We start from the raw sequence: 236,114 nt of genomic DNA on the forward strand, positions 1-236,114 counted from the left end.
GCAATGTGTGGGTAGTTTGCGTTGTTGCTGTTGAGTTGTTGTTGGTATTGCATTTTAATTGGATCATTATAGAGCAAGCCAGGAAGAAAGATAGGTCGTTCTGGCTCGGGAAACACTTCGAAATGTGGAGAAGTTAACACGAATATAAAAAACATCTGAATAGTTTAAGGTATAGCCCAGTGGATAGAGCCGGCGGCCCGAAGCGGCGATGACCACCGCGCAGCTGGTTCAAAGCCCGGAACGGATGAACGTTTAATCATTCCTTTTCAACTTTAATACTTTATTAACTGATAAAAGGCCCTCTCCGCCCAAAAAAAATTCCAGCACTCTCTAGTCTCTTCTCAATAACCCAATACACACAATTATCAATCTTTAATTGCAAATAGAACATGATATTCAGTCTTAGTGTGTGTGTGCATCGAATATTTTTCAAGGCAAAGATACGTTAAACCCACTGCAGCCTTGCACTTCGCCAGGAGAGGTCGCTGTAACTGAAGCTTCGAGAAATGAACCTATTTCCGTGTGGTTCGATGCTTCATTCAAAGCTTCATTTTGCCATCACTACCTACATCCAAAACAGTATGTAATTTGTAGCCCGGGCGCAAATAGCATTGTTAGCTACAGACATTGTTAGCTCGCATGCCACGGTGAGTAGTGGCAACACTAGTATGATAAATAAAATAACATTGTACCTTGAAAATCAATGCATTCTAATAGAGTGGCGAAGTCACGCCCATCTACTTCCGCCCCATGGGACCTTATTTCGGAAAAATAATGTATTGAAGTCAATGGAGAGAGAAAACTTATCTTTCGATCCCGTTTGAATTGTGCCATGAATTACACATATGTTTGTCAATCTTAAAAAATAATTTCCATGTCAAAAAAGTCAGTTTGTCGTAAAACTGTTGAAATATAAGACTATGAAAAATACGTAACTAGAAAGACTACAAATCCCAGAGTCGCGTAAGTGATGTCACAATTGTTTTCCTCCACTAAGATCTAAGATCAGCGCCATATAGATATAATCTATCTATATGGCGCTGGCTAAGATAAGATAACTTTAACAAGATGCCTGTGTGCTTAGTGCCAGGTTGTTATTATACCAGCAATGGGTCTTGCTCGTTCTTTTGCTTCCCGTCTGATGAAAGGACCAGGAGTGGCTTGATCAAGTTAGCTACCTAGCTAGTAGCTAGCACGTTAGTTAGCATTACAGCCTTGTCATTTGTATTAGCCTTAACATGAAGTAACATTAAGTAACCCAAAATGTTAAACAGTAAGAGTAGTAGTCATATTTCGTGAACCCTTTGAAGAGTACTGTCACCGGTGTGATCATTCTATAATACACAATTTAAGCCCGGGGGAGAAATGCTAACGCTAACGATCTTCTCTACTTCATGCTATCTGCACAAATGGTTGACATTAAACATTAAAACGACCAGGCAGTTCAGAGAGAATCAAAGGAAGGCAGGCAGGCAGCTTTGCATGACATTCTTCAGGACGTGTTTCATTGTGGTGATAGTGAGGGTAGTCAATCGTTTTGTTGACAAGACAGTAGTGACGGCCATCTTGGTGACGTGTGTTGTTGACCAGAGATGTAGTTCATTGAGCGTTTCACACAAACAAATGTGTTACTTCACAGTTTTACGACACCTTTTTTTTTTTTGACTTGCAAAATTATCTTTTAAATTGACAAACATTATATGTGTAATTCGTGGCACAATTCAAACGGGATCGAAAGATAATCTTTCTCTCTCCATTGACTTCAATACATAATTTCTCCGAAATAAGGTCCCATGGAGGTCCACCGGAAGGGGAGGGACTTCGCCACTCTATAGCGTGTACCTTTTACCCGTTGGCGGTGTTAGGTAGGCTATACAGCGCCCCCTGGCGGTTCTAGTGTTAAGTAAAAGTAGAAGTTGACCATCCACTAGCGCAACCCATCACCCCCCAAAAAAAGAAGTTTTCTTTTGCACTACTTCTTTGAGTTGTTATAAGCTCACACAACTAAGAATCTTAAAGGGCCCATGTCATGGCCATTTCCACTGATCATAATTACATTGTTGAGGTATACTAAAATAGATTTATACTGTGCAATTTTCCAAACTCACATTGGTTTCGCATACAGCATCTCTGTCAAGCATGTGTATTCAGCAGTATTCACTTTCTCCACTAAACGACTCGTTGGAGCTCTTGCCCCCCCCTCCCTGTGAGCCTAGTGTGCTCCGATTGGTCAGCTCGGCCACTCGTTCTGATTAGTCAACCACCAGAGAGGCTGCGCCCATGTCAGTGCTTTTCCCGGCTGCTCTCAGCGTAACATCAGTCTTATCATGGCGTCGGTACAGCGGTATATTTTATATACATATATATTTTTAACTGTTGTTATAGAAGAGTGTGACGGCCCCAGGGCCTTTGTCTTACGATGGGGTGGAGCTGAAGAGGCTAATCAGCACGATCACGGACACCTCCGGACACAGTCTCTCTCCAAAGCGGCTGCAGGAAGACTAACTCTGCGATCCTCTCAACCACCTATCTTTGCATTTACCACAATAAATGTGCCGTGGTTTTGTAAACTCGTGTATGTCTCCTTGTCTTTCCGTTGTGGCCTACGAGCTACTCTCATAACAAAGAGTAAGTTATTTTTACCCGTTATAAACTACTACTGTTTGATGAGAAATCAAATCATGGTTTGCTATATATGAATTCAGGGAAGAAAGGATAGGCCTACTAAGTATTTCCATTAAACTTTATTTTTAGAAATGTACAAAATGAACATAAATATACATATATACACACGGTATATCATTCATTCCTCCTCCTCGCATCTTGCCTGCGCACAGTCGGTGCGGTGCCTTTTAGCACCCTCAGTAGTAGTAGAATCCCTTCCCCGTCATGGATTGTCCGCCAGGATCTGGCTGGACGAAATCAAATGCAAATCACAAAATATTAGAGAAACTTAGTTGTTTTAGATTAGTTAGTAGTAGTTGTGTAATGAACAGCTTGCCTGCTAATATGCTAACCTAGCTTTGTTTACCTTGGTAGCTAACACGATATGAACGTTAGCTTGGAGGAAAGGCAACTATAATGCAGTGTAATAAAACTACTATGAACAAAAGCTATTGGTTCATATTAGGCTAGCAATAACGTGTTTATAATTGCAATCGTATACGGGTATTCTGCTACCATACAATGTAACTTGCATGAATACATTGTTTTGCGCTAGCATACAGCTAGCCTCGTTAGCTACATGCAGTATATGTACGGTCACAATGTACGGTAAATCACAGTACAGTATACTGTATGAGTATTCCGTGTGTGTGACTGCAGACATTCTCCTGCCATGACAAACATGTAAGGCCATCTGCTGACATTGTAGTTGATATATTTAAACGCTAGCAACGTAGCATCACAAAAATGTTTTTCTGACCGAAACTAGCTCTAGCTCCGTGTGTTAGATCGCTACGCCAGCTATAATGTAATTACGTTTCGCGACTGACCGGCAAATCACCCGGAGTATACTGTCAATAGGTATTTTGTGTGTGAATGCAGACATTCTCCTGCTATGAGATACATGTATGCAAGGCCATCTGCTGATATTAGAGTTGATATATGGAAACTCTAGCAACTTAGTTAGCACTGTGTCAATGGCTTAGCAGTCCAACACAGTTTACACATTTAAACAGTCTTGTTTGATAAATACACAAATAACAATGCAAACTTACAGGTTGTATACCCAGATCTTCCCCTGCTCCAAACGGTCCAAACAAGCTGTGCATATCCGGCCTCAAACTGGGCAATGTTTTGGAAGCTTTCGTCTGTGAAATGCCGGTTCTTCGAACCTCTGGAGGAGGAACACGCCGCTGCTGGTGTGGCCATAGCTCTTCGGGATTGGTCCATTTTGTTCCGGGTACCGCATGACATCATGCGGTACCCGGAAGAATCAAATGGGCAGTGACGTATCTCCAACGAGGCGTTTTGGGGAGGTATTTTCTGTGTTAGAGTTTTACTCGCTACAGGGTGTACTTTGAGGGTTTTGACTCTGCACACCGTTTACATGCATAAAAACCTTCATAACACACAAGGGGACGGGTAATAACCGGAAAAGCATGACATGGGAGCTTTAAGTGTTTATGTATTCTTACCCTTTTGGCCGTTGTATGACACCATGTGTTCATGCATAAGGGAGATGCGCATGGCATACATCGCCCTAGCTGGATGCCTGCCAATAACGAAAGAACAATATCTGAAATTACCTTTTAAAGACAATAAATAAATATGCAAAACATTTTAGTAGACTACTCCAAACACTTTCAGTGTAAACTCAGAAGTGAAGCTACATATCTTTTAACAAAATCTATATTTTTCAGTCTTACTCTGGTGGACGGTCCATCTGTGCTGCAGGTCTAAACACAAAGAAAAGATTATATTGATTCTGAATACATAGAGATTATGAGTATCTGATATGTTTTACACCATAATCAGCAAGTCTATTAAACAACAGTCATTATGTGAACCACAAAGGATCTTTGCAGATGAAATTCTGATATGCAACATTTCATTTTATGTAGGTTGGTAAATATGTATGATAATGGTGGGCACATCGAACGCAACCTGCTGTCCTCCCAGGTGAGGGGGGGGGGGGGGGGGGGGGTGTGATTGTGTCTTTCGATCGCTTAAAAAGGATAAAATATGAAACATTTCACCATTAAAATGTGTGACTAAAGACATGAGAGGTTGTGTGTGTATGTGTCCTGTCTCGACCATCATGTATCTCAGCGAGTGTGTGTGTGTCCTCTCTCAAACATCATGTATCTGTGTGTGTTGTTCAGTAACTGTTGATATAACAGCAGTTTGAGACAGTAATCCACGCCTTTGTCACCACTCGGCTGGATTACTGTAACTCTCTACATGGGGGTCAGTGGGTCCTCCCTCGCTCGTCTGCAGCTGGTGCAAAATGCCGCAGCAAGGCTTTTAACTGGCACACGGAAATATGACCACATTTCCCCCATTTTGGCTTCGCTCCACTGGCTGCCAATACATTTTAGGATTCATTTCAAAATCCTTTTATTTACTTTTAAATCCCTAAATGGTATGACCCCACCATTCTTTCTGAGCTGCTACACCCTTACACGCCCAACCGCCCTCTCAGGTCAGCTGATCAACTGCTCCTGAATGTGCCCAGAACCAAGTCAAAGCTCAGAGAGGGCCGTTGCTTCTCTGTAGCGGCTCCCACACTGTGGAACGATCTGCCCATGCATATCAGACAGGCCGCCACACTGCCTTTTTTTAAATCTCTTCTTAAAACCCACCTCTTCTCCTTAGCGTATTAACATCTTTTAGAGCGTTGATTTTATTGCTTTTAAATTGTCTATTGTTTTTACTTGTACTTGTTTTATGGTGTGTGAGCTGTGCTGTGTTATTTTTTGTATGTTTTGTTTTGTTTATTTGACTGTACAGCACTTTGGTCTGGAGGTTTAAAGTGCTCTATAAATAAAGCTGTATTGTATAATTGCTAGATTTTCACAATTAAACTCTGAATTCTGTGACTTGTTCAATGGCCCTGTGATTGCACACTTCACCACTGATTTAAATATTAAAGAAAGGAGCAGAAACATCTATATTGTGTCTTAAATGTAGGGATTTAAGCAGAAACCTCTCTCTCCTCCTCTCAGTGGACCCTCCCCCCTAGAGGAGTCTCTCTCTCCCCCCCCATCTCTCCCTCTCTGCTGACTCAACAGTTTGTCAGCTGAGAGAGAGAGAGGAGGGGGAGAGAGCATGTTCTTTAGGCGCTAAATCAACAGGTAGAGTCCGTTTGAAAAGGGTGTGTGTGTGTGTATAGTCTGCTCTTGTGTATCCTCCGGCCCAATCCCAAACCACTCGAAATTTCTCGCTACGAAGTACAATGGCCTCGGTAGAATTCCAAGTATGCTGGACATTGGAACAGTCCTTCGGCGGCACTCGATGACGTAGTATGCTTGAAATAGTGGCTCTGAAGCAGCCTTCCTCGACATTGAGAAACACCCAGCGAGTCTGACTGGACTCAATGCTGTGTTACAAACAGTTCCTGCAAACATCTGCTGATAAATTGCGATGTTAAGAACCTCATGATAACCTCATAACAGACTGTTGCAAAAACTAAGAAGCTTATAAAAATCAGGTTTAAAACTAAAAGAGCTTTACAAAAAAGTAACACAATTAAAGATGTTTGGAGTTTTATTTGAGTTATTAATTAAAAATAGTTGTCAAAGAGATGCTGATTTGAAACCGTTGTTAGATACAGTTACGGCATTTCCTGTTTCTGCCGGAGAGAGGGGAGTTTGTCCCAAAGCTTGCCGCTGTATTTACTCCCTCCATCTGACAGGAGGGAACCTCGTTGAAATGCGAGTCACTCCACAGAGTTGACTACGTCACGGAGGGGTAGTGTGTAGGGGTAGGGCGTGGTTTGGGATTGGGCCTCCCTTTCGTCTCCTCTGGAAGCCTCCTCCTTCACCCCTCCTCGACTCCTCCGTGTGCATTTCAGCGATTGGGACGTCCTTCAACATGGCGTGTCTTGATCGATTTCCGGGTCAAGTCCCGGAGGAGGGGGAGAGAGGAGTCAAGGAGGGATATTGAGATGAACCTCCAGTCGGACCAGACGAGCGACTTCTTCTCTGCTCCTAATCCTGTAAACTCTGCCCTGATTGGTCGGCTGCCCGACACCCTGCCTGCAAGCTGGCAGCTGATTGGCTGATGAGGAGGCTGGCAAAACACCTCAAGGACACACACACCTCCCCCTGACTGTTGCCCCTTTCACACCAACGCGGTTCCAGGGCCGGTTCGGAGCTAGAGCCTGATAAGCAGTTTTTTCCTGTTCACACCGCAGCGGAGCCGCCTCTAAGCTCCGAAATCCGGTTTTTACCAAGCACCAAAAAAATGTCGGTCTAGAAGCAAGAACCGCTTACGTCACGTTTACGTCGGAGGGGGCGGGATCAACCTGAGCAATAACAGTTTATGGCGAGTACGGCAAATAAAAGTTCTAACAAGCAGTAGTGCTGAGCAAAGTGACTAGAAGACAACCACACACTTATAAAAAAAAACACACTTTATAAAGTCAGGCAACACTAACCAGGCTTCGTGTGATTCTGTTTATTTGTACCTTACTTTGGCCATCCGTTCGCTGTTATTGATCATTGTGGAGAGCAGGCAGACGTTTTGTTTTGTATTATAGCAGCTATCGGATGGAATCGATACATGGGCTGCACAAGTTGTCATGTCCGACTATCACAAGTAGAATCATAATGAAAAATACGCCGGTAAAATGTGCCTGTAGAAAACGGCCTATGCCACAATAGGATCGCAACAAGTAGTCAAGATAGTCAGTTTAGCTTCGGTTGCTATGCTAACATCACCCATTTTATACCAGAGAAACTTTAATAACAGCATTGTGATGCCAAACAGCGGGCAGCACTGCAGCGGTCGGTAAATGCCGCTGAAACACATTAATAAACAATGAACCACGGCACTCTGGAGAAACGTATAAGGGTTTAATTTAATCTGGCTTCGTATGATTAAAAGCAACACAATCATCGACCCGACGCAGTCCCCCATTGTTGTTGTTGTGAGCGCCGTTGGGGAGAAAATCAGCGACGTAAACGGTGACGTCATGACGCAGCACCAGTCGGGCTCTGGGCGGTGTGGACAAAACGGGGTCTGAAAAGAAAAACCGGTTCCGAACCAGAAGAGTGCAAGCACGGAGCAGTCATGTCTGAGAATGAACACACACACACATCTTGCACAATTTCAAAAATAAAAGCATCTGCTGTTCTATGAAGAACTTCCTGAAGGATGAGCATAATCAGTGAATACACATCCTGACATAAAAGTCAAACACTTCCCTTTACTAGAGGTTATCTCCCTTCTGTTATTACCTTAACAGAAGGGAGATATCCTTATCCTTTGAGCTCTAGTAACCTAGTCTTGGTGTCCTTTTACCCCACTTATACATACTTTTAAACTTAGTGTTATATGTTAATTTGGAAAAAGTAATAAAACAGATAGATTTTATGATATTTTCCAATCTAAGAGAAATACGTTAATGCTTTTAACACAAGGTATATCTTTCCTGACGTAGGTAGCCTATGACTGACAGCTTCAAGCTCATGAATGTTCATCCCCTCTCTAAAGTGAATCTGCTCATTATCACAGATAGGTAAAGCTCCTATTATCAGTAAAGGGGTTAACGTTTTGATCACTGAGTATATATAGAACATACTTTATGTGCCCCTCTTTCACATACATCAATGACAGTCCCTTTGGTCAGCAAACTATTTAGCCATAACATAGGCCACTACAAACGGAAGATGACAATAGTCATATCATGGCTTCATTACCGGTCATTTACCAAAGGGATGAAATCTCAAGTAGATTGATCGACTCTCTTCTGTCATGTAAAGGCTCTTAGAATATTATCATTTATACAGCATTCTGTTCTCTTGAGAATAATACTTTCCAATTCAACTCAAACAGTAACACCCTGCCAATGATTATCACAGATAAGGCTCCTTCTACCATCTGTATAGGTAAGTGGTTCAATCACTCAGTATCCAGAAATATTTAACATACATGTACGCAGTGGCGTTTTTATATGTACAAAAGTGGTGGGGCACAAAAAACTTAGATGTCTATATATAAGCTTCTGCAGTGACGTGCAGTGAGGTTCATGGCTGGTGAGGCACTGGCACTGACTCTTCAGGTTTACAAATATTATATTTTGACCTAAACCAAAATATAATATTATTTTCAAAAGCTTTTTTTGTCTGATGCTTCGATTAATTTTAAACGGACAGTTCAACAAAAGGATACCCAAAAAATGTCATTTTATCATTTAAATATTGAATTGTTCTCTCTTAGTAAGATCCCATTTTCAATAAAATGGCGGTCTTACCTTGACTTGAAGATGAAGTCCATTTGCCTATCCTTCTGGACAAACATTTCTATTACTTTTTTGTAAAAGTCCTCCTTATGTTCTTGTAGTTTCAAAAGTCTATCATAAATCTAATCCATAGATTTATGATAAAAAAATTATATAAGTAGGGTAGACATGTGGATGTTATCCGGCTAATCAAAACGTGCATTTATCTAACAGGTACGTTTCCCACAGATCTTATTTCGAGCTATTTTCTAAAATCCTCTGGAGAAATCTCATTGCTTTTTTGTGCTTACTTCCTGGTTTTAGGACGCGCCACTGCAACTCTCGTCTCCTCTTCACACAGCACACTTTTCGCGGCACACGTACTTACAGCCAATCAGCTCTGAATGATTTGAGATGACGTATGGTGGGGATGGTAGCTCCATGCCCCTCTGGTCATTATTTTTTTGCCACACACATTTCATTACAAAATACTCTGAGCATGCGCAGTGAAGTTTTTACAGTCACCGTTGACTTCACAGCGAGAGGAAGGGGCATAATCAGGTTTTGTCCCACATGGCTCTAAACAGCTCAATAGGCACACACTGTGACTGTAGACACACTAATTAGAAGAACACAGACTAAAACAGCAATGTACAGACGAATCAGATGATTAAACATGATCTTAAAATATATTTTATATATTTTTTTATTTATTTTTTTGCATTTTTGTAATCATTATTTGTAATACTTTCTGCTGACACTAGGTGGGGCTGTGCCCCACCTGCCCCTAATGACCAGTCGCCACTGCATGTACATCTCCCTCTTTCACCCACATCAATGCTATTGTCATTAGTAAATGCACCCCTAGCTTAGGTATAAAAATGCTTCTCCTTTACCTATTCCTGGAGTCCAAATAAGCAGAGATTCAACACACAATGTAGCCAAAACATAGGCCTCTACAAAAAGAAGGAAAAGCTCATTATGCATTGTGAATTTTGTTTTATTTAACCCCAGATTACATAACAGGCATGTTTTACTGGTGACAAATTGACTTCCAAAACATGACTTTCACATACAATGGATCACTTCATGCCTCATTAAGAAGAGGTCCAGACTACATCCGCATCCTTGTTCACCACCAGTTTGCCATCATCGGTCAGCTGAAGGCGGCACACGTCGGTGTTGGGTCTGGAAGAGTCTGCACGCCACAAGGCTTTGTCACCATTGTTGTATATGACCAGGTTGTAGTCACCCTGCATCACCAGGCGGAAAGATTCTGGCCCATAAGTGTCTGAAGCCCAGACAGGCTTCCAGCCATAGACCACAAAGTTACCATCCTCCTGCAGCAGAAACAGAGACGTCTGGCTGTTAACTGTGCACTTTTCAAAACAGTTGTTCTCATATTTTTGCCTTAACATTTGTTCAGATCATTGCATTTGTATCATGCATCCTGATAAGAGTCTCAAGTGCACAAATATTCGGAGTCACTAACCTGGAAGACAGCCTTAAACCCTCCGTTGTTGGACACCAGAGAGTCTCCCTTGCGGAGCTCATCATTTCTGGACAGGAAGTTCTTGCTCATGATTCTGAAACAAAAAGAAAGTCTCTGTAATAAACATTTAGAACATAAAAAATGCTTTGAAAACATGTTTTTTCAGTGGGTTTGCCATTTTATTTTTACCACCACTTGTGATTTTTTTATATGCTGAATAGTAATGATTTTTTACATTAAGTAATGTAAAAAATAATTACTATTAAAGGTGGGGTAGGTCATTTTGGAGAAACCAGCTCGAGATCGCTAGAATTTGAAAATACACAGCAGGAAAAAATCTGCCACTTCCTTACAGAGCCCCTCCTCCAACACACACGAACGCGCACATGACCAATGAGGGCACGAGATAAGTTTGTGCACAGATGGAAGGCTGACAGGCAGGTAGGCCATCCAGTTATTTTAGCCGGGCCGGCTAAAATGATTGGTCGTGCTTTTTACAGTACCACGGCTTCCACAGATGACATTTTTTTATGGATTTTTTGTCAAAGCACTTAAGATATTAATTGCTATCGGGATGTTAAGAGCATTCCATGGAATATAACAAAAAGTGTATCTCGAGCCGGTTTCTCAAACTTACCTACCCCACCTTTAAACGTAATATGCTAACTAGTAAACTGCATTCATTCCTTCATGCACCAAACTATCTTTTAAACAAAAATGTATGAACCCATCTATCATGATGTAAATAAAGAATACTTACAGAGATTGCACCAGTCAGACTGCAAGAAGAGGAAAAGGAGTGAAGTGCCTGAGAGGGAAATTCACCTGCTTTTTATTCACCCAAGCTGGAGGTGGGGAGAGAAGGGGGGGTCAGAGAGGAAGTGCTATGCCATTCCTTTTTTAATCAGAACTTCATCTTATGTGGAACGCTAAACCAACATACTACATTACTCATTAATGTGTGTATTCATTTATGAGGGTAACTAGAGAATACCCTGAGAGGGCGGATAAGTAGTGGAATAAAATAAGTATTGGTGTTTTATCAGAAGTTGTAAAGTGTATTGAGCAAGATTACACACACTGCCCAATAACAACACCAACTGTTGAATCAAAAATAAACTAATACACAGAGTCAGGATATGTAATGGTGACCTGTGCTGAGTATAAGTATTGAATAAATCCTTGCAATTACCTTTTTCTTTTTGCAATCTTACTGGACAAAAAGGAAAAGCAACTAATTGGCTATCTATGATGACAATTTATTGACATTAAGATCTATCATTGTTGACCAGAGGTGGGAAATAGGCTAACTAATACTATATACTCAAGTACTGTACTTGTGATTTAGAAATAGCCTACTTGTGCTTTAGTTGAGTATTTAAATGGTATGTTACTTAGTACTTCTACCCCACTTCAATTCAGAGGTCAATTGTGTACTTGTACTCCCCTACATGTATTTAATAGGCTACCTTTAGTTACTTACTACAGATTCTGATTAATGATGAGAAATATAATCAAGTCTTAAATCAGACTTTAGTTACTCCTGGAGTAAATTCACAAGCTACCCTACAGTATACAAAGTCATTAAAACTAGCTGCACCTTTACCAGCTTTGATAACACTTTAATGATCACTAATTATAATGAAAACATGTCATATGTACTTTAAGTATATTTTGATGCTAATAATTTTGCGCTTTTACTTGAGTAACATTTTAATGCAGGACTTTTACTTGTAACAGTATTCCTACATTTAGGTAGGCTACTTCTACTTTTACTTAACACTAGAACCGCCAGGGGGCGCTGTATAGCCTACCTAACACCGCCAACGGGTAAAAGGTACACGCTATTAGAATGCATTGATTTTCAAGGTACAATACTAGTGTTGCCACTACTCACCGTGGCATGTGAGCTAACAATGTCTGTAGCTAACAATGCTATTTGCGCCCGGGCTACAAATTAGATACCGTTTTGGATGTAGGTAGTGATGGCAAAATGAAGCTTTGAATGAAGCATCGAACCACACGGAAATAGGTTCATTTCTCGAAGCTTCAGTTACAGCGACCTCTCCTGGCGAAGTGCAAGGCTGCAGTGGGTTTAACGTATCTTTGCCTTGAAAAATATTCGATGCACACACACACTAAGACTGAATATCATGTTCTATTTGCAATTAAAGATTGATAATTGTGTGTATTGGGTTATTGAGAAGAGACTAGAGAGTGCTGGAATTTTTTTTGGGCGGAGAGGGCCTTTTATCAGTTAATAAAGTATTAAAGTTGAAAAGGAATGATTAAACGTTCATCCGTTCCGGGCTTTGAACCAGCTGCGCGGTGGTCATCGCCGCTTCGCGCCGCTGGCTCTATCCACTGGGCTATACCTTAAACTATTCAGATATTTTTTATATTCGTCTTAATTGTCTTTTCGAAGTGTTTCCCGAGCCAGAACGACCTATCTTTCTTCCTGGCTTGCTCTATAACAGGGGTCACCAACCTTTTTTAGGGTGAGGGCTACTTTAAAAAAAAAAAACAAGTCGGGGGCTACTTTTACTTTTCTTTTCTTTTTTTGCGGTGTATATATTTAGCACATTTGAACATTATGATATGCTGACCTTTAACCTTTGTTTGCTGTTTGGGTCTGTGGGACCCGTTTGCAGTGTTTACTAAAAGAACATGTATGCAATCTAATTATTTTAACCTGCTTTATTTGGGGGTGGACGGGCCTCACCTCCTCCAGGGGGGTCCTCACCTCCTCTAGGGGGGTCGGGGGGCATGCACCCCCAGGAAGATTATTTTTTAATGTTGAAGTGAAATGCATCAATCTGGAGCACTGTACAAATCCCGTTTCAATAATTCCCCTCTACTCTAAAGTCGCATCTAAAACGCGATCTGATCTAGCTGTGTATATTTTGTTATTTTTTATTGTTATATTCAATCCCATAGCTCCAGGCATGTTTGAAGCTTGTAAAGGGAAGATGACAGCTCTCACTCGCCACTCTGCTCTTCCACAGCGCCGCTTCCCCTCCCTCCGCTGACATTATGAATGTAAGGCTTATAGTAATCATAGATAACACGGCAGGGTCCGTTACAGTTTGTTTTTATCTGATTTTAAATAAACAAAGTCTTGGCTTTCCGAATATTAAACTTGTTTCGGCAAATTCAGATGATAAATACAACGTTGAAGCTTGTAACGGCATAATTACAAGCAACGGAGTAACTTTACGTCACTGCAGGCATAACAGCAGCCGGTGTTTCTCGTGAGTGTTTTCCCCCGGGAAACAAACACAATACACACAAACGCAAAAATACACAAACACACACACGTATACACACACACACATACACACACACACACACACACACACACACACACACACACACACACACTCGTGGGCTTCCCCCAGACCAGCAATCCAAACGAAAATATCTTCCCTTCGTACTATTTTGATCATTTGCTCTGCTAATAATCAATCAGATCGATCCAGAGAAGAGGAAACTTTAAAGGCCTTTTTCTCAAAATGATGACTGTAACAGTCATTATATAATGTGACATATTTTGCTTAATATTTGGAGTACAACAACAATCCTGATATCATTAGAAAGCTAGGAATCTCCTCTTGCCAACAGTGTATACAACTCAAAATGTGTCTTCGGGTCAATGCGACTGATTTCGATGGAGCAGGTCACTTTGCATTAGGTAAAATAAAGCAGGCAGACATAACAGGAAGAATATGTACATTTTAACCCAATCAAATAGGACATTGTCACACCATTCAAATGTATCCATGTAAATTACAACCAATAAAAAAGCTTAGATTTGTTTATTTGTTACGTTGTTTACTTTATTTGTTACGTTGTTTACTTTATTTGTTACGTTGTTCTGTGTGTGTCAGCCGTTAACTAGATAGAAAGAATAGATACACTTGCAAACATGTCAGAAGAACCAGCGCAGAAGAAAACTAAATACAGTCAATCTAAACTTAAATTTAACAACTGGAAGGTCACATCCCTGACATCCACATCAACGGAGCCTGGACCTTCATCAATCATAGAAACAGCGAAGCCAGATTAACCCAAAAGCAGCAGCTCCTCTGCGGCCGCAGAGACTGTCAAAACCGCCGCCACCGCCGTCGTTGAACCGAAACAGGCTGGTTCCGACTGCATGGAGGTTTGTTGTCGGGACATTGAGGCGGGTAAAGCTGTACAGCTAAACTGTCGAAAAAAAGGAGACCGCTAGATCGTCTGGGCAAAGAGAAAGGTACTTCAACGCAGAATTGTACAAAAACAGAGAGTGGTTAATTCTTTGCAAAACCACTAAACGGGCCTTCTGTGAAATATGCAGATTTGCTCCTGTCAAACGGCTTGTAACTTTCTCAAAATGTGGAGATGATAGCTTTGTTAACCTGTTAAGCCCCGAGCCTGTTTTTCAGGTTTCAGGCTCGAAAATGACATGCCCAAAACAAATGACTACAACTTCACTTCTAAAAGGGTTATATGAGGAGTTGCTGCTTTCGGGTTCATCTGGCTTCGCTGTTTCTATGATTGATGAAGGTCCAGGCTCCGGAGACGTGGATGTCAGGGATGTGACCTTCCAGTTGTTAATTTAAGTTTAGATTGACTGTATAGTTTTCTTCTGCGCTGGTTCTTCTGACGTGTTTGCAAGTGTATATATTTTTTCTATCTAGGTTAACGGCTGACACACACAGAACAACGTGACAAATAAAGTAAACAACATAACGAATAAACAAATCTAAGCTTTTTTATTGGTTGTAATTTACATGGATACATTTGAATGGTGTGACAATGTCCTATTTGATTGGGTTAAAATGTACATATTCTTCCTGTTATGTCTGCCTGCTTTATTTTACCTAATGCAAAGTGACCTGCTCCATCGAAATCAGTCGCATTGACCCGAAGACACATTTTGAGTTGTATACACTGTTGGAAAGAGGAGATTCATAGCTTTCTAATGATATCAGGATTGTTGTTGTAGGCTACTCCAAATATTAAGCAAAATATGTCACATTATATAATGACTGTTACAGAGTCATCATTTTGAGAAAAAGGCCTTTAAAGTTTCCTCTTCTCTGGATCGATCTGATTGATTATTAGCGGAGCAAATTATCAAAAATAGTACGAAGGGAAGATAGGGGAAGCCCGCGAGTGTGTGTGTGTATATACGTTTGTGTGTATTGTGTTTGTTTCCCGGGGAAAACACTCACGAGAAACACCGGCTGCTGTTATGCCTGCAGTGACGTAAAGTTACTCCGTTGCTTGTAATTATGCCGTTACAAGCTTCAAAGTTGTATTTATCATCTGAATTTGCCAAAACAAGTTTAATATTCTGAAAGCCAAGACTTTGTTTATTTGAAATCAGATAAAAACAAACTGTAACGGACCCTGCCGTGTTATCTATGATTACTATACGCCTTACATTCATAATTTCAGCAGAGGGAGGGGAAGCGGCGCTGTGGAACAGCAGAGTGGCGAGTGAGAGCTTTACAAGCTTAAAAAATGCCTGTAGCTAATGAGATTGAATATAACAATCAAACATAACAAAATATACACAGCTATATCAGATCGCGTTTTAGATGCGACTTTAGAGTAGAGGGGAATTATTGAAACGGGATTTGTACAGTGTTCCACGGCATCCGCCGCTGCGAAAATGTGGGGCAGGGCTGAAAAGTGGGGGGGCCAATGGCCCCCTGGCCCCCCCGCTTCCGGCGCCCTTGAGTTGAACTCGTAGCTGAGAAAAACCCCACTCTCAAAGCTTCATGCTCACCGGGAAATATGCATCACATGAGACAATTAATGAACTTATAAATCTACATCATGATTGATTGATTGATTGATTGATTAATGTATCGGGAGTCTCTCACCACTATATTAACTGAAATTAAAAGCAATGCAAAACACTATGCAGTTATTGTGCTTCCAGCAAACATCCACTGATAAATTGCGATGTTAACAACCTCATGATAACCTCATATATATTTTTAATTTAGGATCATACCTGTGTTTAGTCTAGATTAGAAAAAGGTAAATGTGTGCATTTTATTATAAAGTTGTGTATATTTACAGACTGTTGCAAAAACTAAGAAGCTTATAAACATCAGGTTTAAAACTAAAAGAGCTTTACAAAAAAGTAACACAATGAAAGATGTTTGGAGTTTTATTTGAGTTATTAATTTACATGTTTTGTCAAATACCCCTTTCACACCAACGGTGTTTCAGGGCCGGTTCGGTGCTGGTGCTTGAAAAGCACCGGGTTTTCCTGTTCACACCGCAGCGGAGCAGCGTCATAGCTCCGGAATCCGGTTCGTTTCGAGCACCAAAAAGTTGTCCGTCTAGAAGCAAGAACCGCATACGTCACGCTTACGTCGGAGGGGGGCGAGATTAACCTGAGCTAACACTTAAGGCGAGTACGGCAAATAAAAGTTGTAACAAGCAGTAGTGCTGAGCAAAGTGACTAGAACGCAACCACACACTTGTTAAAAAAAACACACTTTATAAAGTCAGGCAACACTAACCAGGCTTCGTGTGATTCTGTTTATTTGTACCTTACTTTGACCATCCGTTCTCTGTTATTGATCATTGTGGAGAGCAGGCAGACGTTTTGTGTGTTATTATAGCAGCTATCGGATGGAATCAATACATGGGCTGCACAGGTTGTCATGTCCGACTATCACAAGTAGAATCATAATGAAAAATACGTCGGTAAAAAGTGCCTGTAGAATACTGCTTAGCAAGTAGTCAGTTTAGCTTCGGTTGCTATGCTAACATCACCCATGTTATACCAGAGAAACTTTCATAACAGCGTTGTGATGCCAAACAGCGTCAATTCAGACTGACACCAAACAGCGTCAATTCAGACTGACACACATTCACTTAAGGGGAACTGGGGATATGTATCAGCTGCTTGTGTGACAGTCAGACAGTGAATACTTTAGAGCCGTGTGAGCTAACCCGGAGCTAACGGGAGAATACACTCCCGTTGAAGAGCAGCCGGCCAGCACTGCAGCGGTCGGTAAATGCCGCTGAAACACATTAATAAACAATGAACCACGGCACTCTGGAGAAAAGTATAAGGTTGGAGAAGTCGTTATTTAATTTAATCTGGCTTCGTATGATTAAAAGCAACGCAGTCCCCGGCCCGTTGTTGTGAGGTGAGCTCCGGCGTTGGGGAGAAACTCAGCGACGTAAACTGTGACGTCATGACGCAGCAGCGGCAGCACCAGTCGGGCTCTGAGCGGTGTGAAAAGAGCCGGCGCTAAACCGAAGAACCGGTTCTGAACCAGAAAAGCTCTAGCACGGAGCTTGAACCGGAGTTGCGTTGGTGTGAAAGGGGCAAAAGAGATGCTGATTTGAAACCGTTGTTACAGTTACGGCATTTCCTGTTTCTGCCGGAGAGAGGGGAGTTTGTCCCAAAGCTTGCTGCTGTATTTACTCCCTCCATCTGACAGGAGGGAGCCTCATGTGTCACTCCGTCACGGAGGGGGAGTGTGTAGGGGTAGGGGGTAGGGTGTAGGGCGTGGTTTGGGATTGGGCCATACACACGCACTTTTTTGGCCCCCCACTTCTAAAATGAATCCGGCGCGCCTGGTCCAGGGTTGAAGCTCCGTTCAAAGCTTCAGTGTCAAACTGCCATCACTAGATATAGGCCTATATAGGTATTTATGGAATTATTATACCTTTATTTTGTACCCGGGGGTGTATTTCGAGGTTGCACGTCTGAGTCCAGCTTCAGTTAGCTTGATGCTCCAAGCAGGTCAGTCATGTTTTAATTTGCCCTCCATCAGTTCTGGTATCTTTTCTAGTTAGCCCTAAAGTCATCTATATTATTTTATTTCGTAATGGTAATGTTAATGAACCCTCCGGTTGAGCTTCTTTGTGTAAGTAACTTGTAGTTCTGATGTTAAAACCGAACTTTTCAGGAATAGTAGCTAACTAGCTGTGGGCTAGCTGGTTTCAGTTGCTAGCCAGGGTTTGGCGGGCTAGTGTCAGCTATGTGGAAAATGACGGTGTCGTTTTGGATGTAGTCCAATACATATTTATTCATGTGGATTATTTCTATTTTATTTAGTCATTTGTAGAGTGTGGAAAGATTTACAACTGTGATGTGTGACATCTATTGAATACCAAAGGTGCCAGAATTAATTAAATACATTTTTTGGGCGGGTGTCTGGGAGGAAGTTGGGGGTCTTTTGATTTTGATTGAGCGGCAAGCAGCTAGTGCGAGTCTTGACTGTAAAACAAAAGGGCAATAAAGTGTTCCTGTTTCTACTGAAATTGCGTGGCACATACCTTTCTATGGATTGAAATGCTTTAATGTGATTATGGTTATAGTTGTACTTTATTCATCCCTAATCTCTGCCATTACAAACAACGAAACAAGAAAAGCTAAACTAGATAAAATAGGGCGATGTAATACAATGCACAATTAGACATTATGGTAAAACATTTTAACCAGTTAAGCCCCAAGCCTGTTTCTTAGGTCTCAGGCTCGAAAATGGCATGCCCAGAACAATTGACTATATCTTCACTTCTAAAATGGGTAAATGAATAATCTTTTTTCTCAAAGCAATGATAAACCTGTGAGTTGGATGTAGAAAAAGTCAGAATCAATATAGATGTTTTTAAAGTAAATTCAGATTGAACATAGTAAAAAAATGTAAATGATAGTGTCCGTCCAAAAAAAAAACATTACTTATAGTGAAAACCACTCTTGAATGATGGGATGGTAGACTAAAAGCTTTAGGAATCCAAACTATAACATATAAGTACCCTGTATCAAGATTGATGCAAAACAAGTATTTCCAAGGCACACCTTTATATGATCATTATAGTTATCAAAATAAGAGAATAACAGGTATGAAATAATTCCAACTCGTACTACAGTTTAAAAGGGGAGTGATTTGTAAAATATGCATAAAGAAAAAGTAAATCTGTTCAGCTCTGTTTCATATGGTGTTGAGAGATGTATCCATATATTTAGTGCACCAGATTGATGCATTTAACTTCAACGTTTAAAAAAAATCTTCCCGGGGGAGCAGGCCCCGGACCCCCCTAGAGGAGGTTAGGTCCACCACCTGCCCACACCCCCCGTCAAATTGTCCCACCCACATTGAGGATGCTTCCTACGCCCATGCCTGAGACACAGTTTCATGAATATTGTTGTGTTTTGCACCCACGGGCAGGGGCATGGGGTTTAACAGGTTTTAAAGTATCCCATGTGTTAGTGATTTTTTATATATTTTCCTTTAGAATGGCAGGAAATTAGTATTCAAATTTTGATTGAATTTTTGGTCCCCCCCAATGTTGACTCAATGAATACGGCCTTGCTGTCTGCTATATTGTTCCCATCCAGGCTGACCTGACAGAAATGGTTGAGCAAGAGGTCCTCAGTCAGGAAGTAATATATTAAATAGTAGTATTAAATAGTAAGTTGTAAAATAAAACATCACTTGTGCTTGTGTCAATGCTAAATACAGCGTTATGTATAATACCAGGCCATTTTCACAGCATGCACTTCTGTCGGCCACCGACAGTGTATGTATAGTTTTGAACCCATCACTAACATCTGCATTATTGTTTGTAGGAATCAGTCGTTGTAAAGGAGGCTTGCAAGAAGTGTGGACAGGAAGTCCCCATACACCTGCTTGCAGAGCACATTTCCCAAGTAAGATATTGCTTTCCTTTTGTCTTCTACAGGATGCAGAGACAGTTCCCTCCAGCTCGCCTGTTCCCTCCCCCTTACCTGTTCCCTCCCCCTATGAGTCACCCCTTCCCTCCCCCTCAGCTCTTCCCTCCACCTCCGCCTCAACTCTTCCCTCAACCCCAGCAGCCAGTGATACTCGGTAACCATTTTATTATTTATCTGCGGATGATTCAGAGGTGAGGAAAAACACACAAGCCCAACTTCAATTATGACTGAAATGTATGTTTAACTACTCCACTGCCTTGAAAACATATTTTAAGAAAACCCCCACTTTACCAAGAAAATACGAAGTCAATCAGCGTGCACATCCATGTGATGACCCCCGAAATCATTTCTGTCCATAATCAGTCACATCATAAACAATCTATTGACATTTCAGAATAAATACCAATGTCAATATACTCAGCCCGTAATGCAGACAACTGTGTCGTTATGTATACATTTTGTATTGGCTGCACAGAGTCTCTATGCAGCCAACTCTTCTGTGTGGAGGGATGCTAAAACAAATCTCACCCTAGATTTGTTTCTTGTACTCTTTTGGGTGCATACTGAAACTGAACAGCATGGATACATTTGAACAAATTACCCATATGGGATGTAATTCAAAGAATACAGCAGTAGGCCTATCTATCTATTACAAAGTTATAACCACTGCTTTACAGTAAGATATTGCTTTCCTTTTGTCTTCTACAGGATGCAGAGACAGTTCCCTCCAGCTCGCCTGTTCCCTCCCCCTCACCTGTTCCCTCACCTGTTCCCTCCCCCTCACCTGTTCCCTCCCCCTATGAGCATACTTGCCAACCCTCCCGATTTTCGCGGGAGACTCCCGATTTCATTGCCCTCTCCCGGTTTCCTCCCGGGGTCATATTTCTCCCGCATTTCTCCCGATTTCTGACAAAATCAGATTTACTCAGGACTGTTTCCACTCGGACTTTAATACAGCTACACCATTGTTTGGTTTCCATGGTAGCGTAGCGTGCTCAACTGAAAGTCTGGAAGATAGTCACAGCAAACAGAACAAGAATCGACAATTCTACCCTCTGCTCACTCCTTTCCTGACATACAGGTCCAGCCCACACATATGGTGCTACAGGCCGCAAGGCAGTGCACTTACAACTACAATTAGCATGTTAATGTTAATCTAATACAGCTCCGGCGATCCACTAGCGCACCCCCCCCGCGGTGGTTTTGGAAATGCTCCCGATTTCTGAGGGCTCAAGGTTGGCAAGTAGCAAGTATACCTATGAGTCACCCCTTCCCTCCCCCTCAGCTCTTCCCTCCCCCTCAGCTCTTCCCTCCACCTCAACTCTTCCCTCAACCCCAGCAGCCAGTGATACTCGGTAACCATTTTATTATTTATAAGTAACATAGTACCCGGAAGAAAATGCTCAACCTCCGCACCTTCACAAAAACTACATTACCCACAATGCCTTGCACATACTCTGCATAATAATAACTGCTTTTAATCTGTAATTAGTGTTTTATATATTTTAAGTGTGTTTTTAATATGAATTGTTACTCTATAATAACATGTATTATTATATAATATAAATATTTTTTAAACTTTTTTTTTCGTGCACGTTCTTACATTTAAAACATTAGGCTTATATACATATTTTTTATTAAATTTACATTTACCATATTCTTTTTAAATTTCCAAACAAGTTTTCACAAATGTATATAACGCATTTTTTGATTTCCGATGCAACAGCATTATTTAAATGTTCTAAATCAGACGTGAGAACAGCTTCAGAACCGTGACATTATATTATAATCTGTATTTTCCATCTGAATCTGAACATGAGTGACACTGATCAGGCGTCTCCTCCGATGGAAATGTCTACCGATCTTCAGTTTCTACAGGAAGAGGTGAAGTTCCTGGCGGAAAACTTCAGATTAACAAGGCAACAAGTGGCGATAGTGGACGAAAACAACATATGTTTGAGTCGGACAATTCAGGATTTCAAAGAGTGACTCTTGGGGAAAGGAGGCTTGCAAGAAGTGTGGACAGGAAGTCCCCATACACCTGCTTGCAGAGCACATTTCCCAAGATGAAAGGTGAGCCCCAGTAATTGTATTATGTAAATGTTTGTTTGGAAAAAGACATTTCATTGAAATACGTACACACCCAGTGCCTAGAGAAGTGCTTAGGTGTGTGAGACCAATGATGCACCTTTATCATACATATTTACCAACCTACATAAAATGAAATGTTGCATATCAGAATTTCATCTGCAAAGATCCTTTGTGGTTCACATAATGACTGTTGTTTAATAGACTTGCTGATTATGGTGTAAAACATATCAGATACTCATAATCTCTATGTATTCAGAATCAATATAATCTTTTCTTTGTGTTTAGAACTGCAGCACAGATGGACCGTCCACCAGAGTAAGACTGAAAAATATAGATTTTGTTAAAAGATATGTAGCTTCACTTCTGAGTTTACACTGAAAGTGTTTGGAGTAGTCTACTAAAATGTTTTGCATATTTATTTATTGTCTTTAAAAGGTAATTTCAGATATTGTTCTTTCGTTATTGGCAGGCATCCAGCTAGGGCGATGTATGCCATGCGCATCTCCCTTATGCATGAACACATGGTGTCATACAACGGCCAAAAGGGTAAGAATACATAAACACTTAAGATTCTTAGTTGTGTGAGCCTATAACAACTCAAAGAAGTAGTGCAAAAGAAAACGAAAGACTTCATTTTTTGGGGGGTGATGTGTTGCGCTAGTGGATGGTCAACTGGGGAGCCTCGCTGCGGGGAAATTCTACAGATGGCCAGTCCGCCCCTGAAAAATGTCTGCACACGTTATTATTAATAATAATTAAAAAAAAAATTATATTTGTATTTTGTAGCCCCCGAGTGGGGAGACAATGCCCTAGCCTAGACAATGAATGGGGCTCTGGCTTTCTGCCTTATTTCTATTTATAGGAGATAATGGTGCATGTTTACAAATACTGACTCAATTGTTCTGGGCACCTGAAGAATTTATGTGATTTCTTTAAATCGGTGGCATTTCCCTTTTTAAAACATCACGAATAATTTAAGGATGTCTGAAAAAAAGGTAAATAAAACGTTTCCGCCTTTAACTATAACTGTCCAATCTGCAAAAATACAGTATGTGTGCATTAGTATATGCATACAATTGTATGCATTAGTATAAGCCCTGTATGGAATCCTTTGTTGAAAATCATTCGTCTTATCTGTCCAGCATTTGTAAAGAATACTTTTATTTTATTGATTTTGCAGCAGATCCGGTCAGATCGGTTCAGGTGCCTCAGTCTCTGTCAAAACAGGAATTTTTAGAGGGGCAGTACCCGAGGTTGAGGAACATCCCCTTTGACCTCTGCCGGGTAGACCCCTACCATGTGGTTAGACAACTGTCGGAGGACACACCACGTGGGATAAGGAGCACTGGAGCTCTGGGGAGGTCGTCCCTCTACTTTAGGCCAAGTGTAAGCTCACAATTTATGGAAAGCTAAAGTGCATTCATCTCCCATTGCTTTCGTTTTGTAAATCTTTGTTATGTGATTTTCACTTGTTCAATTTTATATTCAACAGCAGCCATTACATGACAGTGATGAGTCGAGCGTGGAAGTGGTAAGTACAAATTCAAAGTAATGTTTGGATTATAAGGCTATTAATTTAACTGTCCCTAATAATCATTCATGAGACGGTGAATACCTCATTTTTTCTCACATTGCTTTTTCTATTTGTTACAAATGAAGGCAACCATTGACAGCGACTCATCTGCGGATGATTCAGAGGTGAGGAAAAACACACAAGCCCAACTTCAATTATGACTGAAATGTATGTTTAACTACTCCACTGCCTTGAAAACATATTTTAAGAAAACCCCCACTTTACCAAGAAAATACGAAGTCAATGACCCCCGAAATCATTTCTGTCCATAATCAGTCACATCATAAATAATCTATTGACATTTCAGAATAAATACCAATGTCAATATACTCAGCCCGTAATGCAGACAACTGTGTCGTTATGTATACATTTTGTATTGGCTGCACAGAGTCTCTATGCAGCCAACTCTTCTGTGTGGAGGGATGCTAAAACAAATCTCACCCTAGATTTGTTTCTTGTACTCTTTTGGGTGCATACTGAAACTGAACAGCATGGATACATTTGAACAAATTACCCATATGGGATGTAATTCAAAGAATACAGCAGTAGCCCTATCTATCTATTACAAAGTTATAACCAGGGGTGCACACAACTTTCTCAGTGAGGTACTCAGATGAGTACCTGGAGTCAGTGTTTGGTACTCCAACTTCTGGCGATTTACAACGGGGGGGGGGGGGTGGTAGTGGAGTACAGCGCTTCGTGACCGCGGAGCGTGTGAACGTTGTGATCAGCTGTTTTAGCGCAGTGCTGCTGTACAGACCGACGTTAACGCACTCTGTCGTCCGGTGATCTAACCGCCTTCTGGAAAAGCTTCACAAGTACGTCGGTACGCAAATGCGCTTTGTGACACAAGTGACGGTACGCATTTCAGATTGTTGCCGTGCATGCGTACCTGCGTACCAGTTATGTGCACCCCTGGTTATGACCACTGCTTTACAGTAAGATATTGCTTTCCTTTTGTCTTCTACAGGATGCAGAGACAGTTCCCTCCCCCTATGAGTCACCCCTTCCCTCCCCCTCAGCCCTTCCCTCCACCTCCCCCTCAGCTCTTCCCTCCACCTCCCCCTCAGCCCTTCCCTCCCCCTCACCTGTTCCCTCCCCCTATGAGTCACCCCTTCCCTCCCCCTCAGCTCTTCCCTCCACCTCAACTCTTCCCTCAACCCCAGCAGCCAGTGATACTCGGTAACCATTTTATTATTTATAAGTAACATAGTAACCGGAAGAAAATGCTCAACCTCTGCACCTTCACAAAAACTACATTACCCACAATGCCTTGCACATACTCTGCATAATAATGATAACTGCTTTTAATCTGTAATTAGTGTTTTATATATTTTAAGTGTGTTTTTAATATGAATTGTTACTCTATAATAACATGTATTATTATATAATATAAATATTTTTTTAACTTTTTTTTTCGTGCACATTCTTAAATTAAAAACATTAGGCTTATATACATATTTGTTATTAAATTATTTACATTTACCATATTTTTTTTTTGATTTCCGGGGCAACAGCATTATTTAAATGTTCTAAATCAGACGTGAGAACAGCTTCAGAACCGTGACATTATATTATAATCTGTATTTTCCATCTGAATCTGAACATGAGTGACACTGATCAGGCGTCTCCTCCGATGGAAATGTCTACCGATCTTCAGTTTCTACAGGAAGAGGTGAAACCTGGATACTGTAAGGAGAACCATGGAAAAGCAGAACCTTGTCCTCTGTAAAAACCGGGATGAGTTCCAAAGGCAACTGGACCGAGGGCAACACTCGTGGTCCAAAACAAAAGATATGACAGAAAATGAACAAAGCTGAAGTAGATGGTCAACTTCATTCATTTTTTTTCCGTTTTACTGATTTTAATCGCTATACGCTGCTCTCTCTCGTCTCCTCTTCAAACAACTACTATTTTCGCGGCACACGTACTTACAGCCAATCAGCTCTCTAAACTATGAGATGACGTTTGGTGGGGATGACAGGCACACTGCCCCTATGGGGGTTATTTTTTTGCCGCACACTTTGAATAGAAAAATACTCTTCAGCATGCGCAGTGTAGTTTTTACAGGACCCATTCACTTAGACAGTGAGAGAGAGGGGCTAAATTGGGGTTTGACCCACGTCGCTCAACACGGCTCAATAGGCACATCTACAGTGTTACACTACTAACACAGACTAAAACAGCAATGTACAGACGAATCAGATGATTAAACATGATCTTAAAATATATTTTTAGATGTATTCTTTTGCATTTATTTGCATTTTTTGAATTACTTTCTGCTGACACTAGATGGGGCTGTGCCTAATGACCAGTCGCCACACCTGGTAATAAACCTGATCTGTTTCTGTCTCTGAAGGTTATGAGCTCAAAGAAGAAAGGTCTGCTGATCGAGATCAAAGATCTGCAGAAGACCCTGGACACGCTGGAGAAAAAGCTCTCAAAGGAGCAGTTTCAGACCCTAAAAAACCACAAGGTGAAGGAGGAGATCGATGCCTTGCTCCAAGAAAAGTCACAGCTCCAACACCAGATCCGGGAAGTGAGAGACTCTCTGCAGGGGGACAGGACCCTGGGCCTGGACATCTAAGCCGCGCTGAGGAAAGACCTCACAGAGCTCAGAAAGACACTATAAATAAAATGTGTTAATAATGTTATTAGTGTTCTTTAACCCTCCTGTTATCCGTGGGGTCAGTTTGACCCCATTCAATGTTTAAATGTGTTTTTAGCAGACATCCGTCATGGGTTGGAACAACATATATAGTGCAAAAGTTCAGCAGGCACACAGTATAAGATGGGACATTTACAATGACTACGAGTTAGAACAGGTTATCAGATTACTATTGTTGGGGTTCCAATGAGCATCAAAAAAAATAAAAAAAATGCCTCTTCTTTATTTTCCAGTAATGCAAAATGTACAAATCTCCAAAAATCCCTTCTTAAATGTGTTATTCACATGCTCATTAAAAACCCAACAATGATCACCTGCTTCTTTTATACAAAAATAGACTCAGCTGTACCATATCATTCAGCTTAACATCGGGGTATATTATTATCTTTATAATACAAATTGGAAACGGTATCTGCTCAAAGCTTTTTGAGACAGGAAATGGGCAGAAAGCAGAGCGGTGCCTTTAATCTCACTTCCTGTTGTGGTGAAACTTTAGACATGTAGAGGAGATCATTCAGTAGCATTCATGTTTATGTGCTAGTTTTGTACAAAATACAAAAATCTGATATATTGTAATGACACCTATGCAGACCTAATATGAACAAATATGTTTTTTTAGAATTGGTTTTGACAAATGTCATAAACCAACAGAATTGTTGTGACATTTTTATAAATTAAAGTCATCTCTACAGCAACTCCAACAAGGGGATTTTACCACAATGTAAATATATCATTGAATGTGTCCTAAAGGAGTGTGAGCAAAGAATGACTGACATGTATAGGGACATGTCTTCTTGTAAACCGGCTGAAACTGGATCAAATGTAGCCGTAAATAGATAGATGATTAGATAAATAGATATGTTTAATTAACACTAGCAGCAAGTTTACAAATTCACAATAGAAAAGACATATCCCTAGAGTATCTAAATATTACACAATGTAACGAAATATTGAATAAATGGAGTACTCTACAATATACAGTCCCACTAGGCTACAGGAATATATAGAAGTATAGACACATGATGGATTTAGATTGAATATACATTATAATTGTGCGAAATAGCCGCTGTCAATAGAAAGTATGTTACCATGGTGACTAACAGTTTATTGGAGGCAATAGATTTCGGACCAGGTTTACAGATAATGCAGAATAAATAATTGATGTTTTTTTTACTATTAATGACATTGTGTTTTGGTGTAACGTATCCTCCGTTGACTCTGTTGCTGAATTGTAGATTCATGAACTGGATGGTTTACAGATCTTCAACAATAGAAATGCATTTTAAAAAGATAATAATTTAAAAGTATTTGCACTTTTAGGGTTATTGTTTCTACTGCTGTGAGGTTAGGGTTAGGGTTAGAAAAATATCAAATTTAGAAATGTGTTTTTTAATAGCCACGCAAGTCTGTGTATGTGTGTCCTGTAATTGTGCTTTATTTTACTTGTGTTGGATTAAAGGAAAGAACCTGCAGCCTGCATAATTTTGTTATGTTATGCATTATTGTATGATTGCACTATTAATTGTTTACACTTAACAAGGCACAAACACACAAAGGCTCCTGTCAATAACTTGAAATAAGTTTATTACAGCCAAGGTACAGCTCATGTTGGGATTTGCACTGATGAAACTTAAAGCTGCAACTCTGGTACGGTATTTTGTTTTTGATAACAATGTCAAAGGTTTATCTGAAGTTTTTAATGTGATTTGTTGATATGGAACCAACTGTTGTGAAATTCACATACGATGCTTTTTGTCCTACTTTTTTAACACTAGTATGTCGCTTTTTCTGATAGACTTACTATACTTTTTTTCAACATACTGTACTATGACGTTTTTTCTACAAACCACACTTGTTTTATATGATATTTTTCAACATAGTATATTATGTTGTTTCTTTAAAGTTAAAGATAATTATACTATGTTTGTTTTTTTCAGATTTTGTCGAAATACTATACTATGTTTACACTATATTTATTTTGATATGCTATAGTTTGACGTTAAAATCTTCTTTAAGACACAATATAGTATGACCTTTTGTATTTTTAATAACATATTTTACTATGACTTTTATATTTTTATCACTTACAACAACCTTTTATGATTAAAACTTCACTACTTCACTATGACTATTTTAGGTATGCTATATTTTGTCATTTCTATGATTCAGTTTTATTTGTGTGCATTTACAATACATTTAGTTTTTTGAGATCAAAGTGAATATTACAAAAGACAAAAGAAAAAGAAACCGGAGCAGTCGAGTATCAAACGCATTCTTTCTTTTTTATTGTTGGTCCAATATATCCAAAACAATCATTTGAGGTAAAGATAAATTGCATCAAAACGACATCAATATACAAGCTTATTTATAATTACAACAGGATATTATTAACATTCAAATGCAGGGCTGAACGTAAACAGTACACACTCGGGAGGAAACCAAAGATAGATTCACACGTTCATAAGACGCTGATTTTCAACCTTTCATACAGGTGAGATGGATCAGGTTTTCCATTCATGTGTGGTTCTAAAACAGGATGAGAAAACAGGGACATTTGGCTTGGAAACATTGGATTATAAATGAAAGAAAAAACAAAATGGTGTCTCCCCACTCTTCACAGGATGTGTCAGCTATCATCGTCCCTAAAACCTAGCTGAGTATGCATTTTCTTTTTTTGGCAACTGAATGAAAAATAATTTCGTTTTTTTGCTTAAATGTGTTTTTAGCAGACATCCGTCATGGGTCGGAACAACATATATAGTGCAAAGGTTCAGCAGGCACACAGTATAAGATGGGACATTTACAATGACTATGAGTTAGAACAGGTTATCAGATTATCATCATGGATCAGATTACTATCGTTGGGGTTCCAATGAGCATCAAAATAAATAAAAAATGCCTCTTTTATATTCCAGTTATGCAAAATGTACAAATCTCCAATAATCCCTTGTGTTATTCATATGCTCATTAAAAACCCAACAATGATCACCTGCTTCTTTTATACAAAAATAGACTCAGCTGTACCATATAATTCAGCTTAACATCGGGGTATATTATTATCTGTATACAGTATATTGCGATAAGAGCAAAACAAATAATAATCCATTCTGAATGATCCCAAAAGTGTTCCTGCTCGGTCACTTCATCTACACCAGACAGCAGGAGAGTAAAAAAAGCACCGATGCCATCATTTGATAAAACAATCAAATCAAAAGGTTCTAAGTGTTCAAATCTAAGATCACTTTTATTTCTTCTGACCAAAACGCTGTGTTTCTTATGATACAAACACAAATTGCTTCATAGTAGTCAAAACTGTGCCTGATAGGGATGCACTGTCCTTCCTGAATTCTAGCAGTCACTAATCAAACAACAATGACTTAGTCTGCTGGATTAACCATTTTAAATATCTTAAATTGTGGTGGATGTCCATATAAAATGTGACAATCAACCCAACAAGGATTGCAAATGTAGAAAAGGAACATAAACCTTAAATTAACATTTGTTTGCTGATACAAATGGTGGTCTTCTTTTACAGTTTATGTGACAGAGGCTCTTTTTATGAACACTTCTTTGCGATGGATTTCAATATAAGGAAACAAATACAGACATTTAGCACATCCGTAGACCTTCGCCCCATCTTGCTGCCTGATTATGTCAAATTGGAAACAGTATATGCTCAATGCTTTTTAAAGACTGAGGGGGAAACATAACGAACAAATAAAAAGAGAACTGACCGAGTAGTGAAACTAGTTTTGCAGCCAGTTACTTCCTCTCTTCTTACAGAACTCACACTCTGCTGCACTGACGACAGTAATGTGACATCAGCATTTAAAACAGGACAAGGGCCATTCAAAGAGGATCTGACTGAAGGACATTTAAAATATATAAAAACACAGGAACCTCTAGGGGCACAGACCCGAAATTCTAATCAGCACCTAAAGTCTGAAATAAATGATATTACGCTAATGAATCTCTTTAAAAAACAGAATAAATATTGACATGTGTTGGGAAAATACACTTTTTGTAGTGCAATTAAATGGAAAAAAGTTCAAATCGGCGTGTTTGTAAATAGTTTTTGGAAGATGCCTGGCCTGGTCATCATTGGTGGGATTTTTTCACTACTTTATGTTGAGGGTAATGAACTAGCAGTAAAGCAAAGGGGACAGAGAAAAATAAGGACATTTAAATGATCAACAATTTCAGGAGAAGCGATAAACGATCATGACTAAGTCAAGCAGGTTCAGCAAATAATGTTAGACGTTGACGTATTATATTACATCTCAGAGTGGATTTTAAGGCATCAGCAACATTTGGAGAAGAGACAAAGTGTGACGCTGCTGAATCTGAAAAAGACTAAATGTTTCCCATGAGTCAGAGCTGAGCCACTCTTCACAATCAGAACCAAAGAGCACATCATTTCCACATTACAGTTTTTAAAGCAGAGGAAGCAGTTTTTGCAATGTCTGGCTCTGATTTCCCAAACTCCTCTGAGTGCTGCTTGATCTTTCCCTCTGGTGTTAATACGACACAGATTGACCAGAAGCCTCAGTGCTGCTGGTTCCTCTGAATGCCAGAAGTGTCAGCATTTGAGAAATTCACCAATGGAAACTTGAACAGAAGTCGGTCGACAGTCTTAAACTCTCCTCCAAAAGGTTATTTCTGATCATTTCCAGACATTTGTTAGGTCATTATCCAGCCCCATCATGTTCCCAATGCAAAACGTTCTCTAAACGAGTCTCTGTGGCAGGTGGTTCTGAGAAAATGGTTTTACAAAAAAGTTGACCCCCATTAGTATTCCTTTGTTTGAATAGAATAAATTACACCTATAGTCCCTCTTTGTGCTTTTCATTGGATAGGTCTGCCTGTTGTGCCATTTAGTATCCTCAACCGAGTTTGGAGAAATCTTCACAGCATGAATTTATGAAGATAAATGGCCATGACAAAACCAACATATGACATCAACAGAAGAAGCACACGGTTTTCTTTTAAAGGTCACCTATTATGCAAAATGCACTTTGTTAAGAGATTCTGAAAGTTTCAGGAAAAAAGATTCGCTCACTTTTTGTCCTGATCCATTTGTATAAAAACCTGTCTGAAAATGAGCTGATCAGATTTTGGCCACTTTGTGATGTCACAATGTTTTTTTGGGTTGTGCAAAGTTTTTTTTTTTAACCCAATCACTTCACAGAGGGGCGTGGCCAGCAGCAGCTCATTTGCATTTAAAGCTACAGACACAGAATCAGCACTTTTTGAACAGGTCTGAAATAGAGGGGTTTATGGCTTTGTATTTCGAGCCAAACACTTCAGAGATATGTTTTGTATATATCTGAGACCTATAATGTATTGATGAAAAACAGTATAATAGGGGACCTTTAAAAGAATGAAACACTTATCATCCTAACCACCAGGTGGTGCTGCTGCACAGCTCTCACAACTACAAAAAAACACAAAATGACCTCCAACAAAATCCCTTCTCTGACTTCTCTGTTCAACATGAGATAAGATAACCACACACAATGTGGCTTTGCTTCATGTCCATGTATGTAAGGATACAGATGAATCATAATCCCTATAGTTTCCCTTTCAAGAATAAGCAGTGCCTTTTTTCCCAAATTGTCTTTCTTTGACACATCTTGCTACACTTCCTGCTTTTTCTCCGCCTGTAAAACAAACAAAAGGCCGAGTAGAAAATCTTGGATGCGCCAGATTGTAATAAATCTCTGCAATTAGATTTTTATTATAACAATCAAATGTATGCCTTTGAAAAACAAAGAGTTGATGGGCTTAAACATGCATACAAATAACATGTGTCCATTTAAATAAAGGATGTTGATTGTTATTTATAGACCAAACTTAAAGAGATGAGAGAGTATTTCACAAGGTGAAGCTTTTACAACCTGACATCAAAAATAAATCTTGGGGACGCTCTGTATACTTCATGTTTTACCATTTAATCTGATTTCTGCAACGCTGAAGAGTGATCCTTCACATTTGGCTCAATGTGAAAATGGGGAAACAGACAGAGAATGCCTCAGTGAGACAACGAGTTAAATAAACACAGGTAAGCATTGGCAACCGACTGTTAATTGGAAATAGTTAAGTAGAAAAAGTCAATAAAAGAACAAAAAGGAAATAGTCTGTACATAGTAGGTCTTTCCTCTTTCCCAGCTGTCCTTGAATGTACCGTTTGTTACCTCACTCCCAGGTCAGACCTCTGCGAGTGTGGAAGCCCCCCCCCCAGGAGAACAGGGTCAGGGTCCGGCAGTTTCTCCCTGCAGCCCGGCGGCTCCTCTTCTCCTCGGCGTGGGAGAGTGTGTGACACGGAGAGAAACTCGAGGTTCAGTTCGTCTCGCTCGTTTTGTCCTCAGTCTGTTTGTCCTGGAGGAGAGTGATGAGCGACTCCCACGCTGCCTGGCTCTGTAGGGGGGAGACGGGGGAGGAGGGGGAGACAGAGGGAGATGAAGTGAGACCGGTGGCAGTTTGTGTCATTACAGTAGGCTTCATTTTTCTCAAGGTCGCTTATTTGGTCCTGTTTGGGCTGGTGAGATAAATCTAGCTTCTTTACTGCCTGCCAAGTCTTAGGTGCCCTTGAGCAATTGATTGAAGTGTTTCTGATGTATTGCTTCAGGAGGTCAGACGGTGTTCTGCTGGGAAACTTCCAGCTGCCAGTGTGAGTAACTGTATCAGTGTGTACAGAGTGTTTCTGATAAGAGCCTTCGTGTTCAGTGAGTCTATCACGGATAAATAGAAAGTAAACAACTGATATCTCACCGCAGCTCTGATAGTGCTCTGTTGGATCTGATACCAAACTCAGGTAAACTGTATTGTCCAATTGTGTATTATATTCCACTGTGTACAGCACCTTGAACTGACGTCTGTGCATGAAATAGGTTTAAAAATTAAATCAACCTTGCCTTAAGTACCAACCAAATTGTTTCCAGAGCGTTGGGTACATACATAATATCATCTTGAGTCAGATAAAGGATCTATTGAGGCATTTCACGCATGCAGAGCATTCTTTTTGACTCTTCTTAATGTAACCCTTCTAATATTGTGAACATTTTTCTTAAATAACAGAGCTTCTCTTTTAAATAAGAAAATGTCCCGCACAATTTCCCCTAGCCAATAGGGATGTTTTTTTATTTGTTTGGCAGAACCAGGGCTTCAAAGCTCAAAAACAGGACATTTTCTTTGATATTTAACAGAAAAAGCTTGAACTAATATATGTTTGACATTTGTGCTGTATCAGATATTGCTTAATACGATTCCAACCAATTTGCTAATTTCAATTTTCTATAGAAACCTGTTTAAAGAAATCTAAAACATTTGGGATCTCAGATATTGTAATGGCATCAATATAAAAAATGTTATAATAACACTCAGCCATGCTAATCACTATTTTCTCCACTGACAGTTGAAAATGGGTGGAAAAGGCTACAAAAAGTCTACAACAGAGCCCTGGAGCTCTCACTAAATACAGAACATATCAGTTTCTGTTCCAACTACAAAAATGCTCGATCAATAATTACAATACGATACAAACTTGTGTGAATGTCCTTGCTTTTGCATTGTGTTGAGGTCACTTCCTGGTGCTCTCGCTCAGACTGCGTACCTTTTCATAGCTGTTGATGTTTCTGTCGGCCATGCCGGTGAGGAGCTGCTTGAAGTCGTGTCTCTTGTTGCTCTGCCAGCGCTCCCAGTCGGCCTTCAGGTCCGCGTTGAAACACTCCACTTTGTCCTGGCACTTCTCCACCTCCAGCGGCATCTGCGGAGAGAGAGAGAGAGAACTAGAGCTACAGGGGCGTTCAGAGGACATTATTAAAAAACTACAGGTCGCAGGGCTACAACCACAGGGGTGTGGGTGGAGCAGGAGTTATGGAAGGAAGGGGGATTGTTGGAAAAGGAAAGATGTTTAGTCTAAAATCCTGAATACCTTTCTGTGTGGTGTTAGTATTGTGTATGGACAAAAAAGCTTTTATTTTGAAGGGATTACTCAGCCTTTTTTCCATTTTCCATTTGCTTTCCGAAGAAAATTGCTGTCTGAAACACCCTTTCGTTATAATACAAATGGTCGCATACAGTTATACCGTGAACTCTGGAAAACTAGTCACATAAGGAAATGTCAGCAGCGGCTTACTGGCGTTCTGTCCTCCTGTTTGCGAAGTATGGCTGCTTCTAGTCGGCCCTCGTACTCCGCCTGGCTCTGGTCTCGCTTCCTCAAAACATTCTGTAATCAACCAGGAAACTGTTTTATTACCACAGTAAGCGTGACGTCTACTGACACTGTAATATTTCTGCAAACAAAAATAGTAAGCAAATCTTAAACAGAGAAGATTTAGGAGCTGGGTGGATACAGGATATGACGCATGCAGAATATCAGATGCTATTTCCTCTAGTGAGACAAATCAGCTTAAAGAAGGCAACTATGTGCTGATGATGCAAGGGAAAGGAAATGGAGGAGCTGCTCACAGCTTTCTCACATATTTTCAATTGATAAAGTGGGTTTTTATTTAATTCATTCTGATCATTCAAAATTGTATGTGTACAAGAAAAGTTGGATAGGGGCATTGTATGCGTTTTATAAATCACATTCCTTTTTTTTAATGAACAGTACTCATGTAATATTTTTTATATGTGTTGCTGGGATCAAATAAAGACAAGAGAAAAGTAAAAATCTACTATCATTTCTATTTAATAACACTACATTTATAAAAATATGAATTGTCTATATTTGTTTTATCCTAAAAGTCTAAAGGTTAATTCAGGCCACAGGTTTCTTTTGTTTGATGTTGCAATACCGTGGTCTGCCACTAGGATTGGATTACATCACAATAAACGGTTCTATACGACCCCCTCCCCCTCCCTCACCTTGATGGACTCGAGGTAGAGGACGTACTCTCGGAGCACAGGCAGGAAGTCCAGGCTCATGTTGTCCCCGAGGTCCTCCAGCGCTCCGCAGCTCGTGGTCACGCAGCCGGCCACGCCCTCCAGGGGGCGCCGCAGCTCCTCCTCAGACCCCACCCAGCTGGAGTACACACTGCCGTACTCACGCAGCTCCGTCAGGTACTCTGGGGGGGGGGGGGAGAAAGAGGAGTTAAGGTCTTCTTCACTTTAGAGCAGTGGCGGTTCTAGACACATTTTACTGATGGGGCCAATCATTTAATGAGAGGCCCGTTTAATGCAGGAACAAGGAGATTAAAAAAATGTTCATTTAAAGTCATTGCGCATAAAAAAACATAAAATAGCATGATTGGTGTTTGATTTAGTAACAGAGTTTGTGTCAATTACTTTTTTACATTGTTGTTTTTTTGTTACTTTGGCCCAAGATACAGAACATTAAAAGAAGTGTGGGGGTAATAAATACATTATTTATGCAGCCAAACTTTGTTTTTATTTTATTTCTTAATATTTGTTGGGATTTGTTTTAGTCACAACATTTGTTTCAGTAACTTAGTTCCAACTTATTAAATTACATTACTGAAAAAGAAAAGAAATCCTGTTAACTTTGGCCCAGGTAGGAGCACAGCACCTTAGTATTTTACATGAATTGCATTATCATAGATGTATTCTTTTGTAGGGGGGGCCCACAGGGGGGTCCAAGTCACAAGACACTGCTGGACTGGAAAACCGATCAAAGCAGAACTTTCTATCCTCAATACGGACAGAAAGGGGAGTTCAGTTGTCTATTTTGGTAAATTGCACATTCGAAAAAGGTCATGGTTAAACACAGGGCTGCTGAGTCAAGCTACGCATATCATTTTTCTTTTTTCTTTGTACACTCCATGCCAGCACGTAGGCCTCCATTATCTACAGTTTCCTGAGTTTCCATCTTATCTCCTCCAATATGGAAACGTTTGCGCTGCGGGTTTCTAAGGCCACAGACTGCAACACGTTTAAACCCTGACAGATGGTCACAACGAGCATTTCACACGGCAGATGTCAGGTATTTACAGAATCACTTGTCATGCATGAGCTAGGACCGCATCAACCGTGCTCCCAGAAGGCCAAAGGTCTGCGGGTTCTCCTGCAACAACAGCACTGAGTCAACACAGCCACACAAGCTAGCGTTAGCCACCGCCTAGCTTCAGACTGAACCATTGCATGATATAGGCTCACCACAAGAAGAATGTAAATTAGCACACACCAATAACTGCCTGAGGTGTAGAGAATAGAGAGTACTACTTGAGGCTGTTTTGTCATCAGCACACAGGTGTCAAAATGTTGCTTCCTGCCGCCTAAAATACTTTTGCAAAGTGAAGTGAAAGAGTGGCTTCAGCTCTCCAGCCAGGAAGTGCTTACTACATCCCGGGCCTTTTTTACTATGTTACGTTTTTGCCACAATGAGTGTAATAGAATTGGTAAATAATAGAAAGAGATGAAGGAATAACAATTGAAAATGTGTTTTTTTTTTGCCTCTTTAAAACATTCTTTACAATTATTTGGGGATGTAGGTATTATTATTTTTTTCACATTGATATACAATTATTTCCCAACAGCTCCTTTGCTAATTTTGTAATATTTCATCAGGTTTTAATTTAATTTGTTGCTATATAATGATTGTCTAGACATATTTGAAGTTCTATTTGAATAGAATAGTTTTCTCATTTGTAAGTCATTTAAAATCAACCCTCTCTTACTTGTCTCTTTAATAACCAAATCAATCAATGAAGTGGTTTAAAACCATTTTCAAGCCTTATTATTACTTATTAGAACTTGAAAAAGGGACTTTTGTCCAATAAAAGGCTCCAAAGAAATGTGTTTTAAAAAGGAAGAATCGTGAACCTTGAGAGTGCATTTCATTTAGCTCAGTCTCCTCTGTTGCTACCTGACTGCTCTTTGAGGATCCTCTGAGCGATGCGATCGATGGTTCCCAGTTTCTGGTTGAAGGTGTCCAGATATTCTCCCATGGCGCAGAACTCTGCCGGCCGCGCCCGCAGCTTGTAACCCCCGGCAACGTGCTTCACCGACTCGCCCACCTTGGACAGCAGGGCGAGACCCTGACGCTTGTTCAGGTCCTGCAGACGTGAGGCCGAGAATAAAAAGAATTAAGCACTTGTTCTATGTACCTTGTGCCACCTAAACACCTAATGGACATTGCATATTGTGATAAATGGTATAAAGTCAATCATCAGAAGAAATCAAGGGTAATATTGATCTTATACCTAAAGTGCTGAAATAGTCACATGAATGGACTGCTACAGCTGCTCTTGTTGTTTTATTATCTTTTACAGTACATGGTAGATTTTATATTGTTCTGAAATGCTGATGCTGCACTTTTTTTCGGAGTCCTAATTATTTTATTCCTGCAACAACCTCATTTCCCCGCAGAGATCAATAAAGTATTGTCTTGTGTCTCGGCTGCTTGGAGACAAAATAGGTGACTGTTGGCATATGTGGAGAAAACACACAAACAGACACACACACACCCCTATTGATTAGGACTGTCGCAATATTAGATTTCCACTACACTATTATTGTGGCCAAAAATAATTTACTATAACGATATTATTGCAGTATCAATAGCAAATGTAACAATTATTTGGTTATTGTGTGTTTTGTCTCCTTATTACGGGCAAATCATTTACACAGATTTGTTTGTGGGCGAGGACAGAGATGATCTAACAAGTGCTTGATTTTTTTTTTATCTCAACCCTGTTGTGTTGTCTCACCTTGGCCGTCAGGAAAGCATTTAGATGTGGGTTGAAGGAGAGGACGGGGTGATCGGCAACTCTCTTCAGGAACTTGTCCAGAGCCTTCATCCTCGTCTCCACAAACTCCTCCGAAAAACGATCCACCACGCCCTTCATCACGAACTTCTCGGGCAGCGGCTAGAGCAGAACAGAGATTGAAGGAGAAGGAAAGAGAAGGAATAGACTGTAAATGAAGCGTTTCTTGATGGAAAACAGGACAGGTTGCATGGCGGGCGGGTCATGTGACCTACAGGGATGAGGTGGGTGGGCTGGCTGTCCTCCAGCTTGATCCTCAGCCAATCAAAGTCTTGGTATCGCCGCCGCACACAGTACTCCGGGAGGTCAAACTCCACCCGTGATGTCTGGAGAAAAGACAAACATGAGAGCATTTGCTATGTTACCTGAGAGGATAATGTATTTAAGACATCAGCGCACACAATCCCTAGGTATGAGACTGGAGGACGGTCATGTTTCTTTACGTCTCAGCTAGTGACCTTGAAATATAGCAGAGAAAGCACTCGCTGCCTCTCTGACACTACGGTGATAAAAGACGTCCCCCACATGCTCTCAATTAACACACTGTGTTCATATCAAGCTGTGATATTTGTCTGAGGCCTCTGAGCCGAAACACACCAGAGCACATGGCAACTGTCGTCATGACGCCACCCAGGCGGCTCCTGGCACTGTCTCCCTCTGAATCTGTTTCTTTCATTTACACCGTAGGAAAGGCCTCCGAAAACATGACTCCTTGCTGAAAGTCACAGCAAATGAAGTCCCGTCAGGCTGAGTGGTGGCTTACTGTCAGACAGATGTGAAGGATGGAGCAGAGCATCCACCTGGTGAACAGAAGTACCTGAACGCATCCGCCCTCTGACTGGAATATAAATCCCTTATGAAGGTGGTGACACCAGCAGGTCTGCATATAGGCTGAGACTTTTCAGTTTTCACATTGAAAGCTTCTATTGGGGTTTTCAGGATGTTAAATGTTACGATGCCAACACTCTGAAATAGATTGTGTAATTTGTGGTGCTCTGTTAAAATAGGTACGTGTCTCCCTTTGCGCACAGCAACTGGGAGAGCAAACAGCTTTCTGCCTGGGTAAAAATGTTGTTTCTGAAAAGCTAAACACCAACAAATATGGGTCGAAGCGTTGTGAAGAGTCAGGAGCCAGAGATGGATTATCTATCGTATTGAAAGTTTAGCATGTTAGATATCCCAGAAATAGAAATACTAATTGTGTGTATTAACATTACAGCGCAGTATTATAATACGGCCGGGGGTTTGGGAATCAGCTGCTGATTGCAAGCTGACAGGAAGCTTGTAGCACTTAGATATCGAACACAATTATAAAAACGCAAAAACATAAAAGGATATAACAAAGGGGGAAATAAATGATTGGCAGGTGGGCTTGTACATGCTTAATAACCAATATGATGCCGCTAATAATAAAATAATACTATTAGAGCTCTTATTTTCATATATTTATATTACAGTGCTACCATGACACAGGCCAATAGCAGACCTTGGTGGAGACTCTGTAGGTGATGTAGGTCTCCATGGTGGAGATGTGCTTCTTTGGGTTGTCCACGGTGACGAAAAGGTCACGCATTTCCGTGCTGTCTGCGTAGGGGTCCCGCACATCTGCTTCCAGGTCGTCGTCCAGCTGCAGCCGGTTGAAGAGCGAGGACGTGGAGGCGGGACTCGACGTCTCCACCGGCGTGCCATTGGTCAGCCCCACTTCCTGCTGCGTGGACAGAGAACACAATGGTGAATGATGGATGGATGCTGATGGTGATGCATATGTTTGTCACTCTCAATGGGGCTCTTGTTGGAGCTGGGTGCATCATCTGACACTACTGCTGTCTCTCTAATTGAATGATGGATGAGGGGAGAGAAATGGAGCGTTTTTGGGCTGGGGACACATTTTAACGGCCCTTAATGCTAAAGAATTCTAACTATGGGAGAATAATAGCTTGTTATACCATCTCTAAGTTGATGGAGAACATTTTTGTTCCTTTTTAAATAAACTATAAGCGTGTTTTCCTAATCCTAACCCTTGTGAAATGTTGACTGTTATTTTGAAAAGACAGATATTTTCCTGTGAATTGGAGCATTAAGCAACACAGACCGTAACTTGTTTACAAAAACAGGTTTGACCGATATCACGACCAAACTGATGCCAAACTATTCCAAGACACTTTCCCACAGTTACGTTAGTGTGAAAACGCATGCACACACACTTTTGGATTTCTAAAACTGCAGTAGAGAGCACATTTTCCCCACAAGCTCCAACTTAAGTTGAATAAAAGCTGCAAAAAGCTAATTACTGGACAATTTTGGAGGATGTGGAAATGTTTCCCCCTTAAATGAAGAGACAGCATGTGGAATCCACTGGATGAAAAATGAATTTTGACAATGTATTAAAATATTACTGCACCTATCTAAAGGACTTTCGTTAAGTAAACCACAGGGACCGCAGGCAACAGAATGTTAAATGTAAACTAAAAGACTAAACACTGCAACAGGAAGGTAGGCAAAACACTTTGGTAGCAGGGCTGCAGCATCTAAACACAATTCAAAAAATCTTTTACCGTCACATTTGATTTCATCTTATCACCAGAACATATTTCTCCTGGGTTAAGGTGCAAAAAGCAGCTCAAGTTCAACCTTTATCCCTTTTTCTAACACCAAATAGTTTGCCTGTGTGCTAATTCCCAATTAAATCAGTGTGAAGAAAGGGCCTCCCCTCTGTCTCTCACTGTTCCACACAAACTCTGAACAACCACACACTTTTTCTTCACACCACTCTCTTTCTGCTGCTGTGTACACACAGAAACAGACAGGCTGCTGACATTGTGCCGTTCTTCACACTGTGTTGCTAACCTGCACTGGTAATCACAGCTCAGATAATTGCATCGTGTTGCGTCATCACACCACTGTGAATGAACAACCAAACACAAACACACTAAGGAAGAATCTGAAAATATTTACACTGGGGAGAATGTGTTTTCAATACGAAGCATAGTGTAAACAGTATAGCCATATTATAGCCAACTAATTAACATTCCCTTATCCCCGTTCATACTGTGGTGGAGCGTAAATATTGCATTTTCACAGTCATTTCAAACTTTCTAAACATATTGGGCAGTTTTGGCTGATAAATATGGAGGGTAACTAAGTTTGTCATTATGTCTACAGAACTATTTTATTGGCCATTTTAGTAAGAGACATTTTAACTGTCATAGTAGAGAAAGCAGAGGTGTTACTAATGGCATTAACTACTTATTAACGAGACAGCATGCAGAATATCAGGACCCAAGCAGCTAAATGGAACTCAGCCATTAATATCTTACTAGTTTTAAACATGTGCTTTTCCTACAGTGATATGAGAAATATCTCCGAGGAAAGCAGCCCATTAAATGACATCAACCTCTACTTATGGATATGATTGAAAATTGCAGGAAAACAATATATAAGGTGTAAAAGATAATATAAAAACAAAACGAGTATTTTTTTTTCTATATAAGTGTTTGGTCTGTTTTCTCCTGTTAAAGTTTAATGCATGTGCCTATTATACTGTCTCTTGTGTATTTTAAAGGCCTATCTAGTAACAGGCATTGCACATTAGTTTAGTCTATTGATGTTGTGGTGTGTGACATTGGTTTATGCTCCAAATCTGGCCCTCATGCAAATAAACATAACAAATGAAAGAGTTGTACTTCTCAACACTGCAGCTTCTGTATGGTTAAATATGAAATGTGAAAAATATGATTTTCCAGGCCCATATTCAAACATTCCATCAACTTTCATTGGAGAGTGTTGACAGATTGTTAGAACATTCTGCTAACAGACTGGGAGCAGATGCATAATTGCCTCCTCAGTTGTGGGCCAGGTTCACAGAGGAACTCATACAGGCTTCACAGATTAATTTGTGTGGAGGTTCAAGACATATCACATCATCTCCCATCGACAATGATTAACTTTACTCAAAGTGGTTGCTCAGCATGTCACTCCTCCTGTATGTAAAACCACAGGATTGTAAAAGCTGTACACAGCACACCAATAATGATGTACGGTCCCCTTTATAGATTGAGTTTTCCAAGCAAAATATGTGTAAACTGGAGTCAATGTAATGAACAACACATTACTCACGGTAACCTTGTGTGTAGTATTTTGTTTCTGAATTTGTCTGTTCTTACATGCATTTGGTTGTTTTTTTGCTGTATTCTCAAAAAACAACCCCCTTTTTTAAAGAAATAGCCATCTAAAAGGTTAAGCTTACATGCAACACTGATTTATTGACAAATTCAAACGCTTCAGGCTCAAATAACTCCTGTCATAGGCAGCAACACTTTAAAGTAAACACAAAAATAATAAACATTAACCAGAAGAAGGGTCGGTTAATGTTTATCCCGTTTTCTCAATTAAACTTCCATTAGTTCACTTAATGGACTACTTGATGGATTAAACCACAAACACTGGTGGCAGCCTAAAAGCAGGTCACTGTACACAGAGTAGTTAGGTGCTTTCTCCAGCCCCTGGTTGTTCTCAAAGCACCATAACAGGTTTCGGTAAAGCCCCGGCGGACGCTGCCTACCTTGTCCCCTCCGACGGTGACGGAGAGCGGCTCCTCGGCTGCGGACAGCGGGTGGAGGATCTCCGTGATGGGCTTCTGCCCCGAGCTGGCCAGGGCCCTCGGAGCACCGACACTCATCCTGCGGGAGGCGGGAGGACGTGTCCGGGTATCGGGGGGTAACAACTGTCCGGTTCTCCGCGGCTGATACGGTTACTACAGACAGAGGGAGGCTGTTTTCTCCCTTCACTGTCTCCTCAGTTGCGATGTTACACCCGCTGGTTGGCCACAACTGTCAGCTGACTCCCACTGCGCAGCTCCGGAAGTTAAACAACACGAACCCGGATGTAAACATGTGAATCACGTGACAAATAGCAACGAATGAAATTCTTAAGATCGTCTATTGAGAAGATGATACAATTGTTGATGAAACAGCTAACCCTGATAATTTTTTAGGCAACAATATAAGCTTGTAACATTAAACAGCCTTCAAAATTCCCAATTAATTGTGTATAAAACGGGTAGTTTATAAATCATAGTATAAATCACCTCGTCAATTTAAGAAAAATGTTTTGCTACCAACAACTGTATCCACTATTGCATCAATGCACTAAGTTTGTTGAGCGTATCAATAAGAAAAGTGAGGACACTCTGGTTTCCCAAGTGGGAGTCAATGTGACTCAGAGCTTAATATATTTTGTAGCTGTAATATAATTTCAACATGCTCATTTCCCCTCCGTCAGCCTTTCTCTTGGTTCTCGTTGATAACAATGTTGGTAACCGAACATAGGAGCAGAGTGAGACATCTTCATTTTTACTTTTATCTAACCAACCTAGCTGAAAACCCGGTACTTCTTTCAGAGGCAATATGCGACTCACCAACCGTACATAAGCAAGAGTTTTATCGTCTTTTAATCCTTCAGATACTGTTACAACAGTTATTGTTACAACAGTACCTTCTGTGTAGTTTATCCAGCTCCAGTCTAAGTTATACGTTTCACACAAGGGGACTTTGATCGTTGTCCGTTATCCACCAGTGCAACATTAGCTGGGAGGAAGGAAACACACACAAATAAAACGAATACCATTAATAGAAACCTTTCTATAATTTGTCATTTTGACTGTGTTCCTTTTACCTGCGGCGACATGGCTACAAATCCACCAGGACAAGGTAATTATTATTGGACAAACGGTATTGGTGTTTAAGGTCTTTGTCTATATCTGCAGGGGCGTAGCTATGAATGCTGACCCCCCTTTGCTCTTTGGGGCCCCTTCAGGAAACACAGCTACACATTGATAAAGTTCTGTAGTCCATAGCTGGGATGTAATGCATGAAATCAAGTCTCTAGAAATCCTATATACTGCCAGTGCATACAAGTCACAGTCATTTTGCATTAAACTCTCATCTGCAGTGTTGCCTGTCAACACTGCAGATGAGACATTGTCTTTATATCTATTCCTCTTATTTGTTCTCATCTAGCTTTCCCAAACAAGGCACGGGTGGCGATCCTGGCAGAGCTGGAGAAAGAGAGGAGAAGGCTGTTGAACACTCCTGGAGCCAGGTAAGCAATGTTTCCTGTCATGGAGTTTCCTGCTCTGAAAACATTTCAGAGCAGGTATTAAGCATTGAGATAGTATATCCTTAGTGTCAATATTCTAATTTGAGCTCTCTCATCCTGCAGCATCTCGCTGTCCAGACCAAACCTGAAAGAGTTCAGAGACAACGCAGAACAGCAGCACATCGCTGCCCAGCAGAAAGCTGCCCTGCAGGTGAGTCAAAAACCAATTAATCTTCCTGTTATTTTACACAAACGGAAACCAATAGTGCAACAAGTTAGTATGAATGTAAACAAACAATACATAAGTTACTCATCCTAAAAACAAATACATAAATTACTCATCCTAATTCCAATGTATGTTTGTCAATCACCATCATAAATGGTGATGCTATCATGAAGCCATAAAGTCTCGAAAAATATTTTGCCAAACAGACGGTTAGCTTAGCATAGAGACCATAAATGGGGATACAGCAAGCTTAGCTCTTTCCAAATACAAATACTACCAGCACCTTTAAAAACAATGTTACTTTGTTTAATTTCCATATTTACTAAATGGTGTTTGTGTCTTCTCTTGCAGCATGCACACACACACTCATCGGGCTTCTTCATCACTCAGGACTCCTCGTTTGGGAACCTCATCCTCCCAGTCATTCCACGCCTGGAACCCGAGTCTTGACCTTTTTACCGCTCGTCCTCTTCCTCCTGCTGCCTGTGGGACAGGGCTTTCAAACAACACACACTCATGTCAGACCCACTTCTCTCCCAGTTCCTCTCTTTTAAGTCTTTGATAAATGGACAGTTGTTGTGTAAACAATCTCAGGGGAGTGTGAATCTGTCATTTTTACATTTTCCAGACCAACAGGCTGGCTGCTGATTTTAGGAAAGCTTTTCAAAACAGTCGGAAGAAGGTTCCAGATAGCTGTGAAACATCCTGTGAAGTCGTGCAGGGGCTAAAAACTAACTCTACAGAAATACTGTCATTGCCTTTCACCGCATTAATGCACATTTTGTCAGGGTTTTACATTCAAGGTTTGTATTGATATTTGGATAATAAAAGTGTACATTCAATATATATTGAAATTCAGGTTTTATTTTTGCACATATAAGAAATGGGGCCAGAAAGTCCTAATACCTTAAAGGTAATTTTACTTAATATAGCTCACATTATCGGGTTTTTTTCTTTGCATCTTGATTTCTCACTTCTGTTTTAAGATAAAACACATTAAAAAGGAAAATAAACATTCCTTCATCTATGGGTAGAATGTTACCAGAAGAAGGCAATTGTGCTGATATATGATGGTGTCTTTAGCCCCATATTTATATGTCATCCACTTCTCCAACTGAAATAATATATTTTTTAAGCAATACAAACCGAGCCGGTCACCTTCATGGAAACACTGCGGCGAAACTCCTGCAGGGCTGCCTTGTAGCACGCTATCACACCCACCACGTTTTTCACTGGAGAGGAGAGGGACAGTAAGACACATTAATGCAATATTAAAGGTCACCTATTATGCGAAATCCACTTTTTCATGTCTTTTATACATAAACACGTGTAAAGAGATTCACTCACTTTTTGTCCTGATCCATTTATATAAAAACCTGTCTGAAAATGAGCTGATTAGATTTTGGCCACTTTATGTCATAACGATTTGTTGGCTTGTGTAACCATTAGCCAAAAACCAACCAAGGTAACACCCCCCCACCTTATCACCTGAATCTCCTCCTAGAGCACCGTGTTCTTTTTAACCAAATATCTCTCAGAGGGGGCGTGGGGAGTGGCTCCTTATTTTTCATCTAAAGTAACAGACAGAGAATCAACACTTTTGAAACAGGGCTGAAACAGGGGATTATGGGATGCTACAATGCATGATCTGTTTAGTATTTCGAGCCAAATACTTCAGAGACATTTTGTGTATATATCTGAGACCTATAATGTATGATGAAAAACAGTATAATAAGGGACGTTTAAGTTATAACAACACAAATGACTCTATTGATGCAACAGCCGCGTCGTCAGAAGAGGGCATGAGGGAACTTCCTGGTTACATCTGATTAGAGCCACAAGGCCACCTCTTTTCTAGAATCAGAAAGAGAAAAAATACGACTAAATATGTTTATATATCAAAATTAAAAGTGATACATTGCAGCAAGAGTTTGGAGTGTGAAATTATTTTTAAATAGCGTTTTCACTCTTTAGTTTATAGTGTCGTGGACAGTCCCTATTGATCAACTATCACAAAAAACAGTAAATGGGGCAGCTTTAGCCAACATTGCTAATTTACAGCTGTTATCCAAGAGGATAGGTATTTCCAAGCCTCGAAACAAATGTATACCTGGAATTTTCTCTGTAGTCTCTGTCGAAGAGCTGCATCTCCTGGCCTGCTCCGTGGTCCCTGTGATGCAGCTGCACCTCTGGGTCTATTACTTCCACACACCACAGAGTGTGTAGGGACTTGATGGGCAATGTTTGTGTGATTTGAGAGGTTGTTTGTTTCCCTAAGTAGCCTGTGCAGGGCCGGTTCTGACCAATTAGATTTTTGCACATATAAGAAATGGGGCCAGAAAGTCCTAATACCTTAAAGGTAATTTTACTTATAGCTCACATTATTGTTTTTTTTTCAGATTTTCCCCTCACTTCTGTATTTATCCTTTTTTGTGGAAAAGATATTAGACAGAGTGTTTATGTGTGTCTGTCATAAATTAGGTCTAAAATGCCACACATTACAATAAGCAAAGGAAATCTAAAATCCAAAAGTGTTACATTCAATATATATTGAAATTCAAGTTTTATTTTTGCACATATAAGAAATGGGGCCAGAAAGTCCTAATACCGTAAAGGTAATTTTACTTAATATAGCTCACATTATCGTTTCTTTTCAGATTTTCCCCTCACTTCTGATCTTTGCATCTTGATTTCTCACTTCTGTTTTAAGATAAAACACATTAAAAAGGAAAACAAACATTCCTTCATCTATGGGTAGAATGTTACCAGAAGACGGCAGTTGTGCCGATATATGATGGTGTCTTTAGCCCCATATTTATATATAGGCTATACATTTTCAGTCATCCACTTCTCCAACTGAAATAATCTTTTTCTTAAGCAATACAAACCCATGGACAAAGGCTTTTTTTCCTTTGTAAAATGAAAGAAGACTTGCTTTACTTCATAATACTCAGTATTTTTGGTGCTTTAATGTAAAACAGCTTTCGGCAACACACAAAACAACACAATCAATAAAATGTATTACTTTGCATAGAAAAACATTTTTTGAACCACTGATCCTTAAATATGTAAAAGTCCACTATCAATTAGACTATCTGACTAAAGTCAGAGTCACTTAGTTATTAAGTGGTGTGAGTGACCAGAACAGAACAAACCCATACACATTGTATATGATCTGCCTTTTCTTTAAACAAAAAGTCCTGGAACAATAGCTTTTTCAGTCAGGATTTAGCGCAGATTTTTAACAACCATCCAGAAAGAAGAAACTGATTAGAACTGGGGCAGAAAGTCTACCCCCACAGCAACAGAAATCTGATGACAATGTAGTGCAGCCACATGACGATCATCACGAACAAGATAGGGAAAAAGAAAATGATAACAACGTGTAAACAAGTTAAGGACCACAGACATGTTGCATTGTAGGCTTCTGTTTCACATTGTATATGATCTGCCTTTTTTTCAGCACCAGATGCTAACAACACAATTCCCGCCGGTCCCGGTGCGCCCTCTCTCTCTCTCCCTTTGGCTGTGAGCTGCGGGCGCCTGATAAGCCAACAGCGCCAATCGTACAGGGCAAATGAAACGTGTAACCGGGGTGAAAAGGGTGTTACCTTTACTTAATTATGAATGTTGTTACATCATGGCCGAAAATTAGGATGAGCTCAAACAGTCAAAAGGAGTTTTTCCTCCTCTCAGAGATACCAGCGCCCCCCCAGATCTGGCGCCCTGAGCCTGTGATGCAACGTCTTTCACTGCCAGCCCTACATGCCAGAGTCACAATCCTCTGCAGAGTCTGCTTCCTGTTTGACCTTCTTCACAGGAAGTGCTACTCCCGTTGCCCCACCTCTTTTTCTGGATGGGCGTGGCTCATAGTCATCATCTTCGGCCATTGCCGACGAATCACATCCACTGCTGAACTGTTCCCCCTGTGATGCTGCTTCACTATAGGACAGGTCACATGACGCCTTTACTGTCACCTGGAAGGTAATAGAGAGTGCATGAGAAATTCAAGTTTACTAACTGTACCAAATCAGAGTGAAGTCACGATTTGTACTACATATCGTTTTTATAAATGTGTCTCATTGATGTCCCTAAACTTTGTGTAGTGTGATACTTATTAACTAAGGCATTTCTTTAAAGACTCTATATCTAGGAATTCAAAATGTCTAACATGAAAAAGGACACTTTGGTAGCCAGCAACTCAAGCACCGCAACACATTTTTGCAAAAATAAAATCAACCCACTTTCTGACACTGATAATGTAGGGGAAGAGAATCAATATCAAACAATTACCAATCAAATTGAGAGCAATGGAATCCTCAAAATCTGCATTTCAAGGCTGAATACACCAAAGTAAGGTGTTATTTTTTTCTTGGAATAAATAGGATACAACTGGTGCGGTGGTCTTTTAAAATGAAAGTATACATTTCACATGTATTGCTGCAAAGGGGTATTAGCAAGTTGGCGCTGTCTTAAATCCTCTTCTCTCTGTAACCTTAAATACAGAGGGCGACAACTTTGCTTCCCTTCAAGAATGTCGGCATCAACACCGTTTATCTAGGATGTGTATGCTTTAATTTGAGAGAATGTCAAGGGCCATTTGATTGTGACATTGTGATTTCACCACTGATTGTGCATTTGAGTATGTTAAGTGTTATAGCTGTGCTGGACACCTCAAATTAGGTTTGCAATGAAATGCAAAATACAGTCAAAGATGTTAAATCTCTACCTTACCTTATTGGATGGACGCCCTCCAACAAACCTCTCCGGACCATTGCTAGTATGGCCTGAGCCTCCGTTAGCATTGCTATGCTCACTGAGGGGCCAGTAGTATGCGTGTCCATCGGCACAACTCCACACGGCGACAGGGATGCTGCTGCCGTGGGAACCGGGTTCTGTTGTCAGCGCTGTACCGTGGGAGGTGAGCTGCTGCAGGCTGGGGAGGAGGCTGCAGATGGTGCCGTGGCTGTGAGCCCAGCGGACCAGTTTACACAGACCGTCAGAGGAGGTCTGAACCGGGTCAGAGGAGGTCTGACCCGGGTCAGAGGAGGTCTGAACCGGGTCAGAGGAGGTCTGAACTGGGTCAGACGTGATGCAACCTGTAGAGGAGAGAGGGAAAGGGTCAAGTACTGGTGACTGCTATACCGTTATATATAGGGATGGGTATTGTTAAGGTTTTAACGGTACTACTACTTTTACCGATACCACTAATCGATCCGGTCCTTTAACGGTACTCTTATCGGTTATTTTGAAGAAGAAAAAAAGGTAAATTAACTAAACAAATTGTAAATAATGTGAACTTACAGAACTGTAAAAAACAAACAAAAAACAAGCATTTACTGCAAAAATACAGTGGCCTACAGAGCAACACAGGTGGGGCATACAAGTATGCTGCAAAAGGCCAAACGGTTCTTCTGGAGGATATACATACCTGACGTGGAAACGTTACTCGTGGATGGGGCTACAGCGCTACTAGAAACGAAAACGGTGCATTTCTCCCACTGAATGTGGTGCACTTTTGCTAAATGTTTAGACAAATTGCTCGTGTTACCGCCCTTACATGCAAAATTCTTATTGCACATTTGGCAACGAGCATTGTCCAGATCGAGTCGGGTAAAGTTTAACCACACCTTGGAGCGCTTAGTTCTCTCCATTCTCCCCGCCATCTCCGCCGTGTGTGTGTGTTGTTGCATGCATGTAGCAGCTAAGTGTGTGTAGACTGCCCCGCCCCCTCGCACACAGACAGGGGAGAGAGATCTCTCGTCTGGATTTGAAAGATCGAAAATACATCATAGACGCATTTTGTAGTCTTATTGCATTTTAGCAACGGTGTTGGCGAAACTAAAACGATACAAAGACCGATAAAGTCGGAGCTTAACGGTACCACGGTCTTTAATAATTCCGCCCCGGGCTGGTGGAACATTACGGGACATAATTCACCGGGATATACAGTGTGTTGCACTACGGACCAGTTAGTGGGTGGTACCATGTTCCGGTTGTTGTTGTTGTTAGCATTATCAGCTTCACGGTAGCATGTAGCAAGTAGCCTACATTATTTTGTCTGTAACCTAATGGAAAATAGTGTGGCATTCCATACTTAACACACCGCCTCCGACTCCCATTAATCGGCTCTACATTATATAACTTTAACTGATAATGCATTGCAACTCTATAATGAACAATACATAGTCACATGGCTTATTAAGCCGCATTTCGACTACAGGTTTTAGCGCGGCTCGCCATGGCTCGGTTTACCGACACTTCATAAACATGTCTCATACTTAACTTTTTCACTATAAATGAAAACTGAGTCCAGGCAGGTTCATCACATCTTCCTCATTCATGGACGTTCGTCAGCCACTGCAAACTGAAGGAAATGTTCATCTTGTTACGACACAATCATTCCTAAATGTTTGACTACATATCATAAATATAAAATCAGACGTAGAGCATTTTTAATCAACACATTCTCTGTCTGGAGAAGCTTTCACTTTCACAAACTAACGTGAAGCTCGCGTTACTGCCTGCTGCTGGACGGGAGAGGAACTGTCACTGAGTGGTGTAACACTGACCTCTAGCGGCAGCATATATATATTACATTATATTCTTTATTACGATATTATGATAAATTGCATTACATTATATTACAAATATGCTATGATATATGATCACACTATATTATAGTATATCACATAAATATATGTATTATATTTACAATTATATTTGAGATTGTAGTATTTTATATTTAGTTATATTAAAGTGGACCTATCATGCTATATTTAAATTATATATTGTAGGGCCATACCTATATAAGGTATATTTATACGTTTCTGTTTTCAAAATACCAAACAGATCATGCATTTTAGCCATGCCTCATTTCGCTCTATTTGCTGTTCTCCAGCACTGTTTTTGCACGGGGCTGATTCTGTGAGCTGCAGCTGACCCCTGCAGGAGAGGGGAGCCGTGCTCTGATCAAGTCAGAAGAGGGGGAGAAAAAAAGATCTCCGTCCTCCGTGTTTTATTATATTATTATAGGCCTATAGAGTCGTTTTTAAATTTGTTTTAAAGCTCAATAAATAACAAAGAAGACCTTTGACCGGCACTTTTCTAATTTTGTCCGGAAGATTTAAACTTTAACGGACATCTTGACCGGCGAAAGAAAACCTAACTGAAACTCTGCCGCACGGTCCCCTCGTTCCTTGGAAGAGGCGGAGAGGTGGGTGTTTGTCATCTGCTGGTGGACTAACCGGAGAGAATTACAGTGCTTGCCTCGACGGGGAGGGATTGCATTGAATTACAGCAGCGGGAGCAAACGCTTGCCTCGGGGAGGGAGAAAAAAAAGCCACAGCGGAGAATAAACAGAAGAGTAACCATAGCAACCATGCGCGGGAAGTCTTCTTCGCTGCTTTTGTGGCTGACTACAGCGCCACTTACAGGCCTGGCATATGTACTACAGCGTCTCCAGCGCTTTCGAGCGGCAATGGCCGGCCGTGGCCCAACCCCACAATCCCCTGATAGGTGGAGAGTTGGCCCAATAGCCGTAGCGCCACTTTCCTGACGTCAGGACAGTGTTCAAATCTGGAACAGTTTTTATCAGATCCGTTGCGGCCCCTTTTTTAGAGATTTGGGTATGGAGGAAAATAGAGAGGGTTGTGTTTTCTGACACTTGGTGAGTTCCCTGGAACACCGGGGACACATATTCATGTATAAAAGACGTACAAAAGTGCATTTTGCATGATAGGTCCCCTTTAAATTATAATTGATTGTATTGTAATCCCAAAAATGATAGTAGGGGATCATGATAGAACAGTTCTATTCTAAAAGAGTAATACAATTTAACAATATCAATTTTTTTTTTTTTAAATGGCACATGCCTGAAAAAAAAATGTTATGGTAATATTTTTGTAGTTGCCAGATTTTGAGCTAAATTAAATATGGGTAACTTCCCCTCAATCCACCATATTTTTTTTGTTTCTTCAATTGGGTTGTAGGCCTTCAATGTGCAAAGCGATGCATTTCCAGAGTTTGAGGTTTAAGGCTTCTCTGTGTTCAACTTCAGTATGCAATTTACACAAGTTTGATGAAGAAGCCAGAAGCCTCTGATAATGAACTCTTCAGTGAAGTCAAATCCAGCTGTGAACCTTTAAAAGTAGTCCATTTGCTTATTCATATTGTATGTTTTATAATAAAGGGAAGGAGCAGATTATTTTTTATTTTTTTGTGGAAAAAACATTAGACAGTGTTTATGCGTGTCTGTCATAAATGAGGTCTAAAATGCCACACAATACATAAAGCAAAGGAAATATAAAATATAAAAGTCCATTACACTTAATGTGTAGGCCTATGCAATTGTACACAATTTACTCTCACTTAACTTTTAAAGCAGATATTTATTTGCTAAGCTAATGAAATAATGAATCAGATTAAAATAATGAATAATATATTTTTTATACGAGTAACACCGACTTAATTAAGGCATATTCAAAGTGTAGTTGGTGACGTATTGACATATTTATTTACGTGATGGAGCTTTTAAAATGAGGTTATGTGGGTTTTTTCCATGTATGAATTCAGTGGCTTGACTAAACTTGCTCCTGGCTCCACCCTCCGTTAGTCAGCCAGTCTACTACGTGTTAGGACTGGTGCCTTTAACTTACAAGCATCTTAGGGAGAGGAGGAGGAGGAGGAGGAAAAAACAGTACTTTCCCCCGGCTCTTATCCGTAGGACTAAAGCAGAGACACAGCCGTCGCAAGTTTGTCAACTTCAAACTCTAACCGGCATCTTCCCTCGGAGAGAAAACACCCGGTATACAGGTTTCCTCCGTATTTTCCCGACTTGGATTAAGTTCTGCATGGAAACAAATGATATCTGAGAGGAGCGGCGAGAGGAGGTGGGTGTCGGGTACAAGCCCGTGTGTTTCTTCCCTTGTTCTTTTATGCATGGTTCTGCGATGCAAGCCTGGCTTTGAAGTGGAAAAAGTAGTCCCAATTGTTGCTTCCGCTAAATGATCTAAACCTCCACATTTAAAAGAGCTCTTAAAGGTTTGATCCGGGGGGGGTAAAAGAAAAGTCCCTAAAGAAACAAAGACAGGAACTAGTGAACAAATAAACATATGTGATATTAGAATTATGGCGTTAAAGGCCAGAGTTTTGTACGACTTCCACTCTGAAAACCCAGGAGAGATCTCCATAACAGAGAATGAGCTGGTGACTCTGTTCAGCGAGGAGGAGCTGGACGGCTGGCTGGAGGGGGAGAACAGCAGGGGGGAGGCTGGCCTCTTCCCTGCCTCATATGTGGAGATCACCAGGGACCAAATCACCTCCAACACCAACAACAACGGCCTCTCCTCGCCCAAAGCCAAAGCCAAAGCCGTGACGCCCACTCACACCTCCTACACGTCCCCGGAGTCTCAGAGAGGACTCGGGGCCGGCAGTGGTGGCAGTGGGGGGGGCAGCTTCCACACCAGCCAGGGCAGTGATGACGACTGGGACGACGATTGGGATGACAGCTCTCCGACCGATGCGGCTCAGGGTATGGGTACCTCGCCCCCTTTGTACCCCGTCACCTCCTCCTTGCCCGGGCGGCGCGACAGCTCCCAGCAGCATCAGCAGCAGGCCAAGAGCTCAGCAACAGTGGGGAGGAACCTCAACAGGTTCTCCACCTTTGTCAAGTCCGGAGGGGAGGCCTTCCTGCTCGGGGAGGCCTCTGCTTTCGTGAAGGACGGGGACAGGATCTGCGTGGTGATGGGCAAAAACGGACCAGAGTGGCAGGAGGACCCTTATCCGTTCATGTGCACCATTGACGACCCCACCAAGCAGACCAAGTTCAAAGGCATGAAGAGCTACATGTCCTACGGCCTGACCCCGACGCACACCAATGTACAAGTCAACCGCAGGTACCTTCCTCCTTCTCTTCCTCCTCTGGGGGTTTCCAAACTAATTTCTCCACCGGATCCCCCGGCCCCCATACACTTAAGAATAAATGTTTCTGCGGCTTTTCCTGTAGCCACAATTGTTCCCACAACATGGCAAAAAAACTGTGGCCTTTTGCCCTCTGGAGTCCTCAGGAATCTCCTCTTTCCTTTCTGAGATTCCCTCTGCACCTTTCACATTGTTTCCCTGTCAGTAGGGCTGTCATTTAAACCAACACTCACACCCTCACATTAGTTTCTACTTGGTCTTTGGGGAAAAAAGTCCTTACACTTGCTCTCCTTACATCCTTCCTTCTTTTTCATTCCATCTAACTTCCTTTGTTTTGCTGTTTACTTGCTAATACACCTCATTCCCAACTACTCTTTCCAATAAATCTTCCAACCTGTGTTATTTTCCATCACCCCTGCAGGTATAAGCACTTTGACTGGCTGTACGCTCGGCTCGTTGAGCGCTTCCCGGTCATCTCCGTACCCCACCTTCCCGAGAAGCAGGCCACCGGTCGCTTTGAGGAAGACTTCATCTCCAAGCGGAGGAAGGGGCTGATCTGGTGGATGAACCACATGATCACCCATCCAGTGCTGGCACGCTGCGACGTTTTCCAGCATTTCCTTACATGCGGAGCAGACGAGAAGGCTTGGAAGATGGGCAAGAGGAAGGCCGAGCGAGACGAATTGGTCGGTTCAAATTTTTTCCTGACAATCAGGTAGGAGGCTCGGATAAGTACTGGGAGAAATTCATTGTGTATGAGGCGTACAGACCGACTTGTATTCTTCTTCAATAAGAACGCCTAGTAGCCCATAATGCATTGCTGCTTTAAAACAGATCAGATTTTCAGTAAGGACCACGTTCATGACCTTGTTTACTTTAAGAACTATCAGTTACCTCACTCTGTTGTCATCAACAGAGCGATGACTCTAAAACCAGCCACTGAATCATGTTACAGCCCTTTATTTGGAGATTGTAAGAGGCATTCTGGGAAATGTAGGCAATCAGTAACTGAAGTACAATATGTGGTAGGCTCAGGGAAAGAAGGTTTACCAAAAACCATAAATAACAGCCCTTCACACGTTGCTACACACTGAAGCTTATGATGTAATATTGTTGTTCATACTCTGTCAATGAGGTATGAATCGGGTTTGTGGTGCTTCATCATAGTATTGTGTCAGATGTTTCTGTAATTTTATCCACCTCAAATACCTTATACAATGGTATAAACTAACAGTAAAGGATATTTGCCCTTTAGCGAGACGCTGTTATCTGTATCCTGGTTTCACTCTGCTGTAACTAAAGGCTTTCCTCGTAGGGAGTGCCTGATAGCGAGGATGAGATAAGTAGAACAGAGGAATAATAAATACAGATGATGTAATGCTTAAATGAAATCAATCATAAAGGACTTTCAAAATAAGGTCTATAATGACCCTCTTTGTCTTTTTAGTACGCCTGCCGTCCCGCTGGACCTCCAGGAAGTGGAGAGCAAGATCGAAGGCTTCAAGTCCTTCACCAAGAGGATGGACGAGAACATCGTGGTTGTGAACGTCACCATCAATGACTTCGCTCGCAAGCAGATTACAGGCTTCAAGAAGGAGTACCAGAAAGTGGGGCAGTCCTTTGCTCTCCTGGGGCAGGCGTTCGAGCTGGACCAGCAGGCCTACTCGGGGGGTCTGAACAGAGCCATCGCCTACACCGGAGAGGCCTACGAGCAGGTGGGAGAGTATTTTGCTGAGCAGCCGCGCCGTGACCTGGCTCCTATTTCTGACCTGCTGGACCTCTACAGAGGACACCTGGCCAATTTCCCTGACATCATCCATGTGCAGAAAGGTAGGAAACTGTGTGTGTGTGTGTGTGTGTGTGTGTGTTCTCTGAAACCAGAACCACCATGCTTGCCAAACGCATTAAGTTAACACACTTAGCTCATTTGCATACATACTTAATTTATATTGGATGTAAATAAGAATCCAGAGTCTGAACTCTTTAAACAGTTACTTTGGTATATTTCAACCTGGACCCTTTTTTAAAAAAATTGTTACATTTTTGAGCCAGAAGCCGCAAAAGGTGCTTCAATGTTTTCCTATTGGGCAGTTCCACTACGAGAATGTATGTGTTCTGACATTGCCACTTTAAAAAATGTTTTTGTCTGTAGGGTCATTTTTTTAAATGTTGTCAGAAACTTATAAAGACAATCTGAGCCTGTCAGTGGCAAAAACTAGTACTTTAGTTGAAGTACATTGATAGAGCTGAATTGCCTGATAGGACTACATTGGCTGCAGTGCTCTCGCTCAATACTGGCCCAACTTTAGAAATGGTTGTCCCCATTTTTCACTTTTTTTCACAAAAACACGTCTACATAGGACCCAGGAAGAAACATACTGAACATACCCCTTAAGGAGTTTGCAAGAAATTAAGCAGATACAGGACCTAGCAGATTTATCACCAGTGAGGTCATAGGTTATCTTCAAATGGAGATGAGGTAATGACTCTTGATGCATCTGCAGGGTGGAGGGTTTGAATCCAGGGAGGATCATAGCAACACAAGGCCTCTCGCTCTCAGCTTCAGACTGTATATAATCACTTCTGAAACAAAAGAGTAACACAATTCCTTAGTTTAACTTGGATTATACGCAGTAATTAACGATGTTACCAATAACCATCCATTTTGCAGAGCCCACAATGTATTATCATGTCAATAATAAGGCAGATAATTCACAGAAACCCAGATTCTGATTGTTTCAACATCTGTTTTCATTTACTGCACAGTTGAAAACTGAAACCCATGGCCCGTGCATTGTAACATTCTGGATACTGTGAAATCCTGTTCTCGCTCACAGGAAAACACATACAGACGTGTACAAAGAACTCGCAGAAGAGTTAGCTTGTTAGTTGCCTGCAGGTTGGGAGGAGGGAGTTGCTCCTGGCACACAAAGTCCTGAAGTTAGCCAAAACCTAGAGGCACTGTTTCTACAGTCTGCTGAGCCCTGTTCTCTCGACAGAATCACAGCTGGGAACTATGGAAACACGGTCTGAATCCCAATAGTCCCCGTGACTGGCAGCGCCTACTTTCTGATTGACAAGTAATGCGTTGTCGTCTAATTTCTAACACCTTTAAACCATTCCTTGACTTCTGCTGCACTGGAAGATACCGTTACTTACTATCTATTTGTTGTTGAGTAATATGCTTTCAGTAAATAAAATTGACTACTTATTTCCGGTATTAAAGGAAATGAATATGAATGTCTCTATGGAGTATGAGCTCATGCTTATTCATGTAAAATTATGCAAAAAGGCAGATAATGACCCAACCAGGCATGGGACATAGAAACTAAATGAAACTAAACTAGCTCTGAAACTGATTCCTTAAAGAATCTTAAATATTATCAGCAACATTTAGAAACTTGGCTAGTGATTCTGTCTCTATAGACAAACCAACTCAAAAGAGCAACAACATATTGCAACATGCATGTGTTCAGTTGCAAATTAATTGACGAGCATGTGTATGGGTTATACAAAGGGAGTCATTGACGGAAAGAAGAACTGACTCTGAGTAATCCATTACTCGCTGTTGCTCAGCACACTTCTCTGTCTGCTGAGGATCCATCATCCCCACAATGCAAAGTCTGCACTTCTGTCATCATTGTGAAACAACTACCTTGAACAAAAGACGTCTGGTTTAGTCACAGTTTCCATAACAGCCAATTAGTTGAAGGATCACCATGGAGGGAAAAATGCTTACACAAGACTTTTTTTTTTCCTCAAAACTCCTTTTCTTTAGCACACAAAGAAAAGACTGGTCTCACATTTCACGTAAACTTTTCTCTTTTTTCTTTCTCCTCTCGTCTGCATGCCACACATTTCTATCTATGTCATACAGCCCTGTACGTTTCTCCATTAAACAAATTACAAAAACATGGCCTCATTGCTCCACAGATTAGCTGAATACAGCTGCTTGGCTCTATAGGTGGAAATCTCTGTTAACCTAAACGGCCATGTACAGTATCGTCCTACAATTGCCGGTTCTGTCTGTGAGTCCAAAGGCTACATCTGATTTAAATGAGTGAAGAGATTCCTTGGCCTCTTGTCCAATGTTGCCCTGGGACTGCAGGAATGCAAAATGGAGCGCTCTCAGGATTAGTTTCCCCTCCTCCTCCCCTTTTCTTCTCCCTCTTTTCCTCCTTCCTCCCAGTGATACAGTTGAAGAGAAGTAGGAAGAAGAAGAATAGGGGAGGGCTGTGTGTATGTGTGAGGGAGGGGGTTCAGACTGTTTCAGAGCTGAACAAGTTTTCCCACCAGCCAACAGTACAAGAGTTCAGATTACAGCTCTGTAATCGCCTTGGCAGCGAAGGGGACAAAGTCCAAGTTAATTTCAGTTTGTTAGTGTACTTGTGCAGGTATGATGAGTGTTTCCGACATGTGAGAAAGAGATCAAAATGAGAGGTCAGCGAGGTCAGGGTGGAGAGCCGTGGCCAGGCTTAAAGCTAGCTCATCATTACCCCAACAGTCTTTTTTCAAACTCTACTTCTTCTTCCCCTTTTGAATTTCAGACTTTGTGAGTCATGGCTGGGTGTTGGGTAACTTCAAGGCTCATGGAAAAAGTATGCAATAACCAGCTTGTTTACGTAGTATAAAAGAAATGTCATGGTCAGCTTGGAGAATTTGCCATCCTTTTAGAGCCATTTGGGAAAATACTAGAATTGTGATGGTTTAGACCAGGGGTGTCAAACTCAAATACACAGTGGGCCAAAATTAAAAAATCGGTACTAGTCGAGGGCCGGACAGGTTCAATGTTTATTGAAATGAACTTATTGCACATATTAAACCTGGAACTAACAAAGCTTAAATGATTGCCTATAAAAACAACATTAAACATTAAATAATCAGTTGCATTCATTTCTCATGGCTCTATCTGCAGCTTTTCAGGAGTCATTTCTTATGATTACATTTCTCCACAGGCCAACAACAGCTTCAAAAAAACTATTTCCCTCAAAGAAAAAACTAAACATGCCCTGTTGTCGCAAGAAAAAAAAGTGCAGAAGGAAACATCCATGTAAACTCAGTTTGCTGCTCTGTGATGCTAGTTCAAGCCAGATACTTGGCATCTCATCTTGGGTGCAAGTTCATCAATGTTTGGGGTCAGGCTCTGAGCTGAGGAAACCCTCAGGATTGAGTGAAGGTGTGCGTGCAATATACCGATCTAATAGTAATTAGAAATTATCCTGCGGGCCGACATTAAATCCACCACGGGCCTGATTTGGCCCCCGGGCCTTGAGTTTGACACATGTGGTTTAGACCAATAATTACAACTGTGCGTTGTTTCAGTATGCATTTTTTTCTTCTTAAAGTTCCTTATTTTATGCATTATTAAATGCACACAAACAATAAATCATTATAGCGTATGACCCAAACATCAGATTTTGTTATTGCGGTTGCGATTTAAAAATGGTGTTCTATTACTTTGCAATGTCGGTTTGAATTTGTTTAAAGTGGACCTATCATGCTATATTTGAATAATATAGTGTAGGACCATACCTATATAAGGCATATTTATACTTTTTTTTTTTTCATAATACCAAACAGATCATGCATTTTAGCCATGCCTCATTTTGCTCAATTTGACATTTTTTAGCTCTGTTTTTGCAAGGGCAGATTCAGTGAGAACAGCACCATCTACAGGCCTGGCATATGTACTACAGCGTCTCCAGCGCTTTCGAACGGCAATGGCCGTGGCTGTCTCCTCCTGATTGGTGGAGTTGGCCCAATAGCCGTAGCGCCACCGTCCTGACGTCAGGACAGTGTTTAAATCTGGATCAGTTTTTATCAGATCCGTTGCAGCCCCTTTTTTAGAGATTTGGGTATGGAGGAAAATAGAGAGGGTTGTGTTTTCTGACACTTGGTGAGTTCCCTGGAACACCGGGGACACATATTCATGTATAAAAGACGTACAAAAGTGCATTTTGCATGATAGGTCCCCTTTAAGCCTTTCAACCTTTTCGCTTTTGTTCCAGGTGCACTGACCAAGGTGAAAGACTGTCCAAAGCAGGAAGGCGAGCTCCACGATCGCTGCAACATCATTTCTTGCGCCACACTGGCAGAGATTCAGCACTTCCACCGCACACGCGTACGGGACTTCCGCTCGCAGATGCAGCACCACCTCCAAGAGCAGATCGGATTCTTCCAGAAGATCACCGCCAAGCTGCAGGACGCTCTTCAGAAATATGATGACGACCAGTAGGAAGAGAGGGAGAGAACAGAAACGTTGGACTACAAAGACTTTGAGGAAATGAGGAGGGAGGGGGCAGTCATGGAGGATTGATGGGTTCTTATGGTCCTTTCAGAGAGAACACTTTGTCATGCGGTGAATTCTGGGCCTGGTACGAGCATTGGAAGAAATTAACCACTTTATAAAAAAAAGAAATAGGCTTCTAGACAGAAGAATGACAACTTCTTGGATTATCTGGACGGCTCTGATGAATGTACCAGTAACAGGGATTTGCTGACGCTCGGGGCACATCTTGCAACTCAGCGAGACTGCGATATTAAAAACAGCTGTTTTCATTGTGACGGGGCAGCCTCTCCATTCTCGGTTTCAGGGTCACGTGATCTCTCCTCTGCCTCGTGGAAACCCTCCGATCAGGAACATACCACAGAACGTAGACAGGAAACTCTCTATATCACCTGAACTGGATGTTTTAATGATTGAAAGACAGGACTTTTATGATTAACTCTATATGTGTCTGTCTGTTTTGACTTGAATGACCAGTTCAGTATTGTTTCTATGGGACACAACAGATGGTTGGTGAATACGGAAAGAGACAAAGTGGTTGAATCTCCTCTACTGAATTTGATTCAGGTGTCGGATTTCATGGACCTCGTTTGGATCTCTAACACATCTCCCTATTATGTTGCGGTCAGTTCATTACAATATTATAATTTGAAGCCCTTTGTAATGTTCTGCATTTTAGTTTCTATCTTGCCAGACCTTGAATAATTGTTGATCTCAAACTGAGTTTTTTGACAGATTATCTGCTTGTTTTGAGAAGCTTCTCCACAGTTCTTTCTTTTCGGGCCGCTGCAGGCCTTGGGTTATTAAAACTCGAAGTCCACATCTGTCTTTCTGCTTTCTTATCAATCAGGGTAGCTCAGAGGTCAGGCTCAGGGTACAGATTGATGCTTCCAGGAAATAAGGCTTTGAATCCAGAACTTTAGGTTTAGATGTGTAGACTTTTAATGGGATTAAAGAATATTTGACATTCTTCAGAGGGCATAGTTGTTAATATAAATGTATACGGAAGCCTTAAGAGGCAAGAAAGAACATTCTGGTGATCTATTTTCTATTTCAAATCTTAATTGTTTTCTTTCCTTTGTTTCAATGTCTCTTTTTTTTTCTCAGTTTTTCTTTCTTGTAATTCCTTTTTGCCCACAAGGGGCTGAAGTGCACCATTACCACATGTTCTAAACATGAATAAAACCATTTGTTTTCTTTTAGGTGAGTTTTAATAATGAATTCATGTGCATTGTGTTTGGATTGAATGGAGAAATGGATCACTAGATTTTCTTCTTCTCATTTGAATCTTTGGGCTTCCGTAGTTTAAGACAATCTTGGTAAAGAATCTGTTCATTTCACCCCATTCTGTCTTTTTTTACTTCTGAGATTCTACACAGTGGCTTTAATTATGGTTGCTCTTCTTGTTATGCTCGCTACTCTTAAACATTTATTGTTAAACCGATAAGTAACCAAAATGAGCTTACTGAATTTGTATTTTTGTGCCCGTCATTTTAGAGTATGTCTGGTCAATTTTGTTACGTCATATACGACTTCACATTTCTATAATGGGATACCACAAAGGTCAGGTTCTTCACCATCATGTGATCCACTATGATTGGACCATTTTAACACTTTAAATGTATTACATTGGAACAGCATTTTGTTCGTTAATAAATTAAAGTAGAATATATGTCATCATATATCTGTATTGTTGACTATTTCTCAGAAATATAAATTATAGTTTCACTTGACCTGTTGTTTGTGTTTCAATTAGTGTTTTGATGAATATAAATGCTTTGCATATGTTTAGGATATTTAAATATTTCACTTTAACTAGTCACATGTAAATGCCAACACGTGCTAAGACACCTGCTATTTTTATGTTGTTTTATGTTTTACGTTAATTTAGTATAACAAAACCATCCTTATTCTGTGTCTTTTCAGTGCAACATGTTCTCCTAGAGTAGCTTGTTATCACCAGCGCTTCCTGTGGAGGCAGCAGCAGTCTGGTCGCTGACATCAGACACCACAGATCACAGGCTGCAGGTCAGGTTACTGCAGGCGCTGGCCCTCCATTATGCAGGCCTGCCTCTTCCTCTCCTCCTCCTCCATGTTTTCATTTTATCCTAGAGTTTTATCCTATTTAAAATGATTGGTTATCTGAGCCATTACTTTACATTTCTAAAAGTAATCAAACCATGTTTTACAGCATCCAAGCAGGGGTACATGCCAGTCTGACTGGTCATTTGAAACATTAACATACACATACATTACTGAAACCAGACTTAATAAACAAGGTTTTGTAGTTGAAAATAAGCTGAGTGGGCCCCCGTGTTTGCGGTATGCTGAATATTACTATATCATATTCTCTGATTGATTACCTTTCTTTTCAACTGCAAATCATGCAGTTTGACTCCCATCTTTGTTTTGACCAACTTCCTGCCAATCCCTTCACCTATGACCTCACTGGAAAAACTCAACACCATCTAGTGGACAGAAAAAGCATCCGTTACCAAAAGGTTTAACATTTGATGTGATAAAACAAACAATACTTCCATCCTTCCACCACAATATTGCCACACAAAATAATGTTGTACCGTGCTATATTGATTCCCCCCCCCCCCCCCCAAAAAAGGGGAAGATCATGAGACTCAAAAACTCTTTGTTTTGCTCCAATTGACTTTTGATTGCTGAGGTTGATGTGTTTGAGGTTGAGACACATACAGTAAGTAGAGAAATAACCTTTATTAAAAATAAAAATTTCACAGTGGACAACAAAGAGGCTTGCATAAAATGGGTCACGTATGACACAAGAAAGCTACCTATGTCTTTACATCTCATTACGACTTGTTAATACTGTATGCACTATCATAAACCGATAACATGTTTAAAACATACTGCCTTGAGCAACACCAGACAAAGAAAACTGAAAAGCATGCAGAGCAGTAAATGAGGGGAATGACACCCTAAACTCTCAGCATTTACAAACTAAGTCTTGAATTAACTAAAAATTCTGCTTTATTACATTTCTGTTTCACTTCCTTGTTTCAGCCACAGTCTCAAAGTAACAAACTATATTCCTCACAGCTACACAGCTAAAGAAGTGTTCAGTTCAAGTTGGTTCAGGAAAAGGACTAATATATAATTGCTATTAAGCATTTCCTACAAACAAATGTGCATGTTTTTGTCGTTTTAAAAGTTCAAAGCAGGTCAGATGTGCCTTAAAAGGACTGCAGATGTAGAGCATGTATGTGTATTTATTAACTTCACACCAAATAGGCACAGTTTTTCTTTGCATTACTTCCATCAAACCCAGTACTGGTTGTCTTTAAGAGTCGGAATAGAGGATCTAGATCTCAGAGTCTTGAACATTACATTATCTCTTTCATTAATGTTATCAGGTCCAATATTCCCATCTTCACCTTCTCCATCTGCTTCGAAAGGCCCCCAGAAGGTCATCCCAGGGGCCAGACTTCTCCTTTTGTGACTTAATTTGACCCTGGGTGAGTTGGGGCAGCTGGCAGGCCCGAGGGGGGTGACCACCACAGAGGGTATGGCCACGCTCTGCTCCGCCCAGCCCAGGTAAGGGCTGCCCTCGGGGGGTAACGTCACCGCGGCGAGCCGCTGCCGGACCCGCAGCCGGGCCTCTTTCTCCCTGCGGCGGCGGAACACCAGAATCAAAACTACGAGGATTACGATGAGGAGCAAACAGGCGAGCAGCGGCAGGATGATGAGGAGAGGGTCGGCGGCGGGGCGAGGGAGGAACTCCACGTGGGCTGGGCGGGTGTCAGGAGGGGCGGTTGGGCCGTGTTTGGACACAGGAGGAGTGTGGGGTTTTGGGGTGTGACTATGACCCCCTCCTGCTCCATCTGCATGACTCCCTGATCTTCCTTTGTGACTCCCACTGCGGGTGTGGTTCCCCCAGCGGCTGTGAGGCCTCAACTTATGCTGTGTTCTGTTGTGGGTCTTATGCATCAAAATGTGAGGAGGTGAACCCACCCCGGCCCCGCTGAGCGTTGTGGAAACCCCTCGATCACCTCCTCGCTCACCTGCTCTTCCTATAGTAGCCTTATTATGTGTCGGAAGATGTGTAGTTGTGTGACCTGCAGCGTCTGTGTTTGAACTGCCTGGACCATGATGCATATGGTGGTGGGGTAAGATGGTGAAGTGGAGCTCGCCCTTTGCTGGTTGGACGTTTCCAGCTCTCAACAGGAAGGTGAAAGAGTCACTGAGAGATGTGGCGGGGGCGTGGCCTCCAGCTGACTTGTTATTACGCAGCTCGCTGTCACCGTCACTGAGAGTCTCCTCGATGGCGATCCGGCCTTGCACCACATCTCTGAACGTGAACGAATTCAGTACCTCTGAAGCTCGGTTAGGGTCATAGGTTATCTGCAACATGCAGAAACAGACACATTGTAAAGAGAGGGAACGGAAGTTAGATGATTACAGGAAGGACTTTTTACTACTCTTTAAATGCATGATATGTAATTTTCCGTCACTAGGGCTTCTCAATCAGAACAATTAGCAAGAGGTGAAGTTTGGTTGCGTCCACTGGTGTCATTGCAGTCAGCATTACCTGTGATTAAAACCGGTAAAAAAACACTTAATAAAGCCTTTCTCTGACACTGTTTGACAGCCAGCTGCGTTTACTCTTGTTTTTCACTTAAAATCTATTTGTTCGACGATTACAATTCTGCATTTGGTTCAAATAAATGTGCTAAAAGTGACCAAGATCAAAAAGGTGTATCATAAAAATATGCTTGGATATACAAATATAATATACAGCTTCTGGCAGACAACCACAAGGCTGACACATGATTAAAGGGATACTTTACTATTGAAAACTAACCTTTACCTTGAAATCACAGATTTCTCTAGGTCTACAGTTGTAGTTGTTTTTAGACACTTAAATGGAAAAACTGTATATATGCAACTTTTAAACATTTACAGAAGCTTAAATGAAATGCTTTACCTTGACTAGTTTGCCATGTTTTGGCGGAGACAGAACCCAAAAGACCGGGTTGGTTCGGCTGATTCTCGCCAGCTCCGATGCATCGATCATGCCCCTCCCCAGTTTCACAGGGACACCACTGGGCACTCTCACGGGCTCCCTCAGGTAGACCAGAGGCAGCACAGTTACCTTCACCGTGTGCACCGTCACATTTCCAAATTCTACCCTGTGGGATGACGCTGACACCGAGACTTGGAAGCTGTCCTCTGATTCACTGAGATCAGTCATGTGATAGACAACACGGCCAAACTGTAGGTCCTCGTGGTTGAAGCTCATGACTTCCTGGTCGTTGATAGCGACGCGTCCATGGCGAGGGTGTTTGGTGACTGTGTAGGTAATGTTGGCTTGCCTGTGAGTGTGAGCTGCAAGCTGGTTGGTTGTCAGGACCACAGCAGTCCTACCTTGAACCAATGACAGGCCAGTGTTGTTCACCATGTAAACAGAGGGTTTTATCACTTCCATACTAAGCCGTTTGTAGAGTGGGTGATGATGACCGGTTACGTTGAAGTAGAAAATACCTGTTGAGTGTTCTCCCTGAGAGAGGGAACACAGGATAAAGGTGGATAAAAGAAACAAGGATCATAGCACTCTATAAAGACAACAAACTGAAAGATTAGGAAAATATATAATAAAATAAAAACTAAAACATACGATTTCCAGAGTTTTTCTTCTTTAAAATCTGACAAATTTCTATTATTGCGCCCTAAACTTTTTTGGACAAGCAAAAACTTGTTCTATCATATGCTGTTATACAATTCCATAAATCGCAATACAAAACATCCCTTCTGAAAAAAAGAATTTAGGTCTTCAGCGGATGGCCTCTTCACCTGCTGTTTGAAGTGCAGCCGCCCGTGGTTGACGTCGTTCTGTGTGAAGGTGGTCACCGGCTCCAGTCCTTTCCCCAGAGTCAGGTAGCCGTTGTTGGGCTCTCTGATCACATGGTAGTGCAGCTTCTCTGGAGGGGTGTCATTATCCTCAACCTGGACATGTAGAATCACAGGATTGAATTAGAATCTAAAGTGAATTACTCACAAAAATAAAAGCTTGTGGAAGATATAGACTTTATATCATCATCCCATATATCACTGTTACTTGATGATTTTTTAAGCTTTACGAACTGGAGATATACTGTGGATGTTTAATATTTTAATCTCCTTATCCCATCCTTAAGAAGAAATTACCGATTTCATAAATAATTATAAAAATAATGATCTCCAAACTGATCAAAATAAACCATTTTGAATCAAAGTTGTGCAGCTACGCATGCTCTTCAAACACCTGCAGATCTTCTGGTCCAATCGTGACTCTCTCTCCGACTACGACCTTCACACTCGGTGCTGTGCTCATGATGGCCGGCGGTTGGTCGTTGACAGATGTCACGGTGATGTTAAACGTCTCCGTCACTGCTGCTCTCTCCTTGACAGATAAGGATGATAGGGCTGAATAGAGGGGGGTAAAGGAGGAGGAATCTGAGGAGGAGGAAGAGGAAGAGGAAGAGTGATGCAAAGGAGCCACCCAGGCCCGCAGAGTGAAGCTGTCGCTCGTCGTCTCTGAGTTGTCGTGGACGTATGTGATGCCGAACTTGTTCAGGGTGACCTGGGAGAAATAAGGATGGTTCCTGTGGAAAGACAAATAGAACAATTTTGCTTATTATTTTCTCTTTAATAAAACTGATTTAAATATTTTTCTCTTAAATGTGTTCATGACTGAATAACTTAAGACCTAATCTGAAAAAAGTGGTTTTGTAATGATTCTATTTCTCAGGTCTTTAAAAAACGTTCCATCTGGGAAACAGGTAAAAAAAAAAAATGTGCAACATGAGAATAAATATTTGGCAGGCTAATTATTTTAAGTGTATTTTATTTCACCTGTAAAGAAAAAACAATGATCCGAATTTTGAAAATCGATCACCAGAATAATTTTCTGTTGCCTCTGTGGTCATTTTAACACATTCAAAGACAATACATCATTTTTTTTTTTACTTCTGATATATGCAATGTCTGTATTGCTGTAATGACATTTTTTATTTTGCACCTGGTGAGGTTATGACCCTTTATAGACAGAGCTCCATGGCGCGGCAGGGAAGTCAGGCGGTACAGGATGTGGTTTTCTTTCCGTTGAGGCTCTGGGACTTTCCAGAGGAGATTGGAGGCATCTAGTTTAGACCTATCAATCTTCACTCTGCCTCCCTCGGCCACCACAGCACCTGAATGATGGAAACAAACATCTCACATGGTCCATTTTAACTTATATTCCATGTGTTACTATAAATATCAAATACGATGGAGAGATTTTTGCTCACACACAGTACCTGCGTTGTTCAGCAGTCTGGTGTTGTAAAGGCTCTCAGGATGCTTGTTGGGCTGTTCGGAGATTGAGATGGTGAAGGTGTGTGGAGGAAGGAAAGCAGGAGGAGAGGACACGGTGAAAGAGAAAGAGTCCCCGGCCGACCATCCCACTGGCTGTGGCTTGTTCTGATCGTACAAGATAACGCCTTCATTCACCTGAGTGAAAAAATTAAGACATGGCATCATTTAATTTAACAGGTTAACAAAAGCTTTCCTTTGTTGCGAAGACACAAACTTCCCTACCATGCTTTGTGTGAACGTGGAAATGTTTTGCGTAGAGTTGTCGGGCATACGTCTAACCAGGCTGCCAAGTTTGGGAAGAGCAGTGACTGCAAATACCACCGAGTGGCTTCTTCTGGTGTCTCTGATATCGTTGGTCACGGCCTGAAGCTCTAGCTCAGATACTGGTGTCACAGAGCCTTTAAAGTTGGGAAACAATTGTGAGAGAGAGAAAAAGCTTGAAAACAGAGAGTAAATTATCCTGGTTAAATTACACAATAAACATCACCATGCTTCCTGTTCAAACAGTCATAAAAGCGTCTAAGATGCGCTAAAAACAAGTACGTAACTTTCCCTAAACGCACTAAAAAACATAAAGATCATGAAACAGGAAAAACAGCAACTACAATATTAAATGTTCTATTCAATCAGAATAACAGCTTCATGTATGTAACCTTGACAAGTGAGACTGCTTATAAGTGTGTGTTTATAAGAGGAAAGTGGCCCTATCAGTCTAACTTGGTACAGAGGCATTATAACCTGTTTGTGTAGGCAGGAAAAAAAAGCAGCTTAATGCTTAGAATAATGATGCCACCCAGTGCCTTTTCTATATAACAACATTTAGCTTATCAGATCCCATTGTACCAATAACAATAGCTGGAATGAGGCTATTAAACTAATTAACACTTGAAATCAAAAAAGGGTTTAGGTCTTGAAAACTGTACCTGGGGAAACCTGCAGCGGATGATTTCTCTTCAGAGTGAGGACCAGGGAGTGGGCAGTTGTGCTGAAGATCTGGCGAGGTGCAACATTCACACCGTCGTTTACCTGGAAGTGAAAGCCACCTGATAAAGCACCTACACAAGAAAAGAGTCAATGTCAAGAAAGCAGAGGACTTCATTTTTTGTTTATTACAGACAAATTCCTCTTGAAGACATAGCCATCTCTGAATAGAAAAAGTATACTCGCCACTGTGCAAAAACATCAGTTGTCCGGTTTGAATGTGATTCTGGGTGAAGTTCAGGATGTGTCTGGAGGGGGCGCTCTTCAGGGCAAGGTGGCCGTTGCTGGGCGGTGTGACGACGAACTCCAGCTGCTCCGGCTCGGGTGTGTCCGAATCCTCTGCACTGAGATCATCTGTTGTTATTTCTGTCACTGAACCCTCCCAAACCTGAGGGAAGATTGAAAGGAAAGGAAGACATTTGACCTTAGCAATGAAAAAAGATTTGATGAGACGATCAATACCACTCTAATGTCTGTATGCTAATAAAGCTAGATGTAGAAGCCATTAGCATAGCTTACTCTTGCATAAAGACTGAAAACAAGGTCAATCAGCTAGCCAGGTTTTGTTAAAGGGTAAAGAAATCCGTCTACCAGCCCCTCTAAGTTGTCTAAAGTGAGCAGTTATATTTAGTTTGTTTAGTATGTGCACAAGCAGAAATGTAGAATCAACAAGTTGTGGATTTACTTAATGCTAAGCTAAGCTAATAGCCTGCTGGCTCAATGGAGGCTCACAGGTTCAAACCCCACTGCAGTCAGCATGTCGTTGTGTCCCTGGGAAAGACACTTCACCCCAAATTGCTCCTGTGGGGATTGTCCACAGTATTGAGTATGTAAGTCGCTTTGGATAAAAGCATCTAACAAGTGACATGTAATGTAATAATACAGTAACTTCATTTTTATCATACAGATTGTTCATTTTTAAAGACTAAAGAGCATGGTTTCTATCTAACTAATCTACTGGTCTAGTTCAACATATTTCCCAATAAAAGGTTCATTCATACACATTTAAGTACTATACTATTGAGCCTATATTCACTAACAAAAGGCAATGCAGATGAGACCCCCTCATTTAGGCTGAAAATGATTGCCATGTCTACTTCCAATCAACGTGTCTCACCTTCAGACCCTTGTTAGTTGTAACCACAGGAGTCTCGTCATCGACAGGTGTGACGTAGATGTGAGCGGTGCAGGGCAGACTGTGCTTCCTGATTTCCGTCTGATTGGCTGTAATGGTGAAGTTGTCCCTCAGTGTGTTGCTGCCGTCATGGATATAGAAGATGTACTCATGTTCCACCTGGAAACAGAAGTTAACATTTTATATAAGGGATGAACTTTCCCTGTTTAATCTGGTGCAAAAATAGTTTTTGTTTCCAAATCAATTATCTACTGCAAATACCCAACTCTCCCATTTATTGCTGCTTTGAGAAATGTGCATTCTTAGTAAACACACCTTTATTAGATCATACCTAATTACTTGCATCGGAATAAAACTTCCTAATTACCCCTTTCAAAAAAACAAATAAAAAGTTGAAAATGTGTCATGTCTGTATGTGTGTTAAGCCAAACCTCAGTGTGAGTGAAAGCAGTGATGGGCATCCCCGGGATCCGGCTGTGCTCCAAGTGTCCATGTCGCGGTGGAACGATGAGCTGATACAGGAAGTTCATCCCTGAGAAGTGATGATTGGCCACCTTGATGATGTCAGAGGTCAGCGACAGGGACGACCCCTCATCAAGGGTTAAGTAAGACACCTAGATACCGATAAAGTTTTGATTGACTGGTTAAAGAAGTTAGCTACATGATCAATTGATACCTCTTTTAGGTAATCCTGTGTTTGGGAAGATGGATTTCTTTCTCTTTTTATGAATTATTATAATTGTTTTCAAGGTCATCTAACATCTAGACATGTATTCAGTACCTGTAGAGGGAGCAGGATAGGGATGATGTCGATCTCCAGCCTGATAGGTCCGACCTTTGTGACCCCGTTGGTTGCCTCTAGCAGAATGGAGTCGTTGGTGTGTCCTGCAGCCTGCTGATGGTAGAGGATCAATCCCTGGTTAAGGTCCGCCTGGCTGAATACATTTGTTGGCTGTTCTCTGATGTTCTGCATGGAGGAACAGAGCAGAACAAGTTATCAAGTTGCTGGTCCTGTGTACAACTTGTGCAACTTTTGAGGGCCAGTTTGCTTTAATTTTGTAAATCTAAAGTTTGTATACATTGTTTTCAGGAAAGTTTATATTTATTAGGAGTTCTGAAAGTCTCAGACCAAGAACACGCCTATATGTACAGTTATATTATTTCTATGCGTTTTGCTGTTTCGTCCATACCATACCTATGGCACTATGGATAACTGAAAATTGAGCTTTTGTAAAATAGAGTTTCAGTGTTGACAGGTTTTTTTTCGCATTGCAAAGAGCCTGAGTTTCTGCCATATCTCCTTTTGGGGGAGTCGTAAACGAATCAGAATTGTGTGCAATGACTCCACCACTCTACAGTTGACTGTACTTGATATAGGTGCTGCTGTTCTCCACTGTTTTCCTGGTGGTCGTCGGAGGGATAACGCTGAAGAAAGCCCCAGGTGGGAGGATATTGGACAGTAAATACTATCTCTGAGGGCTGGCTGTCCTCATGAACCACCTGTTTACACAAAACGGAACATAGTTATAACATTACATTGAACTTCTTATATACAAAGATCAGTTTATCTGTATAGAAATGGAAAATCCTATGATGTAGCTGGAATTGTAAAAGTGTCATTTTCTTGCCTGGGTCCAGATCTTTATATCTTACTATTCGACCAAATAAGTAGTAGGAATCTGTCTACTTCGAAGGTCTACTGTACCTTGTAAGATATATGACCAGGTGAGCAGTCTGTTACATACATTAAATTCCCACAAAGGCATTACATTGACAGGCAATAAAACAGTTATTGAATATATTCCTAGATTTTCAAGTAACTTAGTTTGCAAAATAAGAAACAAATACAGGCTGGAAAGTGACCACCAAGTTTTCCACGAGTCGTCTTCTTATTTTTATTGGCTTACCTCTAGGTGCTCCTTGCTAATAGAGACATTCTGTCCCTCTGCCACCACCACTGGACGGTTACTTATGACAGTTGGTGACCTCTGGTGCCCCTCCAGGTAGACTTTTACCTTCACTCCGATGTCCAGACGTATCTCCCTCGTCTTTCTGTGCAGTCGCCTCTCTGGGTCATTTTCCCTTGCTTTTACTGTCACGTTGAACCCATCTGACAACTCATGGCTGCCACCATGGCGATACGCTAGTCGCCCTGCCACCAAATCTTGCTGGGTGAATGCTGTAAGTGCATCTGCTTCTGTTACGGTCTCACAATCTCCATCCGTAAAGCAGAGACTTCCGTGTTTAGGGGGAAGGAAGACCTCAAATACAACTTCCTGTGGGTCTCGGATGTCCATGTTGCTAAAGATGCTGAGATTAGCGGAGGTTAAGATCTTGATCCCGCCTCGCTGGACAATGAGTCCTGTGTTGTTCTCGACATGAATGTAAGGATCCTGCGCCATCACCTACACAACACAGTCAGAAACTAAAGTCTTACAACAGCAGTCAGCCATCACATTGCAAATATCATTACTTAACCCAGAAATGCTGATATTTAATTACCAGCAAAGCATTCGTAGAATGAGCTCTAATTTACTGGCCAAAGGAAACCATCACAATTTTCACAATACTACTAATTCTATCAATATCTAAGAGTTTAATTGCCCAACATCACTGAAAAGTATAAATAAAGAAAAACATCAAATCCATAATGTGCGAAAAACGTAGAATCACCTCCAGCAGTGTTGAAACATAATGTTTCCCATCCGATACGAAGAGCACAAAACGCCCAAAACTCACTCCTCTGTGGACAAACAACACTTTTTTCTGTGAGGAGAGAAAAGAAGAGGAAACGATAGCAAAGAAAAAAACATTAGCAAACAAAAAACATAGAATATCTAGAGGTAAAATTCTAGATGCTTCTAAGCTATATTAAGTGAGACACAGGAGGGTATTTACCTTGACAAAAACATCTGAAGACTAACCTCTGACTTTGTGATTCCAAATATTCTACAACCCAGATGACCACATTTATGTTAGATAAATTGCAAAGTGTGCTAACCTGCTCGATGTCCTGTTGTGTGAACTCGTAGAGCTTGTGACTGGTATCACTTGCTAGCACCAGGTCTCCCATTGGAATCCCCCTCCTCGTGTACACCAACCAACTGTCCTCAAAGTCTGAGTCATCGTCCCGGAAACGGAGGTCATTCAACATCACCAACCTCTGCCCATCGCGGGCTACATGGAAAACTTTATCGACAACCCTGAAAGGTCTCTGATCGTTGACAAGATTCACAGAGATATTGAAGGTGTGTTCTGCTCTGATTCTGTCCTCCTTCTTATTGGTCCGTTTGTGCGGTTTGTAAACCATAATGTTAAAAGTGAAAGAATCCTGCTTAGTCTCGCTGTCGTCGTGAACGTACATGATCCTCTCCTCAATGATATCCTGATTTGTGAATGTCACAATGTTGTCGTTTATGGAACTTGAGTTTGAAAGGTTGATCCTTCTTATCTGGCCGTGCCTTGGGCTCACAGTGATGCTGTACTGAACCTCACGGTTACTTGCCGTGTGAGTGAACAGCATATCATTGCTGATTACTTTACTGCCTCCTTCCAGGGTTGAAAGGCCTTTGTTTAAAACAGTGATGGCATTTGACTCTGCATTGATGTTGATTCTGAAGTCGTAAGCTATTGAGTTGGCATGTGTTGAAAACAGCTGAAAACTTAACGTGTCTCGTGTGTCATCCTGCAGCGTGTTGAAGAGCTCATACTTCACCAAGCCATCTGTGATATTCTTTTGGCTGAAGGTTGAGTTTTTTTGTAGAGCTTTGTTGTCGAGGAATAGCTGCCCTTTCTTTGGTACTGTGAGGAGTTTAAAGTAGAGGTCGCTCTCATTGAGTTTAACACCCTTAGAAATCACATAGAGGTCCTCAGGAGTTACAACAGAAGTCTGAACACCGTTGATCTCCATCTTACTGCGTGTGACCTTAAATTGGATCCACCGTACCTTGATGAGGAAAATAACCTCTGTGGTAGCTAAGGACCTGATGCTGATTTTAAACCTGAAGTAATCAGTAACGTTGCTCTGTGTCTGAAGACCATGGTAAGTGTTGAGGTATTGGATCCGTTCTTTCTTTAGAAGCTTCTGAGAGAAGGAAGTTATCGGTTTCCAGTCGCCACTTGAGTGCAGCCTTTGGAGCTCACCATATTGTGGCAACTCAATGACGTCATAGCGAATTTCTATTCCCTGATTATCCACATTAAGTTGTACTGCAAGGTGATTGGTTGTGATGATAGAAGCACCGCCTTGGTTCACCTCCAGTCCGGTGTTATTCACCAGTTTGTGTTCAAGTGGCACTGCCATAATCCTCAAAACTACTGTGTTGCTCAACTGTGGAAGGAATAAAGAAACACCAGTATGGTAATGTCATTAGTTTGGCAAACAATTGATTGCAATTTATGGAAAGTTAGTGGATCACTTAAGTGATAACAATTCATCTTAGATAACTGTGAATGTACCACATTTTACGGCATTAATTGTTGTCATGACATTCCAGCTTGATTGTTAGTGGCTCTCTATTAAAGTGTCAGCTAAATGAAAATGTAATGTAACCCACAAATGCCAACCTAGTGTTGATGCTAGAGGAAATGTGAGGGAATCAGTAAAGATATTGAGACTATCCAGTAGATGTTGAGAAATGCTACTGGATAGTCATTCCTTAAGCCACTCATGGATACAAACACACATACATACTTTTTGTTTTGATAGATTATGGGTTTATTGCATCTTGGGCAAGCCAGTACATAACTTACGTGCAGCCCGTCGCTGACCCTGAATGCCAGACGGGATGTGGGGACCCCAGTGTGGACAAAGAAGATCCTACCCTCCTTTAGATCATTCAAGGAGAACAAGTTAACTGCCCTGAAAGATAGATGCATTCCTGTTAAATTCCATGTTTTGTTCCATAACCCTGATTTGAATCATTATTGAAAGTCAATATTGAAATCTATCATCCATTGATGTGTATCAGAAGCCATAGCACAGACCTGCCGGGGTTATCCTGATGCTCAAGGTGTCCAACCTCAGTGTTGAGGTTTCCCAGGGAGCTGAACACCAGGTCTTCAGGACTGCTGTCAGGGTCCGACACCCTCAGCACATCTAGTGTTAGCTGGAGACATTGTGGAAATATTGATTTTCATTTTGTAACAATAACACTACAGAGCATCCGGGCGTTCTGCTCTACATACCTGTCGTTTGGACCTTTCCAGCACAGTAAAAAGGTTCCCCGCCGGTAGGCTGAGCACAGGCGCATCATTAACAGGACTGATGCTGATGTCAAACCGATACAGGCGGTTTCCCTTTAGAAACACAGGAAGCGCCTTCTTGTTGCTGGAGAAGACTGAAAAAATGAAGAAGTCATGCTGGTCCTCTGACCCACCGTGAACGTACATCACTCGGCCCTGCCACAGGTCCAGCATATTAAAAGTCCGATCAACCTCCTCTGCTCCTGTCGTGATAGTCCTTGCCTGCCCTTTGTCCAGCATCTCATCGGGGTCAGGACTGAAGTCCAGTTGCAGTTGGCCGTGGACAGGCTGCCTCTCAATAAGAAACATCATCTGGGATGGATGAATGCCCAATTTTTGAAAATCCAGATTAACCTAGAACGGAGAGCAAATAGGAACTGACTTTATATTGGTAATTTTGTCTTAGTGAAAACTAGATCAACAGATCAGCAGGAGACAATCAGTCCTACCTTTATATGTTTGGGTTCCAGTGGTGCCCGGTCTCCCTCCACAACTTCTAGCTTTCTCAGCGACAGAAAGTTCTGGTTCTTCTTGTTGTTGGTTATTGATTGTGGGGTTGTAACATCAAATTGGGGACGATCTGTTTGGTGGGTGGTGGTCAATGCTTCTGGATCTGGCCCTGTCTCACAGCCCAGAGAAACGTCTTTGGTCACTGCAGCATTAAGCAGGCCCATTATTTGAGTGTTCACCCTAATTTCTCTGAGGCAGCCTCTAAAGGAGCTTGCTTGCCCAGCTAGTTGACCCCCAGGCACTGCGGACATCAGCCCAGCTTGCCTTGCTTCTTCCCGGGCTTCTTTGTCCAGCCCTCCCAGAAAGAGAGGCCCTCTGAGCTGGATGACCTGGAGCTCCAGACTGAGGTTGACCTTGACCAACTCCTCTCCCACCTTCAGCTGGACGCTGCTGGGCAACAGATGCAGCTGTACAGGGTACCAGGTGCGGTTGCGGTTAACATGTGTTAGAGAACGCAACTCAAGCTTACTCCCATCTCCATTTCCGACCGTTGCTACCATGTTACCATCTCTAATCTCAATTGCAACAAACCCTCCCTTCTTGGCAGAGCTATACAGGACAACGCCATATTCTTCTGTGGCAGAGGGGGACAATTCACACTCAAACAACAGCTCATGTGGCCCCTCCCAGGGTGGCAGAGATATAAAAGCTTTGGAGCTGAAAAAGCTGAGAGAATCTTCTATTACAGAAAACTGTGCACTACAGCCCTGTGATACCTTATGGATGCTCTTATACCCAGAAGAAGGCTTTAGGGTGGAAAGTAGGTTATGTTCATTGAACACAACTTTGTCTATGCAACCTTTAAACCCAGTGGAGTTGTTGAGAAGGTATGGGTGGTTCAGTTCGGCTGCCCCGCCAACAAAAAGCCCATCCTCAACACTGAGCTCGATATCTGGGCCTGGCATATGGAGGCTGGCATGAGAGTTTTGGTCAACTGTCAAGTTCACAAAATGCCCGTTGTGGGTCAGCTCTACAGAGTGCCACGCCATGTCGCTGAGATACATGCCCTTTTCTAAGCAAATTGAACGCTCACCAGAGCCCAGGTCCAGACGTACCTGAGGGATGATGGGGGAGGGAGTGAAAGATAGAGTAAGGAAAAAAAGAATTAAAAGTGATAACCAAGACAAATTAAATGCAAGTCTTTTAATTTAATTTTACAATACAGACTTGAATTATTAAGACAAAGAGCTGCGAACACATCAAAGAAAACCACAACATGGTGAGAATCAACATGTTGTTAACTGTAGATCAAAGGCTTTTCCACATAAATGCAACCAAACTCTTTCATAAACAGCTCCTTTTCAATGCACTTAGAGTTTTCAATAAACCATTGCGGTCTTCTCACTTGACGTTGGTCGTGAAGGAACTTGTTCTGAAATTGCCAGGGGGTTATTCTTTTCTTTCTTGCAGCAATCTGACACCAAGCTGTGTGTTTTCAGGCCTCTCTCTGCCTCTCCAAAGGATAGTAAATGCCAACTTATATGAGCCAAAGTTGCCCAAGGGGCAAATATTTCCTCCTGTTGTTAAGGTGTGAGGTTATGAAGGTGACAGCCTCTGGACACCTTTTAGTTTGACTAATTTGTATTCATGCTGAAATACAAATGTTTTTTCCCTGAAAACTGTCATAACACTTGTTTTCTTGCAAATGAAGAATACACACATCTTGCTTGTTGTTAGACATCTATGATGCTACTATCCTAAAATTATTAAACCTACCTGCAGGCGGCCAGAGATCAGCTCCAGCAGTAGGAAGTCTTTGCGTCCAGCTGCCAAAAACAGCAGCCCGGCCAGATCGGTGGTTCGAAATCGTACATGAAGAAACGTCTGAATGGATGTCTCCACTGTCCGCAGGTGGACATAGCCATCACCGTAGAACGACACTACCGCAATGAACGAAAAGACATGTGAGAAGTAGTTTGCCATCAAGGTTCCAATTTTCTCCGAAAAAGCTGTTCCAGTCAGTCATCTCAACTGGCATCTTTTTGTTTTTTTAAATTACATTCTTAGGTATATCTGTAAACCAAAACATCCAAAATATTTAAATGAACATTTGGTGACCAAAGCCATTATCCCAGCGAATGCACATAATGTATCTGTATTGACTGGCTTGCTACACTGCACTTTAAAACTGCTATCCAAATTCAATTAATGACAACTAATGCATTCTGGAGCGGGTCATCCTGAAATGGTCTAATGCTAATTAGACATCAGTGTTGACCCAGATGATATAGGTTGGAAATGTAGTTGTCCAACTATTCTTCCATTACTGCTGTTAAAGCAAAAACAATGTCATTAGTTGGTGAAAGGTATATGAAATAGTCAGAGAAAGAGGAAAAAGAAACATGAACCCTGAATAACAAGTGAGATGCATTAGTCTGGATGAAATGAGCTCACCAACCAACCGTTTATCCATTGTCATGCCTCGAGTCATATATTTACACACATTTTCTAAAGCCCTTTACTCATAGCTACAACTTATCACCACTTTTTCATGTAGTGTTTTAAAACAGTTTCTGTATGTAATTACAGTATGCTGGCATTTAAGAGTGAGGCAAGTGAACCAACCACTCACATGTGTGAAGGAAAAAGCAGTGGAACAGCGTTCTGGATTTCATCCGATTTGACCTACATCGGTATTGGTGCACTCAGTTAAAATGGAAACAAGTTTACACAGCAAATGGAGGTCAAAGAGTGTATGTGTGTATCTGACTCTAAAAACTCTTTAAAGTTCTCAAAATAGTACAGCAGTATAGAGTGGCAGTGCGACTGAACACAACATAGAATTGTGTCTGTGAGTGTCTCATTCATCAGATTCTTACAATTATCTGAATATAATTATCTCAAGTCTTTAGGGGAAGAAAAAGGAAGCTGAAACATTTGATTGATGAATAACTCAAAAAGCTGCCATGTGCAGTTTGCACTGCCTGCAACAAATGTTTATGTTTAATTTATTATTAAAATATGTCTTATAGGGCTTGTCCCAGAGGGAAGTACTAGCATGCCGCTCAGCGTAAAGCCTATAAACCCGGTCAGTATAACTAGCGCCTGTCCATCCCTCCCTAATCTGCCTCTATGACACCAGTTAACATTGGATTAATAATAATCTCCCTTAAATGTGAATGCAGGTAATGCGCTGTCATGAGTAAGTGTAGGGATGAAGACATGTAGGACTCTCTGAAGCAATGCTGACAGCCCTGCAATGCTCCACATGCAGCAACTTGTGTTAAATTAGGAATGTCAATGGCAATTCTTTAGATTTGATTTAGTGAGACTGCTACATAAGTGTGTGGATTAAGAAACACACTTCGAGTTAAATGAAAACTGACTTGCCATGTATATTGAAATGAAGAATGAGGAACAACATGATAAAGATGACACTGCTTTGTTATTTTGAGCAAATTACCTCACTATAGTAAACTATCTCATAAACCAAACTTTGAACTGTATCTGAGGGCTTTAACATTAAGCTGCCCACTGATATAGACACAATTTAACCTCATCAAAAGCATACATATAATACTGCATGAACAATAATTTGTATCTAAAAGAGAATGAGATTCCTGAAGCCTTATTTTCATGGTTTTATGAGGAACACTATTTTGCAAGTCATTCAACCATCATGTTATAGCATAATCATGCTGAGTTTTACCTTTTGCATCACAGTTAGGAAAAAAAGGTGTCCCATCTGCAAAGTGCCTTACCTCCATAAACGTGTCCTGCAGAAATCAGCAGGAGCAGACCGGCCACAAAACTCCTCATTGTCAGTAATGCCCGTATGATCTAAGTTACCTTTAGTGAACAGCAACATCTGGCTGCTTGACTATTGAACACCTATAGCCTCGACATGCTTTCCTGGCTGTGGCTTTAGAGACTTTAAAGAAATATGTACCTGTGCCTTTCAGCAGTGAGGTGGAGCTCCACCCTCTCATACTCCTCTTGGCTGTTGTACCAAACATGAACACGAGGGGGAGGTGTCATAACACATGAAAAGCCAGAGAGCAGTTTCTTGAAAGTCCTGCCGATTGTCTTGTTTTTGAACAAGGGATGTATCAATTACATGGCAAGATACTTAGACCACTTTGTCACAGCGATGCTGAAAGAGTGCTGTCTTCTGATGTCTGTTACTTATCGTTTCACAGGTCAAAAGGCTAACGTGGAGTTATTATTAGATGATTTGTCACAGATCACCCTTTAAAGGAGAAAAGAGGTTCAAAGCATATATACAGAACATCCTCATGATGGGTTCTTCACAGGAGAAGTGTTGGCCTCATAGTAACCTTTGTCTTTCTAAAATGAGTAAGGCATAGTATTTACAGTGTAACTCAACACTAGATCAACCTTTTCTTATCTAATGGTGCTAACTAAATTGCCACACTATAAACACAAAAATACATCTGCAGTGTGCAGGCCGAAAGCAGTAGTGATAGCAGTATAAATAGTGGTAGTAGAAGTGGCTTTAATCGAGCATTCAGCTACATAAAATAGGGGATAGTGGTGGTCTACTCTAATGGATAGTGAGGTGGGCTGAAGATCGGAAGGTTGTGAGTTCAAATCCCGCCAGGAACACCACCACTAGTGTGCCCTTGAGTAAGGCACTTATGGCGCGTTTCCACTACAGCGCGGAGCACGGTTTAAGAGGGCTGTGACGTCAGCGGCCCGTCTTTGGTTGCGTTTCCACTTGGCCTAGTACCGGCCGGCGGGTCCTAATTCACAGTTTTTCTGGCCTCATAAAATCGCGGGTCTAGGGCCAGAGACAACGAGGCTGAGTCGGGCTGAGTATGCTAAACTAGAGAGAGCATCGCTGGCAAGGGGGCTATAACTACAACAAGATGGACATATTTGACCGTGATTTAATTGTAATACACGTTTCAAAATGATGCCGAAGTAACAACATACTGATACCGGTTAGTAAAAACCATGAATTAATGCTTTGTCAAGTCTGCAGACAGACGGCAGGCGAAAAACCTTTTAAAATGCGTGTGTTCTAAATGGAGATTGGCTAAGCTAACGCAGTATATGCTCCGACCGTCCACACTCACAACAACGGCCTATACAGACATAAATAAAGCAGCGACTGTATTCACCATGACACAGGCAGTCTGTGGTGTGTACTTGTTTAACTTTTGTCTAGTTTCTGAACATATATGAGGAGCTGTGAGCTCTGAGTGCTAACAGCTAACGGCTGTGTTGTTTTTCTGGGGTTCTCTGAAGATCACGTCACGGCTCCGCCTACACTGCGTTACTATAGATACTACCCCAGTTCCTAAACTGTAATGGAAATGCGCCATAAAGTGAGCCAGTCCTAACGAGGCCCAGCCATACCGAGCGGGGCCGAGCGAGGCCGTGTAGTGGAAATGCGCTATTAGTCCTTAGTTACTCCAGGGAGAATGTCCCTGTAATTGGTAATTGTAAGTCGCTTTGGATAAAAGCGTCAGCTAAATGTAATGTAATGTAAAAGGCCAGTGTCTAGGAGTTAGGGAGACATATTAGCAGAAATGGTATATGATATTCTTAATCATCTTTTTTTTACTGTATACTCCCCTTCATCTAAAGACTCGCTGCACTGCCATGTTTCTACAGTAGCTCAGGATGGACAATCCCAACTCTGGCTCGAGATAGGGCCTTTTTGCGTTTTTTTCTTTATGTTAAGACGGCCTGAATCTACATTTTTGGTAAGGATGGTCTGAGCATGATGAATGTAAGTAAGTAAGTATTGAGTATATAACTGCAACTGCAACACTAACAAAGTACAGTCAGGGGTTTTAAAATGTTTTTAAAAGGATGCAAGGACTCTACTTAGTTATAGTAGTGACTGCAGTTTTGGAATAAATGACCTCCAGAGAGGGACAGAAGAGAGAGAAAATGTGGGACAGAGAGAGAGGGAGAGGGAGGGGGGGAGTAAAAGGGAACAAGAGGTTAAAGTAGGGAAATGTCCTGTGGCTGATTGAGGTGAAGTGGAAGTTTGGGTGTGATTGTTCAAACTGCCGGACATACTCCCTCGTCTGTATCCTGAACCCCTCCCACCCTCTAACCTCTATACACACACAAACACACACATACACACACATACACACACTCACACATTGAAATGCAGTGTAACTCGGCTGGAGAGAGTTTGGTCCATTTTAAGGTTGAAGGAACACATAAGGGCTTTTATTCAGCTGCTGATTCAAACTCCCCTTGGCTCGCACATGAGAGGAGAGCTGGGTTTAGTCTTAGTTCCCAGGGTGTTGAATAATAGACTCTGCAGCCTGGTTTCTTAGACGGAGGGGTCACACCCAAAATGGGTCACAGTTCAGCCGATGACGGGTCCCCTCATGACGAGAGAGGTGGTGTGTTTTAATGAGCCTGGATCCCACGCTGAGAGGATTAGCGTCTTGTCTTTTGGGCTGGAAAAGTATTTTAAGTGCTAAACTAGGCTAAACTAGCAGTCAACCGAATGTTTGTATTTAGCTCTTATTTCAACATTTCTCAGGGATTTAACGTTACTGAGCATTAGGACAGATTTCAAGGGAAATGTCCAATACTAACAGTAAATTATAGTTAAAAACTAAAATAATCCTAAACTGTATACAGGTAAGGTTGTTGGTATTTGGGAACTATTGTACGTGAGGAACGCCACAGTCTGTTTTATTAATTAAAGGGACATTTTAATGATTTACTCCTACTTTTCTTAAAGATTTGGGAACAAACTGGTATGGCTGTATCAACAGTTTACTTATTATTATTATAGTTAAAGCTGTTTTAACCTACATTTAAGTGATAACACACAATCCTTTTAGATATATCCGAGCTACTTCCTGGTTCCACTTAAGAGTACCATATCTGTGCATGCAGTTTAAATAAACAATTGAGGAATAAGAAGCGTATTTTGGGTCCAGTTCTTTCTAACCTTTTCACTATGTTGCTTTCTCTCTTTGACACTATGGTGGAGCTGAGACTCACAACGTCGCTGCACAGAATTCATGTTGACGGGTAAAATAATACAGTAACCAATGACGACCAAAACAATCAACTTTCAACTAACCCCTGTAAGGTTACTAGCTGTGTGTGTTTTCTATACAAGGATGTATTATGTAAATGTTGCGTGATGCTCATTCAACTAAATACATTTGTTTTGCCATTTAAGATATTTGCTGCCCTTTTCCTCTACAAAAACAACCACTTAACTCTCGAGCTATGACATTGGTATAATACAGGCTAGAGAGCAGGAACCACCTGTATGTGGCAAACAGCGCATTGACCAGGAAGAGATGGAGGATTGGGACCGATTTAACTCCAGCTGCAGCTAAAACAACAAAAACACACCACACAGCTGGATGTTCAAACCTTAAAGGTCCCTGCTTCTTATCCTGTCACAAACCCGCTGCTTTGTGTACAACTTTATATGTAAAGAAAGGAAAAACAGAAAGCAAAACCTGCTTCCCTCTTGGAAAAAAAACCAAAATAATCTTTCTTCCTTCCTCACTTTGCATCCTACATGTTTTGGCACACTTGTTCGGGCTTCTTGAACACGTGTCGGTTTCTATTTTGGAAAGGCGTGTGATACAGATCTATTGATTTTTGCTAAACAGACACTAAAAATAAGAACAAAAAAGCCCAGCACATTATCCACAGGTGCAGCTGAGATGAATGAGTCACAGTGTTTTGATACAGCAGTAAAAATAAAGTTAATGGAAGAAGGCTTGAAACCCTGTGTGGGCTCCGGTATAAACCTCGGCCCAAGCTTGTAGACCATTTCCAGCATAAATACAGTAATTGAGTGACACATCTATTTTCTATTTATGTGCTGGTTGCATAAGAACAACAGAGATAAGGACTGTGGAGAAAGGCCAGAGCCTCCGCCTGAGAGAAAGAGGCTTAGACACAGCGAGAGGTTTAGAAGGTCAGGATCCATAGATAGACATGAACACAGAAAGGACACAGATAATTAACAACTGCAGTTTTTCTTTGCTTCGCACATGTGTAGCATTTGGCTGAAATATCATGACATTTTAACAAAACAAAACAAAGAGCAGCTCTGGACATTCAAATCGTCTCGAGTTGGGGGGAGTGCATGTTTTTTTGTGTGTGTGTTTGAGAGAGGCAAGAGCTTGGTCGGCCATTCAATAGGTGTACTCCCAGCCAAAATGAACTGTGTGTGTGTGTGTGTGTGTGTGTGTGTGTGTGTGTGTGTGTGTGTGTGTGTGTGTTGTGTATGTGTGTGTGTGTGTATGTGTGTGTGTGTGTGTGTGTATGTGTGTGTGTGTGTGTGTGTATGTGTGTGTGTGTGTGTATGTGTGTGTGTGTGTGTGTGTGTGTGTTGTGTTGTCCTATCTCCAGAGGCACCTCTTCAAAATATTTCTCATCTAAAGCTCGCAACGCGATGCTGGGAACAGCTGCTACCTTTGCTTGGGGACACCTTTAAGCCTTTGCTTGTGTTTTTATGTGTGTCTGTTTGTGTGTCTGTGTGTGTGTGTGTGTGTGTGTGTGTGTGTGTGTGTCTCCATGTGTGTGTGTGTCCGCATGTGTGTGTGTGTCCGCATGTGTGTGCCCGCATGTGTAAGTGATTGAGGTGTGAGTCACTTTGAGTCATAGCTACTTAATTTAGCTCACTGGTTGAAAGCGAAGAGAAGACACAACAGGACACAAGACACAAAAACAGAAGAGGGGTTAATACTGAAATAGACAGGATAAGGAGACATAAGATTAGAAGTAGTCAAAATCTGAGAAAAAATACAAAAAGCAATAGTGCGATAGCTACTATCTTTAGCTAAAAGGTAACTGTCAAACTGAAAATGAGAGGTGCTTTGATCTGACTCTGCATGCTCGTGTTTAACAAGTATATTGTTAGCTAGCAAGCACACTTTTGGTAATTAGCAATACAACTAACTATAGCTGAGGCCGATTAATTAGTTCTGCAAGTTTATCTCATAAACTGAAGTATTGGATACACTGTTTTTGCCTGATGATGAAGTGAGACAATCCTCCTGAGGGGTCAACAGACCAACATTAGCATCCTTGGAAAAATCCAATTTCCAATTTGAACATTAAGTAATCAAACAAACCATTTCCAGAAAGACTTCACACAGCATTAAAAAGGATACAATCGACATAAGGAAATGTGTTTCCTTGATTTCTAGTAGAATGTATTCATAAACAAAAACACTTTGGCATTGAAAATAGAAGACTAAAGCCTTGAAAGTGCAAAAACACTTTGAAAATAGAAGACTAAAGCCTTGAAAGTGCAAAAACCTACACAATAAAGTGAATAAAAACAAAATCCATTGGGCGTTTTACAATTACTTTCATTTTCCTTTCCTCCTTACCAACCTATTAACCGTGGATTGTTCTGTAAAAACAAAGACGGGCACCATCTGCAAGATCAGCACTCACTAGGACAAGTGACGGGAAGGGAAAGTGCAGAAAAGGAAGGATGGGAAGGGATGAGAGGAAACAACATTTGGTTGTCTCTCATAAGGTTTTACGTTTTTTTTCCCTAAATGGAAAAAACGATTAAGAAATGGAAGTAACCTGCGTCCTTAAGCAACTCTCAGCCCCTTAAACAAATGTGACTTTTTCAAATCAAGTGCATGAGGACATCACAGATTATTCTTTGTCTGAATTCAATTTAGTACTTACAACATCTATTTTAAAAGCTCACAAGCATATATACACAGTTTGTATACCACAAGTGCGTGCAAGTATCCACACAAATCCCTTACACGTACCATTTTGCTCTCTCCTCTGACACAATATCACCCTTTCAGTTTCAGATGATTGTTTTTGCTCTCTTTTGAACTCTTCCTCTTCATCCCAGCGACAAAGGTCACTACCAAACAATGGCCTCCAGCAGCTGGTGGCCTGGCTCACTGCCAAACCATTTGACCCCGCAGCTTATCAGACAGTAACCATTCAAATACTTTCAAGCAAAACATAATCTGAGTCACTGCTTCTGTGTTAGTCATAACAAAATCCTGAAAAAGAAACACAGTGCACCGTGTCACTAAGCCCGACTTCAAGATTCTTGTTGCACGGTAACACACCATTTACACATGTGATGCCATGGTGATTTAACTGTGCAACGTGCTGCCACAACTTTGCAGGTTATGTCTGTTTTCAAGCAGTTCAAACCGTCCTGTGTTCTCGCTACAGACAGGACTTGTAAGTGAGTTACAAAACAGGAAATGCGTTACACATCATGTGCTTTACCCAAAACATATCTGGTCTCTCCCTGTGATCTTTATCCATGCAAAGTCTAACCGGATTACCTATGGTGATACCATTTCTCATCGTAGGATTAGCCTTAAAACATGATCATAATGTTTAATGAGCTGGAACAAAATAAGAAAAATAAGTAAAACTAACTTGGTAGATGCATGAAATTGTTGACAGCCGAATGAAAAGTTGTTCTGTTACACATTAAGGTGCTTTTTCATATGCTGGTAAATTATTCGTTTTATAATCTTTTAGACCTATAACTATATGGTCTACACTTTACGAGAAGCTCCACCCTCACATCGTTTTCAAACCTGGATTTCCAAGATTCCTTTCGTACCAAGCTAAACTAGAACATCAACTCTACACTGTCTTATCTTTTTAAAAAACAACAGTGAGTCTGGGAGGATGGGCTGGCTGACGTTTATATGAAAGAGTCGATTGTGGAGTTGAACTAATTAAGAGGCCTCGATTGAGATTCATCGACAAAAACTGGGGTCAGGGGGTCAAACTGCACCGTGGTCTTTAAGTGAATTAGATATGAATCAGCTATTGTTGTCTTCCAAACTCTCTAATTTTAGGGGGAGTTTATTATTAAGTTTAACTAATACATGGATGATTCAGTACATGAACTTATCTAAAGATATCTGGCTAGACACTACATCTAAATGGTGTGAATTGTCCTCAGTACTTTTCTTCCACAGTTTACTGAGTTGCTGCACATCGTGCTGTGGTGCGTTCACACTGGATTCATGTCAACGGCCTATTAAAGCATTACTAGTGGATGAACACAGTCAAAAAGTTGTGAGATGAACTCTTGTCCGTGTTGCGTCTCTGTGAAGACTTGTTCTTCCATCACAAAAGGATTATGGAACAAAAAAGGAAGGTGCACAATAATTTCACTTGTCACATTGGAGATACTTGCCTGCTGTGTGCAGTTATTTTTACCCATAAAGAGGCCAAAAGCATCCAAAACAAAGCTTTTGCCTCTGGTTTAGTTGGAGAAATTGTAAGAAAATGATTTGGTGTTTGCGGTTAATGTTTTTCGGCTGTTTGACAGTAGATGTTCGACTGGCCAAAGTCGCTTACAATTGTGCTTGTAGCTTAGGTCATACGCTTGGAGTTTCTACTGGAAAGCTGGAATATTTGAGAGCTATTAGGACTCAACCACACAGACTACCTGGCCACAAACTGTGAGCTAAAATCGTCTCAAACCTACAAAGCACTTCAGACTGTAGATCTGATTTCTGATTACCAGAAACTCTCCCACATGGCTCACACGGTTAATACAGTAACTCCTTCTGGTCCTGATTGCACCAATCATGTAGTCTTGAAAACCTCTCCATTTTTATTCACAGAGCTTTAATTTCCAATCAACTAAATAAAAGCCTTTTCTGATCTGATGATTCCATTGGAAAGATAGTATAATTAATCTCCCAAAACCATATTTTTTTTACAACTGAAAAATAAATAAATTGTATTGTTTGACAAGGCTAATATAAATGTTTAGTCACAAAAAAGGACATGGTTACTGTTAGGAAAACATCACGGTTTGGGCTCAAATGACTACTTAATGAAAGGTTGGGGACCTTTATTGTCATGGTTGCAATAATAATAACTTTGTTAAGGATAGGAAACAATTACAGTCATGATTAAAAAATAACACGCACACTGTTGCTTAGAAAAAGTGGAGGTCTTGTGTATTCAGGTCCACCGTTTTGTTGACCCACCCACCCCACTGCTCTCTGTGGACATTGTCACTCTACTTTGTTCCGGTCATAATCACTTTGGCCACTTAAGGGTTTACCGTAAACATATGCCGTTCCGGGGAAAGTTGCTGAAATGACTGACTGATCTCAGGAGGACCATCGCCTTATTTCTTGCATTTTAAACCCTTTGATGTTGTATTCACTGCCAAGGATAACCAATGATAACATATGCTGCTCTTAGGTATTATGAGTTTGCTTCATATCTGAAACACCGTTCTGGAAACTGCTGTATATTTACTTTTCCCTGGTTTTATTGCCCTCCTACCTTTTCTCTCTATCCAGGAATGAATCACTCCCATGAGAGGAGCTGGAGTGGCACTTCAGTCTCAAAACAAGCAGACTCTTCCCTCCCGTTTGGCGCTGATGTTTACACAGGAACGCTTTGTGGCCCAGATTCAGGCCACAAACCGTGGCTGATATATGAAAACCTTATGTCCCTTTTTTCTGATTTCCATGTGAAAGTTATTGAATCCATCTGAAGGATTGGATGCTCTACGGACTGAGGCCATCGTCAATCTTATGAATCAACTTTCAAATCAAGTTGGATAAACCCAATCATTATTTGGCAGTCTGAATGGAACTAAGGCTGATTTATTTTCCCTTTGTTTAGTTTTTATTCAATAAAGAATAATATCATAAAATAACCACTTCTAAATCATGTGTTACAATGAAACTGACTTATTGTTTAATCCACAAATGGTTTTATTATTCTCCTAGAATCTGACTACAAAGGATTACCCAAATCATGTTCCAGCCCAACTGAGGCTAAAACAGCTCTGAGGGATCCTATGATAACCAGATGACAACAAAAACAAATGTGCCCGACAGAAAAGTCTGTTCCGAAACAAAATTAAAGCTAAACAAGCAGATGAGCCCCCCTCCCATAACAAACAGTCTGTCCCAAAACACACTCGTCCAGTCTGGGACAAAGTGGCGGGAATAGGTGGACGACATACAAACGCAGACAGGCAGGAATGTTTGCCGTGACTCGTTAGTGACGCACTATTTGTTGTTATGCCACGCTGCACTGCACTTATTGTTGAGGAGGGACACTTCACACTTGTTGGAGGAGGAGGAGGAGGAGGAGGAGGAGGAGGAGGAGGAGGAGGAGGAGGAGGAGGAGGAGGGGGGGAGGGGTTCTGTAGTGAGAATGAAAAGTCGAGGGTGTTCTCCATTCGTTTCCTTCTTTCCCTGAAAGCTCCCCCCACTGCCCACCCCCCCCTTGGCCCGTCTCCCTTCCACTCCCCCAACTCTCATGTTGTTCCTAATGTCTTTCCTGTAGAGGGGTAGGACCTGTTCCCACACTGAGTACATCCCTTAGACACACACACACACACACACACACACACACACACACACACACACACACACACACACACACACACACACACACACACACACACACACACACACAACACACACACACACACACACACACACACACACACACACACACACACACACACACACACACACACACACACACACACACACACACACACACACACACACACACACACACACACACACGGAAAACACAACCTGCTTCCCGTATATGGAGTCCTCAATATTGTTGCATGTCTAGATAGAGACTACATGGACAGATAAACAATATTGTGGTTTGTAAGATGTTTATATATATTCTAAGTTATATCATTATGACTATCACTAATCATTAAAAAGGTCATTTTACTTTAAATTGTTACTTTAGAGTAAGCTCAGTTTGTTTTGTTTGTTTCCCACAGGGCCTTTTTAAATACTTTGGGTACTAAGAAGTGACTGTTTTTTCATCTTTATAGCTATGAGGATTGGTTATAACTTCTTTCTCTTTTCTGGAACGTTTTTTCTTCAGGCTACTGTTATCCACTTGTTTATGTTGGCTGGCATTTTCGTTCTCCTGCTGACGAAGTAGTGCTAACATTTTTACTACTTCAGGCTCAGTATTTGCTTGTCTTGGGTTCAAATGACTTTCGTTTTTCTCAGCCAGGAAAAAAAAAAAACGTGTCTCTTCTCTTACAAACAGGGGGACAGTTCTCCATATATGACCAGAAACAACTGTGAACATGGTGTGAAGGGACTTGTTTTGCCATTACTTCTTCAACTTGAAGAGGCATTTCCTGTATGTCCAATGGCCTTTTGCCCCAAACTCCCATTTAAACCACTTTGTCATCATACAGACGTCTGTGCGTAGATGAAAATGTGATAAATGAGAGATGTTAAAAGGTTTCAGAATGATAGAGGTGAATTGAATAGGTTAATATCTTTCAAAAGTGTCTGTTGTGTAAGCTCCTGGCAAAACATAGCGTACCGAATAAGCTGACAAAATAGATTGCACAAGGCCAAAGTTTGAAATAAACCTTTCGTGTGCACCACTGAGCAGGAGGGAACACAAAGCTTGTTTCCTGTTTGTGTCACATTCAAACCCCTCCCCTCCATTTCCTTCCCTTGGGTTCGATTGTGCACCTGCGCCTAAAGGCCAGCGTAAACACTTTCAGCTGCTCGGCTGGACGCTGCATTCAGGCGCACAACAACACATGTGGAGAAACAATGCAGCTCCTGGGTGAAAACATGTTTGTTTTTCAGCCATCCTTGACCGAATGAATAGAAAGTCGAGGATGCCCTCAGATTCCTTTGCATTCTTCTCGTTTCGTGTGGACTGTTTACATTTGGTCACTGGGATGAATATAGATTTCACGTCCATCTTATTATGTAGAGGAATGAATGGAATGTGACCAGCTGCTCTACTCCTTGTTTAAACATAAGGATTCTCGGTCTAAGGGATAAATGTGGTCAAATGAAAAAGCACTACAGTTACTGGAGAAGGTGCTTTGAGAACATATAAGTTGAAAAAAAGATACATAAACATAACATCGGTTATTGCAATATAATCAGCTTCATCGCATATTTTCTTCATAATGGGAAGACCTAATATTAGTTTAGCAAGCTTTGCTTTAGTGCTATGTTTTATGAATGTGATATAAAAAAAATGGCTGATTGATATCACAATATCTATCCACTTTATGACAATATGTTTGTATGCAAAACAAGGTGTTGCAATATGGGAAATTGGCAAGTTAGTTGAAAATCAACAAGACACCCAACAATTGTCTTTGAAAGAAATGAAAGGACTTTGTGTATAAAGGAAAAGAAGGCCACTCTGTCATCTTCTGAATCCATTGTATGGATCCATTCACAAGAAGTTATGAGGTTGTAGAAAAGCAATGCAAGAACAACAAGGAAAAACATGTCTCGCATCAGGCCGAGTTGCATTCTGAGGTTTCACTAAACCAACAGGATTAATCGGTCATTGTCTGTCAGCAGGATGTCTTTAGATTACAATGTTTACACCGCTAATCAGTGCAGAGTTGTAGTCTTTGTGAAGAAGATAAAGGGAAAAACCAGTTTTGCTGCATTTTGAATAGTCTCGTAACATCCGGAGTGATTGATCAACCATTGTGAGGAGTTGAAGTCAGTTTGCGTTGAAAACACCAACAGAATTCCTTAGAAAGAATCCGATTTGGTTTTGGACGTTCAGCAAAACACACACACACACACAGAACTACACACCAATTCCCTCTGACTAAATCCAGCGCCACATCTGCAGACAGTGTAGGAGTGGTTTACAGTAAAAACCACCGGAGCTGCAGTGAAATTACAGAAGTAAATCAAAACACTCAGAGACTGTGCCTGCTCCCAGATGTATCTTTACTTTTGTTTTTAGTAAGAGCCTGGGCAGCTCACATCCTACCTCAGACATCTATTGGGTTTTAACACTTTATAGGGAGGACTGGAAAGCGGCAGAGTGAGGACCTCCTACAGAAATTGAGCTGGAAGAAAGGCAAGAGTGCCTTCAGTTCACTGTGTCTTTAAAAAACATGTTACATGAATATGGGTTTTACTGACTACTTTCAAATGTTTACTTCTCATGGGATGTCAGCTTTAATTAGACAGGTAATAGGGGGATACGAGGAGGCATAATTGAGAAGCAGAGGAGAGAAGTAAGTCACCAAAATTGGACAAATTGCCTTTCTTTCAAAGAGTACACACACAGTAAGAGTATGTTGCACTGGTTGTCCATCAGAAAGCACTACTGAGTGGAAGTCTGGAACGTTCTGTGCTGTGATGAATTTGCTTTTCATTTGTTGGAAGCCAGTTTGTAGTTTTTGGCAGAACATTTAGCCTGAGGGGGTACTTTTCACCGGTACTTGTCATATTTTATACGCATAAAATATGACAAGCACTGTATTGTGTTATGACTTCAAATATTTCAAATGGATGCACAAAGGTGTAAGGCACTTAAAAAGTATCTGACGTAGAACTGAAAAAGGAGAATAGGATTCAAATATTCCAACATGTTTGGGCTTTGTCTCTGGTCTTTTATGTAAAGCAGATGTAGGTCAGTGCAAGGAATGTAAGGTTATATAAACAAAGGGAATGTAAGGTGTAGTGTGTGTGTGTGTGTGTGTGTGTGTGTGTGTGTGTGTGTGTGTGTGTGTGTGTGTGTGTGTGTGTGTGTGTGTGTGTGTGTGTGTGAATGTGGGTCATGTATGTACAGGTGTGTGGGTGTACCTTACTTCCTCAGAGGAAATCTGTGTGTGTGACATGGAAGTTCAGGGCACATCCAGGAAACAGGCCCTCTGTCCACCTATCATCCATCACCAGCTACTATCACAGGAGTCAGATGTGAATAGGCGGGGGGTCAAACTGTAGCAGGAGGAGGAAGAGGAGGAAGAGGAGGATGAGGAGGATGAGTAACATGAGTTTGTGTTTTTTTTTTCTCCTAAAATGTTGCAATGTTTTTGTTTAAGTTTTAATTTAAGTTACTTAGGCAATGCGGAATGTAGATTCTTACTAAGGGAGAGTGTACCCATTTAATTATCTGTTTGTAAACTATGGTGCAATTTTTTAAAGAATGAAAACATAACCAAAACCAAAAAAGGTACAGAAAACACCAACACGATCTGACAGGCAACAGTTCTTCTCTTCATGTCTTTATATCCATTCTTAACAGCAGGAGCAAAAAGACACAGATGACGATTGACGTTCAAACCTTAGTCATCAATTATGCAATCAAACACCTGCATTTTACCTCTGTTGTTTTACTAAATGAAAGCCAACACAAAGAACAGATAGCCAAGGAAGAAACATTTTTAAATCCTATAAAAGTTGGCATGCCACACACAGATCAGCTGTCTGCCAACCTGGCTCAGTCATAATGGAGCGTTTGATAAGCAGTTCCTGTCATTACGTGGCTGCTGTGGGTGAAAGCGAACCCCTTTTCTCTGGTCTTTATGTCGCTATAGCAACTCAAATCACAGGGCACAAGGTTTAACAGAAAGATTAATCACTTCAAATAAACTGGTGTGCATTTTGAGTGACTGAATGAAACAATGAGCAAGCAAATTAAGTGACGAGGAAGGGTGCATTGTTGCATTAAGCTCAATGCACATGAGTTTGTTTCCTGTACACTTGTTTTGAAGTCAAAGCATGTTTAAAACTGATCTCAGGCCTGTTGATTTGGCTGGAGAAAAAAAGCCTGAGGATCTCTCTTTCTTTTACTGTCTTGTCTTCTTTGTGACGAGTATGATGTATATTACCTAAACAGTCATTCAAATGGAGTGCATTATTCATAATATTCTCATTTTAACAAGCACATTTTCACCCTAAACTGAAGAAAAAGCACAGGTAGTGACAGCTGTGTAGCATTCACATTCTCTCACTTATTTTCCATATTTAATCACGTATAAATAAAATGACAAACACGGATTAATAGCCACTTATTGTCCCCAAGCAGGGTCTGGGGGCTTCCAGTAGCCGAGTCAGACCTCTTACTGGAAGCCTGTGAGTCACCCGTCTCCCTCTCCTCCCCCAACCACCCCCTACCCTCCTCCTGATATATCCCTCATATCAACCTCTCGACCTGAACTGTCCTCATGCATGTCTATCTTCACGTCCTCCACGCATGTTAGCATTTAAATGTAAAAGGACAGTTAAGCAGGTCGGTGTTTTCATGCAGCTGGATTACTTCTTCTCTTTAACTTTTACTATACAAGTGTATGCATTCCTGAGAGAAAAGAATGTCACCACAAAAGCCCCCACCCCTCTGCCCCTACGCCTTTATATCCCGACCCCCTCCCCTCCCCCGATTCTCGCATTCTCCCCCCTTTGATATCCCTCTCTTACCCGAAACTGTAATGATCTCACCCAGCTGTCACTGTTTAATCCCACCCACACTCACTACAGCCTCTACGCCTGTTTCTGCTTCTGCTGCTGGTGGCGTCTGACATCATTTGTTTTGTGTCAGTTTCCTGGAAATCAAAAACACGCTGCCGGTTGAAAAGCTTTTGAACCATGTTTTTTGGGGCATTTTGGTTTAACTTCAAGTAATGTTCTCATTGTAAATGCTCTAAAGATACAGGCTAGCTTTGAGACCTTTTTGTATAGTGCAGATACACATTTAAAAGGAATACATGGTGCAACTGGGGTTCAAAGTAGAACGAATAAATCGTATTGATCAAAGAAGCAAACTGAACAACATAAATGCAACAATATTATATGACGCGCAGTTTAAGAAATGACCAATTATCGTGTCATTAACCCAACATTAAGTTGAATCTGCACTTTTTGGGCCACTTAGTAACATGAAAAACACGATAATTACATGTTTCTACCTTTAAAATAGATTGATTAAAGCATTGGCATATATGCAGAGTCTTTTTTCTGCTCACCTGATAAGTATATAGATACAAGTAAAATATTTCTATGAATGTTCTCTTCATTTGGTCTCCAAGTGCTGCTTAATGCTTCAGGAGCTACATGCTAACTTCATTCATTATCTGGGAGTTTGTTGGTAACTCTCGGTTCATCACTCCTTTCACATACGAGCTTACAGTTGATCTCAGGTAAACATTTACCAGAACTTCCCTTTTTCAGATTTCCCCCCGCCATTTTCTATAATCTTTTATCTGAAGTGAGTCACAGTTCTCACATATGATAAATTGTGAATATTCTGTAAGACGTTGATCAGTTTCTTCCAAGATGATATTGCCATGATGATAAACCTTTGCCTTACAGTGTATACTGGCATGACAACGGAAAATCAAGGTCAAGATTTCTAATGATGCTTTCAGTATCTGTTTGAGTACTTTTGATGAAATCAGAAACCTCTGCAGCATTATAATCTTTATGAGACGCGTGGGCAAGATGATGAGTGGTTTTCTGGTGCAATTTTTGTAAATGACGTACGTTCTAAACCAAGTGACCTTTATGCTAAACGCCTGCACATCAGGGCTGTGCTTTACGCAGATACTTTTTTGTGACTATTTTCTCTTCACCATTGGCCTTCTAGCTGGACAATGTGGGCAGACAAGAAGCAGTAAACTCAATTAAACCATCTTTTAATTTAACCAATAAAGCCTCTGGAACCATGCTGCCTATGTTTAAATCCTGCAGTATGGCCCCTCTACATCTCTCTTGTTTAAAGACAATTAAGTCATTAAAGCCATACTAACAAACAGTGAATTCTCTCTTTTGTTGTTTGCAAACCATTTTAAGCCTAAAGAAATGTGATTTCACTTTGCCTTACAATGATGGATGCTTTTCTAAAGGTCTTAAGGGTTACATAAGATGGTTTTTCAGAATATAAATTATTCATTTCTGCCTAGCTCCACTTTAGGTTGTTTAAAAAGAAAGGGACATTTGACATTATGAACAGAGAGAGAACAACATGTTTGAAACACCTACATTGGGAATAAAATCAACATCACATGCAGATGCGATATAATGCTGTGCACTGCAGCGGACTGTACATAGGAAGTAACTCTATGGCGAACACATCCATATAACAAATACTTGGTTAGGTCGGGGGTGTTACCAGTTAAGGATAACCTTATTTACAGACATCTTCGATCACTTACAGGAACTCTTCCACAACAGCACTGCCGGTTGTGGGCGTCAAGCAGCCAAGTGAAAAGCCAACTCCCATGAGGGCCCTCGCTGAGCCTCACCACGGTCAAGTATCACCGGAAGAAGATGCGTGTGGTCAGTGTGTGTGTGTGTGTGTGTGTGTGTGACCGGGCATGGGCATACTACGCAGCCGGAAGCTGTGCGCTCGGGTGCAGGGTGTAGGAGTTGGGTTATTGAAATGATACAACCCTGCAGCCTGTAAGAAGCAGAGATCAGCTATTCTTGCCTGAACGGTGATGTGTCAGAATGTAAGAGGCGTCAGTGATAAAAAAATGAGCGCCGCCCACAACATCAGGGCCCGGCCACGCTGTAAATCAAACGCTGTGATTATGTAATTTGATGATTACGCAATGAAAAGGACTGGACTGTGTTGCGGTGGATGGCAGCGTGCAGTGGCAGTTGAGGGGGTGGGTACGGTGTGTACACACCTCACCTTAATTACCATATTTTAGAGGAAATTAGACTGTTGGAGGGAGCACAGTTTATATATTTAGAGTACACTCTAAATATTTATAGAAAGAGATGAGGTGTTTATTTATACTAACAAAGTAAAAATGAAGTAAACCTGCCCAAAAAAAGAGAGTACATAGAAAGACTGTACATACCGGTAAGTTCAACAGGATTCACTGTACATATTCCTGTTGTTACAAGAAAACCTAATAGAGATAATATGCTTGTTTTTACTTCAATTTAAGGATAACTTTGTGTTATGGGTGGATTAATTTCAGCATTTGGTTAAATCCTTTCTAAACTCCATCGGATAAATACAACAAAAAAGAGAGACGGCTTTACTTAACTCTTAAAAAATAAAAAATTAATGCAGCAACATGCAATTAATGCGGTTACTGTAAACAAAAAATCCTGTAAATGACCACTTTGCCCTCACTGTTCCCTGTGTTGAATAGTGTAAACAGGCACTATAGTTGAGAGTCAAAAACTATGTTTATAGATTTACTCAAAGGTACAATTAAATGGTTTACCAATAGAACTAGGTATTGCGAGAAGGGTTATTATCCGATATAACAACCTGTGGGCAACAGTCTGGTTTGTATGACGAAACTCAGGTTTAGAGTGTGTTCACTACCTTTACACACAAACATGTTTGAATGTTTGTGTATGCATAAGTTGTTCGAGTCATGGTATGATATGTGAACTTAAATGTAGCATGTTGTAGCTTTTAGGGAAACAAACAATACCAACAACACTTGATTTATCCTGCGTTCAACTGGATTATCACACAACTAAACAAAATATTTTAGATTAACAATCATCCAAATTACTTTTTTTTGGGCCGCTTATAGTCAGAGAGAGATCCACACAAAATAAATATATCTCTGCAGTTTTCTTAATTTCTACTACAACAAGCGTTGTAGTGACTTTTAGTTTATTGTTTTTGTTCTATAGCCCGCAAACTGCTCTGTCAACTATATCCTTTTCTATGGCAACATACACCTGTTTTCAGCAACAAAACAAGTTACAAAGCAATCTATTTTCTGATTTCAGAATTAAGAAAACATACAGACAAAGTTAGCTGTGGAACAAAATGAACCTCGAACAGCGAAAAAGTTAGATATTTTTCTTGGAAACCAAAAGAGCTGATAAACAAATATAATATAAATATATTGTATATGAATTTTGCATCATGTCTGGCGAACGTGTAAACAGAAAATTGTACTCGCTACTACAACTTTATGAGACAATAACATTTCAAATTTACTTCACTGCCACCTAGTGCAAATGAATGCAGCTTTAATCCAACACAATGTCCAATGACAACTGTATATTACCTTTATTGGGCCAGTTTGAAGACACCATCCACTTACTGCTATCTTATTTCCATACAGTGCTAAAAAACACAAAGCACAAATGGTTAGCAGAAATTATTTGTAGCAAATGACTAATTTTAGAGAAGCACAGGTGAAACTGATAACATTAACCATGGCTCGATGCCATTACACTGTTCCACAATAACAGGCCCTCCCTGATACAGTGCCCTTAAAGATCTTTTGTTATATATGGAGAGTTTTGGTTTATATGTTATGTATGCACCATGACATCAAGTCAAATTCCTCGTATGTGTGAACCTACTAGTACCTGGCAATAAACCCGTTTCTGATTCTGATTAAATACACCTGTGCTTTTCCCACTAGGACACTATCAATATGGCTGCTGAGAAAATCTTTGCAAAACAATGCTACAATATTTATGCCTTTCAAGACTGTTTTTGAACACTGTTTAAGTCACAACTGTCATCTTTATACAATTCTACAACAATATATTAACAAATAGCTTAGCTAAATCTGTATGTGTTCCTGTATCTTACTCTCTCTGACAGTGTTTTATGACAATATTTACCATATTTAACGTTGTAAACACAACATAAAAACAGTCAAGGCTTATAGTCTTTTAAACTCTTGATTTTTAAGCAACTAAGACCAACTTACAACCACAAAGGCTACACACACATTCTTCAGGAAACCTTACACCTTCCATAGTTCAGCTCTCCTAAAAAAACATTCGCGGCCCCTGTCTGCGGTTGAAAAGAAGGAACTCGACGGACGGAGAGCCAGCCAATCAGAATCCACGGAGATTTCGATTTTTCGTCTCCTCCTCTGCGATTGGTTCGCACCGCCCCTAGAGGCACCCACCCCTGAGCAGTGATTGGTGTGTTTTCCCGGCTCTATGGAAGTCATTTGAATACGCCTTGCTTTGAGGCTCAATACGGCGCTGCTGGTTCAAAATTGACTCAAATATCAGGAGCAGAGAGACAATGGAGGAGAGCACGGTGCAGACACACTGCTGAAAGACTTATCTGTCTGTTACTCACTGTGCAGGCTTATCCCTAACAGCGGAGATTACAAACATTTTGGACAGTCTTTTTCTTCGCTTTTTCAACTGTTTCTTCCGGGGAGAGGTTGCATTCGGACATTGAGCTGCAACTTATAAGAGGTAAATTGTTGGGGGTGCGGATGGTGGGGTTAATTATAGAAACTATGAACCTTATTCTGGTTGAAATCATGATCTAGGATTAGAAAAAAATGACGCTTAAAGTCACAAAATTATTATTACAACGTTGTATTTAATTGCAATCATGCATTTCCCATCACTAAGATCATCATCCCTTAAATAATGTTTAGTAATGCGTTATCTCGTTGCTATAACAAGCATTTTTACTAAAAGGCAACTTTGTAGTAAAAAAACACAACTTAAATGCTTTGGTTTAGTCTTGGTATTAAATACCAGCATACCCTCTCAGTTCTTTTTTTTGGTTTACTTCAGTTGTTGTTGTTATTGTTTACCACCCATGTGAGTTATAATTGGGCTTGCTGTCATACGCAGAAACGTTGCTCACCAGGCAGAACCTGTGATGGGAATGTGGTTACACAGCATGGCTTTTTCACAGTCAGCTTTTACTTTTACTGTGTTATGACTCAGTCAGAAACCCATAATGTAAACCAGGCATGGTTGCCTGGTGGGGGTGTGTGTGTGTGTGTGTGTGTTTGTGAGAGAGATATACTAACAGATTGTGTATGTGTCTGTAGGGAAAAGAAAGAAGACACAAAACGTGTGTACTTGTTGCCAAACCAACCTATAACAGTCTTATTCCCTCCGCACACACTTCTATATATACCAATGGTCCCTTAACTTGCTGAAATGAATGCCACAATGTTCCCCTACTTTGCAAGCTTACATATTGGATAAACCTAATTTTAAAAGGTTTAGTTTATTGAATGATAACCGCAAAAGCAGGTATAAGGAACAGAAGCAACATTATGGGCTACAACTGATCTAAAATCAGCTTCTTTATCCACTTAAAGTGACTTTTTCTAACTTTAATCTTATTGTTAAAAGTGTGTTCTGTTGGGCTGTGGATGTGTGAGATCTAAGGGTTTTTAGACAATAGAAAATGTGTGCGTGAGAGAGAGAAAACCCCCTTACACAAGCTTAGTGTTATTATATCCCAGCAGCAACAAAGGAGATAATGGGTCTTTATCCTTACTAACAGTAGGTTAATACTGTACTAGCCTACCAGATCATACGAGGGACAGGTAGGTGTGTGTGTGTGTGTGTGTGTGTGTGTGTGTGTGTGTGTGTGTGTGTGTGTGTGTGTGTGTGTGTGTGTGTGTGTGTGTGTGTGTGTGTGTGTGTGTGTGTGTGTGTGTGTGTGTGTGGGGGGGGGGGGGGGGGGGGGGGGGGGTGTGGGGGGTGTGTGTGGGACTTCTAACCCTGAGGAAATGCGTACTTGAATCCCATGTGTGTGGGAATTACAGATAAAAACAGGATCAGCAGTGGGTGAATGGTATTCTGCTTATCTTTAAAGTCCATCTGATATCAGGTTTAGTTCAGCTGTAGGTTTTTACAGTTGTCAGTGGGTCTAATCGTCTGGCATTTTGACAGCCAAAGCAGGACCTAGCTCACCCGTATGATTACTCAAGCATGGGTGGAGTTTTGATTTTTAGCTCTGCTGCGTTTGGTCTGGTGATGTTCATGCTCAAAGTCTGGTGGTTGCTTGATATTGTGATTCTCAGACCTCAAACATGAATACTGTGGTATAAATTGTTTAAATTAAATCCTAAGGTCATGCAAAGTAAAGGAAAACAACCCAAATTCTGTACCACATTTACCAACGATGATGCTAATACACACTAGCAAACGTTCTTTAAACAGCAGAATCAGTGTAAAGTGGTGCTTGTCTATGGTAAGGCTGTTTAAAGGGTTGTACGTGTAAAACTTGCTTAGTGTGCTGTTTTGGCAAAACCACGAGTAAGTGATACGAGCAGAGTCTAGGACTTTAACCTCATTTATTGTAAGGAATAAGGCTGACTGCGAAGGGTTTCCCCCAAGACGACATGCTTGTCTTGCTCACACACGCCTCACCTGCTGTAACTTATTAGTGTCAAAGTACATAAGGTACGAAGTAGAACAAAGATAGCGTTGCATTGCTTTGGCCTTTTGCCACACTGATAAATTGTTTTACAGGTCCCATTATCAGGTGCTTCTCTCTCACGCCATGGGTGCACCTTGTGTTAACCTACGTGCATGCTGAACTTTTTGTTAGTGTGTTTTCGAGCTCTTAGCCGTGTTCAAAGGCCTCCAATTTGATTAGACGACACAAAAAGCAGGAGTCTTTTCAAACAAGTCTTCCCTTTCAGCTCATGTTGGTTAAGCTTCAGGGGGTTTCAGCACTGACTATTATTAGGTCAGTGAGCACGTAGAGTCAGTTGGCTTTGAATAAGGACATTTTAGACTGACTCGGTTAGCTTCAGAGTGCTTGCCCATTATGATGCTTGGTTATGCTTGGTTTTTGTACTGTGTATGTATTCCACAGTTCGCTATCAACTCTAAATGAAATGTAGTGGCCACCAAATATCCCCTCTAGGTGCCCTCCATTGGACACACACTGCTTCTCTCAATGAGATTTCCTGTCTAAATAAAGATTAAATAAATGCATAAATCCCCATACTGTTATTCTTTGCCAACACCACGATACAGTTCTCTAACCATACCGAATTATTTGAGACTTTTAGTTCAAGATTCTACGAAAACTGTAACAGTACTCGTTGCTGGCTGGCTACCTGTATGGCGGGGCTATTGAGGTATGGTTTACTAAGACTACTCAAACTGCTGGTGTAATCCAAACAGAGAGACAACAAACACAATCGACAGACTCTAAAAACCCAAAATGACAACAGAAATTGGGGATTGAATGCAAAATGAAGCCCCCGTTTTAATGCCGTTGTTTTGCAAAAATGTATATTTGGGCTACAAAAAAGTGCTTTTGCCACCACATTTAAAGGCTTGGTGGCACTTGGGCCATATTAGCCAATACTAGCATCCCTCCCTGTATTCCCTTTTCACTTTATGAGAGCAGCTTGACCACGTGCAGTAATAATCGCTTACGTCAATACGCGGGTTTCGATGTGCTGCTATACAGAGATAAATTCCTGAACCTTTATTGCACTTGGCAAACAAGGCATGCATTTATTGGCACATGATCTTTCAGCAGATGATGTCTGTCAGGGAGTACGAACAAAAACAAGAGTTCACACCTTACGGAAGAATGAGAATGCTTTATGCTGGTTTGACTGATGTGAAAATGATCCGAGCCTGGGCGTCATACAGCCCGACGGTGGAAGGCAGAGTGTGTGAAAGCTGCTGTGTGTGTGTCTCATATGCTCTGATCTCTTCCTGGGGGTCTTTGTGCGGTTGTTAATGCCATGACAGGATGGATAATACCTCTATTGTTGAAGACCTCCCCCCCCCTTGGCTCGTTCTCCCCCCCCCTGTTATAACTGGCCTCAGCATTGTTGCTGGGTGTACCTTCTTTTTTGTATAACCACATTATGTGTGATTTAGAGAAAAAAATTGCTTGAGTAAGGTTGAAAGAATTTGGTTGTTCTTTGGAACCATTTGGAGTGAAGTTAGTCTTGAGCCAAGTGGTGCTTCTGAATCTGCTGGGATCCAAGAGGGAAGTTAGCCCAGCTGCAAAACAAATGCACTTCCCTGAAATCAATTAATTCCTGTGCAAATAACAAACTGAAAAACAACAGACAAAGGCAGCCTTCACATACAGTAGGATATAACTGACACGTTCATTACACCTCCCAAAAATGATGTCTATTTGAACAGCTTTGACAGATTTCCCTGGTTTAAATCCATTAGCAGTTGATATTTGCCTGCAGCTGCATCAAACATTATATTAGCTTTAACCTTCTGATGAATCAGGTTATGACATTTCAGGCTCCAGACTCTACAATTGGTGCCATTTGTCAAGGCAGGAGACACTGTCTGTCGTGTCACATTACGAAAACAGATGGCAGTTTAAATGAGCATACACTAGAAAGCCTGCAATGTTTTTAGATCTGTATCATCGTGGTTATGTAGGTACAGCGTTTTGGAAGAACTATACATTTCTGCCATTTCCTATATTTTGATTCCCACTTTAAACAAGGCTGCTATTCTTCAAAGTTTACAAACAAGAACATTTGAACAATGCTTTCAATATGAAATTATGCTCCCAACACCATCATTAAGGCGTCCGCAGAGAGTCCAACCTATGATTTAAAGAGAGTAACATTTCTGCGCTGCAGCACCGAAGCCGCAAGCTAACCCAAGGGTCAACTTTTCAGGAAGTCAGTCTGGAAAAACCCAGGATTGGTTAAAAATTGGTTTGAGTTTTCCCATTTGTGTGAGGTCACCTTTCAGTGCAAACAGAGGCTTGAAATGAGGAATGGCGTGAGTTAATATTACTCCTTATCAGCTTGACCACCAGAGCTTTTCCAGATCCTACTTTATTGTGACATTAGGACGGTAAAGCCACTGTAATCTTTTAACAGAGTTAGAAGGGAAACAGAAGGCAGAGATCACAGAGTTCAGAAGGCAGGCTGGCAGTGGACTGGCTTACAGTGGCATGACGCCAGGCCCTGTAGTATACAGGAGTGTGTGTGTGTGTGTCACTCAAGCCATAATTTGTTTATGCGTGACATGCGTGTGTGTTTGGATTAAGCTGACATGGGGCTAGGCGCCATGGTGGACATGGGTGTGTGTAAGATGTTGGCTCAGGCAGACACTCCTCTGTCGGCGCTGCGATGAACAAACAAAAGTCTGCTGGATTCCTGCAGGGTTTTTGTTTTCTGGCTCAATGTTACGCCACTGCGTGTTACATGTGTGTGTGTGCGTGCGGCTCGATTTACGCTGGCATGCGGTTCCTAGACAGACGACAGTAGCAGGATAAAGATGGCTCCAGAGTTAAAGCACGCCTTGGTGGTGATCTAGGATCAGCTTACCTTCCTCAAATCCAATTATCTACACCATTAAGGCAAAAAGAAAATCATTGCTGCCTTGAGATCATCCATCTGTTGGCCTATTTGTTTACCCTTCTGCCGCCTTGACGCCAAAAGCTTCAAGAGAGTGATAAAACATACAATAAAACAGGAGACAGTGAGGAAAGAATCTGTGTTTTGAAAACCTTTTTGTAATGTAAAACTTGGATTACACAAGGAGGTATCTTTCAACAAGCCAAAACAGTAAACAGAGGAGGGGTAAAATTATGTGATTTAGTGTAATTACTTTCACAGACAGGCTTCTTAGTCTCAGCTTTGTGTGATCGAGTTGCTCAAACAGATATTTTCATAACATGTGGAGTGATGCAGCTTAAACTACAACCACATTCCCAGAGCACGGAGGTTGTGTCATACTGTAATAGTAGGAAAACTACAGACGACATCACTTTTGATTCAAATGAAGGGGTGTGACTCAAATTACAGTGTATTGTGATGTTTAAATACCTATTGTAGAAGGCAAAAAGAAGACGTCAGCGAAGAAAAAGAAAACGAATAATCTGTTTTAATTCATTCAGGGAACAGTCTTATGATAAAAAGTACTATAAGGAAATATGCATATGGATACCTTTTGGTTGCTATTGGTTTCATTTGTCTGGGTCTATTAGGTCAGTGTTTAGAGGGGTAGCAACATCTATCATGAGTTGGTTTTCTACTATGGAAACATTCTGTTTAGTATCTACTATCTGAAGACCTTTCTATACTAATTGCTGTTTTCATGCAAAATACTGGATCATTTTATTCCTTCAGACTGACAAAAATATTAGTAAAATCCTCAATAAGTCATAACATACTGTGTTATGAAAAGATCAGACCACTTATTAGAAGTGTCTTTTGTTTTTGTCATACATTTGGAATGACTGTATTAGATCATAAAACTACTTTATCTCCCCATTTGATTGAGAAGATTAATTTTATACATTATACTGATATTATGTCCATGATTTGGTCCACATTGACCTCCTTGTGTCTCTCCTTCAGGTCATCATGCCTCCCACAACCCCATACGCCGGGAAGTTTGGCTCTTGCGTAGCTTACGGCAACAACAACAACAACCACCCTCAGCCTCACAGCCCGTACCGCAACGGCACCGGCCCAAACCCCTCCAAGGAGAACGTCTACAACGGTGCCTACGTCTCCGCGGAGAACCCCTACGACATCCCGCAGCCTCAAAGCTCGTATCGCAGCTCCTCCGTGTCCTCCATGACCACCAAGGAGCATCGCTACAACAGCAGCTGCGCCGTTTCGGAGAACCCGTACACCTCGCCGCAGCCTCGTAGCCCCCGGCAACACAGCACTTCCTGTCCCGGACGCGCTTACCGCCACACGACCGCCACCACTAGCAGTAGCAGTGGAGGCAGCAGCGAACAATCTTCACGCAGCAACTCTGTGGCAGCCAAAGGAAGACGCTTCGGACACGGAGTCACCGCCAGCTACGGGGAGATGTGTTACCATGACAACAGCTTGGTCTCAGCATCACTTGAGGCATTGATCCAGCACCTGGTTCCCACGGTAGATTACTACCCTGATGTAAGTGACGGTAAAGTGCTCTTAAACCTCCCTTTGTAAAAAGACTCTCTCGTCCTAAGAGATGTTTTTTTTTTTCTTCTTTCCCATCATCAGAGGTCGTATGTTTTCACCTTCCTGCTGAGTTCACGCCTCTTCCTTCACCCCTACGAGCTCATGACGAAGGTTTGCCACCTGTGCGTGGAGCAGCAGCGGTCTGGAGACGCCCTGCTGGATAAGGTGGGCGGATAACACACACGCACACACATTCAAACACACAGCTATTTTCTCTCTTCATTTCACTGTTCCTCCCACACAATCTCGCACCCACCATACCTGCGTCACACTCATGCCCCTGCCCCTGCCCCCACACCACACACACACACACACACACACACACACACACACACACACACACACACACACACACACACACACACACACACACACACACACACACACACACACACACACACACACACACACACACACACACACACACACACACACACACACACACACACACACACTGTAATTGCTTTTGAGGTTAAAATAATCAACTTATTAATTTAAGACATTCTGGACACACAGAAAGGGCTCAAATAAATACAAATTAAAGAGAGTAGCACATTTATTGGCAACAACAAGTTGCACCTGTTAGCAGTGTATTGTGTTCAAAAGACACTACAAGGGCTGCTTTTGTGACATTTAAAGATTTTTGCCTTAAGATTATATCTATAAATGATCATTGAATAACGTCTACTTCAAGTAGTGATTGACAACTTATCCAGGTGGTGTTATTATTGCCACTATCTTAAAGACAACATAATTGGTTCACATTTTCCTCAGAACCTACTACTTGTAGTGAAAAAGTAATAAATACATCTAAATATATTGTATTTAAATAATACAAAAAATATTTAAAAAACGTGCCTCTTGCCACTTTAACATGTCATGTGTTGATTTATTTTCTAGATCCGTTTCCGTGAGGTGGCGCCAAAGCTGGTGCAGCTGCTGACCGAATGGACCGAGACGTTCCCGTATGACTTCAGAGACGACAGGATGATGCGCTGCCTCAAGGACATGACGCAACACGTGGCCCGAGGGGATGAGGTCAGTTTGAACTCTTAAAACACATTTAAAAACGATTTTATACAAAGAACGCCTGGTAATTACAAGTAAAAGCCGGGTTTCCATACAAAAAGTAAGCCAATCTTAAGCAAACTTTTATAATGTCGAATCACATTTAGCCTTTTTTGCAAAAATGGGACATTTTAATCTAATTTTGCCGTCACCATAGAAACACTACTTGTTGTCAGACTTCATAAAGCAATGCCATGTTGATTCCTCAAAGTGTCTTGTATCATATCTAACGGTCTTTGTTTGTGTCGTGCCTTCAGTACTCGTGGCGGGCCATGCAGCAGATGACCCAGCGGCTGATCAAGCGCCTCTCGGCCCTCGGACAGTACGAGGAGGCCGTGGCTGCGCTCAGCGCCGTGGCGTTGGAGCGACCCGCCTCCCTGAAAACCAAACAGGCCTCGGGTCAGCGCAGCGACGTAATGAGTGTGTGTGACGACCCCTTCATCATCGCACAGCAGCTCACACACATCGAACTGGTACGAAGACACTTGGGCTGTTTAATTTGAAATCATATGTCATAAGTCTCCATCTGTAGACGGGTTTGGAGGGCCTTTTCTTCTCATCTAAATGAAGTGCAGTTATTCATTTTGGTGGTGAAAGCCCACATTTAAAGACCTAATGAAAATGCTAAAGTGTTAAATTGCTTTTTTCTCTTTTTGGCTCCTGCTCGTGTTGAATTATTGAATTTTTCTTTTACGATTCATATTTCTTTCTTGCTTTTATTGTTTTCCCATAAACCCATTTGTGTGGTCTGTCTTGCTGCAGCGCTGCACACAGACCACTAATTCATACTTTAATTTTATGTGTAGCTAAATTGCTTTTAGTCATGTGCTGTTAATCCTTTCAGTACTCATTTTTGGAGCACACTTTTAAGACATTGTCTGCTTTTTTTCTCCAGAAACTCTTAAGTTATAGCTCTCCTTCCGCACAAATTACATTATTTCGTGTTCAAACCCATGTTTATTGCGTTTGAATTTTTTCGAATCATCATTGTTGATCATCTTTCTCTTATATCTAACCATTAATATCGTCCTGATTTTTTTTATTCCCCTGTTCTCTGCCTTCAGGACAGACTGAGTTTTATCGGCCCGGAGGAGTTCATCCAGACATTCGCCATGAAGGATCCTCTGGACAACCATAAGGTACACGTTTTTGACTTTAAGTGTTTCTCTATCCTATACCGTACATGACCCTGTAACTAGACATTAAGCATCACACTAACTTAGATTGAACTAATTTGATTGATTGCTTGTATTCAACGTGGCTGGTTGAAATGATTTGTGACACTATTAAAAGACCCTATTATGCTTTTTGGGGGTTTTGTGCATGTAAATGGTCTGAAGAGTCTAAAATCCCAAAGTCCCCTCCAGAGGGAGTTTCTCTCCCACACCATTTTAGTCTTTTGTTTACTTCCGTAACATTGTGACATTACTATAGAACAGCCGAGCTTCTATTGCTTAGCGCTCCAACACATTGTACGTGAAAGGCTAAGGGGCGGGACATCTCTAAGCAGTTGACCAATCACAACAGAGCCGGCCAGCTAACCAATCAGAGCAGACTGGGCTCTGGTTTCAGACAGAGGGTGAAAAGAGGTGCTGCAGCACAGGCAGTATGAACAAAATAAAGAGCTTTTTAGCATTAGGTCCCTTTAAAGCTGTTTTTCTACTACAAAATTCAAAGGGTATCTTTAAAAAACTATTCAAGTTAAACTCTTTCTTTCCAGGTAGATAGAATCAACAGCAACGGCTTGATGTATATAAACAGTGTACAAATATGTTTTTATTTATTTATAATTGTCAACATCAAAGAACTGATTGTAGTCATTTTAGTCATCCTGTATTATTTTCACTCTTCGAGTGTAATTTGTGGTCTGTTTTAGTTTAAGTGAATTTGCTTTGGAAGCCACATGAAAGATCCTGCTGGCAGATTTTCGGATTACATTTGAGTTTTCTGCATAGCTTTTGAACATGCATCAAACACAGTCTGAAAGAGCCATTCTGCGTACGTCTAAGTGTCCCTGAAGGGGGCTCTGTCCTGTGAGTCAGCTGAAGGGTCGCTTTCAATCAGCGCGGCAGAGAACAAGCTTTCAGCCGCTGTTTGTCAACTGAGCTGCATCTCGCTGCCCACCGGTTACATAAGACCTACTTTGTATTACAGAGCGGTTGAGTCAGCGTTAGGGGTCCTGAAGTATAAAGGGGAAGTTTGGAGTGGAGTGGGCTGCCGGTTGTTGTATAAGAATTTAATAGAGGCATGAATGCGCGGGATTACATCATCACGGTCAAGTTGAGTTTAATAATACAGCCTTTTCTAATGTTTATTTATATCAATAAGTGCCCCTGGCAAACAGGCTATCCACCGGATGTCTCTCAGAGAAGCAAAAAGGCACAAAAGCAGATGGAAATTAGATGAAAATAATAGCAGGCACGTCACAGACTGTGCAGGACCACAGGTTGTGTGGGTGGAAGGGCTGTCAAGATCCATTTGCTAAGGAAATAACACAGAAGCAGCAGCCTGCTCTCTAAAATTATTATTGCATACTCTAGAGAAAAATACGAGGCGGAATATTATAATCAGAATTTGTCTTGTCAGGTTGTGTTATATATAAGTTCTGGTAATTATAGTGGGCCCAAAATGCCCAAAAACTAAATATCAAATCCCAACTAAAAGAGTATAAACTAAGTCTTAGCTTAAAGTCTACTTCCTGTCTTCCAAGGCGGATGCAGTTAGCTCAGTTTTTACATATGTTGTGTATTAAAGGTAGAAAAATTTGAAAATACACAACCGGAGAAAATCTCCCACTTCCTTATAGAGCCCCTCCTCCAACACACACGAACGCGCACATGACCAATGAGGGCACGAGATAAGTTTGTGCACAGATGGAAGGCTGACAGGCAGGTAGGCCATCCAGTTATTTTAGCCGGGCCAGCTAAAATGATTGGTCGTACCTTTTACAGTATTACGGCTTCCACAGATGACATTTTATTATGGATTTCTTGTCAAAGCACTTTCTGTAAGATATTCATTGCTATCGGGATGTTAAGAGCATTCCATGGAATATAACAAAAAGTGTATCTCGAGCCGGTTTCTCAAACTTACCTACCCCACCTTTAATACTCTTAAACTAATTCTACTGAGGAAAACCTTGATTTATTGCATTTGAAAGCTCCAACAAAGGCTTGTAAATGTACCTTTTTACTGTGTTTTCCCCATTTATTACCCAGATTAAGGTATTCAAATACAATATAAGGTCATTTCAAAGTGTTGCATTCGTCTCCTGATACCCATTTTTTTTCCCCACACCTTACAAACATGACTCTTGTCCATAAAACAATGGAATACTGGTTTAATAGTATGAAAAACTGATAAAAACCTTAGATAAAACTACTGAAAGTATATTTTTCTTGCTTGATTTTAACCATGCCATCTCCCTTTTTGTTCACAGGGTTTCTTCCGGAAGCGTAAAACCAGTAACCTGGAGGCCTACATCAACTGGTTCAACAGACTGAGCTACCTGGTGGCCACTGAGATCTGCATGGTACGTTGTTCTCAAAGGAGCAGATCAGACATCTCTCGGTCTCATCCTGTTTTCCACACACTCAAGCGCTTGTTGTTTATTGGCACGTTCCACTTTTCATGAAACACGCAGCTCCAGTCTTCAGTCTATGCATCTTTGATTCACTTTCCCTCCTGTGTTCTCTGTAATTACAGCCAGTGAAGAAGAAACACAGAGCTCGGATCATAGAGTTCTTCATTGATGTGGCTCAGGAGTGTTTCAACATCGGCAACTTCAACTCCCTCATGGCCATCATCAGTGAGTACAGAAAACATACAGAAGCTCACTTTTCACAAACAAATAATTAAAAAGCAGCCAACATATACACCCCCCCTCCTTACACACAACTTTAAATTGATTTTGGGGAAATGCCGCGTTGCTTCAACCTCTTCAGCATCTTACATAGATTACATAATGCTACAGGTTAGGGCCTCAATTAACTGTTCTCTTCATTTCTGAATATTGGACAATTATCTTCTGTAATAATCAATTAAACTTCTATAGAATCTTTTAATTTGTCTAAAATGTCCAAGGGGATGTCTTTAAATGTCTTATTATTAGTTATGCAATAACCCAAAGACATTAACCCAAAGACGATATTGAACTGAAAGAGAGGGAATTTACATATTTTTTCATGAATACTACGATTAATACATTATCAAAATAGTGGCGATTCTTTTTGAACAATCGATTAATACACTAGGTGGTAAATCGCTAGATATTTATGAAGGACATGTAAATGGCTTCTACTTAAATCAGTAAGCAGCATTATTCTTCATTTCACAAACTACTTTGTGACAGCTTGTTTTTGTAGAAGAGCAAGCTACAGTAAAATGGTAGTTCCAACCCCTTCTTTGTCAAAACAGCCAACTACAAATTCAATAAAGTCATCAAATATAGTGCCAGCTGGAGGCTGAGAAGTAAAGGAAGTACAAAGTGAGTTCAGGGAGGCAGTCGTGTTTGCTCATTTTCATTGGTCTGTCTCTGTAAATAAACACTGGATACTCTTACTTACAGCTGGGATGAACATGAGTCCTGTTGCCAGACTGAGGAAAACCTGGGGTAAAGTCAACACCGACAAGTTCGAAATCCTTGAGGTAAGAAAAAAAAGAAATCTGCAAACATCAGGGTAGGATTGCCAACTCTTTGTATGAAGTTGAATGGATATGTTTGACCAATTTCCTCTTTGTCTGACCTCACGCAGCACCAGATGGACCCCTCCAGTAACTTCAGTAACTACCGCACTGCGCTCCGCGGCGCCACCCAGAGGTCTGAGACCGCCCACAGCAGCCAGGAGAAGGTGAGAGAGCACCCAGGATAGAACTATATAAACTAATGTCCCAAATGTAAAAATATCTATATAAACTTGCTGTCAACAATTTTTTTCAGATTGTTATTCCCTTCTTCAGTCTCCTTATTAAAGACATCTACTTCCTGAACGAAGGCTGTGCCAGCAGGCTGACCAACGGGCACATCAACTTTGAGGTCAGTCTATCATTTTGTATATGAAGGTATTCGAGGAAATCTGGCTGCCTTTACTGTTCTACGATTTCAATCATATCCAATGTAAATACTGCTATATTTTTTTAAATGTTATTATAGTTTTCTTCAAATAGTTTTCTATCTGCGTTTTACATTTTTGTTTTATTTTTATGTATGCACCACAACATCAAGTCAAATTCCTCGTATGCGTTAACCTACCTGATAATAAACCTGTTTCTGATTCTGATCCGTTTTAATATTAACATACAGTGACTGCAATGTTATAACAAAGTGGTATAGTGGCGCCCCCTTGTGGCTACAACCAGAATTCATTTTAAAATGCAGTTAAGAAACAACTGTTTTACTGACATTTTTGGTAATTTATGATCATCATTTTCCTAGTTTTTCTTGGAATTTGTAACAGGTGCATTGCGTTCAATTGGGTGTCGGTGTTAATAAAGTTTGTCATGTCTCAACAGAAACTTTGGGAGCTTGCAAAGCAGGTGAGCGAGTTCCTGGTCTGGCGTCAGGTGATCTGTCCGTTCGACAGAGACCGTCGCATTCTCCAGTACCTCGTCACGACGCCCGTCTACACCGAAGACGGTCAGTAAACAAACAAACAGTTAACAAAGTGTGTATCATGTGCAGTCACCAAGCACGAGAACAGATCTAAACTCATCTTGTTTTTTCACTGCAGAGCTGCACCTGGCTTCATATGAGACTGAAGGACCCGAGAACAACATGGAGAAGGACAGTCGGAGGTCTCTCAGGTGGGTGTACACACACACAAACACAAAACCACCTCAACAATAGCTTATATTAAATCAATAACATAACATATTCTGTGTTCTGTTTTGCAGATCTTCCCTTTCGCATCGGGAGAACCGCTCCTAAGAAAAGACAATCAATGGAACAATGAAAATGAACGAGGTATTTTAAAGCTACATGTTCCTCCGTATTATCTTATGAACATCTATTTTTCTCTACACTCCCCTGGAAAACAAACACAAGGAGCATCATAAAGGATTTGAAAATCATGAACTGTAACACTCCTTGATGAATCCGGCGCAGACGTACCTTGATGATGCAGTTATTGAACCTGGAAGAGCTCAGAGTACAGACATCATCTCTGTACAAGGCACTTCGAAGGATTCGCAGAAGCGTGGATTTTGAAATCTCCAGTGGACCTCCATCGTGGCAACTATTGTGGGAAGGCTCTAATATGGAAGCTGAAAGGGCTGATCTGTCTCTAAATGGGACGGATATATGGACCCTGATTGGTTACATTATTGCAACACTAGCACTGCTTCTCTGCGGCACATCCTGGCGAGATATGCACTCCGTATCGATTTGTATTATAAGTGACAGACTAACAACTGCTTTTAGAAGTGCTGCTGTGTTGTTGAGTGCTTGATAGTGATGGGTATACATTGTGAGCAACACCACACAATCTATTTCCTCTCAGCTTACACACAGCTAAAGTCTCCGGGTCATTGAATCCTTTTGATCTAATTTAAAAAGCGTAAACATCAGCGACGTACTCCTTAAAGCATTTTACAGCCGCTATTGGGTTCTTAACATTTTGTGACGTGTGCACTTTGGTGACGCAATATTGTGCTAATCATGCAAGGTAAATCAAATGCACTTCAATGGGTTCTTGTGTATTGTAATATAGGATTTGGTGAATTTTGAGGCGTCTTTCTATACAGTATTAACTTGTATTTTGTATCAGAAGGTAAACAAAGTGTATGTACTTTCTTAGTGAGCTTGTTGCTGGTTGGCTGGCTCTGTGTTGGTAAGCTATTTTTGTTAATACAACACCAGATCAAGTGTGATAAAGAAGTGTTGTGAGTCTGACTGACGCTCAAGCTGATGTGTGTGTGTGTGTGCTCAGATACAGGACCCATCATCCTTTTTTTATCTGGATGATGGGATCCCTCAGAAATCTGCCTGATTGAACGTAAGGCTTTTGTTTTGTTTTTTTTCTATTAAAAAATGTTATTTTATGTGTCATTTTATAAGTGTTTTTTTCTCATGTATGCTTTTTTATGTATTGTTTGTGTTGCCGGTACTTGTACTGAAGGTCTTTGTGAAAAAAAGAATTCTATTTTTTCCTCAAATAAACAGAATAACTGAAGAATGTGTCTTTTGGTTTGGTATTCATAAAATCAAACAGTAAAACAACATACAATATTATATATAGTAAAGACATTTATTTACAATACATGATGAATCCAAACATTCTTCTCTTAGTACCTGTCGGTCTTCTTTGGTCAAACTGGATTAAAGTGAAAAGTGTCGGTCTCCTTGTTTGAACATCAGTGACTCTGAACTCTGGTGAAGTTAATGCAGCGGCCCTGAACACAACAGAACACACACACTACAGTCAGATACATTTATTATATATTATACAACATTTCAGTTGTTAATCAGAGATAATATAAAACAACAAGAGGATGTTATGTTTTAAATTATCTAAATTGGTATAAATGCAAGCTGTCATTATCCTTTATCCGCCAAAATGTCAACACTGTATCAATAGAAAGATGAACAGCCTTGAAATGAAAGTGAAATGCATCTTATACAAAATAAAATAAATGCTTTTTAACATCATAACTGCATCAGAGAAACCCACTTAGGAAGATACATTATCCAAATCCCACAGTGCATATCGTAAGTTGTGGCGTCAAGCTGTTTTTCACGCCACAATGTTGACAATAAGACTGTTATTTATAAGTGAACGCTATTCAAAATGTAAGTTGTTATTTGCCTGTTGGGTAGATAATTATAGGGTGGGGAGAGGGGGCTATATTATTTTCTGTATCATTAATTAAATCATTATGCAGTCAAGAGGTTGGATTCATTTTCTTATCCAATCAACTGGTGATAAACACAGCATTATTTATGGTGTGTGCTGAGAAATATTAACAGTATTATATATTGTTAATCAGCACTGTTTGTTAAAAGATAAGATAAGATAAACCTTTATTAATCCCTGTGGGGAAATTCAGTAGTTTAACAGCAACAGGGTAAGATTGAAAAACAGGACAGCACAGATTCACACAGATTAATACAATTAAGGATAAAATCAAAGATACAAATTAAAAATGATAAATAACTATAAAATAAGAAATTAATTAAAATTAACATATTAGGGCTGCACGATATATCATGTCCTGACGATAATCGCGATATGCGCATGCACGATATTCACATCGCAGGACGTGCGATTTAAAAAATAAAATGTTTTAGGACGATATTAAGTAGGCAAATTAACTCAAACACGTCATGTTACAATTCTTTTGCTGCTTGCTACAAAAGGAAAACTCACGCGGCTCTCATGTCAGGGGTACTTGAGTGAGTGACATGCAGGCTCTGCATGCACAGCAAACCACCAATCACAATCAAATCTCCAAAGCAAACGGACCCGGTGATCAAAGGTAAAAACACTGAATAAAGTAGTTTCATGTGTTTCTCCAGGGCAGTTCGGCGCTGCTAACCGAGCTAGCTCAGCTTGTTGCTCTGATAACTTAAGATCCAGACGTCCGTGACTAAAATCCTTCATCCGGTTAGATATAGTTAGAAAAATACCAATTGTATAGCATTAAAGTTCAAGAAAGGATGGTTTGCGGACAAAAAAAACTGTCTTTTCTTCAATTCCTGTATTTTTTCATATCGCAATATACATCGCAGGGGGGAAAAAATCGCAATGTCAGTTTTTTCCAATATCGTGCAGCCCTAGAACATATATACAGATGTTTGTTACCTTATCCTGGGATGTCGGCCTCATGATTGCCACTCTGTCGTACTGCCTCCTCAGTAATGCCCGCAGCGCATCAAAACGCCCCTGAGGGTCAAATAATGTTAATTCACTTAATATAAAACATGCTAATCATAACAGTTATTGGTATAAGTGCTGGTTATTTTCTCACCTTGATGGGAGTGTACCATTTGGACTGTGGCGGGGGGATGAGGACTGGAGGAGCTCGTGGTGGGGGTCGGGACATGATGGGCTCCTCCTCTCCCTCTGGCATGGTGACCACAGCGTTTTTAGCTTTCTCTAGACGGGACCCTTCCTCTGTGGAGCCCATCTGCCCCCAACGCACCTGCACACAGACGGTGATTAGTGAAGGACACTGAACACACACAGCTTCTATTATAACCAATGTGTGTGTTTGCCATGCCTTGAAAAATGCTGAAACTTGTCTGAATAAATGTTGGTAAAAACAGTAAAATATATAAAAGTACAAAGGCACTATAAATGTGAAATGTTTGTGTATTTCTTTTTACCTCCATGCGTGTGATTCCTCCAGGGCCTCTGACACCATAGTAAGAAGCATCTACTGTAGGCCATCGGTGTTTGGGCGACATGACTTCTTCTGGCTCCTTGAAAACAACCAAATAGTTCACTTTCTAATCATAACACTGGATTTTAGACCAAGTCTAGGGCTGCTTCTAAAGTTTAATCTGACAATTATTCTCTTGATTAAGCGTGGTCTATATAATGTCAGAAAATTGTGAAATATGTGCATCCCAGTTTCTCAAAGTACAGTCTTTATTGATGATTTGTCTGTCCAAACACCTAAAGATATATAATACAAAATAAAAAGTAGGACATCTTATAGGCTGTTACTAGCATCTTGGCTGTTATTGCATGACTCTTGACAGAAAAGTGATTTTTCTGTCAAACGACTAATCAATTAGTTTGGGTAACCATTGCAGCTCTAGCCAGAACTACCTACACGTTAGGTGCTTATTCAACACCATTATTAACATTTTTAAAGGGGTCAACAAACACAAAACCACCAGAAGTGATGCAGTACCACAAACTGTCAGTAGATGCTGCCTATTGAGTTCTATTCAGCTTCTTTTATCTGGACATTATCACTTTCTCTCTGCATTATTGTCTATTTTGCTCGTGTGATTTAGTTATCTACCAAAGATCAAGAACGTTTATATAAGGACAGGTAGTAAAAAGGAACCCCAGAAAAAAACGTAGATGATGACAGTCCGTAACGCATTGTGCATTTTTAAATTGTCAGAGTTTGACCTCTTCGGACTGTTTACCCTTTTTAATGTATCTTGGAAGCATGTACAGTAAAGTTGTGCCACAACTACTACACTGTCAAATAAAGGCATGAATTCCCAAAAACGAATCATAAGTCTGTGATCTACTTACAATGACAGGAGGTGGCGGAGGTGGGCGATCGGGTGGTGGGTCTCTGATCACCTGAAAAGAACGATTTAAAAAAAACAATACATTTAAAATGGTCTATAGACAGAATAAAGGAGTGTTACCAAAGGAACCCTGGTCCCCATTGCAACACTTTAACTTTTAGGCTACTCCCATAAATAACAATAGCATGGAATTGTGACTTCCTGAATTGAGATATACACGCCCAGAGACTTGAACTCACCACAGTGCAGCAGAGAGGCCAGAACCACCAGAATAAAACCAGAGCCAGCAGCAGCAGCAGAGCCAGCAGCAGCCACAGCACCCAGGTCCCATCTGACTGACACACACACACACACACACACACACACACACACACACACACACACACACACACACACACACACACACACACACACACACACACACACACACACACACACACACACACACACACACACACACACACACACACACACACACACACACACACACACACACACACACACACACACACACACACACACACACACACACACACACACACACACAAAACACACACAGAGATCAGATACACACATTATACTCCTAGAGAAGTGCTCCTGTTGCTGCATTGATACTCACACATGTTGTAGCATAGATGGTGATGGGACTGGAGATGTAAGATTGTCCATTATTGATGCTGACCAGCACTTCTATTGATCTGCAATCATTAGACAGACATGTTGAGAAGGCACACAGGTTATTGCATTTATACACTCATGATTGTTCTTGTTTGCAGTCATATTTGGCAGTTGAATAGTGTTTGGTTCCAACTTTTAGGGGGCGGGACTTGAGTTAGCTTCAGCATTGTCCCTGAGAAATGGTAGAGCTATGCGTGAGTGATTCAGTATGAGGGAGTGTGTGAGTGGGTGAGACATGATGGAAAGTGAGAGGCGACTGGGGACAGATAAGGGGGGGGGGGGGGGGGGGGGCACACTGTTGGAAGTGGGCGATGTTAAATCAGCTTTGGCTCTCTCTCTAAATGCCACAGAGATATTCTGGTCGGACTGGCTTCTGCTCATCTAACACTTCGAGCTGCTGGTAGTTCCACTGTAAACATTCTTCTGGTTTCTCTCTCCGTCACGCACAATATACATTTCTTGTTTCTAATTTCAACCTGCTGCATTTGAACAGGCCTAGTGTTATGATATTGTTGACAGATGTAATGATTAATTAAGGCACAGGGTTCTAAAAATATATATGTTTTGTTACATAATAACAATTATCATTATTATTTATTGTTCATCAGCTCTGAGAAGTGTTGCTACATATTAGTGTTGGGCCAATTATTCTGTACAAGCCTTGGTCAAGCCGGTGATGTCATACGAACACCAATGTTGTAATAAAATGATTTCATGCCGGATTTCATTCCAGAGCTACACGATTCCCTTAAAAATGACTTTATTTTTGTATTTAAGTTTAACACAGGCTCATAATTGTCTTGACGATGGGAAAAAAATCCAATGATGCAAGGAGAAGTTATTGACTCAGATATAAGTATTTTCTACAGACTCACAGTTTTTGGTGATATTTTTAGTTAAGCAAAACAAAGTATACTGAAAAAAACTAAGTAAGATAGAAAGAAAAAAAAAACTGACCATGGGACCAGGCATAATGAAAGCTTCGGTCACTATTTTGGTGTTCGAACACAAGTGTGGTTTCTCAGCTGTAGAATAAGACATTCTTGTGGGTGTTTATTACATGTGCATCTACAGTACAGCTATAAACCATTAACTTTAAATAACAATGACCAGAATGCTTTCTTCTCACAATACAATACCATATTCGTAATGACATTTCTAATTACAGTTCAAGTTGTTTTGCTTTTAGTAAGAAACCGTATGCTGATCAGGCTCAGTTCGCCTTTTCTAACTTGCAGCTTGTTTACACTTTCACACAGTTTGCATGTGTGTGTTTGCATGTGTGTGTGTGTGTGTGTGTGTGTGTGTGTGTGTGTGTGTGTGTGTGTGTGTGTGTGTGTGTGTGTGTGTGTGTGTCTCTTGACTTACTGTCCGACCTCACGCAGAACAGGAGCAGGACACAGCAGATAGCCGTCTCTCACTACTTGTGGCTTCTGGTCTGAGAGGAAACAGAGACAGAGAATGGTTACTGCCTACAAAGAAAGGGGATGTTCTTTTTAAATATACAAAAGTTACCAATAACTAAGACGTAAAACAAATGGGCCTTACGTGCAATCTGATAGGCCAATAGAAATGCAGCTTATGGTCCTCTAACCGTACGTTACTCACCATTCATTAGCAAGGGAATATGCTATGTACTATGCTGTCATAATGCTTTATTTGAATATAAAACTGCGTGACAATTTGCAACGACATACTCCAGTTAGTATTTCAATTTAAATATTCTCTCCCAGTGATTGGATACAATATAGAATAAAATAAATTCCAGCAGAATAGACGAAAACAAGACACTCAGAAGAGAGAAAGGAAGCTACAATACAAGTCATGTGTTTCCTTTCACGTCCTCTCAGTGACATAGGAGAACATTGATCTGTTAATAGTCTAATGAGAGGAAGAACATGCGCTCCCTCTGCTCACTCTCATAATGTGTCCTCTGTTCTCCGGCTGAAGTCAATAAAAAGCAGCCACTGTTTGTTCCTTGATGTCATGACTTTTTCCACTGCAGCACAGACATCTGCACGCTGTATCACATTTCACTTCATAGATGATGTTATCACAGGACAAGGGTAAGTAATAATCATGTACAATTGTTTAATACTACCAGGGTTACAATAAGTGCATTCCTAGCATTAGCATCAACAAGCCACTTATATACCAGCTGACGACTAAAGCACAGCTGGGGAAGTGATGAGTGTGTGGCATTCACTGACCGTATGTCTTTTGATCGACAGTGAGGGTGCAGAGTATGTTGTCTGTCCTCCTGGATCCGCTGAAGCCGCTGCCCCTCAGCACCACACTGAAAGACTCTGAAAACATCGGATACATTACAATATCATGACATGGTACTTCATTTGCAAATATGAAACAGCTATTATGGTGTTTGAGCAAATTAAAGTTAAAAAGACTGAGTCATTCCTGTGTTTCTAAGCCCTTATTGGCATATAATGTCAACCTGAAAGTCAGTAATATATGCCTCAACATGATTAAGATATGACCCCCCTTTTAAATACATCACAAAAGACCCCAATAAATGTATTATTTTGTATGGGTTTAGTTGTTATCCATTCATAACCCCCAAACCAAATCATCATAGAGAAAACGGAATATTGTTTTTTATAGTATGCCATACAATGAAACATTCTGGGTAGTTTTGAGGATCCAATTCATCTCAAACAAAAGTTATTGTAAGTTTATCCAAATAACCTGTTTAACCTCCTCTGCTGGGTCAGATATTTATTATATATTTAAAATTCAAACAGGTCAAATATAACCCCAACACAATATGAGGGTTTATTGTATCTTTACCTGGGGAAAGATTACCCTGGTGGATATACTCTCCCTTGTGAGGGTTTTAAAGGTATAGCGGCACTATGCACAACTAATTAGTGTCTTACCATCCAATAGTAACTGATAAATCACTCTTGAATTCATAAACTACACTAAAAGGAAGTCAGTTGAGCACAGAAGTCCTTAGGTTATATCCTCCGAGGCAATGAGTGACTTCCCAAATATAGATAACAATCAAGCAATAATTTGTTAAGATAATTCACTCTGATGGTAGACGTTTATTCACATTAAACATACTTTAGCTGCAATCAGTACAGTTGGAACAAGAATCAACACTAGCTTACCATTCACACAAACACTTGACGGCTCTATTGTGAAAACGTCTGCACATGTCTGCTTCAGGATCTGTGGAGATACAGATGACGGTCAAAGCTCAGGTTGTAAGTCTGATTTCACTCTCACTGAGTGTTTTTGATCATTGTAATTTGTGACGTGACCTCACCTTGTTGACGATGTCTTTGAGGGCATGAAACCCGGACAGCACGGGGAAGACTTGTTCATTACCGTCTGCTATTTCAGCAAGCTGAGACAAAAGAAATAAAATGGACCCTTCTGTAAATTCATATTTTTTGTCTCTCTGGGAGGTCTTCAGGTCATTACGGGTCAGTGCTTCTGCAGGGAGGGAAAGTCTGTCTTCGGGAGATGAAAGCTCTGGACAGCTGGCTGAAGCTTTCATCTGCTGCTTTAATGATGGCAGGACAGGAAGCTTGCCAGCATTATTTAATTACAGAGATTAATGTAACGACTTCCTCTACTGACCGCCGAGTACCCCCGCTCACTGGCCGCGCAGAGAAACTCTTTCACCCGATGACCACTGAAGACCTCCCCAGTCATGACTTATGCAACTTAAAGCCATTCCGATATGCTTATGAATACTAATTACACACATCAATACTGTCACTGTAATTCAATTAAGCTTCTAAGACCGCAAAACAAACACTAATGCAATAATGATTCAGGGAGGGGGTTGTGCAACTGTAAGGCCACTTAGATGAAACATTGTAGTATGATCATTTTTAACAAATTAAAATAGTGTTTTCTTTTCACTGTCAATGTAAGATGACTTATGATCGGTGATAACTGTAGTCAAGATTGCATATAACAACAGGAAAGAAACACCAGTGGACTAATGTTTCTTAAAGATATTGTTCCAATGTTTTTAACTAGGGTTGTATAAGGTACTTAGCCACGGCCGTGCATTAAATACAGTAGATTGGGGACGCCCCATGTTTGGGGAAACAGACACTAGTTAAGGCACAGGGGTAAAGACAATTACTGCTGCAGAAATATGTTTTAGGCACCTAAAAAATCCATATATACGTTTAAATGTATACTATATTTAGAATATTTGTCATGCTTTTCCTTGCTGTCAGACATCCCTTTCCACACAGGGAGCTGAATTCATCCTTAATGCTCTCTTGAAAGTCTCCAAACAACTGCAATTGTACCTTGAAGAACAGCCTTGTTTGGTTAGTTAACTTGTGTTATTGTGTAATTTCAGTGTGCTCAACCTCATATCGTTTTATAGGATAATTCCTTTCTTTCCTGAATATTTCTTAAAATGAACACATTCAGCAGAAAGCATTCGGGCTCATTATCATTCAGCATGATAAACATCTTTGAGGACACATCGAAGTTTTCGCGTTACTTGTTCAAATCAAATCAAATCAAATCAAGTTTTATTTATAAAGCACATTTAAAAGCGATTGTTGGTCGAGCCAAAGTGCTGTACATGTAATAAAAACACATTACTACAATCACAATAAAAGACAATAAATTACAACAGATATATATAAAAAACACAGGGAAAAGTCAGGAGTCGTGCTCCGCTCTAACTAGAAGGCCAGAGAACCAAAAGCTCCCTTTCAAGAACTTGATACTCTCCAAGGACATGTTAACCTACAGTTGATATACCTACCATGTTATGTTACCTTAAGGCCTCAATAAAAATGATGATTTACATAAATAAACCTTAGGAGTTCCATTGTCAACAAGGTCAAGGTGTGTTAATAAATGTAGAGCCAAGAACAGCTTTCAGTCCATGTAGACACAAAAAAACAAATAAAAGCTCAGTGTTTAAACAACCAACAGTATCAGTAACAGAGAGTTTTCCTTCTCACAGTGCTGCGCAGCAGGGAAGATCCTCCTACCTGTTTGTGGTCAAAGTCCATGACCCCGACACAGTACACTCTGGCTCCAAACCCTCTGGCTCTGTCGGCCTGGGAAGAAAAACACAAAGAGTCCAATTCTCCATTTGTATGATCAGCTATCAGAAAATAAATGAAAGATCAGAGTTGTTTACCTTATTAGATTGACTTTACGTCAATCCCTGTACTGTATATAATGTTCAAGTAATACTTCACCCCCAAAATGTTCATTTGTATATAATTGACTCGCCCTGTGTTACCTTACATCTTTTAAGAAGACTTCTGTTTTTGTGAAAGGAGAATAAAAAAAACGAGAGAATTCTTGAGGAATTGAAGTAAATTAGGGCTGTGTTAAACCGCAAAATATATCAAAACATCCGTACACAAACACTCAAACAACTTGCCATACCTTTAAACTTGATTTGTAGTGTGTTAAATATTAAGTAGAAACTGTCATATTTCACTAAACATGATACACATATCCTAAAGACTGTTAAGAGTGTTGTAATTCAGTAAAACGACAAAGGATTTGTGAAACATGTTTTTGTGTCAGTGTGTCTCTTTGAACTATCTTCATTTAGATTGAAACACGAGAGTACCTCCTCTACAGTCATCTCAAAGGGGAAGACCTCCAGCTTGCCATCAGTCAGAACGATGATGATGCTGGAGGACGGAGAAGTCTGTGTCTTCATCTGCTCTGACACCTGAGGAGAGGAGGTTGACACACACTCAGTGCGGCTCACACTCATACTGTGCACATGTGTTGCTCTAAAACGAAAAGGACAATTTTACTGTTGTATATTTTGGATTGCTGTAATATTTTCAATCTCTATTCAAAGCAAATTAAGTATGTTGATAGTGTTAGCTTTTCCCAGTAAAGTGGCAGTTCATGTTGAATAAAGTAATCTGTGTTTGTTAAATAGTTCCTGGCAGGTAATCACAGTGTTAGATGAGCCTACCTACCGCTTTTATGCCTTCGTGCATGTACGTTTCACCAACTGGTTCGATTTGGCTCAGCTTCTCCAAACCCTTGTTTATCTCAGACCTGAGCACAAACCAGGGATACAAATGTTCAAACAAAGACTGATAAGAGCTCAGTTTCTGTGTGATCAGGTTATCTTTGTTAATGTTTTTTTGTATCTGTGAGGAGGACGAGGAGCAGGAAGTAGAGTAAGATTGGTGATGGAGTGAGGCAGAGAAGAAGAAAAAGTGGAAAGGTTTGGAAAATGGAAGCTGGTACCTGTCTCCAGTTAGTGGCAGTATTACGACTGCTCTGGCTGAAAAGACGATGTAGGAAACCCTCATCCTGGGACTGAAACACACACAGGCAGGAAGCTTGTTAATCTTATCTGCAGTACAAAAACAACAATCTGAAAAAGGTTTTGTACCTTTTAATGTCAACATTTTAAGTGGGTTTTGTCCTTGTTTCAACAAAAAAGATATCCATATAAACTCTTTTATTAGCTTTGATTTCCAGTTTTATGATTTCCAGTGGACATTTGTTGATAATCTGTTTTAAAAATTGGATCTATTTAAGCAAACAAAGAAGAAAATTCAGTCATCAACAGTGTTAAATAAATGTTTATTAAAGTTCATCAATTATGTGTCGCATATTTTTTATCATGTTGTATTTGTTTCATACTATGCCTAAAAAATACACCCCAAAACAAATATCTAAACATCGGCATAGCTAATGAAAAACCCATTTCAGTAGAAAACTTTTATAGAAACAACACTGTAACAGACCATGACTGGACAGTATATGTGTTTTTAATGTGACATAATAAAGTGTATTGTAATGTAGCACCAAAACACAGCAAGGCACATAACAATATACTATATTTCCCATTACACTACAGAACATAAAAAAGGTAGATAATACCATGTGGCAAAACATGACAAGACATTTATTAAAAAAGTGAGTTCAGGTTCACAGGAAAATCTCAGTGTTTTTTTCACTTTGATCTTTACATTGTACGAAACAGAACTCCTAACGTTGTCAGTTACTTCGTTTTCATATACTTCAGGCAGTGAAGGGAAACACAACAGTCTGTTGAGGTCAGACTAACTTTCACATCTGGCCAGATGTTTAGTTCTCATATTTAGCAACCAGTTATTAAACCTAAAAGTATCACACACACACATCCGCTGCCCTGTTAACTCAGAGGGGTTTGGAGCAGTTGGTGGCCCTGTATGATGTATGCTGCCCAAAATAAACATGCCCTACTTTCTACCCACTACCACTGTTTGTATCATGGTTTAAAGACCTATAATAACTTCTCAGTCTTTAAATCGTTTTTTATTAGTTTAAATATGACTGTAGTTCAAATGCAGTATGTCATTACAACACTTTACTTGGTCTTGAAGTGTGCTATATAAAGTTTTATATGATTCCATATTTCTGAGGCTATTTATAGTAAAAAAAACATAAAATCTGAGGATGGGGTGGGAGGAGAAGAGGTGCTGTAGAGATAAGAGAGGGATAAAAAACACTTTACTTACCTGACAAATCTGTTGGTGAGCTGCTCCACAAATCCATAGATCTCATTCCAGTGTCCAAACACACTGCCTGACCTGCAGAAACAGGAACATCAGAGCCATACATCAAAATCACCTACATATACACATGTATCAAAATACCCAACATCAAAGCATAGCCAACCCTGAAGACAAAGAGGGGAGTCCATCAATAAATTAAATTAAAATGCATTTCGATAGCTTGAATTTTCTGTATAAGAGGCATACATTAAGTTATGATGCAGTGGCTGAATGCATTCAAGGGACTCCGTTTGTTTTTGCTTTACGACAACATAATACACTGAGAAGAACTCTGGAGGAAACAAGAGGACTTTCTTCAAGTCTACACATCAAACCCTGATGGTCAGAGCAGAAAAAGATAAAAATAAACTCTGTCTAACTTCCAGTGAATCGGCATAGGGACACTGAACTAAACAGAGCCATACATGGAGAGGACTGAGTCCAGAGTGCTCTGACACAAGGATTACCTTTTATTTATATATTGGTTACCTGTTGGCTTCTTTTAAGCATACACATGCATGCAGACAACTGATCCAATCTGTGTGTACTCACCTGTCTAAAACAAAATAAATATCAAACGCTCCATCACAAGAAGCATCGTCACCATCAGGCAGTGACGAATTCACACAAACACTTAGAAAAAGTAGGATCTGGGAACATATCCATATCAGATCCATAATCCATGTGTCTCATATCAGCAGGGTGTTTGATAAAAAATGTTTCAATAATCCCTAAATCAGCTGCTTTGAGTCTGTCATCATCTGCTCGGCATCAGCCCGGCGGTTCACATGTTGAAGTCCCTGCTGAGTGGAAGTGAAAAGGATGCGTGTTCTCTGACAGCAGGCTGATAATGGAATTAACTGGGCAGGGCACACAGCTGCTGCACACAGCCCTCCAACCAGCAGCAACAACACAGAGTGGGACTTCCTCCAGGGTTTTTCACATTAAACGGGAGACATGATTGTAGCAAAATACTAGTCTGCTACCAGTCTACTACTGTACTAATCAACCGTTTTGTTATACTTTAAGAATATTCTATACTATAACTTAATGTTTAATTACAAGTTATTTTTAACGTTTTTATTTCCTTTTATAGAATTTTCATGTGTTTTTTATGTAGGCTAGCTTTGATATGCTTATATTTATTTTAATTTATATATATTTTTTACTTACAGGGACTCTTTAAATTCATGTCCGGAGCTGAAAATGTGTCAGAATTATCTAGAAGTAAATTTGATCAAGTACGGACCCTAAAAAAATGTTTCACAAGCAAATTAAAACAACTTCTGTAATAAAATAGTTTGCAGAGGGATAATAGAAATATAGCATTAATTTTAATAAAGATATACAGAAAATCATAATGCTAAAATGTCTGGTAGTAATATAATTGCTCAAATAAAATAACACGTATATATTTATCACTCGGCACAGCGAAGAGTACATTTTCCGGTTTATATGCACAAATACACATATCTAAATAATAACTTTATAAAGCAAAGCAATATGAAGTGAATATTAATTATTAAAAAGTATTGTATGTTATATTAAAAATACGATTAAATAATAAAGTAAGACTGTGCAGAAATAAATCTTCCTAACATTCAGTTGCTTCCCTATCCTTTTATTTTGAAGGCCAGAGCAGCTGCATAAATAGTGATAAAAGGATAGAATGACAGAGTGAGGGTTACAATAACTTAAAGGGGACCTATCATGCAAACTGCACTTTGTGATGTCTTTTATACATAAATATGTGTCCCCGGTGCGTCGGGGAACTCTCGCAGCGTTAGAAAATACAACCCTCTCTCTTTTCCTCCGTACCCAAATCTCTAAAAACGGGGCTACAACTGAGCTGATCCAGATTTCCATCCGCTGTGACGTGTCCATCCGCTGTGACGTCATGGACCCACAGAAAGTTGCTATCAGAAACAATGCCTGACGTGTTTTGGACGTAATCTCGTCTTTGTTTACATTAGCAAGCCTCGCTAACACTCAGAGCTAACCTGTACTGAAGAGCACATGTGTTTAAAAAGCAGGAAATAAAAAAAGGAACTCACCTTGTGATAAACCAGCAAGAGAAAAGGCATTTGAGCTCCATACTATTTCAGAAATAATCCTTGACGTGGTTTAAACAGGATGGCATTTTATCACAACCAAATTTAACTTTATCTCCGGTAGAATTCTGATCAGGCATTAGCTCCGCCTCCTCTTCTTTCTTTTTTTTTCAAGCTAAGCACCCAAAATTTGCGTTTCTCTAACAGGGCTTCAAAAGAGGGGTTTGAGCAGTAAGAGGCATGGCTACAATGGGTGATCCGTTTGGTATTTTGAAAAAAAACTTCACAGACATGTTTTATATAGGTATGGCCCTACAATATATCTTTCAAATATAGCATGATAGGTCCACTTTAAATACAGAAAATATTTGAGCCATAAATATCACTGTATCAAAAAAAGAAGAGGTGCGAGCCAATTCCTGTCCGATAAACCAATTAAACCCTTCTTGGTAGTAGTTTAAAGAGTGTTTTCTAAGGGGGCTATGTTTTAATCAACATGTGTTCCTCTGAAAATGAACATTACAGCAATTACTTATTACAGGACATTTGTTGACTCATTGGTAACTCCCAATTATGATGTAATTAATCTGCTCGTGAAAAAAAGAAGAGCATCAATTTCCTTCAAATCGATTGCATGTGAAAAACAAAAGTCGATATGCTTACACAACTCCAACAATAAAGAACGCCCTTGGTGTGTCAGAAGGATTTGCTGCCTTGAAATGTTCTGGTCCAAAGGAAATAAAATCTACTCTTAGGAGAAAAAACTGTTCTTATGATTCTCCTCATGATGTTTCTTTTACACTGCCATGTCACCAAAAGCACACTTGATAATGTTGCCATTATATTTCACTGTGTCATTAAGTAATGTCGAAAGCAATATATTTTCTGTATGTCATCAATCTTGTTCAACACATCCGGGAGTTATTTTGTTGTGTGGTGATGTCATTAGCAGTTCATTGTGTTTGCAGGGATAAAATGCCTGCGGCTTCCCAGTACATTCAATTTCAACTTTAAGGAGGATGTAGTCATGACAGTAAACAGATCCAATAATAACAACATACCACAGTCATTGTGTCAGCAAATTGCATCCATTCTGTTTAATCTTCTGCTAGCCAGCGATCCGCCTTGGATATTTGTATCATGAAAGGCCGTATTGGATTATTGGATCTGTGCTTGAATTTTGGGTGTAGCAGCTGGACTATGAAACAAAGAATCCTATTACAACAGCCCTCCAATCATTGCTCTCTTTTTTCTGTATTCAAATAAACACAAAATGTAACATTTAAACAACTAAAGAGGGAAAAGGGGAAAGAGGGACCACAGAATAAATGTGAAACTAGTTTTAAACTGAACAAATGTGAGCAAAATGAAATGTAGGAGATGCTGTCATACCTGAAATATTGAATTTTCTCTTGATTTGTTAAAAAGTATGAGAATGATGATGTGAATTTGTTTAGATTTGATATATTTGTCTGTTTGTTGTTGTTGTGAATGTTATACTTATATTATATATGTTATATCACTCATCTTTGGCACTGGCAGGCAGAGAACTCTCCAGATGGAAAACTGGTCTCGATTCTATTGGGCTGAAAGGACTGATGGCAGAAAGAAGGGATCACCAGTGATTTGACCTTAGTAGAAAACAAAACAGAGATAGTGTTTCTTCATTCAAACAACTGCGGGTTAAGTTTGTGACCAGTTAATCCCACCACCAAAGCCAAAACACATGAGATGTATTTAAGGGTGTAGCCACAAGCCTGGTCTAGTGTTATTAAACTGTTACCAAATGTAGGGGTGTGATTTTCATTTTATATCTTGGTTAAGACATCTTCTGAAACCACAGCAATAAGCATACTGCAGGATATGAATTTCGACTTAACTAAAAGCTTTTGAGAAATGTATTTGATACATCATTTTAAATATATTTTTGACAGAAAAGCTCAGGAGAATAAATGGCTCCAGGTACCATCCTCAACCCTTACCAGTTGGTGGCAGTAACGCATCCCACCGCACCGTTATGTCGTTTACTATCAAACAGAAGAGGAAATGTGTGCTGGTGTTATGTAGCTAAGGATGGCTAAAATGTAATTATTTTTTAAAGCAATGTTATATTAATAGTCCAGATATGGCTGAGTTTCCTGAAAAGGATATCGACGGTCGGACACCGGTTTATGGTGAGCGTTGTGACCCTATTTCAACCAGTTTGGCTGGCTAAAATAAGGCTGTCAAGGTTAGCATTGACGTTAGCAAGCCCGAAACGTAGCCTGCTAGCATCATGGCTTTTACAATAACAAAACGGTATCACACACAGTTTAAATATGTTATTGTTGCCGGTTTTAAAAGCTTTACGTCGAAGTGAAACATTAAATAATGTCTGTGTTGAACAGTCGACATGCTGAGGGTTTAGTACAAGGTGGTTACGAAGACATGCTTTCAGAAGATGAAGGTGTCAGTTTACATATTAACCAACGTTAGCTTTAGCTTGCTTAACAGTCATATGTACCTAGTAATAATAATTGTAAATGCTCTTAATAAACACTGGGAGTTATTACACAAACAGTAGGCCTAGCTGTTAACCCAGTTTTCTGCCCATACATCTTTATTCAGTCATTTGAAAACCAGTTATTGCTAGTGCTATTGCTAATTACTAACCGGTGTTTTCTCCATTCCTCTCCCCAGACTCAGCCTTCACCTCCCCGGCTTGTATCTGAGGAGCTGCTGAGGACAGTAAGGATGCTGCTGAAGATGCCCCAGAAGCTGCTGAAGACTGCCAACTTCATCGAGCTGGGCAGCTACCAGCACTGGCCGGTGCTGATAACCCAGAGGATAAGGCTGTACACCTACGAACAGATCCCCCTCTTCCTCAGAGAAAACCCCTTCATCACAGACGGCTACAGGGCCCATCTGCCCTCCAAACTCTGCCTGAGGAGGTAGGAGCCATGTTGGACGTTTCTAAAGGTTTGGGAACTCAGTGGTGCATGCCTTGTTTACACATGTATCTTTGTTTCTACATTTTCTCTGCAGTATTTTTATGCTGTCCAATGAGACTGTGAATATTTGGAGCCATCTTCTGGGTTTCTTGCTTTTTTTCTACCTGGCGTTCAACGACCTCACCTCAGTACTGCCAGCCTCTGGAGTGAACAGAGAGGACTACGTCATCTACGCTATTGGACTCTTCTGCTTCCAGGTAAAAAAAATGGCTGACAGAGTGACAAAAGCTGGAATATTCTTGAGAATATCCAATATTGTGGTTTAATGTATTTTTTAATTGAGACATGAATTGAATGCGAAGATGTTGTGTTCTTTACAGTCATACAGTGTGTTCCAGCTTTTTAAAAATAATCTTCCCTTAGTTCTTTCAGCATCTATGCTAACCTAAAAAGAAGGTGTGCATGTAATGTAGCTACTTTAACATACATTATCAACCTTTTGATTTTTAAAGCTGTTTACAGGTCTTACTTTAGAGTTGTTGTACTGTATTTAAATGAAGTATGTATAACTTATTCATGTAGGTTCACGTTTCCTGCCACAGGTGCAATCAGTTGACCTCAACCCACCCAGGTCTGTAAACTGTGTAGGGTTAGCTGTTACCATATTAAAAAGAGCAGTAGGCACTATGAGAACAATAGGAATAGCAATGTAGTGACTGTGTTTCTGTGGCTGTGTTTGAGGTTTATGTTGTAGGTGTTTCACAGTTGTTAACGTGTTTAGAAACATGTTCATGTTGCACAAGTTGGTAATTCCCATGTACCGTTAGTATAATATGTGTCCTGCCTCCCCCTTTTTAAACCTCTTTATTTGTCTATTCGAGAGCAAGCTGTGAGTATTTTGATTGTTTTGTCGAAGTCCTTATTTCTTGAGGTGGATTAATGTAAAAGAGTCCCAGAAGGATTTTTTTGACTTATATTAAATAAACCAAATATTTATTTGTATCAAAAGAATATCTAATCATGGGCTGAAGGTTTTTCATTATCAATTATTCTGCCAAGTGCTAACCATTTTAAAGATTCACCTTTTTGTCTAAAACATTTGAAAAATGGTCACCGTCTTAGGTTATGTCTTTAAATGTCCTTTTTGTCAGTCCTTAACACAACAGCCTTCCTTTTTTTCACTGCAGGTGTGCATGTTATGTTCTGTGGGGTATCACCTGTTCTCATGCCACCGATCAGAGAAGACCTGCCGCCGCTGGCTGTCGTTGGACTACGCAGGAATCTCTGTCGGCATCTTGGGCTGTTACGTGCCTGGGATCTTCTACGCTTTCTACTGTAACGCTGTAAGTACATTTTTATCATTTCATTCATTTGAACTATTTTCAATATGTACTTACAAGTGTGTGTATTCATTTAAAGTTTATTTTTGGATTCTTAGTATATGTACAATTTAAGTCGATGTGCTATTATGTTTTTAGTGAATCTAAGTTCATTTGCATGTATTTGTGTGCTTAAAGCAACTCTAATTAGACTCTATGTAATCGGTTACTCTCCTATTTTGCAGTTTTGGCGACAGTTGTACCTGCTGACGGTGCTGTCGCTGATCCTGGCCGTCTTCTGCGCTCAGGTCCATCCTCGTTACCTCAGCAACGACTGGAAACGGATACGAATGGCTATCTTCTGCTGCGTGGCCGGCATCAGTGTTGTTCCCTCCTGTCACTGGGTCGGGCTCAATGGTGGATTATCCACTGATGTTGTACAGGTAAGGCAATGCCATAAGATTAGAAAACAAGCAAAGCTAGTGTATTCATTTTATAATAAACAAGTTTTACTCAGGATTTTGTTGTATGTGCAGTTGTTCCTGCCTCGCATCCTAGTGATGTACCTCATAGCTGGAACTGCCTTCCTGTTCTACGTCACCAAGATCCCTGAGCGCTATTTCCCCGGTGAGTCCTCCTCCTCTGTCTCTTAACCGAGTGATACATTTGGTCAAGGCACAACATGAAAAATGCTGTAACTGAAATGACTATATCTCTGTTAATAAGAAAGCAGAGCCGTTTTATTTTTACAGCTGTTTTTTCTTACTTGCCCTATTTGAAACGTGTTGATGCTACTGTCTTGGCCAGGACTCTCTTGTAATAGAGATTCTGAATCTCAATGAATTAAATAAAGATGTAAAAAAATAAAACACTGATAAGAAATGTATTTTTGTGATGTAACTAATGAATTTACACCAGAAATGATTAAAAAAAACACAGCATGTATTCAGTATTATTGTTCAATTCTTTCTAGTGGACTTGGAAAATCCCACAGCTGAAACATATTTACTTAATTACCACTTAACGAGTAAACGCAGGTTAGCTGCTATACTCTCTGTCATAGCAGCAAAAGCACAGGTGTTACTAATGACACTAACGATGGCACTCTTCTATTCAAGTGTCCCAGTGGACAGAGAGCTGTGAATATAAGATACCAACATAGGCTGATGTATAACATATATAGGTCTTCTATTCCTCCTGAAGTATATTTTCATTCTCGTAGATTGTAAATAATGTATGAAAATGAACAAAAATAAATATGTGCGTTATTCAAAGCATTTCTTTCGCCCTTTCTCTCCCAGGCCAGCTGAACTACCTTGGTGCCAGCCACCAGGTGTGGCACGTGCTGGTGGTGTTGATGTTTTACTGGTGGCATCAGACGGCTGTTCACATCATGCAGTTCAGGCACAGCCGGTCCTGCCCCCGGACTAGCAGCAGCTAAGTGGAACTGATCAAATAATGTCATAAGGCAATCAGTTGCTGTCAGCAAACAGTTAGATCTTTTAAAATTCATGAAATACTTCTTAACACTTAGCTGCTGGTTAAAATGTGATAGCTAAAGGTATACCACTGACTACCAGGAACTCTTGACTATAAGCTGCTGAGGTGAAACTGATGGTCTGACTGTAGCTAGTAGATTTCACTGACCTGTTGTTAAAGGCCAGTGTGTAATCTACTGTCTCATACAGTAGATATTAACTAAGCTACTGTAAAGCTATAATTCTTGTAACCACCATAACCATAATATTAATGCATGAAGCAGGAATCATAAGAATCCTAATAGAAAAAATACTACGGTTTGGTGTTTTTAATTGATCATGTTATCTCATGCTTAGTTTCTTTGTACAGAAATATTCAAAAAAACAACTATATTGATTTTTTTTAATCAAACATAATAGCCTGTGTGAGCAATGATCATCTGATTTTGTTACATCTATCAGCTCCTATACGATTGTATGACATTTTGTGATGAAAGGTGGAAAGCGCAGAACAAAAATCCTGAAAAACTGGAGATTCAACGTATGAACACTGTGAACTGTCTCTGGAAGAAATATTGTGTCACCACCTCAAGTATTTTAATATTTTGTTAAAGTTCAACAATCAATTAATATCTAAGAACATTTGGGAACTTTATGTTAGCCTTGTGTGTTATTTTTCTTTTTTGTGGACTTTTTATTTTATTTATTTCGGTGTGATTTGAAAAATGTTGAACAAATCGTTACAATGGCAAATGCTGTATTTATATAGTGGAAGCTCATCTAAATAACAACAAAAATACTACTAATAGAGGTGATTGGGAGTTTAGTTTTTGGAGCTCACTGCATTTTAAAATGAATAATTTAAGCAAACAGTGTTTATTTAAAAAAAAAAAATCAACCTGAGCCAGTAAAACTATGTAAAATGGTTTTGATTTTGATGAAATGCCCTTTTAACAACCACTTGCGTTGGACGATAAAGACAAACACACATTTTGCTGACAATCCAGTGACGGTAGCACTTCCACTGCGGCTGATAAGGCAGGCTGCTATCACCCGAGTGGTTATCAGACTCCTGCTACCGTTTAATAATAAGGTCTGTCATAAAAGCTGGGGGTGTGACAAATCCTCATTGTCTATTTAAAAAGTTGTTTTTTTAAATAAGGCCAGTTAAAGTGTTACCTTAATCACATTTATTTTTTATGTTAAGTGTTCGTTTTTTTTTAACATTTTACAATCATGTGTATACTTTATTTGCCTTATTAACTTTGAGTGTTTCTACTGTATACCCACTAACTGTTACAATACGTTTCGGGGCAATAACCCTCAGAAAAAATGATCAAACTCAGACCGATTTCATCTTTGCTGTTACACCACAAGGCCAGTATGTTTTGTTTTCTAAATGTAATACAATTTAGTGTTTGGAATAAATTATGAATCTGCTGCAGAGCTGGAAATCAGGTGCTGAAAAAAGTGACTTTATTTTTGCCTTTTTGTGAGTGTGTGTTTTTATTTTCTGAACTTCAAACCTCTAGTTATCATAAACTGCATGATCTTTTTTCTGAATGATCTCATGATTGTTTTATCCCGTGATTGTGTTTTCCTTAGACATCATTTGTATGGCAAAGCACTGGCACTGACTTTCAAAATGTATAATATTTATTTCAGTGCCTATGTGAAATTATATTTTTAAACATTTTGAATGAATAAAGAATGCTGGGAAATACTTCATTGGAGAGTCTTTTTTATTTTTTAAACCTCAGAATTATTTTCATTCATTTTAATTTTTTTATTTACCCTAATCTGTACTAATTTGAGTATCATTGCAGAAAAACCTTGAAGCTTTCACTTTAATGAATGGATATTGCACATTGTAGAAACAGTGAACTTCTATTTTAATCCAAATATATTGTACAAGTTTCCTATATTTTATTGGAATCTTTATTACAAATTACAGGGATTTTAATGTATTTCAGATGTGTTGTGCATATATTAAGTATTTATTTATTTTGATGTAATCTAAATGTTCTTTTTCTTTAAAGTTTATTTCATATTAATGTTTATATATTTATTTAAACTTATTTCAATAATGGGGTTCATTTTCTTTTTACATTTTCTTTATCATTAACTTTTGTACTTGCCTTGGTTTTTTATTTAATTAAATACCTGCTTGTTTCTGCTGTTCACGGTCTTGAACAGTAGAGGGCATCATTGACACAAAAGTTCCCCATTTAGTTAACATTAAAGGTGGGGTAGGTAATTTTGGAGAAACCAGCTCGAGATCGCTAGAATTTGAAAATACACAGCAGGAAAAAATCTGCCAGTTCCTTACAGAGCCCCTCCTCCAACACACACGAACGCGCACATGACCAATGAGGGCACGAGATAAGTTTGTGCACAGATGGAAGGCTGACAGGCAGGTAGGCCATCCAGTTATTTTAGCCGGGCGGCTAAAATGATTGGTCATGCTTTTTACAGTACTACGGCTTCCACAGATGACAGAATTTTTTGTCAAAGCACTTATATATATATATAACAAAAAGTGTATCTCGAGCCGGTTTCTCAAACTTACCTACCCCACCTTTAACTGTATTAAAATGTTCAGATTATTGTCGAAACCACACACATTAACACACATTATACTCACATGTGTGTCTCCTAGAGCAACGTGTGTTCACCATATTACCAATTTAACCATCCATTGTATTCGGTGAAGCTGAATCTTCTCAGTGTTTCACAGTAGAGGGCTGTGAGGGCTACAAGCCTCACAAACAAACACACATGCTAAAGGTTATGCTTTTTGTTTTACATCAGACATACATTTATTTGAAACAGCTTTATTTTGCTAGATTGAGTGCACGCAATCTTGTTTAAAATATCTATTGTTAATTGTGTTGTGTGTAATCCTATAGTCAGTGTCTTGCAGCTCACCTTGCTCCTGGCAAAAGGCTGAGCTGATGGAAAACACCTGCTTTTATAGATGTGTCAGCTAATTGGACTACGCCATTCCTCTCAAACCCTGAGGGGTGTTTAAAGAGGCCAGTCAATTTAAGCCACCCCTTTTTAGGGCCTTTTCCCCCTGCACGCAACAATGGACTGGCCAGTAGTGCTATACATTCCTGCAGTGTGGAGATGAAGGGGGGGTATCATTAAAGAAAAGAAGAAGAAGGGGGGGTATGTGAGTTGCTCTTGGGCAGAAGAGCACACAGGGGGTGTTTCTCAATCGCGAGTAAAGCTGCTTCAGAGCCACTATTTCAAGCATACTACGCATCGAGTGCCGCCGAAGTACTGTTCCAATCTCCAGTATACTTGGAAATCTACCGAGCCCGGCGTACTCCGTTTGGAGAAATATCGAGGCTGCACATGAGTAGACTCCGCGGTCTTAAAATCCCCACAATGCTTTGCGCACGGACCAATTTCCCCAAATCTGTGGCGGAAGATGTAAGGCGGGGCCTCTCATATGACGCACACCTGCACACTTGCTAGCGTGTTACACACTTCGTTTTCCGAATGCCAGGAAGTATTCTTGACTCGCTTCTGAAGCAAGATGCTCGGCAGACATGTGCTACCAAGCAAGCGTACTCGCGATTGAGAAACACCTAGGATGTCACCCATTTTTGTGACGTTTTGTTTATCCATTAATGCTAGATTGTGTCGGTGTATATCATTAATGATACACCTTTTTGTTTAATCCTAATTGATTTTGTTACCCATCTTAAAACTACATATATTGGGTAAATAAAATCCTTGTTTTTGTCCACTTCAACCTGCATTCCTGATTTTTGCGTACCCTGGTCCTTCACAAGGGCTTTCTGTTCAGCCAAAGTCAACTCATAGATATTTCTTAGATTAGGAAATTCATTTTCACAGCACTGTACATGTACACAATATACAAACAACAACAATAACTCAGACAACAACAGATAGTGACACATGGCGTTTCAGTAAGCACATTTTCTGTACCTACGCCCGGATGGCAGTGGGGCGAGATACTGATAGAGTGGGTGTGTGATAATTTCTGTTGTGGTTGCGGTGCGTGAGATGGCTCTGTTGTTAAGCACTGTGAGGTTGGGCGTTGGGAGTCCAATTATACTGGCAGCGGTGTTGGTGATGTGTGTGAGTTTGGTGTGGTTGGTGACAGTGAGCATAGTGAACTCACTTCAGTAAGCATTTTAAAATGACATGCTTGTTAAACACATGGAACTCCTGATGACTCAGCAGGTTATAGGTTAAATCACTATATCAGTGTCGTTCTGAAGCAAATCCTTCTTTCTCTTACCAAAGTCAGATTTCTTAAAAACAAATAAATCTTACAAAAGTTTTGTAATTTAATTCCTGTCTGAGGGCAATGCTGTAATCCAGAATGACTTCTGTGTTTCCCCTGTGGCTTTGGTAGCATGATAGTGATGTTTGAAAACGATATACTATCACTAAATCACCTCATAATGCTATAATGAATATTTTTGCAAATGGTTTCTGACAAAGTAATGATTACAAATCATCATAATATAGCTAGCTTGTACTTGATTTTACTGGGTTTACCAGAACATTCGATTTGAGAAGAAAAAAAATGTATTGCGTTAAACTGGTTAGTAGCTGTGCAGCTAGTATATTTCTTTACCCTTATACTTTGGGTTCAAACCGTTTTTTCATTTTTTTATGCAGTAGTGAAATGAACCATAGATTATATGGCAGCAATGACACGTGCATGACCTTACTTTTACCTTTATTTTAACTTATTTAATCATTGACATCCTGGTAAAGACAGACAGCTGACTCTTAGTATTCTCAAGGTTAATAAATAAAAGATATACCTGAATGTGTAACTATGCTATAGATAATTACATATACTGTATATATGTACGTTTTTCTGCTTTCGAGACAGAGACGCATGAAATGCTGTTAGTGCTATCATTCAGAATGACTTTGACTGTAGCAATATATTATGTAAGTAGTTGAAAGTATAATAATTATGTTAGCAAATAATAGCCATCTGCATCTAATAGCCATCTGCAAATAATAGCCATCACGGACTAATGGATAGCTGTGTGGAGCCTGACACAGCAGCACAGTGTTTACTGCTAAAGCTGCTCAGGTTAACTGAATCATCACATATCAAGTAACGGTGAACTTTTATTTGGAAGACTTTACATTTATTTAAAATCTTGAAAATAATGGCAATATCTTTTATATTTTTACAAATAGATATATAACCTTATAGTCTAGCAGCAAGTCCTCAAAAAAGGCTTTAGTTTTTGAGATACCCCTACTCGAGGTAGAACAAATGACAACAATGATTTTTCTTATCTTTAGGGTCTCCCATTAATGAAATTGATTGTTGTCAAATTTTATTTTGGGGGAAAAAATGTTTTTTTGGTTGTTCTTTAGAACTACCCCAATCCCTGAAAAAGAGCCAAATTAGACCCGTTATGGGAAAGGTGACCAAAAAGCCCATAACTTGAGAATGATCACTCTTTTCCTCTTCAGATTTGCTGAGGTACTGTATGAACCAGGTGGCTGTCCTACATCACCAAATAGTCAGACAATTATTTAACTAAAAAAAAAAAAATAGTGGCTTTTTGGTCACCTTTCCCATATTCGGCCTGGTCTAATTTGGCTCTTTTTCATCATCATAATATAGCTAGCTTGTACTTGATTTTACTGGGTTTACCAGAACATTCGATTTGAGAAGAAAAAAAATGTATTGCGTTAAACTGGTTAGTAGCTGTGCAGCTAGTATATTTCTTTACCCTTATACTTTGGGTTCAAACCGTTTTTTCATTTTTTTATGCAGTAGTGAAATGAACCATAGATTATATGGCAGCAATGACACGTGCATGACCTTACTTTTACCTTTATTTTAACTTATTTAATCATTGACATCCTGGTAAAGACAGACAGCTGACTCTTAGTATTCTCAAGGTTAATAAATAAAATATATACCTGAATGTGTAACTATGCTATAGATAATTACATATACTGTATATATGTACGTTTTTCTGCTTTCGAGACAGAGAGCCGCATGAAATGCTGTTAGTGCTATCATTCAGAATGACTTTGACTGTAGCAATATATTATGTAAGTAGTTGAAAGTATAATAATTATGTTAGCAAATCATAGCCATCTGCATCTAATAGCCATCTGCAAATAATAGCCATCACGGACTAATGGATAGCTGTGTGGAGCCTGACACAGCAGCACAGTGTTTACTGCTAAAGCTGCTCAGGTTAACTGAATCATCACATATCAAGTAACGGTGAACTTTTATTTGGAAGACTTTACATTTATTTAAAATCTTGAAAATAATGGCAATATATTTTATATTTTTACAAATAGATATATAACCTTATAGTCTAGCAGCAAGTCCTCAAAAAAGGCTTTAGTTTTTGAGATACCCCTACCCGAGGTAGAACAAATGACAACAATGATTTTTCTTATCTTTAGGGTCTCTCATTAATGAAATTGATTGTTGTCAAATTTTATTTTGGCGGAAAAAATGTTTTTTTGGTTGTTCTTTAGAACTACCCCAATCCCTGAAAAAGAGCCAAATTAGACCCGATATGGGAAAGGTGACCAAAAAGCCCATAACTTGAGAATGAACACTCTTTTCCTCTTCAGATTTGCTGAGGTATGAACCAGGTGGCTGTCCTACATCACCAAATACTGTAGTCAGACAATTGGTCACCTTTCCCATATTCGGCCTGGTCTAATTTGGCTCTTTTTCAGGGATTGGGGTAGTTCTAAAGAACAACCAAAAAAAACCCTAAAGATAAGAAAAATCATTGTTGTCATTTGTTCTACCTCGGCTAGGGGTATCTCGAAAACTAAAGCCTTTTTTGAGGACTTGCTGCTAGACTATAAGGTTATATATCTATTTGTAAAAATAAATGTAAAGTCTTCCAAATAAAAGTTCACCGTTATTTGATATGTGATGATTCAGTTAACCTGAGCAGCTTTAGCAGTAAACACTGTGCTGCTGTGTCAGGCTCCACACAGCTATCCATTAGTCTGTGAGGTAATATGCAGATGGCTATTATTTGCTAACATAATTATTATACTTTCAACTACTTACATAATATATTGCTACAGTCAAAGTCATTCTGAATGATAGCACTAACAGCATTTCATGCGGCTCTCTGTCTCGAAAGCAGAAAAACGTACATATATACAGTATATGTAATTATCTATAGCATAGTTACACATTCAGGTATATATTTTATTTATTAACCTTGAGAATACTAAGAGTCAGCTGTCTGTCTTTACCAGGATGTCAATGATTAAATAAGTTAAAATAAAGGTAAAAGTAAGGTCATGCACGTGTCATTGCTGCCATATAATCTATGGTTCATTTCACTACTGCATAAAAAAATGAAAAAACTGTTTGAAACCAAAGTATAAGGGTAAAGAAATATACTAGCTGCACAGCTACTAACCAGTTTAACGCAATACTTTTTTTTTCTTCTCAAATCGAATGTTCTGGTAAACCCAGTAAAATCAAGTACAAGCTAGCTATATTATGATGATGAAAAAGAGCCAAATTAGACCAGGCCGAATATGGGAAAGGTGACCAAAAAGCCACTATTTTTTTTTTTTAGTTAAATAATTGTCTGACTATTTGGTGATGTAGGACAGCCACCTGGTTCATACAGTACCTCAGCAAATCTGAAGAGGAAAAGAGTGTTCATTCTCAAGTTATGGGCTTTTTGGTCACCTTTCCCATAACGCGTCTAATTTGGCTCTTTTTCAGGGATTGGGGTAGTTCTAAAGAACAACCAAAAAAACATTTTTTCCCCCAAAATAAAATTTGACAACAATCAATTTCATTAATGGGAGACCCTAAAGATAAGAAAAATCATTGTTGTGTTTTGTTCTACCTCGGGTAGGGGTATCTCAAAATCTGAGGGCCCTTCCTGCTAGACTATTAGATCGTTTGTGTCTTTTACATTGTTTTCAGTTTCTGTCATTTATTGTTTTTTTTATTCTTAGTGTCACTGTAAAAATAACCATATAAACTGATTACATTGAGGTCTGTGGATTATCCATACTAACCACAGTATTATTAAATGATAGATTGTGAATGAATCTTTCAAAATTTACTTAAAAATAATACTTTAACGTTTTTGGTCTTAAAACCAAAACACAAGCTGAAAGAGGCTAAAACAATCCTTAGAGCTGAAGCAACACAACGTTTACTCATGCCAATAACACACTCACAGACACAATATCTTTCCTAAAAACTAGTCGGTTTAATTCAAGTATTGAACATTAAGGCAGTACTCATATATGGTTGTTGAATGTCAACACTGTCAATAATGAAGGTCAAGCAGACTTCCCCTAAAACATGATTCAATCACTATCGAAGTGAAATTAATACACTAAAAAAAGGTTTGATGGCAAACAAGTGTATGAAAATACAACATGATCATCTTCTAAATGTACATATAGGTCTACATTTTATTAAAATGGCAGTTCATCAACATTTAACACAGACATGTTAATCTTAAAAGAAAACTACATACTTTTTTGATGTATTCTAAAAGGTAGTAAACCGTGTTATTATTTTACCTTACGTTTGTACTTGGCGGCAACAGGATGAAAGACATAAGACATGATTTAATAGAGACACAGTGTTTGCTTATTTTGCAAGTAATAAAACATTTAATTAAATAAACTAGTGGTGGCAAGCAGCAATCCCCTCTTACTAGTGATCATTGTATGGCATTGTTAGCTGCCATCAGAAATACAAAATACAAATAAATGACTTTCTTTTCCATACAGCACCTGAAAAGACATCACAAATGCGTTGGAGTTTTTTATTTTTACGAGAACAGATGTAGAAAACGTTGTAACAAATCATTGTTTGGTGATCAGGGCAAGAGTACATGTATGTTCTAATGATCCCAGGTATGATAACAAAGTACTCAGTCCTCCTGATTCACTAAGATAAGAAAAGCTTCTATTCCTGCCACGAAAAAAGTGTTTCAGCTTCAAGTCAGGAAGAGTTTAACTGACCTTTAAGATATTATATTGAGGTCCAATGTGATAGTTGGCACTTTAGGAAATACAGCTGATAGTGGATGGAGCTTCACGTCTGAACTCTTGACTCTGGATTGGAGCCATTTTGGACTCCAGCCAAAGTCTTGTAGTGATATAAAAAGTAAAAACTGCTTTCATTGCAAAGAACGCTGTTCTTGACAGTGTTATATGACTGTGATGTCCCTGTGGGTTAATCTAGATAGGGTGTGGCTGTGCGGTCTTGATTGCCTTGATTGCAGTAACTCAGGGCACCTGGGTCTGGTGCCCTGCAGCTATTTAAAAGCATCTGCTCCTCTCTGTCTTCCCTCTGCTTTCTCCTACAGGCACCCGGTTCGGTTGAGTATGTTATTAGTTATTTCAGTTGTTTTACTTTGTGCACCTCAACACCCTCACACATACATGTTCATGCAATCCTCACCCTGCAGTTACATTACTGACACTACTGACGTTCACACCTCATGCTTTACTTGCTTTGCACTTGATTAATTTGGCTCATTTGAATCACTTGCTTTAATAAACATCTTTTTCTAACCGTTGATATGGTGTGTCTCCTCTTTGTTGTGGCCTTTTGAGCCAGGTCATAACAATGACATACCCAGTTTTTAATTAGGAACTTAATAGCAACTAACCTGTTAGTTATTCTAGTTATTCTATGACTATGTTGGACCCTGTACCATTTGCATCTCCTGTACTGAAAAAACGAAAATGTGCTGGATGCCACAAAGCCTGGTTTGCAGTTGTCTTGCAATCCCTGCCTGGATTTTCTTGGTACCTCCATGTTTTCTTGGACTAAACTTGTAAAAGGCTGCCTCAAAGCAACCTAATGCAGAATTGTTTTAGAGGACAAGATAGCATACCAAAATTGCCTCTCCTTCGACCTTCTCTACACCCCAGAGTCTTCAGACCTGCTCTCTGCTGCTGCGTATGAATCTTTTGCATGAAGAACTGCAGCGTGAACTGTATGAAACAACCGACTGCTCATGTCTTTGTCATTTTTCCCAAAGAATTGTCCCTTCTGTAGGAGATCAATGACTGAGGTGTTACAATTTGCGAGGAGCACGTTCACCCTTATCTCTCCATATTCCTTGACCAGCCCTTCAAAAGTGGCCATGCCTGTGGAGTCTATGAACGGGATGACGGAGCAGTCTAAAACTATCGTGTGGAAATCCAGTTCTCTTTCGACAAGTCCAATGACAACTTCACCATTGCTTTTATCTCCATTCGCCTTTATCTGCTTCGAAGACATCTCTTTAGCCTTCTTCTCTTCCTTTCTCCTCTTGGTCAGCTCCAGGAAAGGTTCAACTCCGACAGCTTTGTAGAGCGATCTCAGGAATGAGTCCTTGTTGGCGTAATACAGAGGAGCCTGGAAGCGAAAGATCTGAACCCGGGGTGGTGGCATGAGGTTCTTGTACTCTTCCACATCTTCGTAAAGATCGACGTCACTGGCCTTGCCAAGGAGAGAGACCTGATACCGGACATCAGAATAAATGAGATTATGAAATTACAAGGCCAGTGTTTGTAATTATTATCATCAGGTCCATTACTCACCTTGGGGTTCTGGGTCTTATAGATTATGCAGATCATAGAAAACACTACCCCGACCACAAGACCAATCTCCACACTGATCAGAGTCGTGGCGAACATGGCGACCAGCCAAACAATACCGTCATCTCGGCTCGCACGCAACTTTGCCGGGACATCCTTAAACTTCCTCAGTGCCCCCCGAAGGCTAACAATGATGATACAGGCAAGAACGCACTTCTGGAGAGCGTAGAAGTAAGGCGCGAAGAAGAGGAGGACAAGAAGGACGACCAGGGCGCTAATCAGACTGGATATCTGAGTGAGGAGCAGAAACATGAGATGTTTTAGCGAGAGAGAGTTAACATTAACAGATACAATACTACTATATTTAGCTTCTGCCGGGATTCTACAACTCGGGACAAACTTCAGTGATTTTTTATGAAACTATTTCTTCAGGCAAGGAAAGCCAGAACTTGCCATCAACTCCAAAAAGGACAAACCATTTTCCAAAGTATATTATTCACCTGTGTTTGGCAGCCTGTTGAGTCCTTCACCATAGTTTTTGCCAATGCAGCACTAGTGGTGAAGCAGTGGAAAAAGGAAGGGATGATGTTGCAAAAGCTGATGGCCAGCATCTCCTGGTTGGGACGGACTGTATATCCGTTCTTCTTAGCAAACATCTCGGACAGTGACACCGTGAAGGCAAAACTACAAGATAAAATGAAAGTTTGTTTATACATTGACATTGAGTTGCCCTGATAAGCACGTTAAGCCCGGGAGCCCCACCATCTTGCAAGAAACAGCGTCTGAGGGCTTCTTAACATTTAACAAACTATGAATGTGTCATACCCACTTAACGGGAAGAAACTCAGCTACCTGGCGATATGAACCATTTTTACCGAAACAAAACACAAGTCTAACGCCGAGCCTCTGAATTAGCATTAAGCGAAAGAGTGCTAACGCACTTAGCACATAACTCACGGTAGAAATATTTTATACTTCATCGGCAGCGAAAGCAAGCAAAGACAACAACTTAGCTTTACGGGGACAAAACGGCAAATACTTACCGTTGCTGTTTTCTGATCAAAAGTTGTGTTTAATGGCATTAAATCGCTTAAAACGCTTCTGACAGTTAATCCAATGTCTCTGTGTCACTTTGAAATGATTACTGATAATCCATCATCATATTTTTGTCAATAAACTGAGTTTTCATATAGAGTGTATGAGAGCTGTAACCCAGCTTCCGGTTTTGGGCATGCTGGCTGTGCATCACTCTCATTCACCAATAGTAATGTTTAGATGGATTTAGGAACTCCCTCTCGATTCTAGTGTCAATCATCAAAATCAACCGATGGGTTCCAGAGATATGGCAAATACACCCAAATGACCCCAGAGGTGGGTTTTCTTTTGCTAAACCTCTCTTAAAAAGGTCAAGGTTGTTTTGCATCAATCTTGATACAGGGTACTTATTATATGTTATAGTTTGGATTCCTAAAGCTTTTTGTCTATCTCATCATTCAAGGGTGGTTTTCACTATAAGTAATGGTTTTCTTTTTGGACGGAAACTATCATTTACATTTTTTTTATTTCTTCAATCTGAATTTACTTTAAAATAAAAACATCTATATTGATTCTGACTTTTCTACATCCAACTCACAGGTTTATAATTGCTTTCAGAAAAAAGATTATTAATTTACCCCTTTTAGAAGTGAAAATATAGTCATTTGTTCTGAGAATGTCATTTTCGAGCCTGAAACCTGAAAAGCAGGCTCAGGGCTTAACAGGTTAAGACCGTTTTAGACCATGAATTTACGGCATACTTTCTCAAACCTCTTTTAAACTAAATAAATTGTTGACATACTGAAACGCTAATTAAAGAGTCACAGGACAAAAAATATAGTGGAGGAAATGTCAATAGCTGTGTGGTTATTTTGGTGCAAATAGAAAATGAGGTGTCCCTGCCAGAAGATAATCCAGCTACGAAATTGCATGTGTTACAACACAGATAAGAGACGCATGTACTGTAGAAGCAAACATGTTGTTGAATGTGTTGGACATTACCTAATGACTGCAAGAGGAATGGCATCCAGTGCCAACCGTGGCATCAGAGTAAAGCTGGGCACCTCAGGAGGAATGAACCCTGTGGGGATGTGACCTGAAACACTGGAGCCATATTTGCTGTTCAGATCCCCAAAATGACTAGCCAGCGTAGCTCCTGCCACTATGATCAGCTCAGTCGGGAAAGGGATCTTCAGACGATCCTTGTAGCGCTCCTGGATCTCCTTTCCTGCCACTAAAATAAAAAAATTAGTTATTCTTTGTTAAAGAAAATTAAGAATGAGCTTTTTAGGCTTTAAAAAATGTCCCCAGGTATTGTAGTATCATTACAGCCCACGAGGCAGTTTATAACTAAGAATCTGATGGGAAATGTATAAAATATACCTAATATAGAGATACAGATTGCACTAGTGATGAGGTCACACAGATTGGTGTTATGAATGTTGGCAAAGATGTTGAACCAGGTGACGACAACTGTGCCGTAGCCTTGGTGACGGGGGATCTTTATGCCCAACAGGTATTTAGCCTGTACGGTGAGGATGGTGAAAGAGGCTCCCGTAGCAAAACCATCAAGCATGGGAGACGAAAGGTAAACGGAGACGAAGCCTAGCCGAAACACGGCCATAAGGAGCTGGTGAGGAGATTAGAACAAGAAGAGGAGAGGAAGAAGAAAAAAGAGGGAGATAATGATGAAAAGATGGATTGGCGAACATTGTAAAGACAAAAAGAGAAACCATCCATCCATTCCATAGATTTACAAGAAGTCAATAATTGCCCCTGCATCCATTACCTGATAGACGCCAACCATGAATGTTAGGGCAGCAGCGATGGAGATGGAGTAACACTCCTTCCCACACGGCACACCCATTAGCTCCACACTGTGAGGTGAACCAATTGTCAGATTAGAGCCGAGGGAGGCATTTAACACCAGGCCAGAAGCTTTGGAGTCTTCATTGAGGTCAAATCCTGCCAGGAACATCTCCTTATTTACCACCTTCAGGCAAGAAATGAAACGGACATTTGTTAATAAAACTCTTAATTAAACCTTCCTCAGTAGCATTATGTGATCAATGATTTCTCAAGGGACCTCTTCCCAGTGACAGGTATTGGAAGTGCCAATTCATTTAGATTTGCTCTTTCTTGGCCCATTCAACATCAATCCACCAAAATTCATGAAAATTAGAAATCAAGATTTAGCCGTAACCCTCTTGATACAATCAGATAAAGTGAACCAAAGACCTTGGTGGTTAAGAAATAGAAAAAATATTAATCACCATTCCATTAAAGACCTAAATTGTGTGATCCATTACCTGTCCAACCATGAGGCTCATGAGGCTGAAGATCCCCACAGAGACATGTCTAGACGTCCCCATGAGGAAGTAGATGATGTTGGCGTAAAAAGAGGTGTATAAACCATAGATGGGCGGCACTCCTGCCAGCAAGCAGTAGGCGATGGCCTGTGGTACCAAGATGATTCCAACGATGACCCCGGACATCAAATCGCCCAAGACGTACTCTTTGAGCTTGTATTTAGGCAGCCAGCGAACAACAGGGAAGAATCCGGTGAGGGTGGATCGAACTTTTGGTACGGAGCAGGTCACACCATGTTTCAGCTTGGATTTGAGGACTGAAACTGTGGTCTGTCGCTGGCGAACCTGACGTTCCAGGACGGGTGGCGGGACCTTGGTGACCTCCTCCATGGTCTTGGGTGGGAAGAAGGGGCAGAAGGCGAAAGGGAGGGGAATTGGATAATGGGGTCAGCTGTGCTCCTGCACGATCTAGGAAAAAGAAGGGAGGAAGATATGCAGGACAGACAGGGAAAAGGAAACGGTGATTATCAGTGGAGATTACTTCAGTCAATAGATATAATACTTTGTCTTCCTGTTCACAATATAGTTGAATACGGAGGCATCTAGACATTAACTTTACCCTGTAGGGGCAGTGCTACTTGCATATTTTTTGTTGGTTCATTATCTTTTAATCTTCTCTATCAGCCCTTTGAGTGAATGGTCAATCTGGATGACTGATTAAGTGTTTAATGGGAAAGTCTTTCATGTTCCAAACCCTATGGACAACTAAAACTATTTCCAAAGACACCTGTCCTGTTAAACATCAATAAAAAGTTACAGAAAACATTTCATGACGAAACAGCACATTTCATGGTAAGGGTAACGGTTTTACAGTGGACCCGGTTTTAATGACTTCCCTTTCCCAGAGCCCAGGTTAGTCAGTAACTGAGACATCCAATGAGACAATCATAGGAAAAAGTGTATCTCAGTCATCAATACTGCAAGTATATGATTTGTTAGATTAGAGATTAGATAGAATTTTATTAATCCCAAAGGAAATTCTTTCTTGCCAGGTTGCTCCAAAATTACAATACAGATAATACTATACATCTTAATAAAAGTATGCAATATACAATAGCTCAATATACAAAGTTTTATACAAAGTTTTAGAGTAACGTATTACAGTGCCCCAGTAGAAAATAGGTAGGAGCCTGTGACAGTGACAAGTCATATTGCACATTCAAGTAAGTAAAAAGTAAAAATTAGGTAACCAAGTAGTGTTGGTATTCTGTCTGCTTTAATCCATATCTATGCCACTTTCACCTGAACTGCTTTTATGTTTTTACGTTTCACTATGCTGATACCAGCGCAGCACTCCTCAATCGTTATCAATACTTTTAATCTTGTGTCTGATATGGTTGGTATAGGTTATGCAAGGACTATTACACTATGTCAGAGCGATGGTCAAATTAAGAAAATGTATGTATAGAAAGCAAGAGAGCCTTGACCACTGTCAACTTTGGGATCAATTTGGGTGATCCTTATTAAATACAAATCTCCATTGCCCTAAAATGTGGTACAGACATTAATGGTCCCCAGAGGATGAATTCTACTGACGTTGGTGCCGAGTGGATGAATCCTAATTACTTTGATTATCCCCTGACATTTCCTGTAATGTCACCAGCAGGTCAAAGTTTACACCTTAACCAAAGAATAATCCAAACTTCTACAGGATTGGCTCACATTTTCTACAAACAACATAACTGACATGCGCAACTCAAATCTCTCAAGTATATAATGGGTTCCAATCCGAAAAACTAGCAAATGTTGTCAGCAATTGCAAATAAGTATGTGACATTTTAGTGGTGCACAAGTGCAGACAGTAAGGTATTTTCGAGCACAGCTTGTCGCTTCGTCTTGTTATTTTGAAACTGCAGGAGGCCACTGTGCTCTGCTATTAACTATTACATGTACAAGAGTCAGTGGGCTGCAAAGAGAGAAAGCTCCATAGCTGTCAACATTTATTGATGTAAGATCTTAAAGAACTGTTTATTTCTTACCAATTTCTTTCTTTTCTGTTCATGATAGCTTTAGATAGATAGATTTAAAGCAGTAATGTATTCTACACTTGTAACAGAGTTTAACTGTTAGGGGAAGTCCTGTTTCAGCAAGTTTCTACAGATAATTATACCATGAAACTGGTAAAATGATTTAAAAAAAACACAACTGACACTGCCTATGTAACTTACACTTCATCCAATGTAAGCAAATGTTCAACATGTGTATGGCACTCGTGTATAATACCAGTGGGTGATGGATTATAGGAGGCCTGTCTCACAAGGTTAGCTGTTACAGTAACAGCTGCGCCTCGAGAAAGATTACCATGTCACGGAAACCATGAAGCTTTCTAAATGATGGGCTATCAGCCTCAGTCATCATCGCAACACTGGTATGTGCCGCGACTTCCTGTGGCACGGCTCGCTCAGACTGATATGTCAGTGGGATAAAGAATAGAGGAACGTCTTTTTCATGGGTGCCTACAGTACATCAGATGTGTTGCAGTTAAATTCACCAGATTTAAGAATCATCTTGCTGTTTTCTGTCTATTCTTGTTTTTTTTACTCACTGTTTCTAGGTAGTTTTAAGGACAATGATTGTTTACTTTGCATGGAAATCAAGCTCAAATCAAAAATAAAGAGGCCAGCGTGTTTTAATGTTGGTCTCATAAATCCATACTGACATTTTAAAAGATAAAAGGTACGGGAGATAAATGATGAGCCTGTGTAGCTCTTAGGTACACTTAAAGTAAAAGAACATAACAAAAAAAGACCAAAGATATCTCCAACAAGGTTTCTTTTAAGAAGAGAAACACACAGGCCTGATTAACTGCTGAGCATGACGGGAGTCACACTGAGGACCTTTTGATACCAAATTTACTTCAGCGTCAACCCTACACTGTGCTGTAAAGATACTATTTAAACGGTTTCTGTGAACTGTTTCCAATCAATGTTTGTCGCCTTTAGTCATGTGATAAAAGCCCCCCAACACTGCTTGTAAATGACCTGAAAGCTTCCTCCCTGTGCTTTTCATGTATAGTTAAAATCTTTGTAATCAAGGCATGTTAGAAGTCCAAAGGGGCGAAAGAAACTGCAACTTTCTGTAAAGGAAAGCATACACATGATTCCTCAAATGAACACATTTTATAAATGTACAACCGGTCATATGAGGTCTGCAATATCAACTTTTCAATCTACTGCAACGAACAACAGTATTGGCATGCATTTTTATTTATTATTGCCATGTTCAGATAACAAAAATCTAAGAGTACGATTGTGTAAAATATCATGTATTTTAAAAACCTTGAACGTCATTCTGAGCCTTAATTGCTGAGTCTTCAAAAAGTGCTAAACTACTGAAGCCAGGAGGACTATTGTCCCTAGTTTTGTGAATTGTGAAACACAACAATAAAGATTCAATATGACGTAACCATGGAAGCCGGTAGTTCCTACAGTATTCAACTTGAAAAGGGTCAACAAGAGCCGATGTCAAACAGTGCTCTGACGGATGTTGATTTAGAGAACAGGTTTGGAGAAATGCAAATTATAATACAAAGCCTTCAAGTTTAACTGAGTTTGCCAAGCTAGCAGCTTTTAATAGGTTTGACATTAAAGACAAATCACAAAGTAAGCAGTGATTACTACTTGAATAAGATTTCTATTGAAAACACAAAGTACAAATAAAAAAATGCTACTCTGAAGGCTGGAAAAAGAGGCAACCAACACCTCGGCAGTTTGGTAATGCTCTATAAAGAACCTCTTTTATTTTTCAGAATTCTCTCTCACAAACTGAAATCCATTCAAACTTAAATGGAAAATCCTCCTGATAGGAACATAACAACAGAATTGTAAAATATCTGCTAATCCGTACACATCCAAAAGTAGTTAATACAATACTTGGATAATTAAGGATTGTAGATATGCTCAAAATACTGCATGGAAGAATGTTAATAGCACTGCTGGCTAAAAAGGATCTAAACTACCTACTAAACCACGTGCATGTGTATCCTCTATGTGCTGTAGACATAATTTCACCAGCAGATCATTACAAATGTGCTCAAAAGAACACAAATAATCTCCAATTAAACCCAAATCATATTTTAAGATTTTCACCAGGAGGAATAACTACTAGCTTTGTCATTTCTTGGACACACATTATCAGTCAGTATAAGACACTCACCTGTAGAGTAGCTGCCACTGAGACAAACCTTAAATCTCTGATGTGTTTAAATCAGCTCTGTGTTGATTGCCTCAACTTCTTCCTATTATATCTCCCTCTCCTCCTCTCTTAATATGTCTCTGATGTCGGACAGAAGTAGTTGTGAAGGGTTATATCTGCTGGATAAATGGAGAGATAAGAGCAGCCCTTTGCTCCCCCTCACTCTGGCCCCCTATTGGCTTGGTCACCAACAGTGGGTTGGGCTTGTCCACTCTTGAACCAATAGAAAGCATTTGTGTGTTTGTGTAGAGGAGGGTTAGATGTTTAATCCAGTCAATTTTTTACTCGATCATTGCTTTATGTGCCCCTGCAGTAAGCCTGGGCAAATAGGCATAGTCAAAGTGAAAATGAGTTTAGTTTGTTATACTGTTTAAACACATCCTGTGGACAGAGTTGATTACACAGCAAACAGAAGATAAACTGTGCCTGAGGTGCACTAGCCAAAGAAGTGACCCTGTTATCTGTGTGAACTGTGCCAGAAAAAACCTAAATGTACACCCCCTAGTAAATACACACAGATTGGGCATTAGTGTGTTAAACAATGTGACTACCAATGATTTGTACCTTCCAGGTTTAATCAAAACACTGTCATTGAATTATTCTGAACTACATGTAACGCTTTAGCTGTGCACTAATACAAATACCATTTAGTATCTGGTCTTTTCTAAAGAGAACATGTACTGTAATTAATAAAACATAAAAAACACCTAATGTTTAATCATTTAGAAAGTTGTTTGATATTCTCACTATCAACCAACGAGGGCTAAACGTAAAACCCCTTTTGTTATTGAGCTAAATATCACGTCTTTGAAACACATTTAATTCCAGTTTATGATTAAACATACTATATATATATAATATTCCTGTTATACTTGTTTAGTTTCATTGATTCTTTTCTGTGGAAGTAGTTTGAGAGTTACTCAAAACCAGAGTTACATTTCTTGCATTTGCACACAATTACTTGACCATTACGGGAAATTCTGTATCATTTGGAATAAAGGATACATGGACACATGGAGTTCAATGGCTGAGATCGCTGCTGCTAACTCAGTAGTGATTACTTTTTGGTTAAAAGCTTACCAAAACACAATGATAGGGGGTATATGGTTCATCCTTAATGCTGTAAATGTATCTATTGTCTCTATAATCAGAACTACATCCACTGTCACTGAGACACATGTGAGTCTGTGTGTGAGAGTGCAAGTGTGTGAGTGTGTCTATTATATTCTGGACTCAATGGCATCATTGTCAGGGTGAACACATGGTAGACTTCTTCTTACACAGTTAGTCACGGTTAAGATTTGAATTACATATGTAACAGTACAGAAATATCACCAGAGAGAAGGGCTGCTTTTTGGTGTGTGGTGTTCCCATGACCATATCCATGCACAGCAAGACTGGAATATTACTTCCAACATACAAAACGGGGACAAAACCAAACAACCGGATCATGTTAGGAGTTTCCGCACGTCTTGTCACCTTAGTTGACCCCTCACAGTTTGAGGGGATTACGGCACTGCCTCTTTAAATCAACCGGCAGCATCATCTGACTGCATGTTAGCTTTACTGTACATGCTTTATCCCCAGTCTAGCTGGATTTGTGGAGCTTTTATATTTGATTTTCTGTTCAATAAAGACTCACCCAGAGAGGAGCAGAGGAGCAAACAGGGGGCAACATCAGCCATCCCTCCCTGAGTGGTGCCTCTGCCTCCACCATCAGTCTGTTTTCTTCTACATCGCCGTGCACTCTGCTGCTCACTGTCTGCTTCCTGTTTCCTTTTGCAAAGCATGATGGGAGCAGCAAACCCCCCGTCTCAGCTGCGGATTGCAGCCGAGCAGAGGGGGAGGGGAGGGAGGAGAATAGATGGAGGGAGGGAAGAGGGGTGGTTACCATGGTGACTAAACTCCTGCTGTGTGTGTGTGTGTATTTGGATTCCCAATGCCTTAGTTGATGGTACCTTTAAAATGTCTTAAAAATACAATTTCTGCCATGCATTTATATTGTTATGCACCATATCAGCAGGATAACCAGAGTCACATGACACTTTACTATCTCAAATTCTTTAAAGAGTTATTCTGGTGATAGTCTTTATCATTATAATGATCAAGAAATATCATGAAATTACAATAATATTGAGCTCCATGACGGGGTGAACATAGTTTGTAGTCACACTCGTAGCTGAATGAACCACCATTCTTTAAGGTGTAGTGTTTGAATACAGGAGCAAGCATCAGAAAAGAATTCCCTCAATTCACCGAAAACAGGAAGTGTCGTAACTTTTGGTTGCCATGATTTTAGTATCAGCATCGTTTGCAAGCTGCTTTGTTTTCAAGGTGGCATTTTTCCTATTTTTTTGTAAGCTTCTTCCTGTTTTTAACTTTTAACTTTTATTACTGGCTTGGTTTATACAACAATTCACCATCAAATTAACAATTTTCTAGAATAAAGGGTGTGTTTTATCATAGATACAGTACAATCTAACCTTCAACTAGTTATGGTCTGTATGAAAATATGAAATGTCTATCTTAATGATCAACCAAATGTTTGTGCAGGTAAAGTCGCACAGAACTTACATGTGTGCAAATCATCAGTTATCAATATTGCCTCGCTGTTGGAGGGTTGGATTACTACTTCCTGCTGAATATTTTGGGTTGGCACTATAGTGAACCCTCTATGCAAACGTGCAGTCATCGCATTGGGCGACAGTTAGTGAGTCGAGTGGAGCATTTAACACCTAAAGAGAAAGACATTTCCCTGGATTTGGCAGCGAAAATTAGCTAGACAGAGAATTAATGGGATTTAAATTAACCAGTGATGAGATTTATATGGATATGGATAAGTATCAGGTGTGAAATCTTTAAAGGTGAATTTGGCAGACCTTCTCCGAACACAGATAGGACGTTACTTCCTGATAACCCTGTGACAATAACACCACTTAACCTTCTCTTCTTCCCAACAAATTCCTAAGGTTTACAAGAAAACAGCAAACACTGAGCACAATAGTTTATTTATTTCACTTATTATTAACCCCTTTGGTAACGTGTCTCTCAAGGATAGTAAATGCTTTGTGAAGATTAGTTGTAACACAAGAAAAGTCACGCACACAAACTGCCTGTTGTTGCTTATTTTAATTTCCTCTTAGAAAGTTAAGGAGAGAGTTTGGAGGCCTGAGTAAGCTTAGCAAAAAAAAGGTATCTCATTGTAAAAAGTCTTCTTACCCTCAGATTTACAAGCTGTTTAACATTTACAGTAGAAAGTGGTTTGAAATAAGTTTGAATTTAGTGATGAGTTCCCAAAGGATGTGCAGTGTTCCGCGAAGAGGAGCAGTGATTACACAACTTCTTTCCATGATGACTCAAAGTAATGTTTAAGTTAAAACGTAACTGTAAACCAGCTAAATATTAACCTCTGAGCCAACACAAGGTTTTTTTGTTTCATCGATAAATGAAGTCTTATTATTATATCAGGACTTATTTGTCTTTCTTTTTTTCCGCTATTGCAGCTTGACGAGCAGCAGCAGCTGTTCCCATTTCTGCTCAGCTGCATTGATTGCTCATTGATTGCACCTGTGTCAAGTACATTTAAGTAGACCTGAAACCAGCTGAGGACTGAACCAATCAGAATCGGTTTTATAACCAAGTAGGTTTACACATAGGAGGAATTTGCTATACAGTACAGTATGGTGCATACAAAGACACAGAAAGAAGAATACTTGGCAAAACAAAATGAAATAAAAATATGACAGCTATTTAAAAAAACTATTTTTTGACTATTATAACAAATTAACAATATATATACAAAATATAATCAGGTGAGAAACTGAGTACAATCAAATATAATAAAATATGACAGGCATATAGTAAAATATGACAAATACTACAAGGTTTGCCATTGACAAATAGGGCCAATTTAAATGCATTACTTTGCACGTTTTGAAAACATTTGACATTTACTTTTCAGGGGAAAATAATCCATAGCAAAAAAACCAGCAATAAAACTAAAAAAGCATTACAATAAATGTTATGTAGTAGCACAGTGTGTAACACTTCTATAGTTGTTAATTAGGCCTTTCAAACAGCAGACAGCATGTTTGGTCAAATTGTAAGACAAGCCCAGACACTGATAACACTAACGACTGCTTTGTTCTTAAGAGTCCCAGTGATCCATGACTGTGACAGTGAGCCACACACGGTACCCCTAAACTAAAGCAGCTAAATGGTATGTTTACACCTCTTCTTTTCCTATTAGACATGTCATCTGAATACTTTGACAAAAGCCTGCTGCTGAAAGAGGAGTGTAGAGCAAACGGTAATTTTAGTTGCTAGTGTTGTTGCTACATCTAGTGGTAGTGAGGAGACAAGCAGGTAGGATTTTAGAGCTGAGCATTACACACACACTTGGAGAAGCAATCTGTTTTTCAGGAGAAACACCTTCCTTAGCTTTTTCTATGGGAACCATCCTGAACCTGGCCTGATTAGGGTTTGTTAAGGCTGGCTTACCTTCAACTGGAAGGACATTATAAATAATTGACCTTGGAGACTCTCTTTAATGGATTAAAGACTGTATTTAGACAGGAAAAACTAACATGCAGCTGCCCATAGAAGGATGAAATATTGGCAATGTGTCTCATGCGGTTAAAAATAAACGTCTGTTCCTGTGTTAACATCCAAATAATCTCAGAGCCAGGACGTTTTTAGAAAGCCCAGGTCAAGCACTCGACTTCTGCACTACGAGATCGTTATGCTTTTAGACAGTAAACCCAGGGAGATTGTGTTGGATTCAGTGATTACAGAATAATGAATTCCTCCTGTGGATTCTCCCTGGGCTTAATGGGCAGCAGACTCAGGCGTCAGCACCAATCAATCCTGAAAATCAGTTCGGAGATTGTTTTTGAGCGGCGTAGAGATGATTGGGGATAATCGCGTTTGCTGCAACTAAATAGGCTTCCTGACGAGGTGCTTTGTTTGTAATGGCCGCCAACAGTAATACAGGCTTGTTAAAAATGATGTTTTAGGCCCACACAGAATATATTAGTTTTTGCTTGATGCTCATGTTATCTTATTAAATACAGAGCTCAAGCTATGATGTGTTAATTGTCAACAACAGTGTGAAAAGACCAACATAGTTATCTAACTGCCTACATTTGGGAAAGTGTATTGGGTTCAGTTGACGAGACATGGGTATTCATTCATCAAGTCTGACTGGTGCTAGGCAGTGGTTCTAAAAATAGAGATTTGGCCCCTCCAAAATAAATTATGTCGGTCATGATTTTTTCTTTTTTAAATGTTCATATATTTATGTGTATTTGTTTTAAGTAAATAAATATGTTACACTTGAAGAGCGATGCTGTTCTCCGAAAGGTTGCTTTCAAAAAAATGTTGGGTCACTTTAAACACCATGAAATTCCAGAATGCTGTAGAGCTCTGCTGTTTACGGGTAAAATACAACTGATATCTACTATACTTTTGTTTGTGTGTGTGTGAATGTTGCTGCTGGATGTGTAATGTAAGCAGATTCGTCTTTGTGAGATAACAATATGATAATATCGTGTACAGTTCAATGAGAAATAAATATACTACAGACTCAAGTGTTGAAATCTGGAGAAATTAGCATAAGCCACATTTTATAGACCCGACATGAATCAATTAACACCCAATTATTGTCAAATTCTCTGTTTATTCATCATCTCCATTGCATGGAACAAAGATGAAGTACAGGGCACAGTGGACTATTAAAAGTTGTCACATTGTAACAAGACACCGTTCACATCTCTGAAGCCTGGAGGTTGTGCATTAAAAATAAAAGGAAAGATGGTGAGTTTACTGTTGTTTTCTGAGGCAGAGATGCATTGAGAAATTGAAATTAAAATGTGAGAGTGTAGGCTGCTGCAGTATCACACCTCTGTGTGTCGATCTCATGAACGTGTTGTGATAGACAGCCAGAGGGAGCCAGACCGGTTCAGATATGTAAACTGAGCTTCAAACATCAGAGGAAAGCTGTGTTACAAAGGCATTTTGAAATACCTTTGAGTAAATGGCTCTGAGTAAGTTTAACAGGTCACCAGTGCTGCCAAAACTAAAAGAGTATCTCCCAACACTGCAGGTCTAAGTATCTTTGTCTATAAATCTGTACATAATTAGAAAACTTTGTCTGTATTTAGTGCTTTTGGACACTTTTTATTCATTGTTTTTGTTTTTTCCTTACCTTGGACAAAACAGCGCCAGATCAGAGCTCAGGAGAGTGAATACTGACCCCCTAGTGGTCAAATACAACTTAATTCAGCTTTAAAACCCAGTTAGCCCTAGATTCTTTACTCCATTGACACCAGTCTTTTATATTCACCTTGGCTTGAGCCAGATTCAGCAACTTTTCAAAATGAAATGACTGTTTTCTTAAAATCCACAATTGTTTTAATGTTCGGTTGTATTTCTTGTATGTTTTTTCAGTGCTGTAATACCAAGTCTTAATAATTCAATAACTTAACAAACTTGTCAATTTAGCTTCATGCAGGAGGAGAGATTTAATACTGGCAACCAAGCTTTCCAACCCGCTGCAGTGATGTAACAAACCAACATTTGACTGATCTCGGACAGAGATGCAACACATTTAAGACTTTCAACCTACAGAGGAAAGTGCAACAATAATTTAAATGCCTTGAAATGATCAGATCAGTGTTTCGCCACAAGGGTCAACGATGATACAACCATTTTGATACATGCTTTATTTCATCACAAACTACTGGGACGTCATTGATTCTATGCTACTTCAGCATGGGATATGAAACGAAGAATATAAATAAAAACGTTTGACATTACATTCAGCAGTTTCTGAGTGCCGTCGGTGCTGGTAAAATACAATAATACAAACTGCTGTACAATAAACTGTAATCTAAAGATACCTAAAGACACCTGTATGAGCATTATCATAGAGGTTAAAAAGCAGTTGTGTTAGCCAGAGCTTTGCTTGTAGTCTGCTGCAGTTTTTCTGGACCTCTGCCTTCATCTTGCCAATCGCAGAATTTCAACAGTTCTTTTAGGTTTTCGATAGAGGACCGGGGAACACATTGGCAGTGTGTTTTGTTCCATGGACACATTCAACTGTTCCTTTTTGTTCTGGCACCAAAATGCTCCAATATTTCACCAAAAGTCAAATCTGCACTTTTCTGATGACCAGTAATAGCGCCTCTAGTCCCGGACAGCATCAACATGTTTAAAAAAAAAAAGTCATATGAGGATGCTGATCCTAGAGTTCATATCCATGTGAGACCACCTCCTTATAAACAGGTCGTAGTTGGCTGCTCTTTTACTCATAGAGTCCCAACAGAGTCCTGGGACTGCTCGTTGGCCAGTATCGTTCGCCCATTGTCACTGTAGCTCCGGTTTGGCAGAAAGGACAATCTGAAAAAGAGACAGAGACTTTTTAAATAATATTGATTAAAAAGATCTGATTGATATAGAAAAAGGGGTTAGGGTTAAGTTTAAGCCAGAGACTGTTGAATCATAGCTGTGCTGGTAGAAATAAGCCAGTGGGAATGGAAGAGAAAGGAGGCATGGGAAATGAGTAGAACGGGAACTTCTGTTGGCATTCTTCTCAAAGTGGGCAGTCCTTGCGGAGGAAGGATGAAGAAGAGGAAGAGGAGGAATAGGAGGGAGACAGAAAAAAATAAAAAAGCTATTTCTAAAACACAAAGAGGACAATAATGATACAAAATTGGCAAAAGGACATTATTACATTTCAATATTGCACCTTGCCCCCCGAGGCGTCGTCATCACACCTACAGCAGAAAGATTTGGAGAGTGGTTATACCTTGAATTACTTTAATCAAATCGACTAAATCCCAGTACAAATAGAAACCCTTAACTTACCAGAAGGGGCAAAAAGTCCCTTATGAAGTAGGAGCATAATCTGTTCTTAACACAGAAGGACCTCATAAGCAGTGTATTACTAGCAGACACACACAGACAGACCTGAACGGAAGTCTGGGTATATTCCATCTGGTAAATTCCCAAGATTAGTTCTTATCAGACAATTTGAGACACACACACACACACACACACACACACACACACACACACACACACACACACACACACACACACACACACACACACACACACACACACACACACACACACTTGCTGTAGGGTGGGTGTGTTTACAGTCTAAAGGATGCCTGTCTGATTCAACACATTTCAAAATAATATAAACTCACTTTGCCCAATAGCATGCCCTGTTGAGACAGTCCCTAATTTCAGCTCTTCAGTTTCCTGTCAAGACACGCACAGTATAAAAGTTTATCAGTGACAACAAGGTCAGAAGACCACCGCTCGTTCTTTATTTGACATGAATCTAAAAAATAACAGATGAAACATTTTTAAGGATGAACAGTCAGTACGCCTTGAGGTTTTTACATTTCGGGTCATTACCATCATCCTGCAGATTTGTATCCAGAGATCCTGACATTACTCTAGGCGATGAATTTAAGTCAACAACAAACGTCTGACAGCAACATCTGTCCTTACTGCCCTAAGGATGATTATATGTTTATGAGTTTGTCACATTGTATTGAGGTAATCCCCAAATGTACCCTCCTGCTAAATACACTGTTGCCCATAATGTTGGAATAAATATATTTGACCTCTCCTCATGAAATGATTGTGTCAATGTGATTTATTATTGATAGATAAAGTTTATATCTTCTCAAAACTATTGATCAATCTCTTCCAAACATCACAGTGAAAAGTAAACCACAGTTAAAAGAGGAATGTGTCTGAAAACAAAATGATTCCAACTTTATGGGAAACAGTGTATTTTTTAAATAGTTTTTTACGAGTGGAAAAACCCTGCTTAAATACCGTTTTAAAATGTTGTTTATAATTCACCATCAATTAATTGTTTCATTACAGGACAGGACACTTGACTGGACTTCAGAGGACATTAATACTTAAACAGGTTCAGGTTTAACATTGGAGTCCCAAACATTGCACATATCTTCCCTCTGACGTTCATGCCAGCAGACCTTAACCACAGGCAGTGTGGCATTTAAAAGCTAAAAGGCTTTTTTTCCTGCATTACAGGACATTCCCAGAGTAAAAAATATGAGGGAAAAGAGTATTGGAATTTTCCCACATGTTAAATCATCAATCTTATAACATCAATTTCATGAAGAAACCGTAGACGTTTTGTCCAGAGATATTTCAGTGGTTATTCCCACCAGAGCTTTCCCTCATGTGTCACCTCTAATCTGTCCGTCCAGATTTAGTGGAAAAAATAAAGAGATTTCTCTTGCAATACATGTGAACTTTGGTCATTTTCCACCATTATCTTTAGTTTGAGGGCAGTGAAACGTTTTGTGAGGCTGCCGTCAATTATGATAAAAATACAATCTTGTAGGAAAAGCCTCCTGCCTCATCAGAAGGAGAGAAAGGAGAAACGACTTGTGAATTATGTGAACTTCTCTCATGGGAATCTTCAAATCTGTTTCTGTTTCTATTCTGACACGATAAGTACCATGGACAATGGAAGTAGAGACACATTAAACCCCATTTTTGGTGATTTATTTCCAGAAATAGCCATTTATTGCCATTATGTAATAATCTCTCTACTGTTTTCAAAGATTTTTTTGGGCAACCAGTGCCTTTTATTGCAGATTTGAAACGGGGAAACAGAGGGAATGTCATGCAGCAAATAGTCCCTAGCTGGATTGTGTACCAATGGGGCCTTTATCTCTACCGATTGAGCTACTGTATATGGCGCATTTATTGAGTCTGCCACTTACACACTGGGATCAAGTTAACAACAGAATATAACCCCCATCAAACTGACGTTGCCAGCAATACCTTTATTTTCATAAATTACAGTTTTTGTCATACGCTCTTCATTGTGTTTTTCTAGTGTTTTTAGATATGCATAAAAGTTCATATTAAGTGTTAAATACTATCAACTTTTTAGAGCTTAAATCTATTTTTTGGTGAATCAGTAGCAATGAATGCAATGTATCGTCTAACACTGCCTTGACTGAGACCGTTTACAAAATATTTGTTCACAAAACATACGGCATCAGGTGTTGGTTAGTGGCTGGATCAACACAAGTCTTCTGTACTTTATCTGCCATTCACTTTTAAACACTGACTTCTTCAATCCACAAGCTTAAGGTCTCTCACTATAACCCTGTTTGGGTCGTTGAGAAGCAGCGCTCAGAAAAATAACTCCATCAGTGAGTGTGGCTGACTTCCAGTCTGACAAATTGAATAAGGAGATCCAAACACACATCAAAAATGACACGCTTAGGGAAACAATCATGAGAAAGGAGGACATTTGGACTGCTAGATCAGATTTAAATGTATTTTGTTGTTCTTTTGAGAGAGAAAAAGGGGGATTTAACTGACAGGAGGAATTCTGGATGAGTTTTTTGAAACTGTGTTTATTGCGCTTTTGTAAGTTTACACAGCCATCTGTGTGTATTTCCTCTTCTTCTGGCTGTGTGTTGTCAACAGTCTTCCGTGTAATATTTTTAAATGTAAATATACTGCCTTTTGCTATCATAAACAGATAATTCAGAAACATACATACAAATAATAACTCAATTTCAAGGTAGACACTTCAATCTCGGTTGATCCATGTATATTTTTTAATGAGAACCATTTATTTTTTTGTGTCAGAGCTGCATTCAGTTTCTGTCTCTGTTTACGTTTCATGTTATGAGTCTATTTAAATGCAGAAGCTAATTATACCTAGAAATAAGCATTGTCATCTAATTAATCAATCAGACTATAATTATAGTATTCAGGTACTCCGGTTGTTGCTGTCCAAAGTCATGCCTTTTACATTTTCACTTTCTACACCATTTGTGCTGTACTGCCTTTATTTATCCTTCCATCTGATCTGTTACAGTACGTGACCTTAAGGTGGATCAACACAAGATACAGGAGAGGTTTGTGTTCCTTTTAATTTAGCGCTAATTTAATTCAGGGACAAATCAGATTTCTCTCTTACAGTATCTCCTCGTGTTGGGAGCTAAAGTAGCGAGGAGGGACCGCCGATGGGGGAAATTGATAGGACGTGTTTTCCCACAGGAACGCTGAGGATATCACTGGAGGAGAAACTTCTGCTCTTTCTAAGAAAGGCTCATTTTAAACCTAACTGGGCGTACTACAGGTTTCACATGTTTCAGCTCATTGATTAAAAACCGTGTACACCAAACATAATCGCTTTTCTACAGCAAAAAGGAATGCTGTACTTGGGGAACTTTTATCTAAACACATGAGGTAAAACACATAAACTGTCATACTTGAATTAATGCAGGAATATCGCATTTTTCATGCATTTGTCAATTTAGGTGCGTAATGGCATCTATTTGTGTCTGTACATTTCTCCTAAATTCAGCAAAGTGAGCATTAGATAAAGACTCTTTTGCATATTTAAATATTTCTTTTTTGAAAGATTGTCATACAAAAAGGATTCAACCTTTATGATAATACAGTAATAAACTTGGGACATTTCCCCCTGTAGTGTCTGCAGAATGTATGCCAATTTAATGTATGTTTTTTTTTACTCACACCCTGAGCCTGACAACTCAAATTCACTAGTACCTACAAACTAAACTTACAAGTTAGTTCATAAATCACTCATGGTCTGATTTACATGTATGGAATATTTTATTCATAAAATGTTTTGTATGGCTGTTGAAGTTCTTTTCAGATAAATGGATTTAACTAAAATAAAGATTTGACTCAAACTTGTTAACCTTGCTTTAACCAATGCTCACATTGCTGTTGAAGAAATGTATGCAAATGAGCACATATTAAATGAGAAAAATGCCTAATTTGCATATTTAAACTTAAAATGTCCCAAAAAGAAATATTTACTTTATAAAATAAATGAAAAATCAAGACTTCAAACACAGTTCGAATAGATAGGACGTGTACAGACTGAAGCATTGGGTGGACACTCGAGGGAAATTAATTGGCTAATGGAATTCATACTGTAAGACGCTTTGGGATCTGGAAAAGTAAAACTTTCCCATGCAGCAAAATGTTTGGACGGGTCAACTGAGAGACGCAGGGTGTGATGTGGGACACAAGATTAAGTATGCTGGATTTAGTTTTTATAACCAAAAAAGGTACTTTACTACGTTTGATTTGTTTTGACATGTTAGCTTGTGGACACCAGGCCTTATCAATTATACATCAGAGGCTTTTACAGACCCAGATATTTTACTTCCTCCTTTCACTACAAACAATGTTGCTTCCTCCCTTCTCAGTGAAATTAGTTTTGCTCCCTGAAGTAAATACTTAAGATATGTGCTGCTGTCGTCAAATTGAGTCATTCCCAATTAAAGAGACCCTTCCTGACACCAAACTGAATGAAAACATTGAACAGACAGTCAGCACATAAATAGACAAATAAATAAACTCTGTGTAAACCAAGCATCAACACAGTACACAAACATACATATAAATCCAAATATTAAATTGGTAAAAGGGTCCAGAGCCAAATTCATTCGTCCTTTAACATCGAAACATGTTCTGAGAAATCTCACTCTCCACTGGAGTGTCATTCCTTCCCAGAAAATAAAATATACTGACCACCCAAGTGATAAATGTACTCCAAATATGTGCTCCAGGATAACAACAATTCAGATGGCCAAAGAAAACACCTTATAGATTGAAGTTGTATCACAAACAGAGCTCTGAAAACAAACTTTGACTCTGACTGACCCAACCTCAAACGGCACGGTTCATCATGAATACACAATGTCCCACGGCCCCTTCAGGAGCGGGATCTGGGTTTCTGGGACAGAACATACTCTGCCTTTCATGTTTCTACTATTGAGCTGTGCTTGAAAAATAAAGCAGTCATTCTGAAGGAACATTTTCATGCAATGACCTGACACCAAATCTCAGCTATGGAAGCCCCAAAAGGCAAGTGAGGGAAAAACTGTATTCTGGGGATCCATTTTATTAGTCTTATATAACTGATTTTCTCTTCCATATTTAGGACTTAAGAACATGTTTCTATCAGTTTTTTTGCCAGTGTCAGTATTCCTAATAACTTTTTCATCTGTGTAAACATGTGTATTCTAGTGTAGTACTATTTTCTGCCACAAGAGGCTGAATTTCTACCCCTACAGTAGTTCTTATAGGATAAAAACATGTGTGTTGTTTTACAGTTTTAATACTCCATACGTTCAAATGACATGACAATAATGTTTTATTCACCTCGCAAAACATGTTCCCGCCCAAAGCTCTTTCACAAATGAAAATATAACAAAGAACCATTATCCTGGCAAGTAATAAAAAGAGGAGAGACACACGCTCAACAAAGATCATAGAAAATGGATCATGAAACATTTTTAAATTTAGGGTAATAGTACAGTAATACCTTTTATTTAATGCTGCCTTTCATGATACCCAAGGACACCGTACAATATAGTAAATACTCTAAGCAACAGAACATGATAACAACACTAACAGGCAACCATGGAGGAGTCATTCAAAGTGGACACAAATGATAAGGACAGGTTGTTCAGGGGAAACAGAGGATGAAGAGCACTACAGTGAGTGGGCTTCCTTTGAACAGGTGGGTTTTTAGTTGGGATTTGAATGTGGTGATTGTGTGGGACTGTCGGATGTGTGGGGGGGGAGTTACAGAGTGGCATGTGTTTTGTGTAGACTGTCTTATTTGGTCATTCATGTTAAAAAAACAGCTCTTATCTGGACCTATCTATCAACAACTAATATTTCAGTTTTGTCATACTGTTCAAAGATTGGTATTTCTAAATCAAAAGAAAACAAGTAAAAATCCACAACATCAGTAAGGAAATATTTTAAATTCTTTACATCATGCTTTATAGGGCTATATGCAGCTCATGATGATATCAGTCCTTTTTTTGTTAAGGCATTTCTCAGTGTACTAATGCAATATTAATTGTGTCCATATCCCTCAGGTTTAGTGGCGCGCAGAATCCCATCAGATAGCAAGTCCTGGCTTTATAAAAACAAATAAAATCCCTCCTTTTTTCAAAGAGAGATCATTGTTTTGTTAGAAAGAAATGAAAACGATTTCTATCTCACAGAGTTTTAGACCTTCTCCCCTGAAGTGAAACCACCTCACTTCCTGCTCAGAGCTGGTCTGCCGGTTAGCGAGACACTGCTTCTATTTTAGATGCTGTATGTTTGCACGTGTCTGTGTGCGCTTCAACATGCAACACTGTCTCTTTTGTTCCTTATTTGTATTTGAGAATTACATCATTTTTTAAATCGAGCCCAATCATTAAACCTAACTTTATCTTGTGTCTCATTGATTCAAAAATCACCATTTCTATCTGCACCCGAATGGGAAGGTTGTTTTTCTTTAATAAAAACCCAATTATAATAAGATAAAGTGATCAACATGCAGCTTAACCTGGAAAACCCACCGCTCAATCACTACTATACACCTCAAACAAAATACACAAAACTATCTTTCTGTCAATCAAACACAAACAACCTAACTCACAGCCTTGTCACTCACTATGACTTCAGTAAGAAAAATACCACTATCCAGATTCAATCTTTGGGCAAAAGCTGAAACAGTTAGAAGCTGTTTGCAGCCAAAATAAATCTGGAAAGCAACAGTGCAGATGAATTATAGATCTGAGGCGCGTTGATTTAAGACGCCCGTCATCTTCTATTGACCCATTTTGTGATGCATATAATCGCTTCATTCTGACGGCATCCAAATGTTCCAGGTTTTTGCAGGTCAGTGTTTCTGAAACCCCTTTTTGAGATGGCAAATTAACCAAAGAGGCAATTGAGCTTTTCGCTCTGTCTAACAGTCCTCATAGTCTTACAAATAAGGAATCACATTTTGTGTCATTACTTCTTTTCAAAATGTGATGTTTTCTCTATATAAATAATTTTCACTCTACCTAATTTTGTCAGTATCAGTATTTGTTCCTTGTATTTGTATGCATCACAACTTCTATAGATGGATTGTACTTCCTGTGATTTTTTTTCAACTCAATTTCAGTTTTGTCAATTTGAAAAACACTGTTGCACCATACGCCATACGCCAACATGACTTAATAAATCAAACTAACCAATACACTAAAGACATTACAAAGCTCAAATCTGCAACGTCTTAACACTAGAACCGCCAGGGGTTGCTGTATACCTAAAACCGCCAACGGGTAAAATGTACCCACTATTAGAATGCATTGATTTTCAAGGTACAATGTTATTTTATTTATCATACTGTACTAGAACACAGGGTTCTCGTCTTTAATAAAATGCTATAGTTGTAGTCATTTCAAAGTGACACAGATACATTGGATTAACCTTCAGCAGTGTTTTTATGCGTTTGAATGCCTTGAACACAACTTTTGATCAGAAAACAGCAAAGGTAAGACGCATTTGCCATTTCTGCCCCGTAAAGTGAAGTTGTGTGTTGTCTTTCCTGGCTGCTAGATCAGTGAGTTTTGATCGCACAGTGATCTATTTATCTCTCTCTCAATCTCTCTCAATTACATGTCACTTGTTAGATGCTTTTATCCAAAGCGACTTCAATACTGTGGGCAATCCCCACAGGAGCAATTTGGGGTGAAGTGTCTTGCCCAGGGACACAACGACATGCTGACTGCAGTGGGGTTTGAACCTGTGACCCCCTGATCCGAACATCAACGCTCTACCCACTGCGCCACCCGCCTCCCTCTATCTATCTATCTATCTATCTATCTATCTATCTATCTATCTATCTATCTATCTATCTCTCTACTGTATCTATCTATCTATCTATCTATCTATCTATCTATCTATCTATCTATCTATCTATCTCTCTACTGTATCTATCGATCTATCTATCTATCTATCCATCCATCCATCTATCTATCTATCTATCCATCCATCCATCCATCCATCCATCCATCCATCCATCTGTCTCTCTCTCTATCTATCTATCCATCTATCCATCTATCCATCTATCTCTCTATCTATCCATCCATCCATCTATCTATCTATCCATCTATCCGTCTCTCTATCTATCTATCTATATCTCTATCCATCTATCTGTCTCTCTCTCTCTCTCTATCCATCTATCCATCTATCTGTCTCTCTCTATCTATCCATCTATCCATCTATCTGTCTCTCTCTCTATCCATCTATCCATCTATCTGTCTCTCTCTCTATCCATCTATCCATCTATCTGTCTCTCTCTCTATCCATCTATCCATCTATCTGTCTCTCTCTCTATCCATCTATCCATCTATCTGTCTCTCTCTCTATCCATCTATCCATCTATCTGTCTCTCTCTCTATCCATCTATCCATCTATCTCTATCTCTCTCTCTATATCTATCCGTCTATCTCTATCTCCCTCTATCTCTCTCTCTCTCTCTCTCTCTCTCTCTCTCTCTCTCCTCTCTCTCTCTCTCTCTCTCTTACTCTTTCTCTCTCTCTTCGCTCTCTTCTCTCTGCTCTTCTTATCTCTCTCTCTCTCTCTCTATCCTCTCTCTCTATCTCTCTATTATCATCTATCTATCTCTCTCTCTATAAGGAACCGCAGTAGACAACAGGCGTTGCTATAGCAACACGTCATGTTTATGTTTACGCGCAAAATCAATAGCGCCAAAATCACTGCATTTTCTATAAGGTAAATATTACCCGCTGGCGCTGATGGGTATAAATGGCAATTTCTTTGCCCATTTTTTCAATCTGACTTCATATTGACCATTTTTAACAACAGAGGGTGCTACATACTGTAACATACTTTCAGGAAAAGTCACAGACTGGGAGACTTGAATATTTTATTGAAAAGAAGTTACATACAATCAAGAAACAGCTGCGGGTAAAATGTACCCGTTGTCGGTTCTAGTGTTAATGCAGCAAGTGCCTGAATACTTTATTTACATCCGACACTAATCAAAGGATGTTTCATTGCGTCTTTTACGTCTATTTTGGAGGAAAAAGAGACTCATGGAATGATGCCATTAAGGTAATTAGCTTTAATGCAATTCCATCAACACTCGGACGTGTTGTCTACAAAGAAACTGTCACTGCGTAGTGATTCTCTCTTATCTGTAAAGTACTGAAATTGGTCTACTGTGACCCATTTCAATGACTAACCCATGAGGGACCAAAAACTGTTCAAATAATTCTCCTACCTGCTTGCTGTTGCTAAGGTAACAAGTGGTAGAAAATAAACCACTCATGTCAAAAGAACTTTCTTACAAAAAGCTTAAATGTCTGGTTCATTCGGGCAAAGAACATCGCAGTAGAGAATCTGGAGGACAAAACACGAGGAGTGTTTTTCCCCTAGCTATCGTGATGTGCATTTTAGGAAAAAAAATCATGAGCACATAGGAAACTGTACAAGTAAAGAAGTCTGTCTGTTAATAAAATAAATACCATCAAATGTAGGTAACAGGAGTGAACACACAAGGAGCTACTTAATATTAGCTGAGAGTGCTGATCTTCAGGCAGAGTAATGAAGGAAGTATGACACGTTAACCAGACCTGTGAGGGGACCCACTTTGGTCTCAGCTGCAGAGCTTCATGCTTCAGAGCCTGATGGTTACAGAAACACATCAGTGGCTTTTATAAAATCAAAGCAGAGAGGTAGCATTAGATTTGGCAGGTCACTCCAAAAAAATACAATATAAAAAGCACTCACTACGATGACTGTCAAGTTTAAATGGGCTGCATGCAACCTTTTTAGTTTTTTACTGTCTTTGACCAACAAAAAATGGTTTGTAGGCTACTGCAATAATGTTGATTAAATAAATAAATATATATATATATTATGCAGCCCTAGTGAAGAGGTGGCTCCCAAATAACACAAACAAAAACGTAATTAACAGGGAGAAATCCTTCAGAAATTGTTATTCATATAGAAAATCATTCAACCCTATTCTATACAAAGATAGATAACGTCTTTGTCGTCCCTCATTCCTTTTTATCTTACATAAATCCCACACATACCTTAGATTTTTTTAATCACTCCAATTTTTTTATTTGTTCCCTGCTACTTTAGGTTTTTCTTTTGTATCACCTCCATGTAACTTGCATGAAAGACACATTAAAAAGGGCAATATTGCACTCAGGGCCTTGTTCATCAAGTGAGGACAGCCGGTAAGTCAAATTGAAAGCTCGGCATGCAGGATGAAGCTCTGACTGAGATCAAAACATTTTTAACTGAACTGAATTATATCATCATTAGTCATTGTTGTTCTCTTTTTTAAGCAGACGGAAAAATGTCAAGTATGTGACTGACCTGAAGCAAAGTCAGCAGGTCAAGACTGACAGAGACCTCTGACATTGCTACACTACTGAAACTCCAATGTTACGTTGTTAAGTTCAACTTATTACTGTTTGATGACACGAGAGGCCACACACACACACACACACACACACACACACACACACACACACACACACACACACACACACACACACACACACACACACACACACACACACACACACACACACACACACACACACACACACACACGCCAAAGCTCAAGTTATCTGACCCCTAGGTACACAAACATAATGTTGATATTGTTAAGGTCAGTGTATATTGACGGTTCTGTCTCGTCATGGTCATTGAAGAACATATTAAGTAGTCTTTTTTGTTCACTAAATTAAAGCTGCTGCTTGTGAGTCATGTGACTTTTGCTTAAGACTGTAAGCACTCAAAGAAGCACAACACAATAAAATGCAACAAAGCTGACATTTTCAGAATAGATGGAGGTGTGATCACTCATCATCGCATCATCTCCTGGTATTTATCTTCCTTAATCAGCATCTGAATCTGCTCAAGGAACCATGAAACAGTGATGTGAATTGTCCTCAATAGCCCAATTAGAGCCTGGCAAAACAATTGATGGAAAGTTCAAACCAGAAAGTAAGGATTTAATGTATTGCTTTGACTAGTTGTTAGCATTATCTCTGTTTCAATCCAAATGACGCACATCCTGTAGATTTGGGGATCTGTCTTTTCTGCCAATCGTGTTTAATCCATTATAAATAATGTTCTTGAGACAGGGCGGCCTGCCTGCTTGCCAACGAGATCTTTGGGATCTATGGAGCTTAGTACATGCGTGAAAAGAAAATCCTATGTGAAAGATCTTAGACGAAAACCTGGAAAGCACTCAGCTCGGACAACACTGTGGGAGCAATCTGTAAATGACGAGTTACTGTAGTAATGCCCTAAAGCATTCACTGTTTTATTGTTTATTATTATACTCTACTGTATATGGTAGCAAAATTCACTAAATGAGCATCATGCAGTTTTGAATAAGACTTGGAACTAGCTATTGGGACTATTAACTCAATAGGAATGTGTTAACTTAATTAAGTGAGAAGTAATTTCCTTTCTTCATAGACTTTTATACAACCGGACTTGGCAGACAAATACAACAAAGTGGATCACTTAGCAGCAAGAGACATGAGATAATAAAACAATGCACATTGGTTTGACATGTATTGATTAAAACAGCCTAATCCAAAATAAGAAAATATGTTTGCTATGCAGATTAAACAGGTGACTATGTCTTTGTTAACAGGTGAAAAAACGTTCATTTGCTGCACGATATCTGTTAGCATAAAAAGATAGGAGCTAAATATTACCTTTTATTTTTATTCTAATGACTGTATCTGTATTTACATGTCTGGCATTGGTTTAAAGGCTGACCAAATGTGGATTGTCTGAGATTCAAATCAGTAACACTCAGAATGTCTCACATAACAAAAATCATTTTGTCCATTCTGGATTAAAAAAAAGAATTCAAAGCCTAATTGAATTTTCCGAGCTGAATTGCCCAGGTGGGGCCATTCTCCTATCTGATTTGTCCCCAAGGAAATGTTTCTATTACCGTTGAGAGCATAGCCAGAGACTGAGGGATACATAAGTCTATTTAGCATCACAGATGAGTTCATATCATCAAAACCGAGTCTACAACTGAGGAGGGAGGGACGTGACAGCAGCTGATGTCCTCGACCCAAAGTGAAACAGGAAGCAATGAGGCCAATCGTTATATGGGTTTCTGTACCTGTATTATGTTGTCTATTTGTTATTATTTAGATGAGAGTTTTTGGTTTTATATTTCAACATTTTCTTCTCTTTCTCTGTCCTTTTGTTCTCGTCACTCAACATTAATTCCGTTTTTAGAGCTGAGCAGCCAGTGTTTACTTTGAAAGCTCGTAATTTCTCACTTCTTCGTCCCGTATTTTCTCTCACTCTTACAGCAGGTTGATTTTTAGGATTATCTCAAAAGACTGAGAAAGAGAGAGCAGTGTAATGCAGGTTAAAGTGATATTTTATAAGCTTTTAATCTTCAAACATTCCCAAAGAATGACATCATCCTCAACCAAGATGGGCAGATCGACACAGTTTTGTATTTAGCTATGATTCTCTTTCCTGAAACACCATAACAAAGCTGTAGCCTTAAGACTTGGAATAAATTCAAGCTAAAACAGACAAATATCCTGACGTTAAGTATAGGTCCAGCTTTACCTAAACCCTGGGCTCTAAAATTCCATTGGTTTGTAGAGTACCTTTTTGAAGCCTTAAGTTTAGCATTTTGGCCGTAGTCATGGTGTTTTTTAGCTGTCGCCATGTTGTTTTTCTGAAACTGCAGTCACATGGTGAAGCTAGATATAACCAAGAACTGAAAAAACATTCTCAGTTTAATGAAACTTTACAAATAACTTTCATAAACTCGAAAGAAAACGATAGTTTAATGAAAAAAAACACGGACAATATCCAGAGCAGACAACACAGCGCTACTGACATGTCAATCACACGGTAGCCACGCCCCTATGTAACCAAATATATATCATGCTATGTTGAAGAAAACTTTAACTAGGGTTCAAGGCCATATAAACAGGTTTTTACAATGTTTACTGAAGTAATAAATTAAGTAAGAAGTAAGGAAGTGTTTTCATATACTTCTATACAATCCGTCTGTTAAGATATATCACCTGATCTAAGACAAATCAACACTGGTAACATAATTTTACACCGCATTTTTGTCACCGCTTCCTGCTACATATATGTAATTTCTTGAGTCAATGTTGGTACTTATGCTGAGAGGAAGGTGCACATTTCTCTACTCATCTAATGAGCTGTGAACTTATTTACAGCTTATTTACTTGTGGTAGTCTTTCACACATGTGCTCTGACCCTTAAGGACTGCACTTCCTCTAAAAAAATATCGTGGAGGGTATTTTCTTCTACTGTAAGATTAGTCACTTCAAAAAAAGGGGATTTGTACTTGTTTATGCCTTTTGAGAGGGTACATTTGATTCATTTTCTTTGTCAAATTACAACTGATCTAGCTCTAAATGAGGAGGAATTGATGTCACCTGGTTTAAATTGGTACTAATTCCAGAGATCCTCCCTGATTGGCCACGGACAACAGGTGACAGGGTATAAAAGGTCGAAAGACAGCAAACATGGTGGTCTTTATTTTCTTCTACAAAGGACGATGAGTGATGAAACATAGAAATTGTTTATGTTTCTCCATTTTGTAGCCAGTCTAAAACTCTAAATCATATTTGTAAATCTGCTAAATCAACCCTCCATCCTTAAGTACAACTCCTAGCTCATTTGTCATCTCGCCTGTTTAATCCTGCGGCATTATTTCCCTACATGGAGATGAATGTTCTATCTAATCTTAACAATCAAAACACAGAAACATTCAGGGTGGGAAAACAGGATTTATTGAGCATGATGACAGGGCCTGGACCCAAAAAGAATAATTTTACAAACTTCCCACATGAACCTTAAGTCCCCAAAGAGATTTCCAATTCTGCTGTTTTGAAACCGGTAAATAGCTGCGCTTTGCCAAGGCATTGACTGGCAGATAGTTGAATCACATAACAATCACACTGATTGTGCACGGCTGATAACGGTGTCCGCTGCTCGGCTGTATTTATAGGACTCAATAAAGCTTGTGATCTACATGCAGAGCTGAAGGTGAAACTCAGGACGGATCACACTAAAGCTGATTAACGATTACAGGAAGAGTTGGACATTCTGAGTTGTGGCTTGTTATTTTTCACACCAGACATGGGACACTTTTTACAATAATCCTTCCTGTCTCCCCTAAACTGTTTAACTATACTGTATGCTACTTTAGCACTGAAATGTGCCTGTTTACCTGTACAGGTTTCCCTGTTAAAGCAAGGCATCTACGTCTCATTTGTGCACATCAAGTCTGTATCATCCTCACATTTTACACCTTAACTCTTGTTTGAATAACTGCCATGTTTTTCATTTTGAGTTAAAGCTCACACATTCAGCCCACACTGCTTTAGGTACTGGTGTCAGCTGCTCTGAAGGAGGTAAATTGACAGAGCTGAAAGAGTTCCAGAGAACATGAAGAAAAGTGAGATTTAACAAACAAAACTATGGCCATCAATACAATTATGACGACTACAAGATCTTCAACATATTCAACAACAATATACTTTACCTCTGAAAAAGACTCTCAACAGGCTCCTTTACTGTCAGATTGTAATTGAGGGGAGATCCCTGTGTTTAAAGGGGATGAAATGATCAGATCTTCCCACCGTTCATGCAATCTAAAAACGGTGTTAACTTAAAGTGGACCTATCATGCTATATTTGAATAATATATTGTAGGGCCATACCTATATAAAACATGTCTGTGAAGTATTTTTTTCAAAATACCAAACAGATCATGCATTTTAGCCATGCCTCATTTCGCTCTATTTGCTCTATTCCAGCCCTGTCTTCACAAGGGCTGATTCTGTGGCAAATGAGCTGCAGCTGACCACGCCCCCCTGCAAAGGAGGGGGGCGAGGCACGAGCGTCATGTTACCATGCTGTTACCATGCCACGCAACCTCTCATTCCCCTGATAGGTGGAGAGTTGCCCATATAGGCGGAGCACCCCGTTTCTGACGTCAGAACAATTTCAAATCTGTATCAGTCTGTATCAGATCCGTTGCAGCCCCGTTTTTAGAGATTTGGGTATGGAGGAAAAGAGAGAGGGTTGTGTTTTCTGACACTTGGTGAGTTCCCTGACACACCGGGGACACATATTCATGGAAAAAAGACGTACAAAAGTGCATTTTGCATGATAGGTCCCCTTTAAGTTGGGTTTGACACTGGGCAAAAAAAACACTTAATATTTTAGTGTATTGTCATTCAAGTGATTTGAAAGGGCGCTAGACTTCTGCATCTCTTCTTGGCTTTGTTTTCAGGATTTAGAAAAAATATCCCATGACAGGAGACTGGACATTGCTATAAGCTGTTCTACAAATGCAGACAGCCGTGGACGTCACTTCAGATGATAAAGTCAACATTAGCAAGATCTGCCTATACACTGCAAAGTAACCCAAAAAAGGAAATAGGATTTATATAGAAAAAAAAGAGGCAGACAATACAGGCGTAGTATTTCAGAGATGTAGAGAAAAATGTTGCTAATAACGTTAGCCCCCTGTTAATTGCAGCCAAAGGCTAACGGCTGTAGCTAGCTAACGGCTGCTCACGGCTACTGTTAGCAGAAGGCTAATGCAGTAGAGAATAATGCTGCATGATTGTGGCTGTATTTATAAATTGTGATTATTTTGGTTACTATGAAATATTATATAACGGCACCCTCACCTTTAATCGCAGGTGTTTAAGTTGCTCTCTAAGTGGCGTTTTTCTTTTTAAGCCCTTAATAAGACAATTAAAGGATGGAATTAGGGTGTTTTGGTTTTTACAGGGGTAAAACATCTTTCCAGTCTGGAGTGTTTTACCTTAGAAGGAGCCATCCAGTTGATTCAACTTCAGCTAGACATTCATTTGAGTTTAACCAAATGGAAATCAAGAGTTATTTGGTCCACAGTTTCAGTGTCAAATTGGCAATATGAGTGAACACATGAAGTTGTACAGTATCTTCTGGAGCAACAAAAGGTTCAAGGTTCAAGGTTCAAGGTTCAAGGTTCTTTATTGTCAATCTGACATAGCTACAGAGTAATTATGTAGTTGAAAATCTTATGTCACAGGACCCCAGGGACGATGTATTTACTCAACAGCCTTAAACGATTTCAGATGTTCGAGATGCTTTTTTTTACTTTGTCTACTGGTGGGCACAACACAACGTCTTTGTTATGACTCCAATCAGAAACAAGTGTCTACTATCCACTGCTGGAGCTGGAGTGTCGACAATGTGTGAATGTGTGTGTTTGTTGTTAAGATTACTAAGGGAAACGGCCATAGGATTTTCATTGTGGTAAAAGATCACAACTATGAAGTTGCTAACGTGAACATATTTTGGTAGCAGAGCAGGAATAGTGATTAATTAGCCACAAATGTTTACAATTAAATATTCAAGAATTTAGCAGCTTAAAACTGGCCATAAACTGGAGCAACTAGAGATGACCAGCTTTGTATGTTTTCATCTTGGATGACCATTCTGGTGGGTTTGCATGACACTACTCATTGATTCTAAATTTCAAAAATACTATGAAATATGATTTTGATTTTGACAGAAATTCTTCCGGTTGTTGCCTCTTTTGAATGACGAATACACACTACCGCCGCCTGCTGGTAAGGAGAGTTATTGCCACTCACGCATGCGCAGTTCGTACGTGCTCGGCTGAAGTCTTTGCGGTGTGTTCCAGTGCGACACATGGCCAAGACGCAGGAGAACACGGCGACGCAACAGTCGGCGTCGGCGTCGGCGAGTTCTCTGGTGACTGCTTGATGTGTCAGGGCCTTTACTCTAACAAACTGTCCAATGTTTTGGCACTTTACCACAAGCACACACAGGAATGAAAAATACACTTTTTGGTGATTTTACCACAGCACAGTGAACACAAAAGCAGATTCCATCCGCCTACATTCTGGGTCTAATACCCAAGAGCTCAAAGACAAAATAACTTACGATTCCTTGAGTAATTTCAGTTTCCAGTATCCTGCCAGCTGTAATCTGATTGTCTGAGTCTGTTTTTTGTCTGAGACAGATTTTAAGAGAGGACATCAGATTGGAGTTAACACTGTTTGCCTTTCTGTTTCCTATACACGCAAAGATAGAAAGCCCTAAAGAAATCCCACAGACACCTCAGAAACACACACACACACACACACACACACACACACACACACACACACACACACACACACACACACACACACACACACACACACACACACACACACACACACACACACACACACACACACACACACACACACTTCACACACACACACACACACACACACACACACACACACACACACACACACACACACACACACACACACACACACACACACAAGACTATACACACATTATACACATTACAACAACAAAGAGCAAAGACAAACTATCAGCCTTCTTTTTTTTCAACTGACATACACATGGACTTGCTTACATACATAGCACTGAGTAAGTGTATGCATGCAAATACACATTTTTAGACCATAGCGGAAGGTCTCCCTCACATGCCATGTAGTTTGTATAATAAATAAAAAAATGGTCAGCTGTGTGTGTGTGTGTGTGTGCGTGTGCGTGCGTGTGTGCGTGTGTGTGTGTGTGTGTGTGTGTGTGTGTCTGTGTAAGTGCGTATGTGATTCCCTCTGTTTCTCTGCGATGGTGGAGCACTTGTGTTAAAGTTAAACAGTGCAGACACAAGCAGGTCACCTCCTCCATCATCCCCATTGGAAGGAGAGCACAAACACAGACATCAACTTAATCACCACCATTCACGTCAACAGAAATCCTTCTGTAGAGAAAATAACTAAAAAGGCTATTGTACATTTACTCAATCAAAGATCTGTAAAGTTCAATCTTTCCTCCCAGAAGTCCATTAATTGTTCCACAACTCAGATGGCTCAAAGATTGAAAGAAAACTCTACGGCTCCATAGACGAACGACTTAAGATGACTCATATATTTTACAGCAACATGTAGTTTACTTTCAAGTCAACAAGCATTTCATAAGAGTACTGTAGGTGTCAGTTTATTACTGATGGCTCTATCAAGGCAATAAATACAACGGCAATAAAGTCATAGGACATAGGCCTATTTGTAGTTCCTGACATCCTTATAGAGTGCCACAGTGACGCGTCCTAAAACCCGGAAGTAAGTTAGCATTTTACCAATTCCAGTTCCTTCGACAAAAAAGCAATGCAATTTCTCCATAGGATTTTGGAAAATAGCTGGAAATAAGGTCTGTGGTTGACACACATTTAAGAGACGGATCACGTTTTGTTCTACGACATTAAATACATCAGCAGTGACCCCACTGGTGATTTTTGAAGAGTTTACGTGTCTGAAAAACGATGGTTGTTAACAAGTGGCTGAATAGGACTACAGAAGTTGTCGAGGCCGTTTTACATCATTACACCGAACACGTAAACACTCCCGCTAAGTTTGTTTTTCCCCGTGTTCTGCTTGAAAGCAAGTACCTGCCTCCTGCAAACTGTTAAAACAAACGCTTCAACTTGTACAATTTTGAATCTGTAGTTTTGAATATGGATCTTAAGTTGGCGTGACGTTGAAGCAGCAACCCGCTGTAGTTCGTTTGTAGCATAACGTTAGCATTTTGCTTCTGGCGACTAGATTTATGATTCGAAAATTATAAAAGTAGGGTAGACATGTGGAGATTATCCGGCTGAACAAAACATGATCCGTCTCTTAATTGTGTGTCACCCACAGACTATTTTCCAAAATTCTATGGAGAAATTGCATTGCGTTTTTGTCGAAGGAACCGGAAGGAGTTTACGTCCGGGTTTTAGGACGCGTCACTGTGGCACTCTATAGTGTAACAATATGATATGATTAAGATATGATAGTTAAAACAAAAATTCCCGTATATCTGCGTCTATGTGAACTTTTTAGCCGATAACATCATTACTATTATACACACAAGATTATTATGACCCACGTCTGTTTCCTGGATATGAGGTTAAGGCTCTGTGTAACACTTGCTTGTATAAAAAACGACTTGACCATGTTAACTGTGTTAGTCTAGCATTTAAGCGTGCTAACATCAGCTATTCATCACTGAACACAGAGCAGCTGTAAGTCCAAAACCAAAGTACCAAAGTGAACACATAAAATATTTGACCTGGTGACGACGCCAGAAGAAAAGTCGGGGCATCTCAGAAGTTATACTTATAATTAAAATATGATTGCATTCCATTGAGTGAGCTAGTTGTTGAGACGTTTCACTTTGAGCCGAACTGGTTTTCATCCAAATGTATTGCCCATTTAAAAATGTTTACAAGCTGACAAAATTGGTCAAGAAAGTCAGATGAACCTCTGAGGGTCTAAAATAAAGTGGAAAATTCCATGCTCAACAATTCTTTGCTAAATCTGTTTCCATTGTCCCAATCTCACTTTCATCAATGCACCAACCTTTCCAAACTGGCTTTTGCCTTTGCTAAAGCCATACTCATCAACACAATTAAACTCTTAGTAAGGTATGATTACAATTGTTAGAACAAGGCAATCCTTAGGATCTTACCTACTTTCACTGTCAGCCCCTTTGATTCTGATTATTGTGACTCCCTCCTGCTACATGCCGTTGTTACTGTATGTGCTCACAAATGTTTCCATCTACCTTCCCAGCTTCCTCATTGCTGTACATCTATGTACACAACATATTCTGAATCTGTGCCAACAACTGGAACAAAGCTTACATTTTTTGTATATTTCCTAATCGGAAATAACAAAAAGAAACGCATATGACATAGCTCAAGAGCAGACCTCATATATACAGTATGAGTTCACACTATGCTGAAAACTGGCTGATTTGACTATTTAATTCATTTTTAACAAGTCTGAGTCCAGGACATTTTTTATGGTAAAATGTTCCATCTGCAGAACACCACAGCTGCTTTGACCATGAATATATTTTCCTAGTGAAGGCACGGCATGTTCATATCTAACAATTACACATTGGGCCAACACATGCACCTAAATGAGAAATTATGACTTAATTCAAATAAGATGAAGGTTGCACCAAGCTGTGATAGTCAACAGAGCAATGGTACAATGCTGCAGCAACAGTTGGGCCTAACTTTTGAAAAAGCTGCAAGTGAACAAAATGTTGCTTGTATCCGGTTGTGTTAAATAACAATCCAATCCATCACGTTTTTAATTTTTACACTGAAGTGCATCAAAGACATATAAATAAATACAAAAACAGACATCAACCCACTTGCTCTCAGTCTGCACAGTTTACTTTGATGGACCTTTTACACAGTTGAAGGCAGGACAGCACACACATTCACACTCAAATATTCAAAACTGCTGCAAATGTGCCTTTACCGTGTGTTTACCTTAGTGCCATTGACGTTCCGTTGACCGATGCAGCAGAGCACACTCTGTGGACCTGTCCATAGGAGCAGCTCCCCTGTCGTGCGTACCGCTCATCCCCACAGCAGAGGATCACCAGAAAGGCTCTCCGAAACGCCCGGTTCAGAAAGGCGTACAGGAAAGGGTTCAACCCTGAGTTAATGTACCCGAGCCACAGCCAGGCTGTCCATAGCTGCCAGGGCACTGAGTAATGGATGAAGGGGTCCACTATGTTGGTGATGAAGAACGGTGCCCAACACAGGCAGAAACAACCCATTATAACCGCCAGCGTCTTTGCCGCCTTGGTCTCAACGCGCATGCGGCTATTTGCTATGGGGGCCTGCTCTGAAGGGGAGAGGGCCCTTGTTGTCCTGAGGCGGTAGTGATCCGTAGGGTCTGAGGAAGTGGAGGACCTCACTGTGATCATCGGAGTCGGTCCGCTCACAGGGGCAGAGCCGGCTCGCTGTAGTGTCTCAATCTGCCGTACATGAGTCATGGCGGTGACGTAGATCCGCTGGTAGGCCAGGACCATAAGGGCCAACGGGACATAAAAGGCCACCGCAGAGCAGATCAGGGCGTACGGCCGGTTCACCAGAAACACACAACTTGTGTCATTGGAGGCTCCAGCCAAGCCTTTTCTCTCCTCAATCTGGGAAAGTTGGGAAGATACAGACAAACAATCATCCCAATGTTACAACAAGATATTCTGACCATTTCAATGCCACTTGAGTGCCAAATAATGTCATTACTATGACATTATGACCTGCAGTCAAGGATTAATAATGCTAATCTTGCCTGTGAGTGTAGAGATGGAGCTGAGAGGCAGTTAGCCTAGCATAGCATAAAGACCAGTTTGAGACTATATTTACCTGTTAATTTGTAAGGTGTTGCTAAATTAGGCTAAAGAAAAATATAATGTGCTATTCTGAACGAATACTGATTGTATGTATATATCTTTGTCCTAATGGAAATTTTGAGCGAGTCACATTAAAGTGTAGGTATCTAAAGCTGAAAAGGTCATTTTATCTTATCGCCTTGTGTAATATATTGGCATTGGTACTGATGAGCTACCTTAGTCTGCATGTACATGAAACACTCTAGGTATACACAACATGTAAAATCCTAATTTAGGAACATTTAATACACATAAAGAGCCAAGAACATACAGTTTCACATCACCATATCACCAGAAATTAATGTTTTCCTCAGTGGAAATGGAGCATCTCAGTTCACACACACATACTGTGTCTACCATATCGTTTAACTTCTTGTGGCTTTGTATCAGCTGGCGTAAAAACGCAGTTTCAATTCAAACAAATCCTTTTTGGGGCAGAACAAGGGTGCAATGGATTTTTTGTTTCACGAAATATGAGAACAAAGAAGAAATAAACGGACAAAACACATTCAAAACAAACAATTCAAATCGGTCCTGAATATGCAGACATAAGTTATATTTAGTGTTGCGCAATTGTGTCTGCAGACATCCATCCAGCTTTTGTAAAACAAATGATTGTTTTTTTCGATGCTGCCTGACTGAAAAAATGAGAAAAGGGCAGTGTATTTCATTAACTCTGGCTAAATAAATTCATCTATCCCCCTGTGCCTCTGGGAGTCCTGCAGCTCATTTCAAGGCAGCTCTGAAATAACCTCACGCCAAAACATATCCGAACCAGCAGGAAATGCTTGTTGAAGTGCTGTCTTTGCTCGCAGCAAGAGAGCCTCCACAGGGACTGGAATTGTTTTGTGATCGCTGCATTACCGTGTCATTGGACAATGTTATTAGAAAACAGAGAATATTAGATTGGAAAGGTTTGTGCTGCATTTGCCCTCACAGAAAAAAAAGTATCTCTTCATGTATTTGAAAGAGTTATATGAGCTCTTGATACTATTAAAAAAAACTATTTGGAACATAAAGTATATTTTGTTGATGCAAGATTTTAATAACAAGAATATTTCTGATCTTAGCTAAGGACTTACAATGTCCTCGATGCCGATAGCGTTCCAGCTTTGCATTATGGGTAGAAAGGAGATGAATATGGGGATGAACCAACAGCCGCTGAGCATCACTGCCACTCTGACCGGGGTCATCTTGTGTCTGTAGACTAGAGGCTGGCAGCAGATAGCGTAGTACCTGGAATCACACACACACACACACACACACACACACACACACACACACACACACACACACACACACACACACACACACACACACACACACACACACACACCACACACACACACACACACACACACACACCACACACACACACACACACACACACACACACACACACGTTGAAGTAGTTCCAAGAGAGTCTTTTTCAAAAATATGTACTGTCTTTTTGGGGGTCCCTGTCTTCGAGACAAGCACCCACACACACACACACAAACCTGTCAAGCGCAATGCAGCAGAGGTGCAGGATGGACGCTGTAGTCAACAGGACGTCCAGAGACGTTCGCACCAGGCAGAAGATCTCTCCGTATCGCCACTCGCCGGTAATCAGCTCAATAGCAGCGAATGGCATCACCAACAATGCAACCAGCAAGTCAGCAAATGCAAGAGACACAATGAAGTAGTTTGTCTTCTTCTTTCTGAGAGGATGGCAGGGGGACACAACAAATTAGCAACAAAACATTATCCATTAAAGGTGGGGTAGGTAAGTTTGAGAAACCGGCTCGAGATACACTTTTTGTTATATTCCATGGAATGCTCTTAACATCCCGATAGCAATGAATATCTTAAGTGCTTTGACAAAAGATCCATACAAAAATGTAATCTGTGGAAGCCGTAGTACTGTAAAAAGCACGACCAATCATTTTAGCCGGCCCGGCTAAAATAACTGGATGGCCTACCTGCCTGTCAGCCTTCCATCTGTGCACAGACTTATCTCGTGCCCTCATTGGTCATGTGCACGTTCGTGTGTGTTGGAGGAGGGGCTCTGTAAGGAAGTGGCAGATTTTTTCCAGCTGTGTATTTTCAAATTTTAGCGCACTCGAGCTGGTTTCTCCAAAATTACCTACCCCACCTTTAATGTATTCAGTAATAGTTCATGGGTAAGGTAATCTTTAACTATTTATAAATGAAGACTGACTGACTGATGTGTAATATTTTGTAGGTTTTTAGGCAACATTTAAGTTGAATGCCTTGACAGTACATTGTGATGTTTTGATCAAATTTTTAGCTTAAAATGCATTTTTTAAAGTTGACTAAGACAAGTCTTGTTTTTTTCTGAGGTACAACACTCACTGTCTAGACAACATGCATTTTTCAGGATAGCATTTTTGTAATGTGAGTGCTTTGACATTTGGTTTGAATGCTGAGTTTTTTAAGCACTGCTGGATGTGTTTTTAGTGCAAATAGCGGGAAAGAAATGCCTTGTTTTTGTTCACATCTAACTTAAACGTCAGCTACAAATTTGACGATCAATTTCTTTCTTTACAGCTATTGAAAGACATTACATTTGCATAAGGTAGGTATTCCATGGCAGCAAAAATAGTCATTATAATCAGGCATCGTCAGTTGTCATAATTACAGGGAGAACCTTGAAAGGGTTTGTTTTTTGCAGATAGACACTTTTTTTAGCCAGTTTTGAAAACTGTTGCTGCTTCCAAAATACATTTAATAAACAGCTCACCGTAGATGTCTGTCCTTGCACAGTGCCACCATGACTAGCAGATTGCCACACACTGTCATTATAATAATAATGGAGAGAAATATGGTGAGAATAATCGACTCCAGCGAAATCAGGAATTCCTGCTGCTGTTCCTGCTGTTGTTGTCCTGTGTTTATGAGGTCATCCAACAAACTGAAGAAATACAAAAACAAACAAATAAAGCTATTATTTTGAAAGAGAGAGGGAACGACACGCCGGGGATGTACTGTAATCGTTTTACCCATATTAATTAGGTATATTTATGAAATTTTAGAAAGAAAAAATGTATTTATAACAATATTTATTAATAAAATAAATGTTGTAAACTGGTTAATCGTTTCATACATGTTTTATTTTAATGTATGACTTACTGTAGAGGTGATTCTGTGGCCATCACTGGTCATCTGCATTGAGGTCAGCAGGGGATAGTCCTCTTCACCCCATGCTAAGGCCCTGTTGAGACACACACACAAACACACACAAACACACACACGCAATGTAATATTTCTGGCTTTCACAGTACTGTAGGTCTGCATTTTTCTGAAAATAGTAGCCGGCCTGCGTGTGCAGACAGGCTGCTGGTGGATATCTTTTTGTTTGTCCATCTTGTCAGAAATGTGATATTTGTACCCCAAATAAGAACCTGGATCAAAGTTTGAAAGCTTGTAATATTTTCAAGGCAAACAGTCCAAAGCTGTCTCTGCCAGATTCCATCAGCATTCTAGTTGGTCCTCGCAATGCAACAAAAAACACCAAGCTTTAGTGAGAACCACAGGGGACATTTCCTTTCTTACGCCAATGTCCAGGGAGGTCAAAGGGCAGATATCAGCTCTAGGGGCTTTTAAGGATTCATCAGCAAATCCTAGTTGGAGGACAGTGTGCCTGACCTACCCTTATTTAACCTGGAACATAAAGTAAACATATAGACTTGACCAACAATAGCCTGAGGTATGGGGGGGCAATTGAGGATGGCTTAGGCTTTGACTCTGGATAATTTCCCATAAGGACCCAATTTTACTGTCAAATCAATAACTTCTGATTCAGATCAGCTCTTTATGTTAGGCTTTGTTCAATACAGCTCTCTATTTAAGTCCAAGTGCATCAGTGGAGCCTTTTGAAATCAACCCTAAAGGAACTAAGCTGCAGCGATTAGTCCATAAATTGATTGGTTGATCAGAAACACAATAGGCAACTACTGTATATTCAAAATTGATTTACTGTTTCAATTATTCTTCAAGCTGAACAATTCCTGTATCCTCTGATTCCATCCTCTTATCTTTGTCATCTTTAACTGTATAATAATTATTGATTATTGAAAAAAAGGGTGGCCGATTAATCGATAATGAACACAATCAGTCTTAATTAATGGCTTTACCCACACATATCTGTCAGCACCACATACTTTTCTATTGATGATAAAATAGACAGTACACAGACGTGTTTTATGCAAGACACAAGTATTCAGTTTCTCTTTGAGTTCACAATACCTGAGAGGATTTTGTTAAATGTACCAGTGTGACAGAAAATGACAAGTGTAGCTCTGAATCATCTTACAGTAACAGCTCTTGAGGATCAGTATAGAAAACCTTTCATCGGTTCAGCTCTCGATGCCTTATCAGCTTTAAGGGTCTATTACAACATCTGCTGCTTTTTTATGATAGCCGTCAAGTCTTATCGCACTCGAGGGTCAATATCATCTGACAGATTGGGACAGCCGGCAGTCCTGTCAACAACTCCTACTTCCTGTAGGCAGATCGTCAGACAATTTGTCACTTCAATTTATCGTCAAGTCCAGTCATTCTCTATTCTCTCACCTGGTGTAGGTTGATTGCTTGCCTTTATGGCTTTGATGTAAGTTAAAGTGGACCTATCATGCTATATTTGAATAATATAGTGTAGGACCATACCTATATAAGGCATATTTATAATTTTTTTTTTCAAAATACCAAACAGATCATGCATTTTAGCCATGCCTCATTTTGCTCAATTTGACAATTTCTAGCTCTGGGCAGATTCAGTGAGAACAGCACCATCTAGAGGCCTGGCATATGTACTACAGCGTCTCCAGTGCTTTCGAACGGCAATGGCCGTGGCTGTCTCCTCCTGATTGGTGGAGTTGGCCCAATAGCCGTAGCGCCACTGTCCTGACGTCAGGACAGTGTTCAAATCTGGATCAGTTTTTATCAGATCCGTTGCAGCCCCTTTTTTAGAGATTTGGGTATGGAGGAAAATAGAGAGGGTTGTGTTTTCTGACACTTGGTGAGTTCCCTGGAACACCGGGGACACATATTCATGTATAAAAGACGTACAAAAGTGCATTTAGCATGATAGGTCCCCTTTAAACTAAACTAAGGACTTTATTTTATCTTTACACTTTTTGAAATGATGTGTTCTTATGTAAGCATTAATCAATTGTTTTTTCGTATCTATTGACTGGCCATGATTCGAGGGCACTCAGGGTGCCTCGACCTCCCCCAAGGCCAAATGCTCTATCGCACAATCTTAAAGAAAGCAGAAAAATAAAGAGTATTGGCCTTCGGATCTGCTCCAAAATTAAACGGTATTGAGCCCATTCTAAACCTTTCCACCAAGTTCCATGAAAATTGTGGCAGTCGTTTCTCCGTAAACAGACAGATAGACAACAAAGCAAACAAAGCGTTAGTAAAGACTTTTTCAGTATGGGTTTGTAAAACTGGTCTTAACTTGATCCCAGGCTCCCAGTGACGAAAGGAAGATAACTGCAACAGCTACTCTAGTTCTGAACTGTCTTGTCTTTGTGTTTCAGACACAAACAAATTATTTATTGGATTGTGAAATTGAAACCAAAACAGAGGCGACAAGAAAAGTTCACAGTGTTTTCTGCCAGCTGTTTTCTCCCTCAAGGAAAGAAGAGTGATAACACAACCCAGGTTGATTATAACAAAGCCTCACTGTACTTGGCAAATACACACATTTGTACTTACATGGGCCAGTCAGCTGCCATGTTCTTCTTTAGAACAAGTGGACAAAAAAGATACCACCGCAGCCACCCTCACATATTTTTACGATGTTTCTAATCCCCAACCAGGGCCTAATGGGCCCCTGCACATATTGGGCACCAATGTATCCACATCCATGAAAAAGACACAAGAAACACTGATTACACACAAACAAATTAATTAAATGTCAAGTTGCTGAAGGAATGATTTGACTCAACAATGGTGCACAGATTGGATGGGATTCAGCTTTGCATTTTCATCAAAACACCTTTAAATAGAAAACGGCCTGATTACTCTGTGAATCTCTAATGGTCAGTAGAAGGAACTGTGATAAGCATTATCCTCTCACACACATAAATGAGTACTGGACGACCACACTAGCACTACCCACCCTCGTTGCTCACTCAGTAGCTCACACATTGGAATCCAAGGAATGAAAAAATATTTGCTCAATATGAATTTCAACTATAGGAAAAAAAAGGCAGAAAGAAAGAGTGAGTAAGAAGGGTGAGGAGCCGCGTTTCTCCTGTGTGATGTGTGTCCAGGGAGGCGTGTTTTCACAGCTCACCGAGTCTATTTCACATCGAACTGACACAGAGTTGAACAGAATGAACTCTGGAGAGCAGGGAGCAGGAAAAGACTATGTTGCTTCTGGTCTTTCTTTCACTAGATGAAAGGCAATCCATTCAATAGTTGATAAGAAAGTTGATCGTAAAAGCAACAATCTGAATGGTGGCATTAAAGGAAGAGTCAGAAAATCACTAAAGCCATTTGAATTGATCATCTGGGCTCCCAACGTTTGGCAGGATCAAATTGACATAAAGATAACAATCCTTATAGGTAGGGTTGCTACTGGGACATTTGCCTTCACCATTTGGCCAGCAATATAATCAATTTCAAGTAAAAAAGGCTAGCTAGAAGGGAACATAGAGATCGCAAAGGCTGTTATCTTAACTGAAAAATAATTAGTGTGTGTTATTTGGATCTGCTCCAGAATGTAATGGGTTCTTCCTTGGCCCATGCTGCAACCTTTAACCAAGTTTCATTCAAATCAGGCATGTTGTTTTCCCATAATACTTCTGACAGCAAACTAACCGACTAACCAACAAAGTAAAAACATACCTACAAACCTTCTTGGCGGATTGAATAATATCAAAAAGATCAGTTCAAGGCATTAACACATATATAATACTGTCTTTATGTACATTTATTTATAACGTGCTGTTGAAAAGGTCATAGATGGTTGGATGTGGACTAACATTGACTGATAAACAAAAACAAATGATGTAGGAGGACTGACTGACTCATCTGATGTGAGCAGTAAGAGGCTCACATTAGCCATCTGGGAGACTTCCTGATCTTCTGGGCTCACAAACTGGATCTATTTGACGGAGGGCAACGTTTATGATCATGTCAAAGGCATCCCTTTATAGGTCTAACTTTTTATCCTGGTGCTAACTAACACATCATAATCCGATTAGCCTTACCTCCGACAGCTACCACATGACCCAATTTCAGAGACACAGGTCAGGTCTATTTTTTCCTCTTTCAACTCTCAAGAGATAGACCATGAGATCAGTTAAACTATTTATTTTACCCACATTTGTTTCTTTGCTACAACTTGGATAATTAAACATGGAACCATTTTGAACTACTTTACATAAAAACTTTTTACTGGTTTTTCTTATCAATCACTCCTCTGCAAATCATATCACAGATCATTTTCTGCCATTGTATTTAGGACACAGTGTGAAATCTGAATTATAAAAAACAATTGTTATCGTTTAATATTCATCACACAACCACCAGAGACATTTCACACTACATAACAATGATTGTACAGAAATCTGAACAAGATGTATCGGCAGCTTGACAACGTGCCAAGAAATGTGTGCTGATATTATTTTCCATGTTACAAAAATCTGCAAATCATAATTTGATTAAACAGGAGTGTGCTGCGACCATTGTATCACAGTTAACCCAACAACTTCAGCAAATGAAACACTTTTTAACTCTCCAGCCACTTGTTTTCTTGTCAGGTGGGAAGTAAATACTTCTCACTTAATCTCACACCTCAGATTGTGAGAGGGTTGAACCGTGTGTGTGTGAGTGAGTGTGACTGTGTGCTCACATTATTTTTGTTTGTATGTGGAGAAGGAATCTCTGGTTCTGTTGCCAGGGAGACTGAGAGGTTTCATGCTCTGCAGACTGTCCTCCTTTATTTTGAAACAAACTTCTGACGCTCTCAACTGAGGCTGTAGTGTAAAGTGTGTGTAGTGCCTGTTAAGTAGCTGCTGATGAGTGTTGAATTAGAAAAAAATGTAATTATGCAATGTGAAATATCTCTTGAAATCCCATAAAAAGACCAAAGAAATTAATTGAATCTTTCTGCCCTGTAGGCCAAAGCCTATTGTATCGTATTGCTCTTTTCCACAAAACCTCTGTTGTCCAAAAGGATATTTAAAACATGTCAATGTGCCTCATTACACGCTACAGAAAAGGAAAAAAAACCAAGCAAGCATGATTCAAATAAAGGCATTAGGTTTTTACTTTAGAACAAGTGCTGTTTTTCCTTCGAGGCCAATCAAATCCTAGTGTCTGCAACCTTTTTGTCTGTGCTGGACTATGGAGATGTGGTTTATATGAATGCATCTTCTCAGTGCCTTCACTCGCTGGATAACGTCTACCACGGTGCATTGAGATTCATTACAAACCTCTAAACCTTGATGCAACCCTATGCTCGTGTTGGACTGAAACACATCCTTATATATAAGGCTATTCTTGGTGCTCTTCCTCCTTATCTAAGGATCTACATGAACCGCAAATGCATAGGATCTTATTGGCTCTGCTCCGAGGACATGTTCTTTCTTACTGTCCCAAAAGTCTGTACTGAACTGAGGAAGAGGACGTTTGGTTACGCTGATCCTGTGGCTTGGAACCAGCTGCAAAATTAGCTGAAACTCAGAGAGCTGGTTCTATCCATGGATAGAGTCTCTTTGAGTCTGTTTAAAGAAACCAGCTCTCTGAGTTTCAGCTAATTTTGCAGCTGGTTCCAAGCCACAGGATCAGCGTAACCAAACGTCCTCTTCCTCAGTTCAGTACAGACTTTTGGGACAGTAAGAAAGAACATGTCCTCGGAGCAGAGCCAATAAGATCCTATGCATTTGCAGTTCATGTAGATCCTTAGATAAGGAGGAAGAGCACCAAGAATATAAACCACATCTCCATAGTCCAGCACAGACAAAAAGGTTGCAGACACTAGGATTTTATTGGCCTCGAAGGAAAAACAGCACTTGTTCTAAAGTAAAAACCTAATGCCTTTATTTGAATCATGCTTGTTTGGTTTTTTTTCCTTTTCTGTAGCGTGTAATGAGGCACATTGACGTGTTTTAAATATCCTTTTGGACAACAGAGGTTTTGTGGAAAAGAGCAATACGATACAATAGGCTTTGGCCTACAGGGCAGAAAGATTCAATTAATTTCTTTGGTCTTTTTATGGGATTTCAAGAGATATTTCACATTGCATAATTACATTTTTTTCTAATTCAACACTCATCAGCAGCTACTTAACAGGCACTACACACACTTTACACTACAGCCTCAGTTGAGAGCGTCAGAAGTTTGTTTCAAAATAAAGGAGGACAGTCTGCAGAGCATGAAACCTCTCAGTCTCCCTGGCAACAGAACCAGAGACTCCTTCTCCACATACAAACAAAAATAATGTGAGCAAATGACTTTGAAGCAGGCCGCTGTGTGTGTAAATGCTTTGGCTGATCTTGTTATGACTGTGATAGGCAGGGTCGGTTCTAGGGGGGGGGGCCAGGGGGGGCCAGGGGGGGCCAGTGCCCCCCTAACACTGACTTTGGACCCCCCTGAAACGATTTCTTGGCTGACGGAATAGGCGGAACTAACTATATTTGTCATTCTAGTCGGACCCATTAGAGCAGGGGTCTCCAACACGTCGATCGCGAACTACCGGTAGCTCGCAAGCCCTCAATAGCCCCCACTTTACAAATATGTTAATTTTTTTTTTTTTTAACGCAAGCCGTCGTCGCCACGGAGGAGCACACAGCCTCTGTGAGCGAGCGAGACAGATAGCGAGAGAGCACACCTTTATCTATTTAATATAGATGTAAAAAATAAAGTAGAAATCATTCCAATGTGTACTATAGGACAGTAAAAAAAAAAAAAAACAGTTTAACAGGGGAGTGATTAGTAAAATATGTATAAATAAAAAGAAAGAATGCTAACTAGGTAACATAAGATAAGAATAATACGTTTAAATTGTTTTATTGGTTGTGATCATATTCTAAAGATGTTTGGATTATTGAAAAGTATACAGCTCCCTTTCATCTGAGTGTTGAGAGCTGTATCCATAAATTCATGTTGTGCTCAAAGTGCACCAGATTGATGCATTTCACTTCAACATTTAAAAAATAATCTTCCCATGGGTGCATGCCCCCGGACCCCCCTAGAGGATGTGAGGTCCACCCCCAAATAAAGCAGGTTAAAATAATTAAATTGCATACATTTTCTTTTAGTAAACACTGAAAACGGGTCCCACAGACCCAAACAGCACACAAAGGTTAAAGGTAAGCATATAATAATGAGTAATGAAACAAATACCAATAACTGTATTGCATTGTTTTCTTATGCGCAATTACTTCATACTGTCTTTGTCTTTTTCGTCCTGCATTTATTGTGCCCCCCTCAGAAAATAACTGGCCCCAGCCTGGCCCCCCCAGTCAAATTGGTCTAGAACCGCCACTGGTGATTGGGTTATGATTGTGACTGTTTAAAGTTGTCTGTAACTGTGCTGTTGCTTATCTTGGGCCGGGACTCTCTTGGAAAAGAAATGTTTTTATCTCAATGAGACCTATCCTGGTAAAATAAAGATAACATAAAAACAATAGGGCCCCTTTAATACACCACTGAAAATAGTCCCCAACAAATTGCACTTTATTCTCTTTTTTATGATAAATATTTATATACTGTATAAGGTCACTCTTGTAAAAGAGATTTTAATCTCAATGAGTTATTTTACCTGGTTAAATAAAGGATATATATATATATATAAATACCCGTGACAGATTTTTAAAGATTGTGTCTTTGATAAAAAAAATGGACTGGTTAAGTGCGGTAGGGTATGAAAGTTATAAAGTGGTGGTGGTCAATGTACTGTAATAACGTAACCAGATGAGTGATTACAGCGCCCGGTATCTTCTTTTAAAAAATATATATTTTATTTACTTGGGTTCACTTTCCCAGAATCTGTACGCTTCCGCTTCGTTTGGTGATTCCCACAAGTCCTACTGTATAAGGCATCAATGCAGTTTGTCCAGGCAAGACACTTCTGTTCTGTAGAATTGCATTGTGGTCTACTTTGCTGCTATTTTGAGTGTTTAAAGTGGTCTCTTCTATAATGAATGTCCCAATTAATAAGGGGGGCTTTCTCTCTCTCTCTTCTCACAAATGAAAGATTCATTCACCGAATTAAGTACTTAACATTAATATTAAAACTCTACAATTGAGTGAAAACAGAATCTGATCTTAATTTGTATGTTTTATTGCATTATGAACGAGGAAAGATACATCACACACTTACAGTAAGAGTTCTCTTCACCTTGATTGACTTGGAGCTTTTGGAAAGATAAAGATTATATTTGGCCAGTATGTTTAACGGCTGCATAACTTAAAGAGTGCAAAACAGAAAGCAGAACCACTGTCAGTTTAACATTTGAATGATTAGCCAAAAGTAAAAAATACCATCCGGTCTCTCTCTGTCTCTCACACTCACTCACATACACACACACACACACACACACACACACACACACACACACACACACACACACACACACACACACACACACACACACACACACACACACACACACACACACACGCACAAACACACATCGAGCCAGGGATATTCTTCAATATAAAATGTTAACTGAAAGCAGCAGCAGGAAACAGAGGAACTGGAGAAATAACAAATGGGTAAAGTTTGCTGAAGAACCAATTGGTTTGGGAATACATTCAAAACCATTAAATAACTACCAACCACGAGCAGCAGCCAGACACACAAACACTTTTCTCTGTTCAGGTTGGAAAGGCCTCTTCAGTTAATGTGACACTCTCAAATGCAAACAATACACACTCAGTTCTTGAATATGTGGTGTAAAGAGCATTTTAGAGTGTACTGAACAACACAAAAACCCTCTGTGGAAAAAAATGTGAAGTAATCTCTCAGATGTTAGAAGGGTTTATCTTTGTTGCTCAGTACTTGTTTATGTTGTTGTGAGTTCTTCACTGCAATGCCTTTTTGTTTTCTCTGTTGATAAAGTGTTCTACAGATGATGCTTTTTCTCTGTTTGTATATCGCAATCATCATTCGGAATTGAAGGGACCTGAAACTAGTTACTGAGACCATAAACTAGCCAGGAATATGTTTACTTAAAACATGCTGGCCACAAAAAGTGCAGGTGTAAGGCATAGTTGCATTAGCTTCACCTTTTTGAACCAGAGGTTGTCTCTTGGTATATCCACAATGGCCAGTCTTGGAATCGCCAATTGAATAAGTACTAACATGACTTCGCTAATTACTCAACATATTATCATTATTATCCTTCATGCTACTTGTTAATGAAAAAACTAAAAACCTTCTGGGGCATCAGCCTGGGATAGTTGCTAGATCCTGTTGGACAAAGTCTGTTGAGAATTAAGTCATTATCTCAACCTAGGGTCTAATGTCGGGAAATAAGGATTGGAGATGAAATAATTGAGACAACTTCTGCTGCACTTGCTGGCTTTTTGTTCGGTTCACGTAAGCTCTGTAGATGTGGCATGTGATCTGCAAATGGAACAGTTAATCTGGTATTTTTGTTATATTATTATTCACTTCCAGTCTCATCTGGAGGCATTTGTTAGAGTTTAAAGACCATATTTGTCTGCTTGAATAAATGTATATAATCCTTGGAAAATCCAGGAGTGAAAACAGATTCAGTTACTGAACACCAAAAACTCAAATCGAAGCCAAATTATTCTTTATTTTGATATACGTTAAATGTTATATATCACGTACAATCTATATTGGCATGTCACTTTCATTGCATACTGTATTTAATTGATTTGGATCTCAGGAAGAGTAGGTGCTGTCATGGAAACGGCCAAAGGGGATCCAAACAACAATAAAAGCTTCAAGTCAACAACATTTTACATCCAGAATCCTCTGCACACCCACTGTGAGGCAAACAAACAAAGTTGAACAAAATATCCAACAAAATCTCAAATCTCAAATGTCACCTGCAATTACTGAATGCTTCATTTGTCCTCGTTTTAAAGTGCCACTAACTTTTCCATGCGCTCACACGGATGCACTAAATCCCACACCAGCCTGCTGCACGCATGGCTGGAGCAAGATGCAACTTTGAGCGGATGGAGCGTGTGCTCTGAATAAAGTTGTGTGGGTGAGGGTAATGGGCTGTGAGCAGGTAATTGAGCGCGCCGGGCTCGTCACAATAAGGGTGCCAGCTCACTGGATGAAGGGGGGTAAATAGAGAATGACTGCGTAATAAAGTGAATAACACTCAAACAAACGCACGGAAGCGCACACACACATAAAATGACATGTGTACAAATGCAAAAGACAGGCAGGCTGTGGAAATAAAGCCTCTACCCGGGGTCATCGCCCACTCTGTGCCTCCCCATGGATTTAGTTGGGAATGATCAGTTTTCCACTTTCTCATAGCACCACCACCACAATATCTTTTGCTGGGAAATCATGCTTTAAGACATCCAAGAAAGCAATTATGTGCCAACCACTTAAACAGAAAAAAAAAGTTAAAGCTTCTTTCTTGCAAGATTTACCGCCAAGCAGTATGAAAAACAAAAGCAAAAACCGATTAAAATGTTGTCAGTCCATCTTCGTTAATTCATTCTCAGCATATTAACTTAACGCTTAGTATGGCCACCTTTCCAACGTAAAGTTTCAAGATATTCAGGAAAACACTTCTCAACACATAAATTGTTACCAATTAAAGCCTTGGAAATTAAAAAGGGGTGATTGTGAAGAGACTTCTGTGGAAAATCTGCATCTGAGTCACATCAAATCATCTAAGTCTCATAAACAATCTAATTCATTGTCACGTACTGAGCAAAGAAAGGAAAGAATATTCCTTGTTCCACTATAAATAACTGCTTCCTTCATTAAGCAACTTGTAGCAAAATAAAATGATAAATAATAATAATTCAAGAACTTCCAGCTTGAAATGTAATTACTGACCACAACAACAACTGACAGTTATCATATTTAGTAAACTGGAACTTAGCCAGTCAGACAATGTGAGGAAGGAAGCGTCAAACCGCTGGAGAAAGACAGCTGAACATAGTTGTGTCTTTCTCAGTGGGCGCAGTTAAGCGTTACCAGTTGTTTATTTCTTATGCACAAAGAAAAACATCTGCAAATGGCTTCCTAAATGAGCCCTGATACCTTCACTCACGCTGAATATGTTTCAACAAACCATGAAAAAGGTAATCTAGCTGACTGGCTCCAATGTAAAGAAAAAAACTACAAAGTATTCCATACTGTACTCACAACAACAGAGTGCTCATATCAATGTTGTTAGCAATGTGTGGAATGTACTACTGCATACGATAACTTATCTCTGATAACAAAGACGTAAAAGTAGACAGGGGTGTTGCCCTGAGTGAGGTGACTTTGATAATGAATACGGCTCTCTACTGTAGGTCTGGGAATCAGGCTAATGAGTTGCTGTTGGTAAAAACTGCCTAAAATTAGCCTGAAGGCAGTGTCTCTCTCCTAAATGTCTACAGGGAGGGGCTAACAAGGACAGGCGATAGCAGGGACTGGAACAGTTTCTGCTCAGAGCAAAGACTGATCCCCCGAAGTCACTGACTAATAGTATCTCTGACTAATGAACTGTTTCACCTTTTCTTTGCTAGGGTAGGTTACTTGAGTACATTCCCTGCCTTTCAACACCAGTTAGTTTCACCTGCCTGATTCACTTACAGATGCTCATACCTGGGATGTGGCCAAAACTATCAGTGTGCTTATGTCTGCCAACCAGTGTTGGATACAGTGTCTCGGCTTTAAATTGGTATAAGTGTTTATTATTCTCCATTTTAATCAACATCTGATTACAAGTTATATCCAGTATCCTGGTGCATAGAATAAAACCCAAAGTTCCCTCCAGAGGGAGTTTCTCTCCCACACTCAGACACAGGCAGTATGAGAAAAATAAAGACCTTTTGAACATTAAAGCATGGAGACATGTCATAGTAAATACAAATATGAACCCAAAACGAGCATAATAGGGCCTTCTTTACCATGTTGCATTTCATTTATTGTCACATTTCCAGATGTTGCTAGAGGTTACATAATGATGGATTTATTTGTTCTTATTCTCAGTGCTTAATAGGACCAATGCTGTGTGTTTGAAGGATTACAGTAGACTCAGTAAAATATGTTTTGGACATGTGGACAGGCCAAAAGATGTTGGCAAGCTAATGCTGGTTTGGACAAGATTTTTGGAGAATAGGAGACATGTCAAGGGAAAGCAATGATAGTGATTTATTACCCGAGAGGGGATATTCAACAATAACTTGAGGAATTGTTATCCGATGAGACCACTATATTAGCTTTGTTTTTGAAACAGTACATCCTGCAGAACCAAATTCTTTGACGTTTGGTTATCAAATGAATAAGCTGCACTCAAAACAAGGTGTACCTTTACCTGACTAAGACTGACAAATGCAATGTCTGTTTTCAGCAAATTGGTCAGGTTCCTGCACATTTCCTCCTACCTGATTTCTATACCTTTACTTACTTTTATATTTGGCAATCACTTCTAATTATGCTCTTTCACTTCTTCTGGCACGCAAATACACACATGCACAGTGTACACAGTACAATCTACATGGTATCAGTAGCAGTTATCATACTGTCCTACAGTGTTAACACTATGTTTGCAGTGAATTAAAAGCGTAATCAACTGGAAAGTATGCAAATATACAGAAGCAGAAGCCGCCTGTGCCCGCTGAAGTGTATTTGCAAAGGTAGTTGGCATGTGTTTGTGCAACTGTCAGGATACAGTAATGAGTGAGTGTGTGTGGTTCATGTTCCTAATAAACGATACCGTAATAAAGTAACAAGGATGGAGAATTTTCAGTGCGTCAGTGCTGAAATGTCAGCAATCTGTTTGCCCGGGATAATTGAACAACAGCAGACCTTTTCATGTGTCCAGACAGCCAGCAAACATTTTTTGAGACGTTGACGTTAAACAAACCTAACTGATTTATCTGTAGATGTCTCAGCAGGACAACAGACCCAGCGATGAATGGGCAGATGCCCCTGGTCTTTTTTTTATCCATGGCTGATGCAAGAGACCCTAATGTGTCTTTAATTTAGAACATTTGATCACATTACAAAATATCATTTAAGCCTATAGTGGCAGTCCTAGTCTTAATTCTTAGAAAAATGTGACTTCTTTGAAATTCTGAGAAAAATTTGACTTTTTCTGTGTGTATGATGATCTGTGATTCAGTTTTGCCTCTTGTGTGATTGTGCAGCCTGTCTTATTTCTAGATTTCATGGTGGAGGGGAGGTCTCTTGGCGACACTTGGAAACAGCTTGAGGACCTGGATATTTTCAATTGTTTAAACTGTATTTTTATTATGTTGGTTTTCTGTACACTATTGCCTCTTGACCATCCTGAAAGAAGGATTCCTCCTTCCTCCTTTCTTAATCCCAAACAAGGTGCAAAGGACAGAGGATGTGTATGCTGAACAGCCCCTTAAAACCAATTTGGGATTCTTGATATTGGGCCATATCATTTAAATGTACTTGGCCGTCTATTATCATCATCACTGCCTTTTTTCACCATTTGTATCCCAACTACTGTATGTTTACCCATCTATATTCTCAGATGAACACACCTCTCATAAAACAAGTGATAAGACTTGAAGTTCAACTAAAGTTCAGAGGTTGACAAAGTTCTTATGTAAAAGTCAACACAATGTAAAAGTCAACACAATGTTGTTCCACAGTGTAGAAATATTCATAAAAGTGAAAGCCCTGCATTAAGAAGTGTACTATTCTAAAAGTATAATGCACAACAGCCCATTTAAAATTAAATTAAATTATACTTATTGATGCAACGTTTTTTGTTTTTTTACTATATAAGCTGTAGGGCAGGTTGTGAATTTCAAAAACTGATTAATAAAGTTCGATCTTAAGCTTTTACTTAACTGATTATAGTTTGCATTATTACGTATAGGCTAGCTTTTAGGGAAATGTGTATCAATTTGGATAACATTTCTAGAATATTGTCCATATCACCGTTTGTTTACAACACCTGGCACCTTTACATTTCTTATTTTGTAATATAAAGAAACTCGTACAACAATTATATTAAAATATGTTTTTTTTTTCTTACAGATTGTTGGTTTGCTTGTTAGTAAAGTAAGACGTGTTTGTTTGCATTTAAATAATGTACATGTTGAGATAAATGCCTTGCAATTATGTAGCAGAATTATGATGTTGATGATTTCACGTGTTTTTGCAGTAAAGTAAACTCAATAAATAGTACATATACTTGTTTGACGACTACACAGTGATCAAATAAATAGAGTTTGTTCGAATGGTCTCTAAACATCACTTAATACAATTGGACAGTAGTGGTTTGTTCGGTGTAACAATGTACAAATAGAAATCTAATTTACATCTACCTTTCTTTCTTCTGTTTGGAAAAACAACAATAAACTTGTTTTTTTTTAAATAAGTAAAGTAACCTGCTCACCTGTGTCGGGCTCCTCGCCTCCGTCACTCCGACAGACCCCTTAGCGCGTGCTGGTGGCTCTTATTCCAACAGGAGAGAGGAAAAGAAAAAAAACTGCCGCGTACCCAAGAGTCCGATCTGCACGAGCGGCAGATGAGTGACACTGGGCGACAGTCCGCCTCGTGCCAGAGAGAGAGAGAGAGAGAGAGAGAGAGAGAGAGAGAGAGAGAGAGAGAGAGAGAGAGAGAGAGAGAGAGAGAGAGAATTGGGGGTCGATGACGCCACCGTGTGGCATTATTATGAAGTGACACGAAATATATGTTGGCTGTCGTATATTTAGAAAAATACATATTTAAAACATTTGCGAACATTATATTATAATAATAATAATAATAATAATAATAATAATAATAATAATAATAATAATAATAATAATAATAATAATAAAAATACAATCTAAAATAAAACATGAACAAATTAAAAACAAATTAGAAGTGCAAACAATTTTAAATAGTACAAATAAGCTGTATAATAAACAAATATAAAAGGTCTATAAAATAATACACTTTAATTTTGCAAGAAAATTACAAGAATTAAACATCACAGTCCTGCGTGGTGAACATTTATTTTTATAAATTGTTGTGCTTAATGTTGCTCAATTTGCATTTAACAATAACAGATTTACAATGCCATATTTACCACGTCTGTGACACTACATGTCTCTTTTTTCCTCACATGTTTTTTCTTCCATAGCAACCATTACCCTTACTCCCAACATGCGTGTGATGTTCTCTGTGAGGTCCAGCATCTGTCTGATCACTAATAGGAAAGACTGACTAAAGGGAGAGAATGGCTCCCTGTAGTCAGAGGTAAAAAGAGTTATGGCTTGATCCATCATCTCAGGACATAGAAACATTGAAATTGTCTTTGTTCACGTTATGTTTGTCTTGAACTGTAATGCTGTACTGCTATATTGCATATATTTATGTATTTCATTATGCTTTATTTATTTATTCCTTTATGCACTGGACAGAAAGCCCATTCAATTGGTTGTATTGCAAATGCTGATTAACAAAAGGTGTGCACCATGCACATGTCCACACACAGAGACATGTAGTAGCCTAACTAATGTGAATTGTTTGTTGGTATACATTGAGGCTAAATATATGATTTGTTACTATGATCATTCAGATGATGGCGCTCGATTGAATAACAATCTCAATCTTATAATGGCACTTTTGTCTATTCACAGCATTTTCTCTAATTGACTAGAAGTTGAATTCTCTTTAATCACTTATTGAACAATAAAAAAGTATTAGGCTTTTGGAAAAGGAGACTATGGTAATTTCCCCCCTTGAAACCTCTGCTTTAATATGTTTGTATTTGTATATATGTATACCTTTTTCTCTTTTTAAATCTTGTAGATATCTCATTTTATTATTTTCATATCTGTATCGCCAATATGTTCTGTGGATGCTGCTTTTGTACCTGAACTGTTTTATATAGTATCATTTTGTAAATTACTCTTCCTGTGCTGGCCCTTTAAGATTAGCCTTCCCAAAACCCATCGGGGACAGTAATAGAAACATACAATAGAAGCAGAAGTAATGCTGCAACAGTGTAGGCTTAATATGACAAAGTACCAACTGAGTCAGACACATACAGTAGCGCATCACTAAATTACGGACATCACCTGAACGCGTCACACGTTAGGTTACGATTACCTGAGGAAAACAATGAGAAAGCAGATATTTGACACTCAGGTAGACTCGCGCGGATTAGAATGATTAACAGGCGATGACAGCGGCATTAACTCTGAATTTACACCGAACTTTAGTAAAGGGAACTGTCGTGTAAGCAACGACTCGTTAACAGCCTCATTGAATCCAGCAGTTCTTTTTTTTATTGTAGCGAAAGTGCGTTACCGTGAATGTCTAAACTACCAGGAAATGCCGGCGTTTCGGTGCTCGGGGACAAGTCGCTGGAGTTCTACCGGGACCCGGTGCGCTTCTGCCGTCAGAGAGTCGAGAAACACCGGAGCAGAGTGTTCCAGTGCCGCATACTGAACAGACCGACTGCCTTCATCTGCTCGGTGCAGGGCATGAGCGAGCTGCTGTGTGGTATGTGGTGTGTCGGTGTGTTTATAAGTGTGTACGCCACAGGTGAGCATCTGCATCCTCAGAGGACCGCTCAAAGTGCGTGTTTGGTGGCCAACAGCAAATAAGACTGTACAAATAACATTTTAAGTGAAGGGCATTATGGGTAATTTAATTGCAGATGATTTAATATGTATTATTTAATTCCACTCATGGCAACTATTGTAAAACAAAACATGTACACTTTAAGCAATTTGATGGAAAGGTGCAGGGAGAAGAACATCTTATTTATCTGCCCCTCATTAAAAAATAAATAAATAAAAATGGTCTGTCAGTCACAGCTGCTAACATACTGTATAGGCCTACACATATAGCTTTTTGGTTTAAGTATATGTTAACACACAGACATATTACAGTGTAATTAGTGTATCTATAGTTTCTAGTGAGCTCATATTGTCTCCTCGTCTCACTAGCCTCAGGGTAGTGAGTCAGATTTAGGTCTCAGGCCAAGTAAAAAAAAAACAGAAGTACCAGGAAAATCCCCCTATATATGGAGTAAAAATCACCCTGAGATTAGTCTGATCTGTCATGGGAAAGACTCGTGATGTTCCTGGAGAGAAAAAGGGGGGTTGTTACTGATGTAAAGCTCTATTAAAGTGTGCTACCCTTCAAAATAATGTATTAATTGTACAACAATATATAATAATTATGATATTAATTAATTTCCTATTTGTAATAACATTTTAAAATTAAGATATAAAAGCAAAACTAGAAAATCATCTACTGTAGGAATATAAGGGGGAAATAGGGGGTTAAATGAGATGAGGTAATGCATTTGTTGAAATAACATAGCTTTCCCAAACAAAATCCTTGTGCCAGAGGTATAATACAAAGGAGTTATACATTTAAAAGGTTTAACATTCAGTAAAACATATTGCATGACATTTAAATGTAAGAAAAAGTAAGATTGCACTTAAGATTTCAGTTGAGTTGTTATAAACTCGTTCTACCAGGATTTACCTTAAACACAGCCTTGAAAAAACGACTTTGCTTATCATTTATTATTATATTCCTTGTGTAAACATATGCTGAAATCATATACCACAAGTATTTCCAACCATGACTTTATTTTTGATGTCATGTGTTGTTTAACCCTCCTGTGTTTTCGATAAAAGGATGTATTTGCATTATTAAATTCTGGTATTTTGTTACGTTAGAACTGGATATCTGTTACACTTCCACCTCTCTTTTTTTACATGCGCACCATCTGCAGTAAACAAACTCTGACATGGGCATTGTGTGTTTGATACACTGAAATGATGTGTGTGTTTACATTTTTTTTACCTTGTGCGTTTCAGAGAAATCCAACTTGTTTCTCAAGGATCCAACTGACTTGATGACCAACATGTATGGTGACACCGTTATCACCACAAATGGTAAACACATACACATGCAAAAACACAAATAGCTCAAACCAGAGCTTTCAACATAGCAGAAATGTGTTTTATACTAGAGCAAGTTTGAGTGATGTTACACACACAAAATACATAGGTTACTGTATGACTAACATACGAAAAAATATTCTAAAGCAAACAGTACTTCCCAAGATGCATCCACTGATGATTCTAGCCTAAAAGACGAAATGCCATGTCAAAATCCACAAAAAATAAGTGCTTAAATGTAGATCTTCAAAAATAAACCATTTGCATTTGTCTGTTTTAGGTGAGGAGGCATGTCTTCTCCGTCTGTCTCTCTCCAGCCTGTTCACAGGAAGTTGTTTGAAATCATCAAATGATTATATCACCAGGTATTGTCACTCATTTTATTAAAAAAGTAACAACATTATTTTGTATTATATGTTGTTGATGTGAATTACTTTGTGTTTATGTATTTTTGACATGGTCTGCAACACTAATTTTAGGGAGAACTGACCAAATGTTAGATCTATGTGTCAGGGAATAATTTATAAGGCCCATAACTTTGACCCAGTTTATCAGTTTAAACTGTCCTGACTGAGTTACACCTGAAACCTTTGCTGCTGTGCTCTCAGTGTTTTGTGTCCCTGTTCCTGCCAGTTGGCGTCAGCTGATAGAGGTGTTATGGTCCTATCTTGTTATGCACAATGTTGATTATTCTCTCAGAACTAGCTACATACATGGGTCTGGGGTAGAGTTCATCAGAATTGATTGTGGCATCTCTACCGTGTGGTCAAACCATGGCCCGTGACATGTCTTGTGAATTCTCCGGCCGAAGCTCCAAATAAACCATCAGTGTTTGCCATCAAAGCTCCAGCTCTCCTCGTGTCTCGTGTGTGGAGCAACAAATCCCTAAAATAATTATACTGTGTAAAATATAATGATTGAAATGCTGGTTTATCAAATGTTGCTTATTTATTGTCATAATGTACAGGATGTTTCAAAGTGCACTGACAGTACATATTTTTGAAAAAGACTCTCTTGGAACTACTTCAACGTGTGTGTGTGTGTGTGTGTGTGTGTGTGTGTGTGTGTGTGTGTGTGTGTGTGTGTGTGTGTGTGTGTGTGTGTGTGTGTGTGTGTGTGTGTGTGTGTGTGTGTGTGGTGTGTGTGTGTGTGTGTGTGTGTGTGTGTGTGTGTGTGTGTGTGTGTGTGTGTGTGTGTGTGTGTGTGTGTGTGTGTGTGTGTGTGTGTGTGTGTGTGTGTGTGTGTGTGTGTGTGTGTGTGTGTGTGTGTGTGTGTGTGTGTGTGTGTGTGTGTGTGTGTGTGTGTGTGTGTGTGTGTTCCAACTCTTCAGTGTGTGTGAGCGCTGTCTGAAGGACCTCTCTATCAGGTAACACAAACCTCCACCACTCTAAAAAGCATTCACATTCATTCTTTAGGCACGTATAAAGCAGGACTGCAAATGGTTTAACAAACTAAATATAAAATGTAGCTGTAAAAAAAAAAGACATTTGTAAAAACAGCAGGGGCAGAAAGGTGGCGAGGACATGTTAAACTGTGTGTGTGTACACGCTGAGTAAAAAATACAACTTCATGATGTGTGGTTTATATTTGTATTTGTTCATTATATTCGATGTCTGATCTGTGTGTGTGTGTGTGTGTGTGTAGTGGGAAGCCACAGTGTGTGTACTCTGCCTTTAAGCGTCTGGGGACAGAGTTGGTGTTGGGCCTTTTTCTGAATGTTCGAGCGGAGGAGCAGCCTGAACTCTTCCAGGAAATCAGTCAGCTCTGCACCCTGCACTGGCATGGTAGGGACACACTCATATGCTGTGTAGAGATAGATAGATCCATAGATCCATAGATACATAGATAGATAGGTTCTTTATTGATCCCAATTTGGGACATTTTTGCGTTGCAGCAGCATAAAAAACACAAGGCAATGTACATAAGAGAAGTTAAGGCACAATAAATAAACAGTCAAAAATATTTCAGAAATAGAAATAAAATAGCATAACAAATGTAAATACAAATATCAAATACAAAATAAAAGATGAAAAATATATATACATGTGGAAAATATACAAGTACACAAAAACAAAACTAATACCCTTTTATTGTGTACAAATAAGCAGCTAGGTCAGGATGCATAACTACCCTGACTAAGTGCTCCCTATGATAGAAAGTAAACTGTTGCACAATATCCAGTAAGACAAAAGTAAGTTGGCGTTGTTGTTCTGCAATACATTGTTGCACAATCTTCAACTTCCCCTCTTTTATTTCAGAACATCCAATTACGACAATTTTTTGTATGTTTTTTTCCTATCTTTATAACTTTGCTGAACTCCTCCCCTGCCCCCCAGGTCTGATCTCGGCCCCCGTCAGCCTGAAGGTTCCTCTGTGGTCGTCTGGTTACTCCACAGCTCTGGACGCCAGAGACAAACTGATGGACATCATCAAAGACAAACTGGAGAATGACAAACAGGGGTGAGACTGCAAACTGTTGCACTATATTTAACTGTCTTAAACACTCAGTTCCTTTTTTAAGGTTTTTGATCTTCCTCTGCTTAGTCTGCCCTCATCATACTTTTAAACTGAAACTAACTTTTCTTAGTTTTTACGGGTACATGGAAACATGACTAATATCAGATATTTTGATACTACTTAAAGGTCACCTATTATGCAAAATCCACTTTTCATGTCTTTTCTACATAAACATGTGTCCCCTCTGTGTAAAGAGAAGGTAACCCCCCCCCCCCCACCTGATCACCTGAATCTCCTCCTAGAGCACCATTGTGTTCTTTTTAACCAAATATCTCTCAGAGGGGCGTGGGGAGTGGCTCTTTATTTTCATCTAAAGTAAAAGACAGAGAATCAGCACTTTTGAAACAGGGCTGAAACAGAGGGGTTTATGGGATGCTGCAATGATCTATTTGGTATTTGTAGCCAAACACTTCAAAGACATGTTTTGTATATATCGGAGAACTATAATATATTGATGAAAAACAGTATGATAGGGGACCTTTAAATCTTATTGGTAAAATCTGATGTTTTGATGCTTACTGCTCAACTTAGTGGCATTTATGCATAACTATACCCCCTCTCTGCCATAAATCAGAGGCCTTTCATCTCCTTTATTTGTGGATTGCATATAATTACTGTGATATTAATTGGTAGTGATTTGTAGATATGGCATTTTGATCTCAATAATGTTCCCTCCTCTCTGCTACTTCGGCTCCTTCTAGGTTTGTCGGCTCCCTTGGTTCTTTGCCGCTGCCAGACTCCAGTTCTGCCTCCCAGCATCTCCTGCTGTTCATCTCAGCTCTGATCCCTAAAGCTCTGGCCTCGCTGCTCACCTCCTTCACACTGGCTCTCAGTGGAGACCAGCAGGTAAACAAACAACGACTAAACTGTGCTTGCTGATAGGAAAAAACGACAACAAATTATTTATTTTTCACCTGAGCAAAAATGTGGCCTATGGAATAACTATAAATCCGTTCCATACATTAAGTAGCCCTTTGTCTTTCAGCTTTTGAATAACATGAACATTTATCTCCTTGTCCACGAGCAGACCCGCCGCCGTCTATTAGAAGACCCTGATTACCTGCGCTTAGTGCTGCTGGAGGTTCAGAGACTTTGGCCTCCTTTTATTGGTGGACGAAGAATAGCTGATAAGGTAGGACTGTTCACCTGGTGGCACAGTGTTTATTTGTATGTGTTGTTGAAAAAGTATTGATTACTTCTTATCCTTTGTTAAAGGGCCCATGTCATGCTTTTCTGGTTATTACCCATCCCCTTGTGTGTTATGAAGGTTTTTATGCATGTAAACGGTCTGCAAAGTCACAAACCCTCAAAGTACACCCTGTAGCGAGTAAACTCTAACGGCCCGTCCACACAGCGGCGTGCGTTGAAGCTTGCCGGCGGGCGTGTCTGAAACTCAACCAACAACCAATCACATGAATCTCCCGCCCCTGACACACAAGCAGCGGTTTGATTGGCTAGAGCTTGTACTGGCATATGCAGTGGCGTTTTTATATGTACAAAAGTGGTGGGGCACAAAAAACTTAGATGTCTATATATAAGTTTCTGCAGTGACGTGCAGTGAGGTTCATGGCTGGTGAGGCACTGGCACTGACTCTTCAGGTTTACAAATATTATATTTTGACCTAAACCAAAATATAATATTATTTTCAAAAGCTTTTTTTGTCTGATGCTTCGATTCATTTTAAACAGACAGTTCAACAAAAGGATACCCAAAAAATGTAATTTTATCATTTAAATATTGAATTGTTCTCTCTTAGTAAGATCCCATTTTCAATAAAATGGCGGTCTTACCTTGACTTGAAGATGAAGTCCATTTGCCTATCCTTCTGGACAAACATTTCTATTACTTTTTTGTAAAAGTCCTCCTTATGTTCTTGTAGTTTCAAAAGTCTATCATAAATCTAATCCATAGATTTATGATAAAAAAATTATAAAAGTAGGGTAGACATGTGGATGTTATCCGGCTAATCAAAACGTGCATTTATCTAACAGGTACGTTTCCCACAGATCTTATTTCGAGCTATTTTCTAAAATCCTCTGGAGAAATCTCATTGCTTTTTTGTGCTTACTTCCTGGTTTTAGGACGCGCCACTGCAGCTCTCTCGTCTCCTCTTCAAGCACCACACTTTTCGCGGCACACGTACTTACAGCCAATCAGCTCTGAATGATTTGAGATGACGTATGGTGGGGATGGTAGCTCCGTGCCCCTCTGGTCATTATTTTTTTGCCACACACATTACATTACAAAATACTCTGAGCATGCGCAGTGTAGTTTTTACAGTCACCGTTCACTTCACAGCGAGAGGGAAGGGCATAATCAGGTTTTGTCCCACATGGCTCTAAACAGCTCAATAGGCACACACTGTGACTGTAGACACACTAATTAGAAGAACACAGACTAAAACAGCAATGTACAGACGAATCAGATGATTAAACATGATCTTAAAATATATTTTATATATTTTTTTTTTTTTTTTTTTGCATTTTTGTAATCATTATTTGTAATACTTTCTGCTGACACTAGGTGGGGCTGTGCCCCACCTGCCCCTAATGACCAGTCGCCACTGGGCATATGATTCGATTGGCTGACGCTTCTGCAGAGGCTTCAAAAGTTGAACATTGCTCAACTTTTGCAGCGAGCCACGCCAGCAAAGCTCCACTTCGCTTCCCACAATGCAGTTCGGCGAAAAGTGACGTCACCCCATTCAAAGTGAATGGTGAAGCTTTCAACACACGCCGCTGTGTGGACGGGCCGTAACACAGAAAAGACCTGTCTATGCTGCCCCAGAGCGCCTCGTTGGAGATTTCTCTTTTTCTTCCTGGTTACAGTGACGTGCCCATACCCAAATGGACCCATTGGTCCAAATGAACCAATCCGTGGAGCTCCTCACACACACACACACACACTCTCTCAGCGGCAAAACTGTGACGCGCTGGGGGGGGGGGGGGTGCTAGTGGAGCCTTGCAGATGGGGGTGCTGCAGCCCCCCCCCTTCCCGCGTCCATTCGCGATGTCTCGCTGTCTCGCAGATCCCACGCAGCAAGCAGGAAATTAACCCAGCTCACACTGTCCGCTCCTCGCAGCAGCGAGCCGCGCAACGTCCCGCCAACACGGCACCCAGACCCCACGCAGCATTCTCATCTGTTTGTCCTTACTGGTGTCATTTTCTGGTTGCTAACGCCATTGTAACACATAATCACTGATGTTCCGCTGTAACGGTGGTGATCTCATCAGAACAGAGTGGGCGAGCTGACCAATCAGAGCACAGTGGGCTCACAGGGAGGGGGGGGGGCAGGAGCTCCAACAAGCCGTTTAGGACAGAGAGTGAATACACATACTATACAGAGATGCTGTATGAGAAACCCATGTGAGTTTGGAAAATTGCACAATATAAATCTATTCTAGTATACCTCAACAATGAAATTATGATCAGTAGAAATGGCCATGACATGGGACCTATACGTTTGAGAGATCCAGTATTACTTATAGGACCTTCTCTTCTATAAAGCCATTTTACAATCAGATTTGGTCTTTACAAATAATTGTCTGCACTGCACCCAATGTTGAAGCGTTAAGAATTTAGGTTTTGCAATGTTTTAATGGCCATTATTGTTGGAAAATGTACTGCTACTTAAGTCTTTTAAGGGTGTTGAATGAAATTAATGACACAACTAAGAAGTTTAACATTAAATCATCACAGGGTAACTTAATTTCTTCCTGGGCAGAACCTGTTCTTAAACTCACTTTAGTGTTAAAAGTCCTCCTTCTGTACACATTATGAGAGTCTTATTTGTTCCTTTTTATGGATTTATTTTCCCCTTATGTTTAGCGGTTTCTGCCTCACTCTCCTCTCCACTAGATGGCGACATCACATGTTACTGTGTAGATAAAATGATCTACTGTCAATGTCTTCTTACTTGTGTGTTCGGAAAACACTACCAATTGTGAAACAAAAACACCTTATAGTAAATATTACAAGTCCTGCACTAAATAATGCCAGATGGTCAATCTTACTGATTTTTTCAGATTTATTTGAGACTTTTCCTTTTGGAAAGTTTTTCTGCAGGTGTGACAGAAAGTGCAGTAGAACAAGATAGGTAAACAAGTGCCATTACATTTATTAAAACTAACATGCATGTCCGTTCTCACAGAGGTCTGACTCACACTATTTAAGCAGCATATGTGTTTTAATGGCCACATGATACGTGAAATGTCATTAGACATGCAACTGGCATTTATTTGGACTAGTATTTACTGCATGCCTGTTTTATAACATGTACATGCCTTGTTTATTCTAAAAAGCTCCATGCAGCCATCATATCCATTTGTTTACTGACTTATTATCTATTTAAGTTTTTTATATTCTCGTTTATGACCTGTTATGTCGTGTACATCTGCGTGCTATACACATAAGCAGCTGATATTCCGTAGGCCTACTGTATATTTGTTCCACCATTGATTTTTATTAATTAAAGTGATTGCTTTCTGGTTTGACATCAACACTGTGAGCCAATAGAATCCCAAATGTAGCCAAAGTGCCGTCTCATTATTGGACTGCTGCTAAACCTCGCACCGGCTCTGTTTTGATCACTATGACTTCATCAAACAGACTTGCATAACAGCCCAATCAGAGCAATCGATCCGTCTCTGCGATTGATTGGCTCTGCTTCCCCGGAAGGAAGGAAGGGTGTGGGGTGGCCGGAGCTTGGCGGTGGGATTGATGTGCGCTGCTGGTGACTCTGTGAAGCCGAGTGGAAAGTCATTTGTCAGTTCTGGCAAACGCACCAGTACACTCTGGTTCCTGAGAGACTCATTGGGATACTGGTTCCTGACTAGTGGGTGTTAGAGAAGAAAGAAGTAGGAATCCACAAGGGTCAGGATATAGAAGAATATACAAAAACGCAACATGGATTAGTTATTATCAAGGGGGGAAAGAGTTCAACAATATCTATGCTGGATCAAGTAGACAATATAAAAATAGTAGATGTACAAAAGTAGCTCTTTTTAAGACTACTTACAGTTGCAATTGATGACAAAGAGCCAATATTGCCTACATAATGTAACCAAATCCAGATGAATCAAATCCTTTTTCTTTATCTTTTTTTATAGAATGTTTTTATGTTCAGCATTTATTGATGCAGGGGGACCTTATCATTTATTATGATTACCTTATTTAGGATTGTTTTTCACTTAAAGGTGGGGTAGGTAAGTTTGAGAAACCGGCTCGAGATACACTTTTTGTTATATTCCATGGAATGCTCTTAACATCCCGATAGCAATGAATATCTTAAGTGCTTTGACAAAAAATCCATAAAAAAACGTCATCTGTGGAAGCCGTAGTACTGTAAAAAGCACGACCAATCATTTTAGCCGGCCCAGCTAAAATAACTGGATGGCCTACCTGCCTGTCAGCCTTCCATCTGTGCACAAACTTATCTCGTGCCCTCATTGGTCATGTGCGCGTTCGTGTGTGTTGGAGGAGGGGCTCTGTAAGGAAGTGGCAGATTTTTTCCGGCTGTGTATTTTCAAATTCTAGCACACTCGAGCTGGTTTCTCCAAAATTACCTACCCCACCTTTAAAAGGATATAACAAAGTCCTTTTTTGATCTAAGACAAATGTTTCTCAAAGAGGACATATTATGCTAAATTGCAGGTTCATTTTTGTATTTTGTGCCACTACTGTAACATGTCTCCATGCTTTAATGTTCAAAAAGCTCTTTATTTTTCTCATACTGCCTGTGCTGCAGCACCTCTTTTCACTCTCTGTCTGAAACCAGAACTCAGTCTGCTCTGATTGGTTAACTAGCCGACTCATTTGTGATTGGTCAACCCAGACCCGGCGCCAGCACAAATCTACAGAGAGGGCATATGATTTTCATGGGAGGGCACACAAAACCGTCATGTGCCGCGGCCAGTGGCGGCGCCAGAGATGTTCTTTTGGGGGTGCTGTGGGGTAGCTTGACGTGCTCAAACATGTAGGGTTTCCCATTAATGTACCGGGCGCTACAGCTGAATTTTCTACTGCAACACTCCCCACACGCACATACACAGTACACCCACGACTTCTACAATGAAGGCTCGATAATCAGCTCACGGCATATAGGTGTAAGCAGGGGTAAAGTGCTGTTTCTTTTTAGTGGGGGGTGGACCTAACATCCTCTAGGGGGGTCCGGACGCATGCTCCCCCGGGAAGATTTTTTTTTAAATATTGAAGTTAAAAGCATCAATCTGGTGCACTTTGAGAGCAACATTAAGAGATCTATGGATACATCTCTCAACACGATATGAAACAGAACTGTAAACAGATTTCTTTATGGATATTTTACTAATCACCCTTTTAAACTGTATTCTTGTTTTACTGTCATATAGTATTTCATAGCTGATTTTCATGTATTACTCTTATATTAATATCTGACATCACATACATCGTAGCACTAAAGTTCACAGTTTATTTATAATAAAAAAAAATATATATATATTTCTTTAATTTTTATTAAAAAAGAAAAATGTGTTTATTGGAGGAGGGCAGGAATGTCAAATGGGAGGGCCTGGTCCTGGCCCTCCCACGGCGCCGGGTCTGGGTCAACCCCTTAAAGATTTCCCACCCCTTAGCCAATCACGTTCAACGTGTTGGAGCGCTAGCCAATACAAGTGTGACTTCAGCAATTTCAGTAGCCCTTGTTTAATTGACATTTTAAGAGTTTTAAGCATGTTTTGATGATTATATCCTGGGGCAAAATCATTTTTGCCAGATAAGAATGACATGCTTCCTTACTACACAGTTATGTTTTAACATTAAATTATTAACAAGGATCACAACCAGAAAGAGTTGCCCTCACCTCTGACAATACCTTTTTTATAACCTCAAACACCAGTGTTACAAAGAAAAGCAAGTGTGAACTGGAGGGTAAACAGTTTATGAGATGTTAGTGTGTGCAGGGAGGCGTCTAGGAAAGGCAGAGATTATTAGTATTCACGATCAGGTGGAAAAAGTAGAAGCTTCATCCAGGTGGAACTAAAATATGCAATAGTGTGTTTACTGTGCGTGTGTGTGTGTCTTAGAACAAGAGGGGGAGAGAAATGAACTCAGCAATGGCAGAGGCATCTCTCAGTGAGAAGCAGTACAAAAATAAAAAGATTGTTAAAAAGATTCTCCACTCCAGAAGAGAGAAGCGGAGAGGAAACACAAAACAGTGATCCTGCTCTGTGGCAGTCCATTAGTGCAGCTACTAATGGATATAGTGCAAAGGTGAATTAAAAGGGCAACACATGGGTAAGTGGTCTTTTTGCCCCAAGGTGAATCCTTTCAATAAAAAGCTGAAAATCCACTAGGGGAAATTTTATTAAAAGTGGAACACATTTTTGATTTGAGCAGCACATCAGTTTTGAAGATAACTCCCATAATGTTTTGGTAAAAAGGTTTTTTAATAGCATATTAAAGCATATAAGTTGCGTTATTGCAGGTAACATTGTGTTTACATTTTCTAAAATGTCATGACAGACACATCTGCTTTAAAGTCTTTGAAATACAAGCGCTTTGATAATAAAAGGTACAATAAAAAATGCTAAGCACATTAGCAGTACGTTTATCCAATCAGGTTCAGTAATGGTCATTTAGGAGAACATCTTACTTTCCAACTCTCAGTGAATGATCAGTTTTCAGAATAGGATATAAAAATGTGATTTCTCCTTCTGTGTGTGTTTAGGACTCCACGCTCGCAGGGTTTCATGTCCCAAAGGATTACGGGGCGATCTATATCAGCCACTCCGTCCACCGGGACCCGGAGGTGTTCCAGCAGCCGGACGACTTCCTGCCGGAGAGATGGAGCGGGAGGTAACGAGCTGAGATTTGTTGTTTAGTGTTTCCGTTTATTAAGCTTAGTCCTCATGTCGGATATTGGATTGTGGTGCGTACTCCTTACAGTAAAGAGATACAAAGTTAATACATTCAAGATAAAAGAAAAGGAAACACAACACAAGTAGTAATTGGAATTCAAAATAAAAATTAATGAGGTTTAGTGTTTTTACATGTATGTGTACTGTATATTATACCATTTATACACCAATCGATGTTGATGAACCCATCAAAACAAGAACAATATAATCCTCTCTCTCTGTGGGTATTGTGATGGCACTCAATACAAATCTATGCAGCTACAGTCTATATAAAATTGATCAATATACAATACACCGTGCTGAGTTATATATTTGACCATGATCTTGCCCATTTCATGTGTCCTGATCAGATTGCAGTTTGGCAACAGTTTGTGTTTTTTCTAGATACATGAAATGACATCTATTAATTTAGTCATAATAATATTTCCATTCAAAGCAGACTCATAGTATATTCAGTCTAAGTGTCTAGACTGCAGCTTGCTTCATGATTCTGTATTGTAAAATCACCCCACATATACGCACGCCCACATTGTTGCCATGGCAATCGATGCAGATAAATTAACACAAATATGACGGGATCACTCTCACATATACTGTAGTGCACGGTGAGATAGCTATAACGATTGGATTTGAGGAAAACAATACTAAGGACACACATGTAAACAGTTTTTGTTTTTTCATCTCTCACTTGTTCTGCTACCTGCTCTGGTAAAAATGGAACCTGATATTTACCAGTTCACTCTCTCATTGAACCGATTTTCTATTCATCCACTCCATCCATTCACCTGTTTATTCTCATTCATGCCTGTTCATTCAGGCGACAGAGCAGCAGGGTGGGGGGAATCTATGAATGTATGTATGTAGGTAGCTGCTGCCATGGAAACTAGTCACCTGACACCTTCTTTACCAATAGGGATTCCCCCAGATGTGTGTGTGTGTGTGTGCAGGGTGGGGGAGAACGATATCCTGTGGAGTCGGATGGTATACAGAAAAATGAGTCAGAGATGAGCCTATCCTGCTGGGTGATTCCTCTAAAATAAAAATGTCCTCTTTTAGTCTGGGGCTTCCCTGTTAAATATAACCACTAAAATAATTGTAGTGGCATTGACAAGTAAAAAGAAGCCCCCCCCCCCACACACTTTTAACTGCATCAGTTTAGGCATTTTTTTCCCCATTATCGTAAAGCAGTGTCTGATGATCGTCCTCTACTGCTTGGTGAACATTTGTCAAGGTCAAACAATGATTCAGTTTATAGAAAAACGATTTATTTTACAATTAAATGTGTTCTTCAGCCAAACCTAAATCACTAGGTCACAAGGTGGATATATCAAGGTTATAGTATATTTCCTTTTTTATTATTATTCATCCATTCAAGATATTCTTTATAGCCTCAAAATTCTTTCACTAAAAGAAAACAAAATATTGATGAATACATTAGAATAATAATATTTGAAAAATATATTCATTATTATATTTGGAAATGCATTACATTTTAAATATATTGATAAAGGAATATAGTTGTGCTGATCTGCTTATGCATGACACAATTAATGGTAATGGTAACATTTAAAATTGACTGAAGTCTATGTTAATGACATAAATCTATGAATGGATATACGGGTAGCTGCTGCCATGGTAACTATCTACCTCATACTGGTTTTTACCAATGGGGATTCCCTTTGCGCTTTGTGTTGGTGAGGGGCGTGTGAGTGTGTGTACATCCTGCCCTTTCCCTTGGGATGGGGTTTAGAAATGAGTCATAGGAGACATTATGATGTAAACTCTAGCAAGGATGTAGAAAAATATAACAAAAATAATAACAAATGTAACATTGGCATGCCCTAAAATTGTGTTCATAGCTCAAAACATGATACTTCAGGATAAGTCTTGTGTTGTATCATTTAAAGTAATAAAATCCCAATAAAAACAGTAGCATATCTTTCTGTGTAGATCTACATTGTGGTCAAAAGATATTAAATTGAGCCACACTAATGATCCTTCATTACAATTAATAACTGTTAAATTTGCTTTAATCCCAGATGCTGCTGCCGTTAAAACTCATCAATAATTTACTTGCAAAATATTTAATTAATCATGAACTTTAAAACAAATTATCGTTTATATTTTCACCTTATTACCTGCTATATTTGATACTTTTGGGTATATTAATTTCATTTCAACTTGTCAGGCTGTTTGAATTTGATTATAATTATTATTTTTCTTTACATTTATAATAAGGATGATGATTTTGATAACAACACAAAATTGATAAACTCAATACTTACTACCCCAAAAATGCCCTCTTTGGTCCGTTTGAGTATTTCTTTACTAAAAATGAAATTGTTCATCCTATTCTTTTATGAAATCCAACTATATGTGTGAGCTGTTTGACTCTGGGATGGGAGATAAAATAATTGTATGTGCAGGAGTTTGGATTTATATATTGTTCTAGTATGTGTTCTAGTATGTGTTCTAGTATGTGTTCTAGTATGTGTCTTAATTGCTGCTCAAACCAGTGAATCTCCCCCAGGATATTCCTGTCTCTCTGTCTGTTTGTTTGCTGTATGTACTCTTCAAACCCTCTAATTACCTTCCGGTCTGTTTCCCTTTCCTCCTACCTGCCTCTTTCTCTCTCCATCTGTCCGTCTTCCTGGAGACTCTCTTCCTGTCTGCCTTGATAGTTGCCTGGCTCCTTTCCTTGCCACCTGGCTGTTTGACTTAATGACTGCAGTCCTGTTACATCACAAGCCCAACCTACAATAACTACATTTAACCACATCATCTGTGTGTGCTTCTGTGCCATAATTGCGTATATTGTTTGCTCGTGTGTGTGCTGTATCATCGGTCTGTGTGTTTGTGTGCTTTTCCAGTTGGAGGCTAATAGTAGAGCCGGCAGGTTAACATCCTTTCAGCCAAACGCCCACACAGGCTCCGGCCGTAGACAAATGGATCGGAAACCAAACACTGATAAAAATCCAAGCTACTGCAGCGGGTTGTGTTACTAGTTTTAAATAAATCTCAGAACATGGGAGTTTCCTTTTTGTCTACACAAAAAAGCTTAAATTAACATTTAAATATCGGCAAAGATAGCAAATTAGATTTCGGTTGCTAGATACGTTTTTCTCCCATTCTATAAATAAACCACTGTATGCATTTAAGTCCTTTTAGAATGTTACCATGGTTATGTACAGTAGGTGTTTCATGGGCTGTGTTTTAATGGAAGAATATAACTGTACATATCATTCAGGAATTGTTCTATTCATTTCAACTTTGTAGACAGAGGTGGAAGAAGTACTCTGATCCTTTCCTAAGTAAAAGTAAACATCTTAAAGCCTTATAATACTTCATTACAAGTAAAAGCCCTGAATTTAAGAACAGCGACATTTCCTTCAAGTATCAAAATAGTATTCAGTATGCAGAACGGCTCATCTTTCAAATCCTGGTTAGATTAGTAGTACAAAACTGTGTCCTATCATATTATCCTATTATGTTTTTGAATATGTAAATAGTAGCTACTAACTATTAGTGTTGAATGAATGTAGTGTAGTAAAAAGTAGTATGACATTGAAATATAAAGTAGCATTAAAATGGAAATACTCAAGTAAAGTACAAGTATATCAAAATAGTACTTACGTAAGTACGAGACTCGAGTACATTTTTATATTTATAATCCATCACTGATAGTAGATCGGATGTTTTATTTTACAAGTTTGTAATTTCCTAAAATGTCCTTAAAGTTTGCTAGAAATAATTAGGTACAGTATAAATTGAGTTCGAATAAGTTGAATTTACAATTGATTACCAGTTACTTTTCAACTTCTTCATTGTATATAGAATTTTATATATATATATATATATATATATAAATAAAAGTATTTGATCTCTATGAGCATCTATGGGCACAAAGTCAGATCTGTTTTTTGAGCATTTTTGACTGTTCAAGCCTTCAAAACAACAAATACTTTACAAGAAATATTCAATGTTATTCTTATTAGCCTCAAAGCTCTGCTGTGGCGTTTTAAACTGCTTTGTTTTCATACTTTATAGTAAGAATAAATAAATGACAATAAATTGTTATGACCTGGCTCAGAAGGCCACAACAAAGGAGAGACACACCATATCAACAGTTTAACAAAATATGTTTATTAAAGCAAGTGATTCAAATGAGCCAAATTAATTAAGTGCAAAACAAGTAAAGCATGAGGTGTGGATGTCAGTGGTGTCAGTAATGTAAATACAGGGTAAGGATTGCATGGACATGTACGAGTGTGAGAGTGCACAAAGTGAAGCAACTGAAGAAACTCATAGCATACTCAACCAAAACCGGGTGCCTGTAGGAGAAAGCAGAGGGAAGACAGAGAGGAGCAGATGCTTTTAAATAGCTGCAGGGCACCAGACCCAGGTGCCCTGAGTTACTGCAATCAAGGCAATCAAGACCGCATAGCCACACCCTATCTAGATGAACCCACAGGGGCATCACACTGTACAATAGATGAGACTTCTTTCATTGCCTTGCAATTATAGACTCATGCTGGACTACCTTGCAAGACTTCCTCTCTCTCCTTGTCTCAGCCTTGTACAGTATGCTGCACATCTTGCTGTTTCAGGATGAACCTAATTGTACATTAAACCATTAGACAGATGCTGCAGAGAACGCTAACATTCTCCCTTCTCTCTATCTCTCACAAACACAAAGCCTCTCACACACACTGGACCCAGACGATACACACGGCTAATGCTTCCTGTTTGCCTTTAATCAGAGCTCAGGTTTCAGGGAGACAGGATGCATTAGTGGTGAGAGGGGAGAGAAGGCCTGCATAAGATGGAAACAACCAGAATCTCTTTTTTAGTATATTTTTTAAAGAAAGATTATAAAGTTAGAGTGATATGGCGGAGAATCAGAGAGTTGTTGACTCAGGCCTGCGTTGTGACAGTTTATTTCTGTCCATGTGATTTTCTCTTGATGCTCAAAACAGAACTAACTAGCTCTCCAAATATAGCATTTAGAGAGCAACGACTTCAATCAAGGCCAATGACATGCACTTTGGATTGTCCTATTTATCCAGTTCGAAGTCGTTTCAACATCAGTGTGTTCATCATTTGTAAAACATAATAGACACTTAAAGCAAGATTTTTTTGTATTCTAATTGTTCATTTTGGTGTGGTTGTGGTTGCGACAAGTTCAAAAATAAAGTTATACTCTATAGGTTATTTTGTATTCTTTGTTACACCAAGCTCTTCCATGATTACATTTGCAGAAAATTGGGTTTGCGGACTCCCTTAACCCAAGCTTAGCTCAGGCCACAAACACAGATACTGCAGATATATCATCAATCGCCAATAGGTTGGTTAAAGTTGGCAGGTTGGACAGGGAAATTCAACATATAGTCCAAGCCTAGTGTGCTAGTCTCTTTCGACTCCACTTCGAGCGATATAATTACTAACAAAGAATTTCTAACAAAGCACTTATATACTAATAAAGGACTGGCTTATCTAAAGCCTGCTGAGTAGCACTTATATGATTCTGTTTTCTTCAAGTTTGTATCTTCTTGGTGGAATGCACTTATTGTAAGTCGCTTTGGATAAAAGCGTCAGCTAAATGCAATGTAATGCTAGAATTAGGGCTGTGCAATTAATCGTATTTTAATCGCAATTACGATTTTGGCCTGCCACAATTACGAAAACAACATAATCGAAAAAAACAATTATTTTGCTTTGCTAGGTTGTGACAGTGCACTGCAACATATTTGATCTAATTTATTTTGGTCTCATTTATTTTTATTTATCATATTTATATATGTTTAGTAGCTTGTGGAAGTGCGCTCCAAAATATTTGTTGATCTTGTTTATTGGTATTTATTATTTTGATATTATTTATTTATTTTTGTATTGGTTTTTCAGTTGAATTATACGTTCAGGGTAATCAACAGTTAAAAAGATACTGTTCAAATTATTATTTGTATTTGTTTTAAAGTTCAATAAATGGATTTTTTCAAAGTCAATGAATAATCGTATTTAATAATCGTGATATCAATTATTGACCCAAATAATCGTGATTATGATTTTTGCCATAATCGCACAGCCCTAGCTAGAATGTTCCCTTCCCACATCCACATTCATTTCTGAATGAGATATAAACAATGTGTACTTCTATTAATGCTGGCATACCATTTTTTGCATTTTTATCTGTAACCACGTATTTCTTGTATTGCAGGAACGCAGGCCAGGAGCACTTCCTGTGTTCATTCGGCAACGGACCAAGAAACTGCATTGGAACTAAACTTACAGATGTCTTCCTTAAGGTGATTTTATTTCTTTGCTCAAAACCCTGTCACAAACACACACACAAACACACACTGTCTACTGGACTGCGGAAAAGGCTTTCCAATGTGGGGGCAACCCACCTCCAGGTCTGAAAGTGAAGCCAAAAGAGGAGAAATCAGCACTTTATGGTCACCATTAGTTCCAAGTCTTCTCCTTAAATACTTAACCGCAACATTGAAGAAAAATAGGAATGTATAACCAAAGCAGAAGTGACAATTAGGAAGTTCTTTGGGAGAACCCTTATGTGTCAATTATAGAAGCAACAACACTACTGAGACTCTAGAGGACTGACACAATACGGCAAAGAAGGAAGAAAGATATATATAGGAATAGAGAGGTGAACCGTGAGCACTGCTCATGGGAACGATGAGATGCTTGGCTGTGTGTGTGTTTATAAGTCATTACAGAACGAGAGTCAGAGAGCCCAGGTACATATTGTCCTGTTGAAAAACACCTGCCAGTCCCCACAGCGCTCTCCATAGCCACCATTGCCTTTACACTCAGGGGACACACATACGCACATGTGACAACAGGAAAGGACAGAGATGTATTTCCCATGTGGGGACGTTCCCACTGGAAACAGCTGTGAATGTGCTGTGGATTGAAGGGTGACACCAACCTGAAAACAAACAGAGACAGATTCCCAAGGTTTTAATTGGATACATACTGAATTGTATGAAACGAGTACTAAACCTATACTACCAAACGTTCGCAACACTGACAGCCCGTGCTTTTAAGGGTTGTTCTCTTGCGAAAGATGCCAGATTTCCTTTTTCTTTTTGTTAAAGCAGAACAATTGCATTTATCGATTGCTGTCAGGATGTAAAGAGAATTCCAACAAATTGCATATATTATGACAAAAATGTATCTTAAACACATTACCCACCCTAGCTGTAAAGTATGTTATTTAACAGATTCCAAAAACAGAAACGTTATGTTGTCTTCTCAGATTATTGATGAGCAACACACTATGGGGGTGTTACTGCAAGCCGTTGTTAATGCAAATTGAGCGATGACTCAATCATACACACACACACACACACACACACACACCATACACACACCCATATGAGTCATTGTAAATGTTTGGCCTGATTGAATGGTGCTCCGGTGAAATGTCAAAGCGGTTTAATGATCTGCTCTCTCCTCATTCAGCTCTCCTATTTGCTCAGCAGGACAATCTCATTATTTTAAACTGGATTACGTATTATAGATAACCTAGCTCCTTGTCTTTTATTCCTCAAATGAGTGGGATGAACGGAATAAGGTATGCCACACATAGCTCTCATACTGATGCTCTCCAAATGGACAGTGGAAAATCCGTCTTAATTTTTTTAATTTCTTAAAATTCTTAACATATTCAAGTTCAAAAGTCAAAATGCTTTGAAAGAAATGACCAAAATTCACAACATGTTTTTATCCAAAGGAAAGTTCTGCTTCAATATGTATTTGTAGGTGTTAAGCCTTTCCAAACAATCACTTTCACTGCAGTTTCTAAACAGTTTGCTCGCCTACCAGCTGTACACAAAGGGAGTTACGCATCTGTAATAACAAGCAGTCTAAATAACCCCTGTGCAACCACAATAACAACAATTTTATATATCGTTTTTATAGGGTCATGACATTATAAAAAAAGACGACAGATATTTACAGCTTCATTTGAAAACCCTAGTAGATGCTACAAAGGAAAATAAAAAAACATTTGTTATAATACATTTACATCTTATTTTAAATATTTATATTTTTCTAAATTCATTTTATTAGATATATTTATAAATTCCTTCTTACTTAATGTCATCAGATATTGACCAGTTTCTTTCATATATTCATAAATATTTGATTGCACAGGCTGGTCAACCGTTGACCAATCAGTCTGAATTAATCCAGAAACATGATCCATGGCAACGGGGTCAAACCGGCTACCTCTGAAAGAGAGCCTCTAGTAAACGTTGCTTTTGGCAATATTACCAGCATAAGCAACACTGCTATGTGATAAATGTAGATAAACACACACACACTCTCCATCACCTTGTTTTTGCACTAATAATGTTCACATGAACCTGCTCTGTTAGTTCTAACAAACCCCTTATGTGTAGAGTGTGTCTGATTGGCTGTCAGCAGACTGACCACTTGCACATGCCAACACACACACACACCCACACCCACACACAGTTGGGCGTGATCAGAGTAAAAAAAAAAAGTAGACCACAGGGATCTAGGTCAGAGAAGTGACTCATCGCCTCCTTCCTCCATCCTTCCTCCCACCCCCATCATCACCATCCTTCCCCAAATCCCTCGCTTCTTTCCTCCCCTCCTCCATCCTCCTGTTCATTCATCCTGCTCCTCCCCCTCTATCAGGAACATCCTCATTCTAAAAGTGGAGGGAGGCGGGACAAACTGGGTTATACTGGTGAATGGGATTGCTCTGTGACAGGAATGTTAGCTTTAGTATCATGAGACCTGGAAGCTATTGAGTGAGAATTAAAAATAAGCAGCGTTTGTAGTTGTTCAACTTTATCACAAATTACATGAGAATTTGATATTAATTGTTGATTTTGTTTCGGGGGGGTGGGGGGGGGAATGTAATTATACAGTCTTATTTATTATTTTTCACACTTGAAGTCAACAAAATAAGCATTGTTATAATAAAAAAACGATTAAAATACATTACTTAAAATAAATAAGACCATGAAAAAGAATCAAATTCTATAAATAAAGAATGATGTAAAGGGTTACTTGTCCTTCCTGTTTAAAGTCAGTTAAGTGTTACCCAGACATCTCCTCTTTCCTCAGCCTCATATAATGCTTCATACTTACCTTAATTTGTCCTCAAATCTAACCAAAAGCCTCCCTTTTATCTATCAGGATATAATTAATACTATTCTATAAGAGGCATGAATACGTCTCCCGGAGCCACCGGCCAAAGCTTTGCCATAAATGCTGAAATGATCACAGACAAGATATGAGTCAAAGTGCTGGGGACCAAATGTTCAGTTTCAGCTTGGCGTCTAAAAAGTGTTGCGTTGCACTCCTACTTTCAAATCTGCAAAATACCATACAACAAACAGAGTGTTATGGAGGCTGCAGCTTCACAAGTTGGAGACGTATTTAGCGTTGGCGGAGTCTCTCGCTTTGCCTTCTGGTTTAACATTTGTTTTTTTCAACTGCTATAACTCGTCACTTCCATCACTGTTGCATTTTAACTCTTGATATCACCCAGTTACATTTAGGTTAGTGCAGCGATAATAAGAAAGCTTGCTCTTTTCTTGTTTTGCTGCCCAGGAAGCGTGCATGTACCTGTTGAATCACTACGACTGGTGTTTGGACCCGCCATCTCAGGACCTCGAGTACAAATGGCTGCCTGTGTCTCGCCCCGCCAACACCCCCACCGTCTCCTTCACCCAACTGGATCAGACGCCATCTGACAGGAGCAACGACACCAGCTAGGGATGCACAGTATGTTAAGAGGTACTGATAAAGAAACAGAACATATGAGCACATAAAAGAAAAGAGCTCGAGGCCTGAATGCCTGTCTAGAATGTGAAAATGAAGCTGGAAAAAAATGTGAACGCACACAGAGGGATTCCAGAAAACTACAAGGCTTTCCCCTGCTGCCTATTATACAGTAATTGTCCCGGGGAAAGCCGAGGAGTGTTCCGGTTTCACTCTGTGTTCTCCTGCCAGATATTTGCAGCTTGATGAATCTGCAACGAAGACAACATAAATTACCCATAATCCTCATTCCATTGTTGAATCTGACACTGCTAGACAGCATTTTTTGGTCTGTATATAAATTAGTAATTTATTATAATTAAAAGATCAACATTATTAAATGTTGTATATTAGACTTTTAGTTTTACTGCGATTCACCTTCCTTTTTAACGTGGTGAAGAGATTGAAATAACCTCCAAATTGCTTTTTTATGGTAGAAATCATATTTTCCCCCCAGTATCAATATTTAAACCAAAAAAAGTTAATGGAAACACACACACACACACACACACACACACACACACACACACACACACACACACACACACACACACACACACACACACACACACACACACACACACACACACAGAGGTAAGCCCTCTGACTTCATACCTAACTGCAAACCTGTCTCCCCTCCCCCTTCCACCACCTAGCAACCAACACTGCCTAGCAACAGTTCGTCATACTGACACTGACTTTAGTATGCAAATCTCACACACACACACACACACACACACACACACACACACACACACACACACACACACACACACACACACACACACACTGACCTGGTTATTTTTGATAGCAGTTGTCAGTGATACACTCACCATCTGAATCACATGTAAATATGAGAGTGTTTGAGAGCGCACGCCTACATTTAAAATAACCTTAGTAACCCTCGATGATTTTTATTAGAACATGAATCATAAACTAATCGCAGTTTCTGCTACAGTGAACATTCGTTATATTATTTAACTTATTGTGTTTGTTTGCATACTTATTTAATTGCTTTTAATATGATTGTTTATGTTGTGTTATGGTTTAATGTACAGTATGAGCCAGTGTAACATTATATTAGTTAGTGTGACATCTCAACTATTATTCTACAAAAAATAAATGTAAAGTAATTCACTTCTTCTGTTTCTGAATTCTGTCACATTTTATGAAATATTCTATAATTTTGATACTAGTGGTTCCCACGTTGGGAGTTGGGGCTTCCGAAAATAAATCTCAGTGGTCATTGGATTATTCAGGGTTTGGAAAAAATGAACCTTCATTTGTAATTTAGCCCTATGAAAGTCCTTCAGAATTAAAGAAACATAAAAAAAAATGCTTACAACTATTCCATAACCTTGAAGAGGGGTCACAAGTAAATTCACTTTAAGAGGTTACAAACCTTATAATTGTTGACAGTTAACATCTATAACATAAACATACTTTCACACATTGTATCTTAAAAACAAGATTCAAATTAATTCTACAATAAACAAATTAGTATTTTTCTATTAAACCTTGTTAAAGTAGAGTAAGATTATATTAAATTGCATAAAAATAGACAAGACATACAGAAATTAACATGTGCAAAAATACTGCTGTATTGGCTCTAACAAATCCAAGCAGCAAATATATATTAAATCTGAACTGGAGCGTGTGTAACTTGCATGAAATGTGCGCTATGCTGTTTATGCTGCCTGCACTCTCTGTAATCGACTATAGGCAAGTGTCTTAGAAAGATGCTTTTGTCCTGCAGAGAGCTGCTCAACAAACCTACTGTGTTCTTGTTGCTGTTTTCTCTCTCACACACACTACAATACTCCCTCCTATACACCATGAATTATGCTGCAGACGTGCATACTTCTCACTTGTCTCACCCCGCCGCTGTGTCTGTTTCTCCCTCACTCCCTCACATCACACGAGATCGGGATGAAAATGGGGTTCTAGTGAACAGGGTGGTATGACTCACTGCTCCCCCTGCACCAGTCTGATAGCTGCCATTCCTATTTACCACAATGTACGCCAGGCAAGAGCGACTTACTGTCATAAGTGATGTCATGACAGATGTCAATACAGATGTTTGATAAGAGGTTGATTCAATTTGGATATGTTGGCTGTCCTCGATATTCAACCTGACTCCTTTAGGTCTACGATGAATGGAATTTCATGGCTAAACAGACCTCCTCGTGGTCCACCCCCTCACATTCTAAAATATAATAAAAAATCAGATGACCACGCACACACAGACAATGGCCTAGTGAATTTGCTCTGTAGAATGTAATTCATATGTGAACAAGGTTCCTTTATTGTGACTTTGTTGCGCAACACAATGCGAGTTGGACTCTTCTTTTTTTCATTAATTTACTTATTTTATTGTATTTTATAATATTATGAGAAAACATTGATGTCTTAAGGTTATGCCCTTGATTCTTTTCTTTTGTATTTTAACAAGTTGAATTCACTGCGACATTCTGCGACTAATTCCAAGCTGAGGTTGCAGAATACACAAATGCCCTTTTTCAAATTTATGTACAGGCATTTGGGACTAAAAGCATAAAGAAGCCTTTAGGATGCAAAGAGTATTGTGGTGAGTCAGAGCTTTACAATTCATATTGAACCCCAGGGAGTATGGTTAGCTGTGTCAACATAAGAGACACTGAACAGTGGTATGAATATTAAAAGTTAATCAAAGTAAAAAAAAAAGAAATGACAGCAAAAAGCTCTTCTTCACGTGAATGCAAACCCCAGTTGTAGCTGCTACACAAGGCTCTGCACACACACTTTTCCTAAAATGATCCTATATTAAATAAAGAGCACAGATATCTAAGTAGAGAGGAACCTTTGAAGATAACAATATACCACAGGTGGGGTCATTTCCCATCCAGGAAATCATGTCCTTCACTCACTCACAGACACACACATGTCTAACAGGAGGTAGGACAGTGTATCCAGATGGCAGAACAAAGCCTGAGGTCACTTTTAATGAGCAGAGCTAATTACCACATGACTGTCCTATCTGTCTACTCCCAGTGGACTGTTAGCCTTTAATATGGTGAACAACAGGAAGTAAAGGCAGGAAAACCCCACGCCCACCCCTGCCACACACACACACAAAAGTAGTCACTGTAAACAACGTGTGTTACATTAACCCAGCACATTTCTTAAAATCGTCTTGGGTTTACAGAGCCATAAAAACATCATAAGTTAGCTTACATGCTAACCTTTGCTTTGCTTAAAGTGGACCTATCATGCTATATTTGAATAATATAGTGTAGGACCATACCTATATAAGGCATATTTATACTTTTTTTTTTTTCAAAATACCAAACAGATCATGCATTTTAGCCATGCCTCATTTTGCTCAATTTGACATTTTTTAGCTCTGTTTTTGCAAGGGCAGATTATGTGAGAACAGCACCATCTACTGGCCTGGCATATGTACTACAGTGTCTCCAGCGCTTTCGAACGGCAATGGCCGTGGCTGTCTCCTCCTGATTGGTGGAGTTGGCCCAATAGCCGTAGCGCCACTGTCCTGACGTCAGGACAGTGTTCAAATCTGGATCAGTTTTTATCAAATCCGTTGCAGCCCCTTTTTTAGAGATTTGGGTATGGAGGAAAATAGAGAGGGTTGTGTTTTCTGACACTTGGTGAGTTCCCTGGAACACCGGGGACACATATTCATGTATAAAAGACGTACAAAAGTGCATTTTGCATTATAGGTCCCCTTTAATCAAACTTTTATTCAGTGTGCCAGCACGTAAGTATTACCCATGGATGTATAAAGAAGCGATAGGTTAGTCAGACTTTCTAACATTAGCTGCTAACATGCTAACAGCTAATGCTGGAAACACTATAGGGAGAAGTTTAAAGGTGTGTGTTGCCTTTTTTCTTGCGAAATTCTCATGTAAAACAAACAAAAAAACACCATACAGATGTTCAGTACATTAATTAAATAAAGGATAAGGATATAATAAATAATCATTGTTTTTTTCAAACTGTGCAGCTGTTCTTTTGGTTTCATCTTGTAATCTCACTTGCATTTATTTAAAAAAATAATTCTGGCACATGTATTCCTGAAACAAACCTCCAGCCTACATACAGTAGTGAGACAATCACATAAACACACAAGCACTTGTCCTTCAATGCAACAGTAAACACACTGCTTGCTGCTTACTACTGTGTTTGTCTGCGCTCAGACAAGCAGGAAGGGAAAGCCATTAGTCACCGAGGTGCCATCGAGCACCGTTTAATTGTCTCATTTATCTTCCCTGTGCTGCTGAACTACGATTCACCAGGGAACCCTCGGGAGAGCAGAGCACTACGCCACATATAAGTGTGTAATCATTCGTTGCAGCAAGTGGTCCTATATCTTCTGATGCGAGTGTCTCTGATAGAAGTAGAGAGGTAGTGAGGTAGTTCCCTGTTATACTGTACCATTATAGTTTAAGGTCGCCCATAAAATATTAATAAACTTCCTGTCACTTGTTGGGGAAGTTGATAGATGTGCCGACAGGGCTAACAATCTAAATTCATGTTCTCATTGGACAACACATCCCATTGGGAACGCCCTTAGTAAAATAACATCTTAATACGCTTGAAGTCCATGATGTTTCAATCATTTTGTGAGAAATGAAAAGGCAACACAGAGGTTGAATGAGTGGTTGGGTGTAGGCTAAAGTTGAAAAAAGCGAAAACCTCTTTAAACTCCCACTCTCATCTCTAATTGAAATACTGTCACTGTCTTTTAAACACTTTCAAGCCCTTGTCCTCCCCTAATGTCTCTCATATCTCCTCCACCTCCATTTCAACATCATGGAATAACACTTGACCTGTTTTTACCTGCTGGGGTAATGCTCCTGTCACCTGTAACGTCCGCTTGGGGGGAAGAAGAGGAGAGGAAGTGGGAGCTAAAGGGATGGAGGAATGGAGATGATGGAAGAGGTTCATGACATTTCACATTTGCCATCAACTTTTGCAGAGTACTTCAGAGTACAATTGCATTAAGTCCCACATTGTCCTGGTGTTGTAAACACTTACAACCTACCATACGTGTATCAATCCGCCTCTGAAAATAGCTCCCATCAAAGCGACTAAATCCTCTTATTTGAGTAATGCTAAAAACTAAAGTTCCCAGCTGTTTTAGGAAGCCTTTTTTTATTTTCAAAATAAAAGTGTATACTCATGACTTGTTTTAAAGATATAGGACTACAGTTTCATAAAAATAATCCTTGCACTCATAATGACTTCCTCTCCATGGATGGAATTGTTATACAATATTGTAAATCTCATTCAGGCACAATCCAGACGGCATTCTTACGCTCAATCTGTGCCGATTGCTTAATGTCACCGAGCTCTGTGAGAAGTATGTTTATCCTCAGCTGTTGGGAAAGCTGATTTCCCACAGCTCAGATAAAGAGACAACAATAGCAGGACTGTTTCTTCCACAGCTTTAGCAGTGCTCACACAGTTTGAATTAACAGGTTAAGATCACCTGTCTAATGGTCCTTTTCTTACTCCTGACCATGATTAACACATACGTAATTAACCTGTTCATTCAAGTAAGGATACAAGTACAAACAAATCAATTTGACTGTGAACCATTCATTATTAAAAGCGATAAAGCCTGTTTAGAGAGGATGTTGGGGTGGAATAGGGAGGGTCCAATAATACCAGGCAAATTGTATCTTGGGTAATAACCCAAGATACAATTTGTGTCCTGTGTGAACCAGAATGGGTTTTTTTTGTGACGAGACTTTCCTTTTTAAGTAATGTCACTACTGTAGCTATTTTAACCCAAACATTGATTTTTTTTGTCACATAACTCAGCCCTTTCTGTAGTTATATTAATCCAAGCCACTACATTTCCAAGTAGTTTTGTTGCCTTAACCTAACACATTTGTTTGCTAGAAGTTTATAAAAAAAATTAAATAAACTGTATGCATTTAATGAGCAGAAAATGACACAGATTCCAATTTTTTCTTGAGAATACAATATGCAAAATGTTGCAACATTTTGCAAAAAATAGGTAACTATCTGTTCTGTTTTGTTTTTTAAATAGGAGGTGGATCCTACATTTTGGCCATTTGTTAGGGCTTTAGCTTGTACATGTAGTCTTATTCATCAAGACACTTAATCCGAAAGCAAGCTTGCTGTTTTTTGAAAATGGAAATAATTCAGGGTATTCAAGTGTAGGATGGGGATTTACTTTTAGAAGCCTCCCAAACACGGGTGCAGTTATAGCCAAATCTAGGCTCCAATGAGCATTTAAACCCCCCTTTTTCTCAATTCCATTCAGCCCTCACACTTATATTGTATACTCAGTGTTATTTTAATGTATTGCTACATTACTGTGTCTTCCATGCCCATTTTCTTTTATATATCCCAGGGGGAGTGTACAAGGAAATAGTGGTCTTTGCATTGCACAGTTACAGAGAACAGTTAGCACACGATGGGTTACAGCAAAACTCTCTCAGTAAGAAAAACACTTAGGCTGCCATTGTTGGAGTAAGTAGGAGTAAGTTGGACTGTAAGTTCCACTGGAACTGGAATCAAAGTACTGGAACTGTTCCAGTACTTTCCGGTGTTATGCTCCTCCTGTGGTTTGGATGAAATATTAAAGAAATGCCCACAATACAAGGAGAGATTCAAGGGCAAAGGAGATGGGTCATATTCCCAGCATGACACACAATTGCGGCCCAAAATATTATCAAGTGTTTCCTGGCAACCACAAGTTTCAATGTCATTAAAGCCCAATGCAGAGGCGAATACGTGACAGCCTTATGGCAGCATTCATGGGAAGCATTTTTGGGAAAGACTAATTTCCCCTGCAGCTAGAATGGGAGTTGGTTAGTAGGACATATCTGATATGAAGAATACAGTGCTCCTTAAAAAAAAAATCCCTCCAACTAACTTTGGTTCCCAGAATTGGGCCACCCACAATATTATGTAACCTCCTCTATCTAACAGCCAAACTCTTCTGTAAATATCATCCAAAAGTTGCTCTTTACTGGTTGACTATTTATAGACAGAAAGGGCATGGGCAGTATTGCTTGCAGCACAAACAGACAACGGGCATCTAAGGAAAAGTCAATGCTGATAATGCTTTGAGCTTAAAAAGGGCAAAAAATCATGTCATATCAGACACAAAACAATGAGATTAGCTAAGAGGTTGGCCAATGTGACCCGATCCTCACATTGGAAATATGATATTCAGTCATCGGATTGTAAGTCTGAAACACAGTGTACAATTAGATTTTAACAGAAGGAGAATATGATTTTTAGACAATGTCACAATGTTGTAACTGTGACAGCAGAAATATATTTGGCCTTGGTCAGGACATAGACTGTATATAAGGTGTTTACTGGGTATGTACAGTATGCTCTTCCACATCAATTATTATTTATCAATCTATTTTTTCAACATCCTATAAGCCCAGTACACTAGTTTTACATTAACCATTTTCACCAATAAGTTCACATGAAAAGCAATAAGTCTGCAGGAGAATGCAAAACATATTTACCAGACACCAATGTTGACCTAAGATAGAGCTATGCTTGATCATAAACAGTATGAAGATGTGATATCTTCCAATTAATACCACTGAAGTAAAATAAATGTTTTAAAGGATTTAAGATGTGTGTAGCAGTTTTGTTACTTGTCTCCTTAGGTGATCTGTGTGTTTATTTTTTATCCTGAAGAAGGCGGTATGTGTGGAGATGTAAAATGAAAATAGAATACTTGGATTGGAGTCATCACTGCCCAGCCATCGCCTCCGTCTTCTCCAGAGTATTTTAATCGTTTCATTTATTCAAACAAATAATGTTTCCAGCTCCAAGACCAATTCTCCAATCGCCCTGTCTGATTTAACGTTGCACAATGCTTTTTATAGAACCACTCCAATCATAGGGAGTTGCCCACACAGATAGAGATACTCAAATATGATCTATTTGGATACGGTGTGTTTGTGATGAATGTGGCGTGTGTAAGTGTAACTGTTAGTGAACCTATAGTGCTTTCTTTGGAAAAGCTGTATCCAATGCATCAGTTTCAACAAACTCGGACATAAAACAGAAATACATCCACCTCTCTGTCTTTCAAAATTACAAACAAAAGGTGTGTTCATATATTTTGTATTATGTTTTAGGATATCTGGCAAAAAGAACCAATTCCAAAACCTCCATAAAAACATCTCAATGCATCAGTACAATAAAATAAGTGCCATTTTGACAAAATATGGCTAGAAATGGTTTTCAAGCTCGCTAAACTAGCTGTTTGTATTCTGACCTTGGTTGGCTTGAGTTTGCTTCCTCCCCCATGTTCACCCACACTGTGTCTGTGGACAGCAGCTGGCAGGTTACTGCTGTAAGAAGGCTATTGTTAGCAGATTTTCCTTCAGGCAATATTACACAACAATGTGTGTTTGCTTCTTAAGGCATTGTTTCCATGTCATTTAGTAAATAAATCCATTGAGATTGGTTTTAATGGGTTAAGCTCAGGTGTTTAAACACTAATGGTCTCTTCCTGTTTCCTAACCAGTTCTGCTACTGGAATCAGTTGTTAAATGACAGGAAACTCCTCCATTACCAGTTTATCTGCTAGCATGCTAATATTCATATGTGACAATTGCTATTCTCTTAGAATGGAAAAGACTGCCGTTTTCGTCTCTCTCCAAAAAAACAAAAGTCTATGTTGACATATTTAAATATTACATAGTAACTCTAATACCATTTAAAAACACACTTGTTTTAAACCAAACCATGATCTTTTACTACACCAAGTTGTGTTTTAATTTATAACAATTACAACATGTTTAAGACAATATTCTGGTTGTATAGGAACTTCATTTGTAGAGAGCGTTGGTAAGTTACAAAAATAAGTTAAATGGCAGAAATAGTCAATCATAAAAGCCATTTTGATGAAAAGAGACAGGATATTGACTCCACTAAGCAAAGCATGCAATGGTTGTTTGGTTCAAGCTCTTCCATAAAGGTCTATCAGGTTTACGTTAAAAAGGTTAGGTAAGAATCTTACTCCATTATCAGTTGCAAATTCTTACTGCATGGGAGAAGGAATAATGCAGGAAGGAAGAGAGAGCTTGTGAAATGTTACTTCACACAGGAAATAATATGATTCAGTTGTGTGGTACTGTGACAGATTGTGACAACACCCCGAGCCCTGAGTTTCATTTGAGGAGGAAATGTATCAGTTGTGTGTTGTGTAACTCGAGTCATGTTGGCTGTCAAGCAATTGGGCAATTGACTCATGGCTATACACTCATACAGAAACACACACAGACACACACACACACACTCACAAAGAGGAAATTCAATCACTTAAATGTGACCGTGTCACATTAACAAGGACACTTCGCTTCCTCTCGGCCCTCCCCCATTCATCTCCTGCCTTCCTCTCCCCCCCTTCTTACCTTGTGTCCAACATCACTAGTCAGCTGCCCTTCATGTTCTCTGGGGAAATAAACTGAATAATATCATTTGAGACACAGGTCAATGTGGGTTCAGCATCTTTATGTAAATGTATACATGTGTGCTTTGACAGTGCATGTATTTCCAATCCCTTTTATTTCTGTGTGCTCACATGTGTTTTGTGTTTGTGTATCTGTACCTGTCATATTTGCCCCCCTTGTTGCCTTAGTAACCACCGTTTCTGGCTCTGTCACAGTTTCTCAAACGAAAAACACGACATATTGCTTGACTTCAACATGTGTGCCAACTCTGACGCAGCTCGGCCACACGAGATGGCGGACAGAGTTCGATGCCAGGTTCAAGTGTGTCTGGGTACATTTTAGCACAGCAAACAGCACAATATCTAGTTTAGGCTTTATATGTTTACAGATGTGGAAACAGTTGCAACGGCAGTCTGTTTCCTGTCTTTAATCTCTGTATGTCAGATTCACACACAACCACACAAACTGGGTTTAGGCCCCGTCTGCTTTTGACCTGCAGATCATCCTCACAGTTTTCATTCATTCACAAAGGTACAGATTGGTTAGTATACAAATCCTTCTCATATTGTCTTTAGTCTATTAGTGCTTGCTTGCACATACACCTTCAGACTAATACATTATGACAACTCATTGGGCATTTGTTTTATTTAACTTAATTGTGTTTTGTGTCTTGTCTATTAATTCAAAAGTGCACCTTTGAAATATGTTTTTTATGTTATTTTGTTTGCATACTAAAAGAAAAAATATATAAATATATAAAACTTATATTGGAACTGGACCTCTCAACATTGGATGACAACTTCCACAGTATTCTCACATTTACAGCTAGAGTTAAATTTCTCAGCAAAACAAAACAATCCAGTGGATTAAGTAAAGCTGTGCATACTTTACCTCTAAATCTCAATTTAGCTGAACTCTTGACACGTGTTGTCAGTGCTGACCTCTAGAGAGCTAGAGAGTCCAAAATTGAGATATTGCACCAACTGCTTTAATATAACCTCCTCTGTTTGAGTATTAACTGCGTAACAAAAGAGGAGTATACAAATAATTCTCGAAACAAAGTGAAATTCTGTGCAACTGATCTATTACGCCTGATTGTTAAGCTTGCTAGCTCAGAAATTTGTATCGCTCTTCAGTAAAATTGTGAGTCTAGAGAACAAAAAACTATTTGGAGTAAAAACCCTGTGAAGAGAAATGTACTGAAACTGGCACATTCCTGGCTTACTAGCATATTAGCTGTTAGCTTGCGAGCTACAGTGGATTTCAAACTAGGTTACCAAGGGCTCGCAATTTATCATACGTCACCAAGTATCTCTGTCTATGGAATTGGTGAAAACACACAGATGAATTTCGAAGCTGTATCTAGTGTGAATGGGCCATAGCAACTCGACAATTAGCCATAAATTATACAAAACTCTGCTGGGAACTGTTTTATATCATCACATAATCCAAACATAATGCCTGTGTACCTTCATCTTCCATTTTCCTTTCATCACCAGCCTGTGTGTGGACATTACCCAGACTGCCAGAACCTGCAGACTGGCCTTGTGCCCAAGATGTGAGACAATATTTATAATAGGAAGTTACCTTAGCTTCCTCCAGGCTATGATCAACTTCTCTCATTTACTAAAACAATATTTGTATTGGCTTCGTAGATTGAAAATGCTGTAGGTGTAGCAAGAATGCTTGACTGCACACATGCCCCTGTGTTACAGAGGTTTGAGAAAATATCTGTTTGAATATGATCTCATCGTTTCATCCTGTGCTGCTTTGACTATTCAAAACACACACCAACATTTGAATGAGGAATAACTGTTTTTTTGTGAGCGTGTGAAGTGTGTTGACACGATTAGGGTTGAAAATGTCATGCTACTGGTAAAGCAGTACTATCAATGGGGTGCTTTATGTAATGTACACTTTGTGTTATACTTTACTGTTCTTCACATTGGTTTCCATGGACATAAGAAGTGTTGATCAGTATTGCTCACACTGCTAGGAACTAAGCATTAGCATGTAGCACTATCAAAAACACCGTAGAGGTCCTTCGCCATTCATGGTATAAGAAAATGTTACAATATGGGAAAAACATTCATTCACTTTATTACAGAAACTACGAGAGATAGAGAAATTAAATACATCAAATAAGAATATACTTTTCTCACAAACTAAATTGCTACATAAGATAAACAAAACATTTTTTTGTGGTGAAGTGGAGGATAAGTAAAACAATCTTACATTCTGAGATGTATTTGTATTTTTATTTATTTATAGAAGGACCATGCATACAAAAACATTAATCTCAGCAAAGAGAAGAGATGCAATATGCCAGATTATAGCTAATAGCTAATTTCCATCTGTGGTCCATGATGGAAAGCTGCTCTGTAGTTTGGTAGTGCATAGCGGATACTTTTTTTTAATCTCTTGTCAGATATGAAAAGGGTAAACAGGCGGTGGATTTGCTTTGGGTTTTGCAGGCACCTCTTCTCACCAATGTGATGCTAAGTGAATGGGTCCAATGGTATTCTGCAAAGTCTTCATTTCCTGCTGTAGAGCCCTTCTGTCCTTGGCCGTATCCGTCCCATGCCAGTTTGTTATGTTTCCAGAATGCCCGCTATTGCTTCTCTGTAAAAGTCAACAAGAACTTGGAGGAATTATGCCATGTTATGTTTCCTTAAGAAATACAGCCTGTTTTTACCAGGATGGAGATGTTCTCTTCATTTTGGGGGTTACAGTCTTAGGTATGTTAAGGAAATAGGAGAGGTCTGAGCATACAGCCCTGGGGGACTCCGGAGTTTGTCACTAAAGTGGAAGAGGTGTGACCGACCATCCAAACTGCCTCAAGTCTGTTTGTGAAGAAGTCCAATATCCGTTGCAGAGTGTAGTACTCAAAACTCAGAGTGTTAAGTTTGCCAATCAGTTTAATGTGTGGGCTTTTGTTGCTGACCTGAAATCAACAAACAGCATTCTGACATAGGTGTTGTTATTTTTCAGATGATGGGCAGCTGAGACAGCATTCTCTGTTGTCTCTGTTTGCAAACTGGGGAGTATCCAGGTTGTCTAGGATGTTGTTTCTGATGCGTTGGTAAACCATGGATAGTCAAATAGGGCAGTGAGTGCACTTAAGGCTGAGGAGGAAGTAGGCAACGCAAACAACCAAATAAGGAACTCACAATTACCATTCACAAAAACCAGTGGGAGTAAAAGGCAATAAGGCACGTGTGTGTGTGCCGACAGAGAGCCTGCAGCCTTGAGTTCACTAGGTTAGCATGTGAGGTCCAGACGGGAAGGGATTCAGTGCAATGACCTTGTATCTGTGTGTCTGTTCTGCACGTTGGGCCATTGAAATGGGGATGAGCATGCTGGTTATCTGTTGTATTACTCATTAACCAGAAGAGTCTCCCAAAACAGCTCTGGAAAAACATCAACCCAAATACATTTCCCAAAAGCATTGGCATCATGTGTTTTCATCCAAAACAGCAGTCCAGGTTTTCTTTCCCCTGGAGTTGAAAAGTAATTCCCTTATCGTCCCCTGTTGCATATTTTTGATTAAAAAATGCTGTTTTTATTTCAAATGAAGAGTGTAAAAATATCATCTTTGGTCGTTCCAGTGGACGTGTTGTCTGTCAGCCACGAGAATTTGTCTCAGAAAGAAAATATGGATCAGCTCCAAACTGAGTAACAACCCCCACCATGCCACTCACTCACTTCCGCTGCTCAGCTCTCCCTGCCTCTATCCTTCACCCTCTTTCTCTCTGTTCCCTTTTTCTCTTTCTGCTGTCTGTGTCCTTAAAGCCTCTCTCATCCCTCATATATTCACACACACACATTTGTTTATCCTTCATACCTCTCTCTCTCTCTGCTTGTATCGACACACTGGCACAGACACATGACAAACGACACAACCTCATTCATGAAAATGTTGCGGCACTCAGTCAAAGCTTAACCACTGGATTATGGGATTAGAGAGTGGGGTTGATCTGGAACATACACACATGCATTACACACCCACACACACCCTCACACACACACAAACACAAACACTTGGTAAAGTGTGTGTTGTTTTCTATGGTGTGTTGGTGTGGTTTAATTCTCCTGTCTTGACAACTTCATTTGTTCTCAGGTTTTCCCTACTATACTGTAGCAATAGCAGTTCCCAGTACTACGCATCAATCACCATTTATATTGTATATACTGTTTAAATATATCATACATTTGAACCACAGCTATATTACAAACTACAAATGTAAAGCCCATTAAAATAAATGGTTTGACAGTTTAAAGTTACTGGCTCTCTTGCGAATGAGAATGATATAATTCTTGTGTGTCAGGATATCTTGGCCTTTATTTTCTGTTGCTTTCCTGCACAAACTACACATTCTTCTGTGTTGCATGTTTTTGTTAAGTACTTAACACGTAGCATGATTATGTTCTACCCTAAAGCCCTTATAATCTTTTCTAACAATAATGTTCCCTATTTATATGTTTGCTTAGCTGTTTTGGAGAACACTGTAACACCTGTCTAGGGACTAAAAATGGGAAATGCTACCGCATTTACAAGAAAAACTTTGCAATCACGTAATACACACTGGGCCTGTAAAAGAGAAACAAAAATAAAAAACATAATATAGAAACAGGAGAGAAAAAGACGCGGGATTAGAGGGCAGAACATTGAGTAAACAAGGAATATGAGAGATACTTATCAACACTGATGTGTGCAAAGCTCATACACCGATACCCTCTCTCTCCCACTATATTGATGGATGACGGCAATGGCAGGCGAGGGATGTTAAGGGGGGAATGGATTGACAAGATGAAGCGGAGGGAGGGAGGGAGGGATGAAATCCGTACAGAGTCTGTTTCCAGCCAATCGCCCTGTAGCCCCCTGCCTGATGTCTCCACCCTCCCACACCTCTCCCTTGTTGCTACGGTAGCAGCACCATCCCGCCAGTGAGAGGCATTATTTAGGGTTGGTTGTAATGTGGCGTGTTGTCTGTGTGTGTTTATATGGGACACTAAAGACTGCAATCAAGCTCAAGCTTTTTCTTACTCTACCACCCCCCCCCCCCCCTTCTCCGTCCCTCGTCCATCTCTCTCATCATCATCCTCCATTTCTTTCTCCTCTTCATCCCTGTTTTGACTGTCGCTGTCTCTTTTTCCACCTTCCATCCCACCTCTCTATCTTAAAGTACTCGCATAATGTTGCCACGTAGCAAACTACATGCACAAATTAAGGACATGGTATACATAATTTTACGCATTGAGTGACTCTTTTCACTTTCAATTCATGTTTTGGATCAACATACTCCATTGCAAGTAATTCCAAGTTAATGTAGTTACATTTCATACAGTTTCATATATTACAAAAGACTTCTTTCATTTTCTGTTAAATGCCTAAATACTGTTTTTCTGTTGTGTTCTTATATCCAAGCAACATTTCCTCTTTTGGGGTTTTGCTTTCTGT

At 39.8% G+C, this 236,114-nt stretch overlaps 11 protein-coding genes across 14 annotated transcripts; 5 read left to right on the forward strand and 6 right to left on the reverse strand.

The window, feature by feature from the left end:
• Window positions 1-32,101: 32,101 nt before the first annotated feature.
• On the reverse strand, window positions 32,102-42,963 carry snx30 (sorting nexin family member 30). Of its 2 annotated transcripts, none has more exons than XM_034123546.1 (9): window positions 42,696-42,963; window positions 39,621-39,839; window positions 38,350-38,460; window positions 38,078-38,236; window positions 37,234-37,423; window positions 35,277-35,476; window positions 34,546-34,635; window positions 34,021-34,173; window positions 32,102-32,825 (listed from the first exon to the last, which is right to left on the reverse strand). In XM_034123546.1, exons 1-9 carry the CDS (start codon window positions 42,810-42,812, stop codon window positions 32,748-32,750), a joined length of 1,317 nt encoding a protein of 438 aa, XP_033979437.1. In that variant the 5' UTR covers window positions 42,813-42,963; the 3' UTR covers window positions 32,102-32,747. The 2 variants fall into 2 exon arrangements, with proteins under 2 accessions (XP_033979437.1, XP_033979436.1); XM_034123545.1 differs by having other exon boundaries at window positions 39,621-39,842.
• Window positions 42,964-43,509: 546 nt separating this feature from the next.
• Window positions 43,510-45,302, forward strand: inip (ints3 and nabp interacting protein). Its single transcript, XM_034123467.1, has 4 exons — window positions 43,510-43,842; window positions 44,152-44,233; window positions 44,354-44,441; window positions 44,808-45,302. Exons 1-4 carry the CDS (start codon window positions 43,818-43,820, stop codon window positions 44,904-44,906), a joined length of 294 nt encoding a protein of 97 aa, XP_033979358.1. The 5' UTR covers window positions 43,510-43,817; the 3' UTR covers window positions 44,907-45,302.
• A 2,101-nt stretch (window positions 45,303-47,403) lies between these two features.
• Window positions 47,404-50,180, reverse strand: LOC117476746 (uncharacterized protein KIAA1958). Its single transcript, XM_034123468.1, has 3 exons — window positions 49,888-50,180; window positions 49,191-49,555; window positions 47,404-48,433 (listed from the first exon to the last, which is right to left on the reverse strand). Exons 1-3 carry the CDS (start codon window positions 50,147-50,149, stop codon window positions 48,218-48,220), a joined length of 843 nt encoding a protein of 280 aa, XP_033979359.1. The 5' UTR covers window positions 50,150-50,180; the 3' UTR covers window positions 47,404-48,217.
• Window positions 50,181-53,136: 2,956 nt separating this feature from the next.
• On the forward strand, window positions 53,137-62,396 carry LOC117476706 (sorting nexin-18-like). Its single transcript, XM_034123414.1, has 4 exons — window positions 53,137-54,352; window positions 54,799-55,092; window positions 55,825-56,207; window positions 60,386-62,396. Exons 1-4 carry the CDS (start codon window positions 53,586-53,588, stop codon window positions 60,610-60,612), a joined length of 1,671 nt encoding a protein of 556 aa, XP_033979305.1. The 5' UTR covers window positions 53,137-53,585; the 3' UTR covers window positions 60,613-62,396.
• Window positions 62,397-63,388: 992 nt separating this feature from the next.
• Window positions 63,389-79,654, reverse strand: LOC117476627 (chondroitin sulfate proteoglycan 4-like). Its single transcript, XM_034123305.1, has 23 exons — window positions 79,597-79,654; window positions 77,612-77,775; window positions 75,835-76,950; window positions 75,329-75,739; window positions 75,128-75,249; window positions 74,894-75,002; window positions 73,143-74,471; window positions 72,815-72,907; window positions 72,354-72,546; window positions 72,049-72,320; window positions 71,536-71,641; window positions 70,923-71,098; window positions 70,573-70,755; window positions 70,124-70,300; window positions 69,193-69,394; window positions 68,949-69,080; window positions 68,248-68,423; window positions 67,968-68,160; window positions 67,691-67,862; window positions 66,935-67,274; window positions 66,484-66,636; window positions 65,618-66,190; window positions 63,389-65,034 (listed from the first exon to the last, which is right to left on the reverse strand). Exons 1-23 carry the CDS (start codon window positions 79,652-79,654, stop codon window positions 63,952-63,954), a joined length of 7,533 nt encoding a protein of 2,510 aa, XP_033979196.1. The 3' UTR covers window positions 63,389-63,951.
• An 18,918-nt stretch (window positions 79,655-98,572) lies between these two features.
• Window positions 98,573-113,485, forward strand: LOC117476601 (ras-GEF domain-containing family member 1B-B-like). The gene is made up of 14 exons (XM_034123258.1): window positions 98,573-98,775; window positions 104,649-105,197; window positions 105,291-105,413; window positions 106,149-106,286; window positions 106,574-106,789; window positions 107,381-107,455; window positions 109,756-109,848; window positions 110,022-110,124; window positions 110,884-110,963; window positions 111,071-111,166; window positions 111,256-111,351; window positions 111,828-111,951; window positions 112,046-112,118; window positions 112,209-113,485. Exons 2-14 carry the CDS (start codon window positions 104,655-104,657, stop codon window positions 112,240-112,242), a joined length of 1,794 nt encoding a protein of 597 aa, XP_033979149.1. The 5' UTR covers window positions 98,573-98,775; window positions 104,649-104,654; the 3' UTR covers window positions 112,243-113,485.
• Window positions 113,486-113,534: 49 nt separating this feature from the next.
• On the reverse strand, window positions 113,535-125,568 carry LOC117476602 (anthrax toxin receptor 2-like). Its single transcript, XM_034123259.1, has 17 exons — window positions 125,289-125,568; window positions 124,701-124,772; window positions 123,439-123,510; window positions 123,162-123,243; window positions 122,798-122,902; window positions 122,202-122,270; window positions 120,494-120,574; window positions 120,336-120,396; window positions 119,415-119,510; window positions 118,573-118,642; window positions 117,146-117,224; window positions 116,766-116,861; window positions 116,528-116,578; window positions 115,639-115,734; window positions 115,281-115,454; window positions 115,115-115,195; window positions 113,535-113,705 (listed from the first exon to the last, which is right to left on the reverse strand). Exons 1-17 carry the CDS (start codon window positions 125,411-125,413, stop codon window positions 113,667-113,669), a joined length of 1,449 nt encoding a protein of 482 aa, XP_033979150.1. The 5' UTR covers window positions 125,414-125,568; the 3' UTR covers window positions 113,535-113,666.
• Window positions 125,569-128,822: 3,254 nt separating this feature from the next.
• Window positions 128,823-134,240, forward strand: LOC117476304 (progestin and adipoQ receptor family member 3-like). Of its 2 annotated transcripts, none has more exons than XM_034122715.1 (7): window positions 128,823-128,871; window positions 129,467-129,717; window positions 129,812-129,974; window positions 130,905-131,060; window positions 131,282-131,479; window positions 131,573-131,663; window positions 132,338-134,240. In XM_034122715.1, the coding sequence occupies exons 2-7, from the start codon at window positions 129,521-129,523 to the stop codon at window positions 132,475-132,477; spliced, it is 945 nt and encodes a 314-aa protein (XP_033978606.1). In that variant the 5' UTR covers window positions 128,823-128,871; window positions 129,467-129,520; the 3' UTR covers window positions 132,478-134,240. The 2 variants fall into 2 exon arrangements, with proteins under 2 accessions (XP_033978606.1, XP_033978605.1); XM_034122714.1 differs by having other exon boundaries at window positions 128,835-128,961.
• Window positions 134,241-140,733: 6,493 nt separating this feature from the next.
• slc26a1 (solute carrier family 26 member 1) lies at window positions 140,734-152,426 on the reverse strand. 2 transcript variants are annotated; one of them, XM_034123482.1, is made up of 8 exons: window positions 152,333-152,426; window positions 146,437-146,904; window positions 145,917-146,120; window positions 145,511-145,757; window positions 145,130-145,361; window positions 143,593-143,776; window positions 143,096-143,383; window positions 140,734-143,012 (listed from the first exon to the last, which is right to left on the reverse strand). In XM_034123482.1, exons 2-8 carry the CDS (start codon window positions 146,824-146,826, stop codon window positions 142,431-142,433), a joined length of 2,127 nt encoding a protein of 708 aa, XP_033979373.1. In that variant the 5' UTR covers window positions 146,827-146,904; window positions 152,333-152,426; the 3' UTR covers window positions 140,734-142,430. The 2 variants fall into 2 exon arrangements, with proteins under 2 accessions (XP_033979373.1, XP_033979372.1); XM_034123481.1 differs by lacking the exon at window positions 152,333-152,426 and adding an exon at window positions 150,652-150,776.
• Window positions 152,427-157,879: 5,453 nt separating this feature from the next.
• si:dkey-247m21.3 (5-hydroxytryptamine receptor 4) lies at window positions 157,880-197,618 on the reverse strand. The gene is made up of 7 exons (XM_034123397.1): window positions 197,444-197,618; window positions 183,018-183,099; window positions 182,629-182,799; window positions 181,385-181,585; window positions 180,968-181,121; window positions 178,975-179,639; window positions 157,880-158,088 (listed from the first exon to the last, which is right to left on the reverse strand). Exons 2-7 carry the CDS (start codon window positions 183,038-183,040, stop codon window positions 157,998-158,000), a joined length of 1,305 nt encoding a protein of 434 aa, XP_033979288.1. The 5' UTR covers window positions 183,041-183,099; window positions 197,444-197,618; the 3' UTR covers window positions 157,880-157,997.
• A 1,430-nt stretch (window positions 197,619-199,048) lies between these two features.
• On the forward strand, window positions 199,049-222,326 carry LOC117476519 (putative cytochrome P450 120). The gene is made up of 11 exons (XM_034123124.1): window positions 199,049-199,542; window positions 200,877-200,954; window positions 201,241-201,325; window positions 202,291-202,326; window positions 202,605-202,744; window positions 203,297-203,420; window positions 204,179-204,323; window positions 204,505-204,609; window positions 211,184-211,311; window positions 217,588-217,675; window positions 220,980-222,326. Exons 1-11 carry the CDS (start codon window positions 199,353-199,355, stop codon window positions 221,142-221,144), a joined length of 1,284 nt encoding a protein of 427 aa, XP_033979015.1. The 5' UTR covers window positions 199,049-199,352; the 3' UTR covers window positions 221,145-222,326.
• Window positions 222,327-236,114: the final 13,788 nt, after the last annotated feature.

Source organism: Trematomus bernacchii, unplaced genomic scaffold (assembly GCF_902827165.1).
Source record: "Trematomus bernacchii unplaced genomic scaffold, fTreBer1.1, whole genome shotgun sequence".
NCBI lineage: Eukaryota > Metazoa > Chordata > Actinopteri > Perciformes > Nototheniidae > Trematomus > Trematomus bernacchii.

What these genes read in the sequence shown, in the direction of transcription:
- snx30 (XM_034123545.1), bottom strand. Translation starts at nt 42,812, where the DNA reads ATGAGTGTCGGTGCTCCGAGGGCCCTGGCCAGCTCGGGGCAGAAGCCC. An exon ending in TCACCGTCGGAGGGGACAAG is followed by an intron (nt 39,843 to 42,695) that starts GTAGGCAGCGTC and finishes CTGTCCACGCAG; the next exon opens with CAGGAAGTGGGGCTGACCAA. An exon ending in TCTACCTCGAGTCCATCAAG is followed by an intron (nt 34,636 to 35,276) that starts GTGAGGGAGGGG and finishes GGTTGATTACAG; the next exon opens with AATGTTTTGAGGAAGCGAGA.
- inip (XM_034123467.1), top strand. Translation starts at nt 43,818, where the DNA reads ATGGCTACAAATCCACCAGGACAAG. An exon ending in TACAAATCCACCAGGACAAG is followed by an intron (nt 43,843 to 44,151) that starts GTAATTATTATT and finishes GTTCTCATCTAG; the next exon opens with CTTTCCCAAACAAGGCACGG. An exon ending in AGCAGAAAGCTGCCCTGCAG is followed by an intron (nt 44,442 to 44,807) that starts GTGAGTCAAAAA and finishes CTTCTCTTGCAG; the next exon opens with CATGCACACACACACTCATC.
- LOC117476746 (XM_034123468.1), bottom strand. Translation starts at nt 50,149, where the DNA reads ATGCAACAACACACACACACGGCGGAGATGGCGGGGAGAATGGAGAGA. An exon ending in GAGTAACGTTTCCACGTCAG is followed by an intron (nt 49,556 to 49,887) that starts GTATGTATATCC and finishes TCTCCTCTACAG; the next exon opens with GTTGCATCACGTCTGACCCA. An exon ending in GAGGGCGTCCATCCAATAAG is followed by an intron (nt 48,434 to 49,190) that starts GTAAGGTAGAGA and finishes ATTACCTTCCAG; the next exon opens with GTGACAGTAAAGGCGTCATG.
- LOC117476706 (XM_034123414.1), top strand. Translation starts at nt 53,586, where the DNA reads ATGGCGTTAAAGGCCAGAGTTTTGTACGACTTCCACTCTGAAAACCCA. An exon ending in AATTTTTTCCTGACAATCAG is followed by an intron (nt 55,093 to 55,824) that starts GTAGGAGGCTCG and finishes TTGTCTTTTTAG; the next exon opens with TACGCCTGCCGTCCCGCTGG. An exon ending in CATCATCCATGTGCAGAAAG is followed by an intron (nt 56,208 to 60,385) that starts GTAGGAAACTGT and finishes CTTTTGTTCCAG; the next exon opens with GTGCACTGACCAAGGTGAAA.
- LOC117476627 (XM_034123305.1), bottom strand. Translation starts at nt 79,654, where the DNA reads ATGAGGAGTTTTGTGGCCGGTCTGCTCCTGCTGATTTCTGCAGGACAC. An exon ending in TGGAAAGGTCCAAACGACAG is followed by an intron (nt 75,250 to 75,328) that starts GTATGTAGAGCA and finishes CAATGTCTCCAG; the next exon opens with CTAACACTAGATGTGCTGAG. An exon ending in CAGACTGCTGAACAACGCAG is followed by an intron (nt 67,863 to 67,967) that starts GTACTGTGTGTG and finishes TCCATCATTCAG; the next exon opens with GTGCTGTGGTGGCCGAGGGA.
- LOC117476601 (XM_034123258.1), top strand. Translation starts at nt 104,655, where the DNA reads ATGCCTCCCACAACCCCATACGCCGGGAAGTTTGGCTCTTGCGTAGCT. An exon ending in GAGACGCCCTGCTGGATAAG is followed by an intron (nt 105,414 to 106,148) that starts GTGGGCGGATAA and finishes TTTATTTTCTAG; the next exon opens with ATCCGTTTCCGTGAGGTGGC. An exon ending in ATCCTCTGGACAACCATAAG is followed by an intron (nt 107,456 to 109,755) that starts GTACACGTTTTT and finishes TTTTGTTCACAG; the next exon opens with GGTTTCTTCCGGAAGCGTAA.
- LOC117476602 (XM_034123259.1), bottom strand. Translation starts at nt 125,413, where the DNA reads ATGGATCTGATATGGATATGTTCCCAGATCCTACTTTTTCTAAGTGTT. An exon ending in CTCACCAACAGATTTGTCAG is followed by an intron (nt 123,511 to 124,700) that starts GTAAGTAAAGTG and finishes TGTGTGTTTCAG; the next exon opens with TCCCAGGATGAGGGTTTCCT. An exon ending in CCATCTATGCTACAACATGT is followed by an intron (nt 116,862 to 117,145) that starts GTGAGTATCAAT and finishes TGTGTGTGTCAG; the next exon opens with TCAGATGGGACCTGGGTGCT.
- LOC117476304 (XM_034122714.1), top strand. An exon ending in ACGCTTTCTACTGTAACGCT is followed by an intron (nt 131,061 to 131,281) that starts GTAAGTACATTT and finishes CCTATTTTGCAG; the next exon opens with TTTTGGCGACAGTTGTACCT. An exon ending in CCCTGAGCGCTATTTCCCCG is followed by an intron (nt 131,664 to 132,337) that starts GTGAGTCCTCCT and finishes TTTCTCTCCCAG; the next exon opens with GCCAGCTGAACTACCTTGGT.
- slc26a1 (XM_034123482.1), bottom strand. Translation starts at nt 146,826, where the DNA reads ATGGAGGAGGTCACCAAGGTCCCGCCACCCGTCCTGGAACGTCAGGTT. An exon ending in CAACAGGCTGCCAAACACAG is followed by an intron (nt 143,384 to 143,592) that starts GTGAATAATATA and finishes CTCCTCACTCAG; the next exon opens with ATATCCAGTCTGATTAGCGC. An exon ending in ATAAGACCCAGAACCCCAAG is followed by an intron (nt 143,013 to 143,095) that starts GTGAGTAATGGA and finishes GTCCGGTATCAG; the next exon opens with GTCTCTCTCCTTGGCAAGGC.
- si:dkey-247m21.3 (XM_034123397.1), bottom strand. Translation starts at nt 183,040, where the DNA reads ATGGCCACAGAATCACCTCTACA. An exon ending in TGCAAGGACAGACATCTACG is followed by an intron (nt 181,586 to 182,628) that starts GTGAGCTGTTTA and finishes CCATCCTCTCAG; the next exon opens with AAAGAAGAAGACAAACTACT. An exon ending in TGCTGCATTGCGCTTGACAG is followed by an intron (nt 181,122 to 181,384) that starts GTTTGTGTGTGT and finishes GTGTGATTCCAG; the next exon opens with GTACTACGCTATCTGCTGCC.
- LOC117476519 (XM_034123124.1), top strand. Translation starts at nt 199,353, where the DNA reads ATGTCTAAACTACCAGGAAATGCCGGCGTTTCGGTGCTCGGGGACAAG. An exon ending in TCAAATGATTATATCACCAG is followed by an intron (nt 201,326 to 202,290) that starts GTATTGTCACTC and finishes CCAACTCTTCAG; the next exon opens with TGTGTGTGAGCGCTGTCTGA. An exon ending in CTGAAGGACCTCTCTATCAG is followed by an intron (nt 202,327 to 202,604) that starts GTAACACAAACC and finishes GTGTGTGTGTAG; the next exon opens with TGGGAAGCCACAGTGTGTGT.